The 209,582-nt window shown below is 41.0% G+C and overlaps 4 protein-coding genes across 7 annotated transcripts in view; 2 read left to right on the plus strand and 2 right to left on the minus strand.

Annotated features, from left to right (window-relative positions):
* The window catches only part of fjx1 (four-jointed box kinase 1), a 3,040-nt gene extending 2,557 nt beyond the window's left edge, over positions 1-483 (minus strand). The window contains exon 1 of the mRNA XM_010883673.3: positions 1-483. This exon is cut by the window's left edge and continues 2,557 nt beyond it. The gene's annotated coding sequence lies outside the window, so the exon portion shown is untranslated.
* A 38,289-nt stretch (positions 484-38,772) lies between these two features.
* On the plus strand, positions 38,773-87,068 carry pamr1 (peptidase domain containing associated with muscle regeneration 1). 2 transcript variants are annotated; one of them, XM_013138965.4, is made up of 14 exons: positions 38,773-39,016; positions 64,562-64,738; positions 65,792-65,917; positions 69,717-69,831; positions 74,772-74,989; positions 75,324-75,431; positions 80,086-80,256; positions 81,632-81,823; positions 81,998-83,389; positions 83,552-83,728; positions 83,936-84,002; positions 84,460-84,692; positions 84,964-85,352; positions 85,902-87,068. In XM_013138965.4, exons 1-14 carry the CDS (start codon positions 38,857-38,859, stop codon positions 86,454-86,456), a joined length of 4,080 nt encoding a protein of 1,359 aa, XP_012994419.2. In that variant the 5' UTR covers positions 38,773-38,856; the 3' UTR covers positions 86,457-87,068. The 2 variants fall into 2 exon arrangements, with proteins under 2 accessions (XP_012994419.2, XP_010881974.3); XM_010883672.5 differs by lacking the exons at positions 38,773-39,016; positions 64,562-64,738; positions 65,792-65,917; positions 69,717-69,831 and adding an exon at positions 73,486-74,533.
* Positions 87,069-96,333: 9,265 nt separating this feature from the next.
* Positions 96,334-143,022, plus strand: slc1a2b (solute carrier family 1 member 2b). 3 transcript variants are annotated; one of them, XM_010883667.4, is made up of 11 exons: positions 96,334-96,600; positions 126,074-126,213; positions 129,609-129,761; positions 129,990-130,240; positions 130,863-131,013; positions 131,326-131,452; positions 131,659-131,892; positions 133,547-133,741; positions 134,149-134,283; positions 134,464-134,701; positions 138,566-138,652. In XM_010883667.4, exons 2-11 carry the CDS (start codon positions 126,084-126,086, stop codon positions 138,650-138,652), a joined length of 1,701 nt encoding a protein of 566 aa, XP_010881969.1. In that variant the 5' UTR covers positions 96,334-96,600; positions 126,074-126,083. The 3 variants fall into 3 exon arrangements, with proteins under 3 accessions (XP_010881969.1, XP_010881968.1, XP_010881970.1); XM_010883666.4 differs by lacking the exon at positions 96,334-96,600 and adding an exon at positions 121,354-121,746 and having other exon boundaries at positions 138,566-143,022; XM_010883668.3 differs by lacking the exon at positions 96,334-96,600 and adding an exon at positions 121,357-121,746 and having other exon boundaries at positions 134,464-134,652; positions 138,566-143,022.
* A 4,922-nt stretch (positions 143,023-147,944) lies between these two features.
* Positions 147,945-174,625, minus strand: cd44b (CD44 molecule (Indian blood group) b). The gene is made up of 8 exons (XM_010883665.3): positions 174,242-174,625; positions 158,859-159,030; positions 156,541-156,680; positions 153,934-154,032; positions 152,316-152,705; positions 151,033-151,119; positions 150,001-150,079; positions 147,945-149,870 (listed from the first exon to the last, which is right to left on the minus strand). Exons 1-8 carry the CDS (start codon positions 174,306-174,308, stop codon positions 149,669-149,671), a joined length of 1,236 nt encoding a protein of 411 aa, XP_010881967.1. The 5' UTR covers positions 174,309-174,625; the 3' UTR covers positions 147,945-149,668.
* Between the last annotated feature and the right edge of the window lie 34,957 nt (positions 174,626-209,582).

The raw sequence follows: 209,582 nt of genomic DNA on the forward strand, positions 1-209,582 counted from the left end.
GGCTGGTAGAAGTATCGTGGGAAGTGGTGTGTGCTCAGCGGTGCTATGGAAGCAGTAGGCTACTCGGGAGAGACAGACATCCGGCAAGTGCGACTGGGGCACACCCGAATGTGCACGGTTCTATCCGAATAAGACCGGCACTTCATATTCTTTCAGGTTTGGGAAAACATAATTGTTTATAATTAACGCATTCGTATTCAGGAAAATTGTCTGTTATTGCAAAAATGTACCTGTGCTATTGAAAGCGATCGAGATTTGAGTCAACTAATAAACTCCTAAAAAAAGTAAAACATGATGTAGGGTGATGCGTAACATCTAGGCTGCCCCTTCAGGTCATTTCAATATCACGTTGGTACATGTCCTTGCCGTGACCTCAGTGAGGCATCCTATAGGCCTACGTTTTGCTTCACATCCCAGCCAAGCTATAATGAGCTGTTTTATTTGTCAAGCCCTAAGCTGCAGACCCTTATATATTTTTCTATTTATCCAACATGGAAGACCAGGTGTGCTGAATTTTGGTATCCTCTGAACTGATCAATAATCACAGTTGGTTAGGTCGGCTGCCAAGCTATGACAAAGCTGAACAGAGTCGCTTGCCTTGATCTGTACTTATAATATAGACTTCATTGCACTCATGTTTTAACTTCAATTTAGTGTAGACTGATTGTTTGTACTACAATTTCAGATTCAATGTATTACAATTTCATCAAGGCCTATCAATGACATTGTGAGATGTTACTGTTCATGTGCGATTTTCCAGATTGCGTGATTAGTACTTTTGCTGAATGCAGCTTATTTGAGTGGATGAGGATTTACTTCTCTAGGGTAACACTGGAGCACAGGCCAATCTCCTAGAACTAATTAAGATTAACAGAGCCACACAATGGAAAGGACTTAATTTTATTCTACTCTTTGAGTCTTTTCCCACCATGCTTTATTTTTAGAATCCAATGCACTGAGCAAAGGTTGTTGAAAATAGGTCTTTCTGGTTGACAAGACACTGACATATTTCAAATTATTATGCTTAGTTTGATGGGCAAATGCTGACATTAATAAATCTCTAACATACCAATATCATACACCATTCATTGTATGCTTTCTTACTCAGTTGGAGGGATGGATTTCAGATATAATTTCTGAGTGTCATTTTTATTAATAACCTATTGTAATTACAATTATTATACCCCTTGGTAACATTTTGTGAAAATGGCTCTGAAACACTCCCATTGTTGTTTATCATCTTGATCTTAGACTAAAAATTAGAAGAATCCAACCTTTCAACATTTCAAAGAACAAAAAGGAAAAACTAATTAAGAAATAATTTTGCTCCTAAACATGCCACAATCTGTTCCACAAATTGTTGTGAACCAAATCTAATAGAAGTATCTTGCCATTTTTATAATGACATTAGGTTTTATGTTGGGAAATATTTGTAAGAAAAAAACAAGAACATGAACTATGTTTTTGCATAAATATTCAACCCATTTAAGCTCCCAGTTTATACAAATGAAAGAAATTGTCTAACGAAGACACTAACTTTATCATTGACGTCCACAAGTCAAGCTATAAAATTGCTGTCACATTTTCTGGATACAAAACACTGTGCAAGGATGTGTGGTCAGAATGTGAATCGAAAAGAAAATTATTTCCAGAGAGCATTCTACAGAACTTAAAGATAAAAAAATACAAACATATAGGTAAGGAGATTGGTACAAAATTATGTTTTTCAATATCCCAGTGAGCACAGTTGGATCAATAATCAGGAACTGAATTCTGCATCACCCCATCCAACAACTGCCAAAAATACTGTCTCTCAACTCAAAGCTCAAACAAGGAGAATTGTGAGGCCAGGGAGGCCAGCAAATACTTTGAAGGGGATACCAAGTTCATTGTCTTGTATGTGGGAAGGTGTTTTGGTCAGATGACATGGTGCAAACCTAACACTGCCAATGCTTCAACACAAATCATCCCTACAGGGCAGTTCAGTGGTTGAAGATAACGTTCTTGGACCAGATCCACTATATTATCTTCTCAGATTTGAGCAGTTTAAGCTCAGAGATAATATCACAGGCTTTCACATTTACAGTATGGTGGAACATTGTTTGCAGCAAACTTCTATCTGCAAGCCCTCATTTTAGCCTATAACATACTTTAGGTCTCTTTATTTTCATTAATGAGACTATTTCCTTGTCCTTTCGGTCATGACCCAAAGCTCATGACCATAGGTGAGAGTAGGAACGTAGATTGACCGGTAAATCGAGAGCTTCGCCTTGCGGCTCAGCAAGATCCCGGATACAGGCGGCCGAAATGAGCTTTCTCCGCAGGGTGGCTGGGCGTTCCCTTAGAGATAGGGTGAGAAGCTCGGTCACCCGGGAGGAGCTCAGAGTAGAGCCGCTGCTCCTCCACATCGAGAGGGGTCAGCTGAGGTGGCTTGGGCATCTGTTTCGGATGCCTCCGGAACTCCTTCCTGGGAAGGTGTTCCAGTCCCGTCCCACCGGGAGGAGACCCCGGGGAAGACCTAGGACACGCTGGAGGGACTATGTCTCCCGGCTGGCCTGGGAACGCCTCGGTGTCCCCCCGGAAGAGCTGGAGGAAGTGTCTGGGGAGAGGGAAGTCTGGGCTGCAGATATACGATACTAGAAAGGTAAACATAGATATACAGGACTAGATACTAAAAACCAAAAAATACCAAACTAGAATTGTAGCTGAAAACAAAGAAATACAAACTACTTGAATAATAACAGAACAGAAGAAAGAAACCAAAAAAGGAATGTCACAAAGTGTTTTAAAATATCAAAGAAATGTCAGGGTACCATCAGGGATATAAATATTAGTGCATATCACTGTATATTTCTTAAGTTAATCTGCATCATTAAGACCTCTTAAGTGGTCACCCACAGTAATGGCCATGGAAAGGAGTTTTTATTTGTGAGTGCTGACAACGGTTGAGCGTGTGGTGGTACTGAACAGATATCAAACAGATGGGCAATGCATTTGTGTTGGTGGCAAACAGAATCTTAAAATGAACTGCTTTGAGACTGTCAGAGGGGTGGATTGCAGTGCACCCAGCACCCCTACTTCCTGTGGCTATGTCCCTGACTTCCTGTTTCATTGGGGTAAAAATATGAGGTGACATACATGCTAAACTCCCATTGTCATCAGTCAACATGGGGAAGTTCAGAGAACGTACAAGTAAGGCAATGTCTATAAAAGAAAACCTCCACTTTTAGGACAATAATGAAGAAGTTTAGTCAACTAAATCTTTGTGTCTCATGTTGGTATAAATATTACTGGAGGAATTTGCTAAATGTCATTGGAAATTTGGCTGGAACCAGGCTCTATGGTCAGGCATAAAATAGGAATGTTGATGCAGAAGAAGTATCCAACACCATACTTCAAAGTGGTAACCGTTTTAGGAGATTAACATGAACAAGTACATGTAATTGGCCCAGACTGTTATTACATACACATACATGTACATATACATTTACATACACACACACGTGAACCATCACACGTAATTGGCTGACCATACTATTGTGTGTAGGTGCACATTCATATTTAGAAGACTGTATTGCATACTTTCACTAGACATAATGCCAGGAGATAAGGAAGAAGGGAGAAAGACACATGACTGCTGTATGTTGTTACTATTGGTTAGCATGACTCTGGAAGGAGTGAAGATACATGTTTTGAGCTGGCCTGCTTGTCAGAAGAAAAGGCCACTTTAACATGGATATGAGATCATCCCTTTTGTTACTCTCCAAGTCAGAACAACAATGTTAGTCCCCCCCATTACAGCATTTTTACACTACAATAGTTTAATAATATGAAGTAGACTTTGCGTCAGATTTGCGTCAGAAACCCCTTATTTTTGTGTAAGTGGGTGAAAATGTCTATTGGTGTAAGTCAGCTTCCAAGGTAATGTGGGGCTCTGACATATTCCTTGCAGCTAGTGAGTTCTAAAGACAATGTCTTGATCATTGTGTATTGGAGTGGAATCATGGGTCATGTAGTAAGTCGAGTTCTGAAGTCCTTCAGGTGCCATGTATAAAAAGAATCAGGAAACAAATATATATATGCCTGGGAAGCATCTATAAACATCTCAGAGGCACATCTCCAGCCATAACATTTCTTCAACGAAGAGCACCATGTTAGTGACCTGGTAAACAACCTTATCAGTGAGTTTATATACCTACTAAATAATGTGATAGAAATTCAAAGTACATCTAGCAGGTAAGGATCTGGCCAAAGCACTGGATGAGCCTGTGTTGCCACTTACATTGTACCTCTGGCGCATAAATAATTTCTCATTTGATAGTGTGAACAGAAAATTGCATTTCATGTTATGTAAATGCTATTTAAATTAAATAGGTGTCACAAAAATGTATGCATTCTAAATAGGCTTTTACTTTCACCTCTACAGCCCTGTGGCAAAGAAGGCTTAGACAAGAAATCAAGATTGTTTTAAAGTGCAGTATTGGCATTCTGACTTGTGGGTGAGTTAAGTGCAGTGTGCAGGCTTTTAAGTGTGCTTTAACTCCACTGTGGACTGGCCCTGCTCCACTATGCAGCAGTGTCCCATTCTCCCAGAAGCAAAAGTTCAGGCCTGCGTGTTCAGATATCAAACCTATCAATTTCCTGCCATGTGTTATCTCCAGGTCACTGTGCTTCTGAACCCCCACCTCGCTCCTGCATTCCTTTTTCTGTGTCCTCATAAAAACGCCAAACCCCAGGGCCGTATAACACTGGCCCGCCCACTCTCCTCCAGTCACCTCCCTCGGTCGTGGCTGCTGCGGCAACACAAGAGCCCGTGGTGTCTGTCATTTCATCTGCAGCGTGGCTCCCGGGACATGATACACCCGACCCTGGCATGACCGCCGTCTGGCCACACCACAGCTGTGAGAGCTTGGGTTCTGCGGTGTCTGCCTGCCTGAGTGACAGGGGGAGACAAACAAATGAGAGCAGGAGAAAGCACAGAAACCAGGCTGCTGTTGTTCCTTGTCTAAGGTTAGCCCATGCTGAGCTATAACTCATGATGTGGCCCAGCACTTTGGTTTCAGGCCTGAATAATGAATGGACAGCCCTTCCATTAGTGCTGAGAGCTGCCGTCGTTTTACCGGGCATGACAATTACTCACACACAAGTTAGGATATTCTTGGCTCATATCCTCTGGAAGGAATTTACTACTTGGTCTATTGTGTGTTGATACCTATATTTTAAAGTGTAAGAGTTTGTGTGTGCATAAGGCAGGTGTATGTCATAGGGTTTTTATTACAAACTAACTACACCAGCCAGGTAGGGTCCTCTGGAAGAAAATAAATCAGGTTCCTTCTGTTGAGGGGTTGAGCAAGAATATAACCAATCAAACACTGAACAAACATATAAACGCAACATGTAAACTGTTGTTCCTGTGTTTCATAAGCTGATATAAAATATTTCCCAAATGTTCCATATGCATAAAGGTTTTTGCCAGGTTTTTACAAACACATGAAAATACCATGCAAAATCCATAGATTAGGGAGTCGTGACAGTATCATACAATTAACTGACTTCCTTATTATCAACCATAACTTAGTAAAATCTTTGAAATGGTTGAGTTTTTATTTTGTTCAGTATATTTACTATAAAATCATGAACTGACTTTCCTGCTGTACACCACACAAGACCAATGGTCATCAGCTTCAGGCACACATGTTCCCTTGAAGTTATGTTAGATAATCCCTATCACAGTATGTAAAAACATCAGTTGACAATCAAATCCACAACTTAATTATTCAACACAGCACTAATCAATTACTCACATTATTCAATCCTGAGGAGAATGTGATAACATTGCATACAAAATTCACTGAAATATTGAACATTTGGATATGCCCAAGCTGGCCACTTGTTCTCCCTGAAAACCACAACTCTCTTGTGGTAATGGAAACCCCCGACTGACTGCATATAGCCAGTTTAAATACAGAAGGCCACGCCCTTAATTAATATAGGCTATTTTTAAAATGGGAGTCTTCTCTTCAACATATTTAGACTACATAATGAAAAGTTTTTAATGCTTGAATTATTTTCAAAGTGGACAAACATGCAAGAGTAGCCAACAGTAGCAGCTAATGAAGTTAATAATGTAAATTGCTCTCTATAAGATTGTTAGCTAAATTAATAAAATGTAAATAAGTGATTCATGGTGTGGCTAGATAATGTATGAAATCTGTCATTATATGATAAAATACAGAGTCTACTTTCACCTCTGTATAATACACCTTAAATGGGACAAATGTAAGCATTTACCAGTATTATTAATGTTTTTACATAGTTATGACAGATTGGCCTGGATTGGAATACAGGTAATGGAACAGTTTAAACTCAGTATTCTGGTGGTGAATCCTGATGCTCTCCAAGGTGTTTATACTTGCCATGCATTCTGGGAATCAGACTGTTACCATCTGTTCATGCTTCCTTCACTGGTTCTTTCACTTCCACAGAGAATGATAGAATCAGGCTAGATCAAACTCACTGCAGTAGAAACAAGGAAACATTCTAAAATAGAAACTCCAGCAGCTACACACACTGAATTAGTAAAGTGACGTGTAACTACTGGTGACATGTAGTCTGGCAGTTGTGTTTGTAGGCAGTCGCTGAAAGGGAAGATGACATGGAGTCACCACTGTGTCATCTTCTCATCACTGATCATTTGAATGTCACGGGGCCAATGTCTTCAGCCGCTGTGGTACACATTGTGCTGCAACGTTTTGCTGCAACATTGAATGTTGCATTTCCCCCTCTGCACACTGCAAGACATCTAAGTCCTATCAAGTATTTTTATCTGGCTTCTTGGTTAAAAAAAACAAACTACGAACGATTCTTAAAATAATGTGCATTTCCTTAATAAGCTGTGAGTTATGTTTTAGGTGAAACAAGTTGTTTTGACTTGAGAGAGACAAACAGATCAATATTAATATTTTCAGACTTTATGTCTGAATTACTGTCAAAAAAGGTTTTCTTCAACTAATTTCATGATACCTGCCATTTTCAGATGTTTGTGGTTGTGTGCGTGTTTCAAGAAGTTATACATAGTGTAATTTGTCTTGTTCCATTGGCAAATTCACTTCAAGCAAATAACTCCTTAAAATGTCAAACTTTTTTGCAGTGCAAAATAGCTCACAGGCATGGGTTTTACTTGCCAACTTCCTTCTGACGTGATGTACAATAAAGGGCAACAATTATTTTCTCCTCCATAGCCATCTAAACACAAAGTTTGTCCCTATGGGTATAGAGAGCATGAAACAAAGCCTTTGCTGAAGCAAGCGGTGGATAAAGTAGAGGCTGGAAATCCACTGCTGACCTGGGACCTGCACAGAACCTCTCCTAACCTCTGCCTATTTCAATATTCAATTCAATTTTATTAGCTTGCCTTTGCCAATTTCCCGTTTCTCCTTGGGGGTGGCCGATAAGCGAGCCCATGGTTTTCAGGGATGAATAATGCAGCTCAGCCCTGGCACAGGACCATGGCCACCTATCCCTCCGCTCCCTAGGGAACACTGGTAGGAAAGCTTTGGAGGTTTTCTGTATTGTATTCCACTCATTCTGAGAAAAAAAACGAAGATAGAGATCAGAAGGAAATGGGAAGAGGGACAGGGCTTATTCATACTATTGAGAAGTACCAGGATGGCATTTCAATGTAAATACAATTTTAAATGACATCCAGTTCTGGAAAAAATTAAGAGACCACTGCACTCAAAAACGTTGAAAAGGAAAGTTTTGAGTAAAGAACAGAAACTTTCAATTTACAGTGGTCTCTTAATTTTAACCCTTCGGTTCCTCACTCAAAACCTTCCTTTCCAAAATTTTTTGGAAAGGAAAGAAAAAGGTGCAGTGGTCTCCTAATTATTTCCCAACTTCTATTTCAGATATTTATTTGACTGTCTAGTTGCCTGCAAGCAGACATATAGTGCAGTGGTCAGAATCACCAAAAGACATGCTTTAAACCATTGCCACAACAAACTATACAACCATTTATTGTCTTTAAGGTCTATACATTTTTGTACTGATAATCTCTCATAGCCACGTATTGTAGATTCTTGGAGCCTGACTAATACAGTGGACACCATTTTCTAGTGCTACTCTGTTTAATCCACATTTCAGTATGTGTATCCACATAGCCTGTTTAGTCAAGCAAGAGATGACATGCCAACTACATTTCCTCAGTGAGGGGAACAACTGATGTTTGCTGAAAGAAAATTGTAATTTTTGAAAAATAATTTTTGAAACATTTGTTTCCATAATAACTGTCAATGACTTAATTGCACAAGTGTGCACAATCGACATTATAAATAAAATATTCAAAAGCCTTTTTTAGATCAGCAGTTATATACACATCAGCAGTTATGTATAGCAGCTTATACACATACCCAACTTAAAGAGCTATTCAAACACAATATGGCTAGGAAAAACTCTCTAGCAAGGTCAGAATCTGGGACTAAACCTTGAGTGCTGAACCAATCGCAATTCAAATCATGTTCAAATGTAATTTACCTACACATGACATAATTGAAAGTGATTCTGATTAGCCCTGAATAAAATCAGCAATTCCTGTAGGACTACCTTGAAGTTTGCATGCTGCAGAGAAGGTCCACAAGGAGCAAACAAAAGATCTACAGGATTTTTGAAAGGTACAGGTCAGAAGAGCAATATAAGTGAATTTAAGGCATTACTTGTATCCTGTTCCACAGTGAAGACCAACATTAAGAAGTGGGTGCAGGATTGCACCACCAGGACGTTGCAAAAAAATCTGAATCAGAATGTCCCTCCAAAACATATGACAGGACAAGGAGAAACATCATCAGGGAAACAACAAAGAGGTTAATGGAAACCTTAGTTGCTGCAAGAATATCTGGCAGAAACTGGGCACACCCAGCACATTGCAACCATTACATGTAAATTGCACGCAAGTCTGAATTGTGAGGTAGCTTGGCAAGATGGAAGCCATTTTTCTCAAGAAAGTTCATCCAAGCTACATAATATTTACAATTTGTAAGAAGACACACACAGTCTCAAAAAAACATGGGAAAACATGATTGATGAGAACAAGGTATAGTCTTGTCACTTACTTGAATTCCAAAATATAGGTTTGGTGTTAAGCCAACATGACTAATCATCCAATAAACACACTTCCCATCCTTTCAATAGGTTTAAGGGACAATGTAACATATGAAAGCAATCTTAGCAATGGGAGCTCTCATCGCTCCATTCAAACAGTTTTTAAAGTTCACCATATACGTGTTTTAATTGCTGAAGAAATCTTGTAAAAACTATAGTTAATTTCAAACTCAGTGCAAATAGGCCCAACGTGTAGCCAGAACAAGAAAAAGATGAGAGAAAAGGGGGAGCATCGGCTGTCAACTACTGCACTTTCTTTAGCAGAAACTGAGATACATTGATATTTTAGAAATAAGCTTATGTGAGGGAGGAAACCCCTCAGATCAGCGGTAATAGAATGGTGATCTCCTGGATTACAACCATTGACCTGCCACACCAATCCATTATTAAATAATTCAACAATAGATTTTTGTCCTTTTACATTCCCCTCAACTAACTGGCTTATTGACTCTGGTGTGCTCTGTGCTTTATGGGAAGGCCTGAAGTCCTGTCTTTAAATTGGATAAAGGGAATTTAACTGCTTCTGATTGTTGTTAGGAGACTCAGATGCAGAATCTCATTTATCTGTTTTGGTCAAATACACCATGGGTTATGACAAGGTCTTATATGGGTCACTGCTTGGTAAAGATTAAAGACAATGCTCAAAGTTCGACTCTTAAATGTTTAATCTGAAGATTTACTTTGCCAAACGACAGCAATAGTCAAAGTATTTTATTTCTCAAATTCAGTTTGTTCAATTCGTAAAAGTAGTTTTGTGACAACTGCTGATGTAAAAAAGGCTTTATGAATACATTTAATTGATTGATTGCACCAAAAAACATGTCATTCTAAACAAGGAAATTGTGGCATGCAACAAGTAATAATAGAAAACACCAAATATACTGTGACTACAAGCAATAGTGACTACAAGCAATTTCAAATAATTGTACTCACTTTGGTTGCCAACGGTTTAGGCTGGGTGTTTTATTTTGAGGGGACAACAAATTTACACTTATAAAAATTGTACACTCTACTTTACTTTGTAGCAAAGTGTCATTTCTTCTGTGTTGTCACATGAAAAGATATACTCAAATATTTACAAAAATGGGAGGGGTGTACTCACTTTTGTGAGATACATACATAGAGTATGTATGTATTATTATTAAAACTCATTGGTTTGTAAACTATGAAGTGCTTTGGGAATGAAGAAAGCATTGCTACACCGTTTGGAGTTAACATTCTTTTTGAAAGGCAAACATGAGGAACAATGACTTGTATAAACAGCCTGACAATGCTAGAGTTGACCTTTGACTTTTCCTGTCCTGGAATGTCGACAAGCTAATCTGTAAAATCATGTGATTGGTTCACCCAATTGAGAACTCACAGTAGGTATATAGCGTTAAAAATTCAGCCGCCAGATTACCAGATTACAGAAAAGATCACTTGGTCTGTTGCTGAAAGGAAATGAATTAGCTTGGCCACAATTCCCTTTACGTATTATTCGTACATAAAAAATACAATGTGTATAATTTATAGCATAGTCAAATTGGTATTGTTTGGGCTTGGTCTGAATGGGATATTATTGGGGACTTCTGTCCAGAACTGGGCTGTGTCCCCAACAGGGGATGTCCATCCAGAACTGGGCTATTTTCCTAACAGGGGACGTCCATCTAGAACTGGGCTATGGTCCTAACGGGACGACGGTTCAGTTGTTCTTATCCTGCTTCCTCTCTCAAAAATCCTCTATTTTAAAGGAAAAACACATATCTCTAGAGCAAAGACTCCTCTGCTAAGCCTTCTTAATTCTCTAATCCAATCCTCTCCATTCCTCCTTTCTCTCTGTCTGCCCAGGCTAACCTCTGCCTTCAGATTTTACCAAGGTTACTGCTGGACCTGGGGTGGGTCTGACAGTTTTTGTTTCTATTGCCTGAGTGTTACTGAGTCACCAGACTCATGGCTAACAACAGTTATTAATAGTGGAATGATAGTGTTCATCATGTTTTGACTGAGAAATTATTTTGTGTGAATACAAACAACATCATCAAACAATGGCAGACTGGGGCATGCAAAATTCCTTGGTCATTAATGTAGAGAATCATTGTGCAATATAAATTGCTAAACATAGTGAGCTCTTTTATTGGAAATATATTGTATGCCCTTAACTAAAGAGGATGAACAACAAAATAGCCTGACATAATTGGCAGTTTTTTATATTTCACCTCAGCAATAAAGTGCCAGGCCAAATAATTTACAACACCTTTGCCAGAGCATGCATGTCCATTGTCCTTGGCGTTGCCTCGACATGTTTCCAGGGCACTACGCTAACTTATTTCCCAAGGACTACATGTGCTCCTAAAAGAAAAAATTTAGGAGCACAATGAAAAAGGGTATTCACATCCAAATTGATGGAAGGGTTTAGGAATTACAGCTCTTTAATAGGTAGCCCCCTCTTTTTCCTCTTTTTTTAATTGGACAATTGACTCAAAAAGCTGTTTCATGGACAGGTGTGGGCAATTCCTTAATTATTTCTTCATCAATTAAGCAGGTAATAGGTCTGGAGTTTATTCCAGGTGTGGCATTCGCATTTGGAATTTGTTGCTGTGAACTCACAACATGCGGTCAAAGGAGCTCTCAATGCAAGTGAAACCGGCCATCCTCAGGCTACAAAAAAATAATTCAATCAAAGCAGGAACATTAGCAGTGGCCAAATCAACAGTTTGGTACATTGAGAAAAAAATTACGCATTGGTGAGCTCTGCAAAACAAAAAGGTCTGGATGTCCACGGAAGACAACAGTGGTGGATGATCATAGGATCTATTCCATGGTAAAGAAAAACTTGTTCACAACATCCAGCCAAGTGAAGAACACTCTCCAGGAAGTAGGCATATCATTATCCAAGTCTACCATAAAGAGAAAACTTCATGAGAGCAAATACAGAGGGTTCACCACAAGGGGCAAACCATTCATACACCTCAAGAATAGAAAGGCCAGATTAGACTTTGCCAAAAAATATCTTAAAAAGCCAGCCCAGTTCTGGAACAGCATTATTTGGACAGATGAATCTGTGATCAACTTGCTGCATCTGATTTGACTGAGTACTCTAGCCAGTCTCTGCCATGAAACCAAGTCAAAACTTTAAACTTCAAATTTCATTTTAGCTAACTACTGATTCATAGCCTACTCATTAACTTAAACCGTGGTTGTCCGTCTGTACGTCTACTATCTGCACCTTTCTAATTTTAATTGGCTATATCAAAGCACCAAATGGGGGACCAGGAGGGGGGTTTCAGTGTTCTGCCCATGATTTTCTCATCTTCATTTCAAATGCATGTTATATCAATACTATAAAAAATATGGATTTGCTCTCAGTTTTCCTGTAGTTGAATACATTTGGCCAACATTTCTTGTAAAAGATTAAGTGCTATGAACATGCTGTTGAAGACAGTATTGTATATGACTAGATGGCAAATGCTAGACTGAAGTGCCCTCCAAACCAGTGTTGCCAGAAATCATATGAGAAACAAGGAACCGGGACTGTCAAAAAAAGCAAATTGGAGCTGCAGAGCGGTTTTATACAAACAAAGCCTTTTGTAGGCCACTATTTAAGTATGAGAGCCAGCTGCTAGAATAGGCCTGAGTAGGTTACACAACGTTGAAGTTAGGTTCAAAAGCTTCAAAATTTAGCAAAGGTACAAAAACATTTCTCTTAGAGGTGAAATTACATTTCAAGCCAACCTTTCACTACATAGGTACTATATTTCCATGTTTGTGAACACACTGATGGCGAATTCAAAGCTAAAGGAAATGTTTTGCCTTTTAGGCTTAGTGTTTTTCGAGTAAAGAAAATGCTGTAGGCCTACTTATTCAAACAACCAGTTCTTTATTTATCCTTGCTACATATTTTCAAATGCAATAGCCTACTCACAGGCATTATAGTGCAGGCCTACACATGTTTGATTTGTTTACATGAATTTCCATATTGTTATGATGAGTCGGGGAGAAGGTTGTGACTCCAAACGCGGAACTTTTGAGGGTTTATTTAGAAAACAAAGGTACGAAAGTGTCTAGCCCTCAAGGTTCCATAGGGGCTAGATAGGAGACAGTAAAAAAGAAACCAGTCGGTAACAGGAAAAACGGCTAAGGTACAAAATAACCAAGACTAGGCAAAGTTCTGAGCAAGCAGGCTAAAGCTCTTTTGAATACCTTTCATTGGTTAAATATTTGTAAAACCCACAGACAGACGTAAAGGTTGACCAATAGCGTTGGTTTATGAAAAAAAATTAAAACGACAGAATATGGAAATATGAGGTTTTTGCCGACGAAATTAATGTCTAGTTTAGGTTATCAACAACATTAAATAACTTACCATGCTAAAAGCAAGGTTAGGTGGATTTGTGCACAGACAGCATTTGGGGATCGGTTTTAGAAATTGGTCTGTGTGGCACGGCTGTTCTTGTAGATTCGAGTTTCCAACATGGAACAGCGCAGACTGTGTTAACGTATGAGAACAAAACGTGCTGTTACATCTCGTTCACAGATAAACTGCAGCGGGTTAATGGTAGCGTCGCTAACGTTGTTCTCAGCATTCCTAATGTTTAGTTGCCTCATTTAAACCTTGTGAAGACCGGAGGCGTACAGCGATTTCTTCCTATTAACTCAGTCAAAATCATACAATAAACATCTTGAATCCCCATAGAGCAAGCTACAACAGAGTTGATGCACAGCGGCTAGGAAAAACTCATTAGTATCGTCAAAACTTATGAAGAAACCTAGAGAGGAACCAGAGTCTAAGGGGTGGCTAGTCCTCATTAGGTTGTGCTAGGTGAAGATACACCCAGGGCGTGCTGTCAGTGGGAACTAAAAGGCTTTACATGGACCCAGCAGGTATTTAAGCATTCCCTGTGGAGTATACAATTTTTTCCATGCAGTCAATCGGATTGCTTTACACGCAGGGCAAAGACAGGCACCGGTGACCATTGCAATGAAATTAACACACATTATCAAGGTGAGAGAACTCAATTGTTAAAACACCATATGCATGACTACAAACTTATTTGACTACACACTTCTTTTGCACTAGTTGTGGTCCTTCACTCCAATGTTAAATAACCTCTTTAAGTCATAACCTACTGTTGTCTGTATGCTCTTAACCTCTAACTACACTACTTATTATATGCCTAAATTAAAATTATCGCTGAAAGACATTGTTTGGATTAATTTAGTCAGTTTTGACTTTGTTGCTAGTTCAAATGTGTGCTTACAGGAGGAAAAGCTATTTGTAAGCAAACAGTGAGGTAAATATGTGACATTTTGGCTATATTTATTAGTAGATTCAAAATGAGACTTCTGAAAATGTTCCCTGAAATGAAAAAGTGTAGTTTACTTGATGTCACAAATTAGGCTAATAACATGGAACTTAGTGGAAAATTCAAGTGTACACACCTTACAGAGTGTACCTATAGTGCAGGAGTAATCAAATATGGACATTGAAGCTAGTTCTACTCCATTATTTCTTTGCAACCCTCTAATCGGGGAGTTATCAGTCCTGGGACACCAGGTGGGTGCAATTAATGATGAGGTAGAACAGAATACCAGCAGGCTCAAAATCTCAGCAGAGCATTTTCTGCATTGGGAAATGGTAACTGTTGCTTTAATGGGTGCTGGGAGTAGCTGGCCAAGAAAGGGCTCTACATTCTTACATGTGAAGGAATCTCTTTCAGCTCCTCCAGCAAGACTACACTAAACATTGATTCCTTTTTGTAGACAACATAAGTAAAACCTGTGTATTTTTGTTAACTGTTTACCATATGTTGGCAATAGTTTTTTGTGTTCTCAAATGTGTGTTTATGGGCTTGCAAGTGGCTTCCTTTGTTCCTTGTTGATACATATTTGGACCTAATTCAGTACTACCCAAGCTGTGCTTCCAATTTTTCTATTGCCTTTGTTAAGTTTCTGCAAACTATTCAACTATTGCGGACTCTCATTATCACCCAAAGAAAGGTTCACCAATGTAACAACTCTGTGGCCTAGACACAGGAATTTCTAGGTCTTAATCGTACTAATAACACACCGGTCTACGCACCCACAAAGGTTTCACACAAAAATTGTGGCCTAGACAGGGGAATTAACTGGGGCTTGTTTGTCTACCAAATGCTATTGCAATCTTGACAAACGGTCCGTAATATGGCGTAACTTTAAGACTCACAGTCCATCTGTATCCATATCAAGAACTCCTTTGGTTTGCCAGTTAGCAGTTAGCTCAGAAAAACAAAACAGTAGATCTTCAATAGAATCGATAAGATTATCCATCCTGTCACGGCAACACTCAATCTCAAAGAAGCTTCCCGTTGTCCTCAACACAGTACTGAGAGCCTATTGGCTAATTACAGTCACACTGACTGAACATGATTTCCTATGTACGGATAAACAGATGTTCTGTTGTAAACTAAATGAGCATACATTCATGCACTTCTACACCTTGATGTATGAATGAATTGATGTCCATTGTGTCTGTTGGTCATTGATACTGCTGACTTGATTCATGCATTATGGTGTGTCCTATGATTTAATTCCAGAACACAAATCAATTTAAACTCACTAAGAGTGAGTCTAAGAAATATCAACATCCCAGAGTCCTTCCTTCTGCCAAAACACCTTACCATGATTTCCCTGGCTATCAATATGAATAGGTACAGTTCTAAAGATTATCATTCACAGCAGAACAAAGTATAGCAGTAGTACAAAATTACATGAACACTGCACACATTCTCAAGTCATCAGGTAAAAATCAGCATTGAAAATGTGCAGATCAAAACCACGATCATCTATATTGTAATCAACCACACCAATCATCCTTAATCATCCTGATCCCCCTGTTATGAAAACCAAGCACATTGGCCCTCATTCACCAGTATCTTCCTAAATCTTTTGTTAAATTAATTATTGAGAGGTCCTACGAAAAGTCTATGTCAGATTCATGACGTGTTCTTAAACCGCAGAATTGTTTGCACCTTTGTTCTTATAATAATGAATCCTATAGTCCTCGTAAATTGAAAGCATGTGCCAGTTGTTCCTAATTAGCATAGGTAAACGCCCCGCCAATCCCCATAAACGGACATGAGACTGTAGGGCCGTGTGCACACTAGCAGGGCCAGAACATCCCCTGCACAGCTGCCTCCCATCAGGACCTAGTCAGGAGACGACACAGCATCCCTAGGGGAGCAGTTTGTCTTTTTTTGATTTCCACTCTTCACCTTTATGACTTCCATTAATAAAACACCCCCTGGGCCCTTAACAATGTGTTCTTTCCTTGTTCTCTGAGACCACAGTAAAACTTTGAGGCCTTAATTACAAAAGTTATTTTTGGAGCAAAGCCAAACTAGCTCATCACCCAAAGGACATAGTACCTACTATCAAGCATGGTGGCGGCAGCATCCATAAAATCAAGATTCTGACCTCTGCCAGAAAGCTGAAGATAACCTGTTACTGTAGTAGGCTGAATCATACAGACTTTTTCAGTGGTATTAAACAAATCCAATTTGAAGCAAAGGTATACACCGAACACCAAATGTTATAGGAAAACAAAGAAAACACCAGTACTATAACAAATATAGAGATCGAATGTATTAAAATTTAAGTTTGAAACTGTATCGATATGCTACTGTATATATATATTTAGCAGATATTGTATACCAATCTGTTTATAAAGATTTGTATTCATAACGAGACCTAGGCATGCTTTAGTGGATTATTGTACAGCTTTTGATGTATGGCCTGCTGACAGCTGGTGACTCTGTGACCGTAGGAGAGAGAGTCTGATAAAGATATCAACTGGGGATTTGGCTTGCTGAGGGACTGTTTAAACAAAAACAATAAAAAAATCTTTGAATTCATTTTTCATGATAATACAATTATAACCTTCTGGTCCACTAGGGTGCTCTTTTTATTTTCTATTAGGATAGATTGATATAAGATACCTGCTCCATTTTTGGAGCACATAACAAGACAGCAATGACAAGACAGCAATATAGGGAAATATTGCCCCTCTCAACATTTGTGAATAGTTTCTTTGGGTACAATTTAAAAGATTTTACATAATTCAATGACGTTTCTAAAGTGTATGATTGAGATTCAAACCTAAACTAGTTTTAAGCTTATATTCATGTGTGGAAATGCTTTAGGCCACCTTCATACTGTTCAGTATATGGCGATTGTGATTAAACCACTGCATTAAAGAGGTTTAAGAAAATGTTTGCCTTTCCACAAGACAATTACCCAAAGCACACTACCAAATCAACCAAGGAATGGCTTGCAAAAAAGATCCAGTCAGTGCCCGGATCTCAATCAGGGCTCTGAATTGATAGAGGGCCGACATATATAGAGGGTTGTGCAAAGGAGATCCCCTCACAATTTGACTGAGCTTGACATTTTTGCAAAGAGTGAGCTAATTTGCTAAATTCAGGGGTTCTAGGTTGGAGAGCTAAACCGCTATAATCCTAGCAAACAGTGCTTCCAGAAAGTATAGACTATATGATTAAACAGACTTGCAACCAAGACAGTTGTTTAGTTTGTATTATTATTATTATTATTATTATTATTATTAGACAAAATATCAATGTTTTTTTCCCCTTAAGTATTTTTGGTTACAACACAAGTGGTGAAAAAAGATCAGACCAGATTTTTCTTGGTTTCAGCATCAACAAATGCTGGATTTTCAATAAGTGTGTGTAGTCATTGATATCCGCTATATCTATTGCTTTCAACACTGCGAAGTATCACGTCCTCCTCTCCACCTTCGTGGAACTGGATGTCTCAGGCTCTGCATACTCATACAGAGAGGATCAAACGTACAGAGATGATCTGAGGATGCCACCTATAATTCACTACTGTCCCTGTGGGCTGGGTTTTATGCCCTCACCTCATAAACTCACATAGTCTGTCCTGTAATTTCTATGTGGATAATAATGCAACATTCTTAACCTTTGCCCCATCTAATACCCAGAAGGCAGCACATCTCTGCATGCCTGGTGGACATCTCTGCCTGAATGTCAGCCCAGCACCCCAAGCTTAACCTGGACAAGACAAAGATTATCTACTGCTGGGGAAAGGTCTCTCCATCTTGATGGACAACTTTACGGGGTCCCCCTCCCAGAGTGCTAAGAACCTTGGCGTGACCCATGACAACACCCGGTTTTTTCCTGCAAATTTTAAGGAATCATCTGGAATCATCTCTTGCAGGTTTATGTTCTACAACATTTGTAGAGTACAACCTTACCCTCACACATGAAGCTGAAACTAATTCCTTAAAATTGTCCAGAATACCATGGCCCGCCTTGTGTTTAACTTCCCCTGTTCTCCCAATGTCACCCTGCTCCTACATACCTACCCAAGGTCTTTGTTTTTCATAAAACGTCGGAAACTAAATATTTATGACCCTATTGGCGCAAAGTAGACCTTCATAGGGCAAACAAAACACTTTATTTTTTATTAAAGTCAATTGTTTTATTTCATCAACACTATGTTAATGTATATACATTTATGTTTACCTGAAAATGTGTTTGTAAGTTTTCTATATATATTTTGATGCATTTTATCAAGAGTAAAATGTTTGTCAATTTTAGAAGTTATGAAACTCCATACTGAGAAATTTGTGTTTGAGCTTCAAAAAATTGTTTTGGAATTAAGACTTTGATTGTTGTTTAGGGTTAAATTACAAATGTGTTTGGACCCAGGTGTGAGTCTATCTAGCCCCAGTTCAGTGGTGATGAGAAGTGACCAGTAAATGTAGCCACTTTGAAGTCACATTACAGACTCTGAGGTAATGGTGCCCCCTAGAGGATGGTAGTTATAACAGACAGCCCAACCTGCCTCTCCTCTCCTTTGTTTAAATACCACATTAATCCAGACAACTGATAAATCATTCCCAGGAATAATAATGAAACATTTTACTGATAATGACTGGCCTTTCAAAACCCCTTTTATCAAGGCAAAGAAATGCTATGTATCTCAGCATTATTTCTTTTTGTCCTCATAATTCAGTCCTGAAATATAGTTTTCACCTCTTGACCTTCATGTTTTTTAAAAGGTTAAGCATGGTTAATTAATCAATGTTACAATGCATTTTCATCAACGGAATTTTCATCCTATCTGCTTCCCACAGTCATAAATAGCTTTGGATCAATAAAGGGCTTAGCATCTGACTTAAATTATAATTTATTAGTCAGTTATGATAATTTTATGGTGTTTGAGGAGGTAGGTCCTTACAAAACATGTGAACACATTTCTGTAGTGTTTAAATGAACAAATGAAGTTCTACTCATTCTTGGAATATGCTCATGCATTGTCAATAAATCTAACCAAACGTGTGTAGATCAGTGCAGACTGCACAGAAAAAAACCTTATTTTATCATGACACAATAGGCACATGTTAATAAACAATGAATACACGTTTTGTAAGAATTTTCTCAGACGGGAGGGAGACTCAAATCTACCTTGGTAAATACCTCAGCGGCAACGAATAACATTGAGCTCAGTCAATGTCATAAACATCTTATTTCATCATTCTCTGGCATCTCTGGATGAAGGCCTATCCTGATGCCAGACACAGCAACAGAAATATAAGAAGAACTACCCCATCCCTCTCTAGCCATCACTCTTTTATTCCTTTCCATCCCTCCATTTTTCTCACATTCTCTATCCCACTTTCTTGTTTTCCACACCCTGATAATGTTTTGCTCCCTCCCTCTGGACTAATAATGATCAAGTCTGTGCTACACGGTCTCAGCTATGAGCTCCACTATATGTCTGACGAGTCCCTATGGAGTCCCCTAAAGGCATGCATGTCAGATGTTCACAGCATTCTACCCTCTGAATGTCACAAGGGACTACCGCACCTATGGTAACTCTGTGTCCCCACACAGTATTGCATTCGCTAAGGTTTACGAAAGATGCCTGTAACAATTGAATTTAGCTCAGTTTAAACTGGACATAAAACCTGGTCTGTCGTAACAACTCTCCAGAAAATCGAATTGTTCATTAAAATAAAAGTAGACATGTTCTATTTTGATGCAATGCACACAACTGGGCAAAAACTCAAGTTTTCATCTTAATGCCTCCCTCAGAGAAAGAGAAATTATGGTCGTATTTTAGGCCTACTAGAATTACTGTCCCTAAGATGACTGTTACATATTAGTCTGAATTAGTCTAGTGAGACTCCTAGCCCATAATCAGGACAGTGAGATTATGTCTAGCTATGATCCCACAAAATCTAAAGACTGCTAAGGGATGTCAAGGCATTCAGATATGCAGAGCTGCCTCAAATACATTATCATAAAGATTGTACACAAACCTTTCTTCTGCACCACAGGCAAATTGGCTCAAATCACCAGATCTTAGTGGTTTTGGGTGTACCAATCTTGGCTGTCTACAGACGAGCATTAAACTGACTGGCTACACAGTGAATACCATGCTGGTCCTGGCATGGCTTCAGCTTGCCTTGTGGTCAGAACTCCGCCCACACCCACTGAGATAATGAACAGTTCAAGTCCAGCTATTGGCCACAAGAGGGTGCTCTGGTGACAGGTCAGGCATAGCAATAATGGAAATGCACCTTTCTGTTCCATGATTCCATGTGAATTAACATTACGCAGAAGGTGAAGGCAGTGATTTATGGATTCCCATGATATAAATTGTATAATTGGTGTTATTGAGATTCACTGGTCATCTGGATGAGATTGTCTGCCAAATTAGTACAATCTGAAATGGAATGTTTGAAGAATAAAACAATTTCAAAGTGAACAATAATGCAGTTTAAACTTTGGACCTGAACAGTAATAAACAAGAACCATGACTTCAGGGATTGTTGTCTTTGAAGGCAACCATTGTCCACTGCTTTGCAATACTGTTATTTGGACATTTTGTCAGGACACATGAACACCACCTCAACTCTTATGTCACACACACAGAAACACATACAGATCAAGTAACAGGTGGGTGTAGATCCAAGTATATACCCCCCTTCCAATATTTAACCAAACCTCATATCACATTGGCATACAATATGCTCACCACCCATTGTTTGTGTGTACATGTTTTTATGTCTACTTTGGGTACAATGTTGATTTTCTGTACCTGTATGTTGTCTAGCACGACTGGCACCAGTACACCATTTCAAATTCTGGGTATATGTAGTCGTGTTTTGTGAATAAAGAGGATTCTGAATCTTTTCTCAATTTGTTTATCTGGAACCGAGGTTCCCTCCAGCCAGGCAGTTCCTCTCCCACCCAGATACCACTGTATGTATGTCAACAACAACACGGTGAGATCATTGACTTCGGCCTGCGTAGACTCAAAGGACACTATTAGCAATACAAACCAAGAACAAAACTGAGATCAAGACTTTTCTGATTCAATTCCAGAATAAACATACTTGAAACAGAGGACAGAGATACTGCTATAGCCTTCAGTTGTCTGTCAAGGGGATGTTATGGGTGGTGATTTCCCCCCCCCCCCCCCCCCCATTATAAATCAACAGTTCCAATAGCTCCCAGTTCCATTCTCTCCCAAATGTTTTAAACACACAGAGACACACATATATGCACCCACTTCTACTGTACTAACACATGTGAACACAACAGACTTCCATAGATCTGACCAATTTTCCAAAGTAATCGCACAGCATTTGTGCTTGACTGGAAACAAAAAAGGGACATAAAACATTGAAACTTTGTTGCTATGGTGGACCAAAACAAACTGTTGAGTGTGAACTGTCTGTCTGTTCCATTGCCTCTGGCTATTCTCCAGAACAAGCTCAGGGTTGCACTCAGAATCTTGATCAAAACAAGGGTTAGGGGAATGGAGAAAACATCAGGTTTGTGTAGAGTAGGGAGTATGTATTACTGCCTGTTGTGAGATTGTTAGTAGCATCAGGGGTTTACACTGACAGCATGACCGGACCAGGAAAAACAACCCAACTACCGAGCACAGAGGGACCTGGGCATCCAGTGGCATGTGTCAAAGACCTTGTGGCTGTTCGCTGGAACGTGTGGCTGGTCCAGACGGAAAGTCTCCATTCTGTTTCTCCTCCTACTCTTTTCTCTCTATCTGGTTCCTTCGCCACTCTATGATTTCCATTACACAACCAACAGTGCTCATTTTTTCACGCCAGAGGCTTGGTTAGCAGTGGAAGGATATCCCAGAATTCCCTCTCTTTTATTTGAGAACCCCTGTGAGAAAAATATTTCATGCATACATTTTCTTTTCTTGAACACACAGATTAAAGCATAAAGATTGTAACCAAAAATATGCTGGGTGCATATTTTTCTCTTCTTTTGTTTAAACAATAGAAAACAAATCACTCACCACATTGTATGTTAACAATAACTATATTTTCTTCTCAGCTGACAGGAAGGGAGTATCTGTCTATGATCTACGCACTTTATGTTCATCATTGTCATTGAATGCATTGTATATGCTGTAACTTCATAAAGTGTTGTGAAAAGGGGGGTTACCAAGATGTTTGGCTGCTGCTGGGGTGTCTGTGAACTGGGTTTGTATGGTGTTTTTAGATAATTACCTCACTGTTATGGGCAGGAAAAAACGTGATGTTTTCTCCTTTATGCGCAGCTGTCCAAACAGTGGAAATTCCTGGAATTTCAAACAGTTTATATTTTATTTTATTGAATGAACAATTTATAGAAGAACAGCGGTGGCTAATGATCAAGGCTGTGCAGTAGGGGTGGTGTCAGAATTTTCTATTTCAACAGGCATGTCATCCACACAATTCACTGGTAGCTGGAGTTCCAAGCTTTTGATGACAATCATTTAATCTGCACTGTCTGAAATACCCTAATCAATCTTTTAAGTTGTGTGACATAAAACTATAGGTTTTCCAACTCCAAGTCCCAGCCCTGAATGAAACTAAATACAATCTGACAATCGCTTGTCTCAACATCTGTTACCTGTAGTAAGTACAAACATATATTAAGGTTAAAAGCTACATAAACGAATTTGCACCTTCTGGAAGTTAGTTAAATGACACAACCCATTTTATAACATTCATATAAAAACGTTCTTCCTCCTTTGGTCGACCAGCTTATAAAAACTTCAAGAGCAAGATTTTGGAATATTTTAATAATATAAAATATTATTTTCTCATTCATCCATAAGAGGCAGGATGAGTGTATGTGGCAATTAAAAAAACTAAATAATTGTTATCCAGTGTCCGAAACGAACTTTTTGGCTCATCTGCCAAGGGGAAAAATCATGTATACATTAATTTCATTGAGATATTAAGGTATTTTGTTGAATACAACCTTTTTATTTCCAATGAAAATTTTGTTGTTCCTGCTTTTACCTTTAGCCACACACAGAATAACTCGTAACCACAGCCTCGGCATCATACTGTAGCCAGCCAATTGAACACCTTAATCTCCAAACCTCCAATTCGCAAAGCGTTATTTTTCGGTGAAGCTACAAACATTTGTTTTATGTATTGCAATAACGTCATCCCTTTACACTAATATCTCTTCCTTGTCAACTTTCTTAATATTATTTGAACATCATTCCCTAATAACCTAATTACAGCCACTCAACTAATCATTCTCTGAACCTGTTCATAAATCACCTCCCAGATTTATAACACAAACCCTCTCCAAAGCTAATTAGCAAAAGCTAATATTTTTTGGATATTAGAAAGGTTCTCTACATTGACTTAAGCTCTTACCATTTCTCGCTCCACGTTATGATATTCTTTACCTTATATAATGTATTATTTAAATAGTAATTTGTTTAATTTATATTTTACCCCATGTAGATTATTTTTCATCTTTCTATCAGTCCCATTTCTCATGAAAACTTAACGCAATAAAGATTGTGAAAGCAGGTTACATAACATGGCTTTTGTTAACAAGCCCTTTAGATTGTTTAGTTCCTAATTTCAGTTACGGTATTAAACACTACAAATCAATTAAATTTTTCTTACCGGACATAAATGACCAGGCGTTCCACTTGATAGATGAAATCGCGCTACTTGTCCATTATGGTCCATGATCCGACCGTCTCGAACAGTTGAGTGTATTGGCCGTGGTCCAGACGAAAGTATCTTCAAAGTTCCTCTCCTATGCTGAAGCTCTTTAATCAGTCGGCGAAACTCCCCAACCTGTTTTCGCGATCTCAGCCATTGGTCTCATTGAATGAGCCTACCAATACTGTCTTGACTATTTGGAATAACCTGCAATCTTTTAATTTTAGATTAAAATTATATTATTGGCGATCAAACGTGATATGCTTGCACAATACATTTTCTGAAATATGTACTATTAACGTAGTTAGTGAATTATCAAAAAAATATATATGTTAACTTTATTAACATTAAAATGTTTGCTGTAAGTGCAAAAGAAATCAAAATTCCCCTTAACCGTAGTGGAGGAAGAGGCCCCTATTGTCTCAAACCCTTAGGCCGTCCCTGTAGACCTAGCAAATCCTGAGCCCATCTCCGTACCCCACACAAACCCTTCAACTGCAGAGGTCATCCCTGTGCCCCCCTGCTAAAATAAGGAGGAGACAGCAGTCTCATGCTCCCACCTACTCCATGTCTGCCTTTGAGTCCAGGCTCATAGCTGCAGTTGAATCTGATGTTGCGGCAAGTTGCCAGTCACCTGCACGAGCTGAACTGCCTGAAGATGACAGCCTCTTTGCTAGGAATGTTATGTCATTCAAAGTCATCGCCAGTGTTAGTCTCCCAATGTCCTTTTATAATGAGTTTGAATGGGATTGATGAACAGACATGCTACCTTACTCCTTCAATTCCCCTCGATTGCATATCTAGAATGCCATTTAGGATTGCCATTTGTACCTGTACAACTATTTATCCCACTTGTAACATCCATTTGCCTTAATTGCAAGTTTATAGTTGCCATTTGTACTGCATTTGCATTTATTGTACATCTATACATTACACTTGTAATATACATGTACTTAATACTTGTAAATACTTGTAAATGTTCTGCTCTCTTCTATTTACACTTCTAGTTAGATGGTAGCTGCATTTGGTTGTACTCTGCTTGTACTTGCTCAATGACAATAAAGTAGAATCTAATCTAAAACAGACACACAAACCATACAACAAATATTCAATTATTTTGCTATTTTAAATCTTACCTACATTTCCTATTTTCTCTCTGTTGTCTTTCAGGGTCATCACAGTCTCCTGACATTTGAGTTTGAATGTGAGTGATAGATGACCACAAACACACGTCAAACATATAGCTGCACAATTTGAGAGCACTGTACTTGCAACACATTACACAATGTAATTTATAAACCAGAATAACTTTTTATATACATTTTTTAAGTTGTTTTAAGTGTTATCATAATGTAACTTCCTTCTGCAGAGAGAATACAAGTTTCGTTGTTGGAGAACCAGCTTTAATAATCCGTTATTTTCACCTGCAGTAATCCGTTGTGTGTCATCCTGCAGGGTCCAGTTCTGCCTGTGCTGCTAAGCCCAGGGATGTCTTCTTGATTTAGTTGTGGAGGGCACAGGTGGCCTTCACACAAGCATCCACATTATCTGGCTTCAACGCAACCACCCGCCTGTATATCCTCCACCTGGAGGCAAGGATGCCAAACGCACACTTCACCACCATCCTGGCCCGAGACAGACGGTTGTTGATGTGTGGTGCGGTGTGGTCTTGGTAACTGCTGTCCAGGGTAAGGCCTCATCATGTATGACTTCAGGGGAAATGCCTCACCTGCCACCACCACATAGGGAACTGGGCCAAGATCTTCTGCTCCGGGAAGTGGTGCGTCCTATGGTAGCCCCCGGGTCTCTTTTAGGAGAGCCTGTCCAAAGACAGAGTTGCCCAGGGTTCCGCCATCACTTGCCTTGCCATAGAAACCTACATCAACCAGCCGGAAACAGTAGGTAGCATCCACCACAGCTAGGAGAACAATGGAGAAGGTCCCCTTGTAATTTCGGTACATGGAGCCTGAGCAGGGTGGTGCCTGGATGACAACATGCTTGCCGTCAATTGTTTCAATTGGTATCAGGCATTATTCTAGGCTGTGTGACCAGTGAACTAGATAACACTTTTTATAGCCATTAAGAGAGCTCTGGTAGAGCAGTGGCATCACACCAAACCAAAATGATTATATGCTTCCCATTCATCCGTCAAATCACTTGATTTCCTTGCAAAACTAGCTGACTACACTATGCTATAGCCTGCAGAAATCTACCAATTGCACTAGCTAGCCACAGTAGTATACAGAGAGGTAGCTAGCCAGCAAAAAGTATCCCAAATCAGTCACAATTAGGGCAAATATGTACAGTTTTATAGTTAATTATATGATAACTTACCGTAGACAAATTGCCAGTCGTTCAGCCGGTGATATGGGCTGTCAGTAATTAGGCTCCATTTTCACAATGACGATTATCTGATGTACATCCTCGAATTGGGATCGGTCGAGGCGAAAATATGATCGGAACACCTCTCCAAACAGGCGTAGCACAGAAACCAATTGATGGACTCTCCAAGCTGATTTCGGGACCTGAAAACATTGTGGACCCACATCCTCCTCCTCCCTCAACGCTGTGTCTGCTGCAGCAGTACAGCAAACAATGATCTTCCCCAAAGTTGGTCTCATGGTGGAATGACCAGAACAGTTATCCTGGCAGCTATATATACCTGGTATTTTCCAACACAAATAATAAAGTTTTGGAGGTAAACGTTTCATGGACAGTCTGATAGGGTAATCGTGAGGTACACTATGTGGTTATTTAATAAATAATATATACAGGTGCTGGTCATAAAATTTGAATATCATCAAAAGGTTGATTTATTTCAGTAATTCCATTCAAAAAGTGAAACTTGTATAATGTATACATTCATTCCACACAGACTGATCTATTTCAAGTGTTTATTTCTTTTAATTTTAATGATAATAACTGACAACTAATGAAAACCCCAAATTCAGTATCTCAGAAAATTTGAATATTTTGTAAAGGTTCAATATTGAAGACACCTCGTGCCACACTCTAATCAGCTAATTAACCCAAAACACCTGCAAAGGCCTTTAAATGGTCTCTCAGTCTAGTTCTGTAGGCAACACAATCATGGGGAAGACTGCTGACTTGACAGCTGTCCAAAAGACGACTATTGACACCTTGCACAAGAGGCTGGCTGTTCACAGAGCTCTGTGTCCAAGCACATTAATAGAGAGGTGAAGGGAAGGAAAAGATGTGGTAGAAAAAAGTGTACAAGCAATGGGGATAACTGCACACTGGAGAGGATTGTGAAACAAAACCCATTTAAAAATGTAGGGGAGATTCACAAAGAGTGGACTGCAGCTGGAGTCAGTGCTTCAAGAACCACCACGCACAGACATATGCAAGACATGGGTTTCAGCTGTTGCATTCCTTGTGTCCTGCCACTTTTGAACAAGACACAGCGTCGGAAGCGTCTCGCCTGGGCTAAAGACAAAAAGTACTGGACTGCTGCTGAGTTATGTTCTCTGATGAAAGTAAATTCACAGTGCCAAAGCTACCAGTACCTGGTTTAAGGACCATGGTATCCCTGTTCTTAATTGGCTAGCAAACTCGCCTGACCTTAACCCTATAGAAAATCTATGGGGTATTGTGAAGAAGAAGATGCGATACGCCAGACCAACATTGCTGAAGAGCTGAAGGCCACTATCAGAGCAACCTGGGCTCTCATAACACCTGAGCAGTGCCACAGACTGATCAACTCCATGCCACGCCGCATTGCTCCAGTAATTCAGGCAAAAGGAGCCCCAACTATGTATTGAGTGCTGTACATGCTCATACTTTTCATGTTCATACTTTTCAGTTGGCCAACATTTCTAAAAATAATGTTTTTTTATTGGTCTTAAGTAATATTCTAATTTTCAGAGATACTGAATTTGGGATTTTCATTAGTTGTCAGTTATTATCATCACAATAAAAAGAGATAAAAAGTTTCACTTTTTGAATGGAATTACTTAAATGAATCAACTTTTTGATGATATTCAAATTTTATGACCAGCACCTGTATATGCTTCATTGACAATGAATGACTTCCGTCTCAACTCAACGAGTTAGACGTATCTGGTGGACAAGACGCGTTGCCTTGGCCAGACCAAATCCGTAATGCATATGCGTAACAACAGAAGTTCAGTCATTTCCAATGAACGTTGATGCAAAGACATGCAGCACTATGCGGAGGCATCACGTTTGGGGTGTTGCATGCATTGGAGTTTTCCTACTCTTGCGCCAAAATGTGTGCATTATTCAAACCGGAAACTGTCTTTATAAAGGAGTTATGCATCTCATCTCCTCCAAAAAGCATTGTCAGAACAAGTTAAGTGAATATATTTGTAAACATATTAAATATTATTTGTAAAAAGTATGGCCTACATAATAGTAATTGTAATGACTAAAACGAACAAAAAGCTTCCAAATACACTGCTCTACACATTCAAACTACTTATACAGTAGCTAGAATAGAGTTTGATGTAGTTAGCAAGTTACTTTCAAGTGGCAGGCATACGACCTGAGAAAAGTGTAGTTGATTACATAAAAAAACGTTCAGAACGTTTGTATAGTCAATAAGTTAAAGTTACTGTGCTGGTAGCCGATTATCGGATGACATCTTCCTCCTTGCATTATTTGTAGCATTAAGGACTCTATATATATCTTCTGACAAATTGAAAAGGGCGGGATAACCGGCAACCGCACATATCAGCCTCTATAGATGCGTCGTAAATAACATCATAATGCGTAGCGATATGGAAAGGACTTGCAACAAAACGATGCATTCACAACAAAATTGGCGGATCTGGTTTGGCCAAGGCGTGATCGAGGCTTTATTGTTGCTGCTGAATGTACATCACTTCAGATTTTTATTTTGAAGGCAAAAGACGAAAATCGGAGGTCTTATTATTGCCGGTCTTAATGTTGCCTGCATGATGCTAATCTATTGTAGCTAGAGTTGTGACAGTTAGCTCCCTAGCTTCTTACCTTGGGTTGTCGCTCAATCAGACGATGGCTACCTTCTTTATATCAATGTGACAGCCACTTATTGCAGTTCAACACAAACTTTTGCAAAGACACTGCCAGTTACTTTTCTCTGACTTCACAGGCAAGCTTGATACTCCGAACGTTGTTGTTCTGCTCTGATGCTTGTGCCATAGTAAACTGCGTGCGATGGAAAAAAGTAAAGTGGTAAAAATAAATACGTATGTCAAACATATTCTGTATTCTGTTGTAGTGCATCATAACCTAGCAGCGACGCTCTCAGCTGCTCTGATTACAATGAGAGAGAAACATTGGGTACAAAGATTTACCCGCAGTTGTGGTGGATAGCCTTCTGAGATTTACTCGCCAAACCTAAAATCTACCCGGATTCGGCGCTTGGCGGCAGTTAATTTTGGACCCTGTCATTATCCTAATAATAGTTTGTATGACCTTCAATCCAAACAGTCAATGTGTCTCTGAAATACCAACCAAGGGGATTAGTTAGACTGTAAGAACCTATCCGGACTTCAACCATAGTGACTTGCCCTTACTTTGGAAGGCCATACCTCCTGTCGGAGGGCTTTATCCCCTTCCTCTGCCTCTTGGTTACGTTCAAATATATGTTCTAAAACGTCTTGGGTTGAAAAAAAAGATTTTGCATAAACAGAGCAAAAACTATGTTGTTAGATATTAGCTAAAGAAAACCATACGATTCTATTGATTACCATTCTGGATATTTATACCGATGTAGCCTACACTATGCGTTCCGTTGGTGGACAGTTTTGATGGAACTCTACTTTTGCCTCACTCAGGCTGTGATCCCCATAGGAACGCAAACTTTTTCCTGATCGCTTTATTAGAATGTCTGGATATTAGCTAAATAAAACTGTATGATTCTAGTGATTACCGTTCTGAAAATTCATATAAATGTACACAATGCGCTCAGTCAGCTGTGGTCAGTTTTGTTGCTACTCTACTTCTGCCTCACGCAGGCTGTGATCTCCATATGAACACAAACTATGTACAGATTGCTTCGTTAGAATGTCTAATAAGCTAAAGTAAACATTTATGATTCTAGCGATTACTCGTTCTGGATATTTACAGAAATGAACACTATGTGCTACTTCCGCTGGGCCACGGACGGAGACCTAGATATCCGAAAGAAGTTGAATCATAGTCCAGGGGTATTCAAATCTGGCCCTCAAAGCCAGTTCCATTCCATTTTTATCATTGCAACCCTCTATCAGAGACCTATTCAGACTTAAGACACCAGGTTCAATTATGATGCGGTAGAACAGAAAACCAGCAGGCTCCGGCCCTCTTAGGGTAAGATTTGAATACCCCTGTCATAACCAGTGCAAACAGCCGGGCCATCGCCAACCTTACATACTAGTTATGGGTCGTTCGCAAACGATTTGTTCTTTTTGAACAAATCTTTTTGGTGAATCATGAGTCATGATTCATCTCAGTAGGATCTTCGAATCATATTCATTACATTTAGAATTAACTTGTAATACTATTATCTTATGGTTTCTGTCAGTTTCAATGTAACCCTGAGTTGCCCTTGTGTTGTTTGCCCCTTGGCCTGCAGTCAGAAGTTTTATAAATCTTCTGATAATATACATAATCAACATAATTAACAGTGGGAGTACGGTTCCTTCCTATTCCCATCTTTATAACAAGTGTAGCCCAACTTAGTGATTTGAGTGGTGGGCTGACTGAAATTAGTTGAAAGATTCATTCTTTTTAATGAACAATTCAAAAAGATGCAGATTAGTAAACTTCCCATCACTATTGCAAACAGTACACTTATTGCAAAAAGCTAGCTAGGCTCAAGGTGAGAAAACAAGATATTGGCTCTGAATTAGTAATGTATACTTTAATTTTTCCACCTATTACAAGACAATGTTCATTCCAAAATGTTGCTTTTATTTATGTCATTGTAAATGACGTTGGCTGGTGCCTTCTATTCAAAACCTGAAGGATTAGCCAATGAGCGTGGAGCACAGCTAGATAATTTCTACCAAAGAAAAATTCTGATTGGATATTTCTTTTCTAATGGATATTAACCCTACTTTTTCCAACACAATTTAGACAGAAAATATTAAATCAATGAAAACAAAATTGCTAATTATAATATATATAAAATATATAACATTTGTATCTATCCTCTGAGGGCGTAGAGGGCCCTGATGATTCCCCAATGACAATACCCCTGTTCTCTGCTTTGCAGCACATGACCTCCCTTGACAACATTCCTATCATTTGAGACATAAAAAGGGACCAAATAGATCGCAGATAGCCCAAAATCTCAAGCTAGCTGTGGAGTGAGCTCACTGAATATTGATAATACTGTTCCATGAGTATAAAATAAAAACTTCCTTTCTTTTTGGACATTAGTATGGAATTTTAAATTGTGAGAATACAATTGTGAGTAGAGTTAATTGGATTGGTTTACGTAGATAAATAGAAGGAAGCATGCATATGTTTTGAAATGTTTGTGATTAGAATAGTTATTCTAATCACAAGCATTTTAGATATCAGTTTCTGTGGTCCTGAGCCAATTGACAGTGACCGAAAGTAGTTTATGTTCTTACATTGCCATTGGGATATTTTTTACCCCTCATCAGCATCAATAAAACCCTGAATGATTGATGTATCTTAAGCCTAATCTTAAGCCGCTTCCTTCTGACAGATATTTGCCTTCCTCATTTTTATTTATTTAGATTGGTGAGTGTATCTGAGATGTGTAACCAAGAGTTTGCCTCAACTGTATCGAATAGCTAGCCAAAAGCTATACTGCTGATAACCCTAATTCCATCTAGCATGTAAAACTAATGACAGACTAATATGCTGTTATGCTTTTAAGTAACTACCATTGCAAATCTTACTTTTACTTGTTAATATTCAGTTAATTATTTAGTGAAAACCCTTCCTTAACCCCACCTCACACTTTTATCTTGGTAGAAGGATGACATAATCCTCCAACTGACCAATAAGCAACTACCCTGGTGTTGAGGTACACCCACACATCGCTACATAGAAAATCGGCCTTTTAATATACTTAATAAAACATTTTGGAAGGAAAACTAAATTAGTCATATGTTACGTAATTGTAGGTCATATTTCATAGAAATCTGGAAACACTGGGCAGTTACTTTAATACCTTTGGACTCCACTCAATTCACTTTGTGCAAATAGGACCTCTATCTCAATTTACCCCCACTTCTCTGTTTTCCTCTCTGCAGATGTGTCACACATAGAAAATGCTGTAGAGGCAGAGTAGACACGAAGGCAGACACAAATATTCCCCTTTCTACCCCTCCTCTCTCTTCCCTCTCCCGGGACAACTGATTAAGTGGAAATACAGTGACTGGGCACTTAGAGAGTAGTTAGCTTCAGCAGCATTTCGAAACAGAGCATTCCCCCTGAAATTAATGTAGACTTGGCATCCCTTTTTTCACCTGTGGAGCAGACAGCTAGGTTTCCATGCCACGGGGAAGTAATGTGACCTGCCATGTTCTATTATTTCCAATGTGTATTTAATTCTGGATTTAAATATTTGACAAAACGTTGATTGGTGTTTGAGTGCACTTTAAAGTTTGAATGTCTTGCTCTAGAGCAAGTGTGTGATCACAAATTCCCCAAAAATATGTATTGTGTGTCTCCACTAAATCTATTGGTGAAAGGAAATCGCAAACAAAATAGCTTGGTGTTTTAAGACATGATAGTTTCCAGAGAATAAAAACTTCAAAGTAAGCTACATATTTCATAATGGTTTGATCTACAAACGAATACTATATGTAGACTCAGTGGGCTGTCAGCAAGAAGTAAATGTCAAGATTTTATTCTGCAGTGCACGGAAGCTTCAGAATCCATTTAAAGTACCACGTTTTCAACACTGGGGAAAGTGCATATGAGGGATCAAGTTTAAAATAAACATTTATTTTACTGTATATTAGAAAGAGTTATCTGATAAGTTTTTACTGCATATTCAACACATTTCTATTGGCCATCACAGCAAAAGCCAAAGTTCATTTTCACAACTCAGCGCTCCTCTATCGCCTGAACTGTCCCAATAGACTCCTTCCCCCGTTAATACATACATACACACATCTTCTTACGCTTCATCTGGAGAGATGCCCAGACTTCCCTCTCCCCAGACACTTCCTCCAGCTCTTCTGGGGGGACACCGAGGCGTTCCCAGGCCAGCTGGGAGACATAGTCCCTCCAGCGTGTCCTAGGTCTTCCGTTCCGGAGGCATCTGAAACAGATGCCCAAGCCACCTCCCCTGTTAATATCCCAGATATTTTACTCTGTCTCCGCCCTCCTGTTTGCACCTAACCCACTCTTGTCATCTGCCATTGTCTCACCTGTGTCTTGTTAAGGTGTGTACACACTGTCTGCTCGTTAGAGCTACAAAGAGGCACTATTTCATTAATTTCCAACGAGAGCCAGCGAATAACGGTGACAGCGGGCAGAGCTAATCTCGGAGAGACAAAATCTACCAGTGACAGTTGAAATATTTCATCTCATCTTCATCCGCTTATCCGGTATCGGGACGCGGGGACAGCAGCTCCAGCAGGGGACCCCAAACTTCCCTTTCCCGAGCCAGCTCTGACTAGGGGATCCCGGTCAGTGATTCCGCGACCAGGACAGAATCCGCATTGTTCCTCTTCAATCTGAGGTTCGACTATCTGCCAAACTCTCCTTTCCAGTACCTTTGAGTAAACTTTCCCAGGGAGGCTGAGAAGTGTGATACCCCTGTAATTGGCACACTTCCTCTGGTCCCCCTTTTTGAACAGGGGAACCACCAGCTTGGTCCGCCACTCCTTAGGCACTTTCCCCGACTCCCATGCAATGTTGAAGAGGCGTGTCATATGAAATATGTTCTACTTTATGCTACTTTCCAGCGAGCGGGCAGTGACGGAGTTCGGCGACTACCAATGGCAGGACAGATGTTCTCCGCATCTTGAAGTCCCTTCTCTTTTCTACTCTCTAACTAAAAACTCACTCGCTAGCTAAAATAAATTGACGAGAGAGAAAAGTATAATTGTGGTCTCTGGTTTCCCCATTGATTATGATTCTTCTCTGGCTTCATGCAGAGATATATTTAAAAAAAACTGAAGAATACCGGAATTTAGGAAGAAACCTAGAGAGGAACCAGGCTCAGAGGGGTGACCAGTTCTCTTCTGGTTGTGCCGGGTGAACATATTAAGATAACAAGTTGTAATAATTAATAAATGCATGTGGACTGAGTCCAGAGTCTATTTAAACCTAGTCCAGGTCGAAAGCATGACCAGATGGATAAGGACAGGGACAACCCTGGAGGATGTGGGTCAACAGAGTGGCAGCTGAAATCATCAGGTATCGTCTTGATCTGCAACACAATCAGGAGGACTTTGGACAGGAACAGTCTTTAAAGCCTGGTACTCCGGAGGTGTGGGCCAAGACCTCATGTCCTCCTAAGTTTAAAAACAGGGCAGGAGACAGGGAACATTTTGAAAATGCATTCCTTAGATCTGCAAGGATTTATAGTGCAGAAGGAGAACTGACCCTACTCACCCGGCACAATAATATAGCAGCGTAAGACCTTGGGGCTGAGACAGGGGGGTCCAGTGACTCTGTGGCCCTATCTGGGGGAGGATATGTTAGCTTAGCATATTTGTTGTCTACACAGACATAGATTCTGAAACTCAAAATCTTATAGCTAAATAATCCATGGTGTGACCAACTCCATATGTTAGCTTTGCAGAAATTGCGTCAAGCGATTTGAGAGTCAAGGGATTAGAGACTTTAGGGCCTTTAGAATCGCAGTGGTTTAACAGACGCTTGGCTGTCTATGACCTCAAGCACAATGACGTGTCTACCTGGAACCCCGAAAAATTGCATTTCCCTATAAGAACAGCCAAAGAACCTTTGTGGGGACATTTATTCAGTAGACCCAAACCATGAAATTCTTCAGCAAAATCTTGTGGAAAGCCTTCCCAGAAGAGTGGTGGCTGTTCTATCTGCAAAGTGGGGGGCCAGTTCAACATTCATTCCCATGGTTTGGGAAGGGGAATTACAAGTAGCTGTGATGGTAGGGTGTCCACGTACTATTGACCATAAACCTTCTCTGCAGTCTAAATATAGATTTTCTTTCCTTAGTTGACAATGGGCCATGTATACTTTTCTTCAGGATTTGTGTGGAGACTATGTATCTGTGTGGGGAGTTTTGGTCCAGCACCAAGGCCAATGTCTAGATTAGCCCCTGAAGCCTATAGGGTTACCATGTAAACCATTAGACATCTGAACAAACAGTTAGGAAGAGGTAGAAGGTACAGAGAACAAAAGGTGCAGCTATTTTTCTTTCTCTTCCTCTTTAGAAGGCCTCACTGGGTGTTTCTGCCATGGGATTACAACTAAATCCTTTATTTTATTTATTTTTGAAAACAGTAACATAATACTTTGAGTTGTTTGATGTGTGCTGCTTGATTGTGATCGCGTGCATTCTGAGGTCATATTAACATAAAGTATACTAATTTAATTTGTTTAAAATCTGTGTTCAGTCCCTATATGTTTGGATGAAAACCTTTTACTGGACTTGAGTGTGCATTCAATGCACTTCTTTCAGCCCTGTTTTGAAAAGGACATGTCTATGTATGTTTACCAGGACTTTCCAAAGTTTTGGTCATGACAGGGGTCCAGATTTTAATTCATACTATATTTCCAGGAAAGAAAAACGATTTGAGTGTAAACTTAACTTAAACCAAATATAAATCATGCAGACAGTAATAAACCCTAACCCAATGTTTTTTTTCTTGTTCTTCCTCTTTTATCTAAATGTTTGTATTTCACTAGGAATTACTATGACAGTACAGATTCATAGCTTTTATTTTATATATAGATTACTACGCAAAAGTCTTAGGCACCTAGAAGTCAAACAAAAGTAATCCATTTGGATAGTAAACCCTTACTACCCAAATAAATGGCCTAAGACTTATGCACGATACTGTACATATTGTTTTTTAAATGAAAATGCTTTGTATACAAGTTCAGGCTCTCTGCCATCTAAGATTTCTACACCAGGCAGTGTCAGAGGAAGGCCCTAAAAGTAGTCAAAGATCCTAGTCAAATATGTAATCAACTATTCTGTACACTACCAGTGCTTCAAGTGTTAAACCATCAGAATCCTGCAAAGCTTTATCCCTTTTAAACAGGGCTGCCAAATAATACAATCTCAGTGTGCATTACATATCAAATGTATGTTTTTGCACCATGCTTTCAGTATTTAATATTTACACAAACATAGTGAGAACATGGAGTAGCAGTAAGTCATACGCAACACGAACATGCATGCATACCAAAGACACACACACATACAGCTCTCAAACACAAAATTCTAACAAGCCTGCAAGCAAGTATATATTTATAGTCTGAACTATTGTCAATAATGCATATGACAATTAAGTTTATGACCTCAATAATAGTGACATGGAAAGTTATTGAATAGTTCAATCAATCTCCTGATTAAAATCCAATTGAACATGCCTGTTATTTGGTGAGGATGAAAATAACAAACAACAGCTGATGTTGGCTGTAGCACAGGTCTGGAAAAGCATCACTAGAAAATGCATACATACATATGGTGTGTTCAGTGTTTTGCAGACTTTATGCATGCACAGTACACATTGTATATGCAACAAAATACTAAACATACTGTATGTGCTTACATACATTGAGTTACATGTTTTGAAGATGACATCAATCCATATTTTACTTTGATCTGTGTATTCTCCATTCTGTCCTTCTGGTGGTTTCTGACTCATAAGTCACTATGTGGTGCATTACAAAGCAGGAAAGGTTGCTGAAAAATTGCTCTTAACATGTATACTGTGTAAAATCAGAAGAGATAACCACTGGTCGCTTCAATGGCAGTTCCTCGATGTTCCATTCTTGGGCCACCCTTATTCTCTAATTACATTATTAATGTTGACCCCCCCCTTATCCACCTTCATGCAGATGACACAATCTAGTATACATCTGGCCCCTCATTGAACTTGTAGGGATATTTTCATAAAATGTTATTTCACATTAACCTGATGAAGAGTAGACAGAACGTCTCATGTGATCACTTGCATATTAATTGAGTGTTAATTGATAAAACATTTAACCAGGGCTCATATTATTTTCCCAAACAGTTTAATGGTTAAGAGAGAGTGATGAACTATTGTTCCCATGGTCAGTACAATGAGTGGTTGTTGTTATCTCATATTTGAGGACAGAAGGACCTGTAGCTTGTCCTTGACTGTCTTGGCAAAATCTTGGGAGGATGAGTGAGCCCATAGATAAGGAAATCTTTCCATTTCAGAGAATATGCTGAGTCATGATGAGTAGTGGCTGGGGGAGCGAATCCCAGAGGGTTGTGAAAAACATGATGGAAAATTCGAGAAGGATCCATCCAGAAATTAGCATAATGGGAGGACCTAATATCATTGTATAACCATACTGTATAAAAATGTGCGTTTAAGGTTTGGAAGTCGGTTGTTCTGCAGACCAACATGGCTTGGTTGCTCTGCAGATCAGCACGGCTTTATGACGTCAATAAAGTCTACTTTTGGATTCGAAGGCTCCTGAGTCTTTGCATCTTTTATTGTCTGGAAATCTGAAGTGTTTTCCACGACAAACTCAACATATCTGCAATAACATACAATATGCTTTCCTTGATCTCCAACTACTCCTCAATTCCAGTAAAACAAAATGCTTGCTCTTCAATCAGAAATGACCTCTGCCTACCTGCCACACAAAATGTTTTACCTTAAATAGATCTGAGATATGTCTACCCTGAAAAATGATCTTTGATTAGATTATTCCCTCTCTTTCCTGAGCCACATCAATTTAATGTTACATTGAGATGTTTTTTTTCATAAAAACTCAAAATAATCTTTCAAGGTGACATTGGTCTTATGCAGGTAAATATTTGTAAGAAATAAAACGCAAATATGTGTATTTTTTATTTTTTATATGTTCCATAAAGTGCTTCCAACATTTTAACATAGTCAACTTGGGTGGGAGATCCAATTTAATTGGCTAATCCATCCAGATTACGTTATAGGTCATTAGCTTTTTTCCTTCTGGTGGATGTGACCACAGCTCATCAGGAGGGATCAGTCAATAAAGTGCCTAAAATAGACAACTTTAACACAGAGCTTATGTTAATGATGCTGCCTAGGCTGGAACAGACATCATAATGGCACAAATACACAAATGACACCTCATTCCACCTCTTAGTTTAATAATCTCACGCATTTGGTCAAATTAGACAAGATTGCATATCTGTCTTTTAGAGATTACTGTGGCTTTGCTCAATAGGAGCCTGGTTTCATTCAAGCACAGTGACGTACACCAAAGAGAGGAGTGGGGAAGTTGGAAGCCCGTCCTCGAGCTCCTTACCAGGATGGGTTGTAACCTGAAGCCAAATGGAGAGAGGGAGGGAGGGAGAGAGGGAGGGAGAGAGGGAGGGAGAGAGGGAGGGGGAGATTGAGGGAGAGAGGAATGGAGGAGACGAGAGAATAAGAGATGTCAGAGAAACAAAGAAAGGGAGGCAAGGAAGGAAAGAGAGAGGAGGGAGAAAGAGAAAGCAACAGAGGGAGGGGAGAGAGAAAGAGAGACTGGGATGTCAAACCAGCTGAGCTCAGAAAGTAAACAGAGCTCTAGACTGCAGCATGCTTTCTGTGGGAGAGGAACTGCAGCTGGGCAAAACCCACCGGGTGAGCCATACACTTCCTCACACCGGCACCCACCGCTCTCCCAGGAACCCCAGCACTCTTCTTTTCACCTTCCTCATCCTCATCGTCCTGCCCCAGGGGACAGCATTACCCAACGGTAAGAGCCCCGGCAAAACCAGACATGTCTATCTTCCCCAGTCGCTCCACCCTTCCTCCATGTCTTTATTTTTCTGTTCTTTCTCTGTTTCTGTCTGAGCTCTTTGTTCTTAAATAGTCAGCATCAGCGCTCTCAGACGTGCTCCTATTTCTCTCTTAAAGACAGAAATGCTCTCAGAGTGCCTTATAAAAGAAAGTGATGTAAAGTCGTTGTTTGTTTATCTTAAATAACCAGCCATGTGGTTCTGAATTATTATATTACCCTAATGGTGTTTACAACACATTATTGTTTTCATAGTGCAAATTATTTTATTTGGGCTGAGAGTATTTTATAATTTTATTTTAGCTTGCCATCTCTTATCCGAGCGATGTTCTGTATCCCAAACAAAGCCACAACTTTCCTTGTAAATAGGTGGAGCCCTACTGAGCACACTAATCGTCCAATTGAAAGTCTGGCAGTCTGTATCTATTTACAAAATGTTGGTATGAGGTTTGCTCAGAAGCATCTGTCCATTGGTCCTTGATGACCATTTTAACCACTGCGAGGCATGAGTCATACTGGAGTGAATGATGCAGTTACTGTCTACCATAAATCTTAGACCTTTCCAACGGTATGACCTCACCATCTGAACCCTCAGCAAAGGAATACAAAAACACTATTACTCACACCTTTAAAAGTAAAATAAGGTACATTGGAAAACCTGCTTTTTATGAGATTGGTTTTTCAAATGAGTGTAATTAAGTTTTCTCCCTACATTGATGAGAGTCGTACCACAGTTCACTAGTTACCATGTTAGAAGCAGTGGTTTCAATAGTGAGACTATGGCTATAGTACAGAACATTGCAGTCAATTGTTATGCAATTCACATTGCAAAACACAGTGCCATTGCGCTTAGTGGGAAGGCTCTGGGTTTGTATGCTTTTTCCTAAAGAGCAGAAGTACTAAGGAGCCAAGTAGTTGGGGTGAACACAGGGCGAGAGAGAAAGATATAGAACGAAGAATGAGGGAGGCAAATGCAAAAAGAGGATTCTTGTGAATATCGTAAACTCTCTGAGTCCACTCAGCTGCAGCCTGGATATTATTTTTTGTTAATGTGGGGCTCTCCCTCAACTGTTGATTGTACTATCTGAGAACCTCTTATACACTTTCGACTTTCAGGTCAACAGATACTATTTTCTAACAGCTTATATTGCTATCCCCAGGAGGCTGGTTTAGGCTAATAAGAAGTTAAAAGTCAAACATGACAACCCAGGTCACTGGTAGGGGAGACTGATGAACTGGATAGGCATGATAGGGGAGTAGTGAGAATAAATGAGAAAAGCTGAACACGACAAAAGGTGAAGGACAGGGAAAAACGAATAAGAGCAAAGGGCAGAGCGGCCCTGGGAGAAGAAGAGTGATGGAAGAAACGACAGCGAGGAAAGAAATGTTGGAAAATCCAGCGTTTGGAAAGTACAATATCAAGTTAAAAGGCCAAAATGCCTAAAACAAATGTGCATATCAGAAGCTCCAGTTTGAAATGTATTTTGGTATAGATTTTACATTAATGTCTAGTGGATTTTCTATATATATATATATATATATATATAAATATATATATATATATATATATATATATAAATATATAAATATATATATATAAATATATATATATATAAATATATAAATATATATATATATATATATATATATATATATATATATATATATATATATATATATATATATATATATATATACACACACATACAAAGCGATGGGGGGTTACATTCAAATGGTTTCCTGAATGAGCTATAGGCACTGTAGTGGTTGTTCGTAGAGATCTATGTTTGAGAATGCTGTCTATGTGTGCACATAGCAACAGCACCACCAACATACACTGTCCCCACACATACAGCAAAACCCCCAAGGGAGTTTCCTGTTCCACGGCCGCTAAATCGTTCAGGCCCTAAAATACCAGACAGCTGCTGCTGTGGGCAGCCAAGGAGAACTGATTCAGCATGTGCACACAAACACACATGCTAACCCACAAAAGTACACACACACACACTACAGCTGATGAATCAGATCAGCTATTTTTCCCATTGCTGGTGTCACAGGTACATCACTCTGCCAGCAGGGACAATGTATTTGGTAGCAGATGCAACGTGTCATCTTGTTGACACAACTGCTTGTGCTTGTCATACAACTTAGACAAAAAGCCTGCCACTGGAGATGCCATGAGACACAGCTCCTGAATCAAAATGTGTGCTGTGACATACAGACAAGCTGCCATCAGCATGCAGTAGCAGAAGAAGGGAAATAAGATGTTTAACAGTTTTGACAGAGCCTTGCATAGTCTCAAATACCACGTTAAACCATTGCTTCAGCAGAACTGAGTGCTTTTTTGATCTTGGGTGCTGACTAGTATACAGACTCCCACACACAATCATACATGTATACACACAGATACACACACACACACACACACACACACAGTCATACAGACCCACAAGTACAAACACATTGATGAACACACACACACAGATGACAGAAAGGTTCTGATTCCAGTTTAGGGGTTTAATGAAGGTTCAAACAGACCGGGATACATAATAGCACAATGAAGAAACGTGGACTTCCTGGTATGTAGATTGACAATTTTCTATGTGTCTTTGTGTGTTTGTATGTGTGGGGTTCTGAAAAACAAAGAGGAATTGAATGTAATAATGAATGGCATGTGTTAACGTAATAGACCTAATATTGCATAGACCATAATCAATAAGATGGCAACAACATATCCAAGATAACACCACTACATGAGCAAAAACATGACCCCATGTAGCCTTATATAGCAACATAGTCTATATCACACAGAATAATGAACTTGAATGCACAATCCCCAATAACATGCACATAAACAAGCTAATACAGCAACTTATGTACAGCTACAGGTACAATATGAATGTAATATAAATGTTGTACAGTACACATCCAATGTAATATGTCAGAAATAAGTTGACAAAATAAGACTAGCTCGCAACTGTCATTTTTCTTAGTAAATACTGCAAATTAACATATAATGAAATAAGACATTAACATTACACATTAGGTTTGTTTCCAGAAACATTGCCATATGTAACAAATATACATATTCATATCTTAAGGACACACACAGGCTTTGTATAAACAAAGGATGTCATCTATAGGAAGGCACAAGAAGTAACTGGAGATTTAGAGATTTAGTGCTCCTTGTTGTAACTCCCCCAGAGATAGAGATCAACCATAATGCACTGCTTCCCTTGGCCAGTGGGCAGAGCTACAGCTGTCCTTATGACCTAATATTCTATACCATAACTAACTACTATGTTTACTACTAAATGTGTTTATTTTTCCTAGACTTTTTAGAGCTGCCCCAAAATACTGACCTCAAATTGTTCCTAAGAAAGGCAAGAGTAGGTTAGATGGGTCAGTCAAAGGTTTACTGTCCTTGTACTTTCAGTCCGGGATAACGGAGAAAACTACTAGATGAGCGACAGGTATAGGTTTTGTCTTTGACCTTGACGTCAGCAGACCCCGCATGACCATCTGTGCTAGGAGGAATTTTGATGACCTTTCCGATGTGCCAGAGGGCCCTGGGAAGCTTGGGGTCAACCAGCATAACCACCATATCTTCCTTGAGGTTGGTGGTAATTGTATGTCACTTCTTGGAGGCTTGGAGAATGGGTAAGTGATGCCTGATGTAGCAAGCCTAGAAGTGATCTGTCAGGATCTGGCTGTGTCTCCATCGATGTCTACTTACTAGTTCTGTCTCCAGGTACACCACTTGTGAAACGGTGTCCCCAGAGGACACGTAACCCAAGGGCTTGGAATTCTGAGTGCCGTCTACTTCAATAAGAACCATACACTCTACTTCAATAAGGACTGTCACTGGCTGTGCACCTACTGTCCTGTACAGAACTGTTTTAACTGATCGTATTCCTCTCGCTGTTTCCTCCCTGGAAGTTCATCCAAGAACAACTCAGCAGGGGACCTCTTGACGGACCATAAATCTCATGAGGAAGAAGGGGCCATGAGGAAGGTGTTGGCATCAATGCTGGTCAGGATGTCCAAGTCAATGGTCCATGTGGTTAAACACTTGAATATTATCCACCTTCTTTTCCAGTTTGACCTGAAGAGTCCCAAAGCAGTCCATTTTGGTAGGCATGAGTGGAAGGCTGGCTTGAAGAGGCGTAGGCATGCGGCTGGGCAGATCGGCCATCTTAGTGACAAAAGGCCTATACTTCCATCGATGGCACTCAGAGCAGGTGTTTTGGAAGCATCGGATAGCTTCACACTCACGGAGGATCCATTGCTTATGGCTTATCTCTGCAAATACCCTCTCAAGACCTGGATGACTCAGTTGTCTATCATAGTCTTGAATTAGGAGTCCTGTGAAGGGCTGACCAGAATTGAGGACAATGGGATGAACTGTAGATTCAGGTAGATCTTCTGCTTGACGTAGTCTGCCACCAACTCGGATGAGCTCTCTGGAGTCATCAAGCTCCGGAGACAAGGTAAGTAGGCGGCTACTAGAAGGGACTGTCGTACCAGCCTTTAGAAAACGCAGCTCATCTGAGAAGCTTTCTTGATGATCAGCTTAATGATCAGCTGAAGAGTCAACTCCCTGGTCAGCCACCCCATGTAGCTCATGTAGTAACCTCTATAAGCACGTTCCAGATGGTACATTGGCTCACATCTGGGTCTTTAAGATCTGCCACTACAGAGGCGACACTGCAGAAGGATGATTTTTAAAGTTCAGAGGTATCTTCCTCTGGGGTAACATTAGGCTTTGCCGGCCACTTGTCTGGATTCTGTAGAAAGAACGATGGTCCCTGGCTCCACATGTTGGGCTTTGCAAGTTCCTGCAGAATCTTGCCTCTCGTGATATCATCTGCAGGATTCCTAGCCAAAACAACATAAAGCCATGCCTGAAAGTCTGTAAGGTCTTGAATCTCGGCTACTCTGGTGCCTACAAAAACTTAAAAGTGGCAGGACTCTGACTGCTGCTGCCACGTAAGTACAGGTATGGAATCTGTCCACATAGTGGTCTGTTCAATCTTTAAGATGAGCACTTTATCTTACAACTTGGCTAGCTGGGCTCCAGTGACTGCTGCACAGAATTCCAGTCTTGGCATGGAATGTAGTCACTTGGGAGCAACGCTGGACCTGGCCATGATGAAAGACAGTTAAACTTTGCCATGACTATCTTCTGTTCTCAGGTAGGCGACGGAACCGTAGGCCTTTTCTGATGCATCACAGAACTCACGGACCTTGCTTGTGACATTCAAAATGTGCACATCCATCAGTAAATAGCACCTAGGCAAGGTGATGTGAGGTATGACTTCCCAGTCATTCCAATATTGGCATCCGCCAGAAGCCAGGAGCACTCTTTGCTTATCCACTAGCTGTCTGGCTTCTGCTGGTGTTGGTAAGCTCTGGAGGAAGCTGTTAACATAGAAGTATCTCTCCCCTGAGAATCTAACATCTCTAGGCTGTTCTCTGTGACATGTCGCTAGAGGGAAAGGTTTGCACAGCACGTGCTGCAGGTGGTGCCAAATAGCAGCACCTGCCACTCAAAGGTCTCTTGGGGGGCTTTTATCCCATCATATCATGCCACAGAAACATTAGGAGGAGTCAATCGTTGGGCAGGAGGCGGACCTGATGAAACATCCCCTTGATGTTCCCACTAATACCAATGGTGTACTCATGGAACCGCAGCAATACTCCCCCAAAGTAGGTCCAGGCAGCAGGGATTAATTTAGGTTGAGGTTCTGGAACTGGAATGAGCAATTGAATACGATGCGATTCTTGCCATTGTGACTGACTATGTGGTGAGGGATGTAGCAAGATTCTCCTCCTTGAGCTGGTCTATTGTCGCTCAACCTCTTGACTGAATGTTCCTGCACCAGCTTCTGTATTTCTGCACTGTAGGCTGCAGTTTCTAAGGCTTGGCATAACTGATTCCCTTTGACCTTGGAAACAGGGCATGTCTCTCTTGTGCAGTAAAGGGGTGGTGTAGCGCAGAACTCCATCTACCTCCACCCACATAGTTTCGGATTCCTGGTTCTGCCTTGACAGAGTCACCTCCTTTTGTATCCCTGAAGGGTATCAATCTGCCAGAGCTTCTCTACATTTCTGAACAGCTCGGATGTTAGGGTGATGATGAAGGTCAGTAGACACTTGTGCCTAGAGGTGTTGCTCCACCAACATTATTGCACCTTGCAGTGTCCACCCTAGTCTGGTCCGAACATCTGCTGGCCAGCCCAGCAGCCCTAACCTTACTGGTTTGATAGGGGTGATCAAATGGGAATGATCTGCACCATTGAGGACTAGAGGCTTGGTGTTGACCAACGGCTGTTGTATCTCTCCTGAAGACTAACTAAGGGATAAATATAGTCTGATAGTCCAAGACGTGTTGTGGTGAAGGCTCCTTTTATCTGAAAGCTGTTCTTAGGCTGCCAGGCTGGAGAGAGGCCAAAGGTAACTGATGCACATTGGAGGGTCTGAATGCCAAATGGTTCAGAGTGCTAGTTCTTCTGGGTTACCCTTTGTCCCGAGCTTATGTGCAGCCTCTGGGAGGAGACTAATATGCTCTGACCCATCATCTAGGTCTCTGTGTCTAGGTCTCCATTGTGTAGGAGCACCCTAATAACCTTCAGCTGAACACAGTTGCAGTCGGCTGGGCGGTCTAGGTAAAGGATCTCATTGGTTGTGTTCACCAGGTAGTTCTCCTCCTTCATTGGCTCCTTTGAGGGTCTAGTGTTGACGTCATGAAGGACTCGTAGGTGAATTCCCTGGCAGAGACCGCATGGCTTCTTCAGATTACACTGGGACGCTTGATGGTCCCTTCCACAACGCCACCACTTAGTGGTCTAAATCCACTCTGTAACTTGTTCCTTGGTGAGCATCTGGATAGTTGAGCACTTATTTAGATAGTGTTCAGAGTTATTGCAATATGGACAGAATGGTTTCACCTTGCCTTTCTTGTGGTCAGCTGTTGGATCCTGTGGCAGATGCTCCACTCTCTGGGGTAATTTTTGCTTCATTTATATATTTACATATAACACAGAGTAGTTGTACAGAATGTAGTGGATGAAACCAAAGTGAAAAAACAGGAACAAAAATGAAGAGTTCCATTATCCCTGCACCCCTGCCAGCAAAGGTTTTTGTTAAACAAATTTTAACAGATTTGAATAGGAATATTCTGAAAAAGGTAAAGTAATTGCAGAAAGAAAGATATTTTATTATCATACATTTTTCAAAGCATATATTTTGGGAGTGTCATGGTACGGTGAGCAGCAGCGCCACCGTTCCATACATCCTCAGTTCCCATCACTTACGAACACATCCTGGACTTGGTTTCTGTCACATGTCTTTAATAATGCACACCAGGTCCCTATCACACCATTTGTAAGTGTTTAAATGTTTCCCCTCTGCTCTCCGCATTTGTGGATCATTGTTATTGTTGGATGTCGTTGTGTGTGTGTGTGTGTGTGTGTGTGTGTGTGTGTGTGTGTGTGTGTGTGTGTGTGTGTGTGTGTGTGTGTGTGTTGCCGTTTGAACGTAAGTTTCTTTAGAGCCGTTGTGTACTGTTGTTTTGCTGCTTTTGTAATTTTCAAAATATAACTGTGTTCTGAACTCAAGTGGTCGTTTGTTGTTAGAGTTCTGTGCTAGTCATGGATTATCTATAACGAACACCATGTTCGAACATAAGGATGCTCATAAGTGTACGTGGTACCAGAGCACCTTAGGCCGAAGGTCGATTATTGATTTTGTGATCGTGTCATCGGATCTGAGGCAGCATGTTTTGGACACTCAGGTAAAGAGAGAGGCGGAGCTGTCAACCGATCACCATGGGGGAAGACTCTGGAAAGACCGGGAAAGCCCAAACGGGTAGTGCAGGTGAACTGGGAACATCTGGAGGAGGCCCCCGTCTGAAAGATCTTCAACACACACCTCCGGCTGAGCTTTTCTGGCATCCCTGTGGAGGTTGGGGGCATTGAAACTGAGTGGTCGATGTTCAAAGCCTCCATTGCCAAAGCTGCGGTGGGGAGCGGTGGTCTAAAGGTCTTAGGTGCATCAAGGGGCGGTAACCCTCGAACACCCTGGTGGACACCGGTGGTCAGGGATGCTGTCCGACTGAAATAGGAGGCCTTCCGGGATATGTTATCCCGGAGGACTCCGGAGACGGTTGCAGTGCACCGACGGACCCGAAGGGCTGCGACCTCTGCTGTGCAAGAGGCAAAACAGCAGGTGTGGGAGGAGTTTGGGGAAGCCATGGAGAAGGACTTTCGGTCGGCACCAAGGTGCTTCTGGAAAACCATCCGCCACCTCAGGAGGGGAAAACGGGGAACTATCCAAGCTGTGTACAGTAAGGATGGGACACTGTTGACCTCAACTGAGGAGGTAATTAGGCGATGGAAGGAACACTTTGAGGAACTCCTAAATCCCACTAACACGCCCTCTATAGTGGAGGCAGAGCTGGAGGCTGATGGGGAAGCATTGTCAATCTCCATGGCAGAAGTCACTGATGTAGTCAAACAACTCCACAGTGGCAAAGCTCCGGGGATTGACGAGTTCCGTCCAGAAATGTTTAAAGCTTTGGGTGTGGAGGGGATGTCTTTGTTGACACTCCTCTTCAACATTGCGTGGGAGTCGGGGACAGTGCCAAAGGATTGGCGGACCGGGGTGGTGGTTCCCCTGTTCAAAAAGGGGGACCAGAGGGTGTGTGCCAATTACAGGGGTATCACACTTCTTAGCCTCCCTGGGAAAGTCTACTCAAAGGTACTGGAAAGGAGAGTTCGGCAGATAGTCGAACCTCAGATTGAAGAGGAACAATGCGGATTCCGTCCTGGTCGGTCCTCTTTACTCTAGCAAAAGATCCTGGAGGGGGCCTGGGAATATGCCCATCCAGTCTACATGTGTTTTGTGGATCTGGAGAAGGCGTATGACCGGGTCCACCAGGAGATACTGTGGGAGGTGCTTCTGAGGGCTATCCAATTCCTGTACGTCCAAAGTGAGAGCTGTGTTTGGGTTCTCGGTAGTAAGTCGGACTCGTTCCAGGTGGGGGTTGGCTGCCGCCAGGGCTGCGCTTTGTCACCAATCCTGTTTGTAACTTTTATGGACAGGATATCGAGGCGTAGTCGGGGTGGGGAGGGGTTGCAGTTCGGTGGGCTGGGGATCTCATCGCTGCTTTTTGCGGATGATGTGGTCCTGATGGCATCATCAGTCTGTGACCTTCAGCACTCACTGGACCGGTTCGCAGCCGAGTGCGAAGCGGTTGGGATGAGGATTAGCACCTCTAAATCTGAGGCCATGGTTCTCAGCAGGAAACCGATGGAGTGCCTCCTCTGGGTAGGGAATGAGGCGTTACCCTGAGTAAAGGAGTTCAAGAATCTCTGGGTCTTGTTCGTGAGTGAGGGGACAATGGAGCGGGAGATTGGCCAGAGAATCGTAGCAGTGGGGGCGGTATTGCATTCGCTTTAACGCACTGTTGTGACAAAAAGAGAGCTGAACCGGAAGGCTCCTGCTGGAGTTGCTGTCCCCACGACCTGATACTGGATAAGCGGATGAAGATGAGATGAGATAAACTTTGTGTTGATAAATCTTATTCATTCTTTTGCATCGGCATGTGCATCAGTTCACAACCAAATACATTTAGTCAAGTTTATATTTTGGATAGGGGTTCAGTTACATAGAAGACAATGTCATCAGTGTTTAAAAAATGAATCTCTTTGTCAAGTACCCGTTTTGTGTTCCTAGTCAACCTGATAACTTTGAATATTCTTGCCACTTCCTGGACAGTCTAGAGAACTTGTCATTAATCCCTGAATAGCTGGTTTATTTCACAACTTTTGACAAAAAGGAATATCAAGATGATTGTAGGAGCAATCCCCTACTCTTAAGAGTTTCTACCAGAATACTTTGAAAAAACAGCAACATCAACACCTTACAACTGGTACAACCAAGACACAATCCGTCCAGATTTAAGGCATAATTAGCCAGTAGCTGAGGTGTGTGGTGTCTTTGTTAATACTGCTGGGCATTGTCAGACACTGCTTCAGTTAGTTGCCCTGGAGTGAGTCAATGCAAAGTGTTGAGAAACAGGTGTGAAGATAATCAGTACCCAAACTGCAGAAGATTATTGTTCTGACACAATGCTCTCCTGGCCTGCCTTTTGAACAAAAAGCGTATTTCCTTAATATTAATTTTGCACTAAGGGCAGTGGTAGTGGACCACTAGACAGGTTTTCTTTCTGAAACCCTGTCTGTTTTTCCACTTTCTGAAATTAGCAAAATAATACATTGATAAAAATGAAGTTGAAAGAAATGTAATATATTGGATCATGCATATTTCATATGGGTGGTATATTGGGCTGCAGGTAGCCTTGCAATCAAAGCAGGCTAGCGGTCAGAATATCAGCAAACAAAAGGTGGCTAGATTAATCCCTTTATCTTCAAGGTGCAACAAATCTGTAGATCCATCCTTGAGCAAGGCATTTCATCTTATTTGAGTGTCGGAATAGGGTGTCGCAGTTTAAGGTCCTGACTCCGGACCACACATCTCATGGCGACGGGGATTTCACAAAAATATAATGATACATATAATGTAGGTCTATGTAGGTTACCTAGACACCTTTTTGTCAATAACAAGGTATGTTTGTGTCGAGCACCACAGTATCCACAAAATTATAATCTGATCGGAGACAGTCCACCTTTTGAAACAAAACTACAAACTACAAGCATAAGTTTGAGAAAAAACTTATTTTTTATAGTCTTTTTACTAAACTACTAAAATTGTTCTGTATTATGTAATGTTTGATGTTTTGTGCAGATTCCAGGATGGGCTGTTGCCAATAGCCAATGGGTATCCTAGTATAATCCAAAACAATATGGCTTTTCTCTCCACTAGGTGACAGGATTTTATTTGAGAGGGTCAGATAACTATTTAGATTTCCCCGGCTCCTGGAAGTTCATGTCAGAGCAAATCTTCTGGCTGCAAAACATCTTGGTGATAGCAATTGCATAAAGCCTGAGAAGTCACACTAACATTACATAGACCAGCCAAAAGCCTGGAAAAATAATTTACTGTGAAACTTTCTTTTTTTTTTTTCATTCTTAGTTGTCAGCTAAAAGCACCAGTTGCATCTGGCTAGAGAGACTGTTTGCCTGGAACTCTATCAAATATTCTCAGCAGGCTATGTGAGGAAAGGGACACAGACACAGATCACACAAGCATGTGCAGTATTTCTTTATTGAGCTTGTTGGGTGGTAAGGGGTTGTGCAGAACTACAGTAGCAGTGCCCCTGGGCAGGAGTCATTCAGCCAGGCATACTCTGTTTGGCTGTGGTGCACTGCTGTGGATGCGGGCAGATGTGCATATGGTTTGTATACAAAGAGAAGCATCAAGCTGTGATTGCACCTGGCTCATTGAAACAGGAGCCAACAAGATAAAGGAAAACGTAACGCATGTATTGAGAACACGGTGAAGCCAATTTAAATGCAAAGTGCATTTTTTACTGCATAAGAAAATGGAAGATAAACGTATGAATAAGAATGTGGTTGGTGCCCTTTCTCCTTCACTCACAATCATGTTGTGAGCTACACGCCAGTTGCAGAAAACTCCAATTTTACAGATAATAAAAAATGCAAGCACTAGGGCATTATTAGACATTTTAGTGCCCTCATGCACGCACTAACACTTACACACACCAGCCCTAATGTTTCACCTTGTAAAACTATTCACAACATTGTTCATTTCCAGTTTACGGTCTTTGCAGGTGTTGAGCTTTATGCCTCACAGATGTACACTCAGTGGTCAGTTAATTAGGTTTACTTTATGTTTATAGGGAATTAGGCAAAGTCTCTGCTTTGCATAAGACCTGATCATAGATTGCACATCAAAGCACGGCCCAGGAAACATGTACTGTCTGCTGCTAATTCCTGGTCAAGAGTCATTAGTAGACAAGAGATTTGCATTCCCTTCAGATGCATTCCTGCATGGTCAAGCACTGACAGAGAGAGAGAGAGATATTTAGTTATGCTCTGAGAGAATACAACCTATCAGTAGCTCTGTCTCAGTAAACACAGTGGTCTCTTTACGCAGTAAAAACCATTAATATAACACAGTGTGGATGTATTTGGCCCAAGAAAACAAAGACCAGCAATTAACAATTCCAGGGACAGCCTACACTGCGGTGTGTTGTTTTGACGTCACAGGAATGTGCTTAGGGAAGCCTAACAATACCACAAAATATAACTTTCAGCATCTCTAGAGGTCAAAAATCACGTCTATCAATATGAAAACCAGAAAAAGAACCAGGCAAGCCTAGTTCAGCTGGCCCAGGATTAGAAGTGATGAATGTAGTTGCCCTCACTGGATTCAAACCTGGGTCTGCCACGTGAGAAGCTGTCTGTAACCAATACACCACGGAGCTATACATATGCTGTGTTTGTATAGCGTCTTGACTTTAGATCATTTTGTCACACATTAACATCAAGTCAAGTTTCGCTAGACACCATTAAGCATTGTGTTAACCTGACTAACATGTCTTATTAAGGTTGCCTCCACCACAAATAGTATCTATGAACTGTAATGGCTTTTACCACTGGCCGTTTTAACAGCTTATTCACCAGTGATAGGCTGACTAGTATCTACTAATTACTACTTGGAATAGTCAGAATTTAGCAATTTCTAGCAAGACTGAAGATTAACTTTACACTGCCAAACTAATTCATTTCATGGCACAGCAATGTTAGTTTTTCTTTCATTCGTGAATGGCATTGATACAACATCTATCAATATAGGTGACGATAACTGACTTTTTCGTCAAGTGAAAAGACAAGATAATTGTGGAAACCCCTACTCTAGCCTATATTACCCCAAAAAGCATGCACTGATGCATGCACTGATGCATACATGGATGCATACACAGATGCACACAGAGAATTCACCAGAAAAAGTTTTTGCTGAACAAATCAATTTTTTTTTTTTACTGTGTTGAGGCTCGAAATGCGGGACCTCTTGTATGGAAGTCGGGGTCTCTAACCACTACGCTATTTAACAAGAGTCAGTCAGTCAGTCACTCACTCACTAATAATTCAATAATTCTCTATTTTCCTGAACACTTAAAATTGAAAATGTTGACCTTAGAAACTACCCATAATGTAAATGTATCAGAATTTAGTTGACCACAGGTGTAGTGATATATAGTGTCAGGCAACAGTTAATTAATGCACCAATTTAAATGTAATAACACTGTCTCTTGTTAAATAATAGCAAGTCTATTTATATTATCCACCTGACCATATAATTGTCTAATCATAGCAAAAACATTAGTATTTGTCAGTATATAGCCTGGCCTGGCATCTGTCCTGCTCTAGACTAAACAGTCTACATTGGGGCTCATAACCATAGGGTTTGGAGTTGTCTACATTAACAATTACAGATCCCATACAAATAACAAGCTCCCATAAATGTTTTTAGATTGATGGATGTACTGTACATATGCAAAGTGCATTTGTACAGTACATGCAGATTGAAAACATCGAAGTTTTGACCACAGAGTTGTTGCGTTTCACCCATCGTGGGAGTCACCCTAGCTGGTAGTGTATATACACTAGGGTCCATACTAGAGAAGCTTTTACCGAGTAGCTTCTACCAAACAGCAAGTTCCCTGGCAAGTAGTTATTTTTCACTTCAACTTTACATAAACACTAGCTTTCTGGAGATCTTTGTTTAAACACTACCTTTTGAAGGATTATCCTGGCGACATTTAACTGGCAAATATGCTTTGATGTTCACGGTTAATTAAAGCCAGCCTACAGTTAAAACACTGTTTTAGTACTATCTACACTTGATATTGTAACGGGGAGAGAGGGAACGGACACAGAGGGGGTGTTCAGGGCACTGGTGGGTGTTAAATTTAAAAAAGAGAAGGGTGAAGAGAGGAGGTAAGGTGACAAATCAAAATATCAAACCCCATTTTTGGGGAGGCAGCGTCAACTCTGGGATGGCCTCCTGGTAGAGGTTTAGAAGGAATGGGGGCTTGAAGTCAGTCTTACAAAATGTAGTTTTGCAAGAGGCATGTCAGGGTCAGGGCTTTGCCGTCTACTCTGTTCCTATTCAGAAGTTGTCTTTCCGTAAAAAAAAAGAAAAAACTTATTACACTTGAACTTTTGGACAGATCAGAGAACCGGAACCTTAATTGGTCAAAAACACAGGAAAAATATTGTAGGAGAGGGGTAGGGACAAAAGATGTTCTGAATTCTGATAATTCCCTGGAAGGAGGAAGGAGAATGTTTGCTATTGGAATACATGTTATTTGAATTTTTTCACTAGCAATTCCTTTTGTTGTTCCATACTGGCAATAATACGCACATTTGTATTTAGAATTTTGTGAATATACATCCTGGTTTGGATCTATATTTTATTTCAGCTGTATTATGCTACACCCCATCTACACAACCTAGCTTCCGGGGCACCAGAGAGTAAGGTCGCACTGACAATGGCTCTGCATTTACTTACTATTGTTTAAAAAAAATAATCATGCTGCACTGTGGCTAATGCAGTATGATCGACAAGCACCTTTGGATATTTGTTCATCATTGAACACAGACTTTTACACCACTCACCGGAGTGACTGTGGCAGTTCGTTCCTTCTGCCGCCGATCTGTTTACCAATACGCCGATGGAAGAGAAAGGAGAGGGGCAAACGTGCCGGTGTCCTATGCAGATCTCGGATGAGATACTGCAATCCGCCCTTACCGACCATTCTACTCACAAATGTTCAAATACCTGGTCAATAAAATGGATGAACTACACATATGGATTAACTTCAACCAATGTGTGGTCAGTTTTGCTGGGTGTTTTGGGTCATTGTCATGTTGGAAGGTAAACTTTCTGGCAGAGAACAGCAGATTTTCCTCAAGAATTTGACAGTATTTTGCCCCATCCATTTTTCCTTCTATCCTGACAAGTGCTCCAGTCCCTGCTGAACAGAAACAACCCCATAACATGATATTACCACCTCCATGCTTTACTGTACGAATGGTGTTATTTGGATGGTGAGCTGTATTGGATTTTCACCAGACATATCGTTTGGTGTTGAGGCCAAATAATTCAGTTTTAGTCTCATCTGACCATAACACCTTTTTCCACGTGGCCTTAGAATCTTCAAGGTGTGTTTTGGCAAAGCTCAGTTGTGACTGCATGTGGCCTTTCTTGAGGAGTGGCTTTTTTCTTGCAACCCTCCCATACAAGCCACATTTGTGGAGAATTTGTGATATTGTTGTCACATGCACACAATGACCACTCTTTGTCATGAATTCCTGCAACTGCTTCAGAGTTGCTGTAGGCCTCTTGGTAGCCTCTCTGACCAGTTTCCGCCTGGCTCTTTCATCCAGTTGGAGTGACGTCCTGACCCAGGGAGGGTCTGTGTTGTACTAAATACCTTCCACTTCTTAATAATAGACTTCACTGTGCTTCTAGGCACTGATAAAGCCTTAGAATTTTTTTTTATCCATCTCCTGTCCACAACTTTATCCCGGAGATCTTTTGACAATGCCTTGCCACCCATGGTTGATTGTTTTCTTCAGTTGCACTACCAAGGACTGAAATGCTTCAGGGAAAGCTTGTTTCATGCTGAGCTAATCAAAATGAACACAGCTAATCACAGTTGATCTTTGTGTGCTATTGAGAAGGTGATTAACTACACCTGGTTATGTTTACAAGTCATTTTTAGGAGGGGGGTGATTATTTTTCCAACTAAGTGATTCTGTTTTTTAATTAGTAATTTTTTTTCTTCTGACAAGTTGGTATTATATCTTTCACTTGGATGTTCTAAGTTATAAATATATTATATATAATAATATTTTAAAGGGGGGTGATTTTTTCTATACCCACTGTATATGGATGTAACTCCAATCTTACCTGAGTTCTTGTTGATTACCACTGCTAATCCACCATGTCTACAGCCCAAGGCCATCCATTGTTCCTCTGTGTCTAGCACAAAGAATTCAAGTTTGCTACTTTTTCAATGTCCTATTAGCTCTCACAGAGATTTTTACATTTTCAGTGTGAGTTTCAAATATCCCTTAATGACCCCCAGCGTCCGTTGTCTTGTTTTGCACGTGATTTCAGTGCTCACTCACTCAGAGTTCCAGAGTGTGATTATGACGTCACAATACAATTTATCCACAACTTCCCAAAAACACCACACTGCTACTAGTTATGCATCTCATTTTTGATTAAAATTATATTAGCAAACTACTACCGGTAATAATACTGTTAAAAAAGTATATGGAATAATTATTGACCAACCGTAAAAATTGCTGTCTTTGTTCTGAAGATTGTGGCGCAAAAGATACTGACACGCTTCACTTGTTGTATCAACAAAACATACGCTAACTATCAGGCAATATGGGATGCGTAAATCATTTATTCACGTATTTATTCAGAAGCACTCAAAAGTTTATGACAAATTATGAATTCCGATTACCATAGGTACTAATGGACAAATACGATTAGTGAAAAAATAGATTTCTGAAGATTACGTTGAGCTTTTTTCTCAAGAGCAATTCCTGAGGAGGACACCAAAAGTAGTTTTTAATATTGTTTCTGTTTGCGCCATCGGTTTGCTCGCTACTGAAGCTCCTTTGTTTGAACTAGTTACAACCACCAATGACAGACTCCCTCAGATTCCCACACACGCACTGTTATTTATATTACCTGCATAATGTGCCACTGCTGAGGACAGGATCAAACCATTGTGAGGCAATGGGTGGGGGGGGGTCGCAATCTTTGAAACTTAAAAACGCGCTATTAAATGTATATAGTCAGCAATGTTTTCATTTCGTCTTTTAAATATTATTGAAATTACGTAGTTCAGTTTAGAGTGATATATTGGGAAGGGACAAATCATAGCTTTCCCAGGATCGCTAATCTGTCTGGAAGACGAGCAATTGTAAATGACCATACGTCCAGTCTCAGAGTTATCATCGTATCATCTTTCTTCATCTTTGGTTGATAATAAAACATAGCAGCACCCACAAACGGGTAACGTAACTCAAAAAGGTTTTTACGCAATGATTTTGACCGGGATATGGCAAGATAATAGCATTCATTTTTGTGTCACTCGTATTATATTTATTTTAGAAAAATAATACTGCCAGTGTTGGCTGCCTGTCGGTACAGAAGTAACCCTTATTGTCCCCACTTTGAATGCTGGTAACCTCGTTAATATCATAGTGTAGATCTTCAAAAAATGACGATGAGGACATCAAGTTATAAACGCTGTTTGAGCTAAAAGTGAGTAAATAAAAGCGCGGTCGACCAGCCATCGTTACGTAACTCGTACCTAGACGTTTTAGACCTAATTGTGCGTTCTAAACAATACGTTCTAATCACACCGGTGGGATCGTACATGTCAAAGGGTTTTAAGCATAGACTGTAAAAAAAATGGACGACGCCCTTTCGCTCTTTTCCATTGGTGAAAAATGAAGCCACCAGTGTCCTGATACGGCGCTGACATCTTGGACTTGCGTCTGCGCAGATAGCGATCTTGGGACCAGTTCTGCGCAGTAGTTATGCGCAGTAGCGAGCAGGAAGTAAAGCCGTAAAGCCGCGAAATCAACGGCCCCACCCCTGTGCCCCGCCCTCACTCTCCCTCGCAGAATGCGCATACCGTAATCAATCGCAAGTCCAAGTACAGTACAACCTTTGCTTGTTAAACCTAGACGATATGTTATAGCCTAACTTACACCATGTTTAACCTTAATTTAGAATAGGCCTAATACAAAAATAATTGGTAACTTCTAGCTAACGATCACCTGCTAGCTATTAACGAGGCTTGTTGTCTTTTAGCTAACGTTAGCTAGCCCATTACATTTATTTACTAATTAAATAGCTTATAAATTTAACTTACCGAACTGAATAATGAAGAAAAGAAAATCAGAATAACACCATCACTCATTTACTTCATGTGACAGATATAGAGTATGTATCCAATGAAAGAATATCAATGCTTTTGAATGATTTCTGAGCTAGAATACAAGCTTTGAAGAGTTGGAGTTCGAGAACGCAAAGTTTGCTTCATCACCTTTCTATATTTTGGCATAGCTCAGATATCCCACTCCTCCAGAATGTTTTACATTTTTTACCAAACTTTGCCACTTTAATGAAATTTGGTAACACTGAAATATGCTGATTTGCCCCTTAGATCAACAATACTCATGTCTCGTTTCCAAACGGCTTCTGGAAGTGTACTTAGTACTGGGGACTGCATGAACAATATGAGACAGTATGACAGCCTGTCTGCTATTTCTTTTCCCTTTTAGTTAAACCTATATGAATGGATGGAAATTGGTGAAAAAGAAAAAGCTTCTTTATTGTTACAACTGAACATTGTAAGACAAACCCTGTTGGCTTAAAAGATGCAAAAAGATCAGAGATGAAATTTCCATGGACAGGCTGGTTTTTATGTTCATTTTGTGGAATGTGGTACTTTACAGTGGTCATTCCTCTGATGTTGTCAGGCTACATGCACTTGTAATTGACTCCAGTAACAATGTTGGTGAGATTAGCTGCAGAGCTTGGGCAAAATGTCACTGCATGCTCTCGAACAACTCACCATTTCCACTCTTCCTCTCTTGCCCTCCCCCTTTCTCTCTTTGTTTTATCTGTCTTTCTGTCTGTCCGTTTGACCAGACGCTCTAAATAAGGCCATAACCAGGATGTTTGTGGTTCTTCCACTTTGTCTGAGTAAACCACAAAAATTTAATTGTAAATACAAACTATGAGCTAAATATGGTTTTTTTCCAGCAGCAGACAGCCAGTGCAAGCTAACAAAGTACATATAGAAGTTGTGATGAGAACAAGAGCGCAAAACCATTGAAGGTGAGGGACAGGCTAGTTAACTAAGGGCCAGAGGCTGATGGCAAATGTATTGTAATTAAATGGCATCCAACTGGAATTATCCAGCAATCCTGTATGACATTAATGGATGTAATGTGTAGCCTATCCTCCCTGTCTGCTCACTGCAGAATAAAATTTTAAATAGATCGTTTTTTTGTAAACCTGTAATCCTTTCAGGGTTACCACAGGAATAGTATCTCAGCAAAGCAAGAAAAGATCCAAAACAAATAGACTTGTGAAATCACTCAGAGCTTTTCAAACAAATAATTGCAGCAGCGCTGTTGAAAAGACAATCTCTGCATAGGAACAATGTTACATTTGACAGGCTTCTTTTTTGAGTAATTACAAAGACAGGATTCTTAATGAGAAGTGCTAATATCCCCTGGAACATTAATGTTATATGATGTGGGGATTGAAGGGAGACATATCTAGTAACATCCCATTAGATCTGTCTGTACTTCTCCTGTCCAGCTGGCTCTCGACCAACTACAGAGCAACTCACATGCTCCCCAGCAGGTGGATAGGCGAGTAATTGGTTTGATGGGTACCATAGAGCTCCAGAATAGTTTTAACAGTTCAGACATAATTTGCTGCATTTAGCCCTCAGGTACAGTAATTGGAGCAGAGTTTCCTGTGATGGCACAGTGGCTCGTCTGAAGCTACTCTCTCACTCTTTCCCCTCTCTCATTCCACATTCCCCTTAAATTTCAACTTGCCTTTACTATGGTTTCTCTTGAACTATTCTCTTCTCAGTTTGAAAGTTCCTCAAATCATTCATTTCTGTTTCTCAGAATTATTGGGTAGTAACCTAACACATCTTATTGGTGCTCCCAGTCTGATACATTAATATATTTTTCCCACTTGGGAAATTTGTTGTTAAATCAATCAGGGTTCAACAGTAAAAATTTAACACAATATTAAAAATGTGAATATTATACAACAGATATTCAAACCAGATATAAAATAAGTAATAAGAATCATTAAAAGTTGTAGTGCAAAAATGTAGCAATAAATATCCTAGCTGGAGTGGTGCTCTTCTTTTATCTAGGAACATTGACAGGAGTCTCACAATACTAGTGATCATATCCCTCGTGAGTCCCGAAAAGGGGGTGTTGCTAATATTTATGACAGTAAATATAAATGTACTCTCAAACATATCACTGAGTTTCATTCTTTTGAAGTTTTACTCATGAAAGTTAACCAGGCCGATAAATCGTTCTACATAGCTACTATTTATAGGCCCCCCGGGCCATACACAATGTTCCGAAATGAGTTTCCAGAATTCTTGTCTAACCTTGTAGCCATGGCAGATAGTATTCGATTTTTTGGCGATTTCAATATTCATATGGAAAAGTCCAAGGATCCTCTTCAAAAAGCCTTTGAAGCCATAATTGACTCAATGGGTTTCATCCAACATGTCTCAGGTCCAACACATTGCCACAATCACACCTTAGATTTAGTCCTGTCACGAGAAATAGATATTGTAGATCTAATAATTTACCCCAAAAATCCTGGATTATCGGATCACTGTCTTATTACATTTACCATCAAAACAAGAAATCCACTTGCCAACCAAACAATGAGTTTCAAAAGACGTAGTTTAAATTCTCGGACTACAAATAAATTCCTTGATATTCTTAGTTCGCTCATTAACGACAGAGTAAATTAATCTGTAAAAAATCTAATCGAGGATAAACTCAATACTGCGAAATACATTAGACACAGTTGCACCACTAAAAACAAAAGAAATACGCAACAAGAAACTTGCTCCCTGGTACACATACAATACTAGAGCACTTAAGCAAGCCTCCAGAAAATTGGAGCGAAAGTGGCGCTCCACCAAGTTGGAAGTATTTAGACTAGCCTGGATAGACAGTACACTACAATACCGAAAATCACTCACGTCTGCTCGATCAGCATATTTCTCCAACCTGATTGAGGCGAACAAAAACAATCCCAAATTTCTCTCTGATACAGTTGCAAAGTTTAGCTTAGCAAGTGAAGTGGCTCTTCATCTTAGTTGTTATGAATACATGAACTACTTTAATGAAAAGATCATCACTATTAGAAAACAAATGACTGACTCCTCCTTAAATAGTTATGGTCCTCAAAATCTTAGTTGTCCAAAACATTTCCTGAACCTCCCTGACCAGGTGTCAATGGGGACACTTGAATTTTTTGATACCGTATCGCTCGACACATTTACAACATTTCTAATGAGTTCTAAACCCACAAACTCTCAGCTAGACCCGATTCCAACAAAATTACTTAAGGAGCTATTTCCTGTGCTAGGTCAGCCAATGCTGAACATAATAAATTGCTCCCTTTCCTCCGGATGCATACCAAACTCACTAAAAATAGCGGAAATTAAGCCTCTTCTAAAAAAATCTAGGATCCCGACATATTAAACAATTATAGGCCAATATCGAACCTCCCGTTCCTCTCAAAAATCTTAGAAAAATGTATTTCCCAACAACTGAATGCCTTCCTAAAGACAAATATTTATGAAATACTTCAGTCCGGTTTCAGATCCTATCATAGTACTGAGACTGCACTCGTGAAGGTAACAAATTACCTTCTAATGGCCTCAGACAAAGGTTCCGCATCCATCCTGTTGCTTCTTGCTCTTAGTGCTGCTTTTGACACTATTGATCACTCCCTTCTCTTAGAGAGACTGGAAACCCATATTGGGCTACGTGGACATGTTCTAGCCTGGTTTAAATCATATTTATCTGAAAGATATCAGTTTGTTAGTGTGGATGGTATGCTTTGGTGTTCCTCAAGGCTCGGTTCTGGGCCCATTATTGTTCTCACTATATATGCTCCCTCTGGGCGATGTAATCCGAAATCACAATATTAACTTTCACTGTTATGCGGATGACACACAGTTATATATTTCAATGAAGCATGGAGAAGCCCCTAAATTAGCTACTTCGGAAGCATGCGTTTCAGATATTAGGAAGTGGATGACAGACAATTTCTTGCTCTTAAACTCAAAGAAAACAGAAATGCTCGTTTTAGGACCCAAAATACAAAGAGCGTTGTTAGCAGATCTCACTGTGAACCTCGACGGCTGCATGGTCGTATCCCAAAAAATTGTAAAAAACCTTGGCGTTACCCTTGACCCTGACCTCTCCTTTGAAGAACATATAAAATATGTCTCAAGAGTTGCTTATTTTCATCTTCGAAACATTGCAAAAATTAGAAACTTTCTATCAAAAACTGATGCAGAAAAATGTATCCATGCTTTTGTTACTTCTAGACTAGATTACTGCAATGCTCTTCTCTCTGGTTATCCAGACAAATTAATAAATAAAATTCAATTAGTGCTGCACATGGCTGCTAGAATCCTAACTGGAACAAAAAAATTTGAACATATTACTCATGTCCTGGCGTCCTTACACTGGCTGCCTGTTAGGGTTAGGGCAGATTTTAAGGTTTTACTCTTAACCTATAAATCAATACATGGACTTGCTACTACTTACCTTGCTGAAATGATCCAGCCATACATACCTACACGTAACCTTAGATCGCAAGATGCAGGCCTTTTAATTATACCTAGAATTTCTAAACAAACAGCTGGTGGCTGGGCCTTTTCCCATAGAGCTCTACTCCTGTGGAATTATCTGCCAATTAAGGTTAGAAATGCAAACTCAGTGCAAACTTTCAAGTGTCTACTAAAAACTAATCGCTACAGCACGGTTTATAACTAGGTGTAGCCTGGCCCGGGGGCGTGAAGGTGACCAGTAGGCTTGATACTGTCCACCCTCGCTGTCTTGCCAAGTGGGCTCTCGTCGCCACTGGATGCCCTCCCTCCAATGCCTTTCGGGGGAAGAGTCACTGGCTTGTTGTTGACTCTCTGTTGCGCACTTGTGCAATTGGGCTGTACGCTGCTGGCAATACTCGGCCCTCATTCAGGGGCGTTGCGGTTGGTGTGTGTCCCTTTGGTTGATGCCTGGCAATGTGGGTGGATTGATTTCCTGCCTGTTGGGCCCTGTCAGGGGCCTCCCTCGGGTAGGGCCACAGTGTCACCGGACCCCCCCGTCTCAGTTCCAAGGTGTTACGCTGCTATATTATTGTGCTGGGGGATATGAGGAATGCACTACTTACTTTTTTTCAGTCTCCTCCAGTTTTACATTTTAGGAGGAGATGAGGTCCTGGTCCACACCTGCGGATTACCTGGTTTGGGGGGCCCGTTGCTGTCCCTGTCCTTGTCCACCTGGTCATACTTCTGACCAAGTCTAAAATCAAATAGACTCTGGATTTAGCCCAGAGAAATGTATTTATTATTCCAATTGGACTCTTAATATCTCACCCGGCACAACCAGAAAAGGACTGGTCACCCCTCTGAGACTGGGTCCTCTCTAGGTTTCTTCCTAAAATTCAAACTTCTTAGGGAGTTTTTCCTAGCCACTGAAATTCAACCCTACTGTTGTTTGCTCCTTGGGGTTTAAGGCCGGGTGTCTCTGTAAAGCACTTTGTGACAACTGCTGTTGTAAAAAGGGCTTTATAAATACATTTGATTGATTGATTGATTGAATATGTATTTTTGAATTTTTTCTGTGCAGATCTAAAAATTGTAAAACCTGTTGGGATAAACAGTTATTAAACATATTTGTTACTCTACAATTTGGGAAAACTGAATCAAAAACCTGAAGGAAGAATCTGAAAATGGGTATGAGTGGGGATGATCAGGAAAATCTAAGATATTCTTCTTATTCACTCCTGAGTTTCTCTGGTAGCTGAATTTGTCTGTGAAATTAATTTGATGCTGTCTCTTTTTACAGATGACAACTGTGTTCTCAAATGTCTGCTGACTGCTTACTGGACACTTCTTAGCCTCTTTCTGTCTGAATCGACCGGTGACAGTCAGGATAGTATAGTGTACAGTAGCTTGGTAGCAGCTGTTGTTTTAACTTGGCTTATCTGTCTTGTCTTGTGGCCCAAACATAGTTATAATTCCATTGCAGGCAGCCCTCAGGTTGTTTCTACAAAGTTCATCCTCACTCATAACCTTATATTTCATCTCACTTCTAGATTCTCTTTCAGCAGTTGCATTGCCATCACTTCTTTTTACACAGTAAGCAGTGCTTTGTTAATCCTAGGCTAATTGTTGGTATAGATAATTCACTTGGAATCAAAGAATCACTTGTCGCCTTTCTGCATTCTCTCTTCTCAACACGATCCTGTTGATGAGCCAAGAAGGACTCTCACTGTAGACTTGTAGAACCCTTGATGGATTCCTAGCCAATGTTCAAGATCTTGCTTGGCAAGTTGCATATTAGAAGTTATTTTGTCGTTATTATAGTACTATGTTTTCTTTAAATTGCAGTGATTAAAATCTTCTAAGTTAATGTTTGGGGCATTAGGAGATTGAGATTTCAATTTCTTTTTCACAGTTTGAATATGATCAGCAGCATTCTTTGAATTGCATTTTAAGTGAATTTAAATGACAGGGATTAATATCTGGGGAAACTGTTCTGAAAGTTTGACACCTCTTACCAACATTGAAGACAGTTTGATATCAGGCAGGAATAGCCTCTTTCAGGGAATTACACTGTTGTGCCCTCGGTCGGTTGATATATAGGCATACTCCGCCCATCAAGATTTCCCAGTCATGTGGCCATTTTGGTTCAGTCAGAGTGGACACCCAAATCTCCAATGATATGTCCATGTCTGAGTCAGACAACCAAAATGATGGCGGCAAATCTAAAAGCAATTGTACCAGATTAAATTCTGATGACACCTCTACTGGCTTGCAAACGATGGCATTGTTCTATTTGTATGTTTTAACCACAATTGAAACTTTTTATTGAAAAAAGAAATGCAAATGCCTACTTTCAAACAGCTCTTGTGTAGCCTTTTTTCAATATGTATGTATCTGTTCCCAAGAATCCAATACTAATACTAATTCTTTCATTTTTGGTAGCCCAAACAGTTTGGTTCCAAAATCAATTTTTGTAAGAGGAAATATTTCAGAGTACATTCTGTGATCAGAAGTGAGTGAAAGTCACATATTAAACATTGCCACCTTGTAGAGAGAGAGAGAGAGACATCCATTAGAATTGATGACACAAGTCAGCATCTTAATCAACTACAGAGGGCATGCGGCCCCCACCCCTTTTTGCGGCCCTCAGATGAATTTAGAAAACAGTAAAAGGATATATACAAAAATATATATATATATATATATATATATGTATACATGTATCATGTTTGTCCTTACATTTTTGTAAAGTGAGTATTGGAACCAAAATCAAAGTAGTGAAACAGCCAAAACAGTGTTCAAAGCGTTTAATTACACGGCAGCGAACATGGGGAATCCCGGGAGAGATAAGCAGAGCGGGAAAACCGCACGTTGTTCAATATTTTAAAATTGCCCAGATATACGTGAACTAGCATCAGACCTCGTTTACTTTTAATGTGTTTGTTAATATGTTAATCTTCTGGCCCCTGATAAATGCGGGCCTGATGTTATTCCAAGTTAACCTGCGGCTACCTGATGACCAGTACATAAATTCTAGTGGAATATTCTCAAAAGTATCCAAGCAAAAACAAGTATTAAAGATGACATCTGAAGTATCTGACATGATCAATGTGCTGGTTTTCTTCCAGACTACAGGTATTTGTATAACCATTGCCCAGGTCTAGAGTGGAACGTAATGTGTCGGGGGTGCTGTGAATACGACGTGATTCGCTGTAAGTGTCCTCTCCAGGGCACTCCCGTCGGCTATGCCGTGCCCTGCTGCCGCAACGCCCTCAATGAGTGTGACCCCTGCATTATCCACCCAGGTGGGTCTTTCTGTGCAGGTTGTGATGCTCCCAAACCGTCTGCTAAGTGGTACTATTGTATTTTGTTACAAGTTGTTGCATGACTTCTTAACAACCTGTTGACATTTTGCAATATATTTTCTTTATCAACATTTTGGTCATCCCCCTAAACTATTGTCCTGATTTCACTGAAATTACAGAATCACTGCTGGATCTTCTTGTTCTCCTGTAACCTATAGATTTAACTGGTGTTTATGTATAAAAATGAAATACACTCTAACAATTTTTGCACAAAATGTCCACCATACATTTTCACTTTGAGTGAAGAGTACTTCATGTAGGTGGTGAAGGCATGGTGAAGTTATGTAATGTTTAGACTGTAATGTATACTCTGACTGTAGACTTTAGACTGTAATGTATACTCTGACTGTCGATTTTAGACTGTAATGTATACTCTGACTGTAGACTTTAGACTGTAATGTATACTCTGACTGTAGACTTTAGACTGTAATGTATACTCTGACTGTCGATTTTAGACTGTAATGTATACTCTGACTGTAGACTTTAGCCTGTAATGTATACTCTGACTGTAGACTTTAGACTGTAATGTATACTCTGACTGTAGACTTGAGACTGTAATGTATACTCTGACTGTAGACTTGAGACTGTAATGTATACTCTGAGGCTGTCTCTTTGATGCTGATTTCCCTCAACCTCGCCGCCTGTCTTCAGTTTGTCTGAAACTCTTCTTTTCATGTCAGTGAGCTAATATCTTTTTCTGTTCATTTACTGTTAACTGCTATAATGGAAGAGAAACCTGATTATGATGTAAGTAGGTAATATGCCCATATGGGAGGGCAGTAAAGGTAGTTGGCCGATTGAAACCAACATCAGTCATTGGATATGGTGAAACCACAACTGTGAATTAATGAATCACTGAAATATATAGAAGATTTTCATGAAATATCAGTGTTCTTTAGTAAGCAGTACCTGCTTGATAGTTTACTTTCTATTATTGATCTCAATGTATCTCTTTCTCTTCACACTTTCCCTCCCTTTTTATCTATTGCATAGGTTGCAGCATATTTGAGAACTGTAAGCGGTGTAACAATGGGACGTGGGGGCCCAGAGATGATTTCTTTGTCAAGGGCAAGTACTGTGCTGAGTGTCGACCCGGCTGGTCAGGCGGTGACTGCTTGCGTGAGTACATTACTTCTCCCAAATTCCTCAAACCAAGTCTACTGACAAATAATCCCTTTGAAATGAAATGATGGCAAATAAAGAAGAAAAAATGTGTTTAGGTTATTAAATCTCTTTAATTCACAATTGTCAATGTGAGGTACAGTGGGGAGAACAAGTATTTGATACACAGCCAATTTTGTAGGTTTTCCTACATACAAAGCATGTAGCGGTCTGTAATGTCTATCATAAGTACACTTCAACTGTGAGAGACGGAATCTAAAACAAAAATCCAGAAAATCACATTGTATTATTTTTAAATAATGTATTAGCATTTTAATGCATGGAGGTGGAAACATCATTCTTTGGGGATGCTTTTCTGCAAAGGGGACAGGAAGACTGCACCGTATTGAGGGGAGGATGGATGGGGCCATGTATCGCGAGATCTTGGCCAACAACCTCCTTCCCTCAGTAAGAGCATTGAAGATGGGTCGTGGCTGGGTCTTCCAGCATGACAACGACCCGAAACACACAGCCAGGGCAACTAAGGAGTGGCTCCGTAAGAATAATCTCAAGGTCCTGGAGTGGCCTAGCTGGTCTTCAGACCTGAACCCAATAGAAAATCTTTGGAGGTAGCTGAAAGTCCGTATTGCCCAGCGACATCTCCGAAACCTGAAGGATCTGGAGAAGGTCTGTATGGTGGAGTGGGCCAAAATCCCTGCTGCAATGTGTGCAAACCTGGTCAATAACTACAGGAAACGTATGATCTCTGTAATTGCAAACATGGTTTCTGTACCAAATATTAAGTTCTGCTTTTCTGAGGTATCAAATACTTATGTCATGCAATATAATGCAAATTAATTACTTAAAAAATTACAGACTTCTACATGCTTTGTAAGTGGGAAAACCTGCAAAATTGGCAGTGTATCAAATACTTGTTCTCCCCACTGTACATTGTGCCAAATATTTGTTTTAAATATTAAATTATACTGTTTTGTACTTGAAGTTATCCATAAACCAATCAATACATCTGTAAGACTCTTACTACTTCCAAGCCAGTCTTGAGAACTACAGTCTTCAATCATTTAAGAGCTGTTTATCTTGTAACTGTTGATGTATATGAAAGTGTTAGCAACAGTCAATGAAGAGTATCAAACCTTATCAACCCTTACCGGCAACATTTCCAGTCATTTCCAGCTCCTATTCCACACTGAAGAATTTTAACATATTGTGACACACTTCACCACTGTTACACCACTCCAATGAGACTTGTAGGAGCAGTTATGAAGTGTGTTTGTTTGCCACTGATCAACACAGACATTTCTGTAATGTCAAAGTGAAACAAAAAATCTACAAATTGCTCTTAATGAATTTCAAATAGAAAATAAAAAATATGATTGCATAAGAATTCAGCCCCTTTGCTATGGCATACCCAAATAAGTGGTGGTGCTACCAATTGTGGTTAGAAGTCTTTTCAGATGTCCTATCAGATGTCTTGTCAGAAGCCACCTGTGTATAATAAAGGCGTTTCATGTTTTCGGGTTAAATACCACCTGTCTCTGGGAGGTCCTACAGTTGGTTTGTACAGTTCCTATGACAAACTACTTTAGGAAGAGGGAAAATTCTAAGCAAATCCGGGAAAAGGTCTTTAAAAGCACTAATCAAGAGTAGGTAATTACAACATTTTCAAGGCACTGACTCACCCCAGTGCACAGTAAAGTCCATCATTATAAAATAAAGAATAGAGAATATGGCCTGTTTTAGACTGAGAATCACATCAAAATGGGGAGAACATGAAGGTGTCTGGAAATGTTCCAAAGGCAGTGTAGACCCAATATGTCCTAAGGTAGTTGGATGAACAGCCTATGTTGTGTCCTTGATAATGCATGGAGCCTTCGTCAGACACCTCTGATAAATGCCCTGGAGTGCATAAGGAAGCGCAATAAGTTTGTGAATAGAGTCCATGAAAATAAGTCTACATTGTAGATGTTCTGGACTGCGGCAGGAGTACAGCGGTTGGAATGATTTTCTTACTGCCGGTGACTTTTCTCTTCATAAATCTTGTTCTCTGGTCTGCTAGCAACACTCACACTTTAAAACACAGGGGAACTTCTTGGGAACTTATTTTCACTTCTTGGGAACTTATTTTCACTTCTTGGAAAGTTATTTTCACCTCTTGGGAACTTATTTTCACTTCTTGGGAAGTTATTTTCACCTCTTGGGAAGTTATTTCCCCAGCATGTATGTGACTTGCAACAGGCACAACTCCCTTTGTGTTTATTCTAAAGACTTCCTGTGTTATTGCATTCAAGTATTGCATTTAAGGGCGTTTTTAAAGTGAGCATTAGTGCCACACCACAAATGAATGTAAAGAGCCAAGGCAAGAAATAACATTGTTAATTGTTTGCTGTGACAATTTCAATTGCTTTGTAAGATCAGATAACATAACAGTAATATTCTCCCAGAAGTAGCAACCAAATGGTTTGGGCAATAAACATTTAGCTACAACCAGTGGATTCAAAACATTTGGGAATGTTTCTGTGAGGCACCTACGGATGAATGTTAAGTTGAAGTTAGGGATGTCCATTTGGTGCTCAATAAACTGATAAAAAGTTTGAAATGGGGAAATTATTAAATACTGGTACATACTGGGTTTTCTGATACCTACAAGGGTGTTAAAATATCGATTCAAATTGCAAAAATAGACAAATCTTAAAAGTATTTCCACAGCGACACACTTTAGTTCTTGCTCTATACTAGGGTACATTAGATTTGAAATAATGTATTGACAGTGTTAATCTTAAACCAACTTTTAAACGTAGGTTTTGGTTAGGGAGCCAAATGTATTTGGACACATTAAATGTTGTATTAAAGTTGTATTTTCATCCACTTTTTACCTACATTAGTGAAAGCCTGTTGTCACATTTTGGTAAGTAATTACTTGAAGTGGCAGAAATACAGTGCTAAACTACTGTCACTGTTCAGACATAGTGGATATCAGAAGTCTACCTACTTTTATTGAAAATGCAGCATTTGTTTACAGTATGTCAACGTTGAAATGTTTTTATATAACAAATGTTTGGCACAAACCTAACACCACACATCACACTGAGAACACCATCTCTTTTGTGAAGCTTGGTGGTGGCTGCATCATGCTATGTGGTTGCTTCTCTGCATAAGGGCCTGGAAAAATAGATGGCAAAATGGATACAGCAAAGACAAATTCTGGAAGAATTTTTGTTTTTGAAGTCTGCAAGAGACCTGCGACTCGGGAGATTATTTATCCTCCAGCCGGACAATGACCCCAAACAAACATCCATAGCCACACTGGAGTGGCTTAAAAATAAAGAGGACAATGTCCTGCAGTGGCCCAGTCAAAGCCCAGACCTCAATCCAATTGAGATTATTTGGAAAGAGTTGACAATTGCTATTCACCAGGCCCTCGATCACACTTGATGGAACTTGAGCAATTTCACAAAGAAGAATAGGCTAAAATTGCTGTATGCACATGTACAAAAGCTGTATTGCTGTATGCATATGTCTGAAAATGAGGCGAACAATTTGTAAAAAAAGATTACGCTTTCACGTTATGGACTTTTCTGTGTTGATCGATGGCAAAACATTCCTAATTAAAAACATTTTGTTTTCAAGTTGAGGTACAATAAAATCTGGAAAAGTCCAAAGGGTTGAATACTTTTGAGAATGTATAGTTCACTAAAATGAACTATTACATGTATACTGTTGTCTTACTGTAAATAAAATACCATTGGATTGCAATCTGTAACGTGTCAGCTCTGATTGGTTCTATACCTGTTTACAGAGTGTGGGGGAATGATCCATAAACGTCAGGGCCACATAGTCCTGGAGAGTTACCCCACCAATGCACGTTGTGAGTGGACCATTCAGGTGGACCAACCATTTACCATTGACTTCAGGTAGGTGAGACCAACCAGGTATCTAAACTATTTACCATTGACTTCAGGTAGGTGAGACCAACCAGGTATCTAAACTAACTATTCAGCTGGTTCTGGCATGTTAGCATTGTAAAACAATGTGTCCCATAGTAATAATATACTCTGACATGAAAGGACTATACTTTGGTGTAATAGTTATTAATACCTGACCGATTTAACAGTAATTTAATTTGAATTAGTCCATTTTGTTTCATAGCTCAGTTTCTGAATGTCCCCCTGGTCTAGAGCTCATGAAAATGTATTCCACTTCACATGTGATGACTTCATATTATCTCCAAAACACATTAAAAAAAGTATTTATTTGAGGGCTAATGCAAATAAAAATGTTGGGCTGCTTTCACAACTTTTGCCACAATATCTTGTGCACACATACAGTAATAGCTTTGTGTTTTGAAATGATCAGATCCATAGTAAATAATGACAGCATTATTTCCAAACACATAAAGTGCCATGTTAAACTACACAACCGTGACCAGCTCAGACAACTAGGCCAAATCCATGATTCACTGACATATGGACCTGAAAGCATACAGTAGTATAAAAAATGTGGTTTCCAGTCTCACTTTAGACTACTTTCAGACAACATGGTCTAGCAACAGAAAATGAGGAATCATAATGTAAAGAAATAGGGCCATATACTGCTGTTTTATGTTCTTTGTGTCATACAAGCCATTGAGAACATTAGGAAATAATGCTGTTATCTGTTTCATATTGCTGTGTTCAAATTCAGATTGATATGAGCTTTTGAATTAACCTGCATAAACAAAAAGGGCTATCTTCTTTTTATTTCTTACTCTTCTTTATACCCTTAAATATGACTCAGTTGCATGAATTAATAGTCCATGTATTTTGTGCAGTCTGGCTCAAAAGGGTACCGCCATACAACTTGATTGATAGACTAAAGTTTGGCAACACTTTACGGAAAATAATATAAATGATTCAGCCAGCTTTGAGCTGAGCTCAACTGGAATCCTTCCACAAGAAAACACAGCTCAAGGGAGGTGAAGTTAAATCAGTAGAAGCATTTAGCCAGGTAACATTTTGTTAAATTTAGAAAGTAGCCAGGAAGAGCTACTTCCTATAGCTACTGTTTTTTCTGGTTGGTATAAGAATACATTTTGTTAAAATGATGGATGGTGGGGGCAGGTATTTGATTTTGTGATGACTCAATCATGTAAGAGGAATTTATTCAACCACTGAGTGTGTTTTCTTGTTTTCTGGTCTCGACCATGTAATGGCGTTTGTATAGGTTATGAATGACAGCTTATAGAGATTGTAGTATGGATTATTTTCCTGTTTCCCCAGTAATTTTACCCTGTCAAAGACACTGTTTTCAGTAAACACATTCCACTTAGTCAACAATATACACTCCACACCTTGATAAAAAGTTATTGCCTGAATGTACTATTTTAGCCGAATATGTGATGAATTGTCAAATTATGTGTTTGCTGTACTTGAATCCTACTGCATGTTTGTCATGATGGCGGTAAGGCAGGGCATGAGAGCTTTAATACGTCCTTTAATGTTTTTTTCTTTACAAATAACAGCAAACAACAAAGGGAGAGCCATCAACCAGGAACTGAGTACCTAAACTTAAATAGGATCCCCAATTGCCTCTAAAATGTCAGGCCCTGACTACCTCCCCTAGGCGCATAGAGATGCCTAGAGGCACCCCAGCCAGGAACTGAAAATGTTCATTTAAATAAAAGAAAACTGTGGAATATGGAATATGAACAGTATTTTGGTTAAAGCCTATAAGGGCATCACATTGCACGATGTGTTTACAATTTGTTCTTATTTATTAGTTATTTGTAAGTTATTTTTAATATTCTAAAATGTGGTGCACTACTTGTGCATTACCACTGTATTCATACATTTTGGATTTTTTATATTAGTAATGTCTCTCTGTGTCCTGCCTTGTATTGCATTTGAGTGCCTTTGGCCAGGTCGTCCTCGAATGTAACATTGCTTGTAGGAGGCCTGACAATGGGAGAACAGAGGACTGTTAATAAAAAGAACTAAGACATGACAAGAACAACGTTGCAAAAATAACCAAACAATGTCGGACAAGGTACAAGAGGGAAGAAGGGATTTAAGTAGGGATATCGATCAGTAACACAGGTGAGGGCGATAACAGCAAACAGGTGTCCGTGCTCTGAATGAGGAAGCTAGGGCTTTAGATCTCACTGGCCGACTTGCGTGCCAGGACATGACATTGACAGTGAGAATTGTTTCAAGTGGTTAAATAAAGGTTTATTGAAATAAACATTGAAATTGTATGGCCATAGGAATGTGTTATCTTTGCAGTTTGTTTGAACATACGATGAGGAAAAAACATAATTGGATCACTGGATTGGATGGCATCATTAGATCTAAGTCTGGACCAACAACACAGTTTAATTTCAGGTTTTAGCCGTAGACGTAGTTACTAAGGAATATTTAGTTGAAACACACAGATTATTAAATTTCTTTACAATGAAGACAGAATGCCACAAACACAAACAGGGATTCCCATTAGCACAGGCCCACTTCATCTAAAAGACCTTGATATCGAGGAATTGTTCAACTAAATATATATTACATTGACTAATTTAGAGAAAAAACTATATACACTCACCTAAAGGATTATTAGGAACACCAGACTAATACTGTGTTTGACCCCCTTTCGCCTTCAGAACTGCCTAAATTATACGTGGCATTGATTCAACAAGGTGCTGAAAGCATTCTTTAGAAATGTTGGCCCATATTGATAGGATAGCATCTTGCAGTTGATGGAGATTTGTGGGATGCACATCCAGGGCACAAAGCTCCCGTTCCACCACATCCCAAAGATGCTCTATTGGGTTGAGATCTGGTGACTGTGGGGGCCATTTCAGTACAGTGAACTCATTGTCATGTTCAAGAAACCAATTTGAAATGATTCGAGCTTTGTGACATGGTGCATTATCCTGCTGGAAGTAGCCATCAGAGGATGGGTACATGGTGGTCATAAAGGGATGGACATGGTCAGAAACAATACTCAGGTAGGCCGTGGCATTTAAACAATGCCCATTTGGCACTAAGGGTTTAAAGTGTGCCAAGAAAACATCCCCCACACCATTACACCACCACCACCAGCCTGCACAGTGGTAACAAGTCATGATGGATCCATGTTCTCATTCTGTTTACGCCAAATTCTGACTGGGAATGTTGACAAAGCCACTCTAAAATGTGCAGTTTCACTGTATTGGGGGGATCTGGGGGGGTCCGGTAGATGGCTTATGGCAGAGAAATGAACATTAAATTCACGGGCAACAGCTCTGGTGGACATTCCTGCAGTCAGCATGCCAATTGCACCCTCCCTCAAAACTTGCGACATCTGTGGCATTGTGCTGTGTGATGGCACATTTTAGAGTGGCCTTTTATTGTGACCTGCCTAAGGCACACCTTTGCAATAATCATGCTGTCTAATCAGCATCTTGATATGCCACACCTGTGAGGTGGATGGATTATCTCGGCAAAGGAGAAATGCTCACTAACACAGATTTAGACAGATTTGTGAACAATATTTGAGAGAAATAGGCCTTTTGTGTACATACAGAAAGTCTTAGATCTTTGAGTTCAGCTCATGATAACTGAGGGCAAAAACTAAAGTGTTGTGTTTATAATGTTGTTCTGTGTATTTTGTATTTTAGTGGTGTATGAAGAAGAAATTTGACTGTTTTAAAATAACCAACTTTCTTTATATAGTTTGAAAGTCTACTCTGACCTGCTGTGCAAATTGACTCTGACTTAAGTCCTCTGGGTCAAGTACCCATAATATGTTTGTAATAGTGCTGAAGCTTGTTTACTAAAATGTAAACTGTTTTCAATACCAGTGCTGACTCAAATATCTGTCCTTGTTAAAATATATTGGTAAAATATGTGCTGTTTCTGCAGCCCATGTCACTAATGATTGTGCAGTCGTATCTTAAAATGTTAATCTTAGCTTATGTGCAATTGGCCTATTAGTTCCATACAGTAACAATTGAATCCTTGTTGCCACAAATTGGACAGAATTATAATAAGCCATGATCTCAGCTTAAAGCCTTGCAGATTTCTCTGAGTCTACTATTTTAGCATTGATCTATTTTGCAGGCAGGGGAAGCAAAAAAAGGTATGAAAAAAATCACTGTTGCCTTGGTGAAAATACATATCCATAACATATTCTACCTTCAACATAATCAAACAAAAATATAATATGCAATTCTCACCTCCATTACAGGAAGTGAGTTGTGCAAAATGCAGGTATTACTCTTTTGTGCCATTAACATGTTCAACGGCTCAAGGGTGCACTAACAAGCAGTTTACATCATATTTGCCTCCCATTCGAGGGGAGCCAAGCAAGAAACCTGTTAACTGTTTGGATTTGGAAAATCCAGGCCTGGCTATTGAAATGAAAATGTTTTGGCTGGACAACAAAGCAGTGACTGCAGTGACATATAAAATGTGTAAGTCAATTGGTACAATTAGCTTTAGCTGGTCACCATTCAGTCATTCAAAGAAAATGTATTTGGTCAACAGAAATACTTTGGCTGTAACTGAGGCTGACTCTGGTGATTCATATTAGATCAAATGACAGCAAACACTATAGCTCAGAAGGCCTGATACATTTATGGACTTGATGGAACATGCACCTACACAGGTAAGTGCCTATTTATCTTCACTTCAGTACCCCTCAGACAGCTGTTGGGCAAACCACTACAAATGCACCACTGGCTAAAAACATGCTGTGCCTCATTGGAAGTGACTTTTATGGACACCTCTAACCCGATGCTTCCATTAGCTCTGCACACTGTGGTCAACAGACAGTACCACTACTGAACAAGACTGACCTGTATGCAAACAAAATTGAAATGTCCTCTCTCGTTCTTTGCCCTCAGGTTTATGATGCTGAGCCTCGAGTTTGATCACTCCTGTCACTATGACTACATAGAGGTGCGTGATGGCAACAGCATCCAATCTCAGGTGATTGGTCGGTTCTGTGGAAATGACCGACCTGCTACAATCCAGAGCTCCAGCAACTCCTTACACATTCTGTTTGTATCTGATGGATACAAGAACTTTGATGGCTTCTTCGCCACATTCCAGGAGAGCTCAGGTAGGAATAGTAAGCCTACGCATGACAGGGAATCTTTAACTTTCATGGTGACTGCGTAGGTTAATATGGAGTAAATGTACAATGTTTTTTATACTACGACTGGTTTAGTTACATAAACAAGACTTGTTGGGAGATTTACGCCAGATATAAAAGACAACATTGTAAATGGTTTAACATCAGTTTATTTCTTGGATATTTTTTTCTTTAGTGCAGACAAGGGGAGTGAGTAAGCAATTCATGTATTTACCATTGTTAATATATGAATTCTTGTTTGTTGAAATGGCTGTTACAAAGCCCATGTCATGTGTCAAGTCTTTGGGTTTTGTGTTTACAGCATGCAACTCCTCCCCCTGTCTCCACGATGGTACCTGTATTCTGGACTCATCTCACTCCTACCGCTGTGCCTGTCTGGCTGGCTACACGGGGCAGTGGTGTGAGAATGGTAAGTGCGCCATACGGGTTAGTGTTTTGTTACAACATGATATCAAAATAAATGTCATCTGTTTTTGCCACTGATCAACACACAAAATGTCAAAGTGAAATATTAAATGTGCTTTTTTCCAAATTGTTGATTGAAATTAGTACAGTTCCTAAAAAACAAGAAACTAGGCACGCCTAGTTCAGCCGGACCACAATGGTATGTACTTCCCTCTTGAGATTCGAACACAGGTCGCCCACGTGAAAGGCTGTGTCACTCACCACTATACTACAGAGCTCTACGTTAAATTGGTGTCTGTAGAGCCTCTTGTATCTATGAACAAATCATGTTTTGCCACTGGCCGTTTTAATAGCTAATTGGCCATTCATGAATTATATTAATACAGTTAAATTGACTAATGTTTCTTATTAAGTTTACCTCCACCACAAATAGTGTCTAAGAAATGTTAGCTTTTGCCACTGGCTGTTAGAACAGCTTATAAGCCAGTAATAGGCTTACTGGTGTCTACTAACTTCTTAGGAATAATCACAAGAATTGAGAAGTTGCTAGTGAGACTGAAGATGAACTTTTCCATGCCAGAAACAGTCGCAATATAACCGTATACAGTTTTAGTTAAGACTCACTGTAACGTAACTACTGTAGCCTATGTTGTACCCAGCAAATGTGTTTGTCTATCCTGACCCAAAACGCATGCACGGATGCGTAAAAAAAAAAAAATCAGGCTTACTATAATGTAGTCACTGGAGGTTTTAGCCAGCCAAGTTTTCGTCTATATGGAATAATTAATAACGCATACTTCGCATCGCCTGCAAGGAGATACAAACTCGTTATCTATAGTTCGCATGTCTGCTTCTCTAACCACTATGCTATTTTACAAGGGGTAGTCTGTCAGTCACTCAGTCAGTCAGTTAGTAAGAGACATTTGCTTTTCTTAGCTGGCTCCGCTTACATGGTCCGGCAAAAACAACATCATGAAGAGGAAGGAACATCGCTAAGATTCTTCAAAAGCACCCATCAGGGTTAGGATATAAGAACATTTTCAAGGCATTGTTTATCTCCTTGAGCACTGTTAAGTACAATTTTAAGAAAATCCTGAAACAAAACCTGCTGAGGTCTACAAAAGACCTGGGACTCGGGAGAAGAGTTATCTTCCAACAGGACAATGACCCCAAATATACAACCAAAACACATTGGCTTTGGTTGGGTAAATAGGTGGGTAAATATGTGGGTAAATAGGTCAATGTATGTGGCTTAAAATAGGTCAATGTCTTTGTATTCATGTGGCCCAGTCAAAGCCAGAATTAAATTGAGAATATGTGGAAAGAGTTGACATTGTTGTTTACTAAAGATAAACGGCCAACTTCACAGAGCTTGAGCTCATCCAACATGATGGATTTTTGCAAAGAAGATTTTGCAAAGAAGAATGGACAGAAATTGCTATCTCCAGATGTGCAAAGCTGGTAGAGACTTATCCAAATAGACTCACAGCTTAATTTGCTGCCAAAGGTGCCTCTATCAAATATTGTCTATATAGAGTGAATATTTATGCAATCAATTATTTTCTGTAATTACTTTAAAATAATTTAAATATTCTTTTTTTCACTTTGACATTTTGGACTTTTTTGTGTCGACCAGTGGCAAAAATAAATCATCTGTCTGCAGTAGTACAGCAAAAACCAATATATCACACCAGTTGCACGAATGTCAATATCGATGTGGTTTTTGGACTTCTCTTAAATAGCTCATATAATAACAAACTACACAAATAACAATAACAAATGTAAGATAGCGGTTCTAAATAGGTTACAAGAATGATCAAATACAATATATTTTGGAGGTTAAAGAGACTATAGTGGATTGTTGGGGTCACTTCAAAAAATATTTTCATAATCATCTTAGTGCTGACAACAGGAAGCCGTCACAATCCTTTAGGCAAGCTGCTTACACAGAAAGATGCAGAGTGGTATGGCACTGGTAATTTACAGATTAAGCATTAATCCCAAAACCATCTGACATAATTCACATTTTACTTTGAAGGTTCAGTATATGTTGAGGTTAAAAGATTGAAATGCATCATACAAGGTATCTGCTTGTTTAAAGAGGGACACATGCTAGAGCCACTGTTAAACATTTTAGATTTCCCTCAGCAAATTAAACCGAGGCAAGGACTCAATGGCATAAATAAATCCACAGCTCTCCCCATTGTTCAAATGTGTTATCATAGTTAGAGGGATCAAAGGAGGGGTTTGTAGGAAGGAAGGAAGGAAAGGAAATTGGTCGAAGGTAAAAGTTACTGTTTTATTTGCTTTGCAATACGGACTTTGTGATTGAACATTGTCAAGCTAAAAACATGACAGTGTAAATGTTCAAATAAAAATGTGTCCTTTGCTTCGTTCAAGTCCTTTTCAAAATATCAGAAATTAATAAAATATAAACATAAGATAAAAAATAAGAATAATGTCAAATCCTGGCTGGTGCCCTCTAGGCATTTCTATGTGCCTGGTTGTCACAGCCAGGACCTGATCGCAGAGGTGCCTCTTAGGTTTATTTAAGCACAGAGACCACAGACTTTAAAATGTCAACCTTCATTAATTCATGAAAAAGGCATATGTGGATGTAATTGCTTTTAAATGTGAATTCATAAAATAAAAATTGTACGTTAATCGTATTTGTCAATCACCCATGTATGGTTAGTGAACATCTTTGTGAGAAAGACTGAGAGTGAATAACAAGAGAAAGGGAGAGTCAGCATGGAAAAGACAGTAAATAATAGTTGTTGGCAACTTGAAAATGAATGGGCGAGGCCTAACTAGGCTTTTCTCTGCTTGTTTTCAACTGGGGCAGTCACCTGTCTGCAACCCACCCACCCACACCATGTCTAACACCTACCTCATATTAAAGGGGGTTGGGTTCCAACAAGGTCCTACATGACTGGAACGTCTGGACACAAATCCAAGACAACCCTGCTTTTTTACAGGCGTCTGGAAGTTGATCTCTATTTCCATGCCCACCGCTACGACCCGCTCGCTCACCCCACCCCTGTCCTCACACTGTGAAAACAGACTAGCCAAGTGCCCAGCCCTTTTTCTTCCTGACTGTCTTCATTTCAGGGCTACAACTGAGTATATGAAACGATAACACAAAAACAGGACTGCCTCTGCAATCGTACCCAGCATTTCCATTGGAAAAGATGCACTCTTAAAACGAAAGTGAGAAGTGGATAGATGGAATTCCGTACATATTGTTCATCCATCTGGAATTCCCATGAGGAGGGCTGTATTGCTTGTTTGTGAAGTAGATTTATGTTGTGGAAACACGTGTCCCCGTTTTACCCAGAGGCCACTGCTTACACTGGAATTGAAATGGTGGACTTGGCAACAACTGCACTTTAGGTCTGCAACAATTTACCCATCATTAAACAGAATAGCATGTTTTCAAGTATGGATTCCATCCTGCTTTACTGTATATTTTCACAGAAACAGTCTTTATTTCCAACTGTATTGAAACTTTGACAGGGGTTAATCGTGTGTGCTTTATGTTTCTGAATAGCAGAACAAGGTGGGCTACCAGTGGCAATATCTAAAACATTTGACTGTACATTACTTGTATTCTTCCATTGAAGGCATTTATTAATGTTGTCTTGTAAGCTGCTTTATGAGCTGCACACAAAAGTATTAAATACACAAATGCAAATTAATATTCTTCCACAAAAGTTGAATTACAGCTTTAGGATCAGGAGAGCATCTGTGATACAATGTTTATAATATCAGTTTTTTGCCTGTGAAACCTGAGGCATTACTCTATATATAACTTACCAATATATTCAATATAGTTTTGGTTTGAGATAAGTGAATAACCCCACTGTAGATCCAAATTCAAACAGGCTGGCACATGACTAGCTTTTCTGTTACATCACAGCGACCATGCAAATAAAAGAAAAATAAGCTGAAAAGAAGCCTGTTTAGTAGTTACTTCAACATGATTTTGATATTTTGCATCCTCTTGGTCACTCAGAGAAGCAGTATTCACATCATGACTGATCAGGGGCAAGGTATGGTGGAAAGGCTCACCTACACAGTATTTAAATGTGTTAAAGAGTGCTGCTTCGCTCCTGATGCCCCAGTTCCCCACAATGTTCACTGAAATTGAATAGGGCCCCAATCAGCATCATTAGAAACAATCTAAACCTTAGTGTTAGTACTCTGTTAATAAACCTCCTGTGTATTGGTAAGAAGAAATCATGAACCATGCCCTTAAGTACCCACAGCAGCTACAGAGTGTCTGCATGAACAACATAAGAATCGAGTCTCACGTGAATGCCCACAATCTGTGGTTTAATTTTAAAGCTGGTAGAGGCTATTCCCAAGAAGACTCAAAGCTGTTATCGCTGCAAAGCCCCTTCTCCAAGGCACATAATAAAGGGTCTGAATATACTTATGTGCCTGAAAATTTGCAGAAGGCAATTTATGTCTGAAAAATAATGAGTTTAGGACCTGTGAGCTGGGTTCTGAGGCTTATTGATAATAACGTTTTAATTTCATAGAACACCACACCCATTGTTTGGTCTACTCTATCGTGATGTAGTGGGACGTCGTTGTATTGTGTGTTGATTCAGCCTCTATTGAGAATGCTTGTGTGTTTGTGTGTATCTCTCCAGTTATTGGCTGCCGGAGGCCCCCTGTACCTGTACATGGTTCCACAGTGGGGCTATTCCATCACTCTGGGGCACGAGTCACCTATCGCTGTGACCCTGGGTTTGAGCTGAAGGGGATCCACACAGCCATTTGCCTTCAGGATGGTACCTGGAGTGCCCCTGTCCCTCAGTGTGGTAAGAGGCTAGTGAAAGAAGGGCACATCCCATTGCATATATAGGTGCTGGCAGACATTCCAAACTAATCTAATGTTTGCGACATAACACAACAACTTTAAGACTATATACTGTATATTGTGTCATTCTACTGAATTGCAAATGGTACAATTAGATTTTGTTCTGTTTTGAAATTAATTTAGACACTTTGATACTCAAAATAAATTGTTGTCAGGCAACACTGGATTTATGTTGCAAACTATTTGTAAGAACAAAATGATGTTGCTTGCATAGGAATTTAAACCTACACATGAAGATTGGTAGAGCTATTTTTAAATCAACTGCCAGTCTGCTACACCCCCACATCCACCCCTCTGCCGCTGGTTGTCCCTGTCCTTGTCCATCTGGTCATGCTTCTGAACTGGCTTAGGGTTTATAGACTCTGGACACAACCCAAATGCAATTATTCATTATTACTTAATTATTACTACTCTTAAAATGTTCACCAGGCCCAGCCAGATCACCCCTTCGAGCCTGGTTCCTCTTTAGGTTTCCTCCTAAATTTCAGCCCCTCTTAGGGAGTTTTTCCTAGCCACTGTTGGGGTTCTTGGGGTCTCAGGATGGGTGTTTATAAAAGCACTTTGTGACAACTGCTAATGTAAAATGGGATTTATAAATACATTTGATTGATTGATTGTTTACTGCAATATGTTTTTTAGTCTTTTGGTAGTTACCAGCTTTGAAAAGATTTTAAAGGGATGTTGACCCATCAATGTCTATTATTTGTCAAGTGCACCGAATAACATGCATCATTCTGAACAATGAAATTCTTCATCGGGCTACAAGTCTAGGTTACTCTCATGCTTTGAGATAATTCTTAGTACTTTCTGATACTTCCAATTACTTCTTGGTGACAGCTTATTTCTGGCCACTCTCCAACACAGACCATCTTCATTCAGAGCTCTTGATATGGTTGACCGGGGCACTCTTACTCCACTCCCAGACACAAAACTATGTCGTTTCATCAAAGTGATTGTTGTCCTCTCTGTGGCTTCTCTCACAGTTGTGCATACTGTTTGAGTGCTAATGTTTGAGGGATAGACCTTTTTTGCAGTCCCTGGATTGGTGTGCTATAGTTTCCACTTCCAGATTATTTTTCCATATGTGTTTACTGGGATATCCAAACACTTGAATATTATTTTATAACCTTTTCCAAATCTATCCATATTTTATTTTATCACTGACTTGTGTATAATGTTTTTAAATTTCTTCACATTGACAGCCTGACCAATGGTCTTTCAGCAGTGGTTGATGTATTCAGAAAATGTAATAACAACTTTAATGGTTCACATGTGGAGGTTAATAGTAAAGTAACTGAGTTTTCTTTTTTTTGTAGTACCCATGGTAAAGTTCTGTGACATTCCAGCCAAGCCTGTTCATGGAGACCACTTCCTGGTGTATGGACCTAATGACGTCATTATAGCCTTGCAGTATCTGTGCTACCGGCCCTACAAGCTTAGCGGGACGCACCAGAGGACATGTCTCTCAAACAACACCTGGAGTGGAACCCCCCCCACCTGTGACAAAGGTCATTTTTAATCAAGGCATGATGGGAATCATGGGAATGGGTGTTGATAGACTTCAGTATGGGATCAATTTGTATTGCAATGTCATTACAACTGAATGGTAAGTCAACTGTGTAACAACACTTTTTTAACAGTTACAGTTCAACAAATCCCTTGTTTTCTCTCCCCCCTCACAGTTAATAATACACTTGCTCAACCAGACAAAGAAAAGGACAAACCAAAATATACGGGAAAAGACAAAGGCAGTGAAAAAGACTGTGACAAACCAACAGAAAACAACAAAGAGATAAACAATACTACAGTGAGAAAGGATGATGGTGCTGGTAAAGATCCAGGCCTCAGGAACACAACTGTGGAGAACGAAGATGTTAAAGACAAAAACATAGACATTACTCAGGTGGACATCCCAGCAGGGAAGGATATACCTAGTGACAAAGAAAAAGAAACTGAGCTAGAAAAACCTAGTGGAGGTAAGAAGGATCAAGCGGAGAGCAACGAAATAGATGACACAGTGGAGGGAGAAAGAGAAAATGACTTGAGGAAAACCATGGTGGACACAGATGGTAGACCAGATACAAAAGGAGACAAAGATGTCATACAGGAGATAGGAAATAAAACAGAGATTCCTGAAGATAAAGGACCAGATGAATATAAGCCAAAAGAGGAACATACTTTAAAACCTAGGGGAGACACATTTGCCATAGATTACACTGAGTCAAAACCAAGGGGAGACACATTTGCAGTAGAGAACACTGTCACAGATGTGTTTGGCACCAATGAAATCGAGGAGGGCGTTAATACAACCATATCTAAAGACATGAAGATTGTTATTCCAACTACAAGCAACAAAACAAATTTTACCCCCTATTCGTCAAGTCAGGAACCTGGGATGCCTGTGGGAAAACCATACAAAGACATAGAATTAACTATAGCTACAGGAGCAACTAAAGATAAAGGAATATCTACAGATACAGAAACTACTAAATATACAGGAACAACTAAAGACACAACCGTAACTAAGGATGCAGAAAAAATTAAAGACACAGAAGTAACTAAAGATACAGGATTAACTGAAGATACATCCGTAATTGAAGATAAAGGAGCAACTAAAGATACAGGAGTAACTCAAAGTACAGACGTTACTAAAGATACAGGAGAAACTAAAGATACTGGATCAAGTACAGATACAGTAGTAATTACAGATACAGGATCAGCTAAAGATACAGCTGTAATTAAAGATACAGGAGCAACTAAAGATACAGAAGGAACAGAAAATACAGAAGCAACTAAAGATTCAGCACTCAGTAAAGATACAGGAGTAACTAAAGATACAGGAGTAACTAAAGATACAGGAGTAACTAAAGATACAGGAGAAACTAAAGATACTGGATCTAGTACAGAGACAGTAGTAACTGAAGTGACAGTGGAGGCTAAACATAGAGGAGCAGCCAAAGACACAGCGGCAAGTACAAGCAAACCTGCAGAGGAAAATGAAGTGGAAGATATAGCCATGCCAACTAAAGAAGAGCCTGAAGATGATAATGAGAGAGAAAACCAAAGCACCAGTGGTAAGACTTACTCCCAAACCACGTATCCCTATGCAGTGAATTATTGCAATGTTTGTCAGCGTCATCGATTTTCATTAAACGGTCTCTCTCTGTTCCTTTTCCATCTGTCTGTCATCCACACTTCTGCGTCTCTTTCTCCTCTCTTCCCTCCTTTCCATCTAGACAAACGCTGTCCTCCTCATCCGCATCTTTACCATGGTTACCACCAGGTGGTACCTGGGCTGGTGCCAGAGACAGTGGAGTTCTTCTGTAACCACTCCTACGCTCTGACCGGGGACAGCCGGCGGACCTGCCAGTCTGGGGGCATCTGGCAAGGCACTCAACCCCTCTGTGTCAGAGGTGGGCATTATGGGGTGTGCGCGCATTTGCGTGTGTTTGGGTACATGCGTGGGTGTTGCTTTGTTATTATGGTGGAAGGATATGTTATAGCACCTACCAGTTAAGCACCACTTTCAGCAGACCATAATTATCACAGCATTGAGAATGAAAGCAGCTGCACAGCCTGACAGTAGTTAAATTGGATGACTGTGTGTTTTATTTTTGCAGCCTGCAGAGAGCCCAAAGTTTCAGAGCTTGTCAGACAGAGAGTTTTGCCTCCGCATGTTCCATCCAGGTATGCATAATACATTCTTTACTTTATTTGATCTTCATTGACTTTTTTTACGATAGTTTTAAACTCATTCTGACAGAAAAAAATCCTGCAATTGCATTCCCTTTTGCAGTTTGTTTCAAGTAGAAGCGCCAGAAAACTGGAATTACTTCTTTGACCGTGCTTTTGGCATAATCCACAAAATTTGAATGTGATGATAGGCAATAGTTGTCATTGGCCTGTTGGACAATTTACAGTAGGGACAGTGAGCGGTAAGAGTGAAAAACCCAAGATCGGGTACACTCACAAAACAATCTACTCTATATTGGGTTTAAAAGTGACACATTCAAGCTGGTATGTATCACGTTAAACAGCGGACATAACTACACACATTGTATAAAAAAGTGTTAAGCAGACATAACCAAAACGTGTGTTAGTGTAAAGGCATTCTCCCCATACGCCTCTCCTCTATGCCCCTCAGGAAGACCCCTGTGCATAAGTTCTACTCCTCATCTGGGTTAGGGAGGTTGTTCCAGTCCGCCGGCCCCACCAAACGTCCCCCGGTGCTGGCTCCGCTACCCCAGGGCTTCCAGCACCTTTACACTCACATAGAGTACGAGTGTGCCTCTCCGTTCTACCACCACACCGGCAGCGCACGCCGCACCTGCCTCAAGACTGGCAAGTGGAGCGGGCGTCATGTCTCCTGTTCGCCAGGTGAGTGCAGCAGAGACCACACGTTGTAAAAATGAAGAAGAGATTCTTTTTGCAACCAGTGAATGACTTCCATCCACAGACACAGGAGCGTGACACATAAAGGACATTTTCCGGAATGTTCTGGAGGGCGTGATAGAGAACAAGATTTGTGTATAGTGCGGTATTATGTGCTGTTAGATCTGGCAGATTTATGTCTTCTTTCCTCTTCCTTTCCTCCCTCACCACCCCCGCCTCTACTCCTCCCTCTCTCTCTAACCCTCTCCCCGCCCAGTGTGTGGGAAACACCTCACATTTGACCCCCAGAGTCCGGCGGAGGCACACTGGCCGTGGCTAGCCGCCATCTACCGGCGCTCTGACAGTGGAGAAGGGACCGAGCTACACAAAAAGGCCAGCCTGGCTGTGTCACAAAAGCCGGGGGAGGTGACTGGAGCTGAAACGGGGACTGGATCAGAGGCTGGGTCTGAGGGGCAGGACGAGGCCTCCGGCTGGCAGCTAGTGTGCAGCGGGGCCCTGGTAAACCAGCGCAGCGTTGTGGTGGCGGCCCACTGCGTGACGGAACTGGGGAAGCTGTACCCTCTGGATGCGTCTGAGGTCAAGGTGGTGATGGGAAAACACTATCGCAGTGACCTCAGAGAGACCAAGGGCCTGCAGCATCTCAGGGTGAGAGACGGGACAAAATCTTTTTACAAACCTGACAAAATGTCTACTTCATCTAACCATGAAATACAGGCCCATATTTCTTTCCTATACATCCCTGAATAGGTCCCATTCATCTATTTAAGTCAACACTAATGTATTTATGCTACATGGCTAGGGTAGATTTATTAACGTACATTTATATAGCGGCAGGATTTTTACATTTAGCAGTATGGTTTATGTTTGCTGTGAGGGTACATGATGTCCTTTACGAAGGGCTGTCAGTAAATTTATCTGCATATGAGTAAGAAGTGAGTTGCCAGGTAACAAGCACAGCTAACGTTGTCCCACAGATTGCCAAGCTATCACCCTGCTGTTACATTTGGCACAGGCTCTTCTCTACAGCTTTCCTTCAGACTTCTCTCTTTATTTTAATCTTTCTGTATTACCATGCCCTCTGCATTCTAACCGTCTTTCTCTCTCCAACCGCAACTTATTTCTGACCAATTCATATATTTACCTGATTATTATGTATTTATTTCTCTCTAACCAGACATTTATTTGCTTCTCCAGGTGGCCTCTATCTCCGTCCACCCCAACTACGACCCCCGCATTCTGGACTCAGACTTGGCTGTGATCAAGCTGCTGGACAAGGCTCGTATTGGGGAAAAGGTCCTGCCACTCTGTCTCCCTGACGCCCAGGGGGGGGAGGTGACCTCCAGACAGGGGCTGGTGACAGGCTGGGCCCCCCTTCCAGATCCCCGGTTCGGTGAAGAGGAGCGTGCCAGGGTGGGCGTGCAGCACCTCGCTGACGTGGTGCCCTGTGAGCAGCAGTATGCCCGCAACGGCGTGCCCGTTAGCGTCACGGACAACATGCTGTGTGGGCGCCAGCGGCCCGACTACAGCCCCTCCAACATCTGTCCCGCGGACACCGGGGGGATATTGATCCTTCCTCCCGAAAAAGGCTCCGCCCAGGACCTTGCAGTGCCAGACAAGTCCAAAGGGGAGTGGCGGCTGCTGGGGTTGGTGAGCTTCGGGTATGACGAGGGAGAGTGTGACCCAGACCTGTTTACTGTTTATACGCATGTCGCCAACTTCAAAGACTGGATAGAGATACACATGAAGTGAGATCACCATGGTGGGACTCGACTTGTATCTCTGTTGTCCTTCCACCCAAAAACCTACTGTTTTTGCTGAATATTTATCAGTATTCCCCTTCTCCTTATTTACCAGAATCATTCACTATTCCCCTTTTACCTCCTTATTCCTCCTATCTTTTCTCTTCTTGTCACAGACAGCAGAGAGTGTGATCAGTAAAGACCCAATTAACACTGGACTGTGCCTTAACACAGCCTGATCAGGGATGCTCCCCTTCAGTTTAAAAAAACAAAATCTATAAAAGTCTGTCTAGATTTCACCAGATGAGATGAAATGTATTGGAATTTACTTGAATTGGGACTTTGGCCCTATTTGTTCTATTTCTATGCATTTTGTCTTATCCAAAATTCTGAAAGATTATTTTTGAAAATAGTTGCCTAGGTTTTAACTTAAAAATGACCTGAAAGCCAATTCCCTAAGGCTTTGGGAAAATATGTTTTTCATTGCATTCTTTGATATGTACTGTACATAATGTATAATGTAATGTATTATTCAGGAACGTGGTTCATGTGATGTACATATTCAGTAGAAGGACAACAAAGTGATGTTGTTTTTAATTAAAGAAATGTCGTTGTGTAAAGACAAATTGTTCTGGTTTGAGATTTCTGTTTTGTGGTCTCGTGAGCATTCATTTACTATTAATTCAAAGCAGACACATATGATTCTACTAATTAGAGATGAGAGTGAGAATGTACAGTGAGGAGAACAAGTATTTGATACACTGCCGATTTTGCAGGTTTTCCCACTTACAAAGAATGTAGAAGTCTGTAATTTTATCATAGGTACCCTTTAACTGTGAGTGACGGAATCTAAAACAAAAATCCAGAAAATCACATTGAACGATTTTTAAGTAATTAATTTGCATTTTATTGCATGACATAAGTATTTGATACATCAGCAAAGCAGAACTTAATATTTGGTACAGAAACCTTTGTTTGCAATTACAGAGATCATATGTTTCCTGTAGTTCTTGACCAGGTTTGAACACTGCTGCAGGGATTTTGGCCCACTCCTCCATACAGACCTTCAGGTTTCTGGGCTGTCGCTGGGCAATACGGACTTTCAGCTCCCTCCAAAGATGTTCTATTGGGTTCAGGTCTGGAGACTGGCTAGGCCACTCCAGGATCTTGAGATGCTTCTTACGGCGCCACTCCTTAGTTGCCGTGGTTGTTTGTTTCAAGGTTGTTGTCATGCTGGAAGACCCAGCCATGACCCATCTTCAATGCTCTTACTGAGGGAAGGAGGTTGTTGGCCAAGATCTTGCGATACATGTCCCCATCCATCCTCCCCTCAATATGGTGAAGTTGCCCTGTCCCTTTTGCAGAAAAGCATCCCCAAAGAATGATGTTTCCACCTCCATGCTTCACGGTTGGGATGGTGTTCTTGGGGTTGTACTCATCCTTCTTCTTCCTCCAAACACGGCGAGTGGAGTTTAGTCCAAAAAGCTCTATTTTTGTCTCATCAGACCACAAGACCTTCTCCCATTCCTCCTCTGGATCATCCAGATGGTCATTGGCATACTTCAGACTGGCCTGGACATGCACTGGCTTGAGCAGGGGGACCTTGCGTGCAGGGGGACCTTTTCTTTGAGACTGTGGTCCCAGCTCTCTTCAGGTCATTGACCAGGTCCTGCCGTGTAGTTCTGGGCTGATCCCTCATCTTCCTCATGATCCTTGATGCCCCATGAGGTGAGATCTTGCATGGAGCCTCAGACCGAGGGAGATTGACCGTCATCTTGAACTTCTTCCATTTTCTAATAATTGCGCCAACAGTTGTTGCCTTCTCACCAAGCTGCTTGCCTATTGTCCTGTAGCCCATCCCAGCCTTGTGCAGGTCTACAATTTTATCCCTGATGTCCTAACACAGCTCTCTGGTCTTGGCCATTATGGAGAGGTTAGAGTCAGTTTGATTGAGTGTGTGGACAGGTGTCTTTTAATTATGTAACGAGTTCAAACAGGTGCAGTTAATACAGGTAATGAGTGGAGAACAGCAGGGCTTCTTAAAGAAAAACTAACAGGTCTGTGAGATACGGAATTCTTACTGGTTGGTAGGTGATCAAATACTTATATCATGCATTAAAATGCAAATTATTTATTTAATAATCATACATTTTGGATTTTTGTTTTAGATTTCGTCTCTCACAGTTGAAGTGTACCTATGATAAAAATGACATACCTCTACATGCTTTGTAAGTGGGAAAACCTGCAAAATCGGAAGTGTATCAAATACTTGTTCTCCCCACTGTAGATCAGACAGCCGTTCAGTCAGGGTCAGTTCTCTAAAGAAAGTCTATGAACTAATACAGGCCAAATAAAGTATATACAATAAAGGTCTGCAATCAAACCCAAACGCTAAAGTGATTAACAAAATCATAAATGTTTATGTGCTTCTGCAGTTAATAAAATATGTATAATTAGGGCTGTAACTTGCTGTAGCTACAATCTAAAGAGAGAATGAGTTGTTTGAGAAGGTGTAGTGTGAACATTTGGTCACAGGGTGGCAGTATAAAAGCATCGATTGCGAGAGATGTTCTGACAGAGACACAGCCCACAGCCCTCACTGATGGGGATCCACATACACACACACTAAAAATGTATTAATTCACTGTACGTTCTTTATTTCCAACGTGTCTGCAGTACATGTCCACCACATCTACATAAACAACATAACTAGCTCACAAGCCTGTCACCCATTTTGGATAATCTTTTGGGACATGACAATGGCGTGAGTGATTGAGCAATGGTCAAAAGTAGTACCCTACTGTATATAGTGACTATGTCTGTATTTGGTAAACACATAGCTAGCTTTCCTCCGGAGAACATAGAAACTCTGTAGGAGGACCAGTGATGGCCATGTCAGGCTGGAGCCAGAGAATCCCAGATGGGAGAAGGGAGAAACGCTTTTGGGAATGATGCACACTGAGAGCAAAGCTCACAGTAAGGTGAAAGATCTTGGATTAATTAGGTGTGGTTGCATCCCAGTTGTTCTCTGCTATTTTGCAGCACAACTACCTTCCCCCATCCTGACCTTTCTTCTGACATTATCACACACAGAAACACACACACAGATATGAGTAGATGAAGATGTGTGTCTACCATGTTGGTGGAGTAACTGTGTATGTAGTTGGTTGGATAGGCACTCATGTTAGATTAATGAGGATTCTTTAAATAAGAGGTGGTGTTATTGGCAATGTTTAGGTATTATTTGAACAGCACATCAATCCTTTGGAAAAGGACACATTCCACTGATGAACATTTTGTTTCAGATTAAAATGTAGTCGTAGCTTTACGACAGGGTAATGAAAATGTCAGCAAGATGTCCATCTTTATGATAAGAAGCATTTTGGAAGGTGCTTCTACATCACTTAAAAATATTATATAAGCCAGTTGAGAAACATCACATTTTAGTAAATCTGCTGTTGGCAACAAAGACCATAGCGTTCCCATGGTGTCACTGCCCTGGCAAGAACAACATGTACAATGAATACTTGGAAGGAGATCGAAGGTCAGTAAAATCTTTGGATGGAAAGCAATCAACAGGCAGGAACCACATTTAAGGAATCTTTTCTCCTACTTACTCAAAATGGACAAGTGCATTATTTAGGTCCCCAACTCCCGCGAGGAGAAAACTCTTCTAGCCTGACTGGAAGTGAACACATTCTCAGGCCCCTGTTACTCATAGGCCATCATCAGTAGAGCTGGCCAACAACCTGACTGTTCTTCTGGGAATTAGAGAACCCAGAGACACAGAGACCAATTGAAAGTACCTGACAATGCTGAGAAAAGGGCTCTATAGACTGTTCTCACTGAAGAGGCAGAGGGACAAGGCACTTGACACCTGACGTATACAAAATGTCCATTCACAGTTCAGTTTCCCAGTCAAAATGAGCTTTACAACGGATGTCGCTAGCATTGTGTGTTCTGTAGAGCAAAGGAATGTGGTTCACCTTAACTCACTCGTTGAAGCTTCAGGGAGAGGTAATCAGACAACAAAGATTGCTTTCCATCTCTGGAAAAGTCAAGTTCTCAGGGAAAACGACAAGAAAAAGTCTGAAGAAACCTCTCAAAAGACTGGATAGCAATTTATTATTGAAATGTCATTGAACGCACAGAGAGCAAGTTAAAAAGCCAAGTGTCATGAGATGTGCTAAAGTCACTTGTTTTAAAGTCATTATTTTAGTAACTTTTCATGCCTCCCCTTCTCAGGTCCCAAAATATGATATCTTCTGCTCAAGATACATACAAGAAAATGTGATCAAATTCTATGCTGTCATGACAACCATAGTTCTAGGTCAAAGTTAACAGACCTTCTGATATTGGCTAACACTTGTTACTGGCACCTTCTGTTGTGGCTACAATCATAAGAACAGTGCTTGCTGTTCAATGCCTATACTTGGCTTCAGTGAACAGTCTAAAACAATTTGGGCCTACTCTAGCATAGTTCATTTATTACACTGGGTTGTGTATGGCAGTTTTAGAAGGTTACTAATCAATAAACAGAATGCATTTCTGACAGCGCCATATTGGTGTTCGTAATGTAATTTACAAACTAATCAAGATCGTAGATGGTAGAAGAAGATAGTTAAAGTAATCCATGGGAAGCTATTTTCTACAAAAATCCACTTTTTTTTTTTGCGATATCCTCATGCTTTTGTTGTGTCCATGAAGACCATGCATTAAACCTCCTCACAGGTGTTCTGTGACGTGTTTACTTTCCACTGCAATCACTACCACACACAGAGTAACACCCTGTACCAGAAACCCTGTCCCAGCGCCTTAACTTTTAACCCGTCTCCAACCTCTCTTTCCCTCTCCATCTTCCAATCCACCATTGCATGGCAAGGAGGGGCTTTAGGCACCAAACAGAACACATTAGTCGTATATAAGCACCGTCTGATAAACAAATATATTAACACACAACTGTACACACACACAGAAATGTTGTTGTGTGTGTAAAGCCCAGGGTGTGAATTTAACATAACTCATCCGTATGCAGGCCTCTGACAGAAGTGGCCAGGCAAGGTGACAATGTGATTTATTGCAGCTTGGTTTATTTGGCTACCACAGCAGCAGAAACCAAGTAATGAATTCTGGATCTGGTTACGGCTGCCCAGAGAGAAAGGGGTGTCTTTCTATAACAGACCAAAAGTGCTGGATACCTTCAATATAAACACAACAACAAGCCAATGAAAGCTTAGACCGTTCTAATGTTTACCAGTTTTTCACTGTGTACTGCGGATGTTTTATTGTTTTTAATCCCCCATCCAAACATGTATGGCTTATGCTTATAGTTGTGTTTTGAGCTCTACCCATCCCCCCATTTACCACTCCCAGAGGCGATCTGGTGGCTTTATTACTCTCTAACGCACTAGTGTTAAACCCTGAGGTTCCCTGATTGTCCCTTGGAGGCCAGATACCCAAGCCCATTATGCCTAAGCTTAATGTCCCTTTCATTACTAGGTCATGTATAATATATATAGGACTGTATAGGGGATGGGTATAGCCATACACCCTTAATCACCCCTCCCCTATAGACATATTGTCAGAAAAACAAATAAGGCATTCAGTAATCACCATACATTAATACATCGATTGAATCAGCTGGAGGAACAGTGTGCCCATCCAAAAACCACTCTGACAGAGACAGTCAACTCCTGACTAATGCAATCACATGGCACTTAACTCTACATTTTCAGAGTATGTAAGAATGTATTTGAATTGAATTTGGTGAATTGCACTTCCCAGTGTTTGCTCTCATCCAATGTAGAATCTTCGGGAGTTGCACCAACAATACCAAAACCATCACCTTGAAAAAGAGAGTACTACCATCTTCATATCAACAGCTACTGTTCATGTCTATATGGTTACAAGGCTCTTTAGGGACAGTTTGTATTTATCAATGGCTTCTGGGAATTGGCCTTTGTATGACATAGAGCAGCATTATAGACTGAGCTGAACTTGGCCAAGGCAACTTCTACCCAGTTTTTATAACTTCTAGGGAGAAACGCCCTATCAACTTGATGCACTGAAGAGTTACTGTACAGGTTGTTGATAACGTTCTGAAGATCGTCTGATGAACTGCAGCCCTTATGGGGTGTTCTCGGTCTGCCATGATCAGTACCTAGCAAAAGTGGTGAACTGGCGACAGGGTCATGGGGGGCCAAGACTAATTGATGCACGTGGGGAGCAACCCGATCCAACAGACGAGCTGCTGTACCTCAAATTGCTGAAAACGTTAATGCTGGTACTGATAGAAAGGTGTCAGAACACATTGCAGTTTGTTGCGTACAGGGCTGCGTAGCCGCAGACCAGTCAGGGTGCCCACGCTGACCCCTGTCCACTGCTGAAAGAGCCTACAATGGGCATGTGAGCATCGGAACTGGACCACGGAGCAATGAAAAAAGTGGCCTCTTCTGATGAACCACGTGGATGGCTGGGTGCGTGTGCGTTGCGTACCTGGAGAAAAACTCTTAGGGAGTTTTTCCTAGCCACTGAAATTCAACACTACTGTTGTTTGCTCCTTGGGGTTTAAGGCCGGGTGTCTCTGTAAAAGCACTTTGTGACAACTGCTGTTGTAAAAAGGTCTTTATAAATACATTTGATTGATTGATTGAGAACACATGGCACCAGGATGCACTATGGGAAGGAGGCAAGCCAGGGGAGGCAGTGTGATGCTTTGGGAAATGTTCTGCTGGGAAACCTTGGGTCCTGCCATTCATGTGGATTTTACTTTGACACGTACCACCTACCTAAGAATTGCACCCTTTCATGGCAATGGTATTCCCTGATGGCATTGGCCTCTTTCAGCAGGATAATGCGTCCTGCTACAAAGCAAAAATTGTTCAGGAACGGTTTGAGGAACACAACAACAAGTTCAAGGTGGTGACTTGGCCTCCAAATTCCCCAGATCTCAATCCAATCGAGCATCTGTGGGATGTGCTGGGCAAACAAGTCCGATCCGTGGAGGCCCCACCTCGCAACTTACAGGACCTAAAATATCTGATGCAAACGTTTTGGTGCCAGATACCACAGCTTCAGAGGTCTAGTGGAGTCCATACCTTGACGTGTCAGGGCTGTTTTGGTGGCAAAAGGGGGATCTACAAAATATTAGGGAGGTGGTCATAATGTCATGGCTGATCGGTGAAGTATTTGATCCCCTGCTGATTTTGTACGTTTGCCCACTGACAAAGAAGAGGTTGCCCAAAAAACTGACGAATGTCACTGCCACCCTTCCTCTTGCTCATAATTACACTCACTGTGAATGAAAGCTGACTGTAACCAATCTGCTTGCACTTTAATCAAACACATATTAATAATGATATTTATCATAAGCAAGAACAGCTATACAGTATACTACACGAGTATGCAATAAATGAAAGCTACTACTGTCTACATAAATAACACATGCAGCGCAACATAAATGACTGACACTTTACTCAGACTTTCTAAATAACAAAACCTAATACAGACAATAACGTTAAATACACCCGTGAGCACCAATGATGGTCGCTGAGTGAATGTGTGTCTTATTAAATGTACAGGTAACTTAGCTATGATTCACTGAAAACATTTGTTTCCACATACAATTACTGACACTTTTTAGCAAATTATTATTTATTTCCACTATTACGCTACAATTCCAGCGCAAAATAATGTAGTGATATTGTCGTTAAAACTATCACAATCGACAGTGATATAGCCTACGTAACACATATGAGTTTTCAACTTTTTAATACAATTGAAAATAATGAAATAGACAGTACAGTGATTGACATTTATTGATTTTACCTAGGCCTCTCACAGCACTCGTGCAATGGGTTCTGGGGTACGGCAACACCACTTGGACAAACCACACGCAAAACTTCAGTACACCTTAATACTAATTGTAGTAATAATGGCAATTTGTTGAGTTTAGTTATAACTATGATAACATCTGCTAATAACTATTTTGGACAGCGGTGCATGGTTGCCTGTCGTAGCACTGCACATTTTAATTTTATTAATATTTTTTATATCAATATATTGGGGGGTATTTTTTGAGCATATTTGAATATTGGGGGAGATGTGTCCCCCCATTGTATATTATAATTACGGCCACCTCACAGATACTTTGTCTGAAAGGAAAGGAACGCATCCAGGTGCCAGGACGGGTTTGCCTGTTTAGACCAAGCAAACAATGATTGCATCCCTGATTGTTCAGACAAACCACTTCAAATAGCATATACAATGTACTGTAGGAACCCAGTAGTACAACCATGCTATGAGAATCTCAATTATGTACTACATATAACAAAATGACTTGAATGGTGAACCTAGAAATATTCTTGGAAAATGTAGCATGAAAATACAGTTAAGATGATATCCCAGCATATCAGTGCCATTTCAATCACTATAATGTGTATTGTGTTTCCTTCATTACTATCCATATAGCTATTTAATGTTATGTTCTGCACTCATCAATAATGTGACCATTCTACTATCATTATGCCTTTCCCTGTACTTAAGTCCTCTCCATCTTCCCGCTAATCATCTCTTTCTCTCCACAAACCTTGGAGCACCTTCTACCTGAGGCCACAATCAACTAAAGGTAACATCGGGTAATGCATGGAAAATATGTTCCAGTTCCTGCTCTAAAGTTCTCCTTTATGGTGATAGTCCGTGGACTAAGCATGTGCCAGAACACTGTCCCTGTAAAAGTGAGATCCCTGTCGATGTTGTTGTGCCTCCATGGTGTCAACGGGGAAGGTTGTATTAACAATGACATGAATGCTGGACACCCAACCCCCTGTGCTACACTACAATCACCTGTGACCAATAGTGTAACCACGGTGACGCCAGCCCAGAGTGCAAGATGTCCTTAACAACCCCCCATCTACAAAACGTATGGACCGAAACATACCCCCCCCCCCCCCCCACACACACACAAAATAAAGTGCCTATGACCTAGGCCAAGGTTCAAACAAAATAAAGTGCCTATGACCTAGTTCAAACTAAATAAAGTGCCCATGACCTAGGCAAAAGTTCTAACAAAATACAGCGCCTATGCTAACTTGAAAAACATTTGTTCAACTAATACAGAACCGTTAGTCAACTCTGGTCCTGAAGTACGACTATTGCCGGATTCTAATGTTCAGCACCATGCCTTATCTAACTAATCAAATTAAACAGCTCAGTGATTGCTTAAATCCAACACACCTGATCTTTCAGGCTTCTAAATCAAAAACATAAAACACATGTGGCACACCAACACCAGGTTTGCCTACCACTGATATACAAGTCACTTGTATGCAACTATATGTTGCAAACATACTTATAAATTATTTTGGATACTTTGTTTATAAACTTTTTTGTAATTAATGTCTATCTATCTCTGCAAACTGATATTGGTCACTGATCACATTAAACACAGGTTCAAATTAGCCTGCTTAGTTAAAACACAGTTGTAACCTAATAAACCAGGACCACCAAACAACATTCCATACCCCAGTATAAGATAACAACACCGAATAGTTAACTTGTTAGGCTACTTAGCAAACAAGCAAGCACATTTATTCATAAATCACTATTCATACAGAGAAGCAATTCCATGTGCTTTACAATGAAAAGGAAAATATAAAAATGCAACAGAATTAAAACAGTCTAATTGCCTACACTTGAACTGATAATGACACACCTTCTAAATTACAAACATCCATCTTCATATCCATGCGCGTACACGAACAAGTGAAAGGGTGTTTGCGATGAGAAGTAATTTATGGAGTTAGGTGTGGTGTTTAAGTATGTCTTGGGAATCAACGAGAATTGGCATGCCAAAGCACGATACTGAGTAGAAAGGGGGTGAACAGATGGAGAGGAGGTGGGGGAAGAGAAAGCGAGAGGGAGCGAAGGGAGGTAGAGCTCATTCACTGGGATTGTTGAGCACGGAGCTCCACGGATTACTGTGATAGAAATCCGTCTATTTGGTTTATGCTGCGGTGCTCACTAACGCCCTGGACGCACTGACGGCTCGGCATTTCAGCTGTCGACATCTTTGAAGTGGATGCGCGAGACCCCAAGAAGAGAAAAGAAGAGATATTGTAACTTATTTCCCTATAACTTCGTGGTTGAAAACATAGGTGAGAGGCAATTATAATTATTATGCATGCACATTAGCTTACTTGTTTACAGGACATAAGCTTCTGGCAAAAGATATGGGAGGATAATAAGAATAATATATGTAATATGTCTGACAATACATGGTGATAATTATCATGATCAGCCAATTAAGATGAATATTGAACAGGTATATGAAATATACCTGTCGCTATATTGCAATAATAATAATCATAATGATTAAAGAAGGCTGTTATCAAAGCTTTTTTAGAACAAAGTGAAGTGTAGTCGTAATGTGGTTAGGCATGTGTTTGCATATAAACACAGATTTAGCCTATCCTGCACTTTGGCTAAACCGTGTGGTCAGAAAGTGTTCTAGCGCGCTCCTCCTGAAAACAATGGGCTGCGTTTCGCTTGAAGCCCGTCGGCCAAACAGGTGCATGAGCACGTTTTTAGGCAGCACAAAAATCTGTAGGCTGCGTGTTGATTCCAGAAAAATAATTGCTACATTGTTTTTATATTGTTTAACACCGTAAGTGATTCAACAGTGCAAAAACTATTTTAGCTAACGGTGATATTCAAGGTATGTTTCTATCTTCTAATAATTGTAATCAAAGTGGTTCTGGAGGCAGCTATTTTTGCAGAGAGGCAATGTATGGTAATTAAATACGTCCTGGTTTGTCGTGCACTTCTACGCTTCATGTGGGGTTAAAAACTCCTCTAACGGTTCAACGGGTCCGTACTCCCGTGCTAAATTGAGAATCTTGAGCTGCTGCATACTATATCTGCTGCTCCGCGCGGCATTCCTATGCTTGTAAACAAGGATTTCTGTTGGAAACTTTGCGTTTTGGTCTCAACTATTACACTGCGTTTACACTGGCAGCCCAATTCTGTTATTATTTCCACTAGATGATATTTTAACCATTTACATTTCATCTTTTCACCACAAATCTTATTTGTTAGACCTGATTGGTCAAAAGACCAATTAGAGGAAAAGTCTTAACAGCCCGTTATAATTCATGGAGCAGAAATCGTTCCAAAAACATTGATATGTGAAAGTAATAATGTAATATTGCATGTTATCGAAGTGTTTAGTGTGAGTGATAAAGGCTTCATTTTGTATTAACTGGTTTGTAGTTACAATGTCGTGAAGATATAACGGAAAATCCAAGCAGGTGCATGAGCTTCAACTAACAGTGGGTTAGGAATGTTTTTGCTTTACTGTCAATTTTTGGCGTGGGGATATTCTATAAAAAGGACACATTCTCCATTGTGCATTTAGTTTGTTTTTAACCTAGTCTACTTTCATCAACTCCCTTTATTGGAACATACCATTGTTAAGTTATGCAGTCTATCCATGCATTCCTCCAGCCAAAATCACTATTTCTGTATTTCATTAGAATAAGATTTATTTTGCTGAAAACTGCAACACCCTAATGATTGGTTGGCTATATATTCACAAGCCAACCTGTCAATACACAGTACAGTTTATATAAACATAAGCTTATTCATTTTTGATAAGCTTATGACAAATTAGATTTACCAAGATTCGACCTAGACACTCAATGTAAACCCATAATATATATAGCAGGGAAACATGTTAATAGCATTTTTGAGCACATTGCCAAGTTGATATGTGTTGTGAAGATGGGTGGAACAATAAACAGTGTAAGCCTATATTCACCACCCCATCATTTAATCACTTGCTTTACAACACACTCACACCGCCCCCACCTTTCAGTCATATGCACACATGCACACACCCACTCGGGCACACACACACACACACATGCTGACACAACCACACACACACACACACTATCATCACCATGGAAACATACTCTCTTGGCACTTGATTGCATTCACATTACTCTGTCAGCCTGTCGTTTGAACACAACCAGGGGAGATGTTTCCAGATGTAACGTCAAGCATCGCTTGAATGATGGTGGTGGCAATACTTGCCTGACTCCCAGGCCTTCAGGGGATTCGATCAATTCATATGAACTTATTCATTTAGATTTCATCCTCCAGTAGGAGTCAGTTTGAGGGGAGACTGAAAGGGACAGGGGTGGGCTGTAGCTATGACCTCAGGCCAGGGTCTGATGAAATTGTGGCCTTGTGTGTAATTGGACGAATAATATAAATGGGGACGTAAAATATGTTTATGCAGCTGATATGTTTTTGCTCTGAGCCTGGAGGCTGCTCTCCTATAGACTGTAACCCTCGCTGGGCCCTGCCTTAGATTGTGGTTGTGGTTTATTGGGGGAAGGCTGATTTAACACCAAGGGTACAAAACATTTAAAATATATTGGGTACCACTTCAGCATGCTTGTCCAACACAGTTGATGCCATTCAGGGCTGGGGGCCAGAAGTTTGAGCCCACTCTGTATTGCCTGTCTCATTACAAAATCATCCATTCAGGGCTGGGGGCCAGATGTTTGAGCCCACTCTCTATTGCCTGTCTCATTCCAATATCATCCATTCAGGGCTGGGGGCCAGAGGTTTGAGCCCACTCTCTGTTGCCTGTCTCATTCCAATATCATCCTTTCAGGGCTGGGGGCCAGAGGTTTGAGCCCACTCTCTATTGCCTGTCTCATTCCAATATCATCACAGCTGACTGCATATTTCATTCTCCACCTAGAAACTTACACTTTAGTATGGCCTTTTTAAAATTTTACTTTAAAAATATATTTATTTGTGGTACAAATCAGTCATTATGTTTTAATTTGCTACTTATATATAGCTTGGATCGTAAAGGAGGCACGTTGAGTCTATTGAATTAACTGAGCCGACTGGGAGAAAAGGCTCATGTGGACACTATACAGAATTACTTGGGAGGGGGATGGTGTTCAACATACAGTTTAGTGTGATGGCTAGGTAACCTATTGCAGATCGAGCAAACCATCCACCAATCTCTTGTCACTATGTACTGAATAGAGGGCAGGATAGACAGTTATTGGATACATTGTTGACCAATTATATAGGTTGGGTTCTTCGGCTCAGATGTTACTTGCATCAACCAGTTGTTGTGTGGCATGTCATTTATAGTGCCATTGACCGACTGATCTCCGTAACATGTGGTTATTTCAAACGTTAAAAAAAACTATCTAGGCGTTATAAAATCAGCAACATCTGAGTAGAGGAAGTGCACGATGTGGCGTTAAGGAAGTGCTCAAGTGAACAATGTACAATTTCATGCATGTGTGATTGTGTGTGGGGGCAGGGATGCTCAAGTCAACAATGTGCTATATTGTGTGTGTGTGTGTGTATATGTGTGTGTGTGTGTATGTGTGTGTGTGTGTGTGTGTCTGGACAGTGATTGATTTGCACACGTTTTCACCAACATTCATTTTCAATAATCTACATGAATAAAAAGGGGACATATTTTTCTTCTGTAATAAACGTATATATAGAGCTGTCTAAAATGTGATTCCTTATTGCAGATTCGTATGAAATTCTAAAATCCATCAAATGTTTCTGTTGTTTTTGATTTTCTTTATTGTGACACCATGTGAAAGACCAAATGAGGAGATGTCCAGTCTACCCTGATCTTTTGATTTCCTAGGACTCTCTTGGAAGTATTTTCTGTTCTGAGGCTAGTTGGTTAATCTGTGAAAATCTGTCAGTGAGAGATTTCAGTATGCAGAATCCTGTTCGGATTACAGTATCTATTGCCTATTGTGGATGAAATCTCACAAAACATATGTGAAGCACGAGAGGACTGAGACGATCTCCAAAGGGGGTCAAGAAGTAACGTTCATTTCAGTATTCATATCAGCAGATTGAAAATACATTGTGTTCATTTGAATGCTTAAGAGAACAAGTTGTGTGAAATTAAACCATATGATGTCTGGTCACTTTAAGTGGTTTTTATGAAATCATTTATTGTACTTCCGAAAGGTTTAGAGATCAACATCGAATGACTGATGGTGCTCCGTTTAACACACACACATAGACACATGCTTTCCAACGGGTAAATGCTGATCTCCAAATGGAGGGAGTGAAAAACATTTGTATTGCCATATATTATGTGAACATCTGTATAAGCTGTTAGTTTAATTACAGCACATGTCACTCAGCATCTAGAGACTGTATGTATGTACACCAAATGCTTTTACTAAATGCTACCCTGCTCCCTAGTGGGTGGAGATTTAGAGATTTACTAACCTTGGTATTTCAGCAAGAACGCTAAAAATGACCGAAACATATAATTCAACATGCGTTATTATTTATTTCACTATTCCCTAAGCTTTTCTAGACAAACAGAAAGCAACCTTCCCTGTGACAGTATAGAAGCAGTGGAGGAATTCCATTGGAAAAGTATTGGCTGAAAGACAGGAAAAAGGCAAGATGGTGGATTAAACCAATAAATAACAAACAAATCAAATAAATGAATGAACCTGCAGAGGTTGTACTAAAATGACTGGTAAACATTTACAAACCCGATTCCAAAAAAGTTGTGACTCTGTACAAATTGTGAGTAAAAAAGGAATTGAATAATTCACAAATCTCATAAACTTATATTTAATTCACAATATAATATAGATAACATATCGAATGTTGAAAGTGAGACATTTTGTAATGTCATGCCAAATATTGGCTCATTTTGGATTTCATGAGAGCTACATATTCCAAAAAAGTTGGGAGAGGTAGCAATTAGAGGTCGGAAAAGTTAAATGTACAGATAAGGAACAGCTGGAGGACCAATTTGCAACTTATTATGTCAATTGGCAACATGATTGGGTATACAAAGAGCCTCTCAGAGTGGCAGTGTCTCTCAGAAGTCAAGATGGGCAGAGGATCACCAATTCCCCCAATGCTGCGGCGACAAAATAGTGGAGCAATATCAGAAATGAGTTTCTCAGAGAAAAAGAGTTTGAAGTTATCATCATCTACAGTGCATAATATCATCCAAAGAGAATCTGGAACCATCTATGTGCTTAAGGATCAAGGCCAGAAAACCATACTGGATGCCTGTGATCTTCGGGCCCTCAGACGACACTGCATCACATACAGGAATAAAACTGTAATGGAAATCACAACATGGGCTCAGCAATACTTCCAGAAAACATTGTTGGTGAACACAATCCACCGTGCCATTCGCTGTTGCTAGCTAAAACTCTATAGGTCAAAAAAGAAGCCGTATCTAAACAGGATCCAGAAGCGCAGGCGTTTTCTCTGGGCCAAGGATCATTTAAAATGGACTGTGGCAAAGTGGAAAAGTGTTCTGTGGTCAGACGAATCAAAATTTTAAGTTCATTTTGGAAAACTGGGACGCCATGTCATCCGGACTAAAGAGGACAAGGACAACCCAAGTTGTTATCAGTGCTCAGTTCAGAAGCCTGCATCTCTGATGGTATGGGGTTGCATGAGTGCGTGTGGCATGGGCAGCCTACACATCTGGAAAGGCACCATCAATGCTGACAGTTATATCCAAGTTCTAGAACAACATATGCTCCCATCCCGACGTTGTCTCTTTCAGGGAAGACCTTGCATTTTCCAACATGACAATGCCAGACCACATACTGCATCAATTACAATGTCATGGCTGCATAGAAGAAGGATCCGGGTACTGAAGTGGCCAGCCTGCAGTCCAGATTTGTCACCCATAGAAAACATTTGGCGCATCAACATTCCTATTCATAAACTTGAGCGTCTTGTCTCCTCAGTCCCCAGACATTTGCAGTCTGTTATAAAAAGTAGAGGGGATGCCACACAGTGGTAAACATGGTCTTGTCCCAACTTTTTTGAGATGTGTTGATGCCATGAAATGTAAAATCAACTTATTTTTCCCTTAAAGTGATACATTTTCTGAGTTTAAACATTTGATATGTAATCTATGTTGTATTCTAAATAAAATATTGAAATTTGAAATTTCCACATTATTGCATTCTGTTTTTATTCACAATTGTACAGTATCCCAACTTTTTTGGAATCGGTTTGTACATCTTCACAAGGTTTTCCACGTGAGATAGACAAGAATGCATACGTAATATATAATAAAGCGGACAGTTCAAACCTTTGATGCTGATTGTCTGAAAGCCATTGTATAAGAGAATGTATACCATGTGAACTAATTACGTTGGTAAAGGGTTCATAACAGTAATAAGGTACCTCTGAGTTTTGTAGTATAATTCCCGAAGAGGGACTGTAATTCGGTCCCAAAAGTTTTTTTAGTCAGTCCCCACAAGGAAAAAGGCATTTTCCTTCATAGATTTTAGGTATAGTGTAACATTTTCAATTGGGGTTAGTGATAGAATTTGTCTTAGTTTTCACTTTAAGTATTAGAGGTTACCATTAGGCGTTAAGATATGTTTAGAAATTAAGTTTATTGAGGTTAGGGTTAGGTTATGGTTAAGGTTAGGGGTTAGGATTAGGAAAAATAGGGGATCCCCACAAGGATAGAAATGAGTGTGTGATACAGGTCTGACAATACATGTGGGAATCAGAAGTCCAGAAGGTTTGCTAGCTGGTCACTGCAAGAAAAAACAGACATTTCCAACTTAGTGGTTAGGTTTTGGGAAATTTACAATTGGCATTATTGTTTGATTTGGGGATACAGTGTCCTAAACTAATATTGGCACCATTGGTAAATAAGGGGCAAAACAGGCTGTGAAAAAATTAATTTGCTATTTGTCCTCTTGGTCTTTCATTCAGAATATATAAAAAAATCTAACCTTTCATTGAAGTTCATTGATTGGAATAAATGTGAAATGTGAAATAAATTACATATTTTCTTTCCAAAATGTGTGCCACATTTATTGTTAAATCTAACGGAAGTATATTCCTATTCATATTTTACATTTTGAGTTCACCTGAGTGATTTTGAAATCTTAACTTGTAAGCCATGATGTCCTCTTTTACTAGTGTCTTAATACAGTGAGGGAGAAAAGTATTTGATCCCCTGCTTATTTTGTATGTTTGCCCCCGACAAAGAAATTATAAGTCTATAATTTTAATGGTACATTTATTTGAACTGTGAAAGACAGAATAACATCAAAATAAATCCCGAAAAACGCATGTCAAAAATGTTATACATTTATTTGCATTTTAAAGAGTGAAATAAGTATTTGATCCCCTCTCAATCAGAAAGATTTCTGGCTCCCATTGGTCTTTTATACAGGTAACGAGCTGAGATTAGGAGTATAGTCTTAAAGGGAGTGCTCCTAATCTCAGTTTGTTACCTGTATAGAAGACACCTGATCTCAGAAGCAATCAATCAATCAGATTCCAAACTCTCCACCATGGCCAAGACCAAAGAGCTGTCCAAGGATGTCAGTGACAAGATTGTAGACCTACACAAGGCTGGAATGGGCTACAAGACCATCGCCAAGCAGCTTGGTGAGAAGGTGACAACAGTTGGTGTGATTATTCACAAATGGAAGAAACACAAAAGAACTGTCAATCTCCCTCGGTCTGGAGCTCCATGCAAGATCTCACCTCGTGGAGATGCAATTATTATGAGAACGGTGAGGAATTAGCTACACGTGAGGATCTTGTCAATGATCTTAAGGAAACTGGGACCATAGTCACCAAGAAAACGATTGCCAACACACTACGTTGTGAAGGACTGAAATCCTGCAGTGCCCGCAAGGTCCCCCTGCTCAAGACAGCACATGTACAGCCCTGTCTGAAGTTTGCCAATGAACATCTGAATGACTCAGAGGAGAACTGGGTGAAAGCGTTGTGGTTGGATGAGACCAGAATCGAGCTCTTTGGCATCAACTCAACTCGCCGTGTTTGGAGTGAGGAAGTCTGCCTATGACCCAAAGAACACCATCCCCACCGTCAAACATGAAGGTGGAAACATTATGCTTTGGGAGGGTTTTTCTGCTAAGAGGACAGGACAACTTCACCGCATCAAAGGGGCGATGTGCCATCAAATCTTGTGTGAAAACCTCCTTCCCTCTCCTAGGGAATTGAAAATGGGTCGTGGATGGGTATTCCATCATGACAATGACCCGAAACACACGGCCAAGGCAACAAAGGAGTGGCTCAAGAAGAAGCACTTTAAGGTCCTGGAGTGGCCTAGCCGTAAGTCATGTTTTGCAGAGGGGTTGAATACTTAATTCACTCATTAAAATTTGTTTTTCTGGAATTTCTTGTGGTTATTCTGTCTCTCACTGTTCAAATAAACTTACCATTAAAATATAGACTGATCATTTCTTTGTCAGTGGGCAAACGTACAATATCAGCAGGGGATCAAATACTTTTTTCCCTCACTGTATAAGGTTAGACACCAGCCAAATTCCCATGGTCATCCTTCACAATGGGAAATACCCAAGAATACAGTACAGTAATTATGTGCAACAAAATGTTGTTGAGCTGCACAAATCAGACCTATAAAGCAACTGCATGTTAACAATCAGCCTGGGAGAGTATGTGTATATATTGACCCAACACACAGTGAGGGTGATTTGAGTGGCCAAAGAATCTCCAAGGATCACCACTGGAGAATTGCAAATGTTAGTTTGAGATCAGAGCCTCCAAAAGCCCCCAAAGCTACTATCAGACACCATCTATATAACCATACGTTGTTTGTGAGGGTTGCCATAAAAAAGTGTTTGCCGTCATGAAACAACAAACTCAATCAGCCACAGCGTGGACTTCGGAATCTGAAGGATCTGGAGGGATTCTGTATGGAGGAATGGTCAAAGATACCTTGCATGTGTTCTCCACACTCATTTCGTATTATTGAAGACTCACAGCTGTTATCTTGGCAAAGGGAGATTGCAAGCATTAAATTAAGGGGTGCTAATAATTGTGTCACACATATTTGAGAATAATAATTGTTTTCTAGGAATTAATTTTTTCTTCCAATTCTTTACTTTAATAAAAATGTTTGTGGATATTATAAATGAAAGATCAAGAGGATAATTATTTTCTTTCCCATCGCCCATTTTTGCTTATATTTTCCAAGGGTGCCAATATAAGTGGAGGGCACTTTGCTTTAAATGTAAGCATTAGAGGTTAGGGTTAGGTTATTAAGGTCACTGTTATGTTGTGTTTAATGTACGGGAATATGTATAATAGGGAATTGTTGGTTTATTCCCAAGAAGGACAGAAAAACGTGTGTGATACCGAAGTCCAGAAGGTTTACTAGCTGGTCCCTGCTAGATAGTGGTTAGGTGTAGGGTAAAACTGACAGTTGGTTTATGGTTAGAATTGGGGTTACTTTAAGATTCAGGCAGTACAGTTTAGGGGTCGGCCTTAGGGCCAAGTTCAATTTAGGCATAAAGGTAGGTTATTGCAGTGAGGGTTAACTTAAGTTCAGCATAGGGTTTAGGAGATAAGGAACATGCCTTTCTGTTTTTCTGCTCCCCATGAGGATATAGCATAATCTAGATGTGGAATTCAACTCATCATACCACTGCATCTCTGGATGGGAGATCACGTTTCTGGAAGTTGTTGGAGGGTCAGGAGGGAACTCTTCTCTCTGGTCTTCAGATTGAATCACAATGCTTCAGGGTAGTGCTGGGTGTACCACCCTACATGAGACTGGTGCTGTGTGTTGCTAGGTGTAGCTCTGTGTTCAGAGAGTCCACAAATGGGGTCGCAGGACAGTGCCAGCCTCCTGGACATTAGGCATCTGTTACCTGTCACCAGACTGCCACTCCACCTCACTGCTGCTTCTCTGATTCACTGCCAAGGAAAAGAAGACAAATGGTGTGGGGTATGGGAAAATAGAAAGAAAGAGACAGTAAAATATGCAAAATAGGGTGAGAGGAGAGATGGAGGTAAAGCAAAGAGGAGAGTCTGCGAGAGTGCGTATGTGTGTGTGTGTCTCCATTCATAGGGATTCACTGTGGGCTTGCTCACATTCTGATGCATCTAGCGCTTGAGTAATCCCCCTGGGAACATACTGAAGCTGCCAAAGTACCAACCAGCTCCCTTTTTTACTGTTTACCACCCACCCCTCTGTCTCTGCTGTCCTGTTTCATGGCTATCTCTTCCTCTGTCTCTTTATCTGTCCCCCTTTCTGTCTGTCCAATCGCTTCCTCTGTCTCTTTATCTATCCCCCTTTCTGTCTGTCCAATCGCTTCCTCTGTCTCTCTGATCAATCTTTCTTGCCTCTCCAACCAATCTCCCTTGCCTCTCCAATCGATCTCTCATGTCGCTCCGATCAATCTCTTGTTGCTCCGATCAAACTCTCGGCCTCACTGGTCAATCTCTCTCCCTCGCCAATCAATCGCTCTGTCACTTCAACTATATCCGTCAATCCATCTATCTCTAGCTCTCCCTCAGTCTCTCTCCCTTTCAATCTGTCTCCCTCTGTCTGTCTAACCCTAACCCTCCAACTCTCTTCCTCCCTATCACAAATTCTAACTCCCTTTGTTGTTCCCCCTTTCTCTCTGTATCTCCTTTTTCTCTGTCCTGAATTGTTTTATTTCTCACCTGGTCACCCTGTTTCATCATTCCACCTTTTTTTTGTCTCCTGATCTCCATCCTTGTCTTTCTCACTTGTTCTCTTGGTCTTTCAGTTTTAGCAGTCCATCTCGTCCCTTTCTATAGGATACTTACTCTTTCCACCACTCTAGTCCTCCCTGTAACTCCAGTTACAATTTTCAGTGAGCTGAGAGCAAATGAGAGGCCTTTCCCATGGCTTGCACAAACAAAAGCCCCCTCTTCTATCCCTTCTTCCCTTCCCTCTCTTCCCTTCTGTATGATTACACCAGAACAGACACACAGGCATTCACCAGACTGCTTACCCGTCTGCCTGCCTGCTTACGCATCTGCCGGCCCATGGTTGGCATGTTGATGGATCAAATGAGTATATTTGTTATTCTGGGTCTCTGCTTGTAGTCAGTGAAGTAAGCTGTAAGGGGAATAATCTGCACTCGAGTGTGTTGGTCATGGCCATTTGCTGCCTCCTCACTTTCTCTCTACAGTTTGATGCTGTCTTCAGTTATGAATCCCTTGAGGCTTGCTTTCAAGTGTTTCCTGGATTATCATAAACTGTGGTTCTAAGAACTATTAATTGCATTACAGCTCACAGTTGTTCTAAATATAATCTGATAACATTATATTTTGGGACTTCATGTCCCCTGGTTTGGTATATAGGGAAGGGGGCTACAGTATCTACACATGGACATGGACACATTGACAGCCGTAAACGTTTCGTACTAGAGAACATGGCAACACTTGAGTTGAAATATTGTATTTTCTCTTTTTTCATAGAAATATTTACACATTTTCCTGGCATGCATAATGAGCTGTATTCTGTCTTTGCTGATTGTGACAATGATGACTAGCGGCATTTAAAAGATGCTTATGGACTCAATCCAACATTTACTTCGGTTTATAGTTTGTAGGCTAGCTGAAAATGGCCAAAGGCCAAATAGAGTTACAGGTGCAGACTAGCCTTTCGTCAGATCAGATCATGCAACATACAGTTGGGAGAACAAGTATTTGATACACTGACGATTTTGCAGGTTTTCCTACTTACAAAGCATGTAGAGGTCTGTCATTTTGTTACTGTGAAAAAAAATCCAGAAAATCACATTGTACGATTTTTTTATAAATAATTTGCATTTTATTGCATGACATAAGTATTTGATCACCTACCAACCAGTAAGAATTCCGTCTCTCACAGACCTGTTAGTTTTTCTTTAAGAAGCCCTCCTGTTCCCCACTCATTACCTGTATTAACTGCACCTGTTTAAACTTGTTACCTGTATAAAAGACACCTGTCCACACACTCAATCAAACAGACTCCAACCTCTCCACAATGGCCAAGACCAAAGAGCTGTGTAAGGACATCAGGGATAAAATTGTAGACCTGCACAAGGCTGGGATGGACTACAGGACAATAGCCAAGCAGCTTGGTGAGAAGGCAACAACTGTTGGCGCAATTATTAGCAAATGGAAGAAGTTCAAGATGACGGTCAATCTCCCTCGGTCTGGGGCTCCATGCAAGATCTCACCTCGTGGGGCATCAATGATCATGAGGAAGGTGAGGGATCAGCCCAGAACTACACGGCAAGACCTGGTCAATGACCTGAAGAGAGCTGGGACCACAGTCTCAAAGAAAACCATTAGTAACACACTACGCCGTCATGGATTAAAATACTGCAGCACACGCAAGGTCCCCCTGCTCAAGCCAGCGCATGTCCAGGCCCGTCTGAAGTTTGCCAATGATCATCTGGATGATCTAGAGGAGGAATGGGATAATAATGTGGTCTGATGAGACAAAAATAGAGCTTTTTGGTCTAAACTCCACTCGCCGTGTTTGGAGGAAGAAGAAGGATGAGTACAACCCCAAGAACACCATCCCAACCATGAAGCATGGAGGTGGAAACATCATTCTTTGGGGATGCTTTTCTGCAAAGGGGACAGGACGACTGCACCGTATTGAGGGAAGGATGGATGGGGCCATGTATGGCAAGATCTTGGCCAACAACCTCCTTCCCTCAGTAAGAGCATTGAAGATGGGTCGTGGCTGGGTCTTCCAGCATGACAACGACCCGAAACACACAGCCAGGGCAACTAAGGAGTGGCTCCGTAAGAAGCATCTCAAGGTCCTGGAGTGGCCTAGCCAGTCTCCAGACCTGAAAGCTGAAAGTCTGTATTGCCCAGCGACAGCCCCGAAACCTGAAGGATCTGGAGAAGGTATAGTTAGAGAAGTGGGCTAAAATCCCTGCTGCAGTGTGTGCAAACCTGGTCAAGAACTACAGGAAACGTATGATCTCTGTAATTGCAAACAAAGGTTTCTGTACCAAATATTAAGTTCTGCTTTTCTGATGTATCAAATACTTATGTCATGCAATAAAATACAAATGAATTACTTAAAAATCATACAATGTGATTTTCTGGATTTTTGTTTTAGATTCCGTCACTAACAGTTGAAGAGTACCTATGATAAAAATTACAGACTTCTATGTATCAAATACTTGTTCTCCCCACTGTATGTTAATTGATGTGGCTAGTTGAATACATTTGTTTGAAGAAATCAATAAAATGTATTAACATGTAGGGTTTGCTTCAGATCTATCACTTTACGTTGTCTTATGTCAGTTTTAGTGGAATCTGTCTGAAGGATTTTTGTATTTCAAGTAAGTTGGTGTGGGGGTATTATGGTGGGCAGCATTGACACACACATTCACACACATACTCTCTAGCACTATCTCCAAACCCAAAACCACCCATGATCCCCTTGGCACCCGGTCCAACAGAATTCAGGTCAGTGGGGGGGTGGGGGGTGGGGGTGGGGATCACGAAAGGGCCTACAGAGGGGTTGATGAAGTGGGGTGCAGGAATGGGGAAATGGAACGGGTGGGGGTGGGGGGCTTTTTTGTTCCATCTCTGGCAACTTGGCCCATGCCAGAACAATCCCCCATTGTGGGGCAAGAAAATAATCGTAATTAAAGCACATTAAAGAATCATTATAAACAAATGGAAGACTTCATCCAAACAAATGTTCCCAATACGCAACACAGACTGGCCATCAATTGGACATGGCATTGATAGCTTTGATGTTATTTTATTTAGGAGGGGTTTTTAAATATAAACACAGTCAGAATTCATTTTACTGTGTACCTTTTAAGTTGTTGGTGATCACAGAAGATTGGTTGGAGTTTTATAACGTACATCTCTATTGTAGACAGTGGGAGGCAAATTCCACAAGTTATAATATGTCAAAAAAATATATCCCCCCGAGATTCCTGCCAAACACTGTGGTCCAAGTCAGTAGCATACCCCCCATCATCACCCCCCTACCTTGTCTCTCAAACCCCCATGACTCCCTACCATCCTCTAAATCCCCAATTTTGTTTGGTAATGGACCGGTGAGGCAGGTTTGTGTGCTGCTTTGTGCAGCTCAGGGGGATCGGTGGGCATTAATGTCTCTCTTGACTATGTAAATAGCCCAGGCTGTGGGAGCGCAGAACTGAGCTGCCACTTGTCCGCTTAATGGCAGAGAGCTCCATCACTTTCAAACACTCCGGGAGCCAAAAGGGGGACATGCATGAGAACTTCAGCACCACGGACAATGGCAGCATGCTGAAGAGTAGCCTTGACACCTAGCACCAAACTCCCTCTCCTTCCGGAGGACCCCCACCCCTTTCCCCTAACTCCCTTCTCCCTTAATGCTCCCCGATCCCTCCATATCCCTCAGACCCCAGCCTACCTCCCGTACTCTCCCCTCCTTCCCGCCTACAACCCTCTGTCCATCCCCGAGCCGATGGACCGTACAGTCCTGTTTTGTTTACCTCACCGCTATTCCAGCGGAATACACAACAATCCCCTTCATTGCCTGTTTGTCAGACCCCTTTTCATAACTAAAAGAGGAGAAAGAGGGAGAGAGGAAAAAAAGACACGAGAAAAAAAACAAGAGGAAACAATTAAAAAACCTCTTGTGAACCCTGCGCTATGGCGGTTTCCCAGCCCTGGGGCCTGTGAACTAACTTGGAGGCCTCTAAAGTGGACCATTATTTCAGCAGGGGTGGCGTGTTCCAAGAGTGCCTCGCTTCAATGGCTAACCAGCACAGAAGGGGTTTTGTTCCCGGCTTCTTGGCTCACTACACCATGCACTGGTTAATTAGGACCTGCATTCATTTATCTATCTGTCCATCTATCCATGTATCCATCCATCTGTCCACCTACAGTAGGCCTTGTTTCTCCACTGCACTGCCTGTTTAAAGCGTGCTTATTTAACATGTCGTCTTGGGCGGATTGTTAGATGCATGGACCCACATTGCATCCGAGAAGCGACGGGGAGCTGCTAAATGCGTTGTCTCCCTTTGAACTGCTTATAGAACGTTTGATGTCTGGGGCCCTCCCGGACAAATGTAAGCCTTTTGCTAATGTGTGTTTCCCTAGGTGTATCTGTCCCACATCAGTAAGTAATGTGTTTCCCTATGTGTACCTGTTGTACAACAGTAAGGTTTGTTTGCTTGTGTTTCAACATCAGTTAGACTTTGATGAGAGGGATGTGCTCTTTTCTGCGGTGTAGAAAGCTGGTCTGATGGTTTGAGCGTAGAGGGCCTGATTAAGGGGTGCGAATAGTTCTCTTATTGGCTGACATTTTAAACTGAATTTTACTTGGATTGCAACCTCACCGGTTTAACTACCCTCATTGCCGTGTCTCCTTCAGGTGTGTAAACATATCTTTCTGCGGGGCTGCCGTATAGCGATTACCGTTAAGCAAGTAACATTGACGCCTTCCAATATTAACGTGTCCATCAACATCCCACCCTCTCTTGAATCACACAGCCTCTATTGTTTCGCATCAACCCCGACCTGTGCTGAAACACAGAGTTAACGTAGTCGGATGCAGCTTTGAAGAATTACGTGACAGCACCTACGTTGATGTAACAGACAAGAGAAGGCTTGCTTTCTGTCTAAATATGGGACTTCAGAATCACTCAGATTTGCTCCAGAACAAGTTTAGCACACCGTGAGCCTGTCAGAAGAAAGCAGGGAATCCCAGGCATTTTTGTTTTCTTATACAGGATTACCTCAGGCTTGTGGATTTGGGGGAGTTTCAGTGTTATTCCTCAAAACTCACGCACTCTGAGAGGATTCCCTGCACATGCATTGGGGATTACATGTTTGCGAGTGTCAGACCCTGATGGGTTCAAGTACATGTAAATGTAAGTAATTATGATTGACTTGGTTGGGAAGCAGCTCTGTCAAGTAAGCACCCTTTTCTCCTTCACTCTCAACAGCATTCCAGGCTGATAAGATATTTAGTCTCACAAAACATGCAGCAAATAATGACCAGGCAAGAAAAACAATGAACTGTAAACCAGGGACTATACTTGTTTTGTGTTTGCATTGTTTTTCAATTAAGATGTTTCTGCTAGAATGCGGTTCGGACGGAACTGGTTCTAAAGGAACAACAAGTGGTTGTTGTGCTTGATGTGGTTCGAAAAGGGCAATTTAACTACTCAGTGTTTTTTATAAAACATGACCTTTCATTTCGGACTTTGAGTAAAATCACCTCCCTTTCACTTTTCTTTTCATGCTAGTTGTGGTGTTTGTCGTGCCAAAATGGGTATCTGAAAATGGTATATTAAGTTATGTATTTGCTGATTTGTGCCCCATGACATCTAAAGACTTTCAAACACTGGAATTTGATGGTTTAACTTCATTGGTAGTGATTCTACATACAGATTATGCACACACTGTATACATGCAGCCAAAAATTTTACATTAAAAACAATATTTTGTTTATTGAAGAAGTCCTAGACTGGATTTATGTTTTGGCCACATTCAATAACATAGTTAACATAATATTTTGGAAGTAAGTTTTTCACCAGGCAGATCCTTTACTGGTTCTGTACGGGGCAATTAAACAATGTAGCCTTTTTTATTTTCAAAGTGGGCAGGACCATTAAGTGAAGTAAAGTGTGGTGTAATCAGGACGGGACGAAAGTTCAGGAATTCTGAACTTTACTCAGCATTATTGGCCAACCCAATCTCACTACTTCCTGCCCCTACTGGATTGGGAGCAGCAGTGGCGTCGTTAGGCCTGGGCCTATAGCCCCACATCTTTTATGAATAGCCCTGTATCTCAAATGGAACAAAATAATAATAATAAAAGATAGCCCCTGATCTATTAATCTATAATTCCGATCGCGCATTATGACAATGTAAACATGTAGGCCGCTAGCGTGTACATTCAAAACCCTGTACTTTCTGTCCCGGGTGGGGCGTGTGTGGCGGGGGGGGGTGTAGGACCCAAATGTATTGTGGTCCTAGCAACGCCTCAAGGGGAGCAGCACTGTTCAGAATACTTGCTAGACTGTTTGCAACCTCTTGAGTGTTTTTAACTGATGATTAAGTAGACAGAGAACTACACTCAGCAAACAGTGTGCACTGAATGGAAGGGGAAGAGTTGTCATAAAGCTCTGGTCTGCCAGTTGACATTCCTTGATGTTAAGATGCAGATTAGATCAACTCTACTGTATAGAGAAAAAGAGGAATGTTGACAGCTAAGTCTTGCTGACACACTCTCCTGCCTCCCTGACACCGTACCCCACCACACGGCTAGCTGGGATTGATAGGCATCTTGGTTTAAATATGTTATCTAACGCAGTATTACAGACAAAATGCTAAACGAACATGTAATGCCCTCATTGCCATCATCTATTCCTCTCATCAGAGTGTACACGTGTTTGTAGTTCAGTATATCATTGGACAGTTCCTTTTGTATAACTATTGTGGTATTTGCTGTTTGCTGAGTATTATATCATGTCTACAGTAGGTAGAGTCTGTATGTACACAGAGCAGCTAGTAGGTAACTGAAACTATGGTGGCACATAATGTGTAAAGTTTGTATAAACACGGTGTGTCTACACCAAGATATCAGGACGTTCGGTGGTCATTGTGAAGCCTTTGCAGTGGATGGTTCAGGATGTAGTGGAACCTACTGGTCGGCATTAAGTTGTTTGCCAAGTAATAACAGAGTGCGGCCAATATATGAGGTCATTTACATGTCAATGTGTGGGTGTGTGTGGGTGTGTGTGGGTGTGTGTGGGTGTGTGTGTGTCAGTGTGGAGTAATGCTGTCTCTTAATTCATGGGTTGTAGGGAACTGGAGACACTGTGGGGAGAAGAGAGTTGAGCTAGGTCTGAAGGGTGATCCTATGACTGAGTTCCCCTACACAGACTGCAGTGTTTAATTAGTAAAAGGCCATCCATCACCCATAGTCCTCTTATTGGCAAATCCGGGGCTACAACAGAGAGATTGCAAGACCTTCACCTAAATGCCCTGGGCCAGACTGGAGGAGATTTATGACTACATGTATGTTGTTGACATGGTGTGCCCTTGTTTTTACAATTACTGTGAAGACTATAAATGCCCTACAAGGATAGTAAAGAAGGAACGTTTGATATTGTGTGAACATTGCTGGTACCGCTGTTGAATTAAGCTATGTTTGTCTTAGGAGTTGGTTTATGGCATTCCTCATGCCATCCCCAAAATTGAAAGTAAGGATATCAGGAGAAATCGGAAAAAGATCCGGCAAGCAATTTTTTTCTTTGAACACCTGCTGCGTAGGTTATGTTTAGAGTAAAAATTATAATTGTGGTTTACAGTTAGGTTTAGGGTTAGGGAAAATATGATTCTGAGTGATAATGTTATTTTTAATTGTCCCCAAAAGGATAATAAAGACTAAAACATGCGTGTGTGTCTGTACATGCATTCGTTTTCATGTCTGCACATGCCAGTATGTGGCATTTGAGCCTAGTAGTGTATGAATGATGTATTGTTTTGTAAGCGTGACAATGGCATTTGACACTGTGAGCTCCCTAACATAGGTGTTAGTTTCTTCTGTAAGCAACTGATGTGTTTCCAGACTCTGTCCCTCTCACAAACAAAAACTGTGCATATTCAATCTCCAATTCAATCGATAGTTTTATTTGGCCCCTACCGTTAAACCTTCCACAAGACCACTCCCATTTCCCCTTCTCTCTTTGCCTTGTCTCCACCTCCCATCGCCCTCTTTCTCTGCCTCTTTCCCTCCCCTTTAACACTCACACCATCCCTCATTGTCTCCTCCCCCTCTCGTTCTCTTTCTCCTACCCCCTCTTCCACCCATCTATCTCATCGTCCCTTTTTCACACTTTCATTTGCTCCTTCTCTCTCGTTCCAATAAATCTGTGCATTGTAGCGGGTGTGGTTGGGGGTTGGGTGGGCCTGCCGGCCTGCCTGCCTTCCTGATTTAATGAGCTCCTGTGGGGATCGGACTGAAGCCATCAAAAGCAGCGCTCCTTTCCTCTCTACCGAACAGGCCACTCTGTTAAACAGATGTGCCGCTGCTAATGATAGCGGCACTGCCTCATACCCAGCAAGCATGAACGCAGGGATGTGGAAGACAAGAGGAATAAGAGGAAAGAGACAAGAATAGAGCTGGAATGCAGCCCCTCTCTGATTTAGCAATAACTAGAAAGAGGTGCTCTAGAGTAAGAACGTAGCCCCTATCTGATTAAGTGCATAGAATTAGGCACTGGGAGAAAAGGAGAAAGAACAGGTGCAACAAGAGAAAACTCTGATTATGTCCTTTTTCCAGCTAACCTTTCGTTCTGCAGCGTCGAGAGCCTTTCATCCACAGATAAGGGAAAGAGTAGAGGTGGTGGGAGTTAGGAGAAGAGATGGAGGGGGTTGGAGAGAGAGAGAAATAAAGGGAGGTGTGAGCAGTCCAGAAACCAAATCCTCCTGGTGTCTTTGGGCCAACAAAACCACAAGCTGACAGCAGCATCGGACCCTAAAAAACTGTAAGGGGAGAGAAGTGTGAGAAATGTAAATGAAAATATTTTATTTTTAATTTGATTCTTTAAGTATGGGAGAAAGAGTGAGAGCAGGGCGAGGGAGTTGAGAAAGAAAAAGAAAGAAAAATTGACAGTAGAATAACATGGGAGGGAAAATTGGAAAGGATGTGTGACAGAATAACAATAGGAAGGAGAGCATTCTAAAGATAAAATAATTAAGGTGAATTGAAATTTATAAATTCACTCATTCATGCACTCTCTGGATGAATTCCATTCACTCTCTCAATTGATTTACAGACTCAGATGTGATGGTCATTCACCTGATTGAAATTGAGTTAACTATGAGCAATGCATGGAACCGACTTACCTCCATTTCCTCAGCTTATCATTTTCATAGAAGTATATTCAGCATTGCAAAGTCAGTGAGCCTAGTGCATTTTGGGCAATTTTAGCTCAACAAGTATGCAGCCATTTAGACCTGCTTCAAATGTTATGGTGGAGGTCATAGCAAAGCAAACCTGTCATCCACAAGGATCGGAATAGGTTCGGCAATAGAGGGCATTACCTCATCCGTGCTTTATGGGGATTCTCTCGAGTGTGAGTAAAGATGACTTATCATGTTCACTCAGACAATCAGAATTCAACCGCTCAATATCTCTTTCACTCTTATTCCCTTAACTCCAGGAATCAGCCTACTCTGCCTCTGTCTTGTGCTGGCGATCCCTCCGTACCATAATGACCTGTTAACAATGTCATTACAGAGGCCACACGTACACACACACACAAACACATAGTGGAGTAACATCACTGGCCTCCTGATTCCCAGAAGGTCTTCTAATCCCAGTCTAATTATGGGTACAAAGAGGTGGCCCAAACAAAGGCCTAACCTCTGTGTTGTGCTGCACTGGGACACACACACACGCAGAAGCACATATGGTTCAGTCATGCCTCGTCACCAGGATGTGGACCGTGCCTCACAGGGAAACTGTTCAACATCTCATGTGGAGCCTTAGAAAGAGATCCGTAAACCCATCCATTTAAAGGCAGCCCAGGCTGGGGAAGTTGATGAGCGAGGTATATAAGTAGCATAGAAAGAGCTGTGACACACTGTATTTTGTACGATTTGAAAAGACCAACAATTAGAGAAGAAGCAGTCGCTCTCACAGAAGGCTTTTTAATACCTGGTGAAAATAGGCTTCCGTTGCTCTCATCTTACCCATATTATTGAGCCCCTGTTCCTGGACACATTGTTGAATGGTATTAAAATGTTTTTTCTCAGTGCAATTCAATCCTTGAATATCTCTGTACGTGGCCAGGAAGAGAAATTCACAAGCAAATCAAAATATGTCTTTATATCATCTACAGTACATATGTCTGAGGATGTGGCCACAATAAGTGGACAATGGAAAGTGGAGAAAGGAATCTTATAACCAGGTATAAACAGAGGAAACCAGAAGTGGTGTTATTACTGTAAGTTATATTTGCATGTCACTGTAGTTTTTTCACTTAACCACTATCTAATGGCATTATTGGGGGGAATGATTAGTCTTTTATGTGATTTTGGAACCCAATCACTGGACTGTCTCTCTAAGCACACAGCTCTCTCACTCTCGGATAGCAGGGTCGAGATAGCATGAGAGCAGCGTCAGGTGGTTATATTTCTCTACCCTCACTAAAGCACCTCATAAAACTCTGTGAAATAACAATTATCATTAAAAAAATTATTTTCTATCACAGCAAAAAGAAAACATTGGGGAACCCTAATCCGTTGTGTTACATGCCATAGACATACACCTTGTAAGAATGAGAAACCCTTTGTTACCAGGCCCAATGATCTTCCCTACTCGGCCAGCCTGCGGCCCCAAAGAATTTGCCAGGATTTATAATGCAGATTAACTGCTTTAAGGGGATATTCCAAATTTGCTCCTGCTTTGTGGACATTAGCTGAATTACAGCAACGGCCAACTCTAATCACTTTAATTTCACTCTTGGTCGCCCAGCTTAAAATTACTGTGAAAACAATATTTTTGGAAATTTCTAAAAAATTCTAAAAAAGTGTAACAACCTTTCTCCCTAAACTTAACCTTGCCTTAATGCCTAACCCTAAACCTGACCCTTAATTCCTCCCCGATTTTAAGTTTCACTCTATACCCAACTTCTCAACTGGAAATTGCCTTTTTTCTACTAGGGACTGGCAGAAAATCCTTATGGGGAACAATTTCTGAGGTTTTACTGTCTTTGTCGACTAATCTACACAAACCTGGAACACATAGACAGACTCACACAGATAGTCATACAATAAAAGATGTCAGGTTTTGGAGAAACAGTGGCATTGATTACAAATAAATCTAACTTATATATACAGCACCGGAAAATCGAATATATTTATATATATATATACAGCTCCGGAAATAATTAAGAGACCACTGAAGGTTTTGAGTGAGGAACAGAAGGGTTGAATTAAAAAAAAAATATTAAGAGACCACTGCAAATTGAAAACTTCTGTTCATCACTCAAAACTTTCCTTTTCATCTTTTTGGAAAGGAAATAGAAAGGTGCAGTGGTTTCTTACTTTTTTCTGGAGCTATATACAGTATATAACAAATAATATGAATATAAAATTGACAAGGCATGATTGATTTTAATTGGTCTGATCACTTGTTGTAATTTGGAGTCAGGGGAGTCAGAACTTTGGAGTCAGGAAAGTCAGAACTTTTAAGTCAGTGGAGGTAGTGCTGCTCACCCAAATGCAGCCATGTATTGGCTAACCTGGAGTGTTGTTGTTCTGATTGTTCTGGTTGATCACTGAAAACCATTGTTTGCTTCCTAAAAAAAGAGAAAATTTCACAGAAATGTTAGTTGGATACACATTTCAGCATACATCCATTAATTTGGGATGCAACCAAAAATATTATAACATAGGCTCTGTACTCTATCCATTTGTATAGCGTCAATAGCTTTGTCTGGAACAGTTGTGCGAGATGATGTTGCAGAATTATGCCTACTCAATTGAATAGTTTGAACTCTAATGTTAACTAGATTTTAATTCTACTAGTAATGTTACTGGGGCTCAATTGAACTGTTTAAAAATAAAAGTAAAGTTTAAGATTCTGAAGATTGGGATAGCCAAAATTGATTTGGTACATAGCTTGAATTGTTCAGTAGAAAGTGATGCTGTTAGTATCATACTGCCATCAACGCAAGACTGAACCTGGGGACTTTGCAAGTCGGACCCAATATTATATTTTACACATATGAATCAGTATCGGCTCTAAGACGTAATATGAAGCAGTCTCTGAATGACCGACCATATAAACGTCACAAAATCAATTCACACAATCCACCCATCCACCCTAAAAGACATACTGAAGGCTTGGTAACAACTTTGCCCCGTTCTCCTCATTGTAGAATTGATCTCACTCTTACTATGCAGGACACAACCTTGTGTTTGCCAAGAGGTTCATTTAAGCAAATTTTTTCACAGCCATCCAGGCCTGTAGATGATCCCAACTCCCATTCCCACTGCATGGTAAGTGGCTGAGGGGCCCTTTAAGGGGGAAGAGATATCTGGAGGCTGCCTGGACCAGCTCCCATTATCTCCATCTTACAGTCATATCATGATGTTCCAAACTGGGCATCTGGCCTCTTGAACTCACTGGGAAATGACAGTCCTACTTAAATCTCCCTGTCCCTCCCTGGCACTAAATGTAGTCCAACCAGAAGCACAGTGGACTGATCTAAAACGTAACCTCTGGAATCACAATATAGATTCACAACAGAACCTCTCTTTACAGACATTTGCCTGTTTTGTACGGTGTGAAGTAGTGTTGTACTGTAGTGTGCAGATTTGAATTGGGATGGTTATTTTGTATATGAGCAAGGCTGTGTGGGAAAAACAAGTTAAGCTGTTGTGTGTTCAAAGCTGCTTGAAAGGTTGCTCCAGCAGCCTAAAAGTGTACTTGATGGCTCTATTACTCATTGCTCTTTAAGGCTGTACTTTCCTTTGTTTCAATGAGAATCTAAGAAGGCCGCTGCCTCCGTTAATCTATCAAGTGTGTGTGTGTGCTTGTGTGTGTGTGCTTGTGTGTGTATTTGTGCGGTCAGTGTGTGCACAGCAGTCAGCGAGCTTCCTCTCTCATCCCTCTTCCCCTTCTCCGGGGTGCAGTGTGTTGCTAGGACAACTCCTCTGGGTGCTGGCTACACCGCGGGCCCTCTCCAAGCCGGAGATCGGGGGACCTCCTCGCCCCGGGAAGGCAGCATAAAATCGGGATAATCGCTGTCGATTATGGCGCACAATGGCTCGCCGCTTCTGAAAGATTCATTCATTCGGGATAAAGAGAACTGCAGAGGGGTTGGGGGGGTGTAGAAAGGGGTGCTTCACCCCTCTCTCTGCTCCTCTTCTCTGCTCTCCCACGGTGGGCATAGGAATGACATCAGTGGTCCTCAATGGGATTCTGGACATGCCCACTGACCCCCCCCCCCCCCACACACACACACACCCCCCTTTCCCCTCCCTCCATTTCTAGCCCCTGCCAGCTTGGACCCAGAACTTTGCCAGTCCACTGGGGCCAACACCACTGTTTGCATGCAAAACAAAAGCCCCTCAGAGGGAGAAGAGGGGAAGCAGAGAACTTCACATGGTCCCAGCCAAGAGCAGGGATGGCTGCCCCCTCCCTCCACTTCAGCCCTCACAGGCTTCTCTTTTGGCTTGGTAGTGGTGGTGTGACCCCCGTATCCCCTTCTCCCCCTTCTTCAAAATGGTCTAATTCCTCTCTGAGTGAAAGCTCTTTGAAAGAGTATGACATTTCCAGACATATGGGATGAGTGATTTCTCATGCCACAACCTCTGTTGGGAGTGATGGCATTCCTCTGGCCTTTGTTGGACTGTTGGTTATTGGTCTGGGAGAGGAAATAGCTTTCCAACACATTTCCTTTATTAGAATGATTAGGTAGATCTCTATAGGTTGGGAAATCTCTTGCTATTGGGAGGAATGAGACAAACCAGTATGACGGCAATGACCGTGAACTGTGAAGGTCTTCTACTTTCACTGAGATAAGAGCTTTCATTCTGAAAGCAATGTGAAAATGTATCAGTAATCATGATGATAAAATAAATCCTGCTGTGTTATATGTGGAACACTGTTTCAAGCTAACCCCCTGTGACCTCCACATTTCAGGAAAACACTTTTATTATCTTCTGACCATGACAACATTAGCATTCTGTTTAACATTTAGTTAGACATCACTCCCATCTACAAAGGGATCCGCTTTGCAGATGCACTGACCATCCGGTGCCATTAGCAAGCTTATCACTCCAGCAGCATTTATCCCAGTTGCTCCTGCTGGCCTATCCAAAGTACACAGGAGACCATATTACAGCATGCTTCCTAGGGGGGATTACGGAGGGCAAGTAGGAATCACATGAAGGAACACCCTGAGGAATTTTCATTCTAAAAGCAGGCTGTTGACTCCTCCCTCCAGCCCCTGGGTGGTGTGTGTGTCTAGTGTGAGGAAATGTATGTGGTTCCACTGGTTCACTTCAACGGTAGTGACAGATATCAGCACTGACGGTAGTACTGGTCACATAGTGACAGATATCAGCACTGACGGTAGTACTGGTCACACAGTGACAGATATCAGCACTGACGATATTACTGGTCACAGGGACTCTGGCCGGATGCCCTTCTCTCTCTGGATGCTGAACAGGAGCTACTGGTGGCCTTCTGTGAAGTGTGGCTGAGTTTTTGGGAACATCTAGTCGTAGCATCCAAAAGGCCGGTGTACTGGGGTTGGTTGTCTTCTGATGTACCTACGACAGTGACTGATGAGACAGCAGTGATTCCACCTTGTTTTTCTATTGACTGGTGCCTTCTACTGTATATAGCCTAGCCTGAGGCGGAAGATTGTCTAACTTTGGTTGATGTACAGAGCACTCACCTCGATTGCACGAGACATGAGGTAAGTGCATTCCTGCATTCCTCTGCTCATCTCTTTTGATCTCTGGCAGATTGATCCTATTGTTGATTGATTAAAGGGGCATTTGTGGGCTGCTGTTGTCTCTGATGTGCTGTTGGGCAATGCTGAGAGGTTTTTGCTTCTCTAATGCATCTTCTAAATGCATTTCATATAAACAGACAGGTTTATTGTCATAATAGTTTATGCTGAGTGCGACAAAAGTCAAGCTAAAGAACACTGACTTATATAAAAGATCAGAAGTGTGATGTAGTGTTTTAAATAATGATGCACTATATAAAAGTATTGTCTCTGCCTGAAAAGAGAGAGTGCATTGGCCTAAAGGTGTGTTCACATGGCATTAGCCACATTGTGATTGGATTGGAGAAATAACACCAGGTTGAGGTGGTTCCACCTTCAACTCATTAAAGTGGATCTAAACGGAAACAGAAAGGGGATGCTCACTTTTTTATGTCCCACAATGGTATATCACCTTTCCAACCTGAGGTTTCTACCACACCAACCTCATAATCAGTGAAGCCAATAACCTTTTTATGATTGCAAATACAGCACTTTTGTGTGACAATGCACTCCTATGTGGAGTACAGGGATAGGCAGTATATTGAATAGTCTTTAAAGTAATCTTTTCCCAATATTTTCTAAAAATACAAATGCGAAGATAACTGTGCCAAAATGATAGTGATATGGATGTAAGATACTGAACCCGGAGACACAGATTTGACAGGTCAGATGTACAAGGAATGGGTGTTTTGTGCTGAAAATGAACTTGCCCCCAGTGAAGTTGAATTAAACTCAGATTCAACCTGAGCAGGGTATATCAATGTCCCAGTACTGAACATAATGTTAGAGCTTCACTGGTAAACATACACATGAATGTTACTTGAGTTCACAGTGAGTAAATTCACAGTTGACTGACACTTTCCCGTCACATGGGCTTCAGCCTCCAGCTACTGTTCTGTAACTCAGTTACTTTGCTGGGTCTTTGAGCTCAGATTAGCTGGTTTACACTATATTCTATTAGAGAGGAGTTGAGGAGATTAGAGTAGGAATTCGTGAGGAGAAAAAGAGATAAACAGATGTATAGGGAGAGAAAGCATAAGAAGGTGGATTTAGTAGCCTATTGCTGAGCCGTAACGGTTACTATAAATTGTAACTTGGTCAAATTTACTAGTTATTCTGCTGTATCTGATTTCTTTTGTCTGTACTTTTCCAATCTTGCATTAGCTCTGTGTGACATAAAAATGAATGTGAGCACCATTCATAGTTAATCACAATGGAATTATTTCCTGCCTCCTTGACACTGCTCCTCATTTCCCCCTCACACTTGTTCTAAATATAAAGAAACGAAATAAGAAAATGTAATTAAATGTCTTCACACAGATCCCTCAAGATTACTTTGTGTCAAATAATGTCTATTTTTACTATATGTCCTTCTAATTAGTATAGCTTTTCTCCCAACTACCAAAAGAAAAACGAACTTAGGTGATGATGACTAATTCAGGCGTGTGCCTGGTGTTTACATGTCCTTTCTGCATTTCACAGGCAGGTAGCACAAAATAATAAGTGGGAGTCTTCACTCCATCTGCTTGTCTGGAAGCAAGCCAGCTGCTTCATCCTATAGTCAAGACATAAACACATCATTATAGAGGCTGAGAACCCACTTCTTACACCTTCTCATGTGTGTGAATGCGTGTACATGTGTGTGTTGTGTGTGCATGTGTGTATATGCCGGTGTGTCCAAACAAAGGCTTTCTATGGGGCAAAACAAACCCACATTATAATGTAGAATAAGCCATCAATACGTTGGCTTGGTCTGAGGACAGAATATATTATTGTAGTTACATCACACATTTTCTGTGTTCCATCATTCCTTCTTTCTACTGTTACTCTGTTAAGACTTGAGAAATGATGACGATGTAGAAGTCTATGTCAAGTCCTTTCAGCTGTCTGTGTCCATGAGGGTAAGGATGTGAAGAACTGAAGTCTATTGAGGGGACTAGGACACCCTCTGTGTATTTGTGACTGTGCTACTGCTAAGCCCATGGGGCACGGTCAAAGTTCAGAATCACTGATTCATTTTGTTTCCTTTTTGTCCTTCTTTGTAATGTATTAACTGCCATGCTTCCTGAATAGAGTCAATGGGCTTATGGTAAGCAGCATATAACACAATATTCTCTCTGTGAGATACTTCACTGGTGTTTAAGTGAAATGCTAAAGATGTTTTTCACACAAATTGCTGGAGATAGTGGTCTGGGAATGACATAATTCAGATGTATTAACTAAGAAACAAAGATTTTAGTATTTCTAGCCAACCAGTCCCCCTCTTTTCCAGCACATCATTGTCTTCCTTCTCCACACAGAGTTCTACAGATGCCTCTTCTGTCATTTTTCCAATTAACACACTCACAGCTCAACTCAAATATACTTAATGTCTAATGTGCAAACACTTCCCATTCAATTAGTTACTTAAAACATCTACACAATGTGTCCATCCTATTTGGTCTTCCCACATATTATCTGTGACCATAACAATATTATATAGACAGGCTACTGAAAAGGAACTGGAATGGAGTCTTTGACCAGAAATACCCTTTTAGTGTTCAAAAGCCCTATTCCAGCTATTTTACGGTTCCTAAAGGCCATTGTGAGTGGAACCTATGCATATTTAGAAGTTGGAAAAATCATATAAGTACTATCATGGAAAATATCACACGTATTATGATAGAATGGGGAAGAGTTGGGTGAAGAAAGAATATGTAACATTATAAAAGGAGAGATGTTTTGTCCTGATAAAGTAAATTTGACTGTCAGACTTAGAGTGACTGTGGACAATACCTAGGGGAACCAGCATTGTCCTCTAGGCTGTTGAATACATATACTGCAGTCAGTATATGATTAAAGACCCTTACAACTACTTCACTGGCAACCACACAAGAGAGTTTGGACTCAGTTGGTGTTTTTCCTGTCTTTTATTGGTGGTTTCGTAAGTATTTGTATTTGTGTACATTTGATTTCTGGTGTATAAGGTGGGAGCTGTTAATGCTAATTGTGCTAAATGTTAATTTCCATGTTCAAATAAACTGCTTTGGATTGTATGATGTTGGATTGTATGCCGATTATTTTGATGCTGCATAATGTGTAAATGATAAGTTGGACCCACTGATAAAGGTCTAGTAATGGTGAAGGTCATTAACATGATATAATCCATTTAGGTCTTTTAGGACTACATTTAGTTAACATTTGCCTCAAGATTACACATATAATATTTTGAGATTAATTGAACTATCCAGTATTTTAGTTTGCCAAGTGAATGCAAGTCTGGACATCTGACAGCTCCTGATTTAAAGTGAACATTTCAACCACAGATTTTAAAGTATTGATAAGAGGATGTGTCAGTGATGGATGACTTGCCAAGCATGTCTCTACATTTTCCTATGTCTTCCATTTTCAACAAAATGTTGTCCAACAATGCTCTTGGCATGTTACAAAAATATGATGCACAATATGTTACAATATGTTACAATATGTTTTGATGTGCTTCAACAATGCTAACATTCTGCTTCAGATGACGAGACCTTGTCAATAACCGATCAAAGTCTCCAAAACATAACATTCTCATTTAAAGGTTTATTTTTTTTTAGAATGTCTGTCTGCCTCTGAGGGAACTCAGATTTTTTGAATCAATAGTTCAACCAATCCTCCTATATGTTGGCTGTTAAGTTCACGCTGGGCAATATTGCCATGACAACCTGCTAGGCAAGAAATATATTCTAAAATAGAAATAGAGTAGAATAGAAATACTTAATTGTCATTGTGTAGCCCTGCAATGGAATTAGGAGCACTGCTTCTGTTGGGTGCGTCCAGACAAACACAAACAGTATCAAAACAAAACAAAGGTCCTACATAATCATAAATAATATATAATGTAAAACACACATAACTGGAATTTAATTATTGAAAATAGATAAATAGCAGTCTAAAAGTGAGTATTGCACAAGAGTAAATAACTGTAAGAGAGTGTCGCTACCAGTATAGCCTGAGCAAATATCCTTTAATGCTTTACAGTACAATGCTAGAAATGTAAAAGCAGATTTGCATTTGGGGATTGCTCATTTGTTTTACTTTGGAGAGAGACTATTTAAACCAGTCTCCTCACACTTAAAGTATGAGGACAGTTCCAGGGGTTCATGCTTTGATCATGTGTATATTTATTGCTTTGCATTACACTAGAGCCTGTCAAACACTCATTATGTATATTTTATTTACAAACTCTCCGTCTTTCTCTCAATCTCCCTCTTTCTCCTTGACACAGTACCAGCATCATGCCTAAACAAGTGGAGGTGAGGATGCACGAGAGTCACCTGGAGCCTATCGAGGCCAGACCTAGGAACAAGTGTATCAGCTGCTTCTCTTCTCTCTTCAAGAACCTGTTGCTCACACTTACCGTGCTTGGTTAGTACAATCATCACATTATCACAATCTTTCTCTCAGCCTCTCTGTCCATCTATACTGTATGAATTTTTTGATTCATCAGTAGAGAGCCAATGAATTGTCTTGAGACAACTTCAGTTGAACGTTTACACAGACAAAAAAATCAAGCATGGGTGGGTGACACAAAAGGCCCTTCCAACAGTTCAATCTGCTCACCAGATGTGCTCTGTTATGTAAGTGGCGGGTGCCATTGAGAGGTGCCCCCCTCACTGCCACCACCTGGCACCCTGCCTTCTTCTGGGTAGGAGAGCAGGAAAACATGCCAAGGATTCATGTGCAGAGACAGGAGTTTTTCTTGACCATGTGGGCCATGGATATAAACTTTGTCCATGGTTTTACTGTGGTTCTGCTAATGTGGTGATGAACAACTCTTGTCCCTATACATTGTAATGAAAGGAAATAGTAGGGATGTATAATGTATTTTATTGTTATTTTACAAGGTATGTACACTAAGAACACTTTCTTATTTACTGCAACCTAGGTTTGGGTTTTTATTAGAATCTCATTAGCTGTTACAGAAGCTGAAGCTACTCCTCCTGTGGTCCACATGAGCAATTTGGGTTAACTGCCTTGCTCAAGGACAGAACTAAATTGATTCTTCACCTCGTCAGCTCAGGGATTAGAGGCAGTTTGTTGTTTATTGGCCCAGCGCTCTTGACTACTAGGCTAGCCAACCACCTCAAAGGTTTTAGGAATTTACCACAAATATATGCAGAGTGGGAGTGATGCTTGAAATATGCTGTGAAACAGCCTCTCAGGGCATTCATTATTTGGCAGGGATCTAGCAGCAGTGGAAGTGCAGCCTACGGGGGATGGGGGTCTTGGGTCTGAGCCTTGTCTGGTTTGAGCAGGACAGCGAGAGAGACAGAGGCTGACCACCGGCCCAGTGTGCAGTTAGAGCTGCAGGGGGAAGGAGCAGTCAGAGGCCAACTCTCTCTCTCTCTGGGGCACGGGGGGAGGTGCTTGAGGATTTGTGGAATTTATAGTTTTCTGTCTAGCATACATATAGCTGAGATTTCGAAAGTGGGTATTGGAACCATATCAACTACGTATCGAGAATTAAGAACAAAAATATATACACAGGAAAAATATAGCAAGAAGAGAAAGCAATAATATAATAACGCAGTAAACTAGCAGCAATTTTTGAAAGAGTAGGATGGGGAGTATGAACAGTATGGTAGAAGTATTGAATATTATAGTCACTTAGTACAGCAGTGATGAGGAGTCATCATTCATGACATTAGATGACATAGCGCTAGATACATTTCCACAAACGATGCCGCCAAAAGGTGGTCCAGGATAGTGCCTGCCCTCCCTATACGCGTTGTGGACGTTTGATTATTTTTTGTAAATAATTATTTGCTTGTTGATGTTAAAATACGTTTTGCGTTTCAAACTCTGAGTGGTTTCAGTTTAATATGTTAGAGGCTCATTTATCGACTGTAACACGCTACAACAATATTGGGCTTGTTTTTGAAGGTGCGGTTACTTGTTTGTCTCGCAAGAGTTGGCAATACTGGCAGACAACGACGGTTTAATGACAACACGAGGGCAGGCAAAAAACAAGACAGCAGGAAGATAAGGCATGCAGGCTGAGACGCATACATAAAACACACTTAATGCGTCAACACAGTCGAAGCGAAGCGAGGTAACTGGCTTATCGAGGTAACTTCCGGAGTAATGTAGTGACGTAGGGTGTAACTTCCAGATTAACACGTACTACAAAAGGTGAATACGTTTTACCGGAGGTATGCTGTCGTGGCAATTTACGCTGCATCACTGAACTGCTCCGAGCTATCCTCATGGTCAACCTGATGTTACCCAACATATGAACCGCCCGACACGAGGGTGTAACTCCTCTATTTTACCCCGATGATGTTTTCTAATAAAGACATCGATTCTCATCTGAGGGAACTTCGTATCTTTGCCGGCTTCTAGGGCCAGACGTCTAATGCCACTCGCCGGAGTAATGCCTTGTCTTTTGAACAGACGTGTGCTTTGGTTTGCGATATTTTGTCAGCGGACAATTCATGTATTCCATTGGTGATGCTGAACATCTGAGCAAGAATACTGTACTTTATGTCGTGCAGTTCGCAAGGTGGTAGCATACTTGCTCTCACTAAACGGCGTGATGCGTTGTTGTGTTCCCAGGCCATTTAAGCATTCAAATATGCTATTTATAAGATCGCAATTCGCAAAAAATACTTGGTCTATTTTTAATATGCATAGGCCATATACAGAACATTTGTTTTCCTATAGGAATCTGGAGGGTGATTGGTGCAATTGACCGTACGCATATTCCCATTACAGCGCCACTAAGAGAAGGGGGGGGGGGGGGTTGGGTTATGTGAATAGGAAGTAATTTCACAGCATTCGTGTTCAGGTATTTGATCATTCAATTCATACAGGGAGCCCTACAACCTATGCGCTTAATGGATTCGCCTTTATCTTAAATCACTAACAGTGAGCTATGGGTCAATTTCAGACATAGCCCATGTGTAGGCCATAAATGATCTTAATATTTTTCACATATTTAGATAGACAATTTAACCTGTCCTTACCTTAAATCTCAATCACACTACAAATAAAAGAAGAGCCGAATAGAGAACATAATTATGACACTGCTCCTACGAATTTACTCTGTCGGCACTGTGCTGCAACAACCCTCCCTGGCTTTGTTAGCCGCCACGGTGTGAGATTTAGCCATTAATCTTGCTTTAATCTCCTAATATCCTGACATTATTTACATGCATTCTTCCAGGGAAGAATACGGAGCACATTCTACAAAACCCAGCTTGCGTTGCTGAACGTGCCCCATTCAGGCAAACATGCACAAATTCCAATTTAGTTAACACCGAGCCAACTAACAAACATCTTAATCACCGTCGTAGTACCGTTTAACACCAGTTTAAGCAATCAGAGTTTGTCAACCCTGACGTCCCTTGATAACCCCAAGTAATATGAGTAGGTTGAACTCAATTCTGGGTAGGCTACATAAGGAGATAACAAGGTGAAAACAATAACTACAGAAGGACAAGCTACATTCAAGAACGATGGACGAAAACCAAACAGAACGGCCTACAGTCAGGGACAATGGCAAAAACAAAACGGAACCAAATAGAACCTCATGGCTTCTGTGGAGCTCTTGGCGTCCCTTCATCAGGGTTATTCCGAATATTGTAGCACAGAACCTCCTCACCACTGCTCTGCTTTTTCTCTCTCTGGTCTCTATTAAGTATATGTTCCTCTCCCTTATGGTGTCTCTTTCATTCTTTACCACACCTGGGTCTGCCTGTGTATATATGGGCATTCATTTACACCCCTTCATAGCAACTGACCCGTCTCTTATTCTCCAGGTGTGATTTTGGGGGCAGTATCTGGGATGTTGCTTCGTTATGCTTCTCCCATCCACCCGGACATTATCATGGTGATTGCCTTCCCTGGAGACATCCTGATGAGGATGCTGAAGATGTTAATCCTGCCTCTCATCATTTCCAGTTTAATCACAGGTACAGTAAAGTCATGGTTTCATCAGAGGAGAGTTGACTACTGTTTCTCATAATATATACATTTACCATAATGATTTAAAAACTTTTTTTCTCTTTTTTTTGTCATATTAACAGGTTGTCATAATATCAGTCATTTTCTTTCTCTAAAGTATCTTTAGTATACTGTAATACCAACATATAATCTGAGAGAGGAAAAATCCTAGACTGACCTACTTGTTCCTGTTGCAGGTCTGGCTGGTCTAGATGCCAAGTCTAGCGGTCGCCTGGGAACCCGGGCTATGGTCTACTACATGTCCACCACAGTGATTGCTGCCGTGCTGGGAGTCATCCTGGTGCTGGTCATCCACCCTGGAGACCCCAAGATGAAGGAGCAGCTGGGAGAGGGTGACAAACACGATGATGTCTCCAGCCTGGATGCCTTCTTTGACCTCATCAGGAACCTGTTCCCTGAAAACCTGGTACAGGCCTGCTTCCAGCAGGTATGGTACTCCAAATCACTCCCAGGTATTTGAGTCAGTTAATATTTCATGTTTAATACAGTGAGAATTGGCCTAGACGAGGTACCCCTGAACAAAGTAGGTTAATGAAGATCACATACCGTAATTCCCCGTTTATAACCCGCACCATGTATAAACCACACCATTAATTTTATAGCTTTGTGTGTATACAAACCCAAGTATTAACTGCACCCATATATAAACCGCATTTGCCCAGAGAATTATGACTCATACATACATTGTACATTAAAATAAAAAATCTGTCAAAGGGCGCTACCAAAATTAATTTGTTGAAGAATAAACTGTTTTTTAAAACCCTTTAACGCCATTTGTACTGTAACATGAGTTTCTGAAGCCTCCATGTCATCAAGCAGTCATCTGTGAAAAGGGTCGCCGATGGATACGGTTTTAAAAATGCAAACTTGTTTATTAGCCACACCCATGTATCAACCGCTCTAGGTTAAAATGTTTTGTATATCCATGTATATGTAAGCCGCTGTTTATAAACGTGAAATTACGGTATACACTTATTATTTCCAAACATTAAGATGGCTTGAGGGGCGGTTTGAGGACTTGAGGTCTGTGTTCTATTGTCCCACTTCAGATCCAGACAGTAACTAAGAAGGTAGAGAAGGTCATTGTGGAGGATGTCAATGCAACTACCACCTTGGAAGGTCTCCTCTCCAACGCAACCAAGGATCCTGAGTTCATCACAAAGAAGTCTCTACAATTCAAGAGTGGAATGAATGTGTTAGGTATAGTGACTGCCATGTTTGACTAGGTCGCAATTATTTTTAATACCGTCAAAACGTACATGCATAACACAGTTTAAACTTTCAATGTCTGAGTATAAACCAGTGCTTTATATCATTATCCTACCACTGAATTGAACTCTGGGTACAACTCACCTGTTATTATAAAAAAATAATCCCTACTCATTTATCTACTTTTCTTTCCATATTCAGTATGAATCGGTGCCCAAACTTTTGACTGGTACTGTATCTCTGTGAGACGATTTACTTTCCTCATTCCCAGCTGGAATTCATTTTCCTGATTGTGTGATGTAGGTGTTATTGGATTCTTCATTGCCTTTGGCATCTGCATGGGAAAGATGGGCGAGAGAGCCAAGCTTATGCTCGAGTTCTTCAACATCCTCAATGAGATTGTTATGAACCTGGTCATCATGATCATGTGGTAAGAGATCCTTCAGGAGCAGTCTTTCAAGCACACTCCACAGGTCTGGACCTAGGGTAGTGAAATATGAAAAAACATGTCTAACTTTTGAGTGTTTTAAAAATGTGAAACTATGGTGTATTTTTTGGCAAGGACAGAGTACGATGATTTCCTTTTGGTCTGTAATGAGCACATAGTGTACATTGTTAAAACTCTGCTCTCCCCAGGTACTCCCCCTTCGGTATCTGCTGCTTGATCTGTGGTAAGATCATCTCCATCGATGACCTGGAGGTGGTTGCTAGGCAGCTGGGGATGTACATGGTGACAGTGATTGTGGGCTTGATAATTCATGGAGCCATCTTCTTGCCCGCCATCTACTTTGCCATTGTCAGGAAAAACCCCTACACCTTCTTCATGGGCATCTTCCAGGCCTGGATTACTGCTCTTGGGACAGCCTCTAGGTATAGCCAGGAACTATGGACTGATCACCATTGAAAATATTTATTTCACTGCAGTCAATTGATATAGACAAATAATTTTTACTTAAAATAGTACCAGATCATGTTCATATCATATATTCCATATGTGGGCTGAACTTGTGAAATATTCTAGGCAACTTCATTACTGTCTTAGGAAGAGGGCCTACAGCAGTCATCCCTGCTGCTATAGTCACGTATGCAGTTAGGTCCCTAAATAATTGTACACTTACACAAGTCTTTTTTATTTTGGCTGTTAACCAAAGTATATTCAAGTTACAGTTAAATAATGAATATGGGCTTAAATTGCAGTCTCTTTTAGCTTTAATTTGAGGGTGTTCACATCCAAATCGGAGGAAGGGTTTAGGAATTACAGCTCTTTATTATGTAGCCCCCTTTTGTTCAAGGGACCAAAAATAATTGGAAAATTAACTCAAAAGCTGTTTCATGGAAGGGTATAGGTTATTCCTTCATCAGTTAAGCAGGTAAAAGGTCTGGAGTTGATTCCAGGTGTGGAATTCCCATGTGGAAGCTGTTGCTGTGAACCCATAACATGCAGTCAAAGGAGCTCTCAATGCAAGTGAAACAGGTCATACTTAGGCTGGACATCAGTGATGGATGATCGTAAGGATCCTTTCCATGAGAAAGAAAAACCCCTTCACAACATCCAGCCAATTGAAGAACACTCCAGGAGGTAGGCATATCATAATCCAAATCCACCATAAAGACAAGACTTCACAAGGACAAATACAGAGGTTTCACCACAAGGTGCAAACCATTAATAAGCCTCAAAAATAGAAAGGCCAGATAAGACTTTGCCAAAAAACATCTAATAACATCTGGAACAGCAATCTTTGGACAGATGAAACTTATATAAACCTGTACCATAATGTTGGTGGAAAAAAGTATGGAGAAGGCTTGGTACAGCTCATGATTCGAAGCATACCACATCACCTGTAAAACACGGTGAGGGCAATGTGATGGCTTCCAATGGCACTGGGTCACTAGTGTTTATTGATGATGTGACTGAAGACAGAAGCTCAGATGTCTGAATCTGTCTCCTCTGATTCAGCCAAATTCAGCAAAGTTGTTTGGATAGAGCTTCACTTTACGTATGGAAAATTACCCAAAACATACTGCGAAAGCAACCCAGGAGTGTTTTAAGGCAAAGAAGTGGACTATTCGGCAATGGCCAAGTCAATCACCTGATCTCAACCCGATCGAACATGCATTTCACTTGCTGAAGACAAAACCAATGGCAGAAAGACACACAAACAAACAACAACTGAAGACAGCTGAAGTAAATGCCTTGCAAAGCATTACAAAGTAGGAAACCCAGCTTTTGGTTATGTCCATGTGTTCCATACTTCAAGCTGTCATTGCCTGCAAAGGTTTCTCTGCAAAGTATTAAAAATTAACATTATATTTATGACTGTGTTAATTTGGCCAATTACATTTGAGCCCCTAAAATAAGGGGATATGTTTCATACGATATTTTTGTTCAACCCCTTGAATTAAAGCTGAAAGTCTGCACATTTCAAACCACTGTGGTGGCATACAGAGCAAAAATTATGAAAATTGTGTCAGCGTCCAAATATTTCCAGACCTAACTGTAACTATCGATGTTTGTCTCTGTCAGTGCTGGTACACTCCCTGTCACCTTCCGTTGCTTGGAGGAGAACTTGGGCATTGATAAGAGAGTCACCCGTTTTGTGCTGCCTGTCGGCGCCACAATCAACATGGACGGTACTGCCCTCTATGAAGCTGTGGCAGCCATCTTTATTGCCCAGATGAACAACATCCACCTGGACGCTGGCCAGATTGTCACAGTCAGGTACGGAGAGCTATAGGGCATACTTTCTGACGAGGGTGGGAATACTGCAACTACCTTCTCAAAGTAAGTAACAAAATGTAGTAGCACTATAACTTTTGATATTTACAATTAGCAGACATAATCACAATGGATAGCGTAAGTCTACTCAACACTTGCAGTCTTTCCAATTTGCTGCCTTCAAATACACCTATAAAGGATTAAATTAGCACTGCCAGTCCCAACATCCTGGCTTCCCATAGTGTTATATTTACAATCACATCAACTCATTCTGAAGTAGCTATATCCATTAGCCTCAAGTGGAATCCAGTTAATAGACAGTCCTTGGCCTTTGGGCTATTGCGTTTAATCTGTAGAGCAATTTCATCCATAAAGTGGTTCATCTCCTGTCTCTCATTCTCTCAATTCAGTCTGACAGCCACACTGGCCAGTGTTGGTGCAGCCAGTATTCCCAGTGCTGGACTAGTGACCATGCTTCTGATTCTCACAGCAGTCGGCCTGCCAACTCAGGACATCAGTCTGCTGGTTGCTGTTGACTGGCTCTTGTGAGTTCATGTGCAGTTCTAGTGATTCCAAGTTAATGTGGGCAGCTGGATTCAAAGTAAATGAGCTTATTGCAGGTCGTGCTCACAATGTTTCTGATCTACCGTATGTCACCCCTTTTTCTTATGTACTCAAAACACTTATTTTTTTGGTTTCCCACCAATTCATATTTCCTACTTCAGGGACCGGTTCCGTACCTCTGTGAACGTAGTGGGAGACTCATATGGCGCAGGGATTGTGTACCACATGTCCAAGGCTGAGCTAGATGAGCTGGATGCTACGCAGGGCAAGTCAGACGACATTGAAATGATGAACAAGACTTCGTCCTACTATGATGACCTCAAGAACCACCACGAAAACAACTCTAACCAGTGCGTCCAGTATGCCGCTCACAATTCAGTCATAGTAGATGAGTGCAAGGTACAATTAACGCTTACAGACGTAGAGACCTGCATATAGCTGCCTAACATGCTGCATGCTTGCATTGCACCTTTTCTTTTGTCTCTTTCATTTTGCATGGTTGTTGAAGATGCAATTGAAATGAATACAGTTCTTTTAAAGATGCTTTCCGGGATGTTTTCAAATGGCAATTTTTTTTTAAACCTCCCATTTTTGCTGGTTGTGTAATATGTTGTTTAAATGTGTATAATCTACGAGTAGAATCATAATCATACCGCAACTAGTCCAAGTTTGAAAGTGAGTGGTATTGATGACATGGGGTACATGGCACATACATGACAGTATGCAATTCTCAGACTCCATTTTAGCAACAACAAAAAAAAAAAGAATAGAAGAAAAAACTTGGAATGCATCTTTAAGAACAATCTCTGAAAAACAAAATATACCATATGCTGGATATACATACTATATACAGTATATATGTATATACCTGTGTATATATTTCAGTGTGCATTTACTTGGAATAGCAGCTTTTGTGCCTTTTTATTGTTAACTAAGAATACATTCAAAAATGGCTGAATATATTTCTGTGTAAATGCCCTAAACATAGTATGAAAATACCAGGAAAACTGCAAACCAGGAAAAAGAAATTTACATTTAAAATGAGAGACGGTGTAACTCACAAGTGGAGAATATAAATAATTGAATCAGTAGGAGTTTAATCCAACTTACTAGATATTAATCCAATTAACAAGATAATACACAATTAATTATTGTCACAAATCAGCATGATATATTGCTGTCTAATAGCATGCTAGCTAAGCCATTTAGGTTACCACTTCATGACTCAAAACATTCAGAGAGGAGCCAGCAACAGTGGTTATAAAAAGTCTACACACCCTTGTTAAAATGCCTGGTTCTTGTGATGTAAAAGAATGAGACAAAGATAAATCATGTCAGAAACTTTTCCACCTTTAATGTGACCTATAACCTGAACGATTCAATTGAAAAACCAATGGAAATCTTTGTGATTTTTTTTTTTTTATCACAATAACCTGGTTGCATAAGTGTGCACACCCTTAAACTAATACTTTGTTGAAGCACCTTTTGATTTTATTACAGCACTCAGTTTTTTGGGTAGGAGTCTATTAGCATGGCACATCTTGACGTGGCAATATTTGCCCACTCTTCTTTGCAAAAGCTCTCCAAATCTGTCAGATTGCGAGGACATCACCTATGCACAGCCCTCTTCAGATCACCCCACAGATGTTCAATTGGATTCAGGTCTGGGCTCTGGATGGGCCATTCTAAAACGTTAATCTTCTTCTGGTGAAGCCATGCTTTTGTGGATTTGGATGTGTGCTTTGGGTCATTGTCGTGCTGAAAGGGGAACTTCATCTTTAGCTTTCTAACGGACGCCTGAAGATTTTGTGGCAAAATTGCCTGCTATTTGAAACTGTTCATAATTCCGTCCACCCTGACTAAGACCCCGGTTCCAGCTGAAGAAAAACAGCCCCAAAGCATGATGCTGCCACCACCATGCTTCACTGTGGGTATGGTGTTCTTTGGGTGATGTGCAGTGTTGTTTTTGTGCCAAACATACCTTTTGGAATTATGTCCAAAAAGTTCAACCTTGGTTTCATCAGACCATAACACATTTTCCCATGTGCTTTTGGGAGACTTGATGTCTGTTTTTGCAAACTTCAGCCGGGCTTGGATGTTTTTCTTTGTAAGAAAAGGCTTCCGTCTTGCCACCCTACCCCATAGCCCGTTCATATGAAGAATACGGGAGATTGTTGTCACATGTAGCACACAGCCAGTACTTGCCAGAAATTCCTGCTGTTCCTTTAATGTTGCTGTAGGCCTCTTTGAAGCCACCCTGACCAGTATTCTTCTAGTCTTTGGAGGGACGTCCAGTTCTTGGTAATGTCTCTGTTGTGCCATATTTTCTCCACTTGATGATGACTGTCTTCACTGTGTTCTAATGTTTTGGAAATTCTTTTATACCCTTCTCCTGACTGATATCTTTCAACAATGACATCCCTCTGATGCTTTGGAAGCTCTCTGCAGACCATGGCTTTTGCTCTGAGATGCAACTGAGAAAAAGGTTTTATTTTTCATTTTTGCCCCTCTAAGATTTCAGTTTGTTTTTAAATTGAATTGTTCACATTATAGGTCACATTAAAAGTGGAAAAAGTTCTGACATGATTTATCTTTGTCTCATTATTTTACATCACAAAAACCGGGCATTTTAACAGGGGTGTGTAGACTTTTTATATCCACTGTAGCTGGGCAAGCCTACCAAGTCCAGTGTAACTGTGTTGAAAACCTGTTTGGATATAAATGTTGGGGTATAATTGTAGTGTTAAGGTGCTTCATTTGCACTGCATATGTTTAGACCTGGTACCCTTCAGACTTCAGATTGACTTATTCTCTGTATTTAGAGGTAAGATGCTTTTGCATTTCCATACCAGCTATTCCTACTCATTGTGAGAAATGTCTCTTAGTCAGTTGTACAATGCAGCACAGAGAATATAAAAAAGTAACACTTTCAATGTACTGTTTGAATTGACCAAGTGAGAGGGCTGTTTGCTGCTATGATAATGTCGGAATTTGGGCTGCTTGTGTTCCAGCACCAGACCAACTATCAAAGGACCTACTGATGAACCCTTTCATTTATTATAGGATTTAGAATGTTGCTTAGCAACATTGAAGCCCTTTCACTCCAGTGGTCTGACCAAGACAATATATTTTGACATCTTTGCATCCATCCATTAAACCAGCGAGGCATGGCACAAAGGCTGTATTCTTCAAAAATGTTTTCTTTCTTTTCTTGTATGTCTTCGCTGTACATAAATTAACTCATATAACTTGTCTAACATTTATCCAAAGATGCATAGCAATGTAGAACGCCTTGCACATAACTTGTACAGACTAAAATATAACATTGCACAATGTTGTACACTGTTTATTTTCAAATTTTTATTGCCTTTTTCTGAAATGTTCTATATTACTGCATGTTTAAGTTGTGATTAAATGTATATTTTTCTTAGGTCAGTAAAAAGGGCTGGTGCTCGTAAAGATAGACCATCTTGATTCCATCAGCATGATTCATCAGCATGATTCTCAGTGTTGTCCAGGTCTTCCTGAAACCTTATATGTTCTTATTCATTTCCTGGAATACAGAACCAATGTTTTGCACATGTATATAACTGATTGAGATATAACATTTCTAAGTAAAATACCTATTATTTTATAATCCTAGTTGTGAAATATTGACAATTCCTAGGGGCCTGGCATGTGGCAGTGCAAATTGGCTCACCACTATCCAGGGTTGGTGATGCATAAGTTCTGCCTTGGCTTAACATGCTTTAGTGACTCCTTGTGGTAGTGGCTGGCAAACTCAATAGTAATTGCTGGCAAGTACATTTATATGTCTGCGAATCTGAACTTTCTGGTTGAGCAAGCAATGTTAAATGAAGTCAAATGGCTTGGCGAGATGTGCTTCAGAGGAAACATGTCTAGATCTTCGGCTGTCCTAAGTCTGCTAGGTGTTGCTGCATGAGCCAAGGCCTCATTGTGAGGGAAGACAATTTACTGAACTTGTTTTCATCCCGGTGTCGCCAAGTTTCTATATCTAAAATGGCCACTTCTAAGCTAATAGCCTACTTGGGAGGGTTATCAAAAAATAAAATGTGAAAAGCAATGAAAATTGAAATTGACCACAAAATCGACATTTTTAAATGACCATCTTAAACCTACTGTTTAAATGTGTTCCCTACTCTCATAAGTGTTCACGTCAAAGCAGTGCAGATCATGAAGCATGCACTGTTTAAATGAAATGTGTGAACCTACTGTTTAGATTTTTTTGATGACTGCTTTCAGGTAACCTCAGCCACTAATGGCTCTACTGCTGCAGCAGCCATGGCAGAGTGCGCGCTTGTTGAGGAGGAGCCCGGGAAACGTGAATAAAGCCAGCACAGAGATCCCCAGCTCCACACGCTTTCCAATTTGGTGAAAAAAAGAGTGAACAAAAGTCATGCAAACAGAACTACTAATTGTCTTTCTATGTAGTTTTTATTTTTATTAGTCCCTTTACAGTGTTTCTAACCGTCTGTCTGACTGAGATGACTAATACTAATTCACTTGTTGGTGGGATGATAACAGAGGTATGTTTTACCTGTTAGAGCACTAACATGTGCTTTGTAGTAAACACTTGCACAATGGACATCAAGGATTGGGAGGGAGGGAGGGAGGGAGGGAAGAGAAAAACAAACTAAAGTTTTATTATAAAGATATGCATCTTGTTTCTATGAGAGTAATGCATTTAAAGCAGGGGGAAGGTCAGCGTGTGGAGGAGCAACTTTGGAACAACAGTCCTTCAGATGGTAGCTGTGAGTTTTACACTGGTAATCTGGCAGTCTAACAGCAGACAATGTTGGAACATGAGGATGTGAGTCATGCTAGACTAAAGGAATCCCTGTATCAAAACTTTAAAGTATTTCAGGAGTGTCATTACATTACAAACGATACCAGAGTAGTTGCAGACAACAGCTGTTTTTCCGCTGGCCCCTTTTACCTCACAAGAGTTGACAGAGCCTGTGACCTATCGGACTGTCTTTGTTAGCTGATATTACCCACAAACCCCAGGGGGAATCAGGGTGGTGATACTGTAGAACACAGACACAAACCTGTAAAGGCGGGGTCTGCAGCATGAGCCTTACTTAACAAGCAGATGTTCTCTGGAAATCAAAAGCACAAAACAGAAGAAACATGGAACCTCTCCACCCTTTTTTATTGTTACGTGTTTTGTTGTCTGCTGTAAGGGTAAGGGACTTTTTCGATGTTGGCTCTAATGTGAGTTTCTGTACTGTGTCTGTGTGAGTGTGTGTGTATGTGTGAATGGGTTTGGAGTGAGAACATGACATATCTCACCAGTTACTAATAGGGACCAAACAAGCAAATAATCAATGAAGCCGAAGCCTTTGAAACGCCACCATGACTTCATTGACAGTCATTGATTTATCTTTCAGGGTTTCTTACTCTGTGCACAATCCCTTCTAGCTAATTTTAGAGTGAAATGTCTCACCGTTCAGATCAAATCTAGCAACAACAAAACAAATACATGTATCTGTATGCAATTATTGCATTGCCTCAAAACAAAATTGAAAAAGAAAATGTTTCTACTCAATATGAATAGTTTCAGTGCAGAGAATGTTTATATTAAGTAAAGTATTACGAGAAATATATCATAATCCTCTTCCATGCCCTGGAGCTACTCATTTGATTATGTGAGGTCAACAAAAATGAGAAAGAAGTGTTATTACAAAGTATATTATTGAGAGATATTTAGAAACATGATAGACATACATTATTAGGTAAAGCACAAATTACATTTAGCACAAATTAAGTTTATACATTTTTAAAACTTAGTGTGAACATTATACAGAGTACATAAAGCCCAATTTCAGCTTTGAGGGTGAAAGGGTCACGTATCATTTTGTTATCCCTTTTTTTACACTAGTTTGGTTTTACATTTGACTTTTGTCATTTGAATAACCCAATAAGGGAAACTATACTCAGGCTTCATTCATCATTAACTCCTTGACTGGGTACAAGACAATTTAATAAAGCCCTCAACACGTTTACCGGCTCATAATCTCATTACCAGGCTGAACAGACAGAGAAAGAGCCGACTGGTGGACCAGATTAACCAGCTCATGATAGACAATAGGCTACTAGCCTTTACATAGCACAACTTGAATATGAAAGCTTTGACTTTGAAAATGTTGACTGTTTACCACCTTGGTATTTTTTCAAGAGAAACATTTTTGTATATCTTGCATCTATATGACTGAGATAAAGCTTCCCTTTAAAACTATGTTAGTTACTTTTACTAACTGATTCTTGTCAGGAATAGTACATAAGCAAAGGTACCAATATTTTTTACTTTACTATTCCATTGATTTTCTTAGCTTATTTTCTGTGTAAAAGCTCAAACACATATCTAATTAACCTTTCCACAAAAACAACCACAGAACTAAAATGAAATTAGTTAATTTAATTAAGTTGGAAAAAGTTTATAACTCGCTGCACAACTAGTGGTCAGGTGGCAATGCAACATATCAACATATTTCTATCCAGCCCTGGAGTGGGATCTTTTTAGTGCGTAAACAACTATGACCTCTTACCGTAGACGCTGACAACTGAATGCTTCAGCTGTATCGCAGGGTTCGGATGGTTACTGCTGTTTTCAGCTGGCTTTCTGTAAATGACCACTGCAAACTTGACTACTGTGTGGTTCTATCCCCCTAATGGAACCAAAATGGCTAAATAGAGAGGCAGACACAAAGTGAACGTGATTGTGAGAGATGCTTTGTGCAATTGAGTGATTTTACAGGTACGGATGACATTTCTTTATATGTGTCGTGCCCTCGTCTCATTTTGTTGATTTCCTCAAAGACAACCTTGCCTTGAAGATGTTAACTCCAAACTGTACTGTCAGTTTGATCGTTATGACAGTTGTAATTCAAGTAACACTAGAAAACTTAACACTAGCATTCACAGTGCAGCACACACTTCTTTAATTACCTGAACATCTCAGTCAGAAGATCAACACCACATTGCTTTCGAGCCTGTATAACAAAGTGTGCTTTTTCTATGCCACAGCACAGTGTTTTTCTGCGGTAAAAGCTGTGTGGACATTAACATAAAACACAGAGAACAAACAAACACACATGCACAAATGTTCACACAGAAACAAACATCCACACATTTCCACGCAACCTCCCTTGCATACATGCACACTGGCAGAAATGTGCACACATCCACATGCTATCACTCTTAACATGTGCAGTGCAAAAATGCACACACACACCTCATGCACACCTCATGCACACCTCACAACTCAAGTCACCACACACACATTTGTACATGCAATTAGTGAGCTGCAGAACACAGCACTGACGCCTCTTATTGCCCTAGGGCCTGGCCTTTGACCTTGTGACCTTCAGGAATAAGTCCTCCAGAAATGAGAGGATGCAAACCAGTCTGTCACCAATGAGGAGTGTTGGACACTTATGTGCAAACTCACTGTTGTAGAAGCATGAATAAAAAAATATGATTATCTCAAAAGCATGATATTGAAGTGTCTACTGGCACTTTGTGTATATATTGTAGGTAACATATATTTGTTTTTGTTTTTTCATTTGTTTTATTTGGGGGGAGTCAACATGGTATGTAGAAATAGAGATTCATTGCTGTGGATTTTTTGTAATCTAGAAAAATATTATCTATGTTCTCAATACAAATAGATTAGGCAACATGTATAGAAAGGAATGTGAAATAATTTGCTTGTTTCTTATTTGTTAATAGTTGTTAACTAGTTGTCTCACTTAGCTGTCACACATCAATATATAAATATCTTTTTTTATCTAATGTAAGCGTTTTGAATGTTCGTGTCAATGGAAATATCAGTCATGTGCATTCATTTTCATTGTACATAAATATGTTTAATGGCACTGCAGAATGTTTATGAAGATGACCATGATTCTTAAGCAAACTATGGAAAGACAAACATTTAGAACAATACAAATATCAGATTCAAGAAGGTAGTCCATATGGTGTGATGTGTTGTTTCTAAGATGGTGAGATGGAAATTCTCATGACTAGGTTTGCAGAGGAAAATGTAAAATGCACCCGGTATGTACTACTAACTAATTAAACAAGCACCAGATGTTAGTTTAGTTAACTATCTGATCAGGCTGGCATACTACCTGCCAAAATATATCTCCTCAGGTGGTCAACCAGATTCTGCTCCAGGAATCATCTAGAACGTCTACCAGAGAACAATACACTCACACATAGTCTGTCATCTAGTCTCTGCTATATGCACCATGCTGTAAGACATTGGCATCTACACAAAACAGTCAATGGTCATGTTTTGATCCTGCCTTATAGGTAGAGACTTACAATAGAGAGCAAGTGCCATATTTCCCTTATTGGCCAACTTAAGGCATATCCATACTTAACCCTTGTGGAATGAGCACTATCAAACCACCAGCAAAATTTTATTAAACCCATCCAGACATTATATTGGCAGATTGATCTTTTTGCCTTTTGTAATATTCATAAAAATTAACTGCATGCACACAAAAATATCCAATATATTGAGTAAAGAGGATGTAACATGGAAATAGATTGGCACAGTACTTCTAAGATGGGCCAATATATCTTCAAGTCTGTATTCTACTGGAATCTCTGTGTTTCTGATAGGCTCCTCCTGACTAGACCTGATAACTTATCTCACTCCAGCCCTACCTTCTGCTCTCTTTCTTACTTTATAGAAATCCCTTCTTTGTAAAGCTGTTGTTGTAATATTGATGTAAAGGGAGAGAGTATGTGGGGGGAGATAAAGTATTAAAGAAAAATGACAAAAAATATATGAATTCTTTTCTTTACCAGTTCTGTGGTATAAAAGTATGTTCATACATATCAATAAGTGTTGTACCTTTGGTGTACATACAATTATGATAACTAATAAATGTTGATTCATAACTAAATGTTGTCCTTTTTAAATTTTTTATGAAAACCTGTTTTTAAAACAAGTCAGTTTTCTTTGTATTTTTCTCTGGTCTGAGATGTATTTACATGAAAGCACTGTAGGTTAATTACATAGTGCAGAACGTTACTGGATTTCCAGGGAAACAGTGACATTGTGGAAGTTAATAGATACAACATCAGATAATGCTCACATGTGATGTATATTGGCAATAGAATAGATACAGTAGCAGAAGAAAACTGCAAATCAAACAGTGATAACAGAAAACATAAAACCCAAAGCTGACAGACCTTTTATGAGATAGCATTGTTTTGGTACCATATGATGTGATTTCCACCAAATATTTTTCACATTATTTAAACCCCACTATCAAATAAACTTTTTGTAACCTTCAGGTGTTTTCTTCTAAAACAATATATTTCACCTCTCCTGTTTGAAAATGGCATATTTTTAAGTCTCACAAAACACATGTGATCTCCTGCATGCGCTAAAGACAGTATTTGTCCAACCAGCAGCAAACGGGTTCTCACAAGTACTCACTCCGTTGGATTTTTGCTAATTTTATTTTAAATGAAATCAAAATGAATATAATTAAGAGATTCTGTCACTGAAAAAAGTTTAAAAACTTAATCAGCAAATTGTTCCAAAATATTTTTTCGTTTTTTAAACCACCAAGTGTGGCTTTGGTTATATGTTGTGTGTCATTGGCCGGCTGGAAGATATCCTGAATTGGGAATTGGGAGAAAGGTTATCTTCCAGGATTTCTCTGTACTTTGGTGAATCCATTTTGCTGTTCACAAGCTTTCCAGGACCCGACACAGAGAAGCATCCCAATAGCATGTTTTTGTCACCATCATGCTTCATGGTGAGAATTATGTTCTCAGGATGATGTGCGGTGTTAGGCTTGCGCCAAACATAGCGATTAGCGTTGAGGTTAAAAAGCTTTATTTTCACCATAGATATCTGAACTTGGTCTCAGAGTCACATGCATTCTTGCAAATTCAAGCTGAGATTTGTTGCAAGTTATTTTCTCCCTCCCTCCCTTCCCTTAATGGGCCATTTTTGTCAAGCACCTTACGAGCTTACCCATGGAAGACTGTAACTGCTTTACAGTTTCCATACACTGCTTAGTGGGCTCCCTGACTAGTGCAGAAAAGACTGAGATACCCTATGTGTGGAGAAGCTATACATTTCTTGCCACTATTTTGCCACCATTTCACAACCTGAAAAAGAAGTGGCCCACCAAGGATCCCCTTCAAGACATTGAATACCTGCTCTAATGCAAAATGAATATTTCTAGTTGTGCTTTTGTTCTTAAAACATGTCTTGCCACACAAGTGGTGGTAGAGCATCACAGCTTTCAAGACATGATGGCTTGGTTACTAGCTATGTCAGTGAAGCTAGTTAGCTACTCTACAACCTATTAGACAACTCATCTAGTTGACAAATGTATAAGGCATTGCCATACAATACAGTTAAAACATGGTATTCTAACAATTAGCAAACCCAAGTTAGCAGGTGTAGCTATGCTTTTTAGCTAATAATTAACATACCAGTTATGACATTTTTCCATGTACAGTATGTGTGGCAATGCATGGTCCCACAGTTTTCCTTTCATGTCTTCTCCGAATGGCCTCAACCCATAAAGTTGTTCTTTCCACATATTTTGAGCCACAGGATGCAAACAGTAAATGTTTTTAAATTATTATTATTGGTCCAATGGACTACACCCATTTTCGTATGATATCTCACACGTGTCTAACTTAAAAACAGCCTTAATCTTTGCAAAATTGAGATTATGCCATTTGTTAGTTGCTGTTTCCAACAAAAAAAGGCGTAACGTATTTCAGTTGTTTTGTGGATCACAATGGCTGAAGGTACCACAGTAATCAATAATAAGGAACGGCATTCAAACAACGTAGACTATTCAATTCAAAGCAAATCATTTCAGACCGACAAAGTAACTGTACATAAAATCCACTTACGCCAGTTTTGTGGCTGCTGTGAAAAATGATTTCGTGATTACCATATGAATGTCAGCTTTCATTGATGCTAATGAAATCTTTCCAGAACAATGAATTTATTGTCGTTTTGATTTGATTGATGGATCTATCCTGCCAATCGGATTGTTTGTAGTGATACAGAGGAAACTAGCAAGGTTGGTCAGGTCCAGCCGTTTTTCTTTTAAAACTCAAAAACACGAACAATTTACATAAATACTGTCAAAAGTCCTTACAAACAGGCACCTTTACATGCATTTTAGCCTTGTAGCAAAATCGTTTTGCTCGTTTTTATTTCTCGCTTGCAATTCCCACTGCATTTATACAGATATCATTGCACAAAATATAGCTTAGAAGCTGTAACGTTTCTTAGGTAAGTAGCAGAGGCAAGTGCAATCAACAAGAATTTAATGAAAATGTATCCAAAACAAAGACTTGTCAAGCGTAGAAACGGCACATGAAACAATAATCCACAAACAGTCCTTGAACAATACTGGCTAAATACCATACTAACGAGGCAACTGGAAACACCTGTTCACGCTTGGGTGCTGATAACACAGAGATTGGCAGAGGACTTGTAGCTTGACCATAACACAGGACAGGACTGAATGTAATAAGATCAAGAATAACGAAACATTACTAGTACTCCAGGGAGTAGACAGAGCAGGTAGCAGGGGTGGTCGTTACATCTCCCCCTCTCCAAGGAGCGGAGGAGGGCAGAGCGCGAGGATGACCACCCCGGCGAGGGCCAGGATGGTCGGGGCGGCGACGGTGAAAGTCGTGGCACAGGGAAGGATCCAAGACGTCACAGGCGGGCACCCAACTCCTCTCCTCCGGCCCGAAACCCTCCCAATCGACGAGATACTGCAGGCGCCCCGCACGCCTCCGGGAGTCCAGCAGGTCACGCACAGCATAAGCAGCCTCACCGTCGACATCCAAAGGAGCGGGGGTCTGCGCCTCCACCTGTTGCATCAAGAGGACCCCTTACCGCCGGCCTGAGCAGGGAAACTTGTACATGTATTGGAAGCCCGTCCCTATGGTGCTTCTCCAATTATACCTCAGTAATAATTATTGCCCTTTCCCCCACATGTCCTCAAAGTGAGTGATAGATGCCCATACAGACAGACATAGATGGGTGGACATAATTCCAGCCTAACAAAGGTGAATCAAAACTATTGCATTGATTAAAATGACTATAGAAACATAGATACATTGTGATAAACAACCCTTAAAAGGAAAACATACTGATCATGGTTGAGGAGGTGTAAGAGAGGACCAACAGAACCTGGCTGGCTGATAAACCTAGCTGCAATGTTCAGATTTCCATCTATACTTGTACTTGGCAGTTGGTCAAATCTGATAGTAATAGAGCATTGAATGCAGACACAGAACACTAGAGTGAGTTTTCCTTTTGCCTTTTTTGAAACAGCAGAAAACACAACAGATTAAGATACATCAGTCTAACAAAGTTGATTTGTAATTATTGTATTGATTACAATTGACACAAAATGGACAAATGCATTCAGTATATTTAATATACTCTATTGCTCTGCATTTCAGGCATTAAAGCCAAACATACAAAGCTAGATAGTGAATAACAGATAAGCACACCTGGTGCTAACTAATCCAGACACTTCTTTATAATATGACAGGATGCACCTGCACTTTGTTAAAATGTAAACATAAAATCACAGTGCAAACAGCGGAAGAAAAACCAACATCGTAACACAGACAGTACTTATGGGTTAAACACTGTGATGAAGGGACTACACAGTTTCCAAACTGTAGAGAGAAAATCCCAGCTGTTGTGTAAAACCAGGTGTACCATCACATATCCTCATGTTACCTTAACAAGAAAAACATACTGAACATGGTAGACGAGGTGAAAGAGAGGACAGACCGAACCTGACTGGCTGCATTGCTCAGATGTACCTTGTTGATGCTATCTGATAGTATTGGAGCACTGAACGCAGACACAAATGCAAGAGAAATAGTTTTTCTTTCTTTTTTTTTTAAGCGGCACAAAACCCAGCAGAATACTGGATATTTAAAAAATCATGGACTCCAGTGATATATTGTCCAACCAACTTATTTTCCAGCTATGCCAATGCTAAATTATAGGACAATCTGCCTTGGAAGTCTTCCTGCATCACAAAGCTGAGCAGAGAGGTCCTGCAAGCTGCCTCCGGAAGACTCCGGCACCTGTCAGTGCAACGCTGATGCAGGCTAGGGTGCGTTTGCACCAGAATACCGTAATACAATACCGTAATACTTCTGATACTAATGCAGGGTGATAATGGGGCCATACAAGTGTAATGAAGTAATGAAATGAAAGACCTGTGTTATACAAACAAAATATAAAATGCATATTACAGGTCTGTACATTAAATACAAATACAAATGATAAAATACTAAAGATTTATACTACAATCAGATTACAGTGAAATTGCAATTAGCTTTTTAATTGCTTACACAAATATCATGAGAAACATTATATGTTAGAGGCCGGGCGAAAAAGGGTTTAGGTCTTGTTGTCTCTTTTTCTTGCCTAGTTCAAAACATACTCTTGAATCTTGACCTGGCTACCATGGCAACCACAATTTCTCCAGTTACCGAGCAACGCACCACCCCTTTCTTTTCATTCATTCTGTCTATTTCTCCCTTTCTCTACCTCCATTTCACTGAATGAACACCACAAATCAAACATTTTCTCTATACACATTTATTGAATCCATACTTATACAAATCCTTTTTTATTAACAACATTTTGTTATTACATCATTAAACAGTCAAACCCTAAAATCTTTTTGTGCCTCAAAATGATTCCTAATCAAAAAAAGCTGCAGAAAATGTTTGGAAAACATGGAAGTGATTCAAATCTCTTAAACCTTTCTTAAATTGCCTAACAAATGCACTGTTAAACCATATGGTATGATTCACAGTTGCCCCACACAATCCCATATAGAAGTAATGTGCTTCTAAATAAAGTGTTTGCATAAAGATGAATGTTTCTGTCAGTGAGGAGCTATGGGGACATTTGGGGACAGAGCTCCTGGCCAGGGAAACATACATTCATCAACCCCTTTCCTTCACTCCCTCTGGTGCACATAACAGGGGTGTATTCATTACAGAATCTGTTCACCATGAAACAAAATGTAACAAATCTGCCAAACCTAGAGTTTCTATTGGAAAATGTAGGTCCCTCCCAATTTAATTATGTTTGCATCCGAAATGGCTGAATGAATACATCCCAGGGACAGCCACAGAAGAAAGATGGCCTCTGCACATTACAACAGAACCCATCAGAGTAGCATTCAGATTTTAATTTTTATTGTTCTGCTCATTATCATAATTTCTATGTCTTAATGATTAGTAAACATTAAATCAGTGAGGGACTGCACAACATTGTTATTAGGTGACATTGAATGTTATTCTTTGCAGTGTAATGCATTTCATTGGGTTACTGTAAGTTTGTCAATGATGGGAATTACTGTATATGGTAAATAATCAGGCATTTTCCCAACGTCTCTAAAACAGCTGTATTTCATATTCCAATGGAATCATGTGAGATACTTGATTATTTATACCGACCATGGTAAATGACATCATATAAAAGGTATTTAAAATGCACAGTCTTTAATACTATACATTAAGTTCTTACAATATCCATACTGACTATTGTAATTGTTCTTTTACAATAACTCTCAAATATGGCAGCTTTTCTTTGTTCATTAGGGCATTTGCACACCAAATAATAAGATTGACAACTATAACAAAGGCATTTGGAAAAATAATGATACAGTATATACAGAAGCAAAAACAGAAAGACAAGTCCAAACTGCATAAATTAAAAAAACATTGTTTTTTGTCCAAACTAAATACATCTCATTCCACTGGAAACAAGTGAAATATACACAAGGTTTATATTAAAAGATAAAGACTAAAGTCATAAGTGGGCCACATTTTTGCAACTTGTGTTTTTTCATGGAAAGTATGTTCTATGAGTTGTTTCTTTATGTTCTTCTTTCACTTGGAGAATGTTGAGTAGCTTGAGTTAGGCTATTATGCTATTATGTCACAAATATGTCACAAATTAACCTCCCTCCCACCCTGACACAAAAGGGTATTAGCATCATTCATTTTGGTCTAGCTAGCCCATCTGATGTTGTGCCTTAGTAACAAGCATTTGGAAAAAACCATAAAACCAAAAATATTTATCAAATAAATCATTAGCCATTCCTTCCATTTCCAAAGCCCTCTCCCCAACCCCAGCTGAAAAGTTAAATGCGTCTGTCTGCTTGGTACCTGGCTAAGTATCCATTTCCATCCCAGTCAGCCTTTATCTAGTTTTACCGCAGTATCATGACCCCAAACAGCTAATCTTCTCTCAATCCCTATAGGCCACTCCCACTCCTCTTATGCTAGCTGTTATTTATGTGGGGACTCCTCCAGTGTGATGACAGTGAACTCCTCTGTGTTTCCATTCTCCTGGATCTTCTCTTTATCCATCAGGGTTACCATCTCCTGCTCGCTCTCCTGGGTGCGGAAACTAGTCACTGAAGCCGCCCCCCTGTTAACTTCACTCCCATCCTTGTTGGAGATCATCAGAGTCTGCTGCTGACCACACCAGCTGCCAAATAGAATGAAGGAGCATTGAACACATTAGAACATCACCACCAGCTCAGAGAAAGAAAAGGAGAAATGCAGTCTTCATTCATTTGTTCTTTAACCAGAATTTAGATTGTTGAAGTGAGACCTACCTCCTTCGCTTGGCAACAGCAGCACACACAATCATAATAGTGCACACTCCCACCACCACTGCCAAAATGATCAGCCAAACTGCACAAACAAACACAATAAGTCTAGTTGAAATACAATGGGAATAACATATATTTACATGCGTCCATGTTGGCAAAGTAACAGTTAGTATAATTGAATAAACAGACTTAAGTGTATTTTTTTATGTTTGGGTTTTCAGTGTACTTTCCACACGTTCATACAATGTGATTACTCTTGATCAAATTCAATTTGTAGATTACAATTACTCAAGACAACTGCCAAGATATCTGGCAGCCCTAATATCAAGCATATCTCAGATTACATATGAAATTTACTATATAATATTTTTCCTGTTATTAATACATTATAGTTAAATAATTACAATAATATAAAAAAAAAAATGTAAAGCAGTAACTAGCCTAAATATACTTTGAACATTTAATGACTTGAGAATCAAGAACATACAGGATGTGAAAATAGCTTTTAAATAAACAGTATGTTTGAATCCAGGAAATAATGTTTTTATTCCCAACATCCAATCTCTGTTTTGAAGATTAGAGTTTTTTTTAAACCTACAGTGTGGAATCTGAGCATTAATAATTACAATGTGAATGTACGTATGCCTAGATAATAAGAACAACAGAAACCTCTCTGTTTAGATTATCTCTCAGTAGGTCTCTCTCTGATAACCACAGGACTGTTTACACTGACCATTTGGCATGGGGGTAACTGTCTTGGAAATCTGATCTTTGCTAGGCAGACACACCCTTCAATGTATATATCAGCTTGTAACCAACATTACCGTGAGAAGAGATCGAGTGAGATGAGATTGAGGTTGTGTAAGGAAGACCAGGTCATTAACCTCATGAACAAGACTAATGCTGCAATAAATAACTGAATTACTCTCTCCCTTGACAACCAGGTTTGCGATAATTATTCCAACCACTATACGAAACAGCAACAACTTAGTATAAGTATAACAGTTGAGGCATCAGGAATAGAGGGCCACTCACGGGGTGTCCTACTCTTCCCCCGCCCATCTGGTGGAGGAGGGGTTGCTCTCCCACCTGGAATCATCCTACCCTCGGGAATGGAATGCCCTGGGGTAACAAGGGTAGAACAAAGAGGGTCACCACTAAACACTCGTGTTCAATGCCTGACAAATTGTATAACTGGCATTATCAGATTCTTTACTCATGCAACCAGGTACACACACAGACCCCTGCAGAGAGAGTAAAGCAGATCATAACAAGACCGGTATTAAGCCTATAAGAAAAGGATGACACGTGTCCTGTCCAGGCAGTGATGTAGAACACTATCACATGATGAACAGAAGCTAGGAACAGCCACAAAGCTAAGTGTTATAGCTGCAGAAAACATTGAACAAATTAAAGAATAATTTTGTTCAGTGTTCACCAATTTTCTCACACAGAGCTCAGGAACATAATTCATAATTTGGGTGACTGGGGTGTTATTATAGCAATACATTTTCAGCCAGATTATTCCCCACGCCCACCATTACTACATGTCCACTTCCAGGAGGCACCGTCATCTTCCAAAGTGTAAGCCCAAACATTAGCTGCTGGATTGTTGTATCAATGGAAAAGTTAATATGGCATATTGAGAATGTGAACCAGTGGAGAACCAGTGGGGATTTGTAAGTCATGTTCCTCTCTTTCTCAGTCCCCCTATTCCAGCCACAACAGGGGGAGCCCTTTTCAAACAAACTTCACAGAGGAGAGGATACACACAACAAACAACACCCTGTCAAGTTTCCACAGGAAAATGACTGGCTCCCCACACATCGTCTTCTTGACCTGCTAACTTTATTCTAATAATAAATTGACCAATGCTTCTTTGTACTGATCCAGATTCAAAATGAGATAGCCATGTTTCTTTTCTTTAAGCGCAAGCTGCTATAGTTGTTTGTCATGACTTGCAGCTTCTGGTTCTGTCGCTGTTGAGGCACTTCTAGATAATGGCTATTCACTGTTTTTATCCTGAAATGTTTTGTCTCAGTTTCTCACAAACTGACATTTTCTGACACCACAATATATTTTCATTAGTCCTTTTCAGCAAAACACATGACGGATTAGTATTGGTTTTGGCTGTCTCTCTGTCCTTACCCTTACATTATTTGGGTAACATTTCTTTTTATTGCAGTCAACGATAACAGTGTAATTCTATTTTAAACATGTTCCTTTTTTAAAGTGAATTAACTTATTATTCATGTCGATGTAAATAATAGCTAATGACATTCAAAAACACACTTTACAAAATATATTTCTTTACCTACCTGTGTTCCCATCCATGGCAGAGCCCTGACTTTCTCCTGACCCACCAACAGATGGTGTAATGGAAAAAGCCTCTCCAGGAAATATCCCAGACCCAGGGGTGTCATCTGTCTCCCTGTGCACCCCCAACTCAGAGTCATTCCTCTTATTCCAGTCTGTTATTGAGATGTTTTTTGTGGATGCTACCTCGATGGGGCTATCAGCTCCCTCATCCATATGGTCTGAAGTGTTGTTTTGAGTGACAGGATCTGGTGTGATCGGATTGGCTTGGGTTATCTTTGTGGCCTGTGGCTCTACCTGGTCCAGGTCCTCCAAAACGTTGATTGTCTGAGTTGTCTGAGTTGTCTGGTTGTTTGCTGTGTCCTCTGTCACAGGCTGCTCTGTGGCTACACCTGAGTAAGACACAGACCAGAGAAATATATGAGCCAATTTCTGATCCTTACCAGAGATCTGTAAAAGCAATGTGGCGCTAGCAATATTTTCAACTGTCAAATCTATAAGGCTATAGGTCATTGATTGACAAAAACTAATGGAAGAGGTGAAGGAAGTAAGTGAAGACTAGAGGGATAGCGCTGTAATTATGTTGGAGATAGTAAAAAGCCCAGTGCATCCCACAGACCAGTAGGGGGCACTTCAAACTAAGGTCAAAGATAAAATCCCAATGCCCCAGGGCAATTGATGGGACATTGCCCTAAGTGAGGTGTTGTCTTTTGGAATAATGTGTAATGTACTATAGGTAATAAATGTATAAAATCAATAATGTATGTACAGTAAGTTGCTTTGGGTAAGAGTGTCACAGCCACACCAACAACAATTTAACAGCTGGGTTTTTATCCAGGAAATGTGATAGCAACTTTAATGTTAACAGGTGGAGGTCAATGGTTGTGTCCTAATTAGACCAATTTCTTTAATGTTTGTAAACTGGGAGCTTCCATAGCACCGTGACTGAATACTTATGCACTTATGTTTTTTTATAAGAATTATTTCCAAAAATAAAAACAATGTTACGGCACCATTGATAATTATTATTTTGATTTAAAATTTTAAATATACCATTATCATTTTTGCAAGGCATAAAATATATATATATTTTTTTACAAATGAATAATTATTTAATAACTGAAATAGAATTCTTAAGCTCCTTAAGCTCCCCTTCTTTCCGATGCTGTCTGCCTCCATTACTGCAGGCAATATTACCTGCATGTTCGCCCTCTGATTACAATCTTCTGAAATCCCCCAAGATTGGAAAGCTGCAACGTCATTCCACTATTTGAAGTGGGGTGATAAGCTAGAACTAAACTGTTATTGAACAATTCACATCCTGCCTTGACTCTTACATCTAATGTTCGGTACTGCCTGGCAAACAAACAGCTAACTCAATATATCAAGTCCCACCCTAAATAAATATGATACTGTCAGTTTCTCACAGTGGAACCAAGGTGAACGAATTATGGAATTTAAGAAGAGGGCTGGGACATTTGCAAATAAACTATAACCTCCCATTTTGAACTGGATTTATAATATGTTGTTCATGTGCATCTATCAATGAATCTATCATGCATATATAGGGCACATCCTGGGCCATACTGTATGTATACTGAGTTGCACAATTGTATTTACGGTTGTTTTGAAGGTAATCTGAAGCATCTGTATCCTGAGAACTCTCTGAATCAGTTAATGCAGGGCGGACTGACGCATCACAGTTCTTCTCCGACAAATCTGAAAAGAGAGGTAAGTGGTATTTATATGAAACACAAATGTGTCCTTAACATATGTTAAAGCAAAAAGAAAAACTTTGAGCATGTGTTTTAAAGATTGTATTTTTTTCCACTTTTAATGTGACCTACAATGTGAACAATTTAATTGAAAAACAAAACTAAAATCTTCGAGGGGGAAAAATAAAATTTAAAAACTTGGTTGCATAAGTGTGCACACCCTCTTATAGAGTGGGGAGAACAAGTATTTGATACACTGCGGATTTTGCAGGTTTTCCTACTTACAAAGCATGTAGAAGTCTGTAATTTTTATCATAGGTACTCTTCAACTGTGAGAGATGGAATCTAAAACAAAAATCCTGAAAATCACATTGTATGGTTTTTTTTATAATTAATTTGCATTTTATTGCATGACATAAGTATTTGATCACCTACCAACCAGTAAGAATTCCAGCTCTAACAGACCTGTTAGTTTTTCTTTAAGAAGTCCTCCTGTTCTCCACTCATTAGGCTACCTGTATTAACTGCACCTGTTTGAACTCGTTACCTGTATAAAAGACACCTGTCCACACACTCAATCAAACAGAGTCCAACCTCTCCACAATGGCCAAGACCAGAGAGCTGTGTAAGGACATCAGGGATAAAATTGTAGACCTGCACAAGGCTGGGATGGGCTGCAGGACAATAGGCAAACAGCTTGGTGAGAAGGCAACAACTGTTGGCACAATTATTAGAAAATGGAAGAAGTTTAAGATGACGGTCAATCTCCCTCGGTCTGGGGCTCCATGCAAGATCTCAACTTGTGGGGCATCGTGGCTGGGTCATGGCTGGGTCTTCCAGCATGACAACGACCCGAAACACACAGCCAGGGTAAGTAAGGAGTGGCTCCGTAAGAAACATCTCAACGTCCTGGAGTGGCCTAGCCAGTCTCCAGACCTGAACCCAATAGAAAATCTATGGAGGGAGCTGAAAGTCTGTATTGACCAGCTACAGCCCTGAAACCTGAAGGATCTGGAGAAGATCCTCCGTATGGAGGAGTGGGCCAAAATCCCTGCTGCAGTGTGTGCAAACCTGGTGAAGAACTACAGGAAACATATGATCTCTGTAATTGCAAACAAATGTTTCTGTACCAAATATTAAGTTCTGCTTTTCTGATGTATGAAATACTTATGTCATGCAATAAAATGCAATTGAATTATTAAAAACCATACAATGTGGTTTTCTGGATTTTTGTTTTAGATTCCGTCACTCACAGTTGAAGAGTACCTATGATAAAAATTACAGACTTCTACATGCTTTGTAATTGGGAAACACTGCCGATATTGCAGGTTATCAAATACTTGATCTCCCCACTGTAACTGGAGATGTGGCTGTGTTCAGAATTAACCAATCACATTCAAACTCATGTTAAATAGAAAGCCATTACACACCTGCCATCATTTAAAGTGACTCTGATTAATCACAAATAAAGTTCAGCTGATTTTCCAGACATTTTCTTAGTGTCATCTCAGAGCAGAATCAATGGTCCACAGAGAGCTTCCACAGCATCAGAGGGATGTCATTGTTGAAAGATATCAGTCAGGAGAAGAATAATTTCTAAAGCATTAAATATACCATGGAACACAGTGAAGACAGTCATCATCAAGTGGAGAAAATATGGCTCAACAGAGACATTACCAAGAACTAGATGTCCCTCCAAAATTGATGAAAACAGGTCAGGGAGACTTCCAAGAGGCCTACAGCAAAATTAAAGGAACTGCAGAATTTCTGGCAAGTACTGGCTGTGTGCTACTTGTGACAACAATCTCCTGTATTCTTCATATGAATGGGCTTTGGGGTAGGGTGGCAAGATGGAAGCCTTTTCTTACAAAGAAAAACATCCAAACCCGGCTGAAGTTTCCAAAAACAAACATCAAGTCTCCCAAAAGCATGTGGGAAAATGTGTTATGGTCTGATGAAACCAAGGTTGAACTTCTTGGCCATAATTCCAAAAGGTATGTTTGGCGCAAAAACAACACTGCACACCTAAAGGACACCATACCCACAGTGAAGCATGGTGGTGGCAGCATCATGCTTTGGGGCTGTTTTTCTTTAGCTGGTACCAGGGCCTTAGTCAGGGTGGAGAGAATTATGAGCAGTTCCAAATAGCAGGCAATTGTGCCACAAAACCTTCAGGCGTCCATTAAAAAGCTGAAGATGTGCCATGCAAATAGACTCCTACCCAAAAATAATGAGTGCTGTAATAAAATCAAAAGTTGCTTCAACAAAGTATTAATTTAAGGGTGTGCACACTTTATTTTTCCCCCTCAAAAATTTCCGCTTTTTTTTTTATTGAATTGTTCACATTATAGGTCACATTAAAGGTGGAAACATTACTGACATGATTTATCTTTGTCTCATTCTTTTACATCACAGGAACCCGGCATTTTAACAGGGGTGTGTAGACTTTTTATATCCACTGTATCATCATGAAAAACCTGGTCAGTAAGAATGATGAATAACATGACCATACCTGATGCATTAAAACAGAAGGCATCAAAGAGTTTGTCTGGAGATTCAAGGTGGAAGAATACTCCAGTCATGTTGCTGGCACAGTTAACATGTGCATTTTGCCTGAGAATGGTGGTGTTTCCATTGCTGATCCAACCATGTCTAGAATGAAATAACAAATATTGGCATTTGAAATACAACTGCTACAGTTTGTTAGCAAATTCACTTGAAAGCAATTGTAGCTTACTCAGTCATTAGTCATAATTTCTCTTAATAATTACTATATTACTGTCCTTTTTGTCAACAGCAATGGTTGATGAAATTGTTAAAAAGGAGGCTCCCATTGCATTGGTCTATGATAGTGACATTGTACTACTGAGGTCCAATCTTTTTGTTGCCGAGGTGCTGCAAATTGTCTAGGCAGGACTGAAAGGTGGCTGTCAGACCAAGATGCTGTATTTTGACGCTCAAGTCTTACATTGTGGTAGGTTAGGTGCCAGCAATTTCAATCATGGTTGTTGGTTGGGGAATTTACTCCCTTCCAGAGAGTATGGGCTAGAGCTGCTAAATTCATATTCGATATTCAAATGATATTTGGATATTTGGATGTAGTAAAAAAATCTAAATACAGTTTTCTATTGAACTAGATTTTTTAGTCCTAGACTAGGATTAATCCATGACTTTGAAACAGGACCCTGAAGTCCAAAGGGATACATCTGTTGTAGAACTACTGAGATTAAGCAGATTGTTGATTGAAGTAGAAACATTCCCCGAAGCTGCAGATTGTGAATAACGGTCTATTATTTTTCAAACTTAGGCTATACTCTATTTTGTAAATGGCAGCCATTTAGTCTGTCTTATTGTATTGGACCTGTATGTGATATTGCAGTATGTATATTAAATGTAATATGTTTATTTAACTAATAGTACTCTTTAAATGACCTATTCTTTATCTAAACCAAAAAGGACAAGGGTCTATTTGATTATTATGGAGTCTTGTGTCATCTTTTTGGTGTCAACCTAAACACTGCTTTGATTTTGGACAACTGTGTCAATAATATTTTTAATACTGTTTAATCAATGATTAACAAAGCACAGCAAAAAAAATTATTAAAACAATCTGTCCTTTGGAATAGAAATGAAAATGCATCTTACATGGAATTGCCATCTTATAAAAAATTAAGAGACCACTGCAATTTTTTCTATCCTTTCCAAAAGGAACATTTTGAGTGAGGAACAGAAGGGTTAAAATTTAGAGACCACTGCAAATTGAACACTTCTGTTCCTCACTCAAAATGTTCCTTTTCAACTTTTTTGGAAAGGAAAGAAAAAGGTGCAGTGGTCTCTTAATGCTTTCCATAGCTGTATCTATCAGCAACATAAAGACCCATAAACACTCTGCAAAGACAATCAAGAACTGCTGGGAGCAGATGTCTACAAATGAAACACCCACAGTATAAGATTGGCCACCTCAGAGCCCAAGTCTCAACATAATTAAAGCTGTGTGAGATCCTTTGGACAAAGGAAACCCACACATAGTGAACCTTTAAAAAAAATCTGACAAGTCAAAGTCGAAGGAAGTGTTACAACAAATCCTGTAAAATGCTTGGAAAGATTTACATCAGAAACACTTGAATATGAATACTTGACAGTTTATCAAAACTGGCGAGTGTTGCATTCACAGATAATACTGACTTGTTTTAACACCCTAAAAGTGAAATGCTTTTTGTAGTATTAATTAAGTGTTATTATTTTAAACATATTTGGCCATACTTTCAGATGATACATTTCTTCTTACCTCAGTGGTTGATGAAAGAACATAAAACAACAGGCATTTTCTTTTTAACTTTGGGAGTAATCTACTACCTTGATAAAATTGAAATGTTTCTCAAAGTGGTGTTGCCAATTTCAGATTTACTGGCAGGATGACCTCACGTTCTGTGATAATTGTCAGAGAAAATCACGATTTGAGCTTACAAAAAAGTAAAGCATACATTTTCAAGTAGTTACACAGACACAGATGGTTAAGGCAAATCGTTGTAGTCCACTGATATACGTTTATTGGTATTTCTTGTCACTGTGAGCCATCTTTAGATTTAAGCTTTTATTCCATAAAATGGCAGCACTGCTCTTAAGCTGACCCATGACCTCCTTGGTCAGACACCCATACACACGAAATGTGTTACATACAGTAGCACAAATATGATGTATTAAACAAAAAAGGTATTTTGATTCATGAGAACCAATTTCATCAGTGTCAATTTAATCAGTGTTTATCCTTTAATGAAGCAAAACCTGTGGTTACAAAGTGTAGTCATTAAGACAGTTGTGGGATCTCACCTGCATGTCTCTAGGCCATGGGAATGGGCCTTGAGGACTTGCTCCATGCTGGCAATGTTGGCCCCCAGGTTTTTACACAGCTCCTTGGCCATGTCAAAGGTCAGAGAGTAGCGATCTTCTCCCTCCACATGGAACACTCCCGCATGGCTGCAGCTACGTGATCTCACCATAGCTGTGGGAAGGAAGTGGCTTAAGAATGATTAATATAGAGAAAATCAGCATTTCCAATTAACTGTTTGACAGAACTAGGGTAAAGCAGGGAACGTTGAGACAATGTGTTTGTTAGGTAGGCAGGGAATGTTTCTTTTAAAGTCTATCCCTTGTTGGAATATCTGCCAATGGCACACATTCGTCTCCCATCAAAAGGTATAGAAGCCAATTCATGCAGATCACCCTGCAACAGTATTTGCAGATCCATCCACCTAACTATTGCCCTATTTTAAAACAGGGATAAAAGAACAACCTCAGAATGTTTGAAAGATGAATAATGACTAAATCAGAATGCAACATCTATAACAGCCCCAAGGCAATTATGACTAAATCAGACTGCATCATCCATAACAGCCCCAAGGGAATAATGACTAAATCAGACTGCATCATCCATAACAGATGGAGACGGTTGCAAGAGTTTAAGTTCACCAGAAGCTGAAACCAGGCTACAGTAGGGTAAGCTGAACGTCAGCTCACCATACAGGGAATGGATTGTTTAGCTGGTGCACCAAATTTAGTTCCAAAATATCAACTTTTGATTGAGAGAGATGCAGACTTGAACTTAAAAAAAGTATTATTATTATTTCTGGAGAATACCACAGTTGTCATTACAACTGTCAACCTGTTACAATTAAGTTTGTAGCATTGCTAGGCACTGGATGGCTCTGAATGCACTTAATCATGTCGTCAAACTTATAGAGCTTGACAGTTTTCTCAAGTAATATCTGAATGTCAACAGCAGATAACGTTTGTGTTCATTACATAACTAATTTAGCTAGCTAAAGTAGATTTGGGGAAACAAAATTGTAGTGGTTAGAGAATCTGACCAGTAACAGAAAAGTGGCTAGGTAAAATCCCAGAGCCATTCTAGTGAAATGAAAGATGTGTTGTGTAAGGTTTGCGAAGGGGCCGTGTTGTCTGGTGTCTCAACTCAGTGGGACATCCTAATCTCACACCAATGGGCCTGAAAGGGTCCTGAAAATGCAAATAAATTACTTAAAAACCATACAATGTGGTATTCTGCATATTTGTTTTAGATTCCATTACTCACAGTTGAAGATAGAAATGACAGACTTCTACAACTACTACCTCCATGGTGCTTGCTGATACAGGATTGCCATGGCAACAGGGACAAACATCCGTTGTGAAAGAAGTCACACTTAGTCATTACATTCAAATGGAAAACCTAAATTTAAATATTGTAGTCAACTCCAGGGTTGCAATGCTTTCAAATTAAAGCTGTTCAAGAACTAAGTCCCAAAAAAAAGGGAAGTATGGTTGGCAGTACAGATTACATTGCAATGAGAATAAACTGTAGTCTTGACTACTGTACATTATTTTTGTACACTACTGTAAAAAAAAAAAAAAGGTTAATAAAGAATCTTATTATTAATAATATGACTGCCAGATATTAATCAGATTCAATTCAAAAGTCCAAATAATCAATTTATTGTTATATAATATAACATTACCTGGTATTAAATGGTATATGAAAACTACATACAGTGTCTCACAAAAGTGAGTACATCCCTCACATTTTTGTAAATAATTGATTATATCTGTTAATGTGACAACACTGAAGAAATGACCCTTTGCTACAATGTAAAGTAGTGAGTGTACAGCTTATATAAGTGTACATTTACTGTCCCCTCAAAATAACATAACACACTGCCAATGGCTAAACCGCGGGCAACAAAAGTGAGTACACCCCTAAGTAAAAATGTCCAAATTGTTGTTTCAGTGTTGTCACATGAAAAGAAATTCTCAAATATTTACAGAAATGTGAGGGGTGTACTCAGTTTTTTTAGATACTGTCCATTAAATGCATAATGAACACACAAGAAAAATCACCATCTATTCCCTGAAGTGTTTGTTGATAAAGGATTACCATGGTGATTGGCACAAACATCAGTTGTGAAAGATGTGAAGTGTGGAAGCGTCATGTTGTCTCTTATGTCTCCAGGGTGTTGGGAACTGGTGAGTCAACAGGTCAAGAGAATCAGTACATGGACAAAAGAAACCCCAAGAAAGAAAGAGTTCTTCAAGGCAGATTCACCTGAATGCTTGTTTACATCTCTCTTTATTTGAACCTCAAATCTCTCTCTTTTCTCTTGGGTATGGCTATAAGCAGCACAGCTTTAAACATCAATAGGTACAATGTATGTTATCCCTCCATTTATCATTACAACTATCAGAAATATTGAGGTATATTCTTCTCCAGAGGATTAGTAAAGGCTCAAAAGTCTGGGCCTCATACACCTAAGAATTATCTCATGAATTAAAAAACATCCTAATTTAACCACCACAAGATAAATTCTATAATTAATTCAAGAGATGGTTTAAGAAAGTTGTTGCTGATCTGATACATATCAACATGAAACTAGAATCACAATCAATTACGAGACTGACTGAATATATTACTGGAAGGATATGCCATCCTGTCTTTCTATTTCAATAGAAGCTTTAGGTTATAACCCTGCTTTCCTTAAAGAATGAGATACAGACCATATCAGGTGATATGATTTCAGTGTCAGATTGTAGTCGTTAGAGCTGACAGGATCTTTCAACTGGTTTTACCCACCAGCAAATGTCATGGAATCAGAGCCTAAGCCATCTCTTACGGGGTTTCAGCTGCAGACTTTCTACCGGTAGCCCTGAAAATGTCAACATTAGTCACTGGCAACTTCTTTACTCACATTATTAGACTGAAGGACTACCCAGAAATCCTAAATGTTTACCAAGGGGCAGGACTACTGCCATACAAGCTAATCTGAGGTTGGTGCCAGTTAAGTCTAAAACTGGAAAGTATAGAGATATTGTTGTCCATATTGGCACCAATGATGTTAGCTTAAAGCACACAGCGGCAACAAACCAGAAAATTGCTTCAGCATTCACAGTCCGGCCTTTCAAAGTAGATGCAATTTGCAGATTTTTAGGAGGCACAGAAAAATAGCAAAGCCTGACCTGCTAAATACTGACACATTCTATACTAGCTTGATTAGTGCTGTTAGCCAAGGTGAGTCTGTCAGTAGCATATTCAGATTAACCACGTCAGTTTTCTCCATTGACTGCGACTATGCCTCATCAAGATTGAGCAAAGCAAAACAAGATTGTGTTACCATAGTAATTTTACTAGAATATGGCCTTCCTCCATTTTGGTCGTAAATAAAGAAGAATTTTCACATATTGGCTTGGCTTAAGACAGAAGAATTTAGTGCCATAAATGAGGCTTCTCCTTCTGGTTACAGTACATGTGTATATGTGTATGGGTAGTGTGTATGTGTAGTGTGTATGTGTATATGTGTATGTGTAGTGTGTATGTGTATATGTGAATGTGTAGTGTGTATGTGTAGTGTGTATGTGTATATGTGTATATGTGTATGTGTAGTGTGTATGTGTATATGTGTATATGTGTATGTGTAGTGTGTATGTGTATATGTGAATGTGTAGTGTGTATGTGTTGGTGGGGGTGTATACACTACCATTCAAAAGTTTTGGCTCACTTAGAACTGTCCATGGCTTGATACCAAGCCACAGTCAGGTTGACCGAGAAAGATTTCTGCCAGAATAATTGTTCGGGATACAAAGAAAAACCCACAGGTAAATTGTGATGGCAATTTCATTGATCATAACTCTTAAAGGAGGAAGTACAGAGACAAAATTCAAAAAGTTTCATTTGCAAATAGAGAGATGAATCAAATGCTTACAAACATAATCATCCGAGGAGTCTCTAACTTAATACATGAACAGTCATCAGTACTTATAGTGGAAAAAGGGGTGTGGTAAGATGCTGCCCATCTGTCTTGTTGTCACGTAGGTTTTACCCAAAGGGTATCCTTCCTACCATAATGTTTACTGTTGTGTTTACCTAAAGGGGCCAACTGACCTTACTTCCCCCCCAAGGACCACATTCCTAAGAAACAAAGGACAGGCACCCTTCTTGGTCTAGGCAGGAGAACAGATGGTCAAAGTACTCTGATATTATACAGACGTGTGTCACAGTCTAAGTAAAGATTTCTATTGAGTGTGTGTCACAGTCAATAGAAAGACAGACATTTCTCAAATGTACCTTAGTTAAAAATGTCCATAACAAAAAAATACAGGCTGCTATGGAAAAAGATGTTGTGGTTGTTTCAAGGAGCACAATATGACAATACTTGAATAACAATTAGCTGCATGGTCAAGATGCCAGAAAGAAGCCTTTACTGCGCCTATGTCACAAAAAAGCTTGGTTACAATATGCCTTGACACGCTTTACACCATAAACACTATGTTTGGAGAAGGGTCAACAAGGCCTATAATGAACAGAATACCATCCTCACTGATGTTTTGGGGGTGTGTGAGCTCTAAAGGCACGGGGAATCTAGTGAAAATTGATGGCAAGTTGAATGTAGCATATCATCAGAAAATACTGGCAGATAATTTGCATTCTTCTGCATGAAAGCTGCACATGGGACGTTCTTGGACTTTTCTTGGACAGCACGACAATGACCCTAAGCACACGGCCAAGTTGATCCTCCAGTGGTAACAGCAGAAAAAGGTGAAGGTTCTGGAGTGGCCATCACATTCTCCTGACCTTAATATCATCAAGCCATTCTAGGGAGATCTCAAACGTGCGGTCCATGCAAGACGATCAAAGACTTTGCATGACCTGGAGGCATTTTGACAAGAAGAATAGGCAGTATACCACCTGCAACAATTCGGGGCCTCATAGACAACTATTACAAAAGACTGCATGCTGTCGCTGTCGCTAAAGGGGGCAATACACAGTATTAAGAACTAAGTGTATGCAGACTCTTGACAGAGGTCAGTTAGTTTTTTTCTTTGTTGCCATGTTTTGTTTTATGATTGTGCCATTCTGTTATGACCTACAGCTGAATGTGAATCCCCTAAGAAATAAAAGACATGTGGTTTGCCTGCTCACTCATGTTTCCTTTACAAATGGTACATATATTACCAATTCTCCAATGGAGGACAACCAGATCAAGACCCTGTCATGGCCAGCCCAATCTCCAGACCTGAACCCCATTGAAAACCTCTGGAATTTGATCAAGAGGAAGATTGATGTTCACAAGCTATCAAACCAAGCCAAGCTACTTGATTTTTTGTGCCAGGAGTGGGATAAAGTCACCCAACAGCAATGTGACAGACTGGTGGAGAGCATGCCAAGACGCATGAAAGCTGTGATAAAAATATCCGGGTTATTCCACCAAATATTGATTTCTAAACTCATCTGAAATACTAAAGTTAAAACATTAGTATTATGTTGTTGAAAAATGAATGTGAATTAGTTTTCTTTGCATTATTTGAGGTCTTATAACAATGCATATTGTTTGGGTTATTTTATTCAAATAAATACTCTAAATTACAATATTTTTATGTGGAATTTGGGAGTAATGTTGTCAGTAGTTTATGGAATAAAACAAAACTGTTCAATTTACTCAAACACATACCAATGAATAGTAAAACCAGAGAAACTGATCTTTTTTCTCTGTATGTGTGTGTATATATACAGCTCGGGAAAAAAATTAGACCACTGCACCTTTTTCTTTCCTTTCCAAAAAAGTCAAAAAGGAAGGTTTTGAGTGATGAACAGAAGGGTTGAAATTAAGAGACCACGGAAAATTGAACGCTTCTGTTCCTCACTCAAAACTTTCCTTTTCAACTTTTTTGGAAAGGAAAGAAAAAAGGTGCAGTGTTCTCTTAATTTTTTTCCATAGCTTTATATATCATATTTGTATATTTATATCTATATATTTGTATGTTTATATCTATATATAAACACTGAAATTCACACATCGGGTCTCAATGAACAAAATAATATTAAAGATCAAAATCTTTACTGTACATTGTGTAATTTAAGAACAAAATGAAGTTAGAACTGTCAGTGGTAACCAAAATCAACAACCGATTGAAGGCTGGAATCAAACTCACACGGAAAATCTAAGTAAACAATTGAAATCACAGGCTGTTCCAACATGCGTGAATTTCTTCGCAGCAACTCATAATGTGACTCAGTAGTGTGTATGGCCCCCACTTGCCTGTATGCTCTCCCAACAACGTCTGGGCATGCTCCTGGTGAGACAGCGGATGGTGTCAGTGAGCTCCTGGACAGTCTGTGGCGCTACTTGGGGGTGTCAGATGCACCGATACATAACATCCCAGAGGTTCTCAATTTAATTCAGGTCTGGGGAACGTGAGGGCCAGTCAATGGCATCAATACCTTCGTCAACCAGGATCTGCCTACACACTCTGGCCACATGAGGCCGGGCATTGTCCTGCACCAGGAGGAACCCTGGGCCCACTGCACCAGCAGGTCTGACAATGGGTCTGAGGATTTCATCTAGGTACAACAGACTCCCTACACCAGCTTGTCATTTTCCCACAGTTCATCCTTGTGCCATCACTTCCGCAGGTAAATGGTGCACACATAGACAGCCGTCCAAATGATTAAAAAAATGGGACTAATCGTACAAGGCGACCTTCTTCCATTGCTCCAAGTTCCAGTTCCAGCGCTCACACCATTGTAGTGGTCATCAGGGCACTCTGACCAGTCTGCGGTCACGCAGCCCCATACACAGCAGAGTGCAATGCACTGTGTTATGGCACATTCCTCCAGTAACCATAGACTTTGTTGCCATCACAACGTTGTTTTCGCTCAACAGTGTGTGTGTGTGTGTGTGTGTGTGTGTGTGTGTGTGTATGTATGTATATACACACACACACACACACACACATACATACAGGTGCTGGTCATAAAATTAGAATATCATCAAACATTTATTTCAGTAATTCCATTCAAAAAGTGAAATTTGTATAATGTATACATTCATTGCACACAGACTGATATATTTCAAGTGTTTCTGTTAATTTGAAGATAATAACAGACAACTAATGAAAACCCCAAATTCTGAATCTCAGAAAATTAGAATATTGTGAAAAGGTTCAGTATTAAAGACACCTGGTGCCACACTCTAATCAGCTAATTAACCCAAAACCAAAAAAAAATTAACCTGCAAAGGCCTTTAAATGTCTCTCAGTCTAGTTCTGTAGGAAACACAATCATGGGGAAGACAGCTGACTTGATAGCTGTCCAAAAGACAACCATTGACTCCTTGCACAAGGAGGTCAAGACACAAAAGGTCATTGCTAAAGAGGCTGGCTGTTCACAGAGCTCTGTGTCCAAACACATTAATAGAGAGGCGAAGTGAAGGAAAAGATGTGGTAGAAAAAAAGTGTACAAGCAATAGGGATAACCACACCCTGGAGAGGATTGTGAAACAAAACCCATTCAAAAATGTGGGGGAGATTCACAAAGAGTGCTTCAAGAACCACCATGGACAGACGTATGCAAGACATGGGTTTCAGTTGTTGCATTCCTTGTGTCAAGCCACTCTTGAACAAGACACAGAGTCAGAAGCATCTCGCCTGGGCTAAAGACAAAAAGGACTGGACTGCTGCTGAGTTATGTTCTCTGATGAAAGTACATTTTGCATTTCCTTTGGAAATCAAGGTCCCAGAGTCTGGAGGAAGAGAGGAGAGGCACAGAATCCACGTTGCTTGAAGTCCAGTGTAAAGTTTCCACAGTCAGTGATGGTTTGGGGTGCCATGTCATCTGCTGGTGTTGGTCCACTGTGTTTTCTGAGGTCCAAGGTCAGCCGTCTACCAGGAAGTTTTAGAGCACTTCATGCTTCCTGCTGCTGACCAACTTTATGGAGATGCAGATTGCATTTTCCAACAGGACTTGGCACCTACACACAGTGCCAAAGCTACCAGTACCTGGTTTAAGGACCATGGTATCCCTGTTCTTAATTGGCCAGCAAACTCGCCTGACCTTAACCCTATAGAAAATCTATGGGGTATTGTGAAGAGGAAGATGCGATACGCCCGATCCAACAATGCAGAAGAGCTGAAGACCACTATCAGAGCAACCTGGGCTCTCATAACACCTGAGCAGTGCCACAGACTGATCGACTCCATGCCACGCCGCATTGATGAAGTAATTCAGGCAAAAAGAGCCCCAACTAAGTATTGAGTGCTGTACATGCTCATACTTTTCAGTTGGCCAACATTTCTTAAAAACATTTTTTGTATTAGTCTTAAGTAATATTCTAATTTTCTGAGATACAGAATTTGGGATTTTCATTAGTTGTCAGTTATAATCATCACAATTAAAATAAATATACATTAGAAATATATCAGTCTGTGTGAAATGAATGAATATAATATACAAGTTTCACTTTTTGAATGGAATTACTGAAATAAATCCAGGGGTGCTCCCTGTCAGCAGTGGTGAGTATCTACCCACCTACAATGGTCCGAAGAGGGACAAACCGCAAACTGCCGCCAGGGTGTTAGGCACCCAAGACTCGTTGATGCACAAGTGCAGCAACTGCTATGTTTTTGCTCATCAGGGTATACACACAACATATTATGTGCCTTGGTCTCAAATCCCTTCCTATATGTTTTCCCATCTCATCAAACATTATAGGAGATTACTCAGAGCCATTATCTTGGCAAAGAGAGGGTGCAAAAATGAATTAATGCAGGGGTTCCAACGACTGTGGCATGCATGAGATTTGGCAGAAACAGGAAATTGAACAGGAAGTTACATTACTCTTAGCGACAGTTAGTCATTTGTAGCTATGTTTTACCACACACACACACACACACCCAACCCCACACACACCACAAAGTCACCGAATGAGAGAAAACAACCGCTGCAGACCCGCATAGTGTCGTTCAAAGTGTACACAGCCTTTGGATGGCTGAAAAGAGGGCCTCAGTGAGTCAGAGGTGTTATGATTTACAGGCAGGGAGAGTGACCATGTGTGGCTTTGCCACCCCAACATTCTGCTATTCCAAGGCAGTGACTCTGGCAAAGCTGCTATTGCCAGTTAACGGAGTTAAAAGGGCCAGAGACAAGTGTCTGGACATACAGAGGCAGTTAGAAAAGGGAGCTTTTACAGAGCATATGCCAGAACTTACAGCTACTCTGACTGGAACAGACAGGCTCCTCTCTCCCCTGCAATTCTACACGGCAAATTACACCAGACCTTTTGCTAAAATGCTGGCCACATACTGTCGGCTGACAAAACAGCATAGACTTGCGTACATTTCAAACTGGTCCATGTTTGATGTGGCATTGATTTGCCTGGCATTGAAGTGTCTGCAACATACAAAGATCATGGCTTCTCAAGTCTGTGTGTACTGTTCTTAGACCTCAGCTCAGTCAACATAATGCAAAAAATACATAGAAACTTAAATATAATTGATTGACGGAGTGATGAAAAATAAATTAGCATGACTAGTTAGAAATGACACTTAACATCAAAAACGCATTTTCACTTCCTGCTTTATCGATTTGTCACATTTTGTCATAATTTTCTTTGTGATAATCCTACAAAGTGGAGGATGACAGTTGGCTACCTATTGCCTACAGAGAAATGTGAATAGGGAACTTGATTGGACCCAAGTATCCAGCTTTATGTTTAGTGTTTTCTGTGGGGGCAAATGTTTGGCAGATCATTCAGACAATTGAGACTTTGTCACAAATAGTCTAGAAATTGATGACACCATCTCAGTCAGTAACATTACGGAAGGTGATGAGACTAGATGCAGGCAAGATAATTGCCCCCTCGATCAACCACTACTCCAAAAATGTAATATTCTCATATGCTCACCATTTTGTATATTGTACATAATATATGTTATGTTAAGTAGATGTTTTTGTACTCTGTCTATCTGTAACCTAACCTTACAGCACTTTTACACCAGGTATTATGGGTATGAGTAAATAGCAAAAATTGCAAATTAAAAGGCAAGTCTGATTCTGAATCAAAGCATTTGAATGTTGCTCAAATTGCTCTGTATAATTAGATGGTGGCAAATTTGATTAAATACTGGCTGATAGGTTAGATATTTTGTTAACGGATATAACCACCATGGACTGTAGTACATTGGCAAATTTTGCCAGGTTTGCCTGTAAGAAAAGCTAGTAGCAAGCCATTTCAGACCAATAGTTTCAGCAAAAGTATATGACATGGCCCCACTTTTCTTAAGTTGTCTAATTTCGTATGAAAGTGACTTCTGTCTGTTTCAATCATACCATCATCTATCACAATCACCAGCAAAATTAGGTTAAATGTTTAGCAGGTTGTTTGGGTTGGAGAATGCACTGCACTGTGTTTCAATAGGCTAGAATCAGTCGTTTCTCTAAATCAATGATTTGGGACATTTCAGCCTTAAGGAAATTTCAGATCATGTTTAAGTTTCTTTGAATGAGAGCATCTGTTAAATTATTACACGCTGAAAATACAAACCTGATTCCAAAAAAGTTGGGACACTGTACAAATTGTGAGTAAAAAAGGAATGGAATGATTTACAAATCTCATAAACGTATATTTAATTCACAATAGAATATAGATAACATATCGAATGTTGAAAGTGAAACATTTTGTAATGTCATGCCAAATTTTGGCTCATTTAGGATTTCATGAAAAAGTTGGGACAGGTAGCAAAAGAGGACGGAAAAGTTAAATGTACAGATAAGGAACAGCTGGAGGACTAATTTGCAACTTATTATGTCAATTGGCAACATGATTGGGTATATAAAGAGCCTCTCAGAGTGGCAGTGTCTCTCAGAAGTCAAGATGGGCAGAGGATCACCAATTCCCCCAATGCTGCGGCGAAAAATAGTGGAGCAATATCAGAAAGGAGTTTCTCAGAGAAAAATTGCAAAGAGTTTGAAGTTATCATCATCTACAGTGCATAATATCATCCAAAGATTCAGAGAATCTGGAACAATCTCTGTGTGTAAGGGTCAAGGCCGGAAAACCATACTGGATGCCTGTGATATTTGGGCCCTCAGACGACACTGCATCACATACAGGAATGATACTGTAATGGAAATCACAACATGGGCTCAGGAATACTTCCAGAAAACATTGTTGGTGAACACAATCCACCGTGCCATTCGCCGTTGCCGGCTAAAACTCTATAGGTCAAAAAAGATGCCGTATCTAAACAGGATCCAGAAGCGCAGGCGTTTTCTCTGGGCCAAGGATCATTTAAAATGGACTGTGGCAAAGTGGAAAAGTGTTCTGTGGGCAGACTAATAAAAATTTGAAGTTCATTTTGGAAAACTGGGACATCATGTCATCCGGACTAAAGAGGACAAGGACAACCCAAGTTGTTATCAGTGCTCAGTTCAGAAGCCTGCATCTCTGATGGTATGGGGTTGCAAGAGTGCGTGTGGCATGGGCAGCCTACACATCTGGAAAGGCACCATCAATGTTGACAGTTATATCCAAGTTCTAGAACAACATATGCTCCCTTTCAGACGTCGTCTCTTTCAGGGAAGACCTTGCATTTTCCAACATGAAAATGTTGGAAACCACATACCACAGACCATATACTGCATCAATTACAATGTCATGGCTGCATAGAAGAAGGATCCGGGTACTGAAATGGCCAGCCTGCAGTCCAGATCTTTCAGCCATAGAAAACATTTGGCGCATCATAAAGAGGAAGGTGCGACAAAGAAGACCTAAGGCAGAAGCCTGTATTAGACATGAATGGGACAACATTCCTATTCATACACTTGAGCAACTTGTCTCCTCAGTCCCCAGACGTTTGCAGTCTGTTATAAAAAGAAGCTTCTGTCTTTTTAGAGACTGATTCTCGTGTAGGATTTTCCAGCCTTCAATTTTCCTCAAATGTTAACAAAGTGCTCAGTTCCTACAGATGCTTTCACCACCATACTGTGCCTCAGCACACCATAATGTGGGTGTGCTGAGGCACATTGTTAGGCGTTTGCCTCATAGAGTTTCGAGTTTTGTTTTGGTCACAATTTCTTTCACCCACATTGCAGCTGATTTACGCACACGCTTTCAGATAGTACTTTTTTAGTAACGGATTCTTTCTTGCTACCACAGAGTCCAGTTATATGTAGAGCTTTCATTGTGCTTACTGAGATATTAAAACCTTTGGATATTATTTGCAATTATTTTTGCAACCTTTTCGTAATCTCCAACCCTGTTTCCAAAGACGTTCAGACACTGCATAAAATGAAAACAGAATGCAATGATGGGCAAATCATATATCCCTATAGGGTTTCTATTTTGCATGGTACATTTTTAACTTGGATTTGTGGATGCAGCGACGTACTGCGTTCACAGACAATGGTTTTCAGAAGTGTTCCTGAGTCCATGCAGTGATGTCAACTACAAAATCATGTCCGTTTTTAATACAGTGCCGTCTCAGGGCCCATAGATTACGGACATCCAATATTGGTTTTCGGCCTTGTCCCTTGCGTGCAGAGATTTCTCTAGATTCTTTGAATCTTTTAATGTCTCAGCAATTTTACATTATTCTTAAATTGTTGCATTATTTGCCTGCAGTCTTTCACAGGGTGGTGAACCTCTCCCCATCTTTACTTCTGAAAGACTTATCCTCACTGGGATGCTCTTTTTAAACCCAATCATGTTACTGACCTGTTGCCAATTAACCTAATTAGTTGTAAGATTTTTTTTTTTTGCATTACACAACTTTTCCAGTCTTTTGTTGCCCCAGTCATATATTGTTGCCCCAGTCAACATATTTTTCAAGAAACAATAACATTTAATTTGATGTGTTGTCTTTGTACCATTTTCTATTGAATATAGAGTTTAAATGATTTGCACATCATTGCATTCTGTTTGTCTTTGCGTTTTATACAGCGTCCCAACTTTTTTGGAAACGGGGCTGTATACAAATTTATATTGCTTTACTTCTGTAGAATGCTTTTTCATGTTAATTAGATTTCATATTCACAGCCCGATCCATGATCCTTTAACAGTTTTTTTTTTTTTACTAGAAATATAAGAGCAACTTCACTGATTCACAAGTGGAGACTAATAGTAAGGTAACTGTGTCCTCATTAGAGATTTCTTTAATACGTGTAATCTGGGAGCTTCCACAATACAAGGATTGAAAAGCCACCTCATATGTTATGGCTAGACCTCAATCTGCTGATTCAGATGACGCATGAAATCTCTCATACTTCACACAAAACTCAACCAATGAAATTCACCCGCAGGTGTCTGGATGAAGCAAAATCCCTTGTTTAGATAATCCACAATAAGATCTCTCACATCTCTCCTAAATCAGGGGTCAGAAACAGGTGGCCAGTGGGCCCAAACCGTTATGCCTATTATTTCGTTCTGTCAAAGACATTGTACTATTTTATTATAATTTCTTTACAGAAAATGACATTGTCATTGTGTCTAAATGTAATTAAGGCATAAATTAATATTTTGTTGTTGGTCTTATTTGCAGTGTACATCAACTCTTACAAAAATAATTAAATAGCAGAATTTACTTGCACTCAATTTTGTGCTCAAAATATGCACATGCTTGCCAAGTTGTTGTGAAAGTTCATAAAAATCTCATAGATTAATACATTTATCTCCTCGATGCGAAATTTAATTTGGGTAGAGATTTTTAAACGTTAAAGGGCTGAGCTTGCTTCATTCCTTAACAATCTGTATATATTACAGAAAAAGGCTTCAGTGTAATCTCTCCTGGTCTACAAAGACTTCAGTGTATATGAGGGAGGGAAGAAAAGGCAGGGGGTGTGAGTACAGTCTGGATACAGCAGAACCTGGGACTCATAGATAGGCTTAACAGTGTAATATTAATAGGTTTAACAGCTTTCTGGGAGATATAGCAGGGCTGAAATACAAGAGGTGCTCCCGCGTTTAAGATCAGCATCCAGATCAGCTTCTGACCACACAAACCCCAGGAGAGTAGGATGAGGCCAACACCCAGTGAGATAAGTAGGGGAAGTAATCACTTTAGTGGAGACCCCACTATTAGGCCTGAATGGTGTAGTTAGAGTAGGGTAGAGGGCACAAATTAAGTCTGTACATATCAGATGGCAGGTGACGGTAGTCCCAGATTGCATGGACACAATATCTCTTTGTGAGGCCCTATTCTTTGCCCATGGGGACTACATACGCCCCTCACATTGAAACGTTACACCCACAGGTACAGGAGGGGTCACTGTGACCAGGGGAGCAAATACAGGCACACGGCATGGAGGCGGTTATGTATGCTCATTCTGGAAATGCACAGCCTGTGTGCATGCATGTAGAGTCAGAATCTGATCAATCAGGCATTGACTGAGGTTGTCAAATGAACTGCTTTTGCTGAGCAAAAATCCCAGCAATGGTCAGCATTTGAACTGATTTGCTCATAACTTTGTACCATAAATATTAGGTTTTGGTGTTGATTTGTGTATGTGTTTGGAAGCAAGTGCAAATTCGCTTTCGGAAATTTTATTCTGTCTTGCTAGGAGAAGAAATATATATTTATAAACGCTCATGGTACTTATAGAAATCCTCTCGTTTGTCCATAAACTGTCCAGATTTATAGCTGCAAACTGCCTGTGCTTTGGGACAGTGCTGGAGAGGAGGCACAGCCCCACCCCCACCAAGTCAAAGAAAGCAAGACTAATCTAGACCTGTTGGATTCTGCAGCAACTTCCCCTCCTATACAAATACCTAATATCAATCAATATCCATCAATTAAAAGATTAAGGTGTGAGACACACATGACAGAGCGAGAAAGAGAAGGAAGGTAACTGATAAATAACCACTCCAGTACGGCAGCATAGCCCTAAGCTGTTTCAGACAATGGGTGTAGCTCCTTTTTAGCCTGACATTGATTGAAGCGCAGATGTAAGCATTCTGAAGGCAAGTGACTGTACAATATCAAGATAAATGTCAAAAATTCGAAGAGATTCGTAGCTCACTGCTTTCTTCCCTAACTCACATGTCATTGAGTGAGCATGAGAAAGAGAGAGCAAGCAACTCTCTCCTTTGTGTCTGGTTTATCATGAGCCTTCGACTGCCAGATGTAACCCTGTCTGTGTTGGTGTAGTGCAGGGCTGCTTTACCAGTGTCTACTCATCCATTCCAAAGGCACTGCCTCAGCCTCTCGTCAGACACCCAAGAGCACACCCTCACACAAACCCACACACTATACATTCTAATCAGCATCTGAGAAGGACAAAAACAATACTGTCTCGCCATAAAATCCACCAAGAAAGGACTGTTTCCAGGCTGAAATCAGAGACAAAAAGCCCCAGACAAAAGGTGTCCACTGGAAAGAGAGAGGAACAATGCCCTCACCTTGAGCCGAAGCCGACCTGATGGAGGCCAGTAATCCAAAGGTGAGCCCCAAGAGCAGAGTCCACATCCTGGGCTTAGCGTCTGTTGATGGCTAGGTGAATTACTAGAGAAGTAGGTTTGTATGGTCTCTCCAGTGGTCGTGGCTTCTCTGTGCCAGGAGTGAGGGGTGGCGTGTGTGTGAGTGCGCGTGTGTGAGAGAGAGAAATGGAGCGATAGAGAGAGCCCAGTCCTTTGAAGGGAGTGGGTGTCTGGTAGCTCTTGGAGCGGAGACAGACTTTGCATAACTTTTTTTATAGTCTGTGTGAGAAAAAGGATTGCAGAACCTTGTGACACAGGAAGAGGTGGTGCGTATAAGCACACGCCCGTGTGCCTCTCATTCTCCTGCTCCGTCCGTTCTACCTTGCTCCTCACCTTAGCTTCTCTCTCTCTCTCTCTCTCTCCTCCCTGTCACCGTCTCATTTCCGGTTTTAAGTAGCATAGAAATATTCCTCTATAATATTCCCTGACAATGTCTCCTCTTCACTGTCCCTGCTCTACCTTTCTCATTTGGACAGCAACTGTTGAGGCAGAATCTTATCTGTTGTTCTCTTCCCCCCCCTCTGTCTGTCACTGTATCTTTCTACCCCCCCCCCCCATCTCTCCCTCCTCCTTTCTTTCTTTCCTTCTTTCTTTCAAGTTAATCTTAATAACTGCTGTAATACATTGTTACCCTACGTCACACCTGTTTATCATAGGTTTTATCTCTAGTCCTTGCCTGTCCTAGATTTTCTTTTACTATTATCACTGATAGGTGAAATTACTTACATATTGTTCCTAACTCCATAATATACCTAAGTCATATAAATCAGTGTTACAAAAGGAGGGGAGCCTAATAATACAAATACATGAAATTACTTTACATACAGTAGTTAATATTGACAAGTTTAAACATGAAAAACATTACCATGATTGATTAATAAGATCTGTTTCTACTCTAGTCTCAACTGGTGGTGGTTTGGGTGGAAACGGAGAAGGCGGTGGACTCTCCACCCACCATCTCGTGGTGGTCTTCCTCATCCATTGTATCCTGCATTGTTGTGGTAATGGAACATGAAAGACAGCTAGGAATTCATTTCTGGATGTTTCCCTCGTGGCTGCTCCAATCTTCTGCAACTTCTTCAGTTTCCTCTGCTTTGCTTTCAGCTTTCCAGTCAGTATTCCCCCCTAGCTTCTCTTCAGAGCCATCTTGCCACGCTGTCTTGCCATCATAATGTTAATGATGGTCTTCACAGTTTTTCATGACCCAGAAATGCAATTGCAATTATTTTGGGACCTCTCTCCTAATGTGGCCCTTTCACTTTTACAATCCTGTAGATCTTTTGTTCTTTTTGGACCTTGGCTATCTCTGCAGTATGAAACCAATAAACCGTCAAGGAAATCCCTAAAGCACTAATCAGAACCACTTCAATTGAAGTCAGATGACTACATGTGATTGGTGGAATCTGAGCACAGTAACACATCCTCATTAAATAGGGTGTTAGGTTTTTGTTATTATTTTCTTAGAGAAAATATGCATTAGTTCTTCACTTAAGAATTGGCCACATGATCCTATTAAATGTCAAAACAGCCTGAAGTGATTTGTCTTTACTGAAATTGCTCTGGATAATGGCGTCTACTAAATGTCATTTGCTTCTTCAATACAGGCATCTAGACATCTAATATCCCACTGTATACCAATGCCGCCAAATGTGGTGGTTCAGGGAGCTAAAAAGCAGTTGACCTTTTGGGAATTTCGTGCAGTACGAGTTAACAGAAAATGGTGCAGTTAACAAAAATCATAATTTTTTTGTTTTTCGGCAGGGGAGGGCTGTGTTGAGAACACTTTGTGAAACTTTTTTTAATTCAACATAAAAATTATTTTTCTCACTCATGGCAAAAAAAAAAAAAACACGTTATAATGAGCACTATGCTAGCAGGCAAAGTATATCTGTGCCGTTGCAGTACCACGATGGACCAACAAGGAAGAACGTCTCTTGGTTACGAAAGACTCTACTTCCACTGAATAAATGCCTGGCGTTAGCCAGGTTCATTTGCATAATATTGACCGTGGCCTAACTTCTTGACGCGCCGGGAACAGCTCAAACAGCCATGCTGCCTTCCCGAGATGCTTTGCACAACCGCCAATGACGCCTTGAAGCTATTCATAGAAAATTTATTGTATCCGTCCGAGGCAGCGGTCGCATTGGACCAGTGGACATCCGCCATACCGCCACCGCAACCCGTGTGCAGGTGCCTTTACCTGCGCAAATGTAACATGCAATTAATAGGGCCACCAGCAATGGATTTTCAAAATGCAAATTAAAGATATAAACTGTGATTATACACCTGCACTCTTAGCATAAAGTCAATGTCGTGGGCAGCCGATGATAACCAATGAACACAATTTTCTGAGATGCAAAGCAAGCAGAATCACATGGCCTACCTGTATAGACAGAGTTGAGGTGGCGGCGTCAAGTGCTTCCCAACACACCTTATCTCCTCAAATATCGTGATAAAACATTATATAGAATTTATCTTGAAGGCAGCGCCATGTTACAGCTATTGAAGAAATTGTTGCCTAATCTTCTAAATAATTCCTGTCTTGAGTTGTTCAGTAGACCTCTTCCTGGCTGTGTTGTTCGGTGCAGGGTCATATGTGAACAGCAATGAGCTCAACACCACTGAAGGCCATAACGAAGCGGAAAGACGACTTTTTAGGGATACAGATCCATTCTATGACAACAACCTTAATAGATAAGCATGAACACGCTAACACTCGTCACCATCTATATCAATCGATCCAGCACAAAAATATGACCAATGCACAGACCAGCACCACAAAGGCAGGATGATAAAATATGCTTTCACTCACCAAGGCTGAGGGCTCACTTGAAAAGAAAGGTGGCACGGCAGTTCTTCCTCTGGGTAAACTTTTCGATTACTTTGTGAATGAAGTCATGTAGCTGCTGAATCACCTGGCTTTCGATGGACAACATGGCCAATGCGTTGAGTCGCGGCTGTCCCATGGTATTCCGAAAGAAAGTTTTTACCCTCTTCAAGGTAAAAAAGTTCCTCTCTGACTCGTATGTCGTCATAGGTGTTGTTATGATAATTTTCAGCAGAGTGACGGTCTCAGCAAAAGCTTCCTCTAGGTTATTCTCATGGATGGATTTTAACAGAGACAGGGCTGTCTTACCAGTGTGAAGCTCAGTGTGGCGGTACAGAGTGGTCAGCTCAGACTTCAACTTTTCCTCGTTTCCTAAAGGCCATAGTTTCACCACACAGTCAAGCTCAGATGTAGGGAATGACAGGACAAATTGTGGGAAGAGCAAGCTGTCAACCAGCTTGGCAGCGATCAGGTGGTCACTTTATGAAAACCTCCACTGTGTTGCATGCCTCCTTCATCACCGGCCCTGTGTTAGTTACTAGTCGGCCTGGCTCGTCTGTTCCATCGTGAACGGTGGCAGCCCATTCACCAGTTTGCTTCCGCATATTCTGGACATTCTCCTTGAAATAGGTGAGTGCACTGCTAATCCCAGATGCATCGATGCTCCGTTTTAGCAGAGTGTTGTACAAAACATAAACTTCTGGCATAAGGAAGAAAAAAGCAGCAGCTGCAGAAAGGCTCGGTCCCTGAGTTTTTTTGACAGGCCATATGCCTCACTTATGGTGGCCTCATCCCATCCAGGTTGTGTGCGTATGTCCTCCATACACAGGAGAAGCGCATCATGGTTTTCCCAAACTGCATTAACAGTTCTACTTTTAAAGTTCCATCATACAGCGAGTGGCCTTGGAATACGTCTCTGAGTTACCTCAGCAAGTGCCGCAACACATTTTGGAGCACCAGAGAAAATGTTGGCAAAAGCAGTGAAATCTGCAAAAAACACCTTGAGGATGCTCATCCTTGTTGAAAAAAGTTGCTGCAAGGACAGTTTCAGCTGGTGAGCATAGCAGTGAACAAACTGGGCATGTGGGTATGTCTCTTTCATTAGTGTCTGTACTCCTCTGACATTTCCACTCATTAGAGCCGCACCATCTGGTTCCAGCTTCAGTGGTTCCACCACACCCTTGATGCTATTAGAGAGGCAGAGTCCAGTTTTATCTTTGACTTCCACAAACTCCAAAAACCTCTGTCACTGTATTGTCAGGGAACATGTATCGCAAACCAACCACCATTTGTGAATTACAGGAGACATCAGTTGTCTCATCTGCCTGTATGGCAACAAATTATGTCTTGTCCACTTGCTTGGCTATCTCCTCCCTGTACACAGTCTAACAGTTAGCTGGATGTCCCTTTGAAGATGGGCTGAGCGTCATAGTGCCTCTGAAGTCTCAAATCGCCGTCACACATATTCTCGAAAATGCATCTGAATATTACAGGATTCAGGAAGTCCACTGACTCATCGTGCCCCCGCAGTGTGCTTTCACATTTTCCACACAGTTTTATACATGTTATTTTCCTCCACCTGTTTGTTATGCTGCTCAATGGAGCGCCTGTATGAACTGTCAACTTGGGCTGTGACATTTACTCTTCCAAGTAAGCACAATTTCACAGCATTGTCCAGATGACTCCCGCTGCTCTCATGTTTTGCAATCCTCTCAGAAAGATGTTTCAAATCTTTGTAACCCGTCCTTGACCAAGTACCATCTCCACCAAATAGCAGAAATGGAAAACAGAAGAGTGCCTTCTTTTGTATGCTAACCGTTAGCCACTTTTTCTTCAAAACCACTCCACGTTAAACCTGTGGTTACTTTTACCAGCAGTTAGTTAGTTAGTTAGTTAAGCTTTATTATCCCCCATGGGGCAATTTTGTTTACAGCCAGCAGACACATACAATGTACCATCAACACAAAACAATAGAACACATAAAATAGTACATTAAATATACTCATTCATTTAAAAGACTAATTGCTCTAGGGATCATGGATTTTATTAACCTGTTGGTGTTAGCCCGTGGAACATTATAACGACACCCTGAATGAAACAAATAAAAACTCTTGGCACAAGGGGTGAGAAGGGTCAGCAATGATAGCCTTTGCCTTCCTCCCACATCTGACCCTGTACACTTCGCTAAGGTCATTTAGGGCAATTCCAATTATTTTACTACATACTTTGACAACATCATTCAGACGGTTATTTTGCTTCCCCAAGAGGGAACCGTGCCAACTGATGAATGAGAAAGTAAGAATTGATTCAATAAAGCAGGAATTTAAAAAAATCATAAAAGTAGAATTTCTACTTTCAACAAATTAAAATGTCTAAGTTTCCGATAAAAATACATACGTTGATGTGCCTTCGTACAAACAGCATCAACCTGGGACTCAAAGCGCAACTTATTGTCAATGACCGTCCCCAGGTATTTATAGTTCTCTACCTGATCCACAACCTTGTTGTTAATAAAACCTGGATGAAGAGACACAGATGACTTGCCAAAGTTGATGTAGATTTCTTTAGTTTTGTTTACATTAATGTTTAAAAAATCAGTTTCACACCACTCAACAAAATCTGATAAAACAGGACCATACCCACAGTCTTTCTGACTTAGAAGTGAAACAATAACAGAGTCGTCTGCAAACTTAACAACGTGACATCCTGGATAGTAGCTCTGACAGTCATTAGTATACAGGACAAATAAAATTGCCGACAGTACACAGCCCTGCAGAGATCCAGTCGATGACAAAAGAACATCCGATTGGATCCCATTCACCCTAACTCGCTGAGACCGCCCTGTTAAAAAGTTTGAGTGATGACAATATCCCTTGGCTGATGGGCACCAAGTCGCCTTACTTAAAGCTTCACCTCCAAATTAAGGGTTTCAAAGCGGTGCTCGAGTATGAAATCCACTTCATTTTCTCAAGTTATCTGGCGTTTGTGAAGCTAACAAGCTAGCTAAGACAATCTACCCTCCTCGCTCTACTTGCCGACTAATGTTGGCACCAGACAGAGAGACGGCCAATCAGGTCTGAAATACGAAATGACGCTGTAATGGGGCTACCCGCTGTCAGCCCCACTTGACATCAAATTTGTGTGATCTACATTGATCACACTAACATTCCGAGCATGCTGTACCCCACCTGTCTCTAATGACCAGTCGCCCCTGAATATAAGTGACGATAACAGACTTTTTCATCAAGTGAAAAGATGAGAGATTCTTGTAGCCAGCAAAGTGTTTCTCTATCCTGAAGACATCTTAAGACATAAAAGTTGCAATTAACAGTAAAAGTTTCATTTTAGGCTTCCCATAACGTAGCTATGGAAGATTGTATCCAGCGATGTTTTTGTCTATCCTGAACAAATCCTCTTTTGCAACTGGCCATTTTAACAGCTAATTAGCCATTTGTGAATGACATGGATACAGTATCAATATAGTTGATGATAACGGACTTATTTGTCAAGTGAAAATATGAGAGAACGGTGTAGTCAGCTAAGTTTTAGCCAGCTAAGTTTTTGTCTGTCCTGAACCTCAGGCATCATGTGTTTTGACTGTTATGGGAGTCGAACGCAAGACATGTTGTTCTGCAGCCCACGTCTCTAACCACTACGCTATTTAACAAGAGACGGTCAGTCGGTCGGTCAGTCAGTCAGTGACATTCGTTCTTCTAGGCTGACGCTGCTTAGGCGTTCCGGCAAAAATATAACACCAGGTAGGCCTATCGCCTTTCATTGTTCTGAGAACGATGCGTCCAGTAGATAAATAAATCACATTTTATATGGGTCTGCTAATATTATCGTAGATATACTCTGTACATAAAATGTATTAAAAAAATCAAACATGCAAGCTGTCTTTTTCAATTGAAGTAATCATACAATTTTCCTAAAATATCTGTAATCCGATATACAATACAATATTTTAGTTTGTAACGTAACAGGTTACAGTTACTGTTTTTTGTACTTTTGTAATCCGTTACTCCCCAACTCTTCATGTAACTCTAAAAAGTAATTGGATGAATTTCCTGTTTGTTGGGGGTTATGTTTTATACAATAGCATCTCTGGTAAGTAATTAGATAAAATGTCACTAGATAATGTTTCTCAGCTCTTCAGGCTATTTTACACAATGAGAGAGGGTAAAAAAAGATATATACATTTAGCTGATGAAGGCTTAAAATTACCCAACATAAAAAAATTGCCTTATGTTGCAAGAAGGGAGCTCCAAGGGTGTGGTGGATCAAATTGTAAGTCACTTATTTAAAGAACATGAAGCAATTGGAGGTCAGCACGGATGAGTACATGTGGGCAGATGTCACGACCTTGCTTTGCCCCTAGCCATCTCTGCACTGGGCTAGGGCCATAGTCAGGACAGGACGGAAGGTGGTACCTCTAGCCACCTCCGATCCTTTTGGTCTCCCCAATTGGAGGCAGGTGTAGATTGTTGCCTCCAATTGGGGACCTATTTATGTTCTCTGTGTGGCCACACCCGGTATGGTTCATTTTGGTTTTGTATGTCTTCTGGATACCCTAAGTCACTATTTGCTGCTTTTGTTTAGTTTTTGTCTTTCCTTTTGATTAAACATGGATAACGTCCACTATTCAGTCTCTGCGCCTGTGTCCTATCACCACCACGACCGTGACAGCATACATATTTGTTAGTGTCAGGTTCCTTGCTTTTAAAAGAGCTGTAATTTATTTGAGTTTGCAGGGAGGACTGGAATATTGCACTCCTATAATCTATTCTGGAGAAAACAAATTTACAAACATAAATGTTAATAATAGTTTATTTTATATCAATATAAATATATTTGAATTTGGATTGGTTGACACAGGCCAACAACAGTTAAATATACTGGATTTATGACCTCAACCTGACCCCGTTGACAAATACACATGAGAAATACTTTAGGCCAATTCCTGTTGGTGTGTGTGTGAATTGCTCCTGTGGAAAATGAAAAGGCAGAACCGGGTTCTGTATGTAAAGAGAGAATATAATTATCTTATGTTCATCAGATGTTGTCTGGTTTTAAAATAAACCTTTGTAATTGGCATAGAATAGGATCTGGACACAATGCTTTCTGAATATATGGCCAGGAGGGAGCATGTTATGCAGAAGAACATGGGCCCTTGCACCAGTCCTTGTGGAACACAGTTTACTCCTCTGATCCCGCATCACTGAGGTTGACCGACTGCTTACTGTTAAAGAGGTTAGAGGTGAACCAGTTTAGGGCAGTCCCGCAGATGGCATGGTGCTCTGAGGTGCTCCATTAGAACTGATCCATTGTGTTGAAAGCAGCACTAAGGTCCAGAAGAACCAGTGACATATAGATGCAGTGGCATATCACATACAGGAGATACCTGTATCTGTGGTGTAGAAAATACCAGGAACAATGAAGTCTGGCCACTTCCTCCTCAAACGGTTTAGGCCCAGTTCCTGGAACACCACATATCGAAAGTTGATATACAGTGTAGAATCAGATGGTTTCAAATGGCCAGCTAGTCAAACAACCAGAGGCTCAATGGACAAAAACACAGAGCAAAGAATATACATCTGAAATGCAAGAATGAGCTTGAAAAGTGAAACACTGGAGGCATTAATCTGAACTAGATTTACCCTCAAGGTTATGGCATGTCTCTGCGTCATCATATAATACACAAAATGACGCTGAGTAAAGTGTGATTAATAATGGGATCAACCTAAGGCATACTGTGTAGGATCAGGAGGACAAAGCCTGTGGCACAGTGACTAGTCTCCACCCCCGCTGTTCTCTGGATCATATGGCAAGTCTATAGCCTCTCTCACACTTCAACATGTCACTTCCTGTTAACTATTGCCATGACAAAAACTGTTTGTTTTTTCCTCTTCAGAGATGACAGGATATGCTCACAGCCCACAGAAAACATTAATATATGTTCTTGTCAAAACTGCAGGAGGTAATGAAAGTGCATTGAAAAAAAGACTCCCAGTCTGGTGGGAAAACAAACAATACTGAAGATTCAACAAGCTTAAACTATCAAGTTATGTTAAATATGAGGGCGAGCTAGCCTCAGCTGTAAAGCACTAAGCTCAGTTGATTTGCCCTCCAGAGGATGGCTGTTCTAGTTCTCTCTGTAAGGAGAGTGACCCAGAAGGACAATCTTTTTTTAACACACTGGGCCTTTTGTCATGTGGTTTTCAGCTAATGCCTTTTTAATCACTTTGATAAATAACAACTGGTAAAATCAAGTGTAGCATACACCAAAAAAAAAATTCAACAACACAGCACAAAACAATACCCCTCCTGCTTATTAAGCCTGCGCTTATCTGTTAGTCTTGGTGAACCTCAGGAAAAGTACTTCTGAACATGGAAGCAGTGAATATGACTTTTGACAGAGGATCATCATTCTTTGAAAGGGGTGTACATATTGCTTGCATCACCAGTGCCGTGGGTTCCATTCCAATGGGGGTGAGCAGGAAGAAAATGGATGCACTCACTAATCACTGGAAATCACTCTGTGTAAATGTCTGATATTACATTAACATGTGTTTGTGTTCAGGATTAAGATGGATCAAATTTAGTTTCTTGTAACACCTTTAAGAATGAGAAAGAGGTTGACAGGGACCCAGTCAATGAGATGTAGAAAGGGACAAACTAACAAAATCTTATTGAACCAAAACCCCAACAAGTCCACTTAAAGGAGGAGCACAAGAGGGTAAATCATCTGGTATATGGCAAGCCAGCCTAAACGCCAAAATTACACAGACTGCTGAGTCAACCAGTACACATCCAGAAACAGTTTCCAATGGCAACATGGGTTTACTCAGTGTACCCACACACAGTTGGTCCTTTTAGAGCTTACGTCAACCTAATGGCACTTCAGCATTCCTGCGGCTAGATGCAGATGCAACATGTCCATATACTTACAGAGCGATCAGAAAGCATTTCAAAAGTGTTTGTCTATCCTAAACAAATCCTAACATCCACCAGAACTGTTTTATTTTAGGCTTCCTGTAATACAGCTACTGAAGGTTGTATCCAATTAAGTCTTTGTCTGTCCTGAACAAATCCTAGGCATAATGGCCCTCATTTATCAAAATACCTGGCGTACACCCAAAACCACGGTGACTTTGAGATTTATCAATATGGACGTTGGCGTACGGCACTCTCAAATCCTACGCCAGCTCAGGAGGTGGTGTACGCACGTTTTGAGTTAGTGCGGAAATGCGCAGAAAAAAAAATCCTAACGCACTGACAAACTAAAAGATATGATATATTATGACCCACTGTAAAAAAAAACAACAACATAATAATTACAAACTTCAGTGTTTATTTTTGTGCAACATGGACTTCAATGTTTAATTTGTGTGACTTTACCAAAGCATTTGATTTATATGTATTCCTTCAGATGCGAGCCTGTGCGCTTTACATGACGTTTCAGTGTTAGGCCCGGCAGTTGCGCACGGACTGGGTTCAGTAATAAAAGGCTTTTAATGACCAAAATATAATTCAGACTGACAAAATAATAAAAATGACATTCTTCTTCTTTTAAATAATAATAATAGAAATAATAATAATAACGACATTGACAGACTGATCGGTGCAGCTTCTGCAGTAATGCAGTCAATGTATCGGTCTGTCGTGGTGAAGAAAGAGCTGAGCCGCAAGGCGAAGCTCTCGATTTACCAGTCAATCTACGTTCCTACTCTCACCTATGGTCATGAGCTTTGGGTCATGACCGAAAGGACAAGATCCCGGATACAGGCGGCCGAAATGAGCTTTCTCCGCAGGGTGGCCGGGCGATCCCTTAGAAATAGGGTGAGAAGCTCGGTCACCCGGGAGGAGCTCAGAGTAGAGCCGCTGCTCCTCCACATCGAGAGGGGTCAGCTGAGGTGGCTTGGGCATCTGTTTCGGATGCCTCCGGAACGCCTTCCTGGGAAGAAATAGTCGCAATACCATAAACAGTTTTATTTTAGCCTTTCTATAACGCAGCTACTGAAGGATTTCTTTGAAATTCCACCAGAAATAGTCGCAATATAACAGTGAACAGTTTACTTTAGCCTGACTATAACGCAGCTTCTGAAGGTTGTAGCCAGCAAAGATTTTCTCTATCAGGAACAAATCCTAATGCATAATTCTCTGTGACAAGATTCGGACACGTCTCTAACCACTACGCTATTTAACTGGTAGTCAGTCCGAAACGATTAATTGCACAACAATACTTACAAGTCTCTGCATTAGCCTTTGCTCCTCTGGGGTAACTTACTGCCATCAGATGATCGTGTATACGACCCTACTAATAACATTATCAACAACATAATATCTGAAATAGCAATCCCCTTAGGCAATGAGCAAGGTAAGCAGTATTAATCCCCTTCAGAAAATAAACACATAACCAGATGGAGGCAGGGATGGTGGGTGGTCTTGCATTCGTATGATAGTGAGACCACGCACATCAGAATGAGTAACCAGACTATAAAATACTATGAAATCTGAATATTGATATCCCTGACACTCAAGTTTCCCGTCTGAACTAGCTATGCTAATGCATATATACCGCTCCTGCCAGCAGAGGGTTGGCCAATCACGTTCAGGCTATTATGCTGTGTTACGCAGTTGTTATAGAAGGACTTGACCAATTCCTTTGCTTTCCCTCCCTTACACTAGTACCCCTGACCACTCTGCTAGCCTTCATTGTGAATAGGACTCTAAGATTTAAACACTTGCAACGGAATTCCTATAAACGTGGTCAGTAAGTAGTACAAATCTTAAAATAACATCAAGGACTCATTCTAATTACGTGCCTCGAAAATATATCTTTACTTTCGGTTAGAGATGTAAGCTGTAAGAATGATAGTGAGAAAACCATGTTGGTTGCAGTGGTGGAGTTTCCTGTAGGAGTTGGTTAACCTAACCTGTACAACCACAAAAACAGGATGTGCTAAACCAGGAAGATCTATAGTTCATTGTAGTTATTCTATGTTCTATAGAAATTAAGATATTTGTTGAGCGATAAACAAAACAGGAAGTTGAAATCTGAGAGACCCTTTGGGTGAAAGTTTTAAGTGGATATGGTGGTATACCTATCTTACAAAAGTGAGTACACCCCTCACATTTTTGTAAATATTTGAGTATATCTTTTCATGTGACAATACTGACGAAATGACACTTTGCTACAATGTAAAGTAGTGAGTGTACAGCTTGTATAACAGAGTAAATGTGAAAATGTCCAAATTGGGCTCCAAGTGTCAATACCATTATTTTCCAGCACTGCCTTAACCCTCTTGGGCATAGAGTTTGTGATGGCAATTTCATTGATCAGAACTCTTAGGAGGAAGTACAGAGACAAAATTATCTTGGCATAATTAAGTTTATTTGCAAATAGAGAGACGTGTCAAATGCTTACAAAATAATCGTCAGAGGAGTCTCTAAAGCATTTGGAAATACATTTGATACATAGAGGAATGGGTGGAGATAAGAATCTGCATGGTCATACCAAAAAAACAACACGTTCCGTATCTTCCTCTATCCTGTCTTAAGACTCATTGTTCTGTATCTACCCCAATCCTGCTAAAGATAAACGTTTACCTCAGCACCTCATACTTCCTTAATCTAAACACTGGGACTCATTACATGAATTAATAAGGATGCATCAGTTCGAGACATTTCCATAACAATCCATCCTCTTGATACCAAATCAACCTTTGGTATCAATCCTTAAACAGTTTAAGCATTAGGGTGTAGACTGCAACAAAACAGTACTCTTTAACAACATGACCCTGTTGATATCATTACCCTTATACCTAGAGAACAGAAGATATCTAACATTTCTGGATCCTCATTTACATGCTTCTAGACCATTACCTTCATTGTAACTCCAAGACCACACGTTAACATTCCAATGATTGCCTACTAGGACAGAAATTAAGTACATAGGTATACATGTCTATAAAAATAATGAAGTCATTGAATATGCAAATAAACATGGAATTGATTTCCAGTTCCTTCAAGTCAAAAACAGAATAATGAACACCAAGTATTCAGTGTAGCCAAATTAGAATACCCAGTTTTTTGTTTCTCTTCTGAAGAGGTCAAACAAGACAAAAACCCATTTCAAACAGCCCCCCACCCCACACACTGATGTTTGTGTCAGTGAGTTGAGCACTCCAGGGGGTCTGTACTTTTACAATTTAAAATGTAAAACTTCTCAACTTTGTTTTCTAGAATAGAACTTGATGCAGAATTACTTTCTCAGTTTCAATTAAACATATCAAACCTTAGTAAACATGTGCTCCCTGCACCTTTTTACCCACTTATTCCATAATGCATGATATTAATATGATTACTTCTAATCAAATATCACACAAACTGAACACGTTCTCATATTCACTATTCATCCCAACAAATTTGTTCTTTCTTAGCTAAACCAAATCAAAATGGTAAGATGTATTCTGCTCAACCATAATCATGTTAGATTTTGAACAATACAATTTTTTTTCCAAAAACCCAAATTAGACAAACTGTGAATGGACACTAAGGGATGCTGATTGTAACAGATGCTAATTTTGTTATAACTATGGAAACAGTAAAACTCAAATATTCATGTAACTCTTTAAATACCTATTTAATTCGCTTTGAACTATAAGTTCAACTCTTTTTCATCATAGATAATTTCATACAGTCCCCCCCTGCTTTCACGACAGAGTCAACAGAAAATGACTCCAAGCGTGAAAGCAGAACCATTACAGGAAGGACATGAACATGAAAAAAACCCAACATCCACAAAAACAAATCAAAACAACAAACGTTCCACACGTTCGCTCTTGCAAAGGAATTATAAACCATATAACCCATAAACAAAGTTCTCACCCAGTGAAACTCCCAAATTAGCATATCAAAATTTGCATTCCCACATGCAATGGCCCAACTTAGTTGAGACAACACAAACATCATGACTCAATTAACCCCCTAAAGTTAAGGGAATTGTCTCAACTTAGATGCATGGCTATGTTATTCAAAATAGTGGTGTTCAGCCAAAATCAAACCCACAACTTGAATGCCTATTTCATGCACAGACAACAAGATTGTTCTATTTATTAACAATGGGGGGCGACCGTAGGTCTCCCCCCTCAATACAAGTAAGTGTCAAAACCATACGATTTGACATGAAAGCTAATGAAAGGAATTGACATTTAGCTTGCTCTTAACATTTGATTAACACAAAACTGAACACTCATGTTGGGGAAATTACCACAGATGAGAACAGGCAGAACACTTGAATGTAACCCTTAGTGCTAATACTTTGATTTGCGGGGAAAGGTTGGTAAAGGCCAACCCAGGGGGTCTGCCCCCCTTCCTGGAGCCAAGGAAAGTTTCCACACATAAACGTGACATGGTCTTCAGACTGTCTGTAGTAAGAGACGACATGCGCCTCAAGAAACTCAAGAAAGGCCAGGTTAACAGAGAACAGATGCATGAAGTCACTAAAATCAAGGAACAATCAGGGAGTGATCCCCAGGATACTCCAACCTAGATATCTAAACACTGTCACATCAATCTACCCCATTTGTCAGTTTCCCAGGTTAGAATTTAAACTCCAGTAATGAGTATCAGGCGTTGGTCTTAAAACACAAGTGGTATCCCAGATATAATTTTAAATACAAACTAAGTGTAACTACATTATTTAACCAAACCCAAATCAACATTTTTAAATAGGATATCTAATTTAATGGGCTTTGGCAAATTTTACCCTCTGTTGCAGGTTATGTCTATATTGGATGTGAATCCAGTCTACATGGAAAACAGCATGTTTTCTTAACGTTAAAGACTATCACCATGTGGTTCTTCATTGTACTCCATACAAGGAGAGAGAAAAACAATATTTAAACCAATAATAATGAAACCACGAGATAATATTTCACCAAGTCAGAAAAGCATAATTGCACCAATGTCCAATCTATCCCTCTAATTACATTTAGTACATTATTCTCGTATACAATCCCAAATTATCAGGCGAACACATCCACATGTGCCAGTCACCAGCACAACACAAGGCGGCAAACTTAAATTTCGCAGACTTGGCACTAAGGCAAAGGCCGAAAGATGACACAATGAGTGCGTTCACCCAAGTGTACACCCAACAAAGCAAAACCTGGCGAAGGCATAACTTCCAGGTTAACAACAATCTCAAAAAATACACAAATATTCCACCAAGGAAGACCAAATGCATCCAATCGGATCCTTCGTGCACAGGGAATACCAAAAAAAAATGCATTTACTAGGTTTCTACCACAACTAGATATTGACAAATGCCCGGGACTCGGGCCACAATATCATACAGAACAAGCACAATCGGCGCACGTGGATATACAACTTCATTAACTCTACTATTCGCCACCCACAAGCTGACCAACAACTTTGCCGTTTTACTGGAGCAATCCCTACTCCATCCTACAGTCTCTTAAATTGGTGGACATACAGCTTGACAAAATCCGTGAGTTCCTCCGAGCACAGCATTTGGTTATACCCCACCACACAGATGCACAACAGATATAGCCCCTAAGCCAGCGGTCGGGAACCTACGGCTCGCGAGCCGTATATGGCTCTTCTGGTGACGGCATATGGCTCCCAGACAATTTTGAGTCGAAAAAAAAATCAGTTTGGAACTGATTTTAAAATACTTTCTTAATAATACTGTGTCATTTTAAAGTAAAAAGAAATTAGTTTTGAAGATAAATTTCACGGGTCACCCGTGGGTCGGGTAGGGAACCAATGGCTCGCGAGCATGTCCGGGTCATTGTAAAGGTGAAGAAATCAATTTTATCAGATAGCCAACTAGTTTATCCACTTCAACCCTTGTAACGGAAAATATGGCGAAAAGAAAAGACGATGATTACCGTGCATTCCAGGCTGCATGGACAGAGGAATTTGCATTTGTGGACAGAGCAGGATCTGCGGTATGTATAATATTCAATGATAAAATTGCATTGATGAAACGGTCAAAAACCCCTTAATGATGGAAAATATTTTGTGCCCTGTGACGTCGCCCGGCATGGCGCAGCCGGGGCCCCACCCTGGAGCCAGGCCCGGGGTTGGGGCTCGTCCGCGAGCGCCTGGTGGCCGGGCCTTTCCCCATGGGGCCCGGCCGGGCCCAGCCCGAACGATCAACATGGGGCCGCCCTCCCGTGGGCTCACCACCCACAGGAGGGACCATAAGGGGCCGGTGCAGAGAGGATCGGGCGGCAGTCGAAGGCGGGGGCCTAGACAACCCGATCCCTGGACATGGAAACTAGCTCTAGGGACGTGGAACGTCACCTCGCTTGCGGGGAAGGGCGCTGAGATCGTGCGTGAGGTTGAGAGGTTCCGACTAGAGGTAGTCGGGATCACCTCTATGCACGGCTTGGGCTCCGGAACCACACTCCTTGAGAGAGGATGGACTCTTCACCACTCTGGAGTTGCCCATGGTGAGAGGCGGCGGGCTGGTGTGGGTTTGCTTATAGCTCCCCAGCTCTGCCGCCATGTGTTGGAGTTTACCCCGGTGAACGAGAGGGTCGTTTCCCTGCGCCTACGGGTCGGGGATAGGTCTCTCACTGTTGTTTGTGCCTACGGGCCGAACGGCAGTGCAGAGTACCCGACCTTCTTGGAGTCTCTGGGAGGGTTGCTGGAAAGTGCTCCGACTGGGGACTCTATCGTTCTACTGGGGGACTTCAACGCCCACGTGGGCAACGACAGTGACACCTGGAGGGGCGTGATTGGGAGGAACGGCCCCCCTGATCTGAACCCGAGCGGTGTTCAGTTCTTGGACTTCTGTGCTAGTCACAGTTTGTCCATAACTAACACCATGTTCAAGCATAAGGGTGTCCATCAGTGCACGTGGCACCAGGACACCCTAGGCCGCAGGTCGATGATCGACTTTGTTGTCGTTTCATCTGACCTGCGGCCGTATGTCTTGGACACTCGGGTGAAGAGAGGGGCGGAGCTGTCAACTGATCACCACCTGGTTGTGAGTTGGATCCGATGGCGGGGGAGGAAGCTGGACAGACTCGGCAGGCCCAAGCGTACTGTAAGGGTCTGCTGGGAACGTCTGGCAGAGTCTCCTGTCAGAGAGATCTTTAACTCCCACCTCCCAGAAGAGCTTCGACTGGATCCCGAGGGAGGCTGGAGATATTGAGTCCGAGTGGACCATGTTCTCCACCGCCATTGTCGAAGCGGCCGCTCGGAGCTGTGGCCGTAAGGTCTCCGGTCCCTGTCGAGGCGGCAATCCCCGAACCCGGTGGTGGACACCGGAAGTAAGGGATGCCGTCAAGCTGAAGAAGGAGTCCTATCAGGCCTGGTTGGCTTGTGGGACTCCTGAGGCAGCTGACGGGTACCGACAGGCCAAGCGGACTGCAGCCCGGGTGGTCGTGGAGGCAAAAACTCGGGCCTGGGAGGAGTTCGGTGAGGCCATGGAAAAGGACTATCGGCTGGCCTCGAAGAGATTCTGGCAAACCATCCGGCGCCTCAGGAGAGGGAAACAGTGCCCTACCAACGCTGTTTACAGTAGAGGTGGGCAGCTGTTGACCTCAACTGGGGATGTCGTCGGGCGGTGGAAGGAGTACTTCGAGGATCTCCTCAATCCCGCCGTCACGTCTTCCATTGAGGAAGCAGAGGAGGAGGGCTCAGAGGTGGACTCGTCCATCACCCGGGCTGAAGTCACAGAGGTGGTTAAGAAACTCCTCGGTGGCAAGGCACCGGGGGTGGATGAGATCCGCCCTGAGTACCTCAAGTCTCTGGATGTTGTGGGGCTGTCTTGGCTGACACGCCTGTGCAACATCGCGTGGCAGTCGGGGACAGTGCCTCTGGGATGGCAGACCGGGGTGGTGGTCCCTCTTTTTAAGAAGGGGGACCGGAGGGTGTGTTCCAACTATAGGGGGATCACACTTCTCAGCCTCCCCGGGAAAGTCTATGCCAGGGTTCTGGAGCTCTCGATTTACCGGTCAATCTACGTTCCTACTCTCACCTATGGTCATGAGCTTTGGGTCATGACCAAAAAGACAAGATCCCGGATACAGGCAGCCGAAATGAGCTTTCTCCGCAGGGTGGCTGGGCGATCCCTTAGAGATAGGGTGAGAAGCTCGGTCACCCGGGAGGAGCTCAGAGTAGAGCCGCTGCTCCTCCACATCGAGAGGGGTCAGCTGAGGTGGCTTGGGCATCTGTTTCGGATGCCTCCGGAACGCCTTCCTGGGAAGGTGTTCCGGTCCCGTCCCACTGGGAGGAGACCCCGGGGAAGACCTAGGACACGCTAGAGGGACTATGTCTCCCGGCTGGCCTGGGAACGCCTCGGTGTCCCCCCGGAAGAGCTGGAGGAAGTGTCTGGGGAGAGGGAAGTCTGGGCATCCCTGCTTAGACTGCTGCCCCCGCGACCCGGCCCAGGATAAGCGGAAGAAGATGAATGAATGAAACGGTCAAATATAAAGCGGCACTTTGATACGCACCATGCTTCATTTGCATCGAAATATACAGCGGGGGACAGCAGGAAAAGGGCATGCGAGGCGCTACAGCGGAGAATGCAGACATGTCAGCAGCAACTACATGTGTGGATCAGGCAAGGTGCCGGGAGTTCTGCTAGCTTTGCGGGTGCTTTGGCAATAGTAAGGAATGGAAAGCCATTCACAGATGGGGAGTATGCCAAAACATTCATGCTTGATGTGGCCAATGAACGGTTTGATGACTTCCCAAATAAAGACAAGATAATCAAACGAATAAAAGACATTCCCCTGTCAGCAAGAACTGTGCACGATCGTAGCATCATGATGGCAAATCAAGTCGAGGAAACACAAATTAAGGACATAAGCGCCGGGACATACTTTTCTCTCGCGTTAGATGAATCAACAGACGTTAGCCATCTATCTCAGTGCAGTATAATTGCCAGGTATGCTGCAGGTGACACACTGCGTGAGGAAAGCTTAGCTGTTTTGCCAATGAAAGGGACAACAAGAGGAGAGGATTTATTCATGTGCGTTGGTTGTCAAGGGGGAAGGTGCTCAGCCGTTTTGCAGCTTGCCTGAGTGAAATCCGGACTTTTCTTGAAATGAAAGCTAGACAACACTGACTGGCTCCTGCAGTTTCACAATCTCGTGGACATAACTGGCCATCTGAACCAGCTCAATGTGAAAATGCAAGGTATTGGAAAAACAATCTCATCCCTTCAACAAGCAGTGTTTGCATTTGAAAGCAAGCTAGAAGTCTTTCTCAGGGACATTGAAACAGGTCGTCTTCTGCACTTTTAAAGACTGCAACAATTTAGAGATGCATGCTTAGCAAGTGACTCCACTCAACATCTGGATCTCCAGCAGCTAGCTGGCTTTACGTCCAATCTCCTGCCGTCATTCAAAGCACGTTTTGGAGAATTTCAGGAAATTTCGTGCGTGCACTGGTCTTTTGAGTGTGCAGTGGACAAAATTGACCTGACGTGCATCCCTGGGGTCTCTATTCGGAGACTTTGAGCTGGAAGTTGCTGACCTGAAGGCATCAGACATGTGGATGAGTAAGTTCAAGTCACTTAATGGAGAGTTGAAAAGTCTTGCGCGACAGCGAGCAGAGCTGGCCAGGGAACACAAGTGGACAGAAATGAAAAATCTTCAACCTGAAGATCAGCTGATTCTTAAAACTTGGAACGAGCTTCCTGTGACATACCACACAATGCAGCGTGTGAGAATTGCCGTACTGACCATGTTTGGCTCTACATATGCGTGTGAGCAGTCGTTCTCACATATGAGGAACATTAAGAACTACCTACGCTCACGTTTAACTGATGGAAGCCTGCATAAAGCTCAACCTCACCATGTATGAACCAGACTACAAGGCCATTAGCAAAACCGTGCAGCACCAGAAGTCGCATTAAAAGTAAGACATAATTTATTATACGTTAAAAATACTATATGGCTCTCAATGAAATATATTTAGAAATATTTGGCTCTCCCAGTCAAAAAGGTTCCCGACCCCTGCCCTAAGCCATCAGTGCCCTTTCTACATGGTTGGAAATCAACCCGAGGTCTGCTCACCCAACCTAATCACCCCTACCTATAATACAGGTTGCACGAGGAGACATAGGGGCACGATTCCTCTACTGTCGAAAAACTGTCCATCGCATTTCGCACAGACAGTTGCACAGAAAACAATTCTACCAACAGAGAGCTGCTTAAAATCCTACACGAATCGCCCCGCAAAGCGGGAGCTTTACCAGTGCTAACAGGACACAGAACAACGGCCTTTTCTTCACCACAGTTACTATAACTGAAATACTATAAAAATAATTACTCCTACAAACCGAAACTTCTCAAACCCATCAATCCTAACATACTGAAACCAACCACCCAGTTTACTAAACCCTACGAAATGGTATACATCCTGTATACTGAAAAATGTCAGAAAAAAACAAAACAGGGCTGTATTAAGGAATGATCTCACTGGTCGATGCTCTCTGGTCCGTCTCCTCTGTACGTCAGCACCCCTCCCTCATGCGGTTCAGTGTTCCTGCGTGTTCCCGTTGGATCGCCTACGGTGAGGCCAAAGAGGCAGCCAAAACTCTCTCTATTATTGGGGGAACACTACATAAACAGCCATCGTCTTGATTCCCACGGGTATCTTCCCAAATCCAATGTCCAGACGAATGTCTATCGGTATCTTCATAAATGTAAACGTAGTGGTCAGTATAGTCTCTTCCTCAACCCCGGGCCTGTAGTCTTCTTGGGTCTCAGTCACTGCAAACACTGGAGATTACGAATTTGGTGTGTAATACTCCCCCCTTTTGGACCTTTTCTTGACCCGCGTAGACACTCAACACTTCCAAAGTGGAGCAAAGAGGCCTCCAGACAGCCTACTGCATCACCACATTCACAATGAAAAGGTCCATAGAGAGAAAGGAGCCGGGGGCAATCTCGGACACCAGCGGGGTTGGCTACGCCAATTGTAGGGAAATGTCCTCCACCGACGCAGTGTCGCCGGGCGGGATGGGACCACGCAAACCTCCAAGGAGTCCCAGCTATCGGCCTGGCGGATCACCGCGGGAGGGTGGGGGCGGTCAGTGGGACGATCCATCCAACCGGAGCGAAAATAACTACAACACAGATCAATAAATCCCACACAAACTTCCCCAAAGTGTCCAGAAACCTTCGCCTTCCAAACAACTTTATATTTTACCTTCTGCAACTTCCATACATCACCTCGAATCTGCCCGGCAGGCCACACATCTACCACCGAACGAAAACGCCCTTTCCTGGAAAACCTAATAACTCTCAAAGATACATTTGTTTACATTCCCAAACAACAGAAATATTAACCTCGCCGCCAAATATTTACCACGCTTACCCAACAAACACAGCAAAAAATATGTGTGGAAAAACAAACCCATTTTTATCAATTCAGCCCAGTACACGTAAGCGTGCCCCGCACGCCAGAACCACTTTAAAATAAAGTGCCCTAACACATATACCCACACCCTAAGTGCCCTAACACTTTCATCTCAATTAACGTGCCCTAACATTGTTAATAGACCCGCCAGGCCATAAGTGAGACATTCAAGGCCCTAGCCTTGTTTGCAGATTTTAAATGTGCCCTAACACATACACCCTAACCATATTTAACTGCATCGTACCCTTGAGTTCAAAATTTAAGCCCGGGTACCTGTACTGATGAAACCCAAAAATAATTTAAGCCGGGTGCCCCGACTCTCACCCTTTACATAGCTAGCCCACGAGCAAGGGAGGATTCAGGGCTCCAGAAACCCAGTCTCCGGCCGTGTACGGTTAACACGCTAGGAAATGATTCAGAGACACCAGGGTAAGTAACCAAGGACCACCTCCCGATGTGTGATGGCAATTTCATCGATCAGAACTCTTAAAGAAGTACAGAGACAAAATTATCTTGGCATAATTAAGTTTATTTGCATATAGAGAGACGCATCAAATGCTTACAAAATAATCATCTGAGGAGTCTCTAAAGCATTTGGAAATACATTTGATACTTATAGAGGAAGAATCTGCATGGTCATACCACAAAAACAGCACATGTTCCTTATCCTTCATACCCCCTGTTGAGTATCTTCCTCTATCCAGCTCAGTTTCGGGTCTTGGCAATTTTCTTATAGCCTAGGCCATCTTTATAGCAACAGTTATTTTTTTTCAGATCCTCAGAGAGTTCTTTGCCATGAGGTGCCATGTTGAACTTCCAGTGATCAGTATGAGGGAGTGTGAGAGCGATGACACCAAATTTAACACACCTGCCCCCCATTCACACCTGAGACCTTGTAACACTAATGAGTCACATGACACTAATTGGGCCCAATTTGGACATTTTCACTTAGGGGAGTACTCACTTTTACTGCCGGCGTATTAGACATTAATGGCTGTGTGTTGAGTTATTTTGAGGGGACAGCAAATGTACACTGTTATACAAGCTGTACACTCACTACTTTACATTGCAGCAAAGTGTCATTTCTTCAGTGTTGTCACATGAAAAGATATACTCAAATATTTACAAAAATATGAGGGGTGTACTCACTTTTGTGAGATATTGTACCTTTTTCAGCATGAATAGAGAGAAGTTCTATGATCATTTTGGAGGTTTTGGAAAATGTGCTCCCATGGCACTGGAAATGAAATCAGGAGATGCAAATTTCTTAGCAAAATTCTTCTCACCATAGACTCTCAGATTTCTGTTAAAACTTGTGTATGCATGTTGTATTATGGATGTCTGTGTATGTGTGCATTTATGTGTTCTGTGTCCGTATATGCATGCCCATCTTTGGGTGTGTATGTACCTCTTCATGTGTTTAGAGGATTGGACGGGCCAGCACTTTTTCACCCGTTGTGGCTGGAATGAACCAGATATGCTGGGCATTATGGGAGCATGACTAGGCTACTTCAAGAGGCCTGGCTTTGCTTTACAATAACAAAGAGAGCTTGACTGGTGTTTGGGTGACTGGCCTGCTTGCACAGTCTAGTCTTTGGACAGAGACTATCAGAGTCTATGCTGTGGTCAGTTGGAATGTTCCGTTGTCATTCACTTCACACATACAAGAAAGTCACACTGTGCTACATTCCGATGTAATCCCAACAATATTTGGACCTGAATTGCCAGACAAGCAGTCATACTGATCACTAAGGTAACATTTTATAATTTTTTTTTTTTCTACAGTGACTTGCAGTGGTATAGCACATAAATGCCAGTGAGCATCTGGTGCCAGCAAACCAGAACCCCAAATTCCAATACTATTGTATGCTTTAGGAGACACACCTAATACTAAGAGACAAACCAATATAGAAATATGAGTCATTACAGATTTTGAGCATTTAGTTTTGTTACATCTACATTGGTACGACTGATTCAAATGATGGGAGCTAAAGTAGTGGGACAGGGGATGGACAGAGGAAATCCTTTCTACAATGGTTAAATAAACTTGACTATGAGACTATGAGTGTGAATGAGAGTTGGCCATTTAACATGGCTGGTGATCATTCACAAAGCCTGCTCACCCAGAAGAGTGGGAATGCATTTGTGAATGATAGAGGAACTGGCCATTAGAGATGTTGAAGCAAAACGTATGAAAAATTACAATAATTACTACTGTGCAAAAGAGTGCAAAATACTTGTACCAAAGACCATGTTTGACTGTGGGAAGAGGTGTCCCCAGTAAGACCACTGGGCAACAACATAATGTATGACACCAAACACTCTGCAAAGGCAGTTAAGGGACCATTGGACAAGGGAAATAAATTGCAGCCAATGCAAAAAGGATTATGACAAATTCACCAAGAAGCTTGACATTTTTCTTTATCACACCTGAAACACAGCCTTCTAAGGTAGGCCACACAAAATACTGACTCATTTTAATAACAAAAGATATTTAATTACAATTACATTTACCTCAATGTGTGTTTACCTCAATGTTTTTTAATTATTATTATATATTTTTGCCTGACCTTGTAAGCAGAGCTGGCCTAGAAGAGTGAATGTCTCTTAGTGAGTGAGTGACTGACAAACACTTGGGAAGCCTAGTTCAGCCAGCCCACAACCGAAAGCGTTGCCATCTCAAGATTCAAACCCGGGACGCCCACATGAAAGGCTGTGTTGTTACCACTACACCACACTACAACATTGTATAATTTCTCACGCATTAACATCACGCCAACTTTCAATATTTCGTTAAACGCCATTAAGCATTGTGTTAAACTGAGTAATGTTCACCTCCACCACAAATAGTATCTATGAACTGTATGACTTTAGCCACTGGCCGTTTTAAAAGCTTTTAAGACAGTCATATTTTCTTAAGCCATAAAGTTCCTAAATGGTATTTGTAGTGGAGGAAAACGTAATAAGAAACGTTACTCAGTTTAACACAATGGTTTACTGCGTCTAACGAAAATATTCAATCTTGACGTAATATGTGATAAAATACTGACACCCTGCAAATGTGTACCCTGGTGGTGTAGTGATTAAAGACAGCGTCTCACGTGGACGACCCGGGTTCAAATCTCAGGAGGGCAACAACAATCAACGGTTTTTATTGCGGGCCAGCTGAACTAGGCTTGCCTGGTTTCTGGTTTTACAAAGAGACTTACTGCTTAGATAAATTGCTTTAAACTATTTTCTTAACAGGCCTGATACTTTTATGCATAACACCAAAACGTACATTGTTTGATCCAGAAATTGGCAAACCAGTTAAACACATTACTCACCCTCAATCCTACTTACAGTACACAACATGCTCATTATCTGAATGAGAACTAAAAGCAACAGCTTGAAGACATCAATCGGTTCATCCATAGAAGACCTGTTAAAACATGAATGGAAGGCTTTGATGAAGCTCAGCGGGTGGGGAATAGGGGTGGGGCAGAAGAAGAGCAAGATGGGGCAGGGCGGTGTGGTGTAGGCGGAGGAAGTCTTGTCCCTTCTACACACTAGTAAGTATTTTCAGTGAAGCCCAAACGTGCTTTCTCCATTGCCCTCATCACAGTGAGCAACGGCCATCGTGCTTGCACGTTCCCCAGTGGTTCAGTGACCAAACATAGACAAGCCAACAGGTCCTGACAAGGTTGTCCCTCCCCCATCTCCATGGAAACTGCCAGTGGTACTACCTACTATCATGTGACTCACCATGCTTTGTCCATGCCAATCCCCAGCCACCACACCACCATCCTCAAGCCCTCATTTTATCAAAAATAGCATCCTTTCTAATGAGTAGCCTAAACAGAGTTACTGTAAATAAAATCTAGCAGAACCAAACCCACTGTAGCTGCCTGCAAACATCTATTCCTCCCATGCATCCAATCTAGAAGAATCAAACCTACTGTAGCTGCCTGCAAGCAGCTGTTCCTCATCTATCTATCGATCTATCCACTTCAGAAAGTATATAAAGTCAGTGTCTAAATTTCCTATTCATTCTGCTATATTTCCTTTTCAAACAGGTTTCGTGTATGATTTCATGGAAAACAAGGACGTTTCTAAGTGACCTCAAACTTTTGAACTGTAGTGTTTTGAATTAAACAAATAAACAACTGGTTCTGAAAGGAGATAATCTCATATCTGCCTATCTTGGCATAGGATGTATAGTAGTGGCACATTCTGATGGCTTTTCAGGTGTGTGAGTTGGGGACAATGCATGGAAACCGAATAGCTGGCATTACTTAAGAACATGTGCAACATGTATTCCCCCTATTTTAACAAGCTGGTCTTGACTCCAGCTGAAATGGTCATGGGTATTTCCTCTCTTTCTCTAGCGCACCTTCCATTGCCGGGGTAACTAGGAGACAGGGACAGGGTTTGTGGTAATGGGTTGAAAACAGTGGGCACACTGAAAGTAGCAGTGTGGTGCCAATTGCCTGTGTGCCCATCACACCCCATACTCACCCACCCGCCTTCATGCACATTAATCACCCCCAACCCTCTTTAACAAAACAGAATGGGCACATCTTTCCCTGTTACCAAAGAAACGTCTCCAGCCAACCTCAAGAGAATAACAAAATGTTCTCACAACAATCTTTGTAATTTTGTTGCATGCAGGGGTGGGTAGAGTACTCAAAATCTGTACTCAAGTAAAAGTACTGTTACTCGTCCTAAAATGCACTCAAGTAAAAGTTGAAGTACCACCTGAAAAAACTACTCAAGTAAGAGTAAAAGAGTACTTGGTCAAAAACGTACTTGAGTACTAGTTACATATTTTGTTCAAGACATTATAAAGCCGTATCAACAAGGAAAAATTATTGAAGAACTTACAAACGCAAACTGCATTTTTAATGTTTGAATAGGCATTTGTTTTCCAGAGCCCATAGCAATGCAGAATAGAAAAACAAAATAAATTGCAAAATTAAAGAATACTGTATTCCTATTATTAAACAGTGTTGCAAATAAGATTCTTGCAAATGAAGGCCATCATACATCCATCCATCCATCTTCTCCCGCTTATCCGGGGCCGGGTCGCGGGGGCAGCAGTCTAAGCAGGGATGCCCAGACTTCCCTCTCCCCAGACACTTCCTCTAGCTCTTCCGGGGGGACACCGAGGCGTTCCCAGGCCAGCCGGGAGACATAGTCCCTCCAGCGTGTCCTAGGTCTTCCCCGGGGTCTCTTCCCGGTGGGACGGGACCGGAACACCTTCCCAGGAAGGCGTTCCGGAGGCATCCGAAAAAGATGCCCAAGCCACCTCAGCTGACCCCTCTCGATGTGGAGGAGCAGCGGCTCTACTCTGAGCTCCTCCCGGGTGACCGAGCTTCTCACCCTATCTCTAAGGGATCGCCCGGCCACCCTGCGGAGAAAGCTCATTTCGGCCGCCTGTATCCGGGATCTTGTCCTTTCGGTCATGACCCAAAGCTCATGACCATAGGTGAGAGTAGGAACGTAGATTGACTGGTAAATCGAGAGCTTCGCCTTGCGGCTCAGCTCTTTCTTCACCACGACAGACCGATACATCGACTGCATTACTGCAGAAGCTGTACCGATCCGTCTGTCAATCTCCCGTTCCATCCTTCCCTCACTCGTGAACAAGACCCCTAGATACTTAAACTCCTCCACTTGAGGCAGGCACTCTCCACCAACCTGAAGTGGGCAAGCCACCCTTTTCCGACTGAGTCATACATGTTACTGGTAAAAAAAAAAGATTAATCTTGTGTAGTAATGCTCAGTACATCTTGTCAAATATTTGTTGTTAGTAAGTCAGGTCTTGGGTGGAATTACTGACTGCTTTGCAACTAAGACACCTGGTTAGTAGCAATTGCTTTCAACTAAAATCTAGCTAGCTAGACAGGTTACGTTGCTGCTAACGAAAGTGCATTACAAAATAAATAAAGTTAAGTCGAATGAACCACAAGTACAAATACACTATAATATAAAGTTATTTGCGTTATTATATATTGGAGGTTAGCAAGAATATTACACTATGTTGAATAGAAGGGCAGTACCTGGTACAGAAGTCAGGTCAATTACCGTACCGCATATTCCGTTTATTACAAAAGCTTTTGGAGACAAGGTGTCGCCGCACAATGTCTAAGGATCAACAGTCAAAACATAATTTTATACTTCCACTATGCCCAAAAGATAGAGGCGTTAAGTTACAAAGCAAGTGTGCCATTGGCCCAATCCCAGTTCTATTCCTTATAGGATAACTGCAAGTATCCCCTTGCCCCCCTTGTGGTTTCTGTGTTGTCTGTCCGACTATGTGTGTGTGTCTCTGACCTGTGACCTGTTTCTCAAAAGACAGACATACTAAATCTTTCTCTCCCCGGCAACCGCTTGAACAGGGTTTCCTATTCTCCTACTTGCACCTTCAGTTTCAGCTCATATTACAAACAATTAATATTTTGTTTCATTGGTTACAACAGCTTACAACAGTTCACTAACTTATACAATCAATACATCTACAATTCCCCCTTTTGATCTCTCCCCAGAGAGATCACCCCTATTTGCCAAGCTCCAGTTCTCCCGGGTCATGCTGCTCCAGTAGAGGCATCAGCATCCCTGGTGGCGGTCCTGGAGCCTTCTCAATGGCTGTAGAGATCACTCTCATGGCAAGCCCTCTTATGCATGGGATACAACAACACCCACAAGTAACCATTATAGCACCAAATGTAGCAATCGATAAAAGAACAGACATTATCAAACCTTTCCACTGGCTGAACATCGAGGTCAGCCATTCCTCCAGCGGATTATCTATCCCCGAATGCTCATATGCGACCCCTTGACATAGTCCAATTCAATCCCCCAAATTTCCTCAAACAGGTGTCCTCAGGTGGGGTCGCAAACCTCTTCGCTGGCGGAATGAAGACCCGATGCCAACCAGGGAAACCTGTAACAACACACAACACACATCATTATTCCACCAATACCCATATACCATTTCATTCTACTATCATCTCCCCAGACCTTTCTCTGTAACCCTGTCATCTTGGTACGAGTGGTATGAGCCACTCGGTGTCCTATACCCCCTTTTGTTACAGTATTCTTCAGTTCTTTCCCCTAAGAGTCTATTCCCCTGGCGCTGTCCTTTGTCTCCTTCTCTCGCTCGTAGTCCCGCCGTGTCCTGGGGTCCGCTCCTGGCACCGGTCCGACTGGTGCTGGTCCTCCTTTCGTCCACACTGGGGAAAGCTCCTCCTTCCTGGTTTGGATGAGGTCCGTTAGCGACCTCCCTGGCTCCTGCGCTGGTGTACATTGACTCCAATGGTACCACGTCTCTCCTTTGTCCCTCAGGCGGACCGCATGACTCGTTCTCTCCACCACCTGATGAGGACCCGTCCACCTTGGCTCCGACCACTTTCGCTTGATGACCTTCAGCAACACCCACTCCGCCTGGGGCAGGTTCTGCTCCAGCGGGTGCAGGTCCCTCTGTTCTCCGACTCTATTGGTGAATTCTGAAACGAGAGCTCGCAATTCATCAAAATACACTCTGTGATCTTTGGGCCACTTTTCCCCTTCTGGGACCGCAGGCCCAGCGGCTGGTCCTGGAAACTGTCTCCCCGTCAGCAGCTCGTATGGGGTGAACCCAGTGGTCTGATTTAACGAGCATCGAATCGTCATGAGTGCCAGTGGCAGTGCATCCACCCAGTTCAATTTAGTCTGTGCACATATCTTAGCCAACTTGTTTTTTAAGTTTTGGTTCATCCTTTCTACCTTTCCCTGGGACTGTGGATGGTACACAGTGCCAAAAGCATGTTTTAGGCCCAATAAGCTCTCTAGCTTCTGTAAATCACTGTTCTTAAAGTGAGTCCCATTGTCTAACCTAATTTTCTCTGGGAAGCCGTGTCTGGGAATGTACTGGTTCACTAAACACTTGATTTACTGTCTGACTGTCTTCCCTTCTTGCCGGCCAGGCTTCTGGCCACCCTGTGAACATGTCCACACACACTAACATGTAGCGGCACCCCCGTACAGTTTCCCCCATGTCCGTGTAGTCTGTCACTATCTCTTGTCCAGGTCTCGTCGTCATGGGGAACACCCCCATCTCAGGTTTGATCGTCGGTTTTGGGTTGTGGTGTGTGCAGATGGTGCATGTCCTAGTGTAGTTACGTACCATGTCTACCATAAACGGGTGCCACCAATGGCACAACACCACTACACTGTGTGTTGTGAGTATCTGAAGTTGATGCCCCATCACTATGTGTGCGCATTTTTGAATGAGTCTCGCTACCCCCGCTGCATGCTGTGTGCAGGTGGGGTGCCTTTTTTCGGTTCTGTCAAATCCTACGCTTATGTACATAAGGATGTTCCTATCTCCCCCTTTTTTCTGAAACAGGACCCCGTTCATGACTTGTCCTGTTTCAGAAACATCTAGAAAAAAGGGTTTTGTGTAGTCGGGTATGGCCAGATCAGCTGCGGTGGCTAGTTGTTGTTTCAGCAAAATGAAGGCCTGGTCGGCCGGGCAAGTCCAATTGAGAGTGGCTTTAAGTTTACGCATTCCCTGCTCCTTAACTAGCGCTCTAAGTGGCTCTGTGAGCCCTGAATAGTTTGGGATGTAATTGCGGCTGTACCCCGTGAACCCCAGGAATGATAGCATTTCCTGAACAGTAGTGGGTTTAGGATGGTGGAGGATGGTTGTGCGGTGAGCTGGGGAAAGCCCCGCTCCTTTCTGCGAAATTACTCTGCCCAGAAAGGAGACCTGCATCCTTACTAGCTGTATCTTTTCTTTTGACACCTTGAACCCTTTCTCAGCCAGTCTGGTGAGGACCGTCATTGTAGCTTGGATGCAGGCGTCCACCGTTGGGGCCACCAGCAGCAGGTCGTCTACGTACTGGACCAAAGTTACCCCTATCGGCAGGCAGCATCCCTGCAGCGCTTCTCTCAGTACCTGTTTGAATATACCAGGGGAAAGCGCGAACCCCTGTGGTAGTCTCGTGTATCGCCATTGCCGACCCCTATGTGTGAAAGAAAAAATATCACGAAGTTCCTCTGCTGGTGGGAGACAGAAAAAAGCGTTAGCCAGGTCAATGCAGGTGAACCATTTTTGATCAGGGGTCAAATTAGTGAGTGCTACATACGGGTTAGGTACCGGTATAGTGGGTGTGAGTAAAATGTTGTTAATAGCTCTGAGATCATGGGCCATACGGTATTTCCCCGTCCCTTTCTTTTCTACCGGGAGGATAGGCGTGTTCCACGCGGAACCTGACTCCTCCAACACCCCTGTGGGCCACAAACCATTCAATGTCACATCCAACCCTTCCTCTGCCTCTGGTTTGTGTGGGTATTGGAGAAGCCATATGGGCTCTCCCGGTCCGATTTTAAAGGTGACCGGTGGGCAATCGGTGAGCCCCACGTCCGTGGGGCCCTTGGACCACAGTGAGTCAGGTAACTCATTAAGTTTGGCTGTGGCTACAGGGTGATCCATCTTTTCCCTCCCATGATCCCGAGTTATCTCCCTTCGCTCTAAATACACCCAATCTGTCCCTGGTGCCTCTAACCGATACGTCTTACAGCTGGGTGAGTACCATACGTTTGGCGCCTGAGTGTCCAATCAGTGCATTCGACCGCCCTTTTAACCATGGGCCCCAGGTCTTTTGCTTGGTGTTTAGGATGCAGGGCCAGTGACACATGCGGGACGGACTCCTCCGCCATCATGTACCACTGATCCTGCTCCTCTGTCAACTGTACATCTGCCGCTACCCCTTCAGGGCCTACATATATTAATTTAGACCCGACCTGTCACGTGTCCCCACACACTACATCCCCAAACCCCTCTCTATACACCTCATCGCCCTGCCGATCATAAAATAGGGTTACATGTGGGGGGTCTGGCGGAGGAAAGTACGGCTCGAGGAGGGAGATCCACAGCCTCCACTTGAAGTACTGGGACAAAATACCCTGTTTGTCCTGCTTTTCCGGTGTCAATAGTCCCCAGTATATCTCCGCTATTTCACCCTTCACCGGTTGTACCAGGTACTGCCCTTTGAGTGTGGTTTTTGGTCCGCACACCGCCGATGTCCCGTCTGGTAACGTGACAGTTAGTCCATCTGGAGAACATAAGATATTAGCCCCCAGTTTTATCAACAAGTCTCCCACATACGGATGGCTGAGGGCCTGTTTACCCAGTATCGTTTTAAGAGGAAATGTCACTGGCAAAGTCTGTCCCACTCCTTCAAACCCCACAACTTCCACTGTCTTGGAGGATAGTAGTCCTGTGACGGGAGGGGCGGTGATGGTGGAAAAAGTGGCACCTGTGTCAACCAGAAAGGGGAAGTCCTTCCCGTCGACATTCAGGGACAGCATAGGGTCTGCCCTTCCCCCGCTGTCCCCTCCCCTCCCTGTAGACCGTCATGCCTGGTCCCACCCTCCCTCATAAGAGAGTGGGTATTGCCCAGGTACACTAGGTGGTGGGACGGCGTGTGGGTTGGGAACTGGAGCTGCCCCTTGGTTTGGGTATCCTCTGCCCCTTGCAGTGTTCTGTGGGCACTCTCTGGACCAGTGGTTCGGGTCACCACACATAAAGCAGGCTCCGTATGGGACTTGGGCTCCTGGAGCCCCTCTGCCTCTACCCCGCCCCCTCCCCCTACCATAACCTCCCCTCGGAGTCCCTGGTCGATAGGGCGCGGTGAACGTCCCCCGGCCACTGTGAGGTTGGGGTGCCCATGTGGGAACAGGGTATAAATCAGGTGTGTCAGGTTCTCCTGAGCCTAGGGCTGCCATCTGTCTGTGTTTCTTTTTCCCTTCATTGAACCTCACTTTGGCTTCACCCAGCTGTAAGCACAACAGGTTCTCTTTCAGTTCCTGTATCTGTTTGTCTTTCTCTGTATCCTCGTCTTTAGCCCTCTGTAAATGATGCACTACATGTCTTTCCCATACGTGTGATTCACTACCCGACAAGTCAGGATTTGCCATCATTGCCTCTTTTATTTTCTCTGGAGGTCCCTCTAAGACTGCCCTTCTAAACCATCCTGCTGCAGACCTCCCTTCCCCCGGGTGGTGCCCTGTGTTTGGCCCATGTTTCTTTACATACTTCTAGATACTGTCTAGGGTGTTGCTCTTTTTCACAAGGTAACTTGGGCCTCGGGGCCCCAGCGGGCAAGGGAAATCGTTCCCTCAGGGCCGTGGCTATGCGCCCAACCACCTGACTGAAAGGGGTGTTGTCAGGACTCCGCCTAGTGGCGGCCCCTTTTTCTATCTCACTCATAGCCTGGGCGGACACGGCTCGGGCGGCTAATGCCCTCCAGTCCCCCAGTGCCAACATTTGACCGGCTGTGAGTTTATCAAATTGTGACAACCATAGTCCACCTCCCTCTCCCATCGGGGGTAATTTATCTACCAGTGCCTGTACTTCTCCCAGCCCCAATTGTTTATGTCGCGGTTCGCCGCCTCCCACTCTAAAGAGAGGCAGCTGAAACCCAGCACAACCAGCTTCCCCTGCTTGTGACCGCGTATACATTTTATTTTGAGTCTTTTGAATTGATTCTACTGCATCATGGTGTAGTTTATGTTCTGGTGGGGGCGTACGCGGCAGAGGGTATACATCTGCGTCTCCCTTACTCCCATCTCCACTACTGTCTGCGTCAGGGTCTTCGTCTGAGTCAGTCCATCTCCCTACTGCTTGCCCCGTGAGTAACACCGTCCTCTATGTGAATTTCTTTTTTTCTGCCTAGTTTTTGTCCTTCTCAGTGTGTCACTATCGTCCGACCCCGACTTTGAGTCCTCACCTAACCTGCCTTTAGTACGGCCTGATCTTTTCTTTCTGGCCCCTGTAATCTCATCCTGTTTATTCTCTCCTAGTTGTCTCCCCTTCTCGCTCCTTTCATCGTACCTCCCGTACTCTCTCACTGCCCTTGCCTTGAACGGTTTCACCTCCCCCTCAGTGTCTGTCTCGCTCTCTGACTCCGCCTTCCTACTCAACTTTCTCTTATCTTGCTTTCCTGTGAATTGAGTTATGGGCTTGCTGTTCTGTGTGTCTAAAGACAATATCCCACTCTCTAAACGTAACACTGGATATAATGGTGCACGCTCTGTACCAAGCACCAAGTCATCTTCATATGCTGGGGGTTCTATCTCTCCTCCCTTTTTCTCCTCCTTAATTTTCTGTCCCTTTTTCTCTTTGTTCAAATGGTCTACACCCTGACACCACACTGCTAATTTACACCATTCTTTTCTGTGCTTTTCCCATTCCTTCTCCTTTTCTCTATATCTCCCTCTCTTAACCAAATTTGCTGTTTCCTTCTTGTCTCTAACTCTATCTCGATTTTTGGAACAATCCTTCTCCTTATTCCACAAAATAACATGTAATGGTCTCCTTTCCTCCATCCTTAATCCTGCCTCACTCACCACTTGTCGCAATTTCTCTTCTATCTTTTTCTTTCTGAATTGGGTCCATCCTGCCTACAACTGTCATTACATTTGCCACCTGTATCCCCAATTGTTTCCACTTTCCCGTACCTGGACCCCACCCATCGTCATCAACTTCTCTCTCAAACTCCCCGTCCATTTCTCCCTGACTTATGTTACTGTGAGTCCCAGACTGAATGATTAACGGTTCCCTGACCCAACACTTTTGGGACTTGAACCCAGTTCTCTTATAAAAAATTTGGGGAGTTCCAAACTCCCTGGGCCTCTAACCCAGCTGAACATGAACCTTTACACACAATAAGTATTTCGAGGTGCCCCTAAGTCCTCGGGCCTCTAACCCGACTTGTTGCCAAGACTCTTAACTCGCAACTCTCCACCGTCCCCGTCGGGAAGTGGCGTAGGGTAGTCAACCCCAGAACCAATACCAATTGCCTCGCCCTCCTGAATTTAAACCAGTATCCCAATACGTTTTCCACAGGTTCACAATTTAGTTCATAGCCAATATGCAGATTTAGATATAACAGGCTCTGCTTACCTTTATCATGAGCCGGCTCGGAACCTGTGAATCTCACGTAGGTTGTCTGGACCAGGTCGAATTCCTTCTCCTTTTTCCAATCCCGGACCGAGCCCCCAAAATTGTTGAAGTCTAACACTTCCCCGAGTTGGTTTGTTGGAAAGGAGAATAACACACCAGGAGTCAGGTCAATTACTGTACCGCATATTCCGTTAATTACAAAAGCTATTGGAGACAAGGTGTCGCCACACAATGTCTAAGGATCAACAGTCAAAACATCATTTTATACTTCCACTATGCCCAAAAGATAGAGGCGTTAAGTTACCAAGCAAGTGTGCCATTGGCCCAATCCCAGTTCTATTCCTTATAGGATAACTGCAAGTACCCCCTTGCCCCCCTTGGGGTTTCTGTGTTGTCTGTCCGACTATGTGTGTGTGTCTCCGACCTGTGACCTGTTTCTCAAAAGACAGACATACTAAATCTTTCTCTCCCCGGCAACCGCTTGAACAGGGTTTCCTATTCTCCTACTTGCACCTTCAGTTTCAGCTCATATTACAAACAATTAATATTTTGTTTCATTGGTTACAACAGCTTACAACAGTTCACTAACTTATACAATCAATACATCTACAACTACCATTTGGATAGATGTTTTACTGTACTTGTCCAAAGACAAAAAAGTTGAATCTAAAAAAATATATATATCTATTTGGATTTAGCTGGCTAAGCAGCGAGAGTCGGTTCGCTAACCTTACCTCTGTGCTTGCGGAGCTATGATGATGAGTTTTTGAAAGCATAGATGCTTGCGCCTTTATTGTGAATAAAAAGACAACATGTTGCCTATTTCAAATTTAGATCGAAACATGTCGTGCAACTGTGGCCAGGGATTGAAATTTCCCTCGTCAACGTCCTCCATTTGACAACTTTTCGTGTCTGTCATTTAATTAGATATGTCAGTGCTTGCACTCCGATGCAGATATAAAGGAGCGGGAGGTAACACCCAAACTCAAATCAAATCACGAAAAACATTATTGTTACGAAAGAGTATATGAAATGTAACGGAGTAAAGAGTACGATTTATAAAACAAGTAGAGTACAGCCCCAGAAAGTAACTA

The sequence above is a fragment of the Esox lucius genome, chromosome 19 (assembly GCF_011004845.1).
Source record: "Esox lucius isolate fEsoLuc1 chromosome 19, fEsoLuc1.pri, whole genome shotgun sequence".
Taxonomy (NCBI): domain Eukaryota; kingdom Metazoa; phylum Chordata; class Actinopteri; order Esociformes; family Esocidae; genus Esox; species Esox lucius.

Bases quoted from the DNA above. Each gene is read 5' to 3' on its own strand.
- pamr1 (XM_013138965.4), top strand. From the start codon at position 38,857: ATGCTTTCTGTGGGAGAGGAACTGCAGCTGGGCAAAACCCACCGGGTG. The intron at 64,739-65,791 runs GTGGGTCTTTCT...TCTATTGCATAG, and splicing joins CCCCTGCATTATCCACCCAG to GTTGCAGCATATTTGAGAAC. The intron at 80,257-81,631 runs GTAAGAGGCTAG...TTTTTTTTGTAG, and splicing joins TGCCCCTGTCCCTCAGTGTG to TACCCATGGTAAAGTTCTGT.
- slc1a2b (XM_010883666.4), top strand. From the start codon at position 121,709: ATGTACAGAGCACTCACCTCGATTGCACGAGACATGAG. The intron at 129,762-129,989 runs GTACAGTAAAGT...TTCCTGTTGCAG, and splicing joins CATTTCCAGTTTAATCACAG to GTCTGGCTGGTCTAGATGCC. The intron at 134,702-138,565 runs GTACAATTAACG...GACTGCTTTCAG, and splicing joins TCATAGTAGATGAGTGCAAG to GTAACCTCAGCCACTAATGG.
- cd44b (XM_010883665.3), bottom strand. From the start codon at position 174,308: ATGTGGACTCTGCTCTTGGGGCTCACCTTTGGATTACTGGCCTCCATC. The intron at 152,706-153,933 runs GTAAATACAATT...TGTCTTACTCAG, and splicing joins AGATTACCTTCAAAACAACC to GTGTAGCCACAGAGCAGCCT. The intron at 149,871-150,000 runs GTAGGTCTCACT...TCTATTTGGCAG, and splicing joins GCTGTTGCCAAGCGAAGGAG to CTGGTGTGGTCAGCAGCAGA.